Genomic DNA, 230,047 nt, shown 5'->3' with positions numbered 1-230,047 from the left:
CTAACTGAGTTCACATATCATTCACATGGCGGTTTTCAGCCGTTCTCTTCATCTCATCTCTGCCGCTCTCCGCTTGAGGGTGCTGTTGCTACTACAGCATGCGCAAACATGCTCCCCCCCCCCCCCGACATTGAATTGTTTACTAATTCAGAAGTCAAACAACAAAAATCAGCGTTAAATTTACAAAATTTTCACAGGACTAGTTTCGATGGTTTTACCGAACCAACATCTTCAGCTGCAAAACCGCAAATGAACCAGATAGGAAATAATGATTAGATAAGATAAGAAAGCCTGGACAAGAATAAGCAAGTGGCGCCATCTGTTGGTGAAACCAGAACTAAAACATAATTTCTTTAAAAGCCGAAGGCAAATTTGGATTGGATTTAGGATCGTTAACTAGAACAGAAAGATTTTTATGAATGTGAAATGCCTCTAGAAAATCCAGTTCTCCAATGGAAGATGTTTTTTGAATAATTTTGGCAGCAGAAAAACTGAAAGTGTGGTTTTCGGACCAACAATGTTGAGCAACAGAAGTCTTCTGTGTTTCCTTTTTTCTAACATATGCCTCATGTTCCTTGACGCGAAATTTTAAGGCTCTCTTAGTTTGGCCAATGTAAATTAAACCACACTGGCAAGGAATCCTATAAATACCCCAGGAATTCATATCCGGAATGGGGTCCTTGAGTATGGAACTCGGAATTTTATTGATGGGAGAATAAACAACCCGAAAGTTAAATTTCTGCAAAATATGTTCAACTTTATAGCTAATTGATGGAAAGAAGGGAATGACAACAGAATTTTTATAATCTCCTAAAACAAGAGTGTGCCTTTTAGTGTGTTGAGATGAGAATTTTTTAACTGCTTGATTAATAATGTTGGGTGGAAAGCCCCTGTCAATAGCTATTGCTTTTAAATAATTTAGTTCTTCAAGGGCTAGTTTGGAGGAGCAAACTTGAAGAGCACGGAAAACATAGGAATAAAATGAAGCTAACTTTTGTTTAGTCGGATGACATGATTTAAAGTGTGGTGGAAGGCAAACCGATGAAGGTTTATGGTAAACCGTAGTACTGAAGTTGGATGTGTTACGTGTGACCAGAATGTCGAGAAACGGAAGAGAATTGCAAGTCTCAAGTTCAAAAGTGAACTGAATAGCAGGATCAATAGAATTCATTGTTGAAAGAACTTTATTTAAATCATCTTTATTACCTTCAAACAGAGTAAAAGTATCGTCTACGTAGCGGAACCATGCCGGGAAGTTTAAAGTTTCAAACAATTTTGATTCATAATAATGCATGTAGATATCAGCCAGGATGGGACTGAGGGGGCTTTCCATGGCTAATCCCTCAGTTTGCTTGTAATATTTATTTTGGAAAACAAAATGTGTTTGTTTCAAACAGAGTTGAGTGAGAGAAATTAGCTCATCAATTTCGATGCAAGAGAAATGAAATTCGCGAAGTCTGGTTTCTAGACATCTTATGCACCCTCCACTGGGACATTGGTGAATAATGATTTTACATCAAAAGAAACCATGAGTAAATTACTAGGAGAAATGTTTTTAACTTTTTTTACAAACTCTATTGAATTTTTTATGGTGTAAATGTTATTGTCTAATAGAGTTGAAAATCTAGAAACTAAATATTTAGCTAATGGATACGAGGCAGTACCTAAATTTGATACAATAGGGCGGAAAGGAATACCACTTTTATGAATTTTGGGAAGAGCATATAATCTGGCACAATTCGCAACAGATGGAATAAGTGAATGTTTTAAGTTGCCTGAAATGATTTGCGAAGATTTGATCGCAGTTTTTATTTTTGACAAGTCCGAAGGTGAAGGATCTTTAGGGATCGGATTATATGGTCCTTTGTTTAAGAGTTTAGTGACACCATCGATGTAAGTGTTCCTATCCATGACGACTATCTGGCCACCTTTGTCGGCCTTTGAAATAATAATATCCGGGTTAGAATGAATTTCACGCAATGTAGCTCTTTCTCTCGCAGTTAGATTTGGTTTCAAAGGTTTATTATTGAATTTCACATTATGAGCGATAAGATGCCTAATCATTTCTTTCTGTGAATCTGAAACTTTACTGAACTTGAAAGCTTTTTTGATAGGAGCCAAAATCTTTGGAATCGAGGGTTTACAGGTTTGTGAGAAGTTAAAATTATATTTTAGAATTCTCTCTTGTTCTTCTGAAAGACTAACATTAGAAATATTAACTATTGACTTGATGTTTACAATGGGAAGATTTTTTGAACTACTTGAACTGGAAGATTGTAAAAGAAGTTTTTCGAATTTAACTGCAAGGGTGTTTTTATGACGGTTAACTGCATTCTCCGTTCTAGACCAAGACTTTTGTTCAAGGGCAGTGAAATTAGAAGTGCTGGAGCTCTATGGAAGGCCACCAGGAAAGATAAATAAATAAATAAAAATAAAAAATAAATAAAATAACTATTACAATAATAAAATAATTAGCAACTAGAATATTAAATGATTATTATTATAATTCAATAAAAATTTAAAGACAAATGAAAATTTAATTAATTCTTAAATTAATGATGAATAACTAAGTAATGAAATAAAATACCAGACATCATCTTGTTTGGGGGCTGTGGCTGAAATTGCAATTTAAGAACTAAGCCGAGCATTAGCTAAATTTAGGCTTTTGATGAGCAAATAATGTACTGTTTTACCAGAGTATAGATAGAAATTTGGTTATGTAGCCCATTCTTCTAAAACGTTTCGTCGCTGCCTTCCACCACCAATTCCCCCTTTTTTTCCGGTTTTGGTTTATTCGGTTACGGCAAAGCACACTAGGGCTATTGCCCCCCTACGGGAAGGGAAGCCTTTGTGGAGGATTTTTTAAAGGGAACTGACTCATATGCAAGTTACACATGGGGAAAACCACGAAAACGCCCGTGCAGCTAGCGGTTAGCTGGGAATCGAACCCCGGACCGAACTATTAGTGCTCAGCGACTTTACCGCTCGAGCTCTGGTGGGCTCTTTTTTTTCTTTTCATTCGCTGTATAAAAAACGGGTGTTCACTTTACGATAAAGTAAGCACCTGTTTACTTCAATTAAAATGTGTTAGACGATATGACTCTTGCTACTTTAATCTCACTTAGCTTTTGATTTCTAATATTCATTCAATGTTTTCTGTAGACAAAGTATTCTGATTAGAATAATGGATTTCAAACATGTTCAAAAGGTGTGTATCTGAATATAATTAGGTTTTATAACATAGGGCCCATTTTATTAGTTTCACATAGTCCTAAAGCAATTGACCAGAGTATCGCTGTTTTGAAAGAAAGTAAATATGTGAGAAATGTATAATGAACATTAATATACAAGCTTTATTAAAAGTAGTCAGCCTTTTAAAACGTGACCATCTATGCTTTTAGAGGATTTTTGGAGCTCAGTGCATTTGCTCTGGCATCTTAAAAAAGTGATGTTCAATATCAACATATGTTTATGTTCTCAAAAATACAGGTCTCTTTCAGAAAGCGACCTCTTAGAAGTCGTCAATAAATGATTCAGTATAGTTATTTTCTAATAAACCATAGAATAAATTTATTTTAACGTCAATTTAAAAATGGCTGCTTGTACTAAGAGTTAAGAGCAATAAGACTCTAATTTTTCTTTCACAATTAGCTGTCATGCCAGCTGAATTGTTTTCTGCATAATCTTATTGTGTATAATTGAAATATTTAGCTATGCATTCAACAAATATACAACAAATGGAAGACAAATCATTAAAAAAAATAAAATTTGGAACATTAATAATAATTTTATTGTTATACGTAAAATATTATTAATGAATGATGAATTTATATCATATTATATATAAATCAAAATTTAAACTGCTATCCCTTTATAATAAATTGAAGAAAAGCTATAAAGTGAATTCATTTTTAAAAACAAAACAAAAATTTAAAAAAAAATTTTATCATATACCTAGAATCTAAAAATGTCGAATACTGAATTTTATGACTCATGTGTGTATGTGTGTATTTAATTATGGCAAAGCACACTCTAGCTTTCTGCCTAAGGGGGGATGCCTTCGTGGAGGACTTTCTAAGGGAAACTGGCTCGTATACACGTTACACATGGGGAAAACCACGAAAACACCCATGTAGCCAGCCCGTTCTCGGGATTCGAACCTCGGACCGAACTACCAGTGTTCAGCGACTTTACCGCTCGGCCGCTCGTGGACCCTCTTACGACTCATAATGCATATTCATATTATAACAGAAATTTTGTTAGAAGTCTGGCATATATATAGTTATTTGTGATCGTTTAAAACTGTCGTAATATGATGCCTATTTATCATTATCGTGAACCAAAACAGTATGCTTTACATCCTTACAAATATACGTGATAGATTTTAATATTTATTTCTGCATATACTTACGTTTCCCAAAGACACGAAAGCAAGTCAAGCAGGTTTTTGTTGTATTAAGCAGACTTAAGTTCTGTGTTAGCTAGTGTAAAATAATTTCGGATTCTATGAGACTTCCAGAATTATTAGCAAAATAGTGGAAATGTCTTTACAAAGTGTTTTTATAAGCAAACAGCAGATGTACACTGAGCAGTGATCAACTGATATATTTCTTAAATGATTTGGTTTAGTTGATTATGAAAAAACACACTGGGGCTATTTGCCTAAGTGGAAAAATGCCTTCGTAGAGCATTTTCTTAGGAAAGCTGGCTCGTATGGTACATGGTAAGCTGGCTTGTAAGCTGGTATGGAAAAAAAACCACGAAACGCTTATGAAGCCAGCCCGTTTGCCTGAGATCGGAACTACCAGTGTTCAGTGATTTTACCGCTCGACCGCTGGTGGGCCATTTCTTAAATGAATAAAGGTATACTCATAGCATTCTGAAATAACATTGATTGAAATATTTAGTGCTTCACTATTATCTCTAATAAAGTAACATAAGAATTTCCGTACCTTTTATAGATTTCTAAATTTCTTTTAAGTTCTTTCTTAATTCGTACTTAACCTACACATGTGCGAATGTTTTTATCGATTATATTGTTAAGTGTAAAAAGAAAGTTGACATTTATAATATAGCATTCCTTGTCTCAACAAATAACAGTCTCAACAAGGAGTTTTCGGAAAGGGGATGAATCGGGGAAAATTCACCCTTTCGTCATTAGCGGTTCTGATGAAGGGAATCGGGGAAGCAGCAAACGAAATAACGAATAATGGACAAATAAGGAAAGCTAATCTTTAATGCGGTCTCCCAGTTTCTATTTGTATTTGGGAAAGTTTTATGGTCATTATGAAAAAGTGAAAATTTGATATGGATTCCGCATGACTTCCTTCTACGACTATTTAAAATATGCTTATTTTTGCTGCACTTCATTTAAACTTATTTCCTCGAATTATTCTAACTCAATTAAGCAATATCCGAAGGCAAGTTACAAATGGCACCAAACATTGCAAATTTTGAAACTAAATTTCCCGGTCAATCGTTGTCCTAAGGGACTCAAACTTCTTGTATTTTTATTTTTTCATAACAAGTATAAAACTTTGCCAGATATAAATATAGAAACCAGAAGACGACATTAAAAGTTAGATTTCATAATTTGTTCAAAATTAATTCTTTTTTATATTTGACATATTTTCGTCATTTAAAATATTTCTGTATTTTTGTTGCATCGTATTTAAACTTGCTTCCTCGAGTTATTGACATTAAATTACATTAATTCCATTATCTATTGGAAAATAATTATAGCAAATCATCTATTTACAACATCTCTTAGAGGTCACCTTTTAAGAGATCTCTATTTTTGGGAACATAAACAAACATTGGTAGTGAACATCATCTTTTTAAGACCACCACATGTAAAATCCTCTAAAAGCATGAAAGGTTGCATTTAAAAAGGACACATTACTTTTAATAAGGGATGTAACATTAATCTTAATTATACATGTTTTTGATGTGTGTGCCAAAATAGTGATACCGTACTTCTGTTGCTTTAGAAATGTGTGAAATTAAAGAAATGTATACTATGTAACAAAAATGTTATTATATTCAGATACACACCTTTGAACACGTCTGAAATTCATTATTCTGCTCAACATAATTTGTCTGCATAAAATATTAAATATTATTTAAAAATCAAAAGCTAAGTCGAAGTAGAAACAGTCATCTCTTCTAAACCATTTTAATTGAAGTAAACAGACGTTCCGCCTTATCGTAAAGTAAATATCTATTTTTCAAACAGCGGATGAAACGCGAAAGAGGGAATTGGTGGGGGAAGGCAGCGAACTAAATAACACTTTTTCGAGCGGGGGATGAAATGAGAAAGGACGAAACGATACTAAGCCAATAAGACAAGATCTGGTATTTTACTGTATTATTTAATTAGTCATCATAAACAAAAAAATTATTTTAATTTTTATTTGTTTTTATATTTTTATTAAATTTTACTTATAAGTATTTTATATTTCAGTTGCTAATTATTATGTTACTTTAATTATTCATTATTTTAATCACTATTTTTTCTTTTAATTATTAAGTTTTTTAATAAGTATTTTTTATTATTATTTTCATTATTAATTAATGTTATTACTGTAATATTTATTTCCTTTCTTTCTTTCTTTTTTATTTTATTTTTTCCTATTTTCCTGACGGCCTTCCGTAGACGTTTCTGACTTTAGAAACTAAGCCCTGACAGCAATAGAAAAATTTAATAAGGAATCATATCCAGTGCACCAAAAAATAATAGCCAAAATAAAGTGAATTATTTCTACCCAAAAATGCGACGCAAAACTCCCTATCGCAGCACTACTCAGTTCCCGCGGAGTAGAATAGCTCACGTGATTCAATGCAATGCGATGTTTCAAGGCCCTTTTTAGGGCCGTAGACCGATAAAATAGGCTCAGAATACGGATACCAATCGATTTTACCGAAAGTAATGAGTAACGATACGATAGTAACGAGTAATGGTTTGGTTTACCGAGTAACGAATACATACAGATACACAATTTCTCGTTACTTCTACAGCACAAGCGCCTAGACATTGGGTTCTCATCTATCCCAGAGCTCCCCACTCTCGGCTGCTCGCCAGACGTCATTTCCGTTTGAGAAGATGTAAATAAGTTGGGAGGGGGGGTTGAACCAAAGATAACGTGGTTGTCGTCTTTCTCAGATCCGTATTATTCCATGCAGCTCTTAAATATCGTGTCCCCTCAAAATATACATTTTTAAATGGTTAATGATGGTTTTTTACTTCTGTTGTTATAATGTTACCTATAATATTAAGCAGATAAGTTTTTATGAGTAACATTATAATGAAATAATATATTTCGAATGATATATTTTTTTTTTTAATATTTACCTTTCAGAAGATGTGTTACATCCAATAAATGATTTCAGTAAAATAAAGATTATTATCATTTTATTGGCTCTGTGAGATGACTGAGAAGTTTTATGCACTCCCAGAGTCACCAAAATTAGACTGAGAAGTTTTATGCACTCCCAGAGTCACCAAAATTAGACTGAGAAGTTTTATGCACTCCCAGAGTCACCAAAATTAAAAAACTGGTGTGGTGTAATCAAAATTCAAATGACTTCAAACTGCATAAAAATAACAAAATGTATAATTTTTCTATTTTATTTATAATGATGTTCTAAGGAATTTAAATGCTATTTAAAATCTGTAGTATTGTTAAGGATGTTATGAATAAGGACAGGCAGTTGTGTCAAACTAAAATGCTGAAAGCAGTACGTAAATAGATAAAGAAAAATGTCTTTAAAATATAGTTTGGGAAAAATGAATATGTTAACTGTGTTAAGTTGTGAATTCATTAACGCACTTCATGTACTATAACTAGCACTGATAAAGATAAAGTTTTCTTAATATCGATAAACAAAGTACATAAAACCATATTCCTACATATCATTAAAATATTAGTATTTTTCATGAATTCCAGAGAAAATATGCTAATGAATAATAAATACCATGGTCAAGAATTACCTAAACAAACAGCAAAAAAAAAAAAAAAAAAAAAGTTTCCCTACCTTGATACATAAGAAAGGAATATCACCATGTAACACTGGGACAGGTGCATATTTAAAACATAGAGATTCACAGGATTTATAATGATATCAAACATGTTTTCACAATGCTTGAACCTACACCTTTTTCAACGTAAATATTGAGACACATTTTTCATCACATCAAATGCATACAAAGAGGCTACTAAATTTAGATTCTGTTTCTCCAGGGAAGCTTGTATTTGAGAGAAATATGAAGCTATAAATGTGAGACTCTTATTTAGAGATGCCTTTTTAAATAACGCCTAAGCATTTTAATCGAAGAACATAAAAAATATTGACAGCATCTGTGGTTTTGACAAAATACTAGTCATTAGGGCCAACCTTACTGTATTTTCTGCCCACGAAAGCATACAGAAAGTAAAAATCTGTTAATCACCCTTCACTGAAACCAGAAATAACTGAATAAAGATAGAACATTTCACAAAGAAATCTATAAAAAAACTTCAGTATTTGGCATTCTGTGCAATCACCCTACCTTCACCTCTTAAAAACGCTACTACTCGCCAAAATAGCAAGCTCACGCTACCATATTCCTCACTCTTTCAAAACTGGATTTACAGGCAACAATATATCAACTGCAATCTCTCTAAAGACTTTTGCTCTAGCAGGTAATTCTAAAAACGTCCTTTTTACATTAGAAATAAGTTTGGAATTGTCTGAACAATTCATGAAACTTTTCGGCAAGGTGTACAGGGTGTGCATTTTAGATACAGTATTTTGAGAAACGACCCTGTAAATGCCTCACCTTTTTTATACATCTCATCATTCAGGAAAAGAATGGCATAGTCATGTTTACTTCTATTAAGACGAAATAAATTCTATTGATGAAACTTGAGATATACCGAAACTGTTGGTTTCTTTCTACATCTGCTATCAGAAGGAATATATCTGATATTTTAGGGTGTAAGGTTTTAGTTGCAATGTTACATATGAATTTTACCACAGCATTCATTCATGAAAATGAATTGCTGTCCAAAATCACACTTTGGATATCCTAAACTGCACCAATGTAAGCAGTATGTCAATATGTTCTTCTTAAAATAGATTTATAGGGAATTTATCACTTTCAAAATATCTTTTTGCAGATGGACTTTTAACTTTCCAAAATGTCATTCAATTCAAATCATTCATGAACTACTTATGACATGACATGCAGCTGTAAACACCAGTAAATGTTTTGTTGTTTCATTGGCATTACACTTCCTCTTAATTGTATGTTTGTGCTATGCTACAAAATAAAATTTTTGAGCACTAAGTGGTTTTTCTGGTGCTTATGTATCAATAAAAGTGTCTATTCCAAATTCTTTTGAAAAATTGTTCATTTTCCCTATCATTAAAAGCTCTTTCTTAAGCTTGGCAGTATAGCACATAAGGCAAAGCAAAGAAAGAAATGAAACTGAGAGAAGAAATTTTGACAGAACCTAGTCATCACTCTGGCATTCATGCTGCTAAGTTCGTCAACAATAACTTTCCTGAGAAGGAGCATTTCATACATTTATTTTTTTAGGTAATTTCTAATTATCACACCCCACCACCACCAAAAATTATAAATTTGTTGCTAACTTTGGAGAGAGATGTTTATTTGAGTACTTTTGTGTCTATTTTAATAATGCATCCAGTGCCACCTATTTCTTTTTTCTACAATACACACATACTCCTTTTTTTTTTTTTTTTTTTTTTTTTTTTTTTTTTTTTTTTTTTTGCTACTGTTTGATTTCTTGGACACAGCATTGGAATCAAAATTTTAAAATAAGAAGGTAAAAAAAAAAAGAGGTCCATAAAGCCTTTAACCCTTTGATGGGCGGCGAGACGGCTTTTTTTATCAGTTTTTATCTCCAAGATGACAGCTGCAAAATTCTGTTTAAAATACATACAATAATACCTTTCAGTTTCCTAAATATATAACAGATGGTGGCACTAGTAATTCATAGAAATCATGTAGGAAAAAATTCTTTGCAGGTCTAATTTTGAAGCATTTTTCGTTTTAATTTCTTATGCAATTTAAATCATTTGGACAACTTTTGGTATTAGAATGAATACAGTCAAAAGTCGTTAATTCGGACACCCATAATCCGGAATGATCTATAATCCGGACCTCAAAGCTAAAAACTTTCTGCGCACGCGCCGCGTTGACACATGCGCATAGGCGTTTACGCTTGCGCGTAAGACCTTTTACGTCTGCGCATATGCGTGTGCGCACGTGCAGAATACGTTTTCGCGTGCGCGTTTAATGTATAACGGATGGTATAAGCTAAAATTATTTAATTATCTATTTCAGTTAATGTTGATGATTGTGCTGTTCCTTAATCTTCGAAGTGGAACCGGCTTATTATTTTTTGCAGACTGTAAGAGCAATTTTATAAAAGTAAACTTGAACTTTCGATTATGTCAAATAGAATTTCCGATTCTGGAGCTCCCAAAGGATCATACAAAACGAAAGTATGTTTCGATGTCAATCAAACAAAAAGTGGAATTGCTGCAAAAAATGGATAAAGACATGAAGAATGTGACAGAGAGGTTAGTGAAAATGAAAAAATTTCGATTGACAAGTTAGTCGGTATTCTCGGCACAGCAATTAACGGGACTTGAACAGCGGAACTTTGTAACTGAACAAGAAATTATGTCTGTTTATAGAATTAAAGAGAAAGTATTATCACATAAAACGAAGCAACTTAAACAACTTACATTGAAAGAAATGTTTAATAAAGTATAAATATTAAGCTTTTTTTTTTTTTTTTTTTGTAAATTTTGATACCCTTTAGATCATAATTGTTCTTTATTTCATAAATTACGGTTTCATGTTTTTAATTTTAGAATTTCTGCATGCCATCTTAGGAGATTTAAACTGATGATCTATAATCTGGAAAAATCGATAATCCGGAATCGCCGAAGTCCCGACGAGTCCGGATAAACGACTTTTGACTGTATTTTTTTTCTTGCAGATAAAAAGTATTATTTGAATTCATATATATATATTAATTAAAAATGGTTGAAATGAAAAGGTGGGACAAATTTGTCCCATCACGCATGTAGGAAATACTGCTACTAGGGGACAGGACTATTGAAAATGTTTTCCGAACATTTGTTCCATTGTGATTTTGTACTTTCGGTTTAATGTTCTGAAATTTTTTTGGTAGGTTTATGGTTATTTCTAAGGTATCACAAACTATAATAATCATATGAAATATGTTGATTAATTTGACCACTTAAAAATGTCTATATCAGACTGAGAGAAAAAGTGTCAAATGGTGGCACAGAATTTTTTTTCATTTCCTTGATGTTTGTGTAGTTAATTCACTCATATTGTGTAAACAGTTACCCGCAGAGTGAGAACATTTAAAATCTCTAAAATTGTTTAAAATGTATATAGCTGGAAATTTACTGAATATGAGTTCTATAGAGAAAAAAATACCAGAGTCCTGTACATGTAAAGTAATAGTAAAATTAATATAAGTTAATTTTACTAAGACATAGGTCATCAAATGAATTTTCAATATAATGTAATTTTTAAACAATGAAAATTTTAAGAAGAATGTTGCCCCTGAATATTTGTCTTGTTATTTATCATAACTGTGAGAGGAAAATTTTGTACTGATGTCCGAATTAAATTTTTCATTATTTTTCTTCTTTTTGTTTGTTTAAAGGTTCTTTGCTGTACAATTTTTTTATTAGCTGGTATGTTTACAGTTGGAGGTTCAAAGTGTGGTATACTCGTATTTATTGCAGATTTATAAATTTTCTCCATTTTAGTTACTTCATTAGGTGTTGTTATTGAGTTTAGTAAACTTGTAAATTTATTCAGCAGTGCTATTTTTCTTTCTGCTCATGTCAAAGTTTGTGATGTACTTTGCATTAATTCATTTACTATTACTATATCATTTGTGTCGTCTATTATCAATGAAGGATCATTACAGGAATCATGAACTGTATCTGCTGGACTGTTTTTCTGCATCTGGCATAAATAATGAATATGCTTACACATATTCCACTTAATTGAAGAATCTATACATGTGCACATATATGTGTGTATGCATACATTACATTCAGTACACTTCAATTCACAGTTACCCTCACTGATCACTTTTTGTATGGTATACAAGTCTAAATTGTTTTCTGATGAAATAATCCAGCCACTTTCATTTTGTATAATTTGTGATGACAGTGTTAAGCTGGTTTTATATCTGTTTCTCAAGTCTAATTTTACTTGTCAATTTTCCTTTATTTGATGTAATGATTCTATCAAACATTTTATCCCTAATAAATTTCATAATTGCATGCACAGCCTTATCAAATCTTTTAACATTTTTTCCATGTAAATAAATATATGTACTTTAATGTTCGATGCATTCTTTCAATATGTATATTTGTATTTAATCCACAATGAACTCTGTGACAATAAGCCCAAGTAGTTGCATCTTTTAAATAATGTCTTGAAAAATAATTAGCAAAATCAAGTGTATCGGGATCAGTTTTCAAGTAATTTAACACAGCTTCTGCTGCAGTATTAAAACTCTGTATACACATTCTTGTAAAGAAGTGCGGAGAACCTGATACTCTTGGGCTTGTTTTTCTCTACCACTGATTTTTTTAAAATTCTTTCGCCATGCACAAAAGAGGCGTTTTTCACGTGTGCCCATCTCTGAAACCTATACATTAAAAAAAGAATCAGCCATATCTGACATGAAAACTTTTGGTTGTAATGTGCCATTGCTTTGCTTGATTATTGAGAAGAATATAGACAAAACTGGTTGGTCACTTCGATTCGAAATTAAAAATGCACAAGGAAATCCTTCTCTTAAATTGTTGACAGTTAATAAAACTATAAGCTCAAAGCCATATGCATTCATGCCATGAGTGCCATCTATACATACAGTTAGTCAATAAAGTCTGCATACATCAAGAAAAGTAATATCAAATCCAAATTTATGGTGCGAAAAGAGTAGTTTCTTAAAGTTTTTTTTTTTTTTTTTTTTTTTTTTTTAATATTTAGTTTCAATAAGAGACTTTGAAATTATTTAACTGTAATATTTTCATATCTAATAATTTTATGCACACTAAATTTTAAAAGATAAGTGGTCAGAAATCAAAGCCAATAAAGTTTGCGTACAACGCGAAGGAGGCGGGGTATTTCTTATCTAACTTTTAAACTTCAAACTTGAGAATGCAAAGAAGGTTACACTTTCAAGGTCATTGACTTCCAAAGCAAATTTCACGTTGATTGGAAGTTGTTATTTCTATTTTCTTTGACGAAAATGACAACCAATAAAGAAATTCCTATAGTTACGAGACAACTAATTATCAAATTGAGAGATGAAGATAAAACTCTTCGTTATATTGGTAAAACCATTGGAAAACCATTTTCTAGTGGGCAAAGAATTATTCAAAACTATCTTGACACTGATAGTCTTGCTTTAAAACCAAGATGTGGGAGACCAAAGAAGCTAATGCAGAGGGAAAAAAGAAAAATTCTTTTACGAATTAAACAAAATCCTAAACTTTCTGCTGCAAGCATTGCAAAAGACATTTTTTTAACTAGCAACAAGGAAATTTCTCCTGAAACTGTACGAAAAGTGCTGCGAAAGGCTGATTATCATGGACGCAAACCTAGGTCTAAGCCATACATTTCCGAGACAAATAGAAAGAAAAGAATTGCTTTTGCCAAAACATATTTAAACTCTTCGTAGGACTTCTAGAACAATGTAATTTGGTCATATGAAAGTAAATTTACAATATTTAAAGTTAATGGCCACCCTATTGTATGGAGAAAACCAGGAACAGAACTGAATCTGAGAAATTAAAATCCAACTGTCAAACGTGGAGCTGGCGGTGTAATGGTATGGGGGTGTATGTCGTCGAAAGGAGATGGAAATTTTCACATTATTGATAAAGTCATGGATAAGTATGTTTATCTGGATATTCTGAAGAAAAATCTACGAGACAGTGCCCGAAATTTAAACCTTTCTAATACCTTTATTTTCCAACAAGACAACGACCCAAAACATGGAGCTAAAATTGTGAAGGAATATCTCCTCTATCACACTCCAAGACAATTGCGTACTCCTCCACAGTCACCAGACCTCAATCCAATCGAACATTTGTGGGCAAAATTAGAGAAACGAATTCGAAAACACAATATTACATCGCGAAATGAGCTAATTAGTAAATTGCAGAAAGAATGGGCGAAATTTATGTCGGATGACACTTAAAAACTAGTTCAGTCAATGCCCAGACATCTGCAGGCTGTTTTGAAGAATAAAGGATATCCTACAAAGTATTGAAGTAATGTAGAAAACTTATATTTTACTTTTTTTTTTTTTTTAAAGTGCACGCAGACTTATTGGATGGAATTTCTGAGTTTTTTGAAAAAATTTAAAAAGTATTACACTGATATTATTTACTTTTTATTTAAGCTTACAATTTTAGCTAATAGAAGAAAAATATGCAATGATTAAAAAACATTTTTCTATGCTTTAAGTGTTTTTTTTAATTTAAAATTTAGTCTGTACACAGACTTTTGTAGCTAACTGTATGCAGTCTGAACTAAATTTTTTTAGCATTTCACTTTGTGATTATTGTCATCATATTTGTCATTATGATGAGAATAAAATCTTCATCGTTAAGGAATGTATGTGTTGGGGATATTACACATTGTGCCTTATAATATAACATGCATGAAATCGTGAACTAAGCATTTCATTCACCCACATGTCAACCCTCACATAGTCATTACTATGCTTTAGCAGACCAGCGGTTGAGCAGTAAAATCGCTGAACACTGGTAGTTCGGTCCGAGGTTCGAATCCCGCGAATGAGCTGGCTGCATGGGCGTTTTCGTGGTTTTCCCCATGTGTAATGTGTATACGAGCCAGTTTCCCTTAGAAAGTCCTCCCTTCCCTTAGGCAGATAGCTCTCGTGTGCTTTGGCATAATTAAATACACCAACACCATTACTATGCTTTACTGCACTGGAAGCTAACTCAAAACTTCGTTCAATGTTTTGCAGATCTTTTTTTGTTATTAGATGCAATCGTTCGAGGCCAGAATCAGATATGGAATCGTGAATTTCATCCAAAATTGCATCAAATGGTACTTTAGCAGCTATTTTTGATGCAATAAAGGTTCTATCCTTACTTGAAAGGAAAAGATGACTCATATCATTTTCATGGCCTACATGTGTTTTCTGGAAATATGCATAGTATTCCTCTCGTTTTGATTTGTCCAATTTTATTTTCGCAGGACAATAAGCATTAATTTTTTTACTGCCCAGTAGCTTTATGTGTCGCTTTCCAGAACTCTGTGAATGAAAATACCCTGAACGGTGACATGTAAAATATGTAACTGTACCAGTGGCATTTGGTTTTCAGATACATGTATTATAAATTTCGACTTTATTTTCTAAATCATCTTTCCATTCATGAAAACTTTCATAGGATTCAAATTTTAATTCTGATGTTTCAAGTTTTACATCATGAACTTGTAAAAAGTGTTCATTTATCAACTCATTTTCAAAATCCCCTTTACACAAAGAACATTTATACTGTTTCTTAGTTGAAATGTGATCACCATTACAACTAGAGTCACATATTTTGAGTTTGGATGTTTCACATACTTTTAAATTTAGAGACTGCAATATGTGTTATCCGTTGGATGGCATTTTATTACATGCCTTTTCAAATTAAATTTGGAAAAAAAGAATTTCCCACGTCCGCATGGAAACTTGTTTGATGTAATCATATCCGTAGAAATATCCGAATTAGTTTGATTATTTTCATCAGATTGAACATTTGGCTCTGAAAAGGGCCCTTTATTAAAGTGATCATTTGGTCCTGAAAAGGACCGTTTTGTTTTAAAATGATCAGAGATGTTTGATCAAATTAGCTTGTAAACACTCGACTACGAAAATTGCAATACGAGGATTTCCGTTCACTAGCTATTCTATCATTTGAGACCCCTCCCCACAACCGGAAATGACATACTGCGAGCGAAGAGAGTGTGGAACTCTGGGATAGATGAGAACCCAATATCTAGGCGCTTGTCTTCTACAGCACTTTCACTTAAGAAAGGGTGAAATTTCAATTCATCGCCAAGCCAAACATACATAGAAGTTCTTCGGCCAAGCGACGAGGGTTACCATGCTGAAAATATGCCTACTGCGCATGCGTGAAGCAACTTCAATGCTAGGTCAAACTAACTTCAAGGCCAGGCCTTGCCAAAGAAAGTCTATGTACACTGCTCAAAAAAAAAAAAAAAAAAAAAAAAAAAAAAAGGGGACAGTTCCTATATCTCCCGATCTACTGGGCCGATTGACAAAATTCAAATTGCGTTCTTCATGTCTCGAAAGCGTGACTTAGGATATATATTAGATTTATATATAGCACTATTCTAACATAGGTATTTTGACACAAAATCGGACTTTTTCTGAAATAACATACCAATTTTTTACATATTTCGATTCTACGACTCAAATTACGCCTAAATATGAAATTTTGTAAAATTTGGAGAGAAATTTACGGAGAAATTTACAAATTTATGTTGGCACTTTTTTGTCAGTTTGCGCCAAGAATAGCTCACTTGGCGAACTTCTTAATATATGGCAACCTAGTCTCCTTTCCCGTGAGAGGAAAAAGTCACCATCGTTCCTTTTTTCCAAATAATATTCTTTATATTATATTTTTAATTATAACTTATTATTTTAAGTATTTTTTTCTTTTTCGAATTTCATTTTAATTCTGTAAGTTGCATGGTTTTTTTCGAATAACTGTTTTAAAAATTTCTATTTACCTATTCGAACTGCGTAAATAAAGGTGCAGCGTTTATTTTATTTATTTTTTTTTTCAAATAGTTTTCTTTATATATATTTTTTGTCATAGTTATTATTTTAGGTAATTTTTAAATTCTTATACTTTTACTTTAATTGTTTGTGTTGCATTGATTCTTCAGATAATTGTTTTAAAAGTTTCTATTTATTCCTTCGAATTGAGCATTTTAAATATATTTATTAATATAAATTTTCCAGAATTTTATTTTATTTATTTGAATTGCGTTTCTTTTGGAGGAATACTTTGTAACCCAGACTACAATGCGTTTGAAAACTGCATATATTAAAAGAGAAAATACAGTAAAGCACAGCTAACACGCCTTTCAATGTTCCGTTCAGAAATATATATATAAATAAGAGAGACATTTAACTTAGGATTGCGACATTTTAACTTAGGATGACTTGCATACCAGTGGCGTAGCGAGAGGGGGGCAAGGGGGTGCATGATGCCCCGGGCGCCGCTCGTACAAGGGCGCCAAATGGTCTCCAAACAAGATTTTCCGGAAAATTTCAGTTTTTATTTTGATCGATTTCTGGAAAATATATTTAAAATTAATAACTATTGTAATATAATTAATTATTTATTTTCTTGATTTGTGTAATAAAATGCTTGCAGTACATCAACCAAAACGTTCTTTCTGACCACTTTATTTCTCCAAAGTAGAGATATATATTTAAACGAAATGCACGTATATCTCTCGCTTTTTATTTTAAAACGATAACACGACCTTGTCCCGAATTTCTCAAATATATCCAGTTTCCAAATTCCGATTCCATAATCTGGAAATGACATTTTTTGAGATTCGTAACGCTTCCGCTACAATGGATTGCGTTTGACTCTCCTGTAAACGTCTGATGGCCTTCCTGGCTACTGATTCAACTAAGTCATCTTGCTGAGATGTCGTATATTCACTGCTACGAAGCATTCAACGCATGTGAATTGTTTTTAATCTTCTATTACAAAAAGGAATACTGCAGGTCGTTCCTTACTCCTTATCTAAAACGCATAGTTTTCGACGTCACAGACTAAATTTGCATATTCCCAACTTTGTAAACGTTATAATTTTCCTTTATAATCTCTTCTATTTTCTTTTGTTCAAAAATTTTATCGATTATATGGTTATTTCATACCGAACCCACAATACACCCTAATTGTTTTGAGCAGTGAATGTGACTGCATGACGTTACTCCGTAGTAGAAAAGAAACAGAACCTAAAACTCCACTGCAGATCTATAGGGAATATGTTTTTCCAAACCTAAGAGTCGCACTTTAGATACTACTTACTATGAACGTTCGTTCAGCAAATTAAAATAAATTTTAACATATTTACAATCAACGGTGGGACAAGATCCCCTAAGTCATGTAGCATTTTTAAGTGTGGAAAGAGAAAAATTTGAAAGGATCTACTTTGATGAAGTAAATGATAAATTTGCTTCTAAATTTTCAAGGTAAGAAAAATGTATACATAATAATTAATTTTATTCATGTATTATATTATTATTAATAAATATAAGAGCCCGACCAAGTCAAGGTGCACGTGATTGAAGCGAGATGAGGACAAATTAAAATTTTTAAGTTGGCTGGTGGTGTGTCTGACAATTTGAGATCTTTGGCACTCCAAGCATGATGGTGTCCAGTTGGCTATGTCCTTTTGCATGCTATTCCATACGAAACTTTGCTATATCAGTTTCCTTGAAGCCTTGATGCCAGAATGTGACAGACGATGTAACTGACTAAAAATGGCATGGCGAAACACGGAGGTAACATAAGGTCGAAATCTTGAATCCTGAACATCACAATAAAGTGATTTTCCAGGTGACAGCTGCATAGGCTGCAAGTTGAGATTGGTGGAAGATTTGCTTTTCAAGAGGGTTTGTAGTTCTGAATCCCGGTGTTGTTCATCCGCAAGGGCAGCAAAGTTTATTGGCGAAGGAACGGCTAGTTCTTCAATACGAGACAAGATGTCTGCTACAATATTCTGCGAACCCGCAATATAACGGATATCTGTTGAAAATTGCCCTATGAAGTCTAGGTGTCTCATTTGACGAGGAGAAGCTTTATCCGAACGCTGCTGAAAAGTATAGATTAAGGATTTGTGATCTGTGAAGATCATGAAAACGCGTCCCTATAGCATATGCCGATAATATTTGACAGCTTCATAAATTCCTAATAATTCGCGATCGTAAGTGCTGTATCTGGTTCGTGCTAGTGAGAGGTTTTTAGAAAAATATGAAAGTGGTTTCCATAATTCTTGACCTTTTTGTTTTAAAAGTGCTCCTATACCTGTCGTTGATGCGTCAACGTGTAGAGATATTAGGTTATTTTTTGGAAGCAGAAGAGATGAAATCGCCGGGAATCGAAACGCGGACCTCTGGAGTACTGGCCCAGCGTGCAGAACCATTACACCATGAAGGCACGCTAGGAAAGCGGGATAAATACCTTATAAACTCCCCTTTTTAAAGGGCGACTGGGGTTTTTAGGGGCCGCAATCGCCAAATCCTGGGTGTGGAGAATCCTCATTCAACACCCCTTTTATTTTGGGCGCCACTGTAGAGACATTAGGTTATTTGGAAGCAAGAGAGATTGAAAAAATAGCAATCGCCTTCGCCGGGAATCAAACCGCGGACCTCTGGAGTACCGGCCCAGCGTGTAGAACCACTACACCACGAAAGCATGCTAGGAAAGCGGGAGTCCCTCTCCTTATAAACATAGAGTGATAATGGTTTAGATGCGGAAGGATACTGCAAATTTGTTGCCGAAATTAAATCATTTTTGCATTTTTTTAACGCTTCGCGAGATTCTGCGGTCCAGGTTATAACACGTTTATCGTTTTTCTTGATTCCAACCAAAAAAGAATTTAGAGGTGCTTGTATGGTTGCTGCATGAGGTAAGAAACGTCGATAAAAACTGAGCATAGCAAGAAATCTTCTTAAGTCGTAAGTCCTTCACTGTAGATGGTTCGGGCATATCGCGGATAGCGGTGACTCTATCTGGAAGGGGTCGAATCTCATCAGAGGAAATTTCATGACCAAGAAAGGATACTCTTGACTGGCCAAAAACGCATTTGGAAGGATTAAGACTGACACCGTACCTTTGAAAACGTTCAAAAACTGTTCTCAAACGTGAAAGGTGTTCTTGCTCTGAAGAGGAGGCGATTAAGACGTCATCAAAATAAGGTACACAAAAGTCGAGGCCATTTAGCACCTGCTTCATGAAGCGTTGGAATGTTTGAGCAGCATTGCATAAGCCGAAGTCATGACCGGAAACTCAAATAGTCCAAAAGGCGTAATAACCGCAGTTTTTGGAATATCAGCTGGCTTAACGGACACTTTGTGATACACCTGCTCAAGATTAATGGCTGTAAAAATAGCTTTTCACTCGAAAACTTGCACACAGCCTTGAATGTGAGGGATTGGGTAACGATCAGGAATTGTAGCTGCATTTAACCGGCGATAATTGCCACACGGGCGCCAGTTACCATTTCGTTTCCGAACTACTAGATGGAGCGGACTGACCCTAGAACTTTTTGAAGGACGGCAAATTCCCTGTTCCATCATGTATTGAAGTTCCTCTTTGGCGGCTTTAAGCTTGTCCAGAGTTAAGCGTCTTCGTTTAGCGGCAATCGGAGGTCCGGTAGTTTCAATATAATGTAATACATCCTGCTTGGGTTCGGAAATACCCATAACTGGGCGCGTGTTTGTAGGGAATTCTCTGAGAAGTTGATGCGATGGGGGAGTTACCCCAAAATCAGTTTAATGCTCAAATCTTGACTATTGCGAATTACTCCCGGATAAGTTAAGTTGGTTGTGGAATCTATCAAACGGCGATTTTTAAGATCGGCAAGCAAAGAAAATTTTTGAAAAAATTCTGCGCCAATAATAGAACTTGAAACAGTAGCAATAGTGAATGGCCATTGGAAGTTGTGGTGCAATCCTAAATCAACAGATATCAGGCGTTCACCAAAAGTTTGAATAGGAGTTCCATTTGCTACATAAAGTTGTAACTTGGTAAGGCGCTTTTGTTCGTGAAAATGTGGTGGAACGACAGAAACATCAAAAAACAAGAACGACAAGAAACTTAAGCCCGAATTCTTTTCGATGAGAAAAAGGCGTGCAAAATTCCAGCCGCTGTCGTTCACAACTTCAAGCAACGGCCCTTCTCGTTTCCCTGGTCGTTATAACGACACGGTGGGCGGCATTTGTTTGCCTTGTTTCGAAATTTGTGGTGGTAAAAACAAATACCCGGTCATGAAAAATTATAATAAATTCATTGTTACCGGTGATTTTAACTCTAAACATCCAAGCTGGGGCGCAGGAGATATTGATGCAAGAAGGCGATTGGTATTTGACTTTATCGTCTCTAATAATATAATTTTACTAAATGATTTGAGTTTTCCTGCAACTTTCAAATCTACCATCGGTGAGGTATAGACTGATCTTGTTATGACCTCACCAGGTTTGTCTATCAATTCTGGAGCTCTGCAAGTTCTGATGGATGAGAGTCTTAGTGATCATCGTTATTTGCAGTTGAATTATGATGAAAATATTCATTGTGCTCCTAAGATTGTTTTAACAAGAGATGTCCACCGGATTACAAGGTATTGTTATAAAATTGCTTCGATAATGCAGAAATTTAAATTAGTTTATTGAAGTGTGAGGACTCTGATACAATTGAAAATTGTATTGAAAAATTTTTGAGGATCTGTCTATCGATGTTAAAAAGAAGTTACGAACAAAACAAAAGGGAAGTAGGCAGATTTCGTGGTGGACTCCACAACTTACTTGTATGCGACGCCGGATACGTGCTTTGAGGAAAAGTTCGCAAATTTTGAATTTAACGGACAATATATACGTAATGAAAGGAAAATTGCATATAAAAAAAATGGCAACTTATATACGTCTACTTTGGAAGACAAAATTTGAAACTAAGAAGAAATTTTTTCTTAATAATCTTTATTATTATGATGGTTTTTATCGAATTGCCTCTGAAAAAGTGAGACGTGCTGTTGCTCTGTATAATCCTCAGCACGCTGACAGTTTGATTGAACTCAATAGACAGAAGCTTTCGCAATCACTCAAATTGGGAGCACCTTAGGATATTTCATTAGATGAGGATAGACTTTCTGATTGCCATTGGATGACGCTGTAATTACAGAGGCAGAGATCAGAAGTGCAGTTGAACAAATAAGGCGTCGAAGCGCTCCGGGCCCGGACTGTTTTAATCCTATATTTGTTCAGATTCTAATTTTTACATATCTGGATATTTTTATATTGCTTTTTAATTACTGTTTTAAATTTTATGTGTTTCCAAGAAATTGGAAAATCGGTCGAGTTGTTTTAATTCCAAAGCAGAATGACAGATATAGACCAATTGTACTTTTGAGTGTTTTTGGAAAAGTGTATGAAAGAATCTTGGTTGAGAGATTGAAGTTTTACTTGAATAGTAGAATGATACTCAGTCGGCGACAGTATGGTTTCACAACTGGCTGTTCTACATATGATGCATTATATGATACTATTGACTTTATTAAAAGCAATAAGAGTTCGCATCACGTAGTGCTGCTGTCCTTGGATGTTTCGTCTGCATTCGATTCAGTGTGCTGGAACTCTATTTTACAAACCATGATTAACCTTAAATTGCCAAGGAATTTGATTCAATGTTATAGGAGTTATTTTAACAATCGCAAAATCTTGTTTAATGCTTTTAAGGATGAGACTGCAGAGATAGAACTAGAGATTTTCATTGGTTGTCCGCAGGGCTCCTTCAGTGCTCCCCTGCTCTGGAATATCATATTAAACAAATTTCTTATTTTGGAATTCCCCAGTGATGTTAACTTTATTGTATATGCAGATGATCTTGCTGTTCTGATGTATGGTGCATCATTGGAAAAACTCGAGAAATCATTTGAGAATGTTATGTTAAAACTGGAAAACTGGAGAATCGGCGAGGGTCTTGAATTCAACTTAGAAAAACTTTTGCAATCATTTTCCCTCGGGCTGGGATCAAAGTGAGAGCTCCACAATTTAGATATCAAGGAAAAAGAATAAAGTTTGTTGATGTTATTAAATATTTGGGAGTCAAGATTGATTGCAAGTTGACCTTCGCAGATCATTTTAAAACAATTCATCGGCTCTCAGATGATATGTTAATGTTTTACAGGAGATCCTTTTTCTAGTGAGACACTTTGTAATAAATCATGCATTCTTAAAGATATTTTGAATAATGTAATTATCCCTAGAGTTTTCTATGGAATTGGTGCCTGGGGATCCAGTGCCGGGGATTGGTCAGGTTGAGGAACAAACTCGATGCCATACAGAGGAGCTGGTGCTTAATGATTACAAGATGTTTCCGTACTGTCTCAACTGAGGTGCTCTGCGTTCTAGCCGGCACGCCGCCTCTTTCAATTTTATATAAATTATATTTTGAAAAATTTTTGTTTAGAACTGGTAGACTTGATTTTAAATTGTATAAAGATATTTTGATTACAAGGTATATGTTTGAAAGAATTAATAATATTTTGGTACATCCTTCTGGTTTATGTGTTTTTGAATTTGATTGTAAACTCCCAATAGTCGGAGAATTGGATATTTATGCTGACGGGTCCAGGCAAGATGATAAATTGGTGCAGCATTTGTGATTTATCATTATGGAACTGAAATTGAAAACAAAAAATGTAAGCTTAATAATTATAATTCTGTATTTCAATCGGAATGCTGTGCTTTACTTAAAGCCCTTCAGTGGGTTAAGGAAATTTTGACTTGTGTTAATTCTATTCATATATATACTGATTGTATGTCTTTGCTTCAATCCTTGACCTCGGCCCGTCCTACTAATTTATTAATATTTGATATTAAATGTCTATTGAAATTTTTGATGCAGAATATGTGCATTCATTTACACTGGATAAAAGCACATGTTGGCTTTGTTGGAAATGAAAGGGCCGACGTGCTGGCTAAAGAGGCGACCACTAATGATGATTGTGAATATAAACAGAAATTTCTGGTTTGAGAAGTTATGCAATTAGAAACATGAACAATTTTTATAATGATATTTGGAATACTACTAGATGGAATGAATCAGAGAGGTGCGTGGGTCTTTTGAAGTCTATTAAAATTCAAAATGGTATGCGACCAATTAGTAATATTGATTTAAACCAGTTTTTAACTGGGCATGGAAGATTTCCCGCGTACCTTTCGAGATTTAATTTACAAAATTCAGACTTGTGTGGTCATTGCTATCAAGTTGGTAACGCAGATCACTTCTTGAATCATTGTTCCTTACTGGAAAATTTGAGAAAGAAATGTTTGGGAGATAAGTCATGGAACTTGAAAATCGTAAAAACATATTCTAAATGTGCAATGGATTTGATCAATTCTAATATTGAATTTGGAATATTTGTTTAGTATTGTGTATATTTATCTTTTGATTATATGTATTATATTTTCAGTTATGAGTATTTATAGGTTTACTACGAAAATTTTGAAATTTTTCTGTGTAGTGTTTTATTTAATGCATTGTGGATGTTTTGTACATGCGGTATTTCGAAGAGATGCAGTTGATTGTTACATAGATATGGCCTTGCAAATGCTGAGAATCCTGATGGATTACCAGATTTAAATTATCGAAATTAGTGGTTTTGAGTTTTAGGATTTTGATTTTTAAATTTTAAATTTTATGGAATTTTTATATTTTTTAATTGTAGTTTTTGATTTTAAAATGTTCTGAAATTTTAAAGTTTTAAAATTTTTTCTTATATTCTGTTCTTAATGGAGTAATTACTAGGGTTTTAATATGATACATGGCAATCTTAAATTTTTCCAGTTTCGGTTATTGGCAGTCCTGGAGCTTCTTTTCTATGATTATTAAGGATAATTAATACATTTGAATTCAGATAGTAGTAGGACTATTAAAGTAAATTTTTAAAATAAATTAATAGTTTAAATAGAATTATGATTTTACAAATAATATGCTATTAAAGTAATACTGTAGGGAATTCGGTTTGACCTTCTGCAGGTTATTTAAATTGGGAATTCCTCGATGGCTTTGGACCGCCTGTGCCTGTTCCGAAAATTCATGTGAATGAATATTTCTTGAGAGTTTCAGCCACTCTGTTTGCTCGTGGAGTTTTTCATTGTTTTTGGATTTTGAATGTTGGTGTTGTGCTTCGTTGTTTGTATGTCTCTTCCTTATTTTTAGTTCGTTAATTAACCTCCAATTATTTTTAGATAATTAGCTTCTCTTTCTCTCTTCTTTCCTTTTTTGGTCTTGAGGGGGTCGACCTTTCATAATCATATGGTCATGGGACTAGGAGGATTGGGTCTTCCCTGTATTATGACTATTATGACTTGGAGGAGGGCTTTGATAACGTTTCCTCAGTTGGCTACAGCGTGTATTTCGACCACGTGATGCGGAGCTGTTGCGCTGAAAAGGTTCAGCTTAGATGACTACTAATTGAGCAACCTGTTTGGACAGATCATCAATATAAGCTTGTAACACCACAATACCTGGACCAGGAGCCTGCACTGCGTGTATTTGCTCTGGAATGGCCATCTCGTGAATTTTATCAGCGATTTCGGGAAGATTTTTAAGTGGCTCGCTACTGGCCGCTAAAATAGTTTGCATGTTAGATGGGAGTCTATTCATCCATAATGTTTTAAGAATGTTATCCGTTAGGTTACCGGCGACTAAATCTGACATTTTAGACAGCAAGTGAGAAGGCCTCATATCACCCAACCGTAAATCATGCAACAGCTGTTCGATTTTAACTGTCTCGGATTCTTCATAAACAGAAATTAATTTTTTTTTAAAGATTTGTAATTGTCCGTCGTCGATGGATTCAAAATTATTTCATGAGCTGATTGCAGTACCTCTGATTCTAACGCAGCGATGACTGTATAAAATTGAGTTTCGTCGGCAGTAATGTGACTCAACTGCGCATCCAATTGAATGAACCGTAACGATGGGTCTCGGCGAGAAAAAGGCGGTGGCTTAACTGCCACTCTCGCCAATTGCGAAGCAGCACCGTTGTCAACCACTTTAGCTCAATCAAATATGCACAATAATAATATGTATAGAAAAATAATGAATATGTATATAGTGACACAGTTTCTTGGTACTCGAAATCAGAGAAATTGGAGGCTCAAATGCAGCAGACGATACATATATCCGCTGAAATTATGACAGAAATATGTTGACTCACCGGAATGCGCAAAAAGCTTGAAATGACAGGTGAATGTCTTACTTGCATCTCATCACACTGGATAACTTACTGCTGCTCAGAATTTAGACATATAAACTCCATACTTGTGCAACATTGAAGGTTGCCATTCGTAATAAATGCGTGTCACCAATTATGGTAGTACAATTTTTTGAGACAGATCGTTAAACAATTATAACAATTGAATGGAACAAATATTATTTTTGTTTTTGGTTGCTATGGGTTATCAGACTGGCAGAGTTGAGTTGTAGTAGGTAAGTTGCCACATATCTGTTTATCTATAATGTATATTAAACTTTTAATTGTTTAAAAACTGTACTTTTTAAAAACACTTATATAAATATGTAAAATAAATAACACCTTTTTAACTAATTCTAGATCATCGTAGGTCAGATTTTTCCGCCGACACAGATGCATTTCCGAATCCAAGGCTAGTGCAGTTAGGTAGTGACTAATCTTTATATATTTTTGAGTATTCTATGGCAGATTCAGCATTTTATTATTATTTGCATTATTTTCTTATTACGAATATATTCTATACATTATATTACTGAAAGTTTTTTTTGGGGGGGGGGCGCCAAAAAGTTATTTTGCCCCGGGCGCCAGTTACGCTTGCTACGCCACTGTTGCATACACTGCTTTAAACAGTTTTATCATTGTGCCCATCGCTTTAAGCAATTTTATCCTGCATTTGGCTTCATAAATGTTGTTCATATTTTAGTCAAATATTTTACTTTTGAAATCGTAAGAATCAAATATCATAAGATTAAAAAGTTTTAAATTAAAAAAAAATACAAATACTAAATTTTACGCAAAAATTTATTTTTCCTTCTCTTTTTCTTCAGGCATTCTACTTTATTCTTGCTCTTTTTCTTTAGGCATTCCGCAAGTATATTAAAAAGTATCCAAATTTTCGAAATATCTTGATATTTCTGACAATCATTTTAAATAAAGTTATCGCCTTCCATTTCATAAAGGCCCACAAACGGCCGAGTCGCTGAACACTGGTAGTTCACTCCGGGGTTCGAATCCCGGTAAACGGGCTGGTTGCATAGGCGTTTTCGTGGATTTTTCTCATGTGTACCGTGTATGCCAGCTGGTTTCCCTTAGAAAGTTCTTCCCAAATGCATCCTTCCTTTTAGGCAGATAGCCCTGCTTTAACGTAACTTAACAATCCAATTCAATCCATTTCATCAATCTTTGGTCAGAGCCTTTATCAGTCTTTAGCGGCTAAACATTTTGAAGGTATGAGATGAAAGGAAAGACTGGTTTCATCAAGAGGTTTTGGTTTATTTAATTATGACAAAGCACACTAGGGCTATCTGCCTAAGGGGAGGGATGCCTTAGTGGAAGACTTTCTAAGGGAAACTGGCTCGCATACACGTTACACATGGGGAACACATGGGAAAATGCCCATGCAGCCAGCCCGTTCACGGGATTTCGACCTCGGACAGAACTACCAGCGTTCAGCGACATAATCGCTCGGCCGCTGTTTCATCAGGAGAAAAAAAAAAAACATCTCTAGGTGACATCCACATACATGACTGGATAAACTCTTGAATCTTCAAATAATTCGAATGAGAAAATCATGGGATTCTCCATTTATGATACGATATGATATTTTACAACGTAATTTAAATTTATACAACCATATAGTCTGAAACCAGTCGCTCTTCACTTTAATCTGCAATGATATCGTTTTTGTCTTTTCTGTTAACCACAAGCTCAATTGATGGTATTTGCTGGTGTACACGTCCAAGTGTTTTTCTTTGAACACCTAAATTCTTTGAAGTATCCTGAAAGCATATTCAAAAGCGTCCAACTTTTTGAAACATCTTGGTATGTCTGACCGCCATATTTCCCTGCAAATTTTTGCTTACTTTTCTCCCTAATTTTCTTCTTTCCTTCCACAGTTATTTTAAGTGCACACACAAGAAAATTAAGATTTTTCGATTGCTAGACTTCCATAAATTTTGCATTCTTGTCAATTTTTTAAAATATCAAATACATGAATTGCGTTTCAGCTGAAGACAGGTTTTCATTTTCTAGTCATTTTAACTATAAATAAAGTTTAAATTGAAGTCCAAAGGATAAATAATTTAATTAAAAGATTTTTGCTAAATGACAAAGAAATAAAACAGTCCAGAAGCGTTTATTCTCTACCACAAGGAACCCGATTCTTATATCGGCTGAAACAATCTAAATCATAGTAAAGATCATGTTTTTTTATACATTCTATAACTCGAGAGAAAATTTAGCTTCTTAAAACATTCTTTCTAAGAGGATTAATATAAAAGATTATATTTATATATATATATTTTTAAAGCTGGGACTTGAACCAAACTGTCAAACTTTTAAAGTTTAATTTACATGGTGGTTATAATTAAAGTTCCAATTTGAAAGGGTCATAAAAGGAAAACTACCGTACCAAATGTTATCAAACTTGGGAATCGTGTAAAGGAGGTTATGGGAATTTATTTTCCGCGGGGAAAAAAAAAAAAAAAAAAAAAAAAAAAAAAAAAAAAAAAGAGTTCAAAAACTCACCACCAGGGGAAAAATGGCGCTGCATACAAGATTGTTAAATGAAATAAGACACGAAAACAGCTGTTTAAAATGTGTTTAATATTTTTCGAAACGTATTACAAAGCATGTTCAATGTAGCGTCCAGCATGTTTCGAAAGCAAGTTAAATCCTGTTACTGCATTCCCAACAGCAGCTCTTAGCATATCAGGAGGAATGTTATCAGTGTATCACATTTTTCATTTCTGCCAAATTGTTTAGATTATCACCATAAACAGTGCTTTTGAGATAACCCCATAGACAAAGTCACAGAGGTTGAGGTCTGGTGGGAAGAGGGGAAGTGTTGGCCTATAAGACGTTCATTCGTGAAATGTTGCCTAAGTAACTGTGCGACACATGTGAGGTGGGTCCTAGCCCTGCATAAAAATCGTAGTATCTAAAATGCCACGTTACTGCAGTTCATGTATCACGAAACATTTTAACATTGACTCTTAATCTTACGTTTTCAGTCAGACAACGTATTCCAAATGTTTTGTATTGCATGATAATGTGTCTTTTCATTATTCAATAACCAGTCGGAGAACCGCTTGTGTTCCGAAAATAAGTATGTGTACTCAATCGTCCTGCATGTTTTTCGAATTTGTCTTCTTGTGATATTTTTTCTTTCCCAAAAACTAAAGTTGCCTCTCAAAGGAACGTTTTTTGATATTGAAGAGACAAAAGGAGTATGACATCTACTTTTAGAGGCATGTCAAAAACAGATCTATCTCTACGAGCCTTCTCTTCCATTACATGTTGTGCAGTCAGACGAAAAGTTGCATCAGCGTAAATTCTATAATCTATTTTTATTACACTTTGATTACTTTATTAACATGCAGTGAATATATACTAAATCTTTTACTTCAGCTTAAATAATTCGGAATTTTTGACGGAATTGTTGTCGGAACTAGGACTTAGAAGATCAGTCAAATTAAATATTTCGATAACCCAATAAATTCAAGGTCGAATTTCAATATTTTATTTTCGAAGGGAGGGGAAATGTTTTCAGTTTTGGTCCATTATCCTAAGTATATTTGCTTCGATTCCTTATTTTTCCATAAAAGCAAAAAATTTACGTATGATATACATATAACGCATAGCTTCAAATTAAAATTTAATAATATACGGAGTGGTTATAATTAAAGTTCCACACTGAGATGGTCATAAAACGAAAACTACTGGATCAAATGTTATCAAACCTGGTAATCGTGTAAAGGAGGTCATAGGAATTTATTTTCCGCGAAAAAAAGGAAGTTCCAAACCTCACCACCAGGGCGGAAATGGCGCTGTATGCAATATTTTTAAACGAAATATGGGTCGGAATCTAACTTAACCTTTTGTCACACGGGTTTATATACCCGTGTAACAAAATATATATACCGTGTTTATATACCCTTAAGAAATTTTGAAGTAAGCAAATTACCATTTAAAAGCGTTAAATTCGATAAACGTTGAGTGCGCCATCCGTGTAAGTGAGAAATTCGTCCGTGAAAACCACGAATTAGCGATTAGAAAATGTGAGATCGCAAATCACTCGCACAAGTGCGTACAATCCGGAAATCGTTTTCTTACAGATCGCTAATTTGTAATTTTTGAAGCCTGAATTCGGCCCTAAAACATGAAGATACCGATTCAATACGCTTTTAATCGATTTGGGACAAAGAAATCCCTCATGTTATCTAGCTAGTTCCATTGCATTCTCCTACTGCATTCGAATGCATAGCAGTCATTCCACACCGTTTGGTGTTGAATGACAGCTAGTTTTATAACTGAACCATTTTTCTCTAAAGAGCAGTCGACAGCTGGACCACTGTGATTGCAGCTCACTTAGAGTCAATGTTAAAATGTTTCGTGATACATGAACTGCAGTAACGTGGCATTTTAGATACTACGATTTTTATGCAGGGCTGGACCCCACCTCACGTGTGTCGCGCAGTTCAGTGGCGTAGCAAGCGTAACTGGCGCCCGGGGCAAAATAACTTTTTGGCGCCCCCCCCCAAAAAAAACTTTCAGTAATATAATGTATAGAATATATTCGTAATAAGAAAATAATGCAAATAATAATAAAATGCTGAATCTGCCATAGAATACTCAAAAATATATAAAGATTAGTCACTACCTAACTGCACTAGCCTTGGATTCGGAAATGCATCTGTGTCGGCGGAAAAATCTGACCTACGATGATCTAGAATTAGTTAAAAAGGTGTTATTTATTTTACATATTTATATAAGTGTTTTTAAAAAGTACAGTTTTTAAACAATTAAAAGTTTAATATACATTATAGATAAACAGATATGTGGCAACTTACCTACTACAACTCAACTCTGCCAGTCTGATAACCCATAGCAACCAAAAACAAAAATAATATTTGTTCCATTCAATTGTTATAATTGTTTAACGATCTGTCTCAAAAAATTGTACTACCATAATTGGTGACACGCATTTATTACGAATGGCAACCTTCAATGTTGCACAAGTATGGAGTTTATATGTCTAAATTCTGAGCAGCAGTAAGTTATCCAGTGTGATGAGATGCAAGTAAGACATTCACCTGTCATTTCAAGCTTTTTGCGCATTCCGGTGAGTCAACATATTTCTGTCATAATTTCAGCGGATATATGTATCGTCTGCTGCATTTGAGCCTCCAATTTCTCTGATTTCGAGTACCAAGAAACTGTGTCACTATATACATATTCATTATTTTTCTATACATATTATTATTGTGCATATTTGATTGAGCTAAAGTGGTTGACAACGGTGCTGCTTCGCAATTGGCGAGAGTGGCAGTTAAGCCACCGCCTTTTTCTCGCCGAGACCCATCGTTACGGTTCATTCAATTGGATGCGCAGTTGAGTCACATTACTGCCGACGAAACTCAATTTTATACAGTCATCGCTGCGTTAGAATCAGAGGTACTGCAATCAGCTCATGAAATAATTTTGAATCCATCGACGACGGACAATTACAAATCTTTAAAAAAAAATTAATTTCTGTTTATGAAGAATCCGAGACAGTTAAAATCGAACAGCTGTTGCATGATTTACGGTTGGGTGATATGAGGCCTTCTCACTTGCTGTCTAAAATGTCAGATTTAGTCGCCGGTAACCTAACGGATAACATTCTTAAAACATTATGGATGAATAGACTCCCATCTAACATGCAAACTATTTTAGCGGCCAGTAGCGAGCCACTTAAAAATCTTCCCGAAATCGCTGATAAAATTCACGAGATGGCCATTCCAGAGCAAATACACGCAGTGCAGGCTCCTGGTCCAGGTATTGTGGTGTTACAAGCTTATATTGATGATCTGTCCAAACAGGTTGCTCAATTAGTAGTCATCTAAGCTGAACCTTTTCAGCGCAACAGCTCCGCATCACGTGGTCGAAATACACGCTGTAGCCAACTGAGGAAACGTTATCAAAGCCCTCCTCCAAGTCATAATAGTCATAATACAGGGAAGACCCAATCCTCCTAGTCCCATGACCATATGATTATGAAAGGTCGACCCCCTCAAGACCAAAAAAGGAAAGAAGAGAGAAAGAGAAGCTAATTATCTAAAAATAATTGGAGGTTAATTAACGAACTAAAAATAAGGAAGAGACATACAAACAACGAAGCACAACACCAACATTCAAAATCCAAAAACAATGAAAAACTCCACGAGCAAACAGAGTGGCTGAAACTCTCAAGAAATATTCATTCACATGAATTTTCGGAACAGGCACAGGCGGTCCAAAGCCATCGAGGAATTCCCAATTTAAATAACCTGCAGAAGGTCAAACCGAATTCCCTACAGTATTACTTTAATAGCATATTATTTGTAAAATCATAATTCTATTTAAACTATTAATTTATTTTAAAAATTTACTTTAATAGTCCTACTACTATCTGAATTCAAATGTATTAATTATCCTTAATAATCATAGAAAAGAAGCTCCAGGACTGCCAATAACCGAAACTGGAAAAATTTAAGATTGCCATGTATCATATTAAAACCCTAGTAATTACTCCATTAAGAACAGAATATAAGAAAAAATTTTAAAACTTTAAAATTTCAGAACATTTTAAAATCAAAAACTACAATTAAAAAATATAAAAATTCCATAAAATTTAAAATTTAAAAATCAAAATCCTAAAACTCAAAACCACTAATTTCGATAATTTAAATCTGGTAATCCATCAGGATTCTCAGCATTTGCAAGGCCATATCTATGTAACAATCAACTGCATCTCTTCGAAATACCGCATGTACAAAACATCCACAATGCATTAAATAAAACACTACACAGAAAAATTTCAAAATTTTCGTAGTAAACCTATAAATACTCATAACTGAAAATATAATACATATAATCAAAAGATAAATATACACAATACTAAACAAATATTCCAAATTCAATATTAGAATTGATCAAATCCATTGCACATTTAGAATATGTTTTTACGATTTTCAAGTTCCATGACTTATCTCCCAAACATTTCTTTCTCAAATTTTCCAGTAAGGAACAATGATTCAAGAAGTGATCTGCGTTACCAACTTGATAGCAATGACCACACAAGTCTGAATTTTGTAAATTAAATCTCGAAAGGTACGCGGGAAATCTTCCATGCCCAGTTAAAAACTGGTTTAAATCAATATTACTAATTGGTCGCATACCATTTTGAATTTTAATAGACTTCAAAAGACCCACGCACCTCTCTGATTCATTCCATCTAGTAGTATTCCAAATATCATTATAAAAATTGTTCATGTTTCTAATTGCATAACTTCTCAAACCAGAAATTTCTGTTTATATTCACAATCATCATTAGTGGTCGCCTCTTTAGCCAGCACGTCGGCCCTTTCATTTCCAACAAAGCCAACATGTGCTTTTATCCAGTGTAAATGAATGCACATATTCTGCATCAAAAATTTCAATAGACATTTAATATCAAATATTAATAAATTAGTAGGACGGGCCGAGGTCAAGGATTGAAGCAAAGACATACAATCAGTATATATATGAATAGAATTAACACAAGTCAAAATTTCCTTAACCCACTGAAGGGCTTTAAGTAAAGCACAGCATTCCGATTGAAATACAGAATTATAATTATTAAGCTTACATTTTTTATTTTCAATTTCAGTTCCATAATGATAAATCACAAATGCTGCACCAATTTATCATCTTGCCTGGACCCGTCAGCATAAATATCCAATTCTCCGACTATTGGGAGTTTACAATCAAATTCAAAAACACATAAACCAGAAGGATGTACCAAAATATTATTAATTCTTTCAAACATATACCTTGTAATCAAAATATCTTTATACAATTTAAAATCAAGTCTACCAGTTCTAAACAAAAATTTTTCAAAATATAATTTATATAAAATTGAAAGAGGCGGCGTGCCGGCTAGAACGCAGAGCACCTCAGTTGAGACAGTACGGAAACATCTTGTAATCATTAAGCACCAGCTCCTCTGTATGGCATCGAGTTTGTTCCTCAACCTGACCAATCCCCGGCACTGGATCCCCAGGCACCAATTCCATAGAAAACTCTAGGGATAATTACATTATTCAAAATATCTTTAAGAATGCATGATTTATTACAAAGTGTCTCACTAGAAAAAGGATCTCCTGTAAAACATTAACATATCATCTGAGAGCCGATGAATTGTTTTAAAATGATCTGCGAAGGTCAACTTGCAATCAATCTTGACTCCCAAATATTTAATAACATCAACAAACTTTATTCTTTTTCCTTGATATCTAAATTGTGGAGCTCTCACTTTGATCCCAGCCCGAGGGAAAATGATTGCAAAAGTTTTTCTAAGTTGAATTCAAGACCCTCGCCGATTCTCCAGTTTTCCAGTTTTAACATAACATTCTCAAATGATTTCTCGAGTTTTTCCAATGATGCACCATACATCAGAACAGCAAGATCATCTGCATATACAATAAAGTTAACATCACTGGGGAATTCCAAAATAAGAAATTTGTTTAATATGATATTCCAGAGCAGGGGAGCACTGAAGGAGCCCTGCGGACAACCAATGAAAATCTCTAGTTCTATCTCTGCAGTCTCATCCTTAAAAGCATTAAACAAGATTTTGCGATTGTTAAAATAACTCCTATAACATTGAATCAAATTCCTTGGCAATTTAAGGTTAATCATGGTTTGTAAAATAGAGTTCCAGCACACTGAATCGAATGCAGACGAAACATCCAAGGACAGCAGCACTACGTGATGCGAACTCTTATTGCTTTTAATAAAGTCAATAGTATCATATAATGCATCATATGTAGAACAGCCAGTTGTGAAACCATACTGTCGCCGACTGAGTATCATTCTACTATTCAAGTAAAACTTCAATCTCTCAACCAAGATTCTTTCATACACTTTTCCAAAAACACTCAAAAGTACAATTGGTCTATATCTGTCATTCTGCTTTGGAATTAAAACAACTCGACCGATTTTCCAATTTCTTGGAAACACATAAAATTTAAAACAGTAATTAAAAAGCAATATAAAAATATCCAGATATGTAAAAATTAGAATCTGAACAAATATAGGATTAAAACAGTCCGGGCCCGGAGCGCTTCGACGCCTTATTTGTTCAACTGCACTTCTGATCTCTGCCTCTGTAATTACAGCGTCATCCAATGGCAATCAGAAAGTCTATCCTCATCTAATGAAATATCCTAAGGTGCTCCCAATTTGAGTGATTGCGAAAGCTTCTGTCTATTGAGTTCAATCAAACTGTCAGCGTGCTGAGGATTATACAGAGCAACAGCACGTCTCACTTTTTCAGAGGCAATTCGATAAAAACCATCATAATAATAAAGATTATTAAGAAAAAATTTCTTCTTAGTTTCAAATTTTGTCTTCCAAAGTAGACGTATATAAGTTGCCATTTTTTTTATATGCAATTTTCCTTTCATTACGTATATATTGTCCGTTAAATTCAAAATTTGCGAACTTTTCCTCAAAGCACGTATCCGGCGTCGCATACAAGTAAGTTGTGGAGTCCACCACGAAATCTGCCTACTTCCCTTTTGTTTTGTTCGTAACTTCTTTTTAACATCGATAGACAGATCCTCAAAAATTTTTCAATACAATTTTCAATTGTATCAGAGTCCTCACACTTCAATAAACTAATTTAAATTTCTGCATTATCGAAGCAATTTTATAACAATACCTTGTAATCCGGTGGACATCTCTTGTTAAAACAATCTTAGGAGCACAATGAATATTTTCATCATAATTCAACTGCAAATAACGATGATCACTAAGACTCTCATCCATCAGAACTTGCAGAGCTCCAGAATTGATAGACAAACCTGGTGAGGTCATAACAAGATCAGTCTATACCTCACCGATGGTAGATTTGAAAGTTGCAGGAAAACTCAAATCATTTAGTAAAATTATATTATTAGAGACGATAAAGTCAAATACCAATCGCCTTCTTGCATCAATATCTCCTGCGCCCCAGCTTGGATGTTTAGAGTTAAAATCACCGGTAACAATGAATTTATTATAATTTTTCATGACCGGGTATTTGTTTTTACCACCACAAATTTCGAAACAAGGCAAACAAATGCCGCCCACCGTGTCGTTATAACGACCAGGGAAACGAGAAGGGCCGTTGCTTGAAGTTGTGAACGACAGCGGCTGGAATTTTGCACGCCTTTTTCTCATCGAAAAGAATTCGGGCTTAAGTTTCTTGTCGTTCTTGTTTTTTGATGTTTCTGTCGTTCCACCACATTTTCACGAACAAAAGCGCCTTACCAAGTTACAACTTTATGTAGCAAATGGAACTCCTATTCAAACTTTTGGTGAACGCCTGATATCTGTTGATTTAGGATTGCACCACAACTTCCAATGGCCATTCACTATTGCTACTGTTTCAAGTTCTATTATTGGCGCAGAATTTTTTCAAAAATTTTCTTTGCTTGCCGATCTTAAAAATCGCCGTTTGATAGATTCCACAACCAACTTAACTTATCCGGGAGTAATTCGCAATAGTCAAGATTTGAGCATTAAACTGATTTTGGGGTAACTCCCCCATCGCATCAACTTCTCAGAGAATTCCCTACAAACACGCGCCCAGTTATGGGTATTTCCGAACCCAAGCAGGATGTATTACATTATATTGAAACTACCGGACCTCCGATTGCCGCTAAACGAAGACGCTTAACTCTGGACAAGCTTAAAGCCGCCAAAGAGGAACTTCAATACATGATGGAACAGGGAATTTGCCGTCCTTCAAAAAGTTCTAGGGTCAGTCCGCTCCATCTAGTAGTTCGGAAACGAAATGGTAACTGGCGCCCGTGTGGCAATTATCGCCGGTTAAATGCAGCTACAATTCCTGATCGTTACCCAATCCCTCACATTCAAGGCTGTGTGCAAGTTTTCGAGTGAAAAGCTATTTTTACAGCCATTAATCTTGAGCAGGTGTATCACAAAGTGTCCGTTAAGCCAGCTGATATTCCAAAAACTGCGGTTATTACGCCTTTTGGACTATTTGAGTTTCCGGTCATGACTTCGGCTTATGCAATGCTGCTCAAACATTCCAACGCTTCATGAAGCAGGTGCTAAATGGCCTCGACTTTTGTGTACCTTATTTTGATGACGTCTTAATCGCCTCCTCTTCAGAGCAAGAACACCTTTCACGTTTGAGAACAGTTTTTGAACGTTTTCAAAGGTACGGTGTCAGTCTTAATCCTTCCAAATGCGTTTTTGGCCAGTCAAGAGTATCCTTTCTTGGTCATGAAATTTCCTCTGATGAGATTCGACCCCTTCCAGATAGAGTCACCGCTATCCGCGATATGCCCGAACCATCTACAGTGAAGGACTTACGACTTAAGATTTCTTGCTATGCTCAGTTTTTATCGACGTTTCTTACCTCATGCAGCAACCATACAAGCACCTCTAAATTCTTTTTTGGTTGGAATCAAGAAAAACGATAAACGTGTTATAACCTGGACCGCAGAATCTCGCGAAGCGTTAAAAAAATGCAAAAATGATTTAATTTCGGCAACAAATTTGCAGTATCCTTCCGCATCTAAACCATTATCACTCTATGTTTATAAGGAGAGGGACTCCCGCTTTCCTAGCATGCTTTCGTGGTGTAGTGGTTCTACACGCTGGGCCGGTACTCCAGAGGTCCGCGGTTTGATTCCCGGCGAAGGCGATTGCTATTTTTTCAATCTCTCTTGCTTCCAAATAACCTAATGTCTCTACAGTGGCGCCCAAAATAAAAGGGGTGTTGAATGAGGATTCTCCACACCCAGGATTTGGCGATTGCGGCCCCTAAAAACCCCAGTCGCCCTTTAAAAAGGGGAGTTTATAAGGTATTTATCCCGCTTTCCTAGCGTGCCTTCATGGTGTAATGGTTCTGCACGCTGGGCCAGTACTCCAGAGGTCCGCGTTTCGATTCCCGGCGATTTCATCTCTTCTGCTTCCAAAAAATAACCTAATATCTCTACACGTTGACGCATCAACGACAGGTATAGGAGCACTTTTAAAACAAAAAGGTCAAGAATTATGGAAACCACTTTCATATTTTTCTAAAAACCTCTCACTAGCACAAACCAGATACAGCACTTACGATCGCGAATTATTAGGAATTTATGAAGCTGTCAAATATTATAGGCATATGCTATAGGGACGCGTTTTCATGATCTTCACAGATCACAAATCCTTAATCTATACTTTTCAGCAGCGTTCGGATAAAGCTTCTCCTCGTCAAATGAGACACCTAGACTTCATAGGGCAATTTTCAACAGATATCCGTTATATTGCGGGTTCGCAGAATATTGTAGCAGACATCTTGTCTCGTATTGAAGAACTAGCCGTTCCTTCGCCAATAAACTTTGCTGCCCTTGCGGATGAACAACACCGGGATTCAGAACTACAAACCCTCTTGAAAAGCAAATCTTCCACCAATCTCAACTTGCAGCCTATGCAGCTGTCACCTGGAAAATCACTTTATTGTGATGTTCAGGATTCAAGATTTCGACCTTATGTTACCTCCGTGTTTCGCCATGCCATTTTTAGTCAGTTACATCGTCTGTCACATTCTGGCATCAAGGCTTCAAGGAAACTGATATAGCAAAGTTTCGTATGGAATAGCATGCAAAAGGACATAGCCAACTGGACACCATCATGCTTGGAGTGCCAAAGATCTCAAATTGTCAGACACACCACCAGCCAACTTAAAAATTTTAATTTGTCCTCATCTCGCTTCAATCACGTGCACCTTGACTTGGTCGGGCTCTTATATTTATTAATAATAATATAATACATGAATAAAATTAATTATTATGTATACATTTTTCTTACCTTGAAAATTTAGAAGCAAATTTATCATTTACTTCATCAAAGTAGATCCTTTCAAATTTTTCTCTTTCCACACTTAAAAATGCTACATGACTTAGGGGATCTTGTCCCACCGTTGATTGTAAATATGTTAAAATTTATTTTAATTTGCTGAACGAACGTTCATAGTAAGTAGTATCTAAAGTGCGACTCTTAGGTTTGGAAAAACATATTCCCTATAGATCTGCAGTGGAGTTTTAGGTTCTGTTTCTTTTCTACTACGGAGTAACGTCATGCAGTCACATTCACTGCTCAAAACAATTAGGGTGTATTGTGGGTTCGGTATGAAATAACCATATAATCGATAAAATTTTTGAACAAAAGAAAATAGAAGAGATTATAAAGGAAAATTATAACGTTTACAAAGTTGGGAATATGCAAATTTAGTCTGTGACGTCGAAAACTATGCGTTTTAGATAAGGAGTAAGGAACGACCTGCAGTATTCCTTTTTGTAATAGAAGATTAAAAACAATTCACATGCGTTGAATGCTTCGTAGCAGTGAATATACGACATCTCAGCAAGATGACTTAGTTGAATCAGTAGCCAGGAAGGCCATCAGACGTTTACAGGAGAGTCAAACGCAATCCATTGTAGCGGAAGCGTTACGAATCTCAAAAAATGTCATTTCCAGATTATGGAATCGGAATTTGGAAACTGGATATATTTGAGAAATTCGGGACAAGGTCGTGTTATCGTTTTAAAATAAAAAGCGAGAGATATACGTGCATTTCGTTTAAATATATATCTCTACTTTGGAGAAATAAAGTGGTCAGAAAGAACGTTTTGGTTGATGTACTGCAAGCATTTTATTACACAAATCAAGAAAATAAATAATTAATTATATTACAATAGTTATTAATTTTAAATATATTTTCCAGAAATCGATCAAAATAAAAACTGAAATTTTCCGGAAAATCTTGTTTGGAGACCATTTGGCGCCCTTGTACGAGCGGCGCCCGGGGCATCATGCACCCCCTTGCCCCCCTCTCGCTACGCCACTGGCACAGTTACTCAGGCAACATTTCACGAATGAACGTCTTATAGGCCAACATTTCCCCTCTTCACACCAGACCTCAACCTCTGTGACTTTTAGCTATGGAGTTTTCTCAAAAGCACTGTTTATGGTGATAATCTAAGCAATTTGGCAGAAATGAAAAATGTGATACACTGACATGTCCGTAACATTCCTCCTGATATGCTAAGAGCTGCTGTTGAGAATGCAGTAACAGGATTTAACTTGCTTTTGGAAAATGAACATTGAACTTGCTTTGTAACACGTTTCGGAAAATATTAAACACATTTTAAACAGCTGTTTTCGTGTCTTATTTCATTTAACAATCTTGTATGCAGCGCCATTTTTCCCCTGGTGGTGAGTTTTTGAACTCTTTTTTTTTTTTTTTTTTTTTTTTTTTTTTTTTTTTTTTTTCCCCGCGGAAAATAAATTCCCATAACCTCCTTTACACGATTCCCAAGTTTGATAACATTTGGTACGGTAGTTTTCCTTTTATGACCCTTTCAAATTGGAACTTTAATTATAACCACCATGTAAATTAAACTTTAAAAGTTTGACAGTTTGGTTCAAGTCCCAGCTTTAAAAATATATATATATAAATATAATCTTTTATATTAATCCTCTTAGAAAGAATGTTTTAAGAAGCTAAATTTTCTCTCGAGTTATAGAATGTATAAAAAAACATGATCTTTACTATGATTTAGATTGTTTCAGCCGATATAAGAATCGGGTTCCTTGTGGTAGAGAATAAACCCTTCTGGACTGTTTTATTTCTTTGTCATTTAGCAAAAATCTTTTAATTAAATTATTTATCCTTTGGACTTCAATTTAAACTTTATTTATAGTTAAAATGACTAGAAAATGAAAACCTGTCTTCAGCTGAAACGCAATTCATGTATTTGATATTTTAAAAAATTGACAAGAATGCAAAATTTATGGAAGTCTAGCAATCGAAAAATCTTAATTTTCTTGTGTGTGCACTGAAAATAACTGTGGAAGGAAAGAAGAAAATTAGGGAGAAAAGTAAGCAAAAATTTGCAGGGAAATATGGCGGTCAGACATACCAAGATGTTTCAAGAAGTTGGACGCTTTTGAATATGCTTTCAGGATACTTCAAAGAATTTAGGTGTTCAAAGAAAAAACACTTGGACGTGTACACCAGCAAATACCATCAATTGAGCTTGTGGTTAACAGAAAAGACAAAAACGATATCATTGCAGATTAAAGTGAAGAGCGACTGGTTTTATACTATATGGTTGTATAAATTTAAATTACGTTGTAAAATATCATATCGTATCATAAATGGAGAATCCCATGATTTTCTCATTCGAATTATTTGAAGATTCAAGAGTTTATCCAGCCATGTATGTGGATGTCACCTAGAGATGTTTTTTTTTTCTCCTGATGAAACAGCGGCCGAGCGATTATGTCGCTGAACGCTGGTAGTTCTGTCCGAGGTCCGAATCCCGCGAACGGGCTGGCTGCATGGGCATTTTCGTGGTTTTCCCCATGTGTAACGTATATGCAAGCCAGTTTCCCATAGAAAGTCCTCCACGAAGGCATCCCTCCCCTTAGCCAGATAGCCCTAGTGTGCTTTGTCATAATTAAATAAACCAAAACCTCTTGATGAAACCAGTCTTTCCTTTCATCTCATACCTTCAAAATGTTTAGCCTCTAAAGACTGATAAAAGTTCTAACCAAATATTGATGAAATGTATTGAATTGAATTATTAAGTTACGTCAAAGCAGGGCTATCTGCCTAAAAGGACGGATGCTTCTGTGAAGAACTTTCTAAGGGAAATCAGCTGGCATACACGGTACGCATGAGAAAATCCACGAAAACCCCCATGCAACCAGCCCGTTTACCGGAATTCAAACCCCGGAGTGAACTATGAGTGTTCAGCGACTTTACCGCTCGGCCGTTTGTGGGCCTTTATGAAATGGAAGGCGATAACTTTACTTAAAATGATTGTCAGAAATATCAAGATATTTCGAAAATTTGGATGCTTTTTAATATATTTGCGGAATGCCTAAAGAAAAAGAGCAAGAATAAAGTAGAATGCCTGAAGAAAAAGAGAAGAAAAAATAAATTTTACGGTAAAATTTAGTATTTGTATTTTTTTTTTTTAATTTAAAACTTTTTAATCTTATGATATTTGATTCTTACGATTTCAGAAATAAAATATTTGACTAAAATATGAATAACATTTAAGAAGCCAAATGTAGGACAAAATTGTGTAAAGGAATGGGCACAATGATAAAACTGTTTAAAGCAGTGTATGCAAGTCATCCTAAGTTAAAATGTCTCAATCCTAAGTTAAATGTCTCTCTTATTTATATAGTATATCTTTTCTGAACGGAACATTGAAAGGCGTGTTAACTGTGCTTTACTGTATTTTCTCTTTTAATATATGCAGTTTTCAAACGCATCGTAGTCTGGGTTACAAAGTATTCCTCCGAAAGAAACGCAATTCAAATATATAAAATCAAATTCTGGAAATTTTATATTAATAAATATATTTAAAATGCTCAATTCGAAGGAATAAATAGAAAATTTTAAAACAATTATCTGAAGAGACAATGCAACACAAACAATTAAAATAAAAGTTAAGAATTTAAAAAATTACCTAAAATAATAACTATGACAAAAAAAATATATAAAGAAAACTATTTGAAAAAAAAAAACGCTGCACCTTTATTTACGCAGTTCGAATAGGTAAGTAGAAATTTTTAAAACAGTTATTCGAAAAAAACCATGCAACTTAATCAATTAAAATGAAATTCGAAAAAGAAAAAAAATACTTAAAATAATAAGTTATAATTAAAAATATAATATAAAGAATATTATTTGGAAAAAAGGAACGATGGTGACTTTTTTTCCTCTCACGGGAAAGGAAACTAGGTTGCCATATATTAAGAAGTTCGCCAAGTGAACTATTCTTGGCAACTGACAAAAAATTGCCAACATAAATTTGTGAATTTCTCTGTAAATTTCGCTCCAAATTTAACAAAATTTCATATTTAGGCGTAATTTGAGTCGTAGAATCGAAATATGTAACAAAATTGGTATGTTATTTCAGAAAAAGTCCGATTTTGTGTCAAAATACCTATGTTAGAATAGTGCTCTATATAAATCTAATATATATCCTAAGTCGCGCTTTCGAGACATGAAGAACGCAATTTGAATTTTGTCAATTGGCCCAGTAGATCGAGAGATATAGGACTGTCCCTTTTTTTTTTTTTTTTTTTTTTTTTTTGAGCAGTGTACAATTAGCTAAAGAGACTAAATTTTTAGGCATCATCTGGAACCCCGAAACAGACAAGATCAAGCTGAATTAAGAGTTTTAAAGAAAATTATCGTACAACTGTGATGATACCACAAAAAGAACTATTCTCCAGGCGGTGGCCAGACTTTACGACCCGATAGGGGTGTTTCAACCCTTTCTGATGAAAATGAAAATCATATTTCATAAAATTTGGACATTAAGTGTGCACTGGAATGATCCTTTTCCATTTCAAATAATTAAGGAATGGATTCACTAGCAAGCTGAATTTAAAGTGCTCGAGGATTTTTCTCTTCCGAGAAAATAATTTGGTAGTTGTAAAGAATCTAATGCTAGTGTCTATGTATTCGCTGACTCTAGCCCTAAAGCGTACGTAGTTTCATATTTTTTATACCTTAATTTAAAAAATAACATTTGCAGCAGCGAAGAGTCGCGTGTAGCTCCACTCAAAACTATGACTTTTCCTCGTTTGGAGTTGATGGCTGTTGTAGTAGCTGCCTAATTGTCTAAGTATTTGACAAAGTTGTTTCCTGAACTGTATCATCAAAAGTTTCTGTGGAATGACAGCCAATAGCTACTTACTGGATGTGCCAGAAAATGGAAGCTCTTTGTGCCAAACAGGGTTTCTGAGATTCAGCTACTCACGGATATTGGATCCTGAATGGCGGTTTCACTGCAGTGGGGACAAAAACCCTGCTGACTTTTATCTCGCGGAGAAAGTGCCTTTAACCTTGTGAGAAGTTCCCTTTGGTTACAGGGACCTAGCTGGCTCCCTCAATCTGTAAGTGTTTGGCCAGTAAATCCAGAGACAAATACCGATGAGAAGAGCGTTCAGAACGAAGCAAAAAAGTAAACGTCAAGTTTCTGTTCAAGTCGTAGAAACTTCGGCATTACTAGAATTAACCCGATTTAGTAGGCTGCTGAAGCTGCATAGGATTACAGCTTATGTTATGCGGTTTATAAACAATACAAAGCAAAATTTAGTGATATTCAAGGGTTCATTAAACTGTATTGATATTTCGAGAGCAGAGCTGAATTGTTTGAAAGTTACACAGCAAAAACACTTTGTGAAAGAGATTCTAGACCTTTCAAGTGGAAAGCGCTTAGAAAAAGCGTCTTCAATTTATTCACTTAATCCAGAATTAGATACCCATGATCTTATGCGTTTAAAGGACAGACTTCAATTCTCAGATCTTGCTTTCGAAGGAAAATATCCATGGCTGTTACTTTATAAAGATAGATACGGTAAACTAGTAATCTTAGAGTCTCATGCTAAATTGCTTCATGCTGGAGTTGAAGCTACTTCAGCAATTTTTTTTTGCATAATTTCTGAATATTTGTTTTCTATTTGAATTTCTATTTGAATATTGGAATTGATTTACTTTTCTTCTGGCAAATTGGTTATGACGAGGTGGTGTTTTTAATTTTCAGAGGTTCAAATAATTAAAAATAATTTCGGTGCCTGAGATAATTGGAAACGAACAGAAACATAACTGACTATGCTAGAAAAAGATATATATCGATGCTAGATTCTCCCACCTCTTGAAAACGTTTGAATCTGATAGTGATAATATAGCTTTTTACTTACTGTACTTACTATTGTGCAATTTTTATATTTTTATATATTTTAACATATTACTTTTCTAGCTCAATAGAGGTTAATTTAATGGTTTCCACAAACTTTACTTAATTATTTTAATAATTTGATTAAATTTTAACTTTTATTTCATTCTTTGCCTGTTTGATTTTAATTTATTCAAATAATTATTTATATTAACTTTAGCAGCAATTATGCAGGATATTGTTTTGAAAGGTACTGTTTACATCATTTTTTCAATTTTAATAGTGTATATATATATATATATATATATGTTTTACACGCGATTTCTTAGAATTACTACAAAATTTATTTTGCAAATAAGAAGAATCATTCGTGCATAAAATTACAGTTAAAGAAAGCCACAGGAGGTTACAGAAAACTTGCAGCTTTTTTTTCCCCCGCCCTTCAGTGAAAGTTTACTCAACTACGATCCCTCTTTTTTTCTTTCACAACCAAAGCATGTAATTTCCTGAAAAAGATTGCTTAGATTCGTGTCTCGCTTCCTAACCCAATAAGAAAAACCAAGTGAAAAAATAACCGCAGGATATAGCTGTCAAAGTTGTGTAATTATTTAAAGTACGTGAGACATATCTAATACTCAGCAAATTTAAGTCTTGATCATATACGAAACCGTGCTTTTGAATGAGAAACAGGTATACATAACAGTGGGCGTCAAGTGTGTATGCTTTTAGAATATAAATGCATAAATTTTATTAGACTGGGTTTCAAAGCGCTATAATCACATTTGAAATAATTTGATGACGACGTCGCATTACTAGAGTAAAACCTTTAACTAAAGCCATCTTCTTAAGTGACCAGTATTTCTTACAAAAAAGGTCTTCCAACCTTGAGCTCTCAATTTTTCTCCAAATATGTATATGAATCCATTCATGTAGAATACATAGCTGCAAAATGACGACCTGGTAGTATTCTATAAATAATCCGAAATATATATATATATTAGAAGCTAAATTTTTGATTGGTTTGGTTTATTAATTAAAGCAAAGCTCTCGATGGCTAGCTGCCTGAGAGGATGAATGCCTTCGTGGAAGATTTTCTAAGGGAAACTGGCTACTATCCACGTTACATATGTGGAAAACCACGAAAACGCCTATGCAGCTAGCCGGTTCGCGGGACTCTAACCCCGCACCGAACTACCAGCGTTTGGCTACTTTACCGCTAGATGTGCATCGACAACGGCGAGTTTTCTGAAGAACTTCACTGCCGATAGACAATTTTTTGACGAAACACTAAAGTTTCGTGAAATCTCCCAAGCAGCGCTCCATCGCCAAATATAGTTGATTTGTATATTTTCAATTTCCTATTCGCCCTGATTAAGCAATCCATTTTTTATAATATTGTTTACTTCTAAATGAGGAAAATGTATTTTCCGTATTTTGTATATTTCTGTATTTCCAAATATCAGTGTTTTATCATAAGCTTTTAATCAATACTGTAATCTTGCACATATTTGAAATCTGGAATATAACGGAGGGGGTTGATACAGTTGGTTCTATACCTTCAAAAAGAAAGGTATTCACAGCAAAATTTCTAAATGTGTAACAAATAGAAATAAAGAAAAATTTTTAGACAGAAAAGACAATCTTTCTCTCAGGATTCACTGCGAAAAATATACGCAATAAAATTTTTATATTTTAAAAAATATTTGTTTGCCTAATGCAACTTTTCCAAGTAATAAAGAAATAAACTGTGTACAATTTCATTACTAAAAATTATTAATAGATATTTTATTTTACAACTAATCTGACAGATTCATTCCACCAATTTAGTGTCGCGTCAAGTCTTTTCTCTAGACTATATGTGAATGTGAAACTCTTCGCGGCATCGACTGTGGATCATAGGAAGTACTACTGCTCTCCTACTGGCTGACATAAATCTTACGATTGGCAGTGAGACGCTATGTGTCGCTCTGATATAATGAACCGTATTTCGACGTGGAGTCCAGGTTCTTGTTTGACACAATGTTAAGATTGTTTAGTTTTTATTTATAAATATGAACTGAAAGCTTTCCTTACGTCTACTCCTGCTAGTTCGCGTCATAAGTGCTTAAACAGTCCTAACAGTCTTTGCAAATAAAGTACTAGATGAAAGAAAGCACACTAATGGGATTTTTGGAAGAAATTTAACATAAGTGTGTACGTGATTATTAGAAAGCCTCGAGGGCTATATGCCTAAGGGAAGGAATGCCTTCGTGGAGGGTTTTCTAAGGGAAACTGGCTCGTATACACGTTACACATGGGGAAAACCATGAAAACGCCCATGCAGCCAGTCCATTCGAGGGATTCGAACCTCGGACCGAATTACCGGTGTTCAGCGACTTTACCGCTCGGCTGCTGGTGGGCGAATTCAACATAAGACACTGCATAGAAATGATTGAAGGCCCATGGGAATAAGTGAATTCATCAACCATGAATGTTTTCTGGCTTCTGCTCTGGCCAATGAACAATTTTAAAGAATTTCCATCGAGTGAAAATGAAGCCAAGGAAATCATAAAAACTGCAAAAGGAATATTCATATATGGAAGAAGAAATAGAAACATTAGTCAAGAATGATAATTCTGAAATAAATTAAGAACTGAATGATTTTACTTTGTTATTAACTGAACAGCAGCTGAACTGTGAAAGCAGCAATAGAGGGGAAGATGAAATGCTTTTAATGTACAAGAAGTTAAACAAATTGCTAAAATGACACAGGAAATGTCCGATTTTGGAATACAGATTGACCGAAGTGAAGAAAGAAAAAAACACTGAGAGGAATTCAAAAACTGCACTCCTTACCACAATATATTTAATAAGTTGCATCAAATATTGTCCCAAACAAAAATCAGCAGCTATATAAAAAAAATAATTGTATCATATACCTAGTACTTATTAAGCAGTAATAGAAATTATTTCAATTACTATTTGTTTCATATTTGCCTTTTAATTACAATAATATTAAGGTTTGTATTAAGTATTCATGCTTTCTTAATCTGAAATATACCTAACCCATTTTTTTCCCATAAAAAGTTGGTCTTTGCGGAATGTAATTTTGCTGTATGTGCAGTGTGTTAATGACATAACCCCTGTCTTTGGCAAAGCTTTTAAGTATACATATACAATGAACCCTCTGGAAAATTACCACCCATGGTCCCAGATATTTTTTTCTTCTGTGTAGGTAGTTAGTTGTCTGAAAGAAATAATGTTAAATATAGATATTGCCCTCAGAAATATTCAAAAAATCATTTTTCAGGATTAATTTGGATTGATCAGATAATGATAAAGCACATTAGGACTATCTGATAAAGGACAGAGATAAGGGAAGCTGGTTGTATTCATATTACACATTTCGAAAATTACATGAACAACTGTGCAGTTAGCAATTTTGCAGGGATTTGAACTGGATCAAACTACCAGTGGCTGCTTGGATTTATAAATAGAGAAAAGTTCTTAATGCTGAGTGATAACTACCACCTATGTGCCTCTTGAAACACATAACAAAAAATCAGGATACTTGTTTTGCATGTTCTAGTTCATCTGCCTTACATCTTAGACACAATAACATTGCATTAAAATATTTCAGTACTTCTAACATTTCTTAGCTGTGAAATATTTTGAAACATGTTAAACAGTATATTGAACAATATTTGGCTTTCAAGTCACCTATAAGCTGATTTCCAGATGAGAAAATGTGAGAATGATTGCGATTACATAAGTGATCCATTGTGGGTGCTTTCTGTATGATGTAATTTTAAATTCAGCCACTAAAAATGACAGAATTTTTTAAATGACCCACTATGTTAAAAACAACTATAGACTTCATATTCTTTTTTAACATATACAGGTTAAAATTGATTTTCATAATACTACATATATTTTAACAAGATGCTGATTCAAAATTACAATATATGTTTATTACATATTATGAAATTAACATATTGTTATTAGATAAATTTTTACTGTCTAAAATTTTGTAGAAATAATGGATTATCAATTGCTTTTAATTTTTTATAGAGCTTTTTATGAATGGTTACACGATGAGGAAAGAAATACCAGAACATCCTTTGTAATAAATAGCTCATGGGGGAAAAAAATTCAAAATCCATTCTTCTCTAACTATGACAGGTAGCCGAAGTGGATTTTATAAATCTGAAGGGAAAAGAATATGGCAACTAAAAGCTCAAGGTTTAAAAAGTGTGTACAGACATGTACAGCTAGCATAAATATTAAAATTTACGAAAATAAAATTTCAATGCAGTACTACAACACATACGAGTACTACAAGCACAGTTTTAATTTAGGTCATGTTCTTATTCCATAACCTCAAAAAGAAAAATATTGCTGGTAATGATTTTAATCTTTTTTATTCTATATAATGTAATAGTTATTCATTCTTTGTAGTTATCACAGTTTATTTCAAAAATCCCTTCCTAAAATATATTAAAGTTTTTTTCCGTCATAATATGTATCTGTTTCCCTCTCTCGCTTACTACGCTGCTGGTATTCAAAATGCAATACCATAAATGAAGGATCCAATAATCTTAAAATCTTCCTGTTAGATGACTTAGCATAGACTTTGATGGAATATGCAGATAATTAATAGTGCAGTGTATATGCATATCACGTACTCCAGTAATGCTATGTAGAAAGACTAAAAAAAGAAAGAACTATAGGTTGTTTTAATGACTGGAATTGTATGTTTTACCAGTGCTTCTTTATGTGGGAAGTTTCAGCATGGCACAACATTCTTTTCAGACAAATCTCATTTTTGCCTTACCATTACGATGGTCTTATCTTAGTCTCCCCCCCGGGGGTCGACGTAGAGTACTCTGCGCAGTACTGGCTAGGATCTGTACCTAGGCAGTCTCGGCCACGGGGGTATAAAATTTATGAACTTAGCAGTTCCCGATGGTCCATGGGGTAAGTCTATACTTGCTCTTCATGGGCCGGGAGGTGTAAGTCCTTTCCACCAGGGTATTGGTAGCCAAATAGCAAACTGGGCCATTGAGAGTCTGGTCACTGCTGTCCTTGGAATTCCATGTAAAGCCTAAGGAGAGGGGCATCCCGTGTAGTGCTGGCAGGTAGCCCAAATTAACGGCCGGTCATCGACCCTAAGTTTCCATCGCCCACCCCACCGTGGTCTCGGTCCGGCTGGACGGTGGTCTTGACTGGCTCGTGTTTAGCGGTGGGCTAGAGGATCGTTGAGCGATCATTTGAGGGTTTAAAAGTGTTGGTGTCTCGGGGATGTGGGACCCTGGGCCCAGCAGGAGTGTTCAATGTCATCGTTGGGTGACGCCTATGGGATTTATCCCGTTCCCAGAATGTGATTGAGTTCACGAGCTGCGGTATAAATCTTTGTTGTTTGTTGTTATCTTAGTCTGGTGACATTTTAATAACAGATATCATGACCCTTGCATTATGAATTATCCTATCAGTCTATCACTAATGGTTATAGTTTAGGGTACCATTAGCACTGTTACTCATGCCTAATACAGTCAAAAGTCGTTAATCCGGACTCGTCGGGACTTCGGCAATTCCGGATTATAGATAATCAGTTTAAATCGCGTAAGATGGCATGCAGAAATTCTAAAATTAAAAATATGAAACCGTAATTTATGAAATAAAGAACTATTATGATCTAAAGGGTATCAAAATTTACAAAAAAAAGTTTAATATTTATTTGTTTACTTTATTAAACATTTCTTTCAATGTAAGTTGTTTAATTTGCTTCGTTTTATGTGATAATACTTTCTCTTTAATTCTATAAACAGACATAATTTTTTGTTCAGTTACAAAGTTCAGTTTTTGTTCAAGTCCCATTAATTGCTGTGCCGAGAATACCGACTAACTTGTCAATCGAAATTTTTTCGTTTTCACTAACCTCTCTGTCACATTCTTCATGCCTTTATCCATTTTTTGCAGCAATTCCACTTTTTGTTTGGACATCGAAACATACTTTCGTTTTGTACGATCCTTTGGGAGCTCCAGAATCGGAAATTCTATTTGACATAATCGAAAGTTCAAGTTTACTTTTATAGTATTGCTCTTACAGTCTGCAAAAAATATAAAGCCGGATCCAATTCAAAAATTAAGGAATAACGCAATCATCAACATTAACTGAAATAGATAATTAGATAATTTTAGCTTATACCGTCCGTTATACATAAAACGCGCACGCGAAAACGTATTCTGCGCTTGCGCACACGCAAATGCGCAGTCGTAAGAGGTCTTATGCGCACGCGTAAACGCCTATGCGCATGTGTCAACGCGGCGCATGCGCAGAAAGGTTTTAGCTTTGAGGTCCGGATTATAGATCATTCCGGATTATGGGTGTCCGAATTAATGACTTTTGACTGTATACTACATTACAGGCACCCTCTGCAGCAATCACTACATCTTAAAATTTTGTGCCCTGTTGTCTTCCCTCCCTTTCAAGGATAGCCTGCTGCTGAGTTTCAATATGATCACAATATTCAACAGTTTTTCATTGCCTATTAGGTCATTCTCCTGCCTTGGCACAAAAAAAAAAAAAAAAAAAAAAAAAAAAAAAAAGAGAGAGAGAGAGAAAAGCACAAAGGCAAAATTACAACAAAAATCTCAAATACTTTTAAGGCCACACAAAGACGCAAAATGTTTACAGTCTAAGAAGATTGATGACAGAATATTTAAATTTAAAAGTAGCTCATCAAGAAGAATCTATTAGGTCAAAAAAAAAAATTCAGAGCATGATTGTAACAAACACTGTTTGAAAATGTATACACAGTAATATTAGCATGCGAGCATATATTTGTGAATGTATTGACCTTAGTATTCAAAATAATTTGTGCAAACACATTCTTTCAGCAGTAATGTACAACAGAAGTGAAACAGGTTATTCTGGAGCAATCGTCAAAAGAAGGAGTACAAAATTTAGAAAAACCACACATAAACTTCACTTCTGAGAAATCAACTATCATATTTTTTTTTAATGACTAGTAAATGAAATCCAAAAATTGAGCAATGAAAATAAAAATTTACAGACTACATTAACAGACAAAATATTTCAGCAAATCATGCAACATTTAAATGCTGTTAAAAAATTATTACAGTTGTCAGAAAATTGCAACACAAATCAAAAAATATATATGACTAAATTTGAATCTAAAAAGTAACAAGATTATTCCACAAAAAATATTTTTCTCAACAAAAATTTGTAAAAAAATGAGAACTGAACAAACCTACAGCAAATGAAACTGAAACGTTCACAGATATTTTATTAGGACAGCCTGTCATTAGCAAAGGAAATGATCATGACAATTCAATACAGAAACATCACTAATAAGTGAACTTTATTACTATTTTATTTGATAAAGAAATTTAATCATACAAGCTAATCATTACTTTTACTGTTAACTGCTCCTGTAAGTTTCTTTCTTTCTATATTAATAATTTAGAACAAACTATGAGAGATTAAATTATTATTTCAAGTGGCTTTAGAACTTTTAAGATGTTTAAGAGCTAATTTCACCCAGGAAATCTGTTTGCTAAATGAAAGTGTGCTATGATTAAAGAAAACATTTGTAAATAATCAAACTTTTGAAAATAACATCTGACTAATGTAATATGTTTTGTTAATCACATAATAACAAAGATTTTACTTTTTTTAAAAAATTTTTTACTGTAAATATTATTTGTTGAATATTTTATAAATAATAAAAATACATAATGAAAATTTTGTGTATGCGCTTAATGTTGTAGGTAATTTCGAATGCTTCATCCCAAAACTTTAATTCTTTATTCAGATTTGTGAGGAAAAAAACCTTAACATTTATTAATAATAATGTGTATCCAACTTTTTATTAATTTCATAGAAAAATTTTATTTAGAATGTTGAATACTTGTAAATGCATTCACAGTCATCTACTTCCTTTTTATTAACAAAAAGCTCATTAAGCTGTTCATTCATACAATGCTCCAAAAACGTCATCCTTATTACAAACAATGCATATTTTCCTATAGCTTTAAAATTAGTTAAATCTTTTTTTTTTTTAACTGCAGTTTGATAGTGATTCTGTATAAATCGCATTCATAAACTGATAGAATAATAACTAATTGTACAGATATTTTTTTATATGGCACAGATGCTTAAACAGTGTGATGTCCTATAAATTATTTCATGTATGTTAATATAAAAGTTGATATGTAAAAATATTATTTTTGAAACTCGGATTAAATAATCAATGATTCAGCAACCGCCAAAATGCAAAAACAAGAAGCACCAGGAGATACTTTCAGAACGCATAATAATCTAATATAGTATGGAAAACTTGAGATTATAAAAGAAAATAAGATTAGACTATAAAACTTAGACTGACTGACTGATAACTTATAGCCAGAATACCACTGAGATCAGTAGTTTATCTGGCTCAATCAAATTTATGCTGGATGGGCACAATAACATAGAACTATCTTCACATAATGTCCGCAGTAAGGAGGAGAAAGACGGATAAAGAATAGGAAGACCAGCAACGCAAGAGCTCACAAGCAAGTAACCGGCCCGGTAAAGGCGTGACTAAGTGGGAGTCATAAAATGAGTGTAGAATGTGAATAAAACTAGAGAATTTAAGAAATACACAGTACAATAAATGAGTAAAATACAAAATTAAGAATGCTAATAAACACATTGGGTACATCATTTACAGGTGGGCATTAGGTGGGAAAGTTCGGGTCCCTGATAAGGTGGGCCGCAAGTGGGCGCAGTTTGGCGTCCTCATTCAATATTTCGTAGGTAAAGATATCAAAATTTCTCATATGGTCACAGTTCAGAGCTTTCGTGAAGAATTTCCTGTTGATCTTATTCAGGTGCTCTTCTAGAGTGTCCCGTTTTAAGTCACAGTGTAGTGTAGCATTGCTCACAAAAAAGTGAGCATGAGTGATAAGCCTTAAGACTTTGTTTTGCATGATTTGAAGTCTTTTTATATCCTCCTTGGTAGCCGTGCACCAGGCCGGCGACGCATAAGTCATCAGTGGCCTAATTGCCGTGATATAAACTAGCCTCTTTTTCCTGAGGTCTAAGCTAGAATAATTACCCAATATAGGGATGAGACTATTTACAACAGTGAAAATTTTTCTTCTGACCTCTGTTATATGATCTCCCCATTTTAATCTTTCATTTAGCATTACTCCTAAATATTTCGCCTTACTAACTCTAGGAATCTCTTCAGAGAATAAGAAGAGCTTACTGTTAATAGTCAACTGTGTATTTTTCCTCCTTATCAATAATAATTGCGACTTGCTGGCATTAATAGCAATTCTCCAAGTCTTACACCACTTTTCTACCACTGGTAGAAGCTCCTGTAATTTCTTGATTGCATGGTGTGCGTTTGCGGACTTTACGGCATTAGCCGTATCGTCCGCATAGCACCCAAGAAAGTAATTTCTGCCAGTGTGAGCCCTAGGGAAGTCATGAACATAAAATAAATACAGGACGGGCCCTAATATGGACCCCTGTGGGACGCCTGCATTCATGGTGCGTAAACTGGAGATGTCCTTTCCAATAGCCACAGTGAATTTCCTATTAGTGATGAAAGACATAATTAGCTGAATCAGCTCTTTATCCATGGGGAGATTTATAAGTTTATAAATAAGCCCCTCATGCCAGACGCGGTCGAATGCCTTCGCCACGTCTAGCATGAGTAAGGCGACATTTTGTTTCTTGTGAAGCGCTTCCCCACAAAACTCGATGAGCCGAACCAGCTGCTTCGTTGTTGAAAGCTTTCTCCGGAAACCAAATTGTTCCGGAGGCAGTAATTCAATATAGTTTTTCAATCTGCTGTAGATTAATCTCTCAAAGACCTTTCCTAGTCCCGGAAGCAAGCTAATGGGCCTGTACCCATCTGGCTTAGTGTTATCCTTGCCGGGCTTAGGCAATAAAATAACTTTTGCGATTTTCCATTTTGTGGGAAAATAGCATTGACTAAGACACGCATTGATAATACTCGTGAATTTTGTCACAACATTGCAGGGCAGATTTCTAAGTGCGTGATTATTAATACCGTCTATGCCAGGGGCCTTTTTGACTTTAAGCTTCTTTGTGATTTCTTTGATCTCACTGGGGGTAGCAGTGGCCATGTACCTCTTAGCAGTGTGGGCATTAAGCCAATCCCTAACAAAGTAGCATGCCTCATTGACAAAATTAATGTCCATGGGCGTCATGTTAGGTCTGAACTGCTCTTCTAAATGGTCCGCAAGGACCGTCGATTTGTCTTTATTGTTGAGAGCAACAGAGTTTTCAGTATAAATCGGCTTATTGCATGTACGCTGCCTTTTCAAGTTACGCATGAACGTCCAGAGACTGCCATCATTCGGACTAAGATTCTGAATTTTTTCTTCCCATACATCTCTCTTATGCTTATCTATTTTCTTTTTAATTAATTTATTTAATTTGTTCATATCTCTTTTAACGTGAGGGCTCCATGTAAGGTGCCACGCTTTCCTCATCCTATTCCGGTCTTTAATCATCTCTCTAATTTCCTGTGGCAGAATGCCAGCGTTATTATTTCTTCTCACGTGTCTAGAGGCATTTTCAATAGCATTATTGATTGAATCAGTGAGGGTATCAACTGCATCATCTATATCTTTCCGCGAGTTCAGAGTATCAAAGATGGGCGGATTCTGACTGAGAAACTTCTGGAACTTATTCCAGTCAGTCGTGCGGATCATTTCATTTTCTGCCTCTTTAGTAGTGCCTAGGTAAGCAATGACCGGTATATGGTCAGAGCTCAATTCGTGCTTTACTTCAGTATAAATAGGGATTGAAGTATTTGTCAGAAGAATATCAAGAAGGTCTGCATTTCTTGGGTTCTGTGGTCTATACGTATACTCCTCAGTAACATGCAAGGCAACTGGGTGATTATTTATAAATTCATAGAGGACCTTACCATTTTGGTTAGTTTTACGGCACCCCCACTCGGAGTGCTTTGCGTTGAGATCACCCGTTAGGATATACTTATTAGTGTCAGAGAGAAGTTTGGAAAGAACACTTTCCGTCAGTAGTTTCTTGGGCGGATTATAAAATGAAATGAAATTCAAATTACCATATTGCGGTAAGTACACTGAGACTGCGACCATCTCATGTCCGTCGTTTCTATCTTGGCTAATCAAACAGGACTGTAGCGAGTTTCGCACAAAAATTGCGCCCCCCCCACCACGGTGACTCAAACGATTGCACCTATATGTGCGGTAATTAGGCAAATTTATACGCACGCATGGCGTGGCAAAAGTCTCTGTTACAAGGGCAATATCAATATTGTGATTGTTAAGGAAGTTTAAAAATTCCGTCAACTTGTTCTGAATGGCATGAGCATTCCAGAATGCTAATTTTATGGGATCTCCTTGTGTGGTGTACCTATCCATTAAGATCTTGATTTATGGTAGTTTTGTCCTTATGAGTAGGTGCATTTTGTCCTATTTGCTGTGTTAAAAGAAAGCCGGAGCTCTTAATGACCGATACAAGCTCGGCCAGGTGTGCAAAAACAGTTTTTGCTTCCTTGATCGTGTCTGCATACAAACCAGTAGATAGGGCTTGTGCAAATGATTTATTTTCTATAACCCTACTAGTATAGACTTTTGGCCTATCTTGTTTCTTTTTAGGGAACATCTCACAACCCCTAAAGTTCGAGGTGTGAGATTGTTTACAGTTCGCACAACATGGTGGCAAGTCAGAGTTTTTATTAGGGCATTCAAAGGACAAATGTCTCTCTCCGCATCTCACGCACTTGGGTGCATAGTTACAGCCAGTTTGCGTATGATGAAATCCTTGGCACCTATAGCATTGTAGCGTGCCCGATCTACCTTTATAATTTTCGACTTTAATTCCTAGGTCACATAAGTGAGTTTCGTTGTGTATATCTTTGGATTTGGGTTTCTTAGGCAGAGTAACTAAAAATAGCGGAAGTTTAATAACCTCCCCTTTTCTTCTGCGCGTAAGTTGTTTAACTGATTCAACTTTGTATCCTAAATCCTCTAACTCCTCTTGTATTTCTACCGTATCTGTATCTCTTAAAAGACCTCTTATCACAACTTTTATGTCTTTATCCTCAGGAAGCGTGAAAGAGTGATGTTCCACTTTCGTGTCTTTTAAATAAGTAACAGTCTGCCTGTAATGTTCAGGGTTTCTGATGAAAATTTTAATCCCTTTATTATTCTTATTAGAGTTAAACTCAATGTTTATCTGTTTAAGTGCCCTAGCTATGTTTTTCCAAGTAGGCTAATCTACTTTAATAGTTATGGGTGGTATCCGTGACTTTTTCACAAATTCCGTTTCTATGTTTTCATCTGAGCTTGTATTTTGTTTAGACGTACTAGCGTCCGTGTCCATACTATTGTTATCCTCACCATTAGTGGCATTTTCACTAAGTCTCTCCTCCATGGTGTTCATTTGAGTTGCGCCAGCCTGGGGAATATGAGCGTCAGTTCGCCCAGTCGGGCACGTGACCTCATCTGGATAACTGAGTGGTCGAGCGCTTATTCACAAAGCCTACAGACCGTTTCTTCTGCTGTTTGCTCCGATTGGTTCAAAGAGGTAGGGTTACAGAATCTAGTGCTTGGCGACTTTTGGTTCATCCCTTTTACAATTTGTATCTGAGCGCCGTGTACCAAAAAGTGAGCATAACTTACCGGAGAAACCGCAGCCCAGGTGGTAACGAGCGCAAGAATAATTCACAGACTTCTAGGTCGCCGGTTCTATCCCCGCTCGTAGCTTTCATAAACTCTGCTCTATACGGATTTATCTTTATTTTAACTTTATTGAATGACTTTGTCATTATTTGTCTTTTCGCCTTCGGGTACGGTGTTAAAAATTAAACGCCTTTAATTTCTCTATTTTTGTTAATGTTAATTTTTCTTATTTTTATTTACTGGTTTGTACTCTTTGTAGTAGGTACCAGTAAGCAAGATTACGATCCAAGATCCCGAAAAGCGTTTCAATAGATATAGCGCATAATGGAATAAAATATAATTTTAGTTATGCTTACTCGTAAAAAGAATAGGTACCCGACACCCTTAAATGTTTACTGAATGTTTTCATTTGGTTAATTTTTTAATATTTCTTTATTTGTATAAATTAATGCGCTATGAAAATTTACACAACAGACTCTTCCTAAGTGAAATAACGAAAAAGTGCATATGCTGTCTCGATATAAACACCTTTTCTTGTAAAACAATTACGTACTTTTAAAAGTTTAAATTCAAATACAAATAAACTATTAATAAGATCAGTAGGTTATTTAAGATATATTCCACACAATTCCTCTAAGCTTTCATTTATAAACTTAAAAAAATATTGAATGAAATAAACGCTGTTTCCGTTTGTTTGGCGTTAATTACCACGCCTACAGGGCGATAACTCGCCATTCCAAATATGACCGCCAAGCAGATGTTTCCTCCAATGAGAGCAGCCCGTAGCGAAATTGTCTGTAGGCTTTGTGAATATGCTGGTCGCGCTGCGTTTTCGGTTCCAGACCTACTCGCTGCAGCCTGTTTCTCAGTTCCTTCACGAGATGGCGCCACATTATTGTGGCTGCTGACCGCAAACTCAGAACTCAGTGTTTGTGTAATTTTACTACCTATGTCCTGACTAGGCGAGATTTTTAAACTTTTGGGAGCCTTCGGTTTCGGATTTCGTTTCAAGCTAACATTACCTTCATGTCTGGTACTGTGCGTGTACTGTTCGACAGTAAGTGCGGAGTCATCATCAGCTGTGTTCGCAAGAACATCAAATTTGTTTTGCACCTCAGGAGGGTCCGATTCAGTATCGCTCAGAGTACGTTTCGTACTTTTGGTAACAGCAGTCCAATGCATATCGTGTTGTGAGACATCAGCATGATGGGAATCAATTTCATTAGACGCTAACCGGTTAGAACCGACTTGCGCTAAGCCTAGTTCAGAGCCACGTGCAGAGTTCAGACTTGCACGTACTTTATCCGATAGGTTAGGGAGAAGCTTTAATAGAAAATCCAGATCAATACTTTCATCCTCAGTCAAAGGTAAATCCTTCTCTTTGGAAGTTAATTCCGCATATCGAGCGAAAATTAGTTTGACCAGTGACATGTTGATTAAGTCCTTAAACCAGTTCAGTCATCAAGGAAAAATAGATGCAAAGAATCAGTAAAATCGCACTAAGGCCTTTTTACTACTCTTTGGTCACTTAAGACCGGTGAGCAACCTTTTATGTGCTAACAACTGATCGCAGAAGAAAAATCAAATTGACTTGGTAAAACCGAGAGCCGTGCTAAGACAACCTTCACGTGCGACTGATGTACGCGAACTGATTGTATAAAACTTATATGAACACTTTCATGTTTACATCGTCAGCCATTCACGATTACTCCGCCTATAAATGACGTCATTTTCAAGTCAAACATAATTGGCCAACATCACAAGGGTACGGCGCGGACAAGCGCCTGGTCCCAGCCACCACCCCAAGCTCTTATTGGACACGATTTCTGATGTCATACAGTGACGAAAAGAATTCTCCGCGGCATTATTGTGCGCCAAAAGCTTGAACCCGAGGTCATTTTAGCGCTGAAACAGGCGAAGCGATGGGCGATGATAGAATAATTTGCCATATTTGCGAAAAATTACAAAAAGCAGCTTAAGAAATATATTGTTAATATACATAGTATTAGAAAAAAGGTGCAAATCGATGTACAGTCGATAACCGTTTAGTCATTAGATGTATGGAAATTTCCGGTTATGTTTTTACCACCAATCCTCGAATTCCATATCACAGATTATGTTCTTACTGCATTAATATAATATTAACAAGACATAGTTCACAATAAAAATTAAGCTTTATTTAGGAACTTCGCGCATACTCCCCGACAGCCTGCCTGTTTCGCTCTGCTCGCTACTCGTAAGAAATTTCTCCTCTGGGGTTGCCACACTTATCGGAGGGCGCAAGGCGCGCTCCTTATCGCCATCACCACAGAGTTTCCCCCCAGTTCCTTTAATGGCTATTCAAAGGAACGACATAGGTTATGAAATTATCTCAGAGTATCCGTACTGTCGGGTATTTTTACATGATTACAAAATTAGAATATAAAATTAGAAAAGATCAAAATGAAATTCAATATATAACAAGGTATTGATACATATAATAAACATGAAATAACAAGAAATATGTTAAGATATGAATTTAAAAAAAAATGTTTTAAATTGTTATGTAAGAAGCAAGTTTCTTAGGGAAGTGAACATGTCTTCCCGATCTGGTGACAGTTTGTGTCTTAGAGAGTTCGTTTGCAGATTTATTCTGCTGAACTGTCTTTAAGTCTTTATTTGTTTTCAGTTCAGGCAAATTAGAGTCCGAAAGCAAATAGGCTGGTTTCACACGGTCTATAGACACAGTAGATTTCAGACCGTTAATATCAATTGTGAAAGTTTTGTCCGTTCTAGAAAGAACTTTATGCGGACCTGTATATGGTTGGCACAGAGGTGGCTTTACTCGATCGACACGTAAGTATACATGCGTACACGACTTTAAGGTAGCACTTACGTAACATTTTTCTTGGCAATGTGCAGATGTTGCTATTGGATTCAACTGTTGCATTCTATGCCGAAGATTCGTGATAAATTGTGTGTCATACGGAGATATCTTAGATGACGTTATCATATCACTAGGCAGCTTGAGAGTTGTGCCGTACACCAGTTCAGCACAAGATGACTGTAGATCTTCCTTTACGGCTGTCCGAATACCAAGCATAACAACTGGTAGTGTTTCAGTCCAGTTATTGGTCTCGTGAGCCTTGAGAGAAGATTTTAAATGTCGATGAAATCGTTCAACAATGCCGTTTGACATTGGATGATAGGCTGTTGTTGTGATTCTGTTCGTACCCAAAATGCGCGTGAATTCTGCAAAAAGTGCGGATCTCATTTGAGAACCTTGGTCTGTTGTTATGATCGATGGGCAGCCAAAACGAGATATCCAACAGTTGAAGATGGCTCTGCAAATGGTTTCCGTTTTCATATCCGGGATGGGAATGGCTTCAGGCCATCTGGAGAATCTATCTATTAGAGTCAAAAGGTACACATTGCCTTCTGATGGAGGTAACGGTCCGACGATATCCATATGGATTTCTGAAAAACGTGCATCAGGAAGAGAGAATGTGCCCAGTGGTGCTTTAGTATGCCTAGTAATTTTCGAATTTTGGCAAGATTCACAGGATTTCACCCAATTTTTGATATGACGTTTCATATCGGGCCATACATAACGAGAACAAATAAGCTTCGTAGTAGCTGCAATTCCTGGATGTGACAGATTATGCAGATGATTAAAGATGAGTCTGCGAAAGGAATTTGGAACAAATGGACGAGGAATGTCTGTTGATATGTCACAAAGAATATTACCATCAGAATATTGTCACGGTTTAAATTCCAGTTTCAAAGATGATGTGTTGTTTTTGAGAAGGTCTTGTACCTCCGGATCATGCCGTTGAGCTTCCGAAAATTTTTTAAAATCCAAAAATGGAGATTTTGTTATGGAATCAATTTCGATTCTTGAAAGAGCGTCAGCAACGACGTTTTTTGAACCTTGCACATGCCTAATATCAGTAGAGTACTGAGAAATAAAATCTAAATGTCGCAATTGTCGAGGTGAACATTTATGAGGGTTCTGTTTAAAAGCGTATATTAACGGTTTTTGATCCGTATAAATTATAAAATTTCTGCCCTCTAACATGTGTCGGAATTTCTTAATTGCAGAATAAATAGAAAATAATTCCCTATCGTACGCGGACCATTTCTGTTGACTTTTATTGAGTTTCATAGAGAAAAATGCTATAGGTTCCCATGTTTGTTGAGACAACTGCATAAGTGTGCCGCCTATTGCGACGTCTGAGGCATCTACCCAGATGCTTAGCTGGGCTCCGGGAATAGGGTGTCTCAAAAGGGTAGCCTGAGCAATGGCATTTTTGGCAGCAATAAAGGCTTGTTCAGCATTCTCGTTCCAATTTAATTGTGGGGATGAATCCTGAACAAGAGAACGAGATTTCTTTTTATTAATATAGCCTTCTAACAATTTTATTAAAGGAGAAAGAATATGTGCTGCTTTAGGTATGAAACATCTGTAAAAGTTAAACATGCCTAAAAATCGGCGAAGCTGAGTGAGAGTGGTAGGTTGAGGAAATTCTAAAATACATTTGACTTTGTCAGGAAGAGGTTCAATTCCGTTTTCACTAAGGTGAAAACCTAAGAAATCAATAGACGTTTGACCAAAGGTGCATTTTGAAACATTTATGCAAAGTCCATATTCCTGAAGTTTGGAAAATAAAGCTTTCAAATGCCTGCAATGTTCCTCAGAATCTTTAGAGGCTATGAGCAAGTCATCGACAAAAGCGTAAACGCCTTCTAAATCCCGCGTGACTTCATCTATAAAACGTTGAAAAGTCGCAGATGCATTGCATAAGCCGAATTGCATACGGATACTTTCGAATAAACCGAATGGTGTGCATATGGCGGTTTTGTGGATGTCGGCTGGGTTAACTGGTATTTGATGGTATGCCTTAATCAGGTCGACATGACTAAAAATTTTAGTACCGTGCAATGCAGCAGTAAAATCGGCTAAACATGGAATAGGGTATTTGTCTTTTATTGTTTGAGCGTTCAATGCTCGATAATCTCCTACAGGTCTCCATTCCAGACTTCCCTTTTTTGGAACCATGTGAAGTGGGGATGCATAATTGCTGCTCGAAGGTCTCAAATGCCCCAATTGCATCATAGTTTGAAATTCTTGTTTTGCTATTTTTAAGCGATCTGGAGCTAACCGACGAGGTTTTGCAACCACAGGTGGACCTTTAGTTATGATATAATGAACGGTGTTGTGTTTAACAGGTTGGTTAGGATCTGGTAATCTAGTAACTGAAGGAAATTCTTTTAAAATTTTGTGATATGGTGTATCATTAAATACAGTTTTTACTGAATAAATGCTTGCATTTTTCACGCAACCGACGGTTTTAAAATGCGTTTTTAAATCTTTGAGACATTTGTTTCTGAGATCAGGCACCAATTCAAAGAAATGGAGAAAATCTGCTCCAAGAATGGGTGTACTAACATTTGCTATAAGAAAAGTCCATGTAAACTGTCGTCTTAATTTGAAATCCAAAGAAAGTGTTTTTTGACCATAAACATGAATAGTAGAAGAATTAGCAGCGAAAAGTGTTTGTTGGGACGAATTCCGTTTTTGAGAATTATTTGCTGGAAGTAAGGACACGTCAGAGCCGGTATTGACCAAGAATGAAAGGTTTGTTCTACGGTCACGAACGAACAGGCGACGTGAAACTTGAGGCAAAGAATAGTCGCCTCTATTCTTTGCTGGTTTCGTTTCCCTGCCATGAACAAGGTTTTGTACATTTGTCATCTCTACACTTTTTCCCAAAACGTCTATGATACCAGCAAACAGAATAATCTCTCCTTTTGGAATTGCTTCTTTCCTTATTGCGATCTCCGCGATTTGGCGAGCGACCACGAGAAAGAGAAATGCGATCAATACGTTTGTTTAATTTTTCTATTTGTTTAAATAATTTATCCTCAAGAGACTGATCGACTGTGCGAGAAACGGCACAAGTCCCTGGGGTTGGATTTACTTCTAAAATTCTGTCGGCAATTTCTGCAGCTTTATCTACAGTTAAATTGGAAACCGCTGCCAAAATAGACTGAACAGTCGAAGGCAAACGTTGAAGGAATAATTCTAACATTAAGTTATCAGGAACATTTAAAGATTCTGCTCGACGTTTCATATTTCTAAGCAAATCGGAAGGTTTTCGAGAACCTAATTCTTCTCCAGATAATAATTGGCGAATTTCTTGCTGAGAAGATTCTCCTGAACGATTTATTAACTCAGTTTTAAGCTTTGCATATGGATCAATAGGGTCTGGTTTCATAAGTAAATCCCGTACTAGTGATGCGATATCTGGAGGAAGATGAGAAACTACATAATTATATTTAGTAATGGATTCTGTGATAGGTTTGGGGGTGGCAAGAGCAAAAGTACTTTCACACATAATAAACCATAAAGATGGGTCTGATCGGTTATAAACCGGAATTTGGACGGCATGAACATCAGACATTGTGCAAGGTTTTTAAGCCAAAATAAAAGGAAAAATTTAACTAAAGAAAATGAAATTAAATGATAAGTAGAAAACAGAATTATAAAATGATCTATAATTACTACTCATCTGTGATCCGGAGGACGAAAATCGATGTAATCCATTACTTCTGGTTTGGAGATCTTGAGTGATGGCTTGTAGTCAAAACCGAAAGTGCTTGAGAACTGTTCATACGATTTAACACAGTCCGGGTTACCATTATGGAAATTTCCGGTTATGTTTTTACCACCAATCCTCGAATTCCATATCACAGATTATGTTCTTACTGCATTAATATAATATTAACAAGACATAGTGCACAATAAAAATTAAGCTTTATTTAGGAACTTCGCGCATACTCCCCGACAGCCTGCCTGTTTCGCTCTGCTCGCTACTCGTAAGAAATTTCTCCTCTAGGGTTGCCACACTTATCGGAGGGCGCAAGGCGCGCTCCTTATCGCCATCACCACAGATGAATATCGAAGTCATTTGACAATAAACACTTTTTATAAGATATAAAAGTTAAGAAACAAAACAATAATGCATAAAAAAAACAGCATGATAACTCCAATTGACAAAGTCAAATAAACTCTATTATTAGTGCTTTAAAAATATCTTATCACTTTACCTTATTTTTAACCATAAATAAGAGAAATGAATGCCTAGAATTAGAAAGTGAAAAATTAATCTGACTACGAACAATTTTGATACCAAACAATAAATAAAAGGAAGGTTATTTTGTCAACAAACAGTTAATTTTTATCAAGCAATAACTAGCTTTTACATTTATATCACTTTTAAAAACACTGTTCTGCAAAATAAACCGCTAATTCATGAAAACTGCGGCAGACATTATTTACACAGTAAGAGTTCAGTGCTTGACATTGCTGACGAAGCAAATCTTGTTAATGGTCTCCTGCTATATGAAATTATACAATATATTTCTTAAATATCAGTAAAGCGCTATGAATTGCATTGAATACAGATTGCTTAGCCAAACGATATTTACGCATTATAAAGTTTTATCTATTCCATTAACATGATTTAACAATTTATATAAAAAGTGCCGACATATTTTCTTATACTGTTAGGTTCGTTTTAATTGCAAATATTCTGTTACATTGTACAAATTCACATTAACACAGGACATAAACAAATCCAAAGTAGTTATAAGTTTCCCTTGACATAACTCAAACGAAACAGATAATGAAATCTTTTCAGCCTGACGTCATAAACGGCAACCAATAGGAACAGGGGTGGTGGCTGGGGCCAGGCGCTTGTTACGGCGCGGGGTCTAGCTTCTCGTCTAACTCTTTTGGCGCATTAACGCCACCTGTCGTAATACTTCATATCTTCATAACATCAGCTATACGAGAATTATGCATTTTAAATTAATGAATACAACTATGCTAAAGAAAATCCTTTTTTTTATTTGCTGATATTTTACACAAAAGCATATTTTAAAAAATATCCTAATCTAAAAATTAGGCAAAGAAATCAGCTTATACTTTTAAGATCATCTTAATAACAAGGCTAGTCAACGGACAGGTAGGTTAGACTCTTCCTATTGCACGAATTCAAGGAAAGTGAGAGAAATTTTCATCCGCAGAGAACCCGTTGGCGCCGTTCCATTTTTACTCGCCAAGCTCGCGTTTCATCGACGCTGAGGCGAGCCGTAAACGTGATTTTTAGTGCATGTAAATTCTAGTTAGCAGACTAAACAATATATTAAGCATATGGTAGTAAAAATTCACAGATAATAAGCATGTAGATGTAAAACTAACAGGTTAAACGTGATATACGAAAATAAATTGGTATTAAATTTAAACAGAAATTAATTATTATATTATTAACTTTTGTTATGAATTATGCTGATTATGATACTTCTCATTTTAACCTATACCATTTGACATAAAATCAACCTGCTACTTTCTAAACCGCTAGCCTGACCAAGCATGTGACATTATGAGACATAAAAAAAAAGTTACATAAAGTTAGTAAAATGTAAATGTCACTTCTTTCAAATATGCCCAACTATTATAAGTGTAAAATATTTAATGCTACTTGATCAATTACTTTTTATTTCATTTTCAAACTTATTAATAATTATGTTAATTCATGTTTAGCAATAATAAATACTACTTATGGATCTATTTTATTTTTAGGATGGTATTACAAATGTGAAATGCAGGCATCGCTAATATTTTTAATTGAATTTATTCAGTTCGCGTTTACTCATAGGTCCTGAATTTTTTTTTCATTAATGGTCCTTAATTTCTGTGTGCAGAAATGTGTATGAACTCTGATTAACAGTTTTCAGTATTTTTTTTTTTTTTTTTTTTATTTAAAAAAATTTTTTTTTTTAACTTACTTGCATGCAGGTTAAAGCAATTTACATTGAAACAAATACCCATCCTTTTCATAATTTATTTCACAATACTAATAACCTTCAACAGTAATCAAATTTTCTTCAGTAGCATTGTTAATAAAACTTGAACATTACACATTTCATTACTTTTCAAGAGTCATTTGAACTATATTCCTTACACCAGCAGTGGTTTGCTAATTTTGATGACCATGGGAATACATCAAACTATTCTGTCACAGATAATCAGTAATAAATAGTATTTATTATTAAAATTTAATAATCTATTTATGTCACACCTGCCATCCTCTGAAAGGTTATTGTAAGAAAAACATTAACAATATATTGTTACAATTTTACGCCATAAAAATTGATTTATTATCATAATTTTAGTTGACAATAAACAGTAATAAAAATAAAAGCATTACTTAATTATTTAAAATGCACATTTTTGCGGAGTACGAAAACGAATTATTTGAGCGTTTCGAAACCTCATGGTTCTGCGTGCGTACAGCTGTTAATAATTAAGAACACAACGTGAACAGCCGTGTTACAAATTAGCATTCACCCCTCCCGCTTTATTTTCTTCCTTTCATCCCGAACCGAGAACCGGGATGTACGAAAATATTTCTATCTATTCGTTGTTAAAAAATTAAGAAAAAAAAGTAATAAATAAAAGAAGAAGAATAGAAATCTGCAAATGCGAAGAACCACAGTGATAACGAAACAAAATGGACGCAAGATGAATGGTTGCAACAAGCGAATAGGTTGAATCCGCTGGGTTACCAGATTTCAACTATTATCGCCAACTTTGGCAATGTTTACATTCACCGGGTTCTCTCCGGAAGTGCTTCCGATGCATTTTTAAGCTAACAGATTTCAAAGTTTTCAATATACTTTAGCTATAAGTTAATAGTGGCAGCAGTTCTTTTGGTACATACACATTCTGTAAGATTGATAAGTAAGAAATTCTAATAGAATTCATATGTAACAATTCATAACCCCTAATGAACAATAAACAATTGTAGTATGATAATCTCCTTGTAGTGACTAGTGTGGAAATAAATTCTACAACTAGGTCGAAGTAACTGTTTATTCTATTTATAAGACGTAAGTTTTTGATCCTGCCAAAACTCATTTATGATTTTATAAAACACAAAATGCACTACTTTTATTTCTATGTTTGTTATTTCTTATGTATATTTCTTTAAATGTACAAATCTCAATGTCCTTCATCTTTTCTGCTTCCAATTAACGTAATGATTCTACAGAGTGTCTGGAAATATCAGTCTTATTCCATCCTGCAGTATAGGGGTGCATTGTTGATATATGTTTCAAATAAAATCTTTATCTAAAGATGCTTTTGAGCCATTTTCATCAAATGAACATTCACCATTTCTGATTTTTTTTTTTTTTTTTTTTTTTTTTTACCAAAGTGCACAACTTCCTTTTAAAATGAAAAGAAGCATTATGGTATATATTTAAGGTATATGGAAAACTAATTGGTTATGCACTTGGTCTATAACCGAGTACGTAAATGCTATTGCAATGTTAAGTTGCAAGATAAATTGTCAAGTCTGTTACCATACCTATTAATTAAATTTCTTGCCTTAAGTTTCATTAAAGCTTCCAAAATCAACTTATTTTGAAATGCCTTATATCCCTAAAGTCCAAAGTCAAGTATTTGTCAGCAATACTTAAATTCAAATGAGCAACATTATTAGCCGTTATTTTTTATCATGTTGAAATTTATGCAAAACATTTTCTAATAATAAGCTCTAGCAATATTCATTTGAGTTATCGAATTAATATATATATATATTTTAGCTAAAACAAACAAAACAATTATATTAATATGAAAATATCTTTAAAACTTGAGTGGTAAATAGACTTCGTATATGATAACGGATTTGACTCTTAATCACTTACCAAATATCAGGTCTGTTCTTGTTTAGTTTTTTTTAATAATATTTTTTTTAAGTTTACATACATTTTGTTCATTATAATATTTTTTTCTGCTTAAGGTATCGGGTAACCATTTTATTATTAAACATTAAAATGAATTAACATATTTGATTTGAATAATAAAAAATACTAGTCAAGTAATTACCCACATAAATATTAAAATAGCACTTCAAGTAACTGAGACTTTACTATGTGAAAAAATAGAATGCATTTATTTATACATGAAATAAGCGCGTATCATATATGTAAATATAACATTACTCAAATTTCATTTTTCATAATGGAAACTCGTAAAATATTCTATTTCCTCTTATTGTTGGTTTTGGTTGGGGAAGAATTGCTGTTATTTGGTCAAAATTAATGTATGATATGTCATTTTCATCAATGTGAAATACTTACCGATTGCAGTCTTTTGCTTTGAGATGCATAATTTTAATTTCACTCTCTTCATTCATTTTGTTTTGGATCGTTCCCCCGCTTACTTCCTCCAATAAAATTTACCAAAACATAAACACCATGCATTTTGTCAGCAGATATCTCCTCCAGAAACATATGCTCCATTTTTTATCTACTTCAGAATAAAATTCACTATCAGTATTAATAGATATTTCATTCTCTGAGGAACTAGAATAGATCTTTTTATGGATAATATTTTGTGTGAGGTTCCCTTTTTAGTTTAAAATGTTTTTCAAAGTTCTGCATGTAAAACCATTCACAAAATCCATTTTTTTTTACAGTGACAGCTGACATTCCTATAAAAGAATTATCCTTTGGCATCAGTAATTATTTGATGCATGCTAAATGTTCCAGAAAGAGTTGGTATTTCAGATGGTAAAAGTTTTTGCATTGAATGGATATCATTTTCATCGATGAAGAAAATCTAGACAACTGATTTTCCTTTAATTTTTTCATGAAGTTCATGGGCATCAGAAATGTCTTGCGACATAAGATATCAAGCTATTGGCCATTCTTTTAATTACTGCCCCTTTGCCATCAGCAGCTCTTTTTTTATGAGCAGCTTCAAGATATGACCAAGTGCCTTCCAGAAAGCCATGATCAAATAGCATGTATGTAAACAGGAAAAATTCTTTTTTTGATGATACTGTGTCAAGGACCATCAGAAAAAAAAAATGAATCACTGAAAGATTAGGTGCCCTGAATTTCAGCACTGGCTTCAAGTCGGCCTTTATTGCTGCTGGACTGTGGTCGTAACTGGATGAGATTGCACAAAAAGAAATGGGCTTAGTTTCTCCACCAATATATAGGACACCTGCATGATGAGTAGCTTGAGTTCTAGATGCACCATAGTGAAAAGTCTGTTCTTCTTCACTGAATTTGCTGGCAAAAACTTCCGAGAAATCAATATATAGAAGAGCTTCATTAAATTCTAAATTATGTTTGCACATTCTATAGGTTAAGGACTGCTGATGGTACTTTTCTGTTTTGCCAGTGCAAATCTTGCCAAGCATACTTTATTGGCAACAATACACTGTATGCACATAAAAAAATGTTAACAAATGTTAGTTCTAAGAATTTTTATTTTGAAGGCATAAACAATTTAATATAGTTTAAAATTTTGTAAAAAGACAATAAATTTGTAAAAATACATTAATTTAAGAATTTACTATGCTTTCATGGTATAACATCCTGATTCTCCAGTTCATATCATGCGACCTCAAGTGTAAACTACACGACCTCATCTCACGTAAACTACGCTACAAAAATCTAATTCTCTCAGTAATTATCTGCATTAATTTCAAGTTAAATCTTAATATGGAATACATGTTTAAATGCAAGAATTATTTCAATTCATACAAATAACCACAGTGCTTTACTTCCCTAACACATTCTCATTAGAATTGATGAATTTAACCCTTGACTTTGCCTTTTCTATATTTTCGCCTTTGAGTGGTGTGATTGCATCCTAATTGACCTAATCACTGTGCATGGCCTTAGGGCATAAAATTGAAATATCTGGTAAAAATTCTATGTAATTGTATGCCAGTATTAAAAGAAAAAACCAATCTGAAATGGTTCGGACTTATTTTGAAAATGAGGCGTAAAAGGTTACCAACGAGGATATTCCATTTGGTATCGGCATTCTCAGTACTAGGTGTAAGGACATGAAAAGGACGAAATCTAATAAATGTTGTATTGGATATTAAAATATTGGAATTTTCACTACAATTTTTTTGTATAAGTTTTTCATTGTATCAGTCAAGTAATGTTTCTGTCGCTTCTCCCTCTTCTTTGGTATTGTTTCTGTTTTGCCTGCTGAGGCCCTACTAATATCCTCTCATTCAAAAAATTTTGAAATAAGTTTTTGCTTTAAAGCCAAGTTCTTTTTATTACATGAAGATCTAATTGCAATTTAACACTGCAACATATGAATTTAATCCTTGGCGTAGAAGATATATTTTTTTTATCATTTTGTTATATCTTGAATTAATCTTTTCTTTTTCTTATTCATAGTTTTGTATTTATCTTGTAATATTTGTTTGAAAACGTTATGCAAAAATAGTTCACATGATGGATGATTTCTAGTTATTCTTCCTTTAAAATGCTTTTCTATAGTAACTATGGTTTTTGTTTTCGGAATTAATTGCTTCTCTGGCACTTGATTTTTGTCTCTTTCATTTGTTTGTGCTATAGTTTCCCTTTGCCATCTTTTCTTCTGGACCTATCACTTTAACTTTTCATTATCCTGTGGTAATTTCAAGTTATCCATAGCAAGTTTGCTTTGATTTCTACAAACATAGTAGTTTGCAAACATAGCAGCATCCTCTTTTTTTATTCCAGCGAAATTTAAAATTTACATGTGAAGAGTTAGATACAATCTGTTCATTTTGAATTGAAGTCTTTTCTAAAACTGTTGACTGAACTTTCCGCAAACGACATTCAGCTTGCTTCTCACGCCAATGCTTTGTTTTGTAACCTAATTTATTTTTTTTAATTAAGAAGTTTAATTATTTTAAATATAAACTATTCGAGTGTTATGATTGGATACCGCTGACATCTCACTGATTTTTTGCGAGTAATTTTTTTCCTATAGAATATAACTTTTTTAATAATTTGCATACAAAGTAAATATGAATTTATCAACATTATTAAGTTTTTTAAGTGATTACAAATATCATTGATTAAATACCATAATTAACAATAATTTAACTTTTATTATCTTTGTTTTTGGCTTGTTCATATTTTTCTGGATTTTGTTTCAGTCTTTCTCTATAGCACCTTTGCTTTTCCGCAGGTGTTAAGCCATCCTGGATGCTAAAATAATACTTATTAACCACAGTGAGAAAATAACGTCAAGTCTGTTACCTTCAGTCAATCCAGTAACATGGCAACAGACTTGACAAGTAATGGATTTGACATTCAAATCAAAATATTTTTTTAAAAAAGCTTGCTTGCATTTAAATAACAATGTGCAATTTAAATAATAATACAAATATCTTCTAAAAGTATCTAATAAATTTAAAATAATTGAACTTCTTTATTCAAAAAATAAATAAGGTTACAAAACAAAGAGCTGGAATAACATAAAACTTGAAAGAGACAGGCATTTTTGCCTATGATCACATTTTTAAAGATTTATATCTAAAAAATTTCAATTGATTTTTTTACATTTTAAATTGTATAAATATATTTATATAGTCAAAAGTCGTTAATTCGGACACCCATAATCCGGAATGATCTATAATCCGGACACCCATAATCCGGAATGATCTATAATCTGGACCTCAAAGCTAAAAACTTTCTGCGCATGCGCTGTGTTGACAAATGCGCATAGGCGTTTATGCATGCGCGTAAGACCTTTACGACTGCACATATGTCTGCGCAAGCGCAGAATATGTTTTCGCGTGCGAGTTTTATGTATAACGGACGGTATAAGCTAAAATTAACTATTTCAGTTAATGTTGATGATTGCGTTGTTCCTTAATCTTCGAATTATTTCCGGCTTATTATTTTTTGCAGACTGTAAGAGCAATTTTATAAAAGTAAACTTAAACTTTCGATTATGTCAAATAGAATTTCCGATACTGGAGCTCCCAAAGGATCTACAAAACGAAAGTATGTTCCGATGTCCATCAAACGAAAAGTGGAATTGCTGCAAAAAGTGGATAAAGACATAAAGAAGATGACAGAGAGGTTAGTGAAAATGAAAAAATTTCGATTGAAAAGTTAGTCGGTATTCTCGGCACAGCAATTACGGGACTTGAACAGCGGAACTTTGTAACTGAACAAGAAATTATGTCTGTTTATAGAATTAAAGAGAAAGTATTATCACATAAAACGAAGCAACTTAAACAACTTACATTGAAAGAAATGTTTAATAAAGTAAACAAATAAATATTAAGCTTTTTTTTTTCTAAATTTTGATACCCTTTAGATCATAATTGTTCTTTATTTCATAAATTACGGTTTCATATTTTTAATTTTAGAATTTCTGCATGCCATCTTACGAGATTTAAACTGATGATCTATAATTCGGAAAAATCGATAATCCAGAATCGCCGAAGTCCCAACGAGTCCAGATTAATGACTTTTGACTGTAGTCATCTTTATGCAACACATAGCTCAAATTAAACTTTAAATATTAAATTGTCTTGAATTTTCCTTCTCTTCTACTAGGGCAGCAAATGTAAGCAATATTTGAAAATGGGCCTTTTTCACTAGTATATACTAAGCCTATTCCTCAACCAATTTGTTAATGCACAAACAATAAATTGCTGATTGTGTACACTAAAAATGTATCTTCATATTCTTCAGATACTATTTTTTTTACTTCAGTATAGTTATACATGACTGTAATTATTATATCTGGATGTAGAGAAAGCAGCCCTCTTTAAGAAATGAAACTGTCTTTATCTGATTCCAAAGTTTTATTTAAAGTAAAGTTGTCGTGACACTATTCACATTTTGGTCTTCGGAAACCTATACATATAATAGCCAGTGAGATAAATTGTGGATAGCAGAACATTATGTGTAATTTGTAACATATGGAAGGCACTATTAAAATCCTTTTCAGTACAAATGAAGTCATGAAGTTCGGTGTAAATAATTTTCTTGTAAACATTTAATTTAAAATTTCCCAAACAAGATTTCTGCCAGATTTCTCATCATCCATTTCCAAGAATCTTTTAATGTGACAGGCAGCAATCAGAGATCTGATGAAATAAAAGAGAGAATTAGTGTCCTCATAATTCATTCTTTCTTTTTGGATTTTCTTAATATTGTAATAATTATGCTTCAGAAAATGTCATCAAGATTATTAAGAATTATTAAGGATTTTTGTTATTCAGTATATTAAGAAAATTTCTTCTTATAACAAGAAAAAAAAAATATTTTTAATTAAAAAGTTGAATGGTTTGCCCAGATTCTTTACTACCCTGAATTAGAAGCTTAACGGACATAGTTTAAAAATATTTTTGATTATAGTTCAAAAAGATATTTAATGGAATTTTTCCTGTTTTGTTTCATTTATTAAATTATACATATAATTTTGAATATTGTGCTTCATAACATTTTAAAGTTCTCTTTTAAATATTAATTTGAAAACTGACATTAATTCTTTAGATTTCATGTGAATTAAATTTTGAATTTTTCTTAGTTGCATAGATCATAAGTACCGATAAATATAAGCTGCCTTGAGTTTTCAATATCATGACAGTTATTGCTCATAAAACACAAATTTAGAACCTTGACAATAATGTTAATGTGAATAACAACTCCTGCATTATGATACTTTAAAGTAAATGTAAATAGTACACATGCTAAAGATGGGGAAAGGAAAAAAAAAAAAAAAAAAAAAAAGGTCTTAAAATGCTACTTCTTTTAAATAAAGATTATAATTAATGTTGGAGTCCTCTTATGTCACAAGAAGTAAAAGCAAAAGATATTTATAGTTTATGCCATACTTAAGCATACAAAATTATTCAGAAATTCTGTGGAAAAATTAGCCATTAAATATACTTTTTGAAACGAATAAACAGCATTGACATTAGAAGAAATTTTATTCTTTTTCATTTTCATTTGCAATACTAAAAACTTTTTTAAAAATGCAGTGGGTAAATATAAATAATGCATAAAATAAGACAGGTAACATTTAGCATATTCACTCTCTTCCTTAAATTTTTTAGCCTTCTCATAAAAATTACTAAATTTCAAATACCTTTATCACTAATAAAATATTTTCCTTATGTTTAATAATTCAAATATTGGATTTCAAAAACTAACACATTGAGGAAACAAGATTAAATTTTAAACCATGAAAACATGCTTAAACGGAATTTTTGGGAGAACAACACATTCTGAGAAAATTATAAAATATACAACAATTTATGGAGGTTTTCAAATTTTGGATACAATAAAATTTAATGAAATAATTCACTAACATTACATTAAATAATATTCTCGATTACTATGGTTCACCAAGTACAGTCAAAAGTCGTTAATCCGGATTCGTCGGGACTTCGGCGATTCCGGATTATCGATTTTTCCGGATTATAGATCATTAGTTTAAATCTGGTACGATGGCATGCAGAAATTACAAAATTAAAAATATGAAACCGTAATTTATGAAATAAAGAACAATTATGATCTAAAGGGTATCAAAATTTACAAAGCAAAAAGCTTAATATTTATTTGTTTACTTTATTAAACATTTCTTTCAATGTAAGTTGTTTAAGTTGCTTCATTTCATGTGATAATACTTTCTATTTAATTCTATTAAACAGACATAATTTCTTGTTTAGTTACAAAGTTCCGCTGTTCAAGTCCTATAACTGCTGTGTCGAGAATACCGACTAATTTGTCAACCGAAATGTTTTCGTTTTCAATAACCTCTCTGTCACTTTCTTCACTATCGGAAGCGAATTATAATGACGAGGAACTTGATTTAAATCATATCAAAGACGGTGTACATCCAGATGCAATACTACATTCAGTAAGGAATTATAAGCCAAATAAAATAAAAACATCTGCCCTGAAGATAAGGATAGTGCTGACAGATCAACTTCCAGTTCATTGCGCGCCGCCGCATTTCTGCCCCCCCTGCCGCAGAGCAGCGTGAAATTGATAAACAGATTTCGGATTTCAAAACATACTTTCGCTTTGTAGATCTTTTACATATTAGTAAATATATATCGGAAGTTCTATTTGACATAATCGAACGTTCAAGCTTACTTTTATAAAATTGCTCTAACAGTCTGCAAAAAATAATAAGCCGGATCCAATTTGAAGATTAAGGAACAATGCAATCTGCAACATTAACTGAATTAGATAATTTTAGCTTAGTTTATACCGTCTGTTATACATTAAACGCGCATGCGTAAACGTATTCTGCGCTTGCGCACACCCATATTCTCTGCCGTAAAGGTCTTACGCGCAGGCGTCAAAGCGACGCATGCGTAGAAAGTTTGTAGCTTTGAGGTCCGCATTATGGGTGTCCGAATTAACGACTTTTGACTGTATTTTATTCAGTCGTGAAAGGGCAGAATTGAAATTTTCAAATCATCTGACATTTTGCATATAAAAATATATAGTTAAAAATCGCTTTTTTTTTTCTCCTCTTAATTTTTTTAAAATTTCAGTTCCACAAATATAGTGAACGATATGGACTATAATACACATTAAAGTATGTAATGAGCAGTAAAGTATATTTAGTATTACGCTTGCCAGACATCCTGGTTTTCAGTCAAAATTCCGGTATCCCGGCTGGTTTACTTTGCATCCCGGTAAAAATTAAATTTGATTTTAGAAATGACCAAAAAAGACTAAAAATAATTAATTGTGAAGGATTATTTAGGGTAATTACTTTGTTGTTTATTTCTGTATTGTGTATAAAAAGTGAAAACTATAGAAGAGTGATAGTCTGCTAATAAATAATTCTCATCCTATCTTCCTGTTTCCCCAATGAAAGAATATATAAGGTGAAGGGACTTATTCTCTCTATTCTTATTATATTAGGATCTCCGAGCGAGTCCAGTATTGTGCAATAAGGGGTGTTGCTTTAGTGCCAGAGGCGATTTTGATGTACGCTACACCCCAGCGTGTGCAGTAACATTAGACTCGGCGCTAACTGCTTGCGATAGAGATAAGTCAGTCAGTTGTAGTACTGTAACGAGAAATTGTGTATTCGTTACTCAATGATCCAGTACTCGTTACTTTCGGTAGAATTAAGTTATACAGTACAAAGTCCTTAATCCGGATGTCCATTACCTGGAATGATATATAATCTGGATCTCAAAACCACAAACTTACACATGCGTGTGTCCGCTACACATACATGTAAAGCTAGTAAAGCGTTTACCCATGCGTGCTTCTGATAGTGAAGAAAGTTACATTGAAAGAAATGTTTAATAAAGTAAACAGATAAACATTATGCTTTTTTTTTTTGTAAATTTTGATACTCTTTATATCATAATTTCTCTTTATTTCATAAATTACGGTTTCATATTTTTAATTGTATAATTTCTGCATGCCATCTTACCAGATTTAAATTGATGATCTATAATCCGGAATTGCCGAAGTCCCGACAAATCCGGATTACGGACTTTAGTATGAAGCGGTGCCTGGCATTGAATCACGTGAGCAACTGAACCCCGCGGGAACTAAGCAGTGCTGCGATCAGACTTTTCCTTTGCATTTTTTGGGTAGAAATAATTAATTTTGTTTTTAACTCTTATTTTGTGGTACACTGATATGATTAAATATATAATTTTCTATTGCGGTCAGGGCTTAATTTCTAAAATCAGAACCGCAGAACCATATGGAAGGTCGTCAGGCAAGTAGAAAAAAAAATAAAGAAATAAAGAAATAAAATGAATATTACAATAATAATACAATTAGTAATTAAAATAATAAAAATAGTAATAAATAAAGAAATAAACTGAATATTACAATAATAATACAATTAGTAATTAAAATAATAAAAATAGTAATAAATAAATAAAAATCTGAAAGTTTTCAGATTTTAAATTACTTCCAAAGGGTCATTTTTTTTACCATTTTGTGTGTTACCTTTATTTATTAAATATCATGTTCTTTACACTTAAACCATAAAATTCAGTTCAAGAGCAATATCGGAAAATAATTTTAAAATGAGCATATCTTTAGAACTTCCGATACACGGTCTCGCACGCTGGAAATAAAAAGGAAATGATAACGAGGATAAAAAGGATGTTTTTTCTATGCAACGTTGCTATTGCTCGCTTTGAAATCCTTGAGCTTTTTAATCAAAAATTAAATGAAGTTTTACAAAATATGAAATCGATAATAAAACAAATTTCAAAATTTGATAGCTCTTGAGTACCGTTGTTTTATCATAATGCAAGAAACGTACATACATTTATGCAGAGTTTTGTCAATTCAGTTTCTTTAAATATAGTACAGGGCGATAATATTTGGTGACAACAATTTGAAAAGTGAAACAACGCTTATATTGAATCAACGCAAAATGCCAAAATGATATTAATAGTCCTTCTGGGCAAATTGCCCCTTTGGACTAAAAATTAGTATTTAAATACTTAATAATTAAAATAACAAAAATTAGTGATTAAAATAATGAATAATTAAAGTAACATAATTAGCAAATGAAATATAAAATGCTTATAATTAAAATTGTAAAGACAAATAAAAATTTAATTAAGTCTTAAATTTGTGATGAATAGTTAAGTAATAAAATAAAATACGCAACCTCGTCTTATTGGCTTAGTACCGTTTCGTCCTTTCTTGTTTCATCCACAGCTCAAAAAATGTCATTTCGTCCGATGCCTTTCCCCACCAATTCCTTCTTTCCCATTTCATCCGCTGTTCAAGAAACAGGTGTGCAGTTTACGATAAGACGAACGCCTGTTTACTTCAATTAAAATGGTTTAGAGGAGATAACTGTTTCTACTTTGACTTAGCTTTTGATTTCTAATACTATTTAATATTTTATGCAGACAAATTATGTTGAGCAGAATAATGAATTTCAGATGTGTTCAAAAGGTGTGTATCTGAATATAATAACATTTTTAATATATAGTATCCATGTTTTTAAAATTTCACGCATTTCTAAAGCAACAGAACCACGGTATCATTATTTTGACACACACAAAAAAATGTATAATTAAGATTAATGTTACATTCTTTATTAAAAATAATGGGTTCTCTTTAAGTGCAGCCATTCATGCTTTTAGAGGATTTAACATGTGGTGGTCATAAAAAGGTGACGTTCACTACCAGTGTTTGTTTATGTTCTCAAAAATACAAGTTTCTTTTACAAAGTGACCTCTTCGAGATGTCGTCAATAGATGATTTGCTATAAAAAAATGGCGTTTTATATTAAGAGAGATTTTTGGCTCTAAATTTTTTCACGATTAGCTGTTATGTAAGCTTAATTGTTTTCTTATGCCTTTTATTGTACATAACTGAAATATTTATTTTGAGACAAGCAAACACACACGTAATTATAGCAAGTTCTATATATACAATAAAAAATACAAAGAATATTCTCTATTACATTTTTATTTCAGCACAGCAGATTTAAATTATTTTGGAAATGACTGTGATGTCTCTTTTGGAAAAAAAAAATTAAAAATGAAAATTCTCTTTTTCAAAACCTTTTCTCAAATTATATCATTTCATACTTTGTTATACTATTAATTCATGTGTACACAATAAAATTGATTTGAATACAAAGGCATAGCCTTGGATTAAAAAAATACAGTTTCTTTTTCAGAATATATTTTCAGCATGAATCCGCTACTTTTTTCTTGTGTGTGTGTGGGCCGATAAGCGACCAAGCGATAAAGTTGCTGAACACTGGTAGTTCGGTCCGGGATTTGAATACCAGTGAATAAGCTGGCTGCATGAGTGTTTTCGTGGTTTTCTCCATGTGTAATGTGTATACGAGCCAGTTTCCTTTAGAAAGTCCTCCACAAAGGCATCCTTCCTCTTAGGCAGATAGCCCTAGTGTGCTTTGCCATAACCGAATAAACCGAAATGATAAAGAGGGAAGTAGTTGGGGAAGGCAGCGATGAAACACCACTTTTTTGAGCTGGGGATGAAACGATACTAGGCCTCTGAGATTAGGAGGGCAGTGGGTAAAAGCATTCCTCTGCAGGTAACAGGCGATGGGAGAAAAATTGGACGAAATGTCATTTTAGAAGAATGGGCTACTTAACCAAATTTCCTGTCATAATCTGATAAACAGTATGTTAATTAATTGCTCATCCAGGACTAAATTTAGCTAAAGCTTGGCTTAATTCTTAAGAAATTGCAATTTCTTTCACAACCCCCAAACAAGATGATGTCTAGTATTTTATTACTTAGCTATTCATCATTAATATCAGAGTTAATTAAATTTTCATTTGTCTTTGCATTTTTATTGAATTTGAATAATAATTATTTAATATTCTAGTTGCTAATTATTTTATTATTGTAATAGTTATTTTATTTATTTATTTTTACCATCTTTCCTAAAAGTTTTCCATTCCAGCAGAAATTAAGCCCTGACTGCAACCAACGATTGAGAAAATAAAAGCCAAGTAAGGAAGATGGATTTATATATATAGTATATATATATGACAGGATAAGAAATTTCAAATTATTTTGTAAATAAGATTATTGTTTAAAAATTTGAATTTTAAAGAATTTTCTAATTAATTTGAGAATGATGTGTATGAAATATAAATGAAATAATTATTAAATGGGACAATATTAAATATTGCTAACATTAATATAGAAATATCAAAGATTTAAGAAACTGAACAATCGTAATAAAATTTCTATGAGTATTTTAATTAAGAGAAGAATGTATTAAAATTTGTGTGGAATTATGGTAAATGATGATGTCGTGTCTATGACAAAGTGCAATTATATAGCTTCAAAGCTGTCAAAAACAGCTTTTGCAACCTCAGCAGCTCTATTATGGTAAATAAATGTTATAATTATCAATAATGGTATGTTAAATATGAAATACTTTGAAGGAGTATTGGTTTAGAAACAGAGGCCTGTTTTACCTCTGCATAATTGTTCCTTTTACCCTGCTCATATGATATAAACTTTGAAGGCTCCCACTTTATTTTTTATATAGGATTTTTATTTTTTCATATGATGGAGTGTGATTATTTTTTCTAATATAATGAAATGCTGTAGTGCAATTCACTTAACCACTCATGAAAATTTTAATACATGAGTCAGTTTAAAGTGAATTTGCCCAAATGGCTGGATATGTGTGTGCTAGGAGAAATCTGTGGAGTCTTCTCAGTTTGTGTCAAATAAAAAAATTGTAAAATGTAGTAATAAAAGTAAAAACTATAATTTCAATAATGTTATTACAAATGATAAAGTATTACTTATAAATGTGAAAATTAGTATGGTGTAAAATTTTAAGATTTATGATTATTCGTAATAATTAATGGATATATAAAATTTTTATAATTCTGATATGGTGTGTAAAACTGTTTGGAAATCCTTCCCTGAAGTACAAGATTCTGATGTGAATGATCCAGAAACAGGAACCTTTTACAGATTGAACTGAAATCTTAATAAAACTTTATAAATCTGCTATTATTTTAAAACAATATAGTGCTTAAAATTATTTTTGAATGCAAAATTTTACGTATTGTAATTTCATTGTTCACAAGCTAATATTATGTTTTGTATGTTTCAAAATTATATATCTCATGTTTTGATTCTCTATCGCTCCGCCTTTATCTTTTGAAAGGGGGGATGTGTAAGATAAAAAATATGAAAGCAAACTTCTAATTTTAATTGTCTATAACCTCTTTTATTTCTTATTTAATTTGGGGACTTCCTCTTTCTATCTTAGAAATAGCACCATAAGTCTAAACTGCATCATTCAAATTAATCATGCAATCTTATGTAACCCTTAATACAGATGCCTCTTGACCAATCACCAAATTGTAAACCAAAACTTGAAACTGAAACTGTTCGACTCCCTTCTCTCTTCCTCTGCATTATTACTGCAACACTTTTTCTCTTCTTGTTAAGCTTTCATCATGTTAAGACGCTTTGCTGCAATCATCTATGTGCTGCTATGATAGCTTCTATTGTTGTTAAAAAATTAACAATTTTTTATTTTCTCTAAAGGTTTTGATTTCAAATGAAATATCAAAATTCAGCCTACCTTTTCTTCCCAGGGTGACTGTTGCTACGATGATGTTAAATCAGCAATCAAAGAAAAACAGCGTAACTAAATTAAGAGGCCACACATAGACGAACACTAGAATTTATTTAAAATAATATTAACTTATTACAATTCAATTCTTTTTCCTCATGAATACGAGTAGTAACCGCAGGTACTCGGGTGATGGAAGTGACTTAACAGAAAAGGGCTGTGGTCTCCACCATCCTGAATCACGTGACAACCGGAAGTGACGTAGATGGATTGGATGACGTAGACGGAATGATGTCATGAGTAGTTTCGTTTTTATTCTGTGGCAATGACACTATTTTTCAAGGTTTTATTTTTGCGGCAACAACGTCTTGAACCACGTGTTTGGGATAATATCATTTTATTTATTAATTTTTTAATACGTGATTTATTATTTTTAATTATCTAGTACATCATTAATTTTAATTATTTACTATTTTTAATTAGTATTTTTAATTATTTAGTACATGATTATTTTAATTATTACATTTAATTAACTTTTATTTAATTTATTATTTTCCCTTAATTTAAAAAAAAAAAAAACCACGGATGGGAGTCGACCCCGCCATCTCTTGAATAGGAGCCTGAGTTTTAAACACAAAGCTATGCTTTATCTCTTGAATCTTGTTATTTGATACACTCTTTGTCCATTTGATTTTGTGCAGAGGAAACTGCCATTATGTCACTAGGCTGAAAGATTGTGCATGCGCAAACCTGCTTTGACATGAAAACTGCGTCATACATTTGTTTTTCATGACGGCGAACAAATACAATCTTGAAGACCAATCAGATTCTTTCTAATAATATCCTTTTTGTAACCACCAATGAGTCTGTTTATTTCTTGAAATGGACTAAGATTTCTTTTGGCTTTCTAAATCACTCTGTTCTTTGCTGCTTTAAATGTTAGATTTTCCTACAATTTAATTTTTTTACAATTATTAGGATATTTTTAATTGTTTTCTTTTTTTTTCTCAATCTTAGTAAAGTTAATTTATTAATTTTTCATTCTATTTTTTTTCCTTTTACAAACACAAATTTTATTTTTAATTTTTGCAAATTGATATTTATTTCTACAAAAGTCAGTTTACATTTTCTTTTCAGTTTTTTTATTTTGCAAAAGTTTTTTTCCAAATACATTTAACTTTTTTTAAAATTTGACAAAAATAATATTTATTTTTACAAATTTAATTTTCCTTTTCGCCTTTTATTTTAAAAAGTTGTCACTACATTTTTAACTTTATTTTACAAAAGTAATATTTATCAGGGTTGCCACGCTACCTGGAAAACCGGAAAAAGTCAGGGAATTCGGAAATTGACCAAAAAATTCAGGGAAAAGTAAGGGAATTGAAGTGTTTTAGTCAAACTCTGGAAAAGTCAGGGAATTCCATACAATGATCCTGCCAAAAAAGGCGAGTTTTGTGCCGACGTCGGAAGAGATAACTTTTTTGGTGAATTGTGTATCACGTGAGTGTCATTCGGGCAGCTGGCATAGAGCCAATTTTCGCAGCTCCAATTTGATTGTCTTTTAGAAAGGCAAAGCAAGTTTCCCGCAACTTTTGGTTTCCAGTAACCTCGAGAATCGCATGTGCAGTGCAGGAACTAAAGAAAGTACCTGTTCTCGTATAAAACAAAATGCGTTTAATCCTAGTATATGGTACCATGAAGGTTAGAACAAGGCCAACTTATACTCAAGGCCTGCCAGACTGAACAAAATTCCGGTTCCCAGTTTTCAGTGGCTTTCGTGAAATTCATCACTAGGTAGCGCTCGCATTCTGCTACAATTTTGCTATACGCTCACTATATGTAACATGGCTCGTTATTAACAAAAAATGTATTTTATGTCTAGCTGCTGTATATTTAAGGGTTATACTTAACATGCTTGGTTTTTTTTACGTAACTTTATATGCATATAGGTTTAAAATTGTGTATATACCTCACTGAACTCAGTTCTGAAATTCCTCATTCTGCTTATTTAATTCTGAAATCTTTATGCATCTAATGCTGTTATTTTCAAAACTTTGTAACTTTCTTCTGATTAATCTGGAATGAGAATGATACACATGGATTTATGTCAGGTAGGTAATGTATCAAGATGGCACTCATGTATATGTGTGCTTAATAGTGATAATATTGTTTTGTGAAATTCAGTAATTTTATTTCATGTATACATTGTTCTTGATAATGAATTATATCAGTATCTCACGCTGCCAGCCATAAAATTTTGTACACATGTCATTCTGATAAATGTTGTATGTACATAAAAATGTCTACCTGCTGTATATTTAAGTGATGCATTTAATAAGCTTGTTTTTTTTTGCCTAACTTTAAATGCATATATATCTAAAATTGTGTATATACCTCATTCTACTTAGCATTGTGGGCATGTGTGATGGATATATTATTTATATTCAGCCATTGCAAGTTTACAAGTAATACCATAATTACAAGTAACATTACAAGTAATACCATAATTAATTTACCTCTTAGCACAGCAAACATACATTACGTGGATAGACTGGAATTTTCTCGAAACATACCTGGAAAACCTGGAAAAGTCAGGGAATTTCATTCTCCTGTTTGAGTGGCAACCCTGATTTATTTCATAAGTTAAAATTTTTTTTTTCAGTTTTTTTGTTTTCACAAATGCAGATTTTGTTTTTATTTTTCCCCTAATGCATTTTACATCCAAACATAAGTATTAATTTTTTTTCTTTCCTTCAGAAATTTTTTTTGTTACAGTTTTATTTTACCCTTAACTTCTCCCCCTTGTTTTAAATACAGCATGATGTTACATCTCCATTTCTCCAAAAATAAACTTGCATACATTCTTCCCTGTGTACAAAATTTAAGCTGGAATTTACATGCATATAACTTCACTCTGTAAGCTTTCATGGATTTATCAGGGTTTCATTTCTGTAAGCTGTGACTTTAAACCAACACGTACAGTGTTCATTCTATACAATTTAATTGGAATACTACAGTTGTTACTTTTTATACGAATAAGTTGGAGGTTCTAATAACTTTCTCTTCTGATGTGTTGTACTAATTACTAATGATTATACTAACTTTATGGAATACTATGCAAAACATTACAAATTCTCTTTCACACATTTTACTTTTATTCAAAAGATTCATCAAACTGTGTCAAAGAAATTTAAATTTTACACTTTCTATTTATGCATTTTCCCTTATATTTATATTTTATCCTGCTTTTAAAACATATTCATGCTCTATTTCTGATTCCTTTTACCCTAAAATAAATACAGACTACACATATTTCTTTATTGTAAGACCTACTGACTTTGAGCAAATCTTATAAGGAGTTATAAATTTTCATGGTATGAAGTTCATTCAAACCAATTCATGAGTCATTTTCATGAGTTTTTTTCATGAGTGTCATTTTCGTGAGTCATTTTCATGAGTTCAAAATTCATGAGTTTAGTTTAGATACGTACCAACAATACTTCATTTCTTATTATTTTACTCTACAGACATTTATAAGCACATATTCAGAATACTCCTCTTTATTCAGCAGTAAGATTCACTTATACTACTAACACAAATTTTGTTAACTATCTGAAATATTTTACTAAAATATCTTGGATTTTCTTGCACACATCCTACTTAAATCACCAAACGTACACTGAACCTTGATTTTTCCTTCACGTGAAAACATCACTCTGATTCTTAATAGGATTTCACCATTTACCGCAGAACTTTATGAGCATTACTATATTTGAACTTATCACAGCGTTACTTTCATAACAAGGTACAGAAGATCGAATTATTTTTAACTACAGAGAAGAATATCCACATTGTAACGTATTATTGTAAATTTGAATTTTAGTTACATTTGTGAAGGAGAACTCAAAATGCATGCATACAATGGTGCAAGTGCTCAATACACATGGAATTAATATTCAGCAATGGAAATGAAACTTTGTCGCCTTTTTCCCAACTTGGAATATAAAAATTTGTTACCTTGGAATATTTTTTCAACCACTAAGTATGATTATTAATTTTTGCTGAGTTTCATAGCCTTTTTAACGAATTCACTGTGACTTAACTGAAAGATACCCTTATTTCAAATTGACAATAATTTATTTAGCACTGAACTCTTACAGCCTTTTGACAACGAAATTTAATTTATCATACCTCACAAAAAATTCCTACTTAATTATGATGCATTACATGAAATATTGAGTAGAGTTCCAAATAATGATCCAACATAGTAATTAACTTAAAAGATCTAACACAGTCATTTTAAGATAGAAATTTCAAACTCATATTGTTTAATAATTAACTTTTACAGCTTTTTAGACATTTAACTTTTCATAGATGGTAAATAAAATTACACACAAATAATCATATATAATAGGTAATAATGATAGAAATTCCATATAATAATCTAATATAGTCACCAACTTCAAAATTTTTAACTGGTTAGTATGACTTTAGCATTAACATTATTTTAATTAACACTTTCGCCATCCTCTCCTGTCCGCGAACCCCCCCCCCAGCGTCCGTCTGTTTTTTGTAGCGTGTAATGTTGTTTTTCTCTGTACATCATAACTTTCCATACATGACTTTCGTAGTGGATGAATGTCAATGAATATTAAGTAAAATTGTAAGGAAATAAAGCATAATGGAAAAATAATATTATCTTTGCTTATTTCTAACAGCAAGATAATTTGATAACATCCAATCTAGGTGGTCCACTTGAGAACGCTTGAGGCGCGTTATGGCCGCCCTGCGGAAGTTTCACTTGAATGCACTAGACACGTTACGGACGATGAAGAGGTTAAATATTGGAGCCACACAATCCTGCGCTCATGTATAATTTATTTATCATAAGCATGACACATAATAAGTAAATAAAATACATTTCACAAAGTACGAAACACATTTCTCTTTTAACCAGCTGTATTCTTAAGGGAAGATGCAGTATGGAATGCTTAGAACACAGTTCCTCATTTCCCCACTCGGTGCCGCAGTTCCTCATTTCCCCACGCATTGATCAAAATATATATCTACTTTAAATTCAGTTAAACAAATTCAAATGCAAGTATTCAAACAGGATTACTTCACAAATTAGATAAAAGATAGGTATACAATGAACTTAAGTGATAAATACAGAAAAGCATGTAAGGACCAAGAAACAAATATGTATTCGTGGAGAACTTTTTAAGATAAACTTGCTCTATTTTTGCACATGGGTTGCATTTTTCATTTCAGATTAAGCAAACATTCAAGATAATTCCTGTATAACTAGGGATTTTATTCATACTAGTTGGAAATGTAATTTATTAGAACATTTGCAGACGTATAAGAGAGGTATGCCATATCCATCCTTGGAAAAACTTTTTTCCAAGCCAAACCATAATAGTGAAAATATAAAATGGAATACGAAAATGTCAGATTTTCCAACAAATTTAGTATTTGAGTATGCAAAACATAACCGAAATGCACCGAAAGAGTTTCTTAATGTATTGCGAGTTAGTGCATTGTCGAGTTTTATCTTAGAGTGTGTTGAATTGCGAGAACGACTGAACCGAGTGGGGAGCTGTACTCCAGTGTATCGTCAAGTGCATCTCGAGTTCTAGCGCAGAGAGTCTCGAAAGTACGTACAGTTCTGAGAATGACCGAGCAGAGTTGGGAGCTGTACTCTGCTGCTTTGCCGTGAAGCTGTCTCCACCGTTATAGCTTGATAGCCCGGAGGCTGTGTCACTGATTGTTTCAGCGTATTTATAGTAGTTCTTTGACGTCATATATAGTGACTTTATTTTATGAGCATAAGGTGCAAAGGCCTTATTTAGACAATAAGACTTTTTGAATGGAAATTTTATGAGTATTTGATCGAACTTTTTGGATTTTATGAACTGTGGACTTCATGAATTTGATTTTTAATGCAATTGCATTTTATTTCTATTTAGTTTTATTTTGCTTTTTATTCCTCTTTTATGTAAAATATGTTTGAAAATTTATGCTTTTAACTATTATGCCAAAACCGCTGCACAAACCCTGGGTTGTAATGAATTTTTAACTCAAGTTCTGATAATAACGTGAATTTTAGTAAAATAAAAAACTTAACAATTTGTGGTTCGTGATGGTATGGGACTTGGATACATTCAGTCCCGTAATTTTGGAAATTTGTTAAATAGGAAGGTGCGCGATCAACAGCATACACGAGGAATAATAGTTCTAGCAGGCCAAAATGCCCATAGCTCTGACAGGAAGGTCCTTCCTCTTCTCAGAAAAGCACCTGCCATTTTCACTGCCAAAAAGTTTACTAACCCACGTTGTCTTTACCTATGCTGAACTGGGGGGAGGCTAATTCCTGTATTGGTACATAATAAAGGTGTCCACATTCCGATGCTGGTGAAACACTTCTTTTCGAACCTTTGGAGTCATCTTTTAGGCTAAAAACCCGAATCACTGACACAGGAGATTTCGTTGCATATGGATTTCTCATGTGGTGTGAAAGAGATACCATTGCATTCGGAAATCAGTCCCCCTGGGCGACCAGACAGAGAACATATGTGACCTTGTCAGAGAATATATGTCAGAGAATAATAATACTTAAATTCAGCAGGAGTCCTTTTGAGCTATTTCTTAGCTTTTTAGTGAAATTGTAATTCCATTCAGAGTCCCAAATAAGACGAAACCCAGTATTTAATTTTATTTTTTATTCTTCATTATGGATTCAATATTTATCTCTATACATTTAATTTTGATTTTAATTATTAATTATTTTATTGCTTTAATTGTTTATTATTTTATTAGTTATTTGATTTACTTATTTTTGTTCATTTTCACTGACTGCGCTTCAAAGGGCTCCGGTACTTCTAATTTTAGAAATTAAAATCATGTGTCGTTCATTGTGAAAAATCATTGATTTAATCAAGTTGCCTTAAACACTTTTGAATAATATTAAAGTTTAATACAGATTTTAAACTAATATAACTTCTATAAATGCTATAAATTGAATAATCTAAAAATGATAAAATTATGTATGTTTCACAACTTAAATTTGTATAATTGGTCTAATTAAATTAAAGTACCTTTAATATTGGGTTAGTAGCTGCTATGTATATAAAGAATATTTTTTTGTGCGTATCTACTTAAAATATTAAAAACTGGACTTGTATTTATTTATTTATTCTGGAATTTATTCCCCACATGTAGCTGTATTAATTTACAAATAAGTTACACTAGTGGGGAAAATTAAAGGAACAAGTGTAAAAACTCATGTAACTTGGATGATTTTGCAGACTGATAACATGGAATTTTTATTTTGTTATGCCAGCCATATCTTCTAAATGCAGAATTGCCTATTTCTGGAAAAAAAAAAAAATAATTAAGAACATTCCAGTATGTGATGTAAAGTAGGGTAAGGAAGTGTTGATGTTACAACTTTTTAGAGATATAGAAAAAATTAATAAGGTATATTGTCTTCTCTAACTGAAATGGAAGCTTTACGACAATTTTCCGTGCTGGATTAAATTGTCTAGGAGCATCTGTGGTAACAAAGTGTATTCACAATGAATAGTACCTTGAAGCTCTTGGAGAATGTTAGGCAGCCTGTAGTGATGCAAGCTGCATTCCAGTGCGTCTTACTTTGCTGTTGGATTTAAATCTGGAGAATATTCTTGCCATTCCAGCCACTGGAGTGCTTTGCTTTCAAGATAATCAGTTACTCGTCCAATGCATTTGGGATGAACATTAACGTTCTATTACAGGAAGTTATTACCAACAGCACCTTTAGGCAACTTACATAAGGGCCAAGAATATCGTCTCTGTATCTTTTAGCATTCATAACTGCACTGGTAAAAATGTGAAAGTAGTGTAGCCATTGAAGATGATACCTGGCCATTTCAGGATTTCACCGCTGTTGTACCGGTGCATTTCATAGATATCCAAATTATTCTGTATATTATGTTTTGCTCTCTTCGCATTGTAACATGTTTTAAATCCTTCTTAAAAAAAAAAAAAAAAAAAAAAAAAAAGCACCTTAGTAAAGAGAACATGTTTTTTTAAGTACTCCAACTTACAACGATCTCTTTATCACTGCAACTACGGGTCCACCAGTGGCCGAGCGGTAAAGTCGCTGAACACTGGTAGTTCAGTCTGAGTTTCGAATCCCGCGAACGGGCTGGCTGCATGGGTGTTTTCGTGGTTTTCCCCATGTGTAACGTGTATACGAGCCAGTTCCCCTTAGAAAGTCCTCCACGAAGGCATCCCTCCCCTTAGGCAGATAGCCCTAGTGTGCTTTGCCATAATTAAATACACACACACACACACACTGCAACTACATTTCACAGCCTGAGTTATTGAATCACAAAACATGATTTTCTTTGCATGCAGCCTATCATTCACTGTGTATTTGGATAGTTGAGCTCCTATAGCTGCTGTGGACTTTATTTAATAGAATTGGCATAAGGCATCTTTTTATAGTTAAATTTTCCTGTCGGTGTATTAATATTTCCTTTTTGGCTGAAATATGTTCCAGTTCTGTATAGAACATTTTTATAAGTAATTTTGATACTCTTTACAAGTGTTTTTAGTTAATCAATATCAGAACTGTTTAAAAAAATGGAATTGTATTGAATAACTTTCTTAATTCCCTCCTTTTTTAAAGGTCGCCATGGATGGTGATAAAGATGAAGATTTTCTTTATCAAGATATTAAGATTTGTGAACATATTATGAAGAAGGAGGAAGAGGAAGGAGAGGAGAAATGTTTTGAAGAAGAGGGGCAGGAGGAAGAGGAAGGAGAGGAGAAATGTTTTGAAGAAGAGGGGCAGGAGGAAGAGGAAGGAGAGGAGAAATGTTTTGAAGAAGAGGGGCAGGAGGAAGAGGAAGGAGAGGAGAAATGTTTTGAAGAAGAGGGGCAGGAGGAAGAAGATGTCTCTCTTAAAGAGGAGCCTGCCCTTCAAATACAATTGCACTGTAAAAAACCAACAATTGTAAAAGTCTACAATTTAGATACGGCATTAAAATGCCGTATTGTAAAAATTGGAAGTATGAAAATTGAAGCAAAATCTCCTCTCCTCTATGTGCCAGTGTATTTAGGAAGCAATGGAATAATAATAGAAGTGCCTACTCTTAATAATCGTAAGTGGTTTTAACTTAAAAAGCTAATTTTTGTTTATTTATTTACTTTTATATTAAAGGAGAAAAACGATATTTTCTTCTGTAATTATTTTATTACGTGTAATAATCAAGAATATTTATACAGATAAGGTAAATTGTCAAGGAGGAAATTGGCATTTATTATGCATGAAAAGATCCCTCTTTTTTTTTTTTTTTTCCAGAATACCTTGTCTGAATACTGTCTTGGATTTTATTTTGGCTATAACCATGTTTTTAAAATAGTGATATATTATTCTTGTTGCAGAATTCCTTCTGCAATATGCAATCTTCATAAATATCCTTTGATATTTATCACACTCCTGATCCTTACTGATACTGAATAGCTTGTGGAATAGCATTTTGCCTTTTAGAATCTTCTGCTCACCTACGAAGAAATACATTATTATGTTTCTTCATTAAGGGAAAACAGAGAAAAAAAATCATCAAGCTATCAATTATTTTTCTACTTGCTTAAATTTTAGCTGAAACATTTTCAAAATGTAAAGGGTGTACCAAAATTAACGCAAGATTTGAATTTGCCACCATTCGTGCAGTAAAGGGTTGTCAACCCTCTTAAAAACATTTGACAGCTAAGAGTTTAGTGTTGTAGAAATGAAGTGTTTCACGATAGAACAACGTGTTTTCATTGTTATTTCATTATATATTTCAAAAATAATGAAAGTCCAATGGCCAAGTTAAAAAATTTTGTAGAAAATATGGTTGGAATAGTGATTTAACTTCGTGTTAACTATGAAGAAAGTAATTGAAAAATTCAAATAGACTAGATCAATTGGTGATGCTAAACGCTCTGGTCGTTCAAAAACAAGCTGTTCAAATGTGAATGTAGAAGCAGTGCATGAGGGTGTTAGTGGAAGTATATCAATTTGGCGTCGTGGACAGGAATTGCAAATTTCAAGACTCTCTCTACAACGTGTACTCACTGAAGATCTGCGTCTCCATGTTTACAACGTTCAATTGATGCAAGACCTGAACTGTAATGACCATGCACAGCGAAGAGAATTCGTTAAATGGATTACTAAACATCAACAAGTGGATGCCGATTTTTCGAACAAAATCATTTATAGCGATGAAACATATTTTCACCTTGATGACTTTGTTGATCGTCAAAATTGCCGCATTTGGGGTTCAGAGAACCCACATGTAATCGTCGAAAAGCAAATGTATTATCAACGTGTCACTGTTTGGTGTGGATTTCCGGCTGAAGGCACCATTGCATCATACTTTTTTGAAAAATGAAGCTGGTCAAACAGTGAATGTTACTGGCGCTTGATATCGTGACATAATAACACAGTTCTTTCTGCCTAAATTGGATGATATTTATGTGGAGGACATGTGGTTTCAACAAGACAGTGCCACATGCCATACAGCCTGTGAAATAATTCAGTTACTGCACAAGACATTTCCTGGTTGTGTATTCTCTCGTTTCAGTGATCAGAATTGGCCCCCTAGCTCGTGTGATTTAACACGATCTAGGGGATCTATTGGATTTGTTTTTATGGGGTTATTTCATGGTTTTTATGAGAGATTAAGAGTGCATATGTGCCAGCGAAGCCATGGAGGCTATTTGGTCGATGTGCTATTCCATGCATAACCCTATCCTGTATACTTTAAGATTCAATAAAAAAATAACAATTTAAAGAAAAAACTTTTTTTTTTATTTAATTCAAATCTTGCATTAATTTTGGGACACCCTTTATAAGGAAAATATCAGAACTGTACCTTCAGTAGTTCAAAAGTTATTAAGAATTTTGTGTTCCTTCATGCTCAAAAGCAGCCATTTAAGGAGGCAGCCTTTTAAAATGGAAGTCATTTGCTAATGTTATAGCTTAATGAAATATCAGACTTTTCTTAAATTTCTTCTTCTGAAAAACATAAACCAGAGAAGTAATAAATGAAGAGAAATAAAATATAGAGAAGTATGATGTTAAGAGATTATTTTTATAATTGAAACCTAAATGACTTTTCTCAATGTTCATTTTTTGATAACATTCATCTTTTAAAAACATTAAGGATTTTTTTCGTAATTAAGATAGAGGTTTCAAAATTTTTATGCATGCTTTTTATTATACTTTTTATAACACTGTGTATGGAATTCACATTTTTTGTAAGTATTATTTTTATTTAATATATTTTTGAAGTTTAACTAAGAATCACTTCAATTTCTTTTTCACTAGGCATGACATAAAATTTTTTCTAAAATTAAATCTAATAACAGAATCATCCAGTATTTCATATACTGTGCTTTGTGTACTATATCTCAAAGAGTACATTAAAAATAAGGTAGCAAAATATTAAAATGAAATTGTTTAAAATAATTTAAAATTTTATTTAAACAAGCAATTTAATATATGCTGCCCTTCAAAAGTTAAGGAGCAGATGTTTTTTGTGTCTAATTTGAGAAAGAAGCAACATAGAAACAAAAAATTTACAGGACATGTTCACTAAACAATTCTTTAATGAATGCAACATAGAATGTTTCTAAAGTTCAACACGAACATGAATTACAACTAAAAACTGCACTCTTGGCAGAGAAATCCAGTCTTGGAGAAGCAGTATATCCAGTTTTTTTTAGCAAAAATGGGGTGATAACATTACAGAAATGGGTTCTAATAAGAAATGTGTCCAGCCTTAGCTGCAATACATTGGTGGCAGTGAGGTTCTATGTTGTCAATTATCGGTTAGAGAAATGGGAAGCAATGACCAGACATGGAGTAATCTTTATTCAAACTCAACTAACGACCTTGGAGGCGGACTTAAAACAGCAACCTGTCTCCCAAGGTAGTCCTAAAGACACTGTATCAGATTCAGGTCTGGGGATTAAGCTGGCCATTCAATTTGCCCTATACCGTCATCCTCAAGATATTTTTCTGCAACCCAAGCTCAGTGCGGTCATGCATTGCCGTGTATCAGAAGAAATCCAGAACCAATAGCAGTGGTATATGGGTGGACATATTGATCAACGATCTCCTCTGGATATCTCACACCGGTCAGGTCAGCGTTACCAACGACAGAGATCCCAGCCCAAACCATTTTTCACCACCTCTGTAACTGCCTTTTCACAATGTGGGATTGGTCGTACCTGGTGCATTGTTCCCTTCAGATCAGGTGACGACCTGAATCATTCTCCGATGTGAATTTGGACCCGTCTTGAAGAGAACAGACGCCCATTGTTCACTGGCCCAAGAGACAAGACTGGTGTTCTCTTGCCCAACATAAACTCAGTTTATGTTTAACATAAACTCAGTTTAACTGGCACCTCTGTGGCCTTGGGTCAAGGGAACACAACAACTGGCCGTCTTGCATAGAGATCCGTATTGTGCAGGATCTGCGCACTGTAGTAGCTGAGATTCTTGTTCCCGTTGCCAATGATCTGCCAGGCACAGTAATCCTCTTTCGTGCTGAAAGAGCTAAATAACGGTCTTCCACAGATGTTGTAACTCTAGGTCTGCCTGGAACATGTCTTCGAGACACAGAATCCTCAGATTCAAACTAATTCCATAGTCGGTGGACCACACTGCGAGAGACATTGAGACATCTAGCAGTATCAGCTTGTGACACCCCGTTTCCATCCATCCGATTGCCCGCCACCTGAACGACTCGGGCAAACAACTTCTCCTGGACACTGATAGACTCTGCTGGATATTGTCCACAAAACTGTAATAACAACTGAAGATCAACACTTATGAACAAAACTTACAGTTTTTCCATTTTTTTCCTCCAATTCCTATATAAGTATTCATTTCTATAAAATAAAAGTGGTAGCTATTGTTTTTGCATATATTTTCTTATACTTCGTTACTGTCCTGCACATGAACTCTGAATTTAAACATTACTGACATTTTTGTAATGGTGAGCTTTCAAAAACATGCTGTTCCTTAGGATTTGGAGGGCGGTTTATATTTCCAAATTCTTTTTGTGTATAAGGTATTTCTCCCGCCTTCTTAGTGTGGTGGTCTGTATGCTGGGCGCGTATTCCAGATGTCCGTGACTCGATTCCCGGGAAGGGCATTGCTAATTTTTCTTCTCCTGCTTCCAAAGTACCTAATATCTCTACAGTGGTGCCCGAACTAAAAGGGTGGTGGATGATGATTCTCCACACCCATGATTTGGCGATTGGATCCCTGAAAAAACCAGTTGCTCTTTAAAAGGGGGAGTATTGAAGGTATTTCTCCCGCCTGCTTAGCGTGCCTTCATGGTGTGGTGGTCTGCACACTAGGCGCGTATTCCAGAGGTCCGTGGTTCGATTCCAGGCGAAGGCATTGCTCATTTTTCATCTCTCCAGCCTCGAAATAAACTAATGTTTCTAAAGTGGTGCCCGAACTAAAAATGTGGTGGATGATGGTTCTCGACAACCAGGATTTGACAATTGGGTCCCGTGAAACCCCAGTCGCAATTTAAAAGGGGTAGTATATAAGGTATTTCTCCTGGCTTCTTAGCGTGCCTTAGTGGTCTGCATGCCTGGTGCGTATTCCAGAGGTCCGTGCTTCAATTCCCGGCAAAGGCGTTGCTCATTTTTCACTTCTCCTGCTTCCAAAAATACCTAATGTTTCTACATGTGATTCTTTGTTAAAATCTAATCACGATTTCAATGAGTGGTATTTTAGACAAATGAAAATGTTATCCAAGTGTTACTTATTTTGCATATTTGACAACAGAGCATTAAAAAATATTAAATGTTTCTTTTTTTTATTTTGTTGCTAGATGTATGAAATATTTTATGCATACATTGGCCATACATATACGGCTTAGAATATTTTTTGTAATATCTTGATTTAGCTGTTTGATAAAACTTGCCATGAAATTTAGGCAGTTTAGCTGTTAAACTAGTTTAATTTTATAATTGAAAACTTTAACTTGATTTTTCTCTGTCTTCATTTCTTGGTGATATTTGCATGTTTTAAAAATGCTGATGTCTTCCTCTCCCTTCTTCAATTAAGATAAAAATTTCGTATATTATGCACATATTTATTATTATATCTTTGATAAAATACATGTGGAATCAACATTATTATCAAACTGTTTTTGAAAAAGTGTTCAAACTAAGAACTAATTAAACTTCTTTCCTTTTTTATGTAATAAAATTTTCTAATAAATCTAATAAATTAGTATTCAGTATTTATTATCTGTTTGCTGTAGTACATAGTGTGTCAAAGAATGTCTTTAAGAAAAAGGAAACTGTAGGTATTTAAAAATGTAGTAGCAAAATTTATAACATGCTTTTTTTAATTACTTCTGTTTTAAATTACTTATGTTGTCTTTAATGTTTAAGCAAACAATTTAATAATATATATTTCCAAGTTCTGTTTGTAATTTCTAGTTAAAATATAATGCTTATTACAATTTTTCCTAAAAATTTTAGAATTTGAAAAGGCGTGTCCTTTTAATACAAAACACATTTTTATCACTAAAACCTATCTAAAGAGCCACTTTGTTGGCATGGTGATACGGGGTTGCTATATTTTTGAGATTGATCTTGAATCCCAAAAAATATGTAGATGTTTGCAAGTATACCATGTTTTTGCAGCATGAAGGCACTTAAAGTACTGTCGAGCTGAAATATTTTCGAGAAATTGGTTTTTGTAGAAGTTGGATAGGAGACCTTCGAATCAATTTGGGAGAGGGGCCATCAAACAAACTGGGACAAAGCTGTGCAACACTTGGAACTTTCACCTAAGGCACCAAAGGGGCTTGGCCAAAGACAGGCACTTAATGCATTTTGGCTATGATGAATTCATAGACCCAATCGAAATTCTCTTAGATCAGCAGTATAAAAAACATATTTGAAGATATTAATAACATATGTGTGATTTTGTTACCAAGAAAATATGCAGGCATATTGAAAATTAAGGTATTAACCCTCTGACTGGTAAGGCCATACATATACAGCTTAGAATATTTTTTGTAATATCTTTAAGAATGTACATGCATCTTGAAATAAATTCAAGAAATTAAGGCAATATATTAAAGTACATAAATCAATGTGGACAGTAGCAGAGGCATTTTGGCATTAAAATCAAGAAAATAACTCTTCTCGTGGCAGTTTTGGGAAGTTTGGGGTTTTTAAGTGAAATCTTGTGCCGGTTAAAAGTTTAAAACTAAAGGCACAAAATAAAATTCAATAATTGTCATTTTTTTTGTAGCAAAACGTCACTTTTACAATCAGATTTTACATATTTTCTTTTCTGTAATATTCTATTCCTTAAGCTTTTCAGTTTAATTATATTACATTTTAGCCATAAAAATAAATTTTAGCCTTCCCTTGTTTGAACCCCCAATTTTTTAATGCATTAATAATATTCTTTTCACTGTTACATCTGATAATTCCAAACACATAAAAGTTTAAGTAATTTTTGAAATCTTTTGAAATGGCTTTTGTATTTAATAAGCACATTTCACCGAATTTCATTTTATCCTTGGTGCCAATTTCATTCTGCTGTCACATTTTCTTTTCTGACTTTGTATATAATCCAATTTTTGAGCAAAGCTGTATGAAAAAAGTTAGCAGATTTTTTACTTATATTGGATTTTTAGAATTACCGTCTGATTATACCTATTCTCATACAAGAGAATTTGAGCAACCACAGTTTGTGAACTTTGTGCAGTTTTGCAATCTATTGAAAAATTAGGAGTAAATAATAAATAAAAATAATGTGTAAAATAAAAAGTCTTCCAGGCTTAAGTAAAATATGTGTGAAATAGAACAGGGTTGCCACGCTACCTGGAAAACCGGAAAAAGTCAGGGAATTCGGAAATTGACCAAAAAATTCAGGGAAAAGTCAGGGGATTTAAGTGTTTTAGTCAAAATCTGGAAAAGTCAGGGAATTTCATACAACGATCCCACCAAAAAAGGCAAGTTTTGCGCTGACGTCGGAAGAGATAACTTTTTTGGTGAATTGTGTATCACGTGAGTGTCATTCGGGCAGCTGGCATAGAGCCAATTTTCGCAGCTCCAATTTGATTGTCTTTTAGAAAGGCAAAGCAAGTTTCCCGCAACATTTGGTTTCCAGTAACCTCGAGAATCGCATGTGCAGTGCATGAACTATAGAAAGTACCTGTTCTCGTATAAAACAAAATGGGTTTAATCCTAGTATATGGTACATGAAGGTTAGAATCAAAGAATATGTATTATAAAGAAGGAAAACCTCTCTGCAACAGACGTGGCTCCGTTCCATCATAGAGGGAAACAGCTGTGCATGCGCGATATATCTGTCGCCAAAGCTCGAAACCGGTGTCGAAGTTCGAAGGTCACGTTATCAAGAGTTCATAAAATGAATATCGTTTAAAATTTCTTTAAACTCTAAAGGAAAAGAAAATATTTTTTGGCGCAAGTAAATTAATTCATGAATTAGTTATTTTGAGGAAAAAAAAAAAATACGAAAATCCGTTTTTAAAATTTTTGCGAAAAATCCAAGAAAAAACGTTCTTTGATAAAACGTTTCTTCTTGGATTTTTCGCAATAATTTAAAAACACATTTTCATAGTTTTCTTTTTTGTCAAAGAACGTTTCTTCTTAACACGTGTTTCTCAATTTTTTGTACACTTTGTTTTTTCTCAATTTTTTTGAGGGAAATTCTGCCCGCCAGGTTACGTCGGCAATTTCCTTTGGCAAATTTTCCCTCCGCTTTCTAGCCGCGTAATAGCATTTACGTGTATGAAACCTTTTCTACTTTACATAGACGTTCTTTGGTTAGAATAACAGCGGGATTTGGCGACATGATATGAGCAGTAAACGAGTCATTTTGTTCTTGGCAACAATTTTCAAAATCATGCAAAGCCTGTACTGTATGCTAGGATTTTACCGCAAAATCTTTTTAAACCATTTTTTTTCTTTTCTTTTTAATAAATACCTTGTCATTTTGCAGTAAAATAAAAAAATAGTAATCAGTCATCTAGGCTATCCATGTAATATTCGCTAAAATATCGTTGATTATTCTAATTCAATTTTTAAGTAATTATTTTTATGTTATTCATATAATTTAATGTTGCTTCTTTCCTCTAAATTTATTTATCATTAGTAAGTAATATTTCCAAATTTTAGGAAATTTTCTTTGGCACAATCCTGAAATTAATTCTAGCAGTATGATGACATACCATCACGAAATTTAATGCACATATTTTCCTTATGTATGCTGTGAAATAAATATAAAATACCTCAATTTATTAAAAAAATATCATTAAATAGATTTCTTTCTTTCGTTTAGCTGCAGAATGTCTGCAAAAAAAAAGCCTTATTTTATTCGAGATTGGGCAGATTCTAATCTCAATCTTCAGTGGAGAAAACAACTCCTATTATAATTATATTTGTGTTTTCAAGTGTTAAGGTGCCTTTTAAGAAGACACCTCACACAAATTAAATTTACTTAAAATCTAACCTAACTATTTAGCATTGCGTTGTGATTTATAAGAACCGAATGAGCCTCGCGTTGAACTGGTAAGGATCATGAGTAATAATTAAAATAAAACGTACAATTGTTATCCAATGTATATATCTTAAATTTTATTAAGTTTCTTAAGTGGAAAAGTAAACAAAATTATCAAACAAAGTCTACCAAGAATAATTAAGAATAAATGTCCGCTGGGATTTATGGAATAATTAAGTGAATTTGCTACACAATACAAGTAATAGCATAATTAATTTACCTCTTAGCACAGCCAACGTACATTACGCGGATAGACTGGAATTTTCTCGAAACATACCTGGAAAAGTCAGGGAATTTCATTCTCCTGTTTGAGTGGCAACTCTGATAGAATGCATCCCAATTTTTCTTTTGCAATTAACTTTGCATAAAAATATTTAAAAAAAGGAGAAAAGATGTCTTTAATATGGAGTCATGTTGATTGTCGTATTAAAGAATACTACTTATGCATTTAAAATATTATGAAAAACTACACTGGTCTGCATTAAATCAGCTAAAAGTAGTTTGAAATTCTTGAAATTTGGATATGTTACAAATAAAAGCAAGCTAAGCGAAAAAAAAAAAATGGCACTCCTATCACTTTACATAAACACAATATAACTTAAAACCAACTGTTTATTAGGGAATCACTATTAAATGAACGACGGTATGTTAAACAAATTTGTTGTGGCTAAAGTGCAAAAATGAGTCCGAAGCCACATTTTACAGCAGAATTGTGTTACAGAGCCATAGGCTGATTAGAAGCAGGTTAACAAAAGTTTGCCATTTCAAAATGGTTGAATGTCAACCGTTCTGTTGTAAGCCGGTTATAGAACCAATTAGCACGTACTGGTTCAACCTCTTGAAGACCTACTGAAGGTAAGCGTAGATTTCCCACTTTTGTAGATAACTGGTATTTGCGACTTAGTCACATCTCAACAGAACTGCAGCTCCATCTCAGCTTTGATCTGCTCTTATTTCTCCTACAGGAAAGACAGTATCAACCATGACAGTATACAGAAGGCTACATGAAAGAGGTTTGTAGGCTAGGCAACTAACATTGTATATTGCGCATTTAAGGAGCATTTAAATTCGATACATAGTCACGTAAACTGGACTGAAAACTGTTCACTGATGAGTTCCACTTTGCTTTATAGAGCAATTATCGGCGTGTTTACAGATGAAGAGAAGTAAACACTTGATATCTTCCCCCTAACTCATGGACACATGGGAAAGTAATATCTGTGTAGGAGATTCTTGTATGTGGAAAAGTATCCTTTAGGTGGGCGCACAGACCTTGTATATGCTGCCACTTAGAACTGTCAGTTGCACAAAGGTGTAGAGATGACATGCTGGATCCTATTGCTCATCGGTATGCTTTCTCAATTGAAGGTATCTTCATTTTGCAAGCAGATAATGTCTGCCGTCAGGCTGATCGCTTCGTGCATTGATTTCATGAAAAAGAAACTATAGCCCAAATGGAATAACTAGCATGTTCGTCCAATCTTAATCCTATTGAGCTTGTGTGAGACATTCTAGTGAGGTATGTTGCTGGCCTGCAACCTCCATCCCCAGCCCTAGATAGGTTTATAACTGTTTTATGTGATCAGCGGGCATTGTTACCCATGTAGCTCATTGACAATATCATGAACAACATGAGGCATCGTTGTAAAGCCTATATTGCTGTTCGGGATGATAACACTCACTACTGAGAATTCTTTTCAAAATTTAATTTGTATGCCCAAATTGAAGAGATTTTATGTTCCGGTTGATATCACAAAATTCAAATATTCTGTATAATATTTTCTTGCATTTTTAAGTTACAAGTGGTGTAATAAAAATTATCACGTTTCCTTCAGTTTGCTTACATAATTTTGAGTTATCATCAATTTTTTGTTTGTTGCTTAGCTTTTGGAAACCGATGTATTAATTCAATTTTTTTCATAATTAAGTCAAGAAATACAGCATTAAAAATGTGTGTTTTCAAATGATTATTTGTTTAAACTTATATACAGTACAAAGTTCGTAATCTGGACTCGTTGGGACTTCGGCGATTCTGGATTATAGATCATCAATTTAAATCTGGTAAGATGGTATGCAGAAATTATACAATTAAAAATATGAAACCATAATTTATGAAATAAAGAACAATTATGATCTAAAGGATATCAAAATTTACAAGAAAAAAAGCTTAATATTTATTTGTTTACTTTATTAAACATTTCTTTCAATGTAAGTTGTTTAAGTTGCTTCGTTTTTTGTGTTAATAATTTCTATTTAATTCTATAAACAAACATAATTTCTTGTTTAGTTACTAAGTTCCTCTGTAATTGGTCGAGAATACCGACTAACTTGTCAATCGAAATTTTTTCGTTTTCAATAACCTCTCCGTCACTTTCTTCCCAGAGGTATTTTCTGGATCTAGAACCATACTATAGATTTCGCCGTCCGTTAATTGATTGACGATTGGGGCATTGTCACCGCAATGAAAAACTTCTGTTATATCATCTTCATTTATTACCGCTTCTACACATTTCTTTACAAAATCCAATAACTGGAAAATTTCACCTTTAGTTTGCGATGTCCGAAAATCTTCGAATTCGCAGCTATCATCTTCATCGTCCTCGCCATGCAATATGGTAGCTGACAATAAATTATGCCAAGCATTTTTTAAAGTATCTGGAGACACATCCTCCTTCGATCTTGCGATGCTCCACACAGCAGATTTTATGCTAAAAAATTTCAAAAAGTCATGAATAGCCTTGCCATTATTCAAGAAATTTAACATAGATTTTAAAAATGCTACTTTATATTTGCATTTCAGCACGTGCACTATTCCCATATCCATAAGCTGAATGATAGACGTACAATTTGGAGGGAAGAATAATGCAAATACATTATCTTTCACTAAAACTTTAAGTGAAGTATGCGCCAAACAGTTGTCAAAATGAGGACTATTTTTGAGTCATCAGGTAAACCAATCAAATCCAATTGTCGCCGAACATCGGGTATAAAATGATTTTCAAACCAATCATTCATCAATGCTTGTGTCATGCATGCTCTTTTTTATTTGCGTGATACATATTGGGAAAAATCATTACTCCTTTAAATGCTGGAGGTCATGCATGTTTTCCGATTACAAAACATTTGCACTTGTGCGTTCCTGCAGCATTTACGCACTCTAAACTTGTTAGTCTCGCTTTGGAATCTTTGACACCAGTTGGAGCCTTTTCTGTAGAAATTGCCAAGATATTTCGCGGTACATATTGCCAGAAAAGATCAGCTTCATCAATGTTGTAAATTTGTTCTGGAGATAATTGTTCACTAGTAATGAGTTCAATGAATTTACAGCAGTTTGGTTCTGCATATTCACAAATAAGCTACTTATTCAATCAATCACATTTATTTACAATTTACATAGCGAAAGAAAAGAACATTCTACAAAAACATATCATGCCGCGTTTATGCACGCTAGCGATAACAGCACAGGCACGAGGAAGACTAAATCACAAGAATCAGTTCACTTCACTTGAGAAAAAGTACAGAGATTAGTTGCAGCACTGCTATACATGAAAAAGAGAAGCATTTAACATTTAATTTAAAAGTTCGTTACATGGTTGCTGCATACTCCCCTCCCAGTGTCAACGATATCTTACAGGGAAATGAACATGACGCCCAGAACGTGTAGTCTTGGGTTGCACCTTTGTCGCAGGCTATGCTGAAGTTGTGATATCAGATGGACAATCATTTGATAGAGTGTCTGGGTTAATTGTCAAATTATGTACCACAGTGCCCTGCAAACGGTGAGGTGAAGTTGGTGGTGGAACGATTGGTTTATGCCCGTTCAGAACATAAGCTGGCTTTATACGATCAATGGATACAGGTACAGTTTTGCCATTTATGTCTAGGTAAAAGACCTTCTCTATTCTACGAACAACTAAAAACGGTCCATCATAAGGAGTTTGAAGTGGGTGTCTCTCCATATCATGACGAAGAAAAACATGGGTAGCTGTGGCTAAATCACAGTGTATAAAGGTTTTGCTATCACCATGGCTCTTGGGTGGTATGGGGCGAAGTGTTTGCATATGTGCATGTAAGTGGCTGACAAAATCTGTGGGGTCAACCGGTTGTTGAGCAGGAACTAGGAACTCTCCAGGCAGACGAATGGTGGTGCCAAAAACCAAATCTGCTGGTGTGCAACCTAAATCTTCTTTCAAAGCAGATCGAAAACCAAGAATGATCACAGGAATGACTTCAATCCACCGCTCAGTGACATGGCACTTGATAGCAGTCTTAAGAGGTCAATGCAATTCCTCTATTAACCCATTCGACTGGAGGTGGTAACTAGTCATTCTGGATCTCTGAATTCCCAAGTGATGAGTGAAAGAGCAAAAAAGGGGAGCTTCAATCTCGTGTCCTTGGTCAGGTGTCACAGTAGAGGGCACTCCATACCTGAAGACCCAGCACGTGAAAAATGCTTCTGCAACAGTTTCAGCAGAGATATCCTTGAGTGGTTGAGCTTCTGGGCATTGAGAGAAACGGTCAAAGTAAAGCAGTAAGAATAACCATTTGAGGGAGGGAGAGGGCCTATAAGGTCCAAATGAACATGGTCAAATCTTTGGGAAGGCTCCTTAAAACTTGCCAAAGGTGCTTTTGTATGGCAATGAATTTTAGCCTTTTGACATGTGATGCAACATTTGGTCCATTCAGCTATATCCAATAACATTTTAGGCCAGACAAATCGTGACCACACAATGTGTTGTATTCTGCATACACCAGGGTGAGTTTTGTGTAATCAGGCAAAAACATCCTGGCGAAACTGTTGGAACATAGGGATGAACTCTGCCAGTTGAAACATCACAGAATAGATCAATGTTTGATTCCGGGAGAGTAATTTTTTTTTTAACTGCAGGGATGTGTCTGATGACAGTAAGGACTTCAACTCATCATCCAATGTTTGTGCTGTAGCTATTTTAGAATAATCAACTGATGCAGAAAGAGTTAAGGCAACTATATGGGACATGACATCTGCAGGAATATTCTCAGGACCTGGAATGTGCTGTATGTTAATTGTGAATTGCGAGATGAAATCTAAACCTGGCGTGGAGTGCACTTGTCATTCTTTTGACGGAAAGCATATGTCAGAGGCTTATGATCAGTAAAGAGGACAAACTCTCTAGCCTCCAACATATGTCAGAAATGGCGAATGGATGCATAAGCAGCAAGGAGCTCCCGGTCATAAGCATTGTACCGAGTTTCTGCTGTACTGAGCTTCCTCGAGAAGAAACCTAAGAGATACCATTTTCTCCTGCAAATTTGTATATCTTGCTATTCATATATTCACTACCATTATCACATCTTAGTTCTTTGATAGTCTTCCTCCCTGTTAAATTTTGAATTTCATTTACATATTCAATTAAATAATCAGAAACCTGATCCTTAGATTTGATACAATAAATTTTTGCCAACTTGCTATAATCATCAATAAAACTCACAAAGTATTTCTCACCATTACATCCACTTGTTCTGTGAGGTCCATTTACGTCTGTATGTATAATCTCTAGAATATCTTATGCTTTTCTTCTATTTTTCTTGAATGGTAAATTGTGCATTTTATTTTCAATACATATGGCACACGTCATATATTCAGTTTCTATTTCTTTAGGGATTCCTTCTAATAGCTGATCTTTGCACATAATATCCAGATATTTAAAATTTACATGTCTAAATGAATGGTGCAATTTTTCTTTTAACGTTAACTTACTGTTGGTCAAATTAGCAAATATTTTACTATTTTTAACATAACTCTTTACTTTATATAATCTTTCTTCTTTCTTTGCTATTGCTACTAATGAACCATTGACATCATATATTTTAGAGAACTTTTCTTTTGAAACTATTTTATGATTATCAGTAATCTTCGAATAACTTAATAAATTTGCTTTCATTTCTTTTACATAAAATATGTTCTTCAATGTTACGATAGATTCAGAGTTATATACAGGAAAAGAAACTATTATATTGCCAACCTTTGTAGCTTTCAAAATCCTTCCATCACCGACTTTTACTTGAATAGGATTTTTCAAATTGACTTGCTCTTTGAAATATTCATCACTGTTTATAATGTGGTCTGTGCATCTGCTATCCAGTAACCAATTGATTTCATTTTTATTCATCACAATATTTGCACTGGAACTTGACATGTTACTTTCGATAACAGTGGTGTGAAAACTATTTCCTTGATGACTGTTTATTCTGTGGTTAGAGTATGCTCCGCGTCTACGATGTGTACTAAAAGCACGACTACGTTCTCGATTGTTTGAAACACTTTGACCACGATAATTAGTGGAGCCATTACCACGATAGTTCCTTTGATGGACATGCCAACAATTATTTTTAATGTGACCAGGTTTTCCACATTTATAACAGACATTCCCTTGTGGACCCGATTTGCTTGTTTCAATTTTGAATGCATTTGATTTTTCTGCTGGTGCGCAATAATCATTTTTCCCTTCAAGTAATTTTGATCTGATTTTGCTCTTTAGGTAATCGACTGTTCTGTCCTTCTCTGGTAATACATCTACTAAGTCACCAATGTGACTGTAATTTGAAGGTAATGCTCTTAGCATATAGTTCAATTTTTCTTGTTCCGTCACGGTGGCGCCGGCATGTTTCAGTTCGCTCACATACTTCTCAAAATCATCGAAAAATATATTTACATCAGGATAATTTTTCAGTTTAACACATTCTAAGTTATTTTGACAAACAATTTGTAGAGATGTTGAAGTTTTTAAATACATTGCATCAAATTTCGTAATTATATCAAATGCAGTCTCACACTCGTGAATATATTCCAATTGCTTGTTTGTTATGGCGCCGTAAATGTAATTTGTAACTTGGATATCCTTTTCTTCCCATTTTCCACGTCATTGTTTTCACTGACTTTTCGCTGAACCACATCTTTACATTTTTTAAATTGAAGAAATTTCATCATACGCACTTTCCAATTAAAATAGCCCGAGCCATCAAATCGCGATATACCAATATCACTGCTTCTTGTACATGCCATTTTTCTGCTAGTACCGGTAACTTTTAAAACAAATTATAACTACTAAATTCTTCATTCATATTCACAAACCATGCTCTGCTGCCATGTTAAATAAACTGATATCATATCAAGAAGCAAGTCAAAAAATAAGAAACGTATCTTTTCACATTTTTTATTGAAACTTAACAACACATGCACAACATTACACCAACATCCATAGCTTGCACACAGAGAAGAAACTTAGTGTTGCCAACATGGTAAAGATAATGTACCAAACTAACATCCATAGCATAGTAGCAACAAAAGTATAAATAATTCAAAAAGTGGGACATCCTGCTGGAATACTCTGCATCAAGTTAGCCTGTGCTGTATGATTTAAGGAAGGATGCAAATATTCCTCAGCACTGCAAAAAAACATATCACTCACAATGCATAAAAATATGTAGAAATCCTAATTCGGAATTACGGCAAAATAAGTGAAAGAACAACTATTAACATCTGAAACAGGTGTTTGTGTTTTCACTTCATGAAGAAAGTAGAAAGAGTTCTGGTGATATAAACTGTCGTATAAGTTCTCTATTTATTGAGCATATAAGCTTTCATTTGTTTTTCAGATTTTTCAATACATTGCTTTCAGTAAAAGAGTAAGCCAGATTCATTTATCTTTCACATTTTACAATATATTGTTTTCATTATGAAAAGGGGGAATTGAATGTTATGTATTTCGTATTTCAATAGCAACAGGGTTTTAAAATACACTTACTTGTTCATGTACTATAGCTATTTTGCAGACATTTCATTGTTCGTCACAGATATTTGCTTTTTATGGAGATCTGTTATTTGTTAATACCTTGAACAAACATTATGAAGAAAACAGCTATTATGCATTACAGGTGAATAAACCATCTTCTTATATATTTATGTATAAATGTAATTAGATTTTAGGTAAGTAGCTATGGTACTTTTGCCCTGTCCAAGTATAAATGTCTTTAACATAAGTTTTTTTTAAACCAAGTCCTCATTTTGCTGATGGTATACCTCGCCATCTTTGATTAAAGAATTAAAAGGCCCACATCTGTATAAAAAATAAAAACATTTTAAATATAAAACAAAAACAATTTTACTCATTTCAATTAAAATACCAAAAAGAAATAACTTTTTTTATTGACAAATTATATCTTGAACTGAAAACATGTAATGTACTATCAAAACAATATTTGTAATACATGCAGAGAAATAAAATAGTTACTGCTTTTCCAGTTCTAATTAGAAATTTTATATTATTTCACTAATATCTTTTCTTTGCTCGAACCATAAATAAATTCCAGAGATTTTAAAGTCATCCTCAATGATTCGAATCTTGTTCCTTTACAAAATATGTTTATACTGTAAAGGTACCAATGTTGCATTGCCATCGAAAGCCATGTTGGAAACACAACTTCATGTCAGTTTTATGCAAGTTTGTCAATGGGCAAAATATCATTTTGTTGAAAAAATAGTACAGCTTCTTCATCCATTGGAAACAAGTTCATGTAATCAGAAATTCTCAATTTAAAATACATACTGAGCATGCGTAAAGATGCTCTGAAATTCACGCTCCTCCAGAAACCAAATCGGCTTTGATACTGCAATTGGTGCACTTATTAATCTCGTAAAAAGCACCAAACAAGACACACCAAATAAGTTGGCGATTCTGCATCTAGCCTACAAGTTCCAGCTTTTCTTCATAATTAAGTGGGTTAAAATCGTTTTAAAATAATCAAACATCAGTTGTTCGAAATCTTCGCAGAGAATTATGGGAAATGATTCTCTGCAAGTAATAGCAACTGAAACAATATTTGGCGATTTATCCATTGCATCCAGACACAGATGAAATATCGTCACTGTTATATGCAGCTGTGATAGATTTAAGCACCTATACACTTGCTTAATGTTTTTCATATGACCATTAAGTGTTTAGGAAAAGGATTGGAGAAATTAGGTTATTGCATGTTTTAGAAATAAAGCATTCAGCGACGAAGGAGAAAATTATATGTAAAACTACCCCACTAAAAGGGTGACTGGGGAGGAAAGAGGCATGGTCAACAAATGAGAGTGGTGTTACATTATTGGCCACCCCATATTAGTCGGGTACGACTGTAGATGTAATATACTTTTCCAGAGTTGGGAAATGTGGAAAACCAATGATGCCCATACAGGGGATTCAAACCACAGACCTTCTGATGCTAGGTAGACACAGTAGTATTTGCATGATGAAGGCATGCATTGAGGAAGAGAGAACTTAGGTTCAGTTATGATCAACACTCATGATGTTCTACTAAATATATAAAACTGACAAAGGAGATTCCTGACTATTATTTCTAAAGTTTTCATCTATTGTAATGTATTCATGCATAATGTAACATTAAACAATATCTTATGTCCGCATCAAGCGTATTAACATTTTTACTATGTATTATATGCATTCGTTGCATTAAGTGTATTTATAATTGTAATGTGTTTATATTGCATAATGTGTATATATTGTAAGCGTAATATAATTGTAATGTGTATATATTGCTAGCGTAATCTTAATCGTAATGTGTATATACGTCTTCTGCTTCATATATCCCATAATATATTATCTAAGCTCATAATATCTATTATCAGCACTTGCACATGTAACAATGTATCTGCATTCGTTATAACATTTGTTCTTGTAATTTGTACGAACAGCACAAATTCTATAATACTCAAATTATCTTTGCAATAGCATCTGCACATTATGTATATATTCACTGTAGTTAAATCTTTAATGCACCATCTTCTGTTTCGTATTCTGTTAATACATTTGTATACGTATTCTGCTCTGCATATCACAGTTTTAGTGTTGTATACTATTTCTAAAGTTACATCATGTTTCATGTATTTTATCAATGTACTTCAGGTCTCATGTATTGTATAAATGTATTGCATGTATTTTGTCCTGTATTTTATCAAGTATCGTGCTTTTACTGAGCTTTTGCTCACTGTCTGTACACCCTGTAGTAAGTACAGAATCTCTAAATACCTCAGTATTCCCAATGTACAACACTATCATGCATTTGCACTATGCTTAACGTTTATGTATCGAGTGAGGTGTTTGGGTATCTAATTATGCCTTATGTTTATGTATTTAATGTATTGTTTTCGTATCCCCCCCTTTTTTAAAACCCCTCTCTTTATGTCATACACTTGACTATTTATAACATGCTTAGGTATCCTAAACTGCAATGTAACACAATGACTCATCAGCACTGTTAATACTTTTATTAATTTCAATAATGTTGCTGTTTCTATACGGGAGAAGGTGTGGGACATATGCCTGTTTACCACTGTTAAACACCAGGCATCCCCGTCTTCCGTCACATTTCACCACCTGTCAGAAATGAATTTTATAATGTTAAACTGTAATGCTTTTGGACAAATGCGTAAAAAAAAGGTGTCTTGCATATTTATTTTTTATCTACTGAAACAGTGCTCCACCACCACCACTACAACAACAACAACAACAAAAACATTAACTGAACATGGCTAAAACATATATATTAATTTTAATGCAGTTATTCTTTTCTTTTTCTCTAAATACATTTACATTATCTATTGAGAATATACAATATTAACCCTTTGGTGGCCATGAACAAGCTCAGATCTCATTCCACTTATGTACCGCAGTGAATGCAAACAAACAAACTCACATTGCAAATTTACATCGCCTCCACCAAACGGTTAACCCTTTTCTAAGGAAAAATATATTTGATAAAAAACAGTGAATTATAGTTTTGAATTTAGAAGACAATGCTATCTAGAAAATTTTTCATGACTGATGAGAATAAAAAGTTCATATATGTTCTATATATTTGAACTTATAAGCTTAATAAGCTAATAAAATACGTTTATTTTCTTTTCAGCTAAAAAGTTATTGAGTGTAGTCTTAACACCTAAAGACGTTGACTACACACTCATCCACTTTGGAGAACATTTAAACATTGTATTTATAGTTACCAAATCAAAATTTGCTGAATGTATAAAACATGAATTGACAGAGGATAATTATTTTTATTTTGATCCCAATTCAAAAGGTAAAGTTGCTCATTCTTTCTGCTTATCTGCTCTTTATGTTAAGCGAAAAATTGTGTATAACATGTTGAACGTAATACTCTCCTGTAATGGTCTTTATTTATTTAGCACAGCTTGAATGAAATTGATTGTATTCATTATATTCATTAATTTTTGGTATTTTTTTTAAACATTTAATTTGGGGGGGGGGTAGGTTGAAAATTAAAAAAAAGTTCTTTTACATTTCTCTTTCAAACAAACAAACAAAAAAAAAAAAAAAAAAGAGAGGGGAGTAGGCTATGTTATGATTGTAAATGGGATATGATACAAGTCTAGTCTGAGAGGATAGTTATTTATTTGTAAACAGTAGTGATACTGTAAGGTTAATAGATTTTAAGCAAATATGTACTGTCATTTCAACAAAAAACAACAAAGATTAATCAAAAGGTACTGAACAAGCAAGTAGGCATAGAATAACAGAAAAACTTGTGCTGATTTTAGCAGAATGATCATATGAGCCTCATATAATTTATGTGATCTTTTAGGAAAAATATTGCTTGAAATGTATATAATATTTTAAATTGAAAAGTGTAATTTTCCGCATGTGTATGATACTAATTTACAAAAATTATTGCAAGAAGTACAAGTCATATAAACACAAAGCTTTTAGGTAGTATTTCAGTAGTTTGAAATACGAGGGTAAGTTGAAAAATAAGTTTCCCCTGTCGACTGTGGTCAGAGTTGTGTAAGTCAAAACCTTACATACCTTTATTTTTCCACATAGGTACCAAGTACATTGAGACATTTGTCATATCGCTTGATAAGCTTCAAAAAGCCCTCCAGAAAAAAATCAGGGCTTTGCATATGGAAGAAGCGTTGAAAGGCATGTTTCACTTCAGTATTGCTTTCAAAGATCCTTCCCCCAAGATTTTTCTTCAAAGCCGGAAACAGATGGAAGTCGCTTGGTGCGAAATCAGGAGTGTATGGCGGATGGTGTAGGCGCTCCCAACCAAGAGTTGCAATATGGTTTTGCGTTGCCGTCGCCGAATGTGGTCTGGCATTGTCATCCAACAGCAGATTGCCAGATGTGAGAAGGCCAGGCCGCTTTTTCCGAATCGACTCTTTCAATTTCGACAGGGTGTCACAGTAGCGCGTAGCAGTGATGGTTCCAACCTCCAAAAAGTCCAGCAACAAAACTGCTTGGGCATCCCAGAAAACTGTGAGGAGCACTTTACCTGCAGAGGGAGCTGTCTTGAACTTCTTTCGGACAGGTGATGACGGATGTTTCCACTCCATAAATGCGGCCTTCGATTCTGGCATGAAATGGTGGACCCACGTTTCATACGCCGTCACAATCCGAAACAGAAAGTCATTGCCATCTTCATGGTAACGCACAAGATGTTCCAGGTTGACCCCCATGCGTTGTTCCTTGTGTGTCGAGGTCAATTGTCGGGGCACCCATCGTGCTGACACTGTTCTGTATCGAAGAATGTCGTGGATGATGTTTTGAGCTCGCTCATGTGAGATTCCAAGTTCTTCCTCTACTTCATCGATGGTGATACGCCGGTTCGCTCTAATCATGTCATTCACCTTCCTGACATTTGCACCTGTAGTGGCCGTCCAGCTCTCGGTATGTCCTCCACTTGCTGACGTCCATCACTGAATGTGCGACACCATCTCCACACCATTTGCGCGTTTTCCTGCTGTGTCGGCTTTTGCCCATAGCCGTTCAATGCTTCTTCCATATGCAAAGCCTTGATTTTTTCCTGGAGGGCTTTTTGAAGCTTATCAAGCGATATGACAAATGTCTCAATGTACTTGGTACCTATGTGGAAAAATAAAGGTATGTCATATCTTTAATGTCTCATTCTATTTTTTGACACAACTCTGACCACAGTCGACAGGGAACTTATTTTTCAACTTACCTACGTACTTTTAATGATATACAGTCAAAAGTCGTTAATTCGGATACCCATAATCCGGAATGATCTATAATCCGGACCTCAAAGCTAAAATCTATCTGCGCATGCGCCACGTTGATGCATGCGCATAAACGTTTACACGTGCGCGCAATACCTTTACATATGTGTCTGCATTTTTTGCAGACTTGTAAGAGCAATTTTATAAAAGTAAGCTTGAACTTTCGATTATGTCAAATAGAATTTCCAATGCTGGAGCTCCTAAAGGATCTAGAAAACGAAAGCATGTTTCGATGTCCATCAAACAAAAAGTGAATTGCTACAAAAAATGGATAAAGGCATATCCTTTGCTTATCTAACTGTTCCGAAATCTGTTTATCAATTTCCCGCTGCTCTGCGCGAGGGGAGGGGGACAACGTGGCGCGCAATGAAGTGGAAGTTGATCTGTCAGCACTATCGTTATCTTCAGGGCAGATGTTTTTATTTTATTCGGCTTATAATTATTTACTAAATGTAGTATTTCATCTCGATGTACTCCTTCTTTGATATGATTTAAATCAAATTCCTCGTCATTATAAATATCACGAATACAAATTAAATAGTTTTCTGGTTGCAATTTTCTAATTTCGGCTATGCGTAATGTATGCTTTACGCATGCACGCATTGAAAGAAATGTTTAATAAAGTAAACAAATAAATATTAAGCTTCTTTTTTTTTGTAAATTTTGATACCCTTTAGATCATAATTGCTCATTATTTTATAAATTACGGTTTCATATTTTTAATTTTATAATTTCTGCATGGCATCTTACCAGATTTAAACTGATGATGTATAATCCGGAATTGCCGAAGTCCCGACAAGTCCAGATTAAAGACTTTTGACTGTACAAACATTTTACTGCTTGAAGTATACGTCTGGAACTCAATTTTGATCCATCTATGCTTTGAATTGACTTCAAAGCAATCTCTATTACTTTTAATTGCTTAATTGTTCGAATGTACCTGCATATTGCGTGGACGTTATGTTTTAGTACTAACATTACTAAAACATAACGTCCACGCAATATGCAGGTACATTCGAACAATTAAGCAATTACTGTTTTCGCAAAATTTCATATTCATATTTAATTTCTTATATTGCTGAAATAGAAATCATTGCCACTTCGTTCATAGGGAATACTTGTTTTTGAATCTTCGAAAATTCTTAAATTAATAGACCTGTTTAGCTTAAAATTGTTGAAGTTGTTAAATTTGAATCTGAATATGAAGATCAGATTGTAGTTTTTAATTTCTATGATTTTTATAGTCTTTTGAAATTTTTTTATGTCAAACTCTTTCATGCTGCTAGACAGTAAGAGCACGTTTTCAATTTTTAATGTAATGTAAGTAATTTGTTCTTTTGCACTTCTTCATTTTTAATTTTGAAAAACGAGTTTGTTTGTGTCAGGCAATTGATTTTTGAGGTAAAATAGCTCTCAGTTTTCATTGAAAGCTGACTAGAAATTCGGATTTAGCCACTTAGGGCTTATTTCCTAAATTAGCATTTATAGAAAGGGTATTCAGATTTAACTATTAAAATATATCTGGGAAATAATCTAGATCACTTATGCCCAAGTGTTAAATTTTTCAACTAGTTTATTTTTTTGATTTTATCTCTCTCTGTATAAACCAATTGTTTAAAAATATGTTTATAAGTTAATTTTTAATGAGCTCTATAATTATTATTCATCATTTTCCCAATTTAGATCAAAAATGTAAATTTATTATATTATGGATTGATTCCATAACAGAAAATCAAGTGGAATTCTTAAAATACGGTTTTTCTGGAAAGACAAATATTAAAGAGATAGATCAGGAAACAGCCAGTGAAATATTAGTTAGGTCAACTCCTAGACAGGTAATTTTTTTAAAATTCTTTTATATGTTCATAATATTCTCATCACGATTTTTTTATAATAAGAAATATTGTCTATACTCTTCTTTTATCTATAGGATCCATTGGTTTATTTAATGGGGGATTGCCTGATTTATCCTAGGGATGTTTTGATCCATCTAATGCCATAACCCCTTGACTGCCGCTGGCGTATATATACGCCTTGCTCAGCCGATGCGTTAACTGCCCCAGATGCGCAGCCGATGCGTTAACTTTGCGAATAATTTTAGGTGTAGCAGCGCAAAGCAAATGATAGCAGTTTGGAAGGACGTATATATACGCCTGGGGCAGTTAACGCATCGGCTGAGCAAGGTGTATATATACGCCCGCGGCAGTTAAGGGGTTAAAATGATTTCAAAGCAAACTCGATTTCTTCATTTGCTTAGTTTGTTCGAATGTACCCGTATTTTGTATGGATTTTATGTTGTTATTACGAACATTTTAAAAAGGGTATTAGTAACAAAACAGAGGCTATATATTAGTTACTGTTTTCATAACATTTCATAATATGCTGAAATGGAAATCATTGCCACTTCGCTCTCTCTCTCTCTCTCTGTATATATATATAATTTTAACCATTGTCTTAATAAATGAAGCAAATGGAAAATTGTGACATCTGTTATAAATGTTTAAGAAAAATTCTACTGCATTTATAGTTTAAGAAAATGCAGAGACATTAGGTTATTTCAAAGAAGAGACATGAAAAATGAGCAGTGTCCTCGCCGGGACTGGAACCTCAGACCTCTCGAATACGCACTGAGTATGCTGACAATTACACAATGAAGGTTTTCTAAGAAGATGAGAGAACTACCTTATATACTTCCCCTTTCTGAAGGGCGACTAGGGATTAAAGGACCCAATCGCCAAATCCTTGTAGTGAAGAATCATGATTCATCACCTTTTATTTCAGGCGCCACTGTAGTTTCGAAGCACGAGATATGAAAAATGGGCAGTGCCCTCGCCGGGACTCGAACAACGGGCCTCTCGAATACGCGCCAAGCGTGCTGACCATTACACCATGAAGGCATGTTCTCCACCTTCAAAAATACCTAATCGCTTTACAGTGCACCCAAACTAAAATAGGTAATGGATGATAATTCTCCACCACCAAGATTTTTCAATTAGGTCCCATAATACCCAGTTGCCCTTTAAAAGGGGGGTATATAAAGTATTTCTCCTGTCTTCTTAGTATGCCTTTGTGTAATAGTCAGCTCTCTCGGTACGTATTCGAGAGCTTCATAGTTCGAGTCCCGGCAAGGGCATTTCTCATTTTTCATATCTCCTACTTCGAAAAAAAAAAAAAACCTAATATCTCTACAACTAGATCATTTTGAAGCAGGAGACGTAAAAAATGTGCAATGCCCTTGCCGAGACTCGAACCCTAGACTTCTCGAATGTACATCGAGTATGCTTCTAGTTACAGAACAAAGGCAATGGCAGGATGGAGAAAATACCTTATATAGTTTTTTTTTTAGAGGGCGACTGGGGGTTAGGGGATCCAGGCACCAAATCCTGGTGGTGCCGAATTATCGGCCACCACCTTTTAGTTTGTAAGTCACTTGTACATTCATTAGCTTATTTTAAAGTAGGAGTTGTGAAAAATGTGCAATGCCCTCGCCGGGACTCGAACCTGGATCTCTCGAATACGTGCCGAATGTGCTACAGTTACACCACGAAGCCATGATGGAAGGAGGGAGAAAATATGAACATTTTTGCCGAAATAAAAATAATTTTGTGCAGATAGAGCTAGAATATCTGCTTGAAATGCTCAAAGAAATAGAAATTTTTTTTCAGCTTTCAATCTAATGCTCATTTTCATTTGTTGAGATTGCCCTGCATCAATGCTAAATTTTTATTGTTATTGAATTCGTATGTATTCATATGTTAAATGTATGCACTAATTGGACATTTTTGGTCTTAGCTGTTGATGTCATTAAGTATCAGTCCGTTTGGCATTTTCCTTGCTGTGGCTACTGTTCACGCATTCCCTCAGTAGTGTTATTCATTATTAGCTCTACTCTTTCAGAGAATAAGACTGGGATACCATATTTATTAAACACCGAAGAACTTATCATAAATATGAGTCAGAAACGGAAAACAGACAAACACAATAAAAAAGCATTTAACTAGTCTAGTTTTTTTTATCCTTGATTTTCTTTTGCAGCTTATACATGACATGATACTGTAACTAGAAAGTTAAAAATGGTCGATAAAAAATACAAAATGAAAACTTCATGAATGATTAAGTGGTTTTATACATGAGCTATTACAGTCAGTTGTAGAGTCATTGCATTGCTCTCACCGGCACTCGAACCTTGGACCTCTCGAACACGCGTTGAGTATGCTTTCCAATTACACCGTGAAAGCATGCGAAAAAGAAGAAGAAAGTACCTTATATACTCCCCCTTTTAAAGGGTTGCTGGGTATCACCAAATCCTGGTGATTACAAATTATTATCCATCATCTTTTAGTTTGGGCGCCACTTATTAAGTCATTAGTTTTTTTTTTTTTTTTTTTTTGCTAAAGACGTGAAAACTGAGCAAAATACCCTCGCCGGGACTCGAACCTAGACCTCTTGAATACGCATCGAGTGTGCTATGCCACGGAAACATGTTGGAAGGAGGGAGAAATTACCTTATATAATTTGACTGTTAGGCGGACTGAGCTTCGCCCGATACTGGTACCTTATACAGTCAAAAGTCTTTAATCCAGACTCATCGGGACTTCGGCGATTCCGAATTATCGGTTTTTCTGGATTATAGATCATCAGTTTAAATCTGGTAAGATGGCATACAGAAATTATAAAATTAAAAATATGAAACCGTAATTTATGAAATAAAGAGCAATTATGATCTAAAGGGTATCAAAATTTACAAAAATAAAGCTTAATATTTATTTGTTTACTTTATTAAACATTTCTTTCAACACGCGCATGCGTAAAGCATACATTACGCATAGTCGAAATTAGAAAATTGCAACCAGAAAACTATTAGATGTGTATTCATGATATTTATAATGATGAGGAAATTGATTTAAATTATATCGGAGTACATCGAGATGGAACACATTTAGTGAGGAATTATAAGCCGAATAAAATAAAAACATCTGCCCTGAAGATGAGGATAGTGCTGACAGATCAACATCCAATTCATTGCGCGTCGCAACGTTCCCCCCTCTTCCACAGAGCAGCGGGAAATTGATAAACAGATTTCAGAATGGTTAGAGAAACAAATCACCTCTCTGTCACTTTTTTCATGCCTTTATCCATTTTTTGCAGCACTTTTTGTTTAATGGACATCGAAACATGCTTTCACTTTGCAGATCCTTCGACAGCTCCAGCATTGGAAATTCTATTTGACATAATCGAATGTTCAAGCTTACTTTTATAAAATTGCTCTTACAGTCTGCAAAAAATAATAAGCTGGATCCAATTTGACGATTAAGGAACAACGCAATCTGCAACATTACCTGAATTAGATAATTTTAGCTTAGCTTATACCGTCCGTTATACATTAAATGCGCATGTGTAAACGTATTATGCGCACGCGTTAACGCATTATGCGTTGACGCACGCACAGAAAGTTTATAGCTTTGAGGTCCTGATTACCGACTTTTGACTGTATAACTTTTTCCGACCTTGAATGTTCATAACTCGATACGATGGTGATCGTCATCCGAAGCATTTCTTGTTCACATAATTCCTGCTTGAACCAAATTGATCATTATGCAAGCTGTTTGTGATCCGAGGTTCCCACTGTACATTTCTTGGAAATGTACTGTAAAATTTTTCATCAATAAATTAGAATATGCATGTAGTAAACAAAATGCATAAGTTATTCTGGTTTTGAAACATCATAAAATTAAATCAGATGAGATAATTATATTTTAATTCAGTTAGGAAAATTATAAAAATCAGACTTCTTTATGACTCTTTCAACTACAGGGGCAAATTTCTTTATTTATTGGACTGCAAGGCACTGTATACTTGAAAGAGTCTAGGCGGGCAGTAATTTTTAAAAAAAGAGGGATTTTCTTATTTGCTTTTCTTACTTTTTGAATAATACAACTAAGTTTGAATTTAGAACTATGTGATTTGTTGTCTTCTATGTTTTAAAATGTTTCTTAAATGAGACATTTCATTGCCATTGAAAATGCATCTGCTATAGCTTGCTCCTGCTTTATTAGTGCATTATTATTAAATGAATTATATGAAATATCAATGTTATTATTAACCCTTTCAGGACGGGCGTCCCATATACGCATTCCCTAAGAGTGTCTCTTACATCCGGGCGTCCCATTCACGCATCAGTAAAGATCGCATTCAGAGGACGGGTGATGCGTATACTCATTTTAAGGTGGAACGTTTTTCTGAAGGCCACTAGATGGCATCCTGTGTCCATTACTTTTGAAATGAACACAGTTTTAGGTTCCTGACCTTGAGTTTGATATATTCTGCTTGCTTTGGTATTTTACTCATCAGCTGTTCGAGAGTGGGGGGGGGGGCATAGGGAAAGCGTAAACAGAGGTGGGCTCTTTAAATCGCTGCGTGCTAATGAAAAAATTCTCGTATCTAATTTATATCCAATTCTATTTTTTCCTCTACTATGTACGGTCTTTTAGGGTTACTGTGCAGAGTTTTTTTACGTTTTGCATTGCCTTCAGATATATTTCCGTTCCTTCTTTTTTTATGTAGAAAAGCCTCACCTCCAGTCTATTATGGCATGAAGGCCCTATTTATCAGAGGAAGAATACCCTCGTATGGTTAGTGAACCATTTACTAACGCAAATGAGAATACTGATTCATTTTCTAAAGCGATAAAAGTGATACTTTTCTAAGAGTTGCAAAGTGATACTTCTCTGTGCCACACTCGTTTTCATTTTAAATTTTGTTACTTCTTACTGCAAATAGTCTTTATTTTGTTCTTTTTATTAATTTAAAACTTTATTGATGGATTTTATCAATTAAAACTTTGGAATAATTTGAATAGTGCTTCCGAAAATTAGTTTAGAAGATAAGCAATTTCTTAAGTACAGTCAGAAGTCGTTAATCCGGACTCGTCGGGACTTCGGCGATTCCGGATTATCGATTTTTCCGAATTATAGATCATCAGTTTAAATCTGGTAAGATGGCATGCAGAAATTATAAAATTAAAAATATGAAACGGTAATTAATGAAATAAAGAACAATTATGATCTAAAGGGTATCAAAATTTACAAAAAAAAAAAAAGCTTAATATTTATTTGTTTACTTTAATAATAAACATTTCTTTCAATGTAAATTGTTTAAGTTGCTTCATTTTTTATGTGATAATACTTTCTCTTTAATTCTATAAACAGACATAATTTCTTGTTCAGTTACAAAGTTCCGCTGTTCAAGTCCTATAATTGCTGTGTCGAGAATACCGACTAATTTGTCAATCGAAATTTTTTTTGGTTTTCAATAACCTCTTCACTATCGGAAGCGAATTATAATGACGGGGAACTTGATTTAAATCATATCAAAGACAGAGTACATCGAGATGAAATACTACATTTAGTAAGGAATTATAAGCCAAATAAAATAAAAACATCTGCCCTGAAGATCAGGATAGTGCTGACAGATCAACTTCCAATTCATCGCCTGCCGAGGCGTTCCCCCTCCCCCGCCGCAGAGCAGCGTGAAATTGATAAACAGATTTAGGAATGGTTAAATAAACACAGGATATGCCTTTATCCATTTTTTGCAGCAATTCAACTGTTTGTTTAATGAACTTCAAAACATACTTTAGCTTTGTAGATCTTTTACATATTAGTAAATATATATCAGAAATTCTATTTGACATAATCGAAAGTTCAAGCTTACTTTTATAAAATTGCTCTAACAGTCTGCAAAAAATAATAAGCCGGATCCAATTCGAAGATTAAGGAACAACGCAATCTGCAACATTAACTGAATTAGATAATTTTTACCTTATACCGTCCGTTATACATTAAACACGCATTTGTAAACGTATTTTGCGTATGTGCAGACCTATATTCGCAGACGTAAAGTTTTTACGATGTCAATTCAACGCATGCGTAGAAAGTTTGTAGCTTTGAGGTCCGGATTATGGGTGTCCGAATTAACGACTTTTGACTGTATATTTTTAAGTAAAATAAAGAAAAAATGTTTTAAGGGCTAATTTTAACATATATAAGAGCTCAAGTAATAATCTAAAATGATACCAAAAATTACGATGCTAGAAGCAAAACTTTTGTTTTTCTGATTTTTGTTATAAAATTAGGCTTAGCAATGCAAAACCTTCATCCTGTACGGTGACTGCCTTCGATTCTCTTCCCATCCCGCACGAGCATCTTAAACAAAGGTCGCAAAAAGGTTAAATGAAAAATAAATTGGTTGATCTACTTACATTTTGATTTTGGGGGGGGGATCATGAAAATCTGCTACAGAATGTGCTACATATTTTAATGGTTGCTGTAATTTTCGATTTTGTGCATATTCATACTGGTTTTTTAAATATTACATTTATTTATTTAGGAACCTGTAATCAAGTTTCCTCCTGAAGAACAAATCACACAGAAATCATCAGGATTTGAGTAGGTTTTTTTTTTTTTTTTTTTTTTTTTTTTAAATTCAGTATTATTTATATAAATATGCTAAAATTATACGCTATTCCTTTTTTGCCTTACATTTTGGATGTATTTCATTCGCAGGATTATTATTTATCCGACCCCTCCACAAATTGGCGGCATTGTTGTAACTAGAAAAGACTTTGCCACTTTAAACGAAAAAGAATATCTAAATGATGTTATTATCGACTTTTATTTGAAGTAAGAATTTTATTTTGTGAGAAACTTGTGAAAATTAATTTGTTTTCAATATGTATTCTGCTTATTCAGTATTTTTAAGGCTTATAAATTATATAATCCAAACATTCATGTTTGTATGTGTTTTCTGATAAATGTAAATGAATAAAGCAAAGCCATATAGGTGTAAAATGCAAAACATTAAGCACAGTTTTATTATTATTTAGATTAAATATTGATTAAAACGAAATTTATCACTTTTCATATTATATGTACCAAAATAATAGTGCATGTAAAAGTATCATTTTATTTAATCTGAAAAAAAAAAAAAATTGGAATTTCTTGAAAACTATTTTCTGCACGTTTGAGGCATTATCATATTAACTTAACTAATCATCCCTCTCACATCCATGTAAATGTGTAGCATCATTCTTTTCATTTGCTTTACGGTTATTTTTCTACTAATGACAGTTCTTTCTTATCCTCCCCCTTCATGCCGAATTCATTCTGCTCGTAAGAGCGGTAGCAGCTACATCATCTTGCATTTGAATTCAACACATACCTAACCGAGATGGGTAGTAAGTAGTTTTAATTAAGCAAGATGAATTTGCATCTGTATAAAGCATCACTATTTTTTAGTATACTGAACAAAACAGAAGCCAGAAAATTTAAGATGTCATAAGATGTGTAGTTGCAAAGTAAAGTAACAGGAGTAAGCCAGAAAATTACATTATAAATGATTCTCTCTAAAAGTGGGAAGCTGACTTTTACTACAGGAAATTCAATATTTTTCATTCTGTCAAAATTTGCATACTGCAATTCTGAAAAAGTATCTGGTGACTTTGTAGGGAACTATTCACTTATTTAACTAAACTTGGTATTGCCATGTCTATTATAATAACTACAATCCAGAAAAAGGTTTAATTAAAATTTTGTATTAAAACATTAACCTTAACAAATGCATGGCTTGTGCTTACCAAAAAATACCCTCCATACAAACAGTACTTACTCCGCTGCTTGTGGGATTTAACCTAGCATTTAATGCAACTCGAAATCTTGTTAATATAATACAAAAATTTCAAGCTAATCTATTTCTTGAGCAAACTTTGCTAGCAAACGCTAACATTGGTCTAAGTGACCCTCAGTGCTGGAAGGAAGTATCACAATATTCAGAGTCGCTCCCAAATCTTTTTCCGATATTTTCAAGAGCTTAAATATATGTGACTAATCTGCATCTTGGTAAGAGCTGATGAAAGCAGAAGTGTTAGCACAAATAAAATAATAATTTTATTAACACAAATCTTACAACTTATAAAAATTACATGTAGCGAATTTAATTTTCCTGCTTCAGTGCTGCCCAGATGTGAAAGCGGTAGTGACACACTGCCGTACCGAAGGGCGCGGATTCGAATCTCAGGAAAGGCATAGATATAAATTATCTGTCGCCTCATAGGTGTCAAAGGCGGCCCACCTATTAATTTAACTATTAGGTGCCTCTGTAATAGACCACAGCTTTTGGCCTAATAGTAGCCTATGCCTATAACGGCTACTGCCCGCCATTGAAAAAAAAAAACAAATTCTGCTTCATTTAACTTTAATGAACTCGTAGACGCTACTTTTATGAAATTCTAAATATTAGCCTCTAAAAATGACATAATAATGTATTGTATAAAAAGTCTGATGAATTTTCTTTTCACTAAAATATGGTACAACCCATGAAAATCTTTTTATTAAAAATTTCTTTTGTGTTACAAATGTTAATTGCAGTGAAATTTTCCACATTTTGTATTTGTTAATTAACTTATGATATTTTCAGATATTTTTTAGATCAACATCCTGCTGAAAGTGAAAAAACTCATTTATTTAGTTCTTATTTCTACTGCAGCCTGACGCAAAAATCAAGCTTTGACAATGGCCAGGAAAAGTATGTATTACTTCTTTAATTTTCTTCCCCCTTAAAATAGTGTATAAACTTAAGCAACTTTTTCAGGTTTTTAAAATCATGATTAACAGTTTTATTCATAAGATAAATAACTAAAAATAGCACATGGAAAATATAAACACAAATCAAAATGTTCTTTTACATATTAAGATTATCACAGATCATAAATTTGCTCGCAAAACAAAGTCTAAAGCAGTAATCACTGAGTGGTAAAATAAGTAGCACTTACATTCTATAACAAACTAAGAACGTATTATAGCAACTCCCCAAAATTTGATCACAAATCAACCGAGATGTAACATGTAGCGAGGTATAAGAACATGTGGCGAGATTTCAGCGTGAGAAATCTCAATTGATTAGCGATTCAATCTTGGGGACCACTAAAATAAGAAAGAACTCAATCTCGAGGACTGCTATAATAAGAACCTTAACTTAGCTAATAATTTTGAACTGACTTAAGCTCCAATGCAGTCTCCTGTTTACACCATTGCCCAAAGAGAAAGAGAGGTACTAGTAGAACTTTAGAAGCAAACTTGTAAACACTGTAGTACCATCCTGAAACATGTATTGCCGCCAAACAGTTTGGTTTAACGTCAATAATAGACAACGTAATCGTAAGATTTATTGCATTATTAGCTTTGCAACAACAAAATATTTCTAAGAAAACGTAACCCCCTCCTTCAATTTTCATAAATGAAAGAGGCCAGAGGGTATGGCCTCTGTAAGGTAGAACTTCCTTATCCCATCATTTTTAACCTAAGTAGCAACTCCTCACCTCCACAGAAATCTTATATTCGGGCATTCCTTTCTGGGTTTTTTTTTTTTTTTTTTTTTTTTTTTTTTGACCATGCTTCTCACATAAGATATTACATAGAAAATTAAGATTGAAGTAATTAAATAGTTATTTAATATTAATTTAAAACAAAAAATAATTTTACCTTTTTTTTACGTAGAACATAGCTTAAATTTTTGTAAAAACTAAAATCATTCTCAATTCATATCATCATACTATGTTATCAAAATCTAACTGCACCTACTTTTTCTCCTAAACCCCACCTACTAACTGACATGCACTGAATTGTGCGGAGAATTTGTAAGAGTCAAATCTTAAACTGTGTAAAAGCTGTCAGCACATTGGTAAATTTGTAACAAAGAGTAAAAACAAAATCAAACTACTAAATTTCAGATTGCTTGTATTTTATTTAATTATTAATATCTCTTCTCTTTGATTAAAAAAAGTTATTGCTCTTTTTTAGTATATCACAGTTTCAGCTTACTATAAGGGGTTTGGATATAAAATCAAAGCAATTGTAAAATCTGTAAGAATTAATTTAAAATTCTCTAATGTTGCACGTCCTACACTGAGATTGCACAATATTTCCAGTTTGTGGTACATTACATATAGGGTGGGTTATAAATTTTAGATGAGACTTCTGATATTCAAATTGATAACACTGTCTAGAAATTAGGCCAGAAATATTTTTTCTTTCATTCATTTGACTTTTCTAGAGAAAGTTGCACTTTTTACACACTCAATTACACATAGAATTTTTTCTTTATCCAGCATTTGACATTTCGAGCTTTCCAGATACTGGAGCTTTTGCCGTATATGAGCTTGGAAAAAAAAAAAGCAGGAGAGAGGAATGAGTTGTTCTTGGAAATACAGGAAATTTGTTTGTTATGCCTGTAAATGATAAATTAAAGGCTAAAGCATTATCTTATGGCGATGTTTTATCGCCAATACACTCCATCAGAAAGGCGTAAGAATCGCAATACTTTAGTTAAGAGTTTAAACCAACTTTATCAAACATTTAAAACAGATAATCACATCTCTCGAGAGGCTATATATTTAACATTAACGAGCACGAGCTGACATCAGACATCGGCAATGAACAAGCAATAAAAATGCAGGAAGTAAGTGGTAAGTCTTGGCTAAAAAGTTAAAGTTTTTATACTCGCGCTATAGCAATCACATATGCATTTTGCACACAAAAATGAACGTTGCCCTTTACTGCAATGAAGATTTCCCCCACAATCCAAAATGTTTAATTGTTAAAATTCTTGCCTTCTTTTTTAAAAATTACAGTTGCATTTTATTTGCCAGAAGTGTAAATATACTATATACATGTGTTACATAAGGGCAACTGAGATTTCAGTAATGTATTTTACTAGTTACGTTGCTTAAATTTAAATGTAACGTTTTTAACCCTTTAAACATGACATATTTTCATACAATTCTTTTCATAATTATTTGTTTTTTGTTGCATCATTATTTACAAAGTGTTTTAAATATTGGTATCAATAATTTCATATTTTTTTAATAATTTTTTTAATTTTTTCAAAATTTAATTTTTTTATGCATTATAACATTGTCTAAAATGCAGATACTTTACCGTATTTGTGACCTTCTCCACAAGTGAGCATTTCTTGGCGATAAAGCTTGCATTCATTTGCATTATAAAACTGCATATATGTTAGTAATTTATACTACAAATTTATAAGACGATCATTTTATTTACACAAAATCGCTTATTTTTTCATGAATCATTTTAAAAATTCAACAAGAAAAATTCATCATAAAATACTGTAAGCATATAAAAAAGGGTATGAGAAAATATACTAGAATTATATTTAAACTCTTCAACAAAGATAACAAAGGTACTACTCATTTTACAAAAAATATGTGCAAAATGGAAGCTAAAAACTTTCACAAGGGCTTGTATTTTGTCTTGCACAAAGTTCTAGAACAAATAATTGGGAGTGTGAAATCAAATTTATAAGATTTTTAAAATGCTGTTATCTATTGATTATATTTGCATCTAAAATAGGCACAGAAGCAGTAAAAATGAACAGTGCAATAGTTTTTCCCACTTCATTCTATGAACAGCTGAGCCCGCAAGATGCATAGACACAAGAAAATCATTTTGAAATGATTCTATATATGTGAGCCAGATGCAGTGGTTAAGGGTTTCATGAAACAAATATTAGACAAGATGTAATGTTTATTGGAGGAACTAAACAGGAACAAGCGAAATATTCATAAAATTCCAGGAGTGCAAATGACGAAAGAGAAGCCAATCATAAAATAAGATAAGGCGATAAGAAGAGGTCCGAAGTCAAGCTACTCGCGTTTTTATTGATGAAAAATGAAAACAACTTTTGAATTGATTTTCTTAAAAGTGCAAAGAATCATCCTCTAAACCTAGTGTATTGAATTGCACTTACTCCTACCCGTTAGCTAGATAATTAAATTTCTAGAATTTCAACTTTGTTAGTTAATAACACTTACAATATAAAAGTTCAATAGAAATACAAAACAAAAAAGTAAAAAGCATTTCGCCAAGAAATTTCGTATTAGTTTCTTTTGATTGAAAATCATAATTCATCAATGCTTCAATAGGAGGTGCACTTAATGTCTAGAAAAAAAAACTCTGAGAATTTCATTTCTCCTGTATCGAAATTTACGAATTAATTTCCCTTACTCAACTCTGTCTGAAACATTACACATTTTCTGAAACCTCAATCCACATTTTGTTTTCCAAAATAAGCATTACAAGCAAACTGAGGAATTAGTCATGAGGAAACCCTCTCAGTCCTTTCCTTGATCTTGGAAAGTCCTCCACGAAGGCATCCCTCCCCTTAGGCAGATAGCCCTAGTGTGCTTTGCCATAATTAAATAAACCAAACCAAATCAACCTTTCCTTGCTGATATCTATGATGTGCTATTATTAATCAAAATTATTTGAAATTTAAAATTTCCCTGTGTAGTTCCACTACTTTGACAGTAAATTTTAATCTGGTGGTAATAAAAATGATTTAAATAAAGTTTTTTCAGGAATGAATTCCATTTAGCCTACCACTGAGTACACTTTTGAACTTGAGATATCCATTTCTCGACATCTTCGTCACACGCAATATATCAAACTTCAGTACTACTGTTTACTGTAAACCTTTAATTTCTTGCCTTCATTCATGACGTTCAACTTCATAAACTTCAAATAATGACATTCGACTAATGAGAAGTAAGCTTCATTTCATTCCTTTGGTTTCCGTGTACTACAGGTTTGCTTCTCCAAATTGGCTAAGCAGTTGCTATTGACAGAAGCTTTTCACCTAACTTTGACCAATCGGTAAATAAATTTTCTCCTCAACACATCAAAAAGCACCCTCTCGTTTTACGAGATGATAAGAATTCTAATGTCATTTCTTTCTTTCCATTGATTTGCTATAAAATTGAATGAGTTTTGCAGAAATTAAACTTTTGGGTCATTTTTTTTTCTGTCAATAAAATTTACAGTTCCATACTTAAGTACACCATTTGGGATATGAACTCCTGGGGTATATAGATGATTTATTGCCAGTGTGGTTTAATTTACATTGATCAAAGACAGCCTTAAATTTTTGCACTAAGGAATATGAGGTATATGTTTGGGGGACGGACACATAAAACATCTGTTGCCCAACATTGTTTGTCAGAAAATCATATTTCCAGTTTTTCTGCAGACGAAAGTATTCAAAAGTCATCTTCCGTTTGCTAAATAAATTTTCTACAGCCGTTTCAAGATTCATAAAAAATCTTTCAGGTTTAGTCAACGATCACAAATCCAAGCCATTTTTACCTAGCTTTTAAGGATATTATTTCGTAGTTGTTTTCATTTTTCATTAGTAGCGGGCGCTCATTCTTATTGCCTTATCTTATGATTCGTTTCTTTTTCATCATTTGCCTTCTGCAGCTGAAGAAAAAGGTTCTATATTTAAACCTTCAAAACAGTTCCTCCAAATTTATGACTATTACACTGATTCTTGTTCCTTGATTCCTCCAATAATCATTATTTGTTCAAAGTATAACCTGTTTTGGTTTATAAACTTTTTAGAACGAAAAGTTCTACATCAGTGAGGGTTCAGCATTATCGTGAAATAAGGCAATTTGATTCAGTTGATTTTATAAATATATTCGATTTTCGTAACTTTATTTTGTAAGAAAATTAAATTTAAGAAATGAACGTATTATGTTATAAAAGATAATAATATGATAAAATGATAAAATTTCCTCCAGATTTAATGAGACGAAAAAATTCTTGTTTATTTTATTATCAGTTGATCCAGAAGTATCATCTGTATTATTGTTGATCAGAGCTAATTCATATCACCCTAAGATTCATAGTTGCTTATTATGTAACAGTGATTCTAATTTTTGCTTTTCATCACTTGGGGTATACATAAACAGTAATTCTTTTCTCAAAGTGACTCACAAAGTGCAGATCTCTTCAAAGTAATTTCCTTTCATGAAAGGCCTAACACCATATTTTAAAAAAAGGTGATGGATCTACATTGGCTTATTCAATTTTGAGCTTTTGAATTTCATTTTGATGCAAACATGTCACATCATATATTGCTGTTTTAAGTATTTCGCTGCACAGGATCCAAATAATGTTATTAGTATAATAAGTTGCGTTAAAAAAGGAATCTGGAATGCAAAGAGACTTTAATGCATTTAGATGAGTTAGAGATATATGGGAAATATTGGTATTGGTTCATGTTTATAATTCCCTATTTTCTTGCCACATACAATGTCCATATTTTCTTTTCAATAATATCTTAATATAAAAATGAATGTATTTTATGACTCATTTCAGTAACAACAATAGCGCAGGGCATTGTGTTTAAGTAATAAAGCGGATTGCATAGATAAGACACATGTTTAATTTAATAACTGCACATTTTATTACATTTGTTACTAAGTTGCAAACTTTCTTTTAAATTCAGAGTTAAAGGATCCCTCCAGCTTGATAATTTAGCTAAAATGCATTTTTTAGCTTCATTTCATTCTCTACATTTTGTAAAAATATCTGTCAAGTTCTTTATGCTAATTCTATTACAAACAACGTAATAGTCATTAGTTTTTTTTTTTTTTTTTTTTTTTTTTAAAGCAGAGACATGATAAATGAACAATACTCTCGCCGGGACTCGAACCTGGATCTCTCGAATGCATGCCAAGTGTGCTACCATTATTTCACAAAGGCATGCTGGAAAGAGGAAGAAAATACTTTATATACTACCCCTTTTAAAAAGCGACTGGGATTAGGAGACCGATTCGCCAAATCCTGGTGGTGAAGAATCATCATTCACCACGTTTTTTAGTTCGGGTGCTCATTAGGTTTTTTTAAGCAGGAGACATAAAAAATGAACAATGCCCTTGCTGGGACTTGCACCTGGAGTTCTCGAATACACGGCAAGTGTGCTACCATTATTCCACAAAGGCATGCTGGAAAGAGAAAGAAAATATTTTGAGTAAAATCCCATTTATGGGAAGAAAATTTGTTGAATTGAATTTGATTGGATATTTTTATTATATGAAATTTTGCTGTGAAATTTAAGATTCAAAGAATTAATAACAAAAGTAATTAACCTATGAAACATTTTATCATATTATTTGTTGCTGTTATTTTTTAAAAATACCAGAGCACACTATTGAAATTATCTTTAAGTTTTCAGTTTCTAATATTTTAGTGAAGGTTCTTAAATGCATATCATAAATGTTATGTTTTTTAAATGTAATTGTTAATAATAAAATTTGTACTTAAAAATTTTTAGGATTCAACATCACAACAGAGTCCATAGATGGACGAAGCACGTTGATATATTTTCCAAAGATTTCATAATAATCCCCATTAACCAAAATAGACATTGGTTCTTGGCAATAATTTGTTTTCCTGGTCAAGTTACAACTAATAGTGATGCCAAAGAAGATAGTGAAGGTGAAGGTACATATACATTCAGATTTCTTTATCTCAAAACAAATGTTTTTAATCTGATAAAAATATAATACTGCTATTTTCTACGCTGATTTCCTTTTTAATTTTTAAGCATGCAATCAATTTATTAAAGTATAACTATATAGCATGTTGTGTTTTAAAATAGTGTTATTAAATATTTTAAATTAGCTTGTTCTCTACTAAAAGGAATATATTTGAAAAATCAATATGAAGCTTATTTTGTACTTCATTCTACATTCAAATAACACATTTCATCTTGTTACATAAAACTACAAATGTAATTTTTATGTTTAAAAATAGATAAGCACAATATCAGTATAATCCTTTGTATATAGCCTGAAGTGTTTGTAATAGGTCTGTAGTTTTTGAACATTTCTCATACAATGTATTTATTCTGCTTAGTAATTATCTGACTGCTGAAATATCTATACTTTCTCATTTCATTAGTCACTTTATTTAATTTATTGGTCATAGCGTCCAAAATTTGAATTAGTATGGTAGAAAATCACCTAGTTTTCATTCTGGAATGTGAATTTCACTTGTTTGGAATAGCTTTTAATAAATCTATGATTTCAGAAACAATGTGATAATCATTATATAAAATTCTGCTTTATTTTGGGGGTGAACTACAGTTTTTTGCATGAATAAAATGTTGAAACAGCAACCATTACCAACACTGTCCATGTTTCTGTTATAATTTGATATTATTTGTACTTGTGGAATTCTGATTACGTTTCACAAATCCTTAATTGTTTAAGATGTACAAAATAAAAAATTGAAATCTTTTGATCTGGTAAGCATAACTTGTAGACTATGTTCAAAGAGATCAGAATCTGGAAAAGTGAAAGGCCTTACTTGGTGAATGGTTGCACTTTACTTCATGAAAGGTTGCACTCATTTCCTGTCGTGAAACTTTTTATTCATATTATTTGTTGATGGTACTGGATGAAAATATTTTTTTTAACTGTGTAAAGCAGGAGTCGGTAACCTTTTGGCCACCGAGGGCACAAAATAAAATTTTAAATTCTTAGCGAGAGCCATCCATTCAAGTTTCATAACCAAATGTCATATTGGAAACTAGTTTTGTTTAAAAGACATAACTTTATTGATCTAAATAACAAATATTTATATTTTATATTCTTTAAATAAACATTTTTTGATATGTAAATCTGAAATTCGTGTTTTTACTTCGTCTAACTTATTATAATCGACAACATAATTTGAGTTGCATTCTCTTAAACAATTATCTCAATGTAAGTTTTGAACGTTACTTTGATACATTATAATTGCTGGTGCATAAAGCAGTGATATGCAATAAATTTTGGAAAAACAGAATCGTGTTGGCATAATAATCTTCCCTGTCAAGGCTTGCGCACCGTCAGTTGTTATTGAAGATAATTTCTGAATCAGTATTTTAGCATCAATCAAAAACGTTTTTATTGCACAAAAAAATTGTTTACTCATGTGCGCTCTTTAAGTTGTAGGATATTTAGAAACTTTTCTTTTATGGTAAAATCGTCAAAGGCTATCTTGACACCTATTGCCAACTGTGCTATATCTGTTATATCTCTCGATTCATCCAGTTGTACGGAAAAAAATGCACATTTGTTCATAACTTTTATTACTTTACTTGGGTTTCTAAGTGCCTTGCGATTGTCCCAGTTCTCATTCTAGCAGTTTTAGCTGACAACTGCTAGACATTTACAAGCAAATTATATATATATATATTATTTTTAAAATCTCCAAAAAGTACGTCTGCATATCCAACGTTTCTTCTTTTATTATTGCTTCATCTGCACATGGCCCTTTTTTTAGCAAGTATAAGTGAAACTTTGATGCGAGTGTTGCTGCCTTTGATGTTTCCAATGGTTTGTAAAAGTAGAGATTGTTGCTCGAAATCGATGACTTTAATGATAAAATTTTATTTCATCGAAGTGCAGAAAGTTCAGGATACTTTGAGTCAAACTTCGGATGCACACTTTTAAAATGTCTCTCAAGGTTACTTTACTTTGGAATTGCTACTCTTTTGTTGAAATAAGCATATACAGTAGTGGGCAAAATTGTGGACACTTTTGGAAATTTTTATCTTTTTGAACTATGTATGCTTATAGAAAACGTTACGTTTCACAAAATGCAAACTTGTATATATCATTTTAAAGAGAATTTATTACTGAATTCAATACAAAACACAAAATTCAATTATTTGCAATACAAAAAAAGTTAAACAATAATAGTTATCGATATACATTAGATAGTGATGATTGCAGTGAGTTATCAGTACTTAGTAGGGTACCCTTTATTTTTTATTACAGCTTCACTTCGACGTTTCATTGAGCTGACAAGAGTTTTAAGCTCTTCTTTCGTTATTACATGATGCCAGAAAACAATTATAGCCTCAATTAGTTCCCTTTTATTTGATGGACGCCTCATTCGGACAAGAGTTTTCAAAAGGTGCCAAAATTTTCGATAGGATTGAGGTCAGGACTGTTTCCTGGCCATGACAACAATTTAATGCTCTTTGTATGAAACCACTCTTTCGATATTTTGGCCGTGTGGCAAGGAGCAGAGTCCTGCTGAAAAATAAACGAAGCATTGTTGGGAAAGAGAGCTCTGATAGAAGGTAGAAGTTTTGGTTCTAGAATAGTGTCAATGTATTTTCTGGCATTCAGTGTTCCATCGATGACATGAAGGCAACCAAAACCATCTGCTGACATGCATGACCAAATCATAACACTAACTGGGTTCTTCACAGTTGCTTGAATGCAGTCAGGATGTAGCTCTTCTCCTCTTCTACGTCTTGCATATTTTCGCCCATCACTACCAAATAACGATATCTTAGTTTCATCACTCCATATAACTTGTGACCACTGATCATCTGTTCAATTAATGTGTTCCTTTGCCCACTGTAGTCTTTTTATTTTTTTCGTTGCTGAAAATTAAGATAAGGCTTTTTTCGTGGAATTCTACCTCTGAGTCCAACATCTGTTAATCTGATTGTTCTTGAACTGATAGAAACACCAGCATCATTCAGATCACTTCTGATGGCCGCTGAGTTTTCTACCTTGGAGACATAGTCTTTGTACTCTTCTGTCATCAATAGATGTGGTGCACCTTTTTCGGCCTTTTCCTTATTTGTTTTGTATTGAATTTGTCTCTTGATATCGTAAACAAAACTTTCGGACTCCAGATGTAGTCACTGAACCACCCATCTGTCTTGCAATTTCAGCATAGGAAAGACCACTTTCTCGTAACACAATAATATTACATCTCTTTCTAGGTGTCCAATGTACTCTTTTATTTGATGCCATTGCTTCTTGACTAAATATTAAAAATTTTTACAAAAAATTCCTACTTGTAATTGCAGTGTATAAGAAACAGATTCTCCTTCTACAGAAAAAAGCAAAATAATGAATTGTTTCAAGTGTAAACATGATGTCAGCTTTTACTGGCAGTTACTAACATTTGATTGGTTCTCAGAACAGTGATTGGCCAGGAAAGCTAGACATTACAAACCACTTCATAACTGTGTTTTTTATTTATATTAAAGTACATATAACTTTTTTTGTATTGCAAATAATTGAATTTTGTGTTTTGTATTGAATTCAGTAATAAATTCTCTTTAAAATGATATGTACAAGTTTGCATTTTGCAAAACGTAACATTTTCTATAAGCATACAAAGTTCAAAAACATAGAAATTTCCAAAAGTGTCCACAATTTTGGCCAACACTGTATATTTGTCTCTATGATTCATGAAGCAAAACTGGTGCTTCCATTCTTCATTAAAATTTAACTTCGTGTTCGCTTAGCTTTGCTCATCGTGGGTTGTTGCAGTCATCAGTTTGTAAGCAAATCTCTGTAAAATAAAGAAATCTTGGATGATTAGAAAGTACATAAACAAATCTGATAAGAAAGTAAAAATAGAGTAGATATACACTACATACCTTGTAATTATTGATTTTACTGCCTGTTTAAAAGTCAGAAATTTGGAGTATATTTACAAATTAAAATTTTCTCAGACAGAGAAAGTAGACAGATGTTTTGCACTCGCTGTCTTTCTGCCCGCACGTACTGGTGATTGCTTCAGAGAAGTTACAGTTAAATGCATCAACTATGCAACACGTCGCCGCTCTGTTGGGTCGTTCTGACTTTAGTCTGCTCCTCTCGACAATGAAACATTTTGAGCAGTGGTGAAGCAATAAAGTGGCTGTTTGATGCATAGATGTAAAAATATATAACTTGAATATGTATTAAATATATATAAACAATAAAACTGCAAAAATGCATGCAAAGCAGAATAATTTAACGCATATGCAGCATTGCCGACCGCTGTGGTAAAGGATGTAAAGATGATTTTCCTAAAAGAAGGAAGGCTTTTAAAAAAATGATTTGCATTCAATTGCATCAGAAAAACTATGAAAACCCATGTACTAGCCCGCTCATCAGGACTCTAAACAAGAAGTATCTTAGAATGAAAGCAGAAAGTCTGTTCATGTATGAATAGAACTGGTCTCTAGTATGTAGAAATTTCAGGCAGTATCATTGATTTATGGGCTAATATCTATCCCTATAAACAGAAATCTGTGATGATTATTTAAGCAGGTACATATTGAAGCAAGGCTGGTACCTGTGCATTTCTGTAAATCTGTATATCAGGTATCATTGGCTCTTGTTGATTGTTAAGCGTCAATTGAATTTTTACAAATGACTTCCCCAGGAAGGCTGAGAGTTTCCTACCACTTCTCCCCTGCTATGAACCTCTCCAGAGGACTTTAGGCTTGCCGTACATTTTGATTCCACCTTGCTGTGCAGAGACTAGGCACTTTTATAGGCTTACAAACAACCATCCCTTCTCTGGGATTCAAAACCAGGCCCATTGGTACCGCAGTCAGCATCACTAACCACTCTGCTGACTGGGCAGCTGATTATTTAAGCAATAATATTGGCTAGAAGGTCCATTTTGTGTATATCTAATGGCATTTCATTTTCTTTTTTTTTTAAATCCTTCCTGAAGGATGTGTGAATATTGTGCTATTTCTTATTTATTCTTTATTTATATACATTTAGGAAATTCTCATACCCAAGATGAAAATTTAACAAATGGGGCGAATGTAGTAAAACCTATGCCTATGCCTGAGGCCCTAGATAGCAGTACTCATCCTGATGAAAATTATGGCAATCGACGCCTAGAAATGTAAGTGCATAATATAAATTAGTGCATAAATTATAAAGAAAAGTGCCTAATTTAAATAAGACATTTTGATAAAAAATTAAATTACCAAGTAAATTACATTTTACTATAAATAACAATTTATATAATTAGACAGACTAATTCTTCAAAAATCCTAGATTAAATACAGGACTTTAGATGATATGGCAATTTAGATAGTGTAATTAGTCTAATTCCTGAAAAATCATTTGAGAACTGCATTCCATTTTTCAAGTAATTACTGTTGAAAAAATTTTTTTTAAAGTCCAAATAAAAATATTTCTTTAAAAGTAGTTTATTATAAAACTACAGTCAAAAATCTATAATCCAGACCTCAAAGCTACAAACTTTCTGCACATGCGTAAATGCATAAGGCGTTTACACATGCTCGTTTAATGTATAACGGACGGTATAAGTTAAAGCTAAAATTATCTAATTATCTATTTCAGTTAATGTTGCAGATTGTGTTGTTCCTTAATCTTCTAATTGGATTCGGCTTATTATTTTTTGCAGACTGTTAGAGCAATTTTATAAAAGTAAGCTTGAACTTTTGATTATGTCAAATAGAATTTCCGATTCTGGAGCTGCCAAAGGATCAGCAAAGCGAAAGCATGTTTCGATGTCCATATAAAAAAAAGTGGAATTGCTGCAAAAATGGATGAAGGGATATCCTTTGTTTCTCTAACCATTCCGAAATCTGTTTATCAATTTCATGCTGCTTTGCGGGGGAAGACGTCGCGGCGCGCAATGAACTGGAAGTTGATCTGTCAGCACTATCCTTATTTTCAGGGCAGATGTTTTTATTTTATTCAGCTTATAATTCCTTACTAAATGTAGTATTTCATCTCGATGTACTCCGTCGTTGATATGATTTAAATCAAATTCCTTGTCACTATAAATATCACGAATACACATCTAATAGTTTTCTGGTTGCAATTTTCTAATTTCGACTATGCGTAATGTATGCTTTACGCATGCGCACGTTAAAAGAAATGTTTAATAAAGTAAGCAAATAAATATTAAGCTTTTTTTTTTGTGTGTGTAAATTTTGATACCCTTTAGATCATAATTGCTCTTTATTTCATAAATAACGGTTTCATATTTTTAATTTTATAATTTCTGCATGCCATCTTACGAGATTTAAATTGATGATTTGCAATCCAGAATCACCAAAGTCCCGACGAGTCCAGATTAAAGACTTTTGACTGTATAAGAGAATATTCAATATTTTCAAAATGTTCATTCTTGGAAGGAAATGATTTACAAAAGAAAATTGCTCCACAAAATAATATGCCTTGAGTTAACATAGGGAAATTTTTAAGGCATAAGTTTCTGTTATGTAAATTATTGTGACATGTGTTAGTCTATTAGTTTCTTCATATTTGATTCTTTTGTAATATATTTATTGATTTTATCATATTTATTAATTTTTGTTGTTTTATATATGTACTCGATGTATCAAATTAAATGCTGAAAATTTTGTCTTGTATTATTTTGTTAAAATTTTTTTGAGTTATCATTCAGTATTGTAATGAATTCTGTTGATTTCTTATTGTGATGCTCATAGTAGTTTCAAAAGTTGTATCTATAACATTAGCATATTTGAATTAGAAATAATTTTTATAGTTTTTTTTTTTTTTTTTAAGTTTTTTAATAAGTACCCTGTCAAAGTACTAGATTCAAAATCAACAATAATTTATTTAAATTATTTCAAATTCAAATATAGAATATAAGCAGCATTATTAAGCTTTATATCTTGCTGATAATGCTCCTCATATGCATAAAATTGCTTTTTTTTAAAACAGTGTTGTAATATTGTTACAAAGCATAGTGAATGATATTGCTGATAATGAAAATTAATATTTTTCAGACCTTGTATATATATTTTTGACTCCTTAAGTGGACCCGATAGACGGGAAGTTATTACTACCTTGAGAGAGTAAGTTCTACAAAATTACAAACCCTTTTTCCACAAATGAAGCCAGTAATAATATTTTATTTTTCTGAGCCAGATTTCATGTGATGAGATCTACTCCCTATCATGAAGTTTACTTTCTGGACATGAAATACCATATTTGACGGCATATAAGACGCACTTTTTTCCCTAAATTTGGTCTCAAAAAAGTTACCTGCGTCTTATATGTGAAGGACACAGGTTAACTTTTCAATAGTGAATGCTATTTTTAGCCTGGATAAATGTCTAGACACACATAACTTTTTCTACATCTGCCATAATTATTTTGCGCATGCGTGAAATATCTGTCACCAAAAAGCGTCGAAGCTGATGTCGGAGTTCGAACAGGTTCGACGGTCACATTACGTCTATGGAGCCTTTCCTTCTTTACATAGACTTTCTTTGACTCAGCCGACACACATGTCGGTATCGGTGCTACTCTGTATAAATGTGTCGGTATCGGTGCTTAAAACTATTTGTTTAAAAAAAATACCCTGGAAAATATGACTACAGGTAACAAGAGATTAAGCTATACAATTCAGTATAAACTAGGAGTGTTAAACTACGCCAAAGTGCATGGAAACAGAGCAACAGCAAGGCATTTTGGTAATTTTCCTTAATAAAAATATGTTTGGTAATTGCATTCAATGATTGTTTATTTGGCTTTTATGAAACATGAGAACTAAAAGAAATCACATTTTGAGTTATTGTGGTGACGCGCTCTCGCGCAGACTATTGGAACTTTTTCCCCTGTGTGTGGCCTTCTAAATAGGGGTGCGTCTTATATGCCATCAAATACGGTAATTAATATTAATTATAATTACATTTTCTACGACATTTTAAAATGTCGTTAATTATTATTAACATTAATTTCTTGTTGAATAGATAGGTTTGAGGGAAGAATAATTTTATTTGTCCTCATTTAGCACATATTAATTTTGTCTATTAGCATTGCTTAAATAGAAAGGGAGAGCCAAACCAAAGTATATTGCATAAAAAGATCCCAACATAATAAATATCACAAGCTATGGCTTTTAATAGATCATAAATCAGCTTTTATCAAACATTTTTTAAAGGGGATCAAGTTTACATATTAGAATGATCTGTGGACCACCATACTGTTCTTTGAAAGCAATTTTTCTTCATTAGTCTTCTTTGAAAACCATTTTTAATGAGCAGTATACATATACTTTTTTAAATACAGTTAATTAAAGTTAATTTAATTTTATAGTGGTGTGAACCAATTAAATTAATTCAAGAAAAATTACATTCATTCTGTATAATTCAAGGCTGTTAGAGTTTGGATAATCTTTATCTTATTAACTCTAAAAATTAAATAAATGTTGGTACGTCCAATTAATGACGTGGTTGAACCTGCTGATTCTGCCTATGCCAGTAAGCTTAAGTCTGAGATTGGCACACAAATTAACCGATTTTGATCTTTTGCCTTTGTCAGAGTTAGTGATCCAAACACTTTCTTACATAGATACGCAGACGTAAGCTGGATTATAGTTTTTGAAGTACCATTGTCCAATTCATTAGAATTGTGCAGTTCATAGTTTTAATTGGTATTGAGCTCCTGAAATTAACCATACCTTTTGCTTGGAATTTAAATAATGTGTCATCAGAGAGTTTGTAGAGACATTAGGTTAATGGGAAAAGCCGGAGAGATGAAAAAGTAGCAATCGCCTTCGCCGGGAATCTAACCACAGATCTCTGAAATACCAGCTCAGTGTGCTGAGCACTACACCACAAAGGCATGCCAAGAAGGCAGGAGAAATACCTTATATACTCCCCCTTTTAAAGAGCGACTGGGTTTTTTTAGGGGACCTAATCGCCAAATCCTGGTTGAGGAGAAATCATTATCCACCACCCTTTTAGTTTGGGCGCCACTGTAGAAACATGAGGATTTATTTGAAAGCAAGAAAGATGAAAAATTAGCAATCGCCTTCGCCAGGAATCGAACCACCTGCACTAGGTGCGTATTCCAGAGGTCTGCAGTTCAATTCCCAGTGAAAATGTTGCTGATTTATTCATAATGTCTGCTTCCAAAAAATTACCTAATGTCTCTACAACCATTTTTCACATACTTCCTGAAAGGTAGTGAAATCCAACTTTTGTAGAATTCATAGGTAGGTTTACAAATACATTTTTATATATTGTCATCAGTGTTAATTTATTAATTCAGACTCTAGATTTAGGACTCAATTTTAAAGAAATAATACCTTGTTTTATTTAATTTTAAAATTGAATGTAAGTAGAAGTTCAAGAAGTTTGGTTTTAAGAAGTTTAGTTATTAGTACTTGAGAAAATAAATAATTTCAAAGCACATAATCGATGTTTCAAATGTTTTAAGAAATTGCATTTGAGTCATTTTTGCAGAGATAAAAGTGTATGTAGTAAATGTAAACTACTTTAAATAAGAAGATGCAGCTTTTCCGTATAAAGGTCAATAAAAAGTGCATAAAAGCAAAGTATTGGATGCCTTGTGTTCTGTGGGGTTATATTTAAATATTATTCCACAAAGAAAATACTTCTTCGTGGAGGTATTTATAAGGTGGGAAAAGATTTATTTTTACATATGTTGATGACTAAAGATGTCTGTAAAACTTTCTTTATTTGAAGAAAGGGAGATCACAGAATTCTTTTATTAAATGTTAAATCATTGGAAAAGAATTTCATTAACATTTATAAAAAATAATTGTTTAAATATCCTTTAAATTTACTTATAAAATTATTATATATTTATCAATTTTCAACATTTGCTCAGGCTTTCAAAAATCCATGTAAAATTTATTTGTACAAGAATATGGGGTCATTTATTTAACTTCTTTTAGGATAATATTTTTTAAATGTAATTTTTAATATTTATCATAGCTTTTCTGACTTACATGTAAAGTTAACTTAAAAAATCACCTGTAATAATAATTACAATTAATATTTTTCAAAGAAGTTGCTTTATCATAATTTTTGGTACAAATTTAAAAAGAATTTTCTGTATTATAATTAACATTTTTAGATGTTTATTATCTGACAGTTTTTTTGCAGTGGAATTTTGCTCCACTGCTTTTGATAATCCATCAGACATATTATAAGGTATCTCTCCCTCCTTCCTTGCGTACCTTCTGTGGTTCTGCAAGCTGGGCCAGTATTCCAGAGGTCCATGGTTCGATTCCCGGCGAAGGCGATTGCGCATTTTTCATCTTGCCTGTTTCTAAAAATACCTAATGTCTCTACAATATTATGTCTGTTGGTAAGCGTTATACTCATTGATGTAGTACTTCCTTAAATAGGAGAATCAAAACTAAGCAATTTGTAATATTAGCCCCGTTCACATGCAATGCTCCTTCGCACAGCTGCTGTTAGCAAGGGGAGAAAAAGGAGACATGAAAGAGTTTCTTTCGTCTTTAGGACCCGTTCAGAAGACCACCGTCTTCCTTCCCCTTTACACCTAAGCCTCTGTGAACAATCACGTCTCCGAATTGACAGATTTCTAATACTGTTTACACATTTTTAACGTTGTTTACTGTTGTTAATTTTGTAATCTGGACTTTCGCAACTGGTACCTGAACTTTCGTAATGGTTCCTGAAAAATATATGCGTTTTAATTATTATTATTATTATTTTATAAGCTGTTATTTAGTTCACTCTTGGTGCTTGTCGCTATTTTTAAAAGATGGTCATGGATTTTTAAACTGCTTCCCGATAAGATATAGAACTCAAACTTTGTACATACACTGCTTGTGAATGTAGTGTCACACTTTTGATTTTTAGAGGTCTAGATTTTTTTCAAATTTAAAGCTGAAACGATTTTTTGCAAATATTAACAAATAAACTGAGAATTTCAGAATATTATAGTTTGCACCATAACACACTGTGGAGGACAAAAAAAATTAAATGAAATTTTTAGCGCAATTTTTTAAAAAATATTTTGGGAGAAATTTTAAAAATCGTTCATATTTTTAGACTTCTTGACGCCCATTAATTTTAAAATTTCATATCTAAAAATATATCGGTTACAAAATTCAGACATTTTTACAGCTTATAAAACAAACGTTTCGCATTTAAAAAAAAATGATACAGGAAATTAATTGGATGATTTTTTTACTTTTTTGAAAGATGTGCAATGAATGAGAATGGGAAACATTGGTTCTTCTTGGGCATCAATTCGAAACATCGGTTTCAAAGTGATAATCTCGTTATACCACACTATTTTTATGAAATTATTTATGCTATATAAGTTGTTATTGTTGCCAATTGTTTGTTCAGCGTTAGATTGGAGATATTTCTGAGTTAACTTTCTCTTAAGATGCGTTTTGCATTCCGTTGTGTTTAACGTTCTTATTAGATTGAAGCATAACTATTGATTATACTTAGTGATATTCTAAACACTTGTACGAGTATTTCTGTGGAAAATTCCAGAACTTTGAAGTGTTTCTGTTGATAAAATAAATTTAATTAAGCTATCATCGGATTTGAGTTCAATGACAATCATTTACGAACTATTATCAATCTATTACAAACCCATATGCACGCAACAATATTATAATTAATTAATGTATTAAATAGTTTTGAACGTGTTTTACAAAACGAAAACAGGTAAAGAAAAATTCTGCTTGCGTTTTATGAGTTTTTGTAATTTTTCTGGCCACATAAGGTTTTAAAAAAAAGGTTTGTAATTTATGTTTATATTTACCAATTGAATAAATAGCACTGCATTTGATTTATATATATATGTGTGTGTACTGAAATTCAGTAATAAAATTTTAAATATTTGAAATCATTAAATGTCTATTTAGACAGTTTGTATTCTGTAAACTGCAAATGCAAACTGAGAAACCTTTTGCATTTTTTTCAATAAATCCTTTTACTTAAAGTCTTAAAGCATATACAGGTATGGACTAATTTTTTTATTATTTTTACTGCTTATTTAACATTATATACTTTATAGAAAAAAGGATGGGTTTTGCAAAATACTGAAAGGAAAAAATTATTTGAAATGAAAATGTGACTGAGATCATATTGGTTTTAAAGATTTTAGATAAGAGTGTATTTTTTTTCTCAGAAACTAATTCATTAATTGCAAAATCATTCCTTGAAGTTATTAAGAACACTCTAATAAATACAATAAAAAAAACTGGGGGGAGACATTAAAAATTGTAAGAGAAGAAAGACATTTTAATTGTAAATTTTTTTTTCAAAAATTTAAATTAAAAAAAATACTAGCAAAAACTTTTTTTTTAGCTTAAAATTATTTTGTCTCACAAAACCATTTAATAATATTCATAAAAAGTAGATGAAAATGCCTAAATTTGTTTTTAAAAAAAATGATTCAAAAGGTAACGAGTCCCTTGTCGCGTTGAAGCCGAATATGCACTTGTCTTAACTTTAGTTTTACTTTGAACGATATTTCTGGAATACCTAGCATCAGATAACCTAGTCTGTATTTGTCTATAATTTGCATATCTTTGTACAGTTCTATCTAATTTTTGGGGGATGCTATCACATCCCCAGACATCTATCAGCGCGATTGTTTCGCTGACAGTCCAGCGAGCAGTAACTAAAATTAAGTGAACCGTGCAGTATAGTACGAGAAATCTCCCCATTTGCCCTGCTCCCGAGAGGTAAGGAACATTCAACCAAGTTCTACCTACAATTCGGCGGGGCAGTTAATGCTTGTCCCATGTGAACAGGACACGTTGGAAGAACCGGTTTTCGCTACCGATCGAATCTGCTCTTGTGAACGAGCCTATTATGAGTTGATTTCAGCTCTTTTACCTGTAAAGAAGCGATAACGAATTCCTTTTCTGAGGGCATGCAATGGACATTAAAATAACTCCCTAAATTAAAAGTAAATTAATTTTGTCTTATCTACACCAATTAAACACTGGTGTAGATAAGACAAGTTCGTTTAGATATATGTATGTTCATCAAAAGTTACCGCATTCAGTTTCTAAGTTTTGCAGATGACAATAATTTTAAAGAAAATAAAAAAATCAAAACACAAGAAATTAATGTTACAACAAAACCTCTTTAAAAAGTGTTTAACTGGTGTTTCTACTGTATGACTGATTGTCAGTGCTTCCTTTTCCTCACAAATATCATCTGTAATTTATTATTTTTTAACTGTTTTCATTTGAACAGGTATTTAGATATAGAATGGACCTTAAAAAAGGGGACTAGAAAAAGGTTTGATGTCAGCACTATTCAGGGTTATATATTGCAATGTCCCCAACAGAAAAATAACCATGACTGTGGTTTATATTTACTGCAGTATGTTGAAAGCTTCTTTCAGGTATGTACTTGTTTATTAAAATTTCTATTTTAAGTACAGAATATCTTTGAATGAAAGTTTTTTTTAACTTTAATTAGAGAATCATTTGGATGATAATTTTATATTAACTGTTGAAAGTTCAATTTTATACTGCAATGTAATTTTTTGTAGAAAGCCAGAGAGAAAAATCCTTTTAAAATATACAGTACTATATCCTTCACTACGTGCAACATGAGATCATTTGTGGTTAAGTTATACATCGTAGCTCGAGTAGTATGCCCCCAGTCTATAATGCTAGGTTCTGAAAAATAATTCCCCACATCCTCTATTGTACATAGTTTTCCCCTCTGATGGTTAGTTTATTGATAAATTGTATTCCGTTTATTTTCTTTATTTTTATTTAGTGCATTCAATTTGTATCAGCAATTCATCCATTTTTTTCCCCATTTATTATTTGAAATGTATTTTGTTTAGATTCTTCATTAAGCTACACAGATATGGTAGATGTTCTCACACTTAAAAAAAAACTGTCAAAACATGTGGTTTTACTTTACTTCTGTTATTTATGTTCCAGTTCACTGTATCCCTATATACTGCTGATGTGGTCAATCTTTCAATATTCAGACCTTTTGCTCATTCCTGTTCTTCATTCCTACAATGTCCCTCTTGGGAACAGTCTAGACTCACTCATGTGAGTGTCCTTGGAACTTTACAACGTAACTGAGCCGGAGACGTTCTGCTCAGCTCTATTACCACCAGATATTAGCTCAATATCTGTCAGATATTGTAATCTTTATGTCACTATGCGTTCCTGTTGAAATGTAGGGTTCTTTCTAAAAAATGATATTGTGATAGTTACTAGTAGTTTATCCATGACTACTTTTCCATTTGTTATGTCTTTTCTGTAACCACATTCTTCAGAAATTAAATTATTTGCATAATTTTTTTGCTCTCAATTTTTGGGTGATCAAATTAATTAAAAAGGGAGGGGAGTATGTGAGGAAATGCATGTTATCTGTGATAGTTATCAACCATTCAGTTTTTTCATCACATCTACCGATTTCCAAATGTTTAATTGTTAGTGTTTTATTTTGGTACTGCTGACATAGCAGACCACCAGATCTCTCAGTATTTAATTTCTAGCTTATTATTTCAGTGCTATCGGTATAGCTTTGTCTTTTTACCTGTCCAAACAAACTGGAATGACTGGTATGACCACACATGGCAATAAGCAAAGAAGAGTGCAGAAACAAGCTTGTTATATCATATCTGCATTTATGTTCATATTGAATTGGAATAAAGGAACCATAAGCTCATCAGTATGACTTCAAAAGATTTTTTGTTGTATTCATCCTCAGCTGCCATAACTTAAATTAACTAATTAATTTTATTTTTATCATATTATAAATACTTTAATAAATATTTTTTTCTTTTGTTCTCAGGATTTTGACTGTATAAATGTTAAAAAAAAAAGATAGAAAATTAAATAAAATTAATCGAAAAATATAAATTTTAGAACATCTAGTTAAATATTAATATATTTTATATCAGAATAACATAATAAATAGTTCCATAACCTAGATCATGCAGTATAAAGAAAATTTAAATCAATTTGGTGTTCTCTTAAAATCGCATCGCCGTGGAATGTGAAAGCCTCCTGGTTTTTCAGATTTCAAGATTGGCGGCTGTTATACATAATATTCTTTAAAATGTATCACGTTTCATGATATTTAAAAAAATACTGGTTATTCCAGTAAGTGAATTACTGAGATCGAGAAGACATAGATCACTGTTTTCAAATTTTACCAGAGAATGAAAAGCTATTTTACTGATTCAAACCTTTTCTACTTTCACTGCACTGTATGTATGTGTTTTTCAAATAACCCTGGACATCTGATTGACACATTTTGTGACTATCTTTAGATTTAACACAGCAAAATCAAAAAGGAAAAAAGTACTGTCCGTGTCCATTTTGATGTTACAATAAAAGAATGCATAGGCATACCTTTACATACTGCAAATTTGACTCTAGATCAGTGTTATAAAGTAATATCACATATATTCAGCACCCCTGCAAAAATTATTTTGGTATCCCACTGCACATAAAGGCTCATCTACACTGAATGCACATCAAAATTAACGTAACTAAGAGGCGAGTGCAAATGGAATTCTGAGCAAGCTAGCTTGAAAAAAAAAAAAGACATTCACTTTATTTTGTTCTGGTGGTTTTCCATACCTTGATGCGGTTTTACTTAATTCAATGAACTAGTTTTCATATTGTTGTGAAAAATATGTGTTAAAAATATAACAACTGACATTTTCAGGAAATAGTTCTGCTAATGTTTCAAAATTTCCATATTTCTGTATTTAAAAATTACTGTAGATTATTTTCTGCCAGATTCCCTGTTTTGTGATGGGTCAGTTCTTGCATTTCATAGTTACAATATGCTCATAGTTGAAATTTTTGAACTAGGAAATCCTGGCTACAATGCATGGATAACTAAGTCATTTTTTTCATATATGTACATTAGGGTCTTCATCAGGTCCTTAGAAATTATGATTACATGTTACATTCAGCAATCCATACGACTTCTCTATCAATATGTTCATGCAATACCATATTAAAATTTTCATCAAGAACGTTTTCTCTGTGGCTTTAGCAAAGTAGCTATTTGGCATAAGAGGAAAACAGCCTGCCTAACAGAAATCATGTTTAGCATTTGATTTAGAATTTAGCATTCAAATGTTTCTGTTATTTGAACGTTTAGAGAAAATCGCCTGAATATTATTAACTTTTATTCTAAAAACTTTGTGTAAATATTTAAGTACTGCTAGAATCAGGTCTATAGTAACTTGTATAAATTTCAGAAAAATATAATTCTCTGAAAAGAAAAAATTCATGAGATGAGACAAAATTTAATAACAGTATTTTGGAAACTTATGTAACCTATCTTAATCATAAAGCACTGAACTTTCTTTATGAATTATTATTTGGCCTAAAATCATAACAATAATGATTTCAGAAAAGTTTTAGACAATGTGAAAGTTATTACCTGAATTTTAAACACAGATAAAAAAAATGAGCAAATACAGTTTGCAAAATGATGCTAATTGATTGGTTTAAGATCACCAAAAATTTCTTACTAAAAACATTTTCAAAACAAAGCATAGTGCCATAATATTATGCTTTTATAATAAAATAAAATATTTTAGTGATTAATATCAATTAATGAAACAGAAATTAAGTTAATAGGAATGATTTTAAAAGCATGGAGCTCATCTGATGTTTATTACTTCACATTGTCACCATGATATTAATAACAGTTTAAATGCTCATATGAAATGAAAACCTAAAAGAAAATGTCAACTAATGAAATATTTCAAATGACATGCTAAGGAAATAGTATTTTCTTGTTATTTTTATGTAAATTGTTTTATTATTTCAGAATCCAATTCCATTTTATCTGAATTCTGTACCAGACTTAAAAAATTGGTTTAAAGCAGAAGATGTATTATTCAAAAGATCGAAGATTAAAGCACTTATTTTGAATCTTCAAAAGAAACAATTAGAAAACACTGCTACAATTTGCAAAGAAAGACAGTAATAAATTGTTCCTCTATCTTTTGTGATAGTGATTTTGTTATAAGTGAATTATTAGGTTATTTCATGAAGTGACTTATAAAATAATAATTCCAGTTGTAAATAGTTAACTAAGTAATAGTGCATACAAAATGTAATTTATACAAACACAATAAAATGATTTGTTTCAACAGAGATTACTGAAATGGCACATGGAATTGCATAGAATGTTATTTCTAAAACAAATACATTTTTAAAATTCCTGATCATTACCTAAATTTGGAGTTGTAACAATTGAACCAGAGTGATTTCTCTATATGCTGCATTTGTCTGATCTTCATTAGCTTTTGTTCACAGACACCGTTGTAAGGTGGAGAATATAACTATTTTATGGGGTGGTTGTTTGCAATTAAAAAATCATCCTGTTATTTTCATGATAAGAGCTAAAAGAGATTTGACATCACTTCATCATGTGTTAATTTCAGGTATTGGGATACAGACACTAAGCTCCACAGAAGTTTCAGAATGAGTTTTATCTGACATTAACTTATCTTCTCAACTTGAATTTCCATACATTAGTTAGAGTTTTTTTTTTCTTTTCTTATAAATATTCATTTCATCAAAACACAACTTGCAGATCTTCTGTACAACTCTGTCTTCCAAAACATAGTCTTTTAAACATGATACATTGACAGGCTCATTGCATTTCGACCAAACTCTACATACTTTACTAATGACATTACTTAATTTTGTTTTTAACATTTCACTATCAGGGTGAGATGAAGTACTTATCACAGTCAAAGCACCTTGTAAATGATCTTCATCATCCAAAGACTTAAACGTTTCCTTCAAAATAGAAATTGTTGACAGTCCAGCTTTAGTTGCACAACCGAATATACTTTCATAAGAGGACATTTTACTGACGAGGGTGAAATGCTCGGTTTTTCATGAACTCAATAAAATTTATCCCAGAATAAGTTTAGTAATAATAGTACTAATGTAATAAAGAATTAAGTTACTCTAGGAAGCGCATTACTTGTTTTGCATCCATATCATCAATATCCTATGCCCCGATTTCGTCTCTCAACATTGCTTTGTCTTTGGCTACGTCTTGGTTTGCAATGCATGACCTTAAGTTCTGGTCAAGTTATAATTAATGTGTCTATTAAAAAATTCTCTTCCATTTTCTGATTATAACATACATGGGGCTCCAAAAAACAGGAATATGTCAAGCAACTGTACTACAACTTCTGCTCTCTTTGTTTGAAAACGTCTTAACCCTTTGTGGCGCACTATACGTTAACGTCGGAATTTCAACAAAAAAAGTTGTATGCAGTCTATTTAGTCCTAAAGGAGTATACAGGTAAAATTTTGTAAAAGATGCATTTACGGTTTTAATTCTGTAGGTGTTCCATGAGGTGGAACACTGCGCCATCAGAGCTTTTAAAAGTGCGACTAAGCGAGCATTGCAATGAAGCACGAAAATGAGTAGAAGCATTTGTATAAGAATGAAAAAACTCTGTATTATGGCTGTATACATGGTGTCCTGGATATACACAATATTCTCGAATATATACGGATAAATGAGATAAATATCTGTACACACAAGTCCTATATACAAAAATATTTACAAATTTTCGGAATTCCTCTCCGCGCCATTTATGGAAAATTAATAATAAAAAAATTAACTACGATTAATATTAAGAATAAAGAAAAATAAGCCTATGATATATACATACACGAAAAATATATACACAATTATTGAAAATAAACGGGAATGAGACTAAAATGGCGACAGCAAAAAATTCGCGCAGTCTAAGTAAAAATGAGTCAAGGTACTAATAAAATTCCCGCCTAAAAACTAGTCCCAAAAAATTCGAGATGCCAATATTAGGACTTTCATAACACAAAACAGACCTCACCCCTCAATACTGCTTTGTTTGAATTCATCCCCCCCCACACACACACACACAAAGCAACGGAAACAGAAAACGTAAACAACGGATGTTCTTTCCTAAGCACAGATGTTCTGATTCGTAACAGCATGAGATCGCTAAAGGCGCAGTGTTCCCGCTAATGGAACACCAGAGTTTATTCAATGATTCTGCGTATGGTTTTTGTCTGAAAGATTAAAAAAATATAGAACAGATAATTAGGAGTACAGCCAGCAAAATTATGCCTTTTTTTTTTTTTTTCCAAATAAAATTTTTTATATCATTAAAAAAATAGAGAAAATTACTTGAAAAAAAGTGGATTTTAATAATACATAATAAATGAAAATTCTGTGTCTCCTTGTGACATGCTGCTATCTACTGTTAAAAAAGAAAACTTCAAAATATATTATAAAGGCATTTTTATCTATTTACGGTTGAATTTAAAGGTTTCAGAAGCGATTCAATTTAGGTGTTCCATGTAGTGGAACACTGAGCCGCAAAGGGTTAAAACAACAAACTCAGTAAGATGGTCTTCATAAACTAAAATAAATTTAAGTTTTCTGAGGTCTGCCTCATATCTTGTGTTCATACATGGGGGGGACATAAGTTTAACGCCAGCAACCTCCTTGCCTGTCTCCCCTTTTTATTGATAAGGCTCACGAAGATTCAGGAAGATCTTAATATCATTTATGTAATATTTCAATAATGATGATTAAGTTTTTTATCATTCAATCTGAACTACCATGTCAAACAGACAAATGCATCAAATGTCAAACAAAACAGACAAATGTCAAACAAAGAATCAATTGAATAATAAAATGTTTTTACGGACGACAATCCTCAATGCTCTCTCACTGCTCTTGCATTATATGCAGATGGAATCCTATACCAAAACGCATCTCTGAGTTCAGTAGTACAAGCATTACAAGATCATACTCACTTAAAATCAACGTTGAAAAATCTGAAGCTGTGCTTTACACCAGAAAGCGCAAATTGGAGCGGAACATCACTCTCTCTATGCACAATACTAACATCCCCCTGGCTAATGAAGTCAAATATCTTGGTGTTATTTTAGGCCAAACACTCACATGGACCCCACATTATACAAATATTATTAACAAGTTTCGGCATACTAAAGCCTTAGTCAACCCCTTAATTGCCCGAAACTCCGTCCCACTTTAGAAAATAAGCTACTCATGTATAAGACTATGTTGCAGCTCGTTTTTACATAGACCTGACCCGTCTGGGGTTTCCTATTTAGTTTTCAACTGAAAAAGTTACAACAAATGCAAAATAAAATGTTAAGGCAAATCACAAAATGTCAGTGGTTTATCAGAAACTATGCTCTTCACAATGAATTAGACATAAACAAAGTCGATATGTATTGCAAAAATTGCAGAGAAATTTTTCAGAAGTATAGAAAAGTTAACAGCAGTTCCATTCCTCTTATAAACTTATAATATTAATGATCTAAGTAATAGAAAAAGACTTGAAGCAGTCCTACTGCATTTAAATTATATTATTATTCTTGTACTTTTCATAAAATTTTGTTTAAACTTAGAATATTTATTCCTGATCCAAATTATTTTGACCTCCATTAATTCAAAATTGTACGACTCTGAAAAAGCTTCGCCCACCAACTAATGCCTGACTTGCATGAAGATATACTTCTTTCCAGCTACCACTGGCTCTTGGCAGATCCGGCCAGATGCTCCTCCTGCCACCCAGTTATCAGGCCTCCGTCTTATCTCCGACTCACTTTGGATTTCGGCTTTATGCTACACGCTGCTTTGATATGCTGATGGACTTTTGATCAATAATTGCTCATCTTCTCCACTGCACACCACCTTTTTGTTATGCTGGACAGTAGCTCACTTACGCTGTTATATTGACTTAGTTTTCATGGTTTAACTACATATATCTCATTCATAAAGCATCATACGAGATTAGGTCTATGTTGAATCTCACTTTGAACTTCACCTTACATTATGCTTAAGAAATGTTATGTTCACCTGCTACGCGTTCAACTCAGGGTGCGGCTGATGCCCAGGAGCCTGTGACAAGTGTCTCCACGCACCTAAGTCTTAAATATGAAAACTCTATAACTGTTTTTGAATCTGCCACTAGGCCTATTAATATTTCTACTCTTTGAGCTTTAAGGAAATTATATGTTGAAGCAACCAATCATTGTGCGGTGCTTTATTATGTGATGATGTAGATTTCATTACATCAGCTGTCAAATGTAATAATTTTATGGGTGGGCAAAGAATTTTGCTCTTTCACATCATGTTTACTTAGTAAAAATTCAAACTTTTCCTTCATTGCATCTTTCCTCCTCAGTCATGTAATGAATATATTGTTCAAGTCAACTTAAGGGTTTAAAAATTATAAAATTTGTACTTTAACATACATAATATTAATAACTTAATTAAATTAATGAAACCAAAAAACTTGAGAAAACTCACTTAATAACTGACATATTGGAGCATTATTAAATACAGAGCAACCGGAAAATAGGAACAATCAAATAACCGGAATGAAATTGCAGTTGCACAATCACTAAACCAGCAAAACTTCTCAAACTTTTTGAAGCCGTAGGTGCATTTAAAATCATATGAATATTAGTAGGTGCACCATACAGAAAGTTTCGAGAAATATGTTATAATAATTACGTTATATATTACCAGAAAAAAATAATGCAATAAAAACAAAATACACCTTAAATGTATTCATTTTTGTGTTTATGAGTAACATTAGCCTAATATGTCCTAGCAATTTCTTCGATGTTTGGATATATATTTGCAAGGCAGACTCTCATTTCCTCGTTAATATATTAAAGAATTCTTCTCTTTTTACACTTAATTTCTGCTGGGGGTAAAAAATCCTAATTCAAATAAGTATGATATTAAAAATTGGGGTAAAGTCTTCAAAGCTTTTTTAGATGTTGACACATGTTCTTCTTTTATAGAAGTCCAAAATGCTTCAAGAGACAATTCTTCATGTTTAATCATCAATCTCTAATGAGTGATATACCTGCCACTTCTTCTGGTAATGTTAAACCAAATCACTTGAAGTTTCCATGAATGCGTTGTTCAGTGTTAAATGGAGGAAATAAGAACTTGATTTTTTTTCTAAATATTATTGGAAGCGTTTCATTTATGCAAGTGTTACTGACGAATGAAAATATTTCCAAATTATCTTCAACAGCTATTCTTTTCCAAATCTGCAGAATTCTCTGAAATGCGTTTATTTTATCTGTGAATGTAAGAAAATACAAGAAATTCTTGTTGTAGCTCATGTACATGGATAAGTACTTTCTCTTGATGGTCATCCCACGTCATCATGTAAAATCAGCCATCTGTGTTGATTGATAGAAAACTTTTCGAATAAATGAGATTTTTATTGGTCTTGTTTTAACAAAGTATACCATCTGAACAACTTTATCTAAAACTTCAACGTTTTACTATCAAGGCCTTTCTATGAAGAAAGCAATGAGTTATAATAACATTCCCATTCTATGTTATTTACAAAAGATGAAAGGTCTTTAATACAGCCTACCATGGAAAGGGATCCATCTGTACAAATACCTACACATGACTTCTATATTCACTGCCATTTATCAAGATAGTTATTCAAAATTTTGAAAAAATGTCTTCACCTTTTGTAGATAAACTTAATTCTTTGCAAAAAAAAAAAAAAAAAAAAAAAAAAAAACTGATTTACTATTTGATTTTCATTAATAAAATGGACGAATGCTAAGAGTTACGCCTTGTTGGTAACACCTGTTGACTCAACAACTTGCAGTGCAAAATTTGAATACTGAAGTTTATTACTGCATATGTTGGAAAGTCTTATTTAGTTTTACTAATAGTTATTGTAATTTGTGAGCATTTCCTAAATTCTCTTATTTCTCCTCGCATTTCCTCGCCAGGATGTAAATGAAGTAAATGAGTATTTAACCTGTTGGAACAAAAAGATAAGACGGAGCATGATTTCGCTAGTGAAAGTGCATGTTTACCAGTTTTTCTCCAGTTGTTATTCTTAAGGAGCTATCATACCTAGCGACGCGCGTGCCTAGGCGGAACATTTCCGAGAAACGAGATTCTAAGTAGCACTTGTAATTATTAAAAATGTCATCTGCTGATTGAAATCAATTGTGTTATTTCAGTAGAGTGTCAACCCATTGTAAAAGCAAGATGGAAAAAAAAAAAAAAAAGAGTTGTTTGCAAGCAGAAGATTGGGTTGTGATTGTCTAGTTCTTGAAGCAACAAAAGAAAAACAAAAAGTTGCAGAAATGCACAATTACATTAGCCGCAAAACAATTGAAGTGCGACAGAGTGACCACATTAAAAACTTGGGAAAATGCTTCTCAGAATAATTGTCGAGATGAAGCTTATGCTAATGCTGATTCTTTGAAAAGTGTGTACATAAATGCAAAGATTATAGAGAAAAACTTAGACATATTCCTTTTAGTTAAAGAGGCACCATAGAAGCAGTAAACATAGCCCTTGACAATATTTCTCCTGAAATACTGGATGATACGTTTCTGTCACTTTACTTCTATATTTACGAACAATTTGTGCTGGAAGCAATGAAGAACGACAGCTCCAATAATTTTAATCTCATGGCAGAGCTGTGCACACAAGGGATCCTACAAATTTAAAATGCAGTAAAGAAATTATTGAAAAATCCAGAAACTATCTGAACTCTCAAGAAATAAAAATTAGGAGTAATATTTTAATTTATTGTGTAATTTAATCTAGTTCTTTTATAATAAATGTAGCATTCTATATTTTCTTTTGATGCTATTTATTATTACAGAACAAATTAAATTAATCAAATGCTACTATTATTATGGGACAGAGGGAATACTTTATAATGAGTTGTAAATTGTGTGCTATTTCTGACCAGTGGTTCTTACTCTACAGCCTCTTGAATTTGGAACATTAGTTCATCTCGTATATAGCCAGTAGTAACAAGCGGGATGAATCATGCCAATTATTTTACATTTTAATGGGGTGTAAATAACAACTCTATAAAATAATTAATTAAAGTGAGAAAATCTTAATTTGAACTGACTTGATAGTTATTTCATTTTATAACAGATTTCATACTTGAACGGTAACATATGTGTGTATAAATAATGATTTTTTTATTAATCGAAATTGGTATTTCAGTGCAAGCAAGAAAATTAAATAAAGGATAAATGTTAACAAAGAATAAATTTTTCAGGCCATGGGCTTATCATGACAGCTTTAGAATTTGGTTAGTCTTCAGTTAATAAAAGCTAAGTTAAGAAATAAGTACTACATAGTAATTACATAATTACACTATAAACCCCTATAAAATACATCCTTTTTTATCCATCTCTTTATCTGAGCTTTCAGGTAAGAAGTTCATTACTTTAAAAGAATTCATAGGGTGTAGACCACTCTTTGTTTTAGTTGATAATTAATGAAATTAATTGGAATTTTCCTTTCTTTTAAAACTTTAGAAAGAAGAACTATCTCTTGCTGTTTTTGTTCAATTTCTGTGCAAACATTTTTATTCTAACAATTTGATTAATAATTATATTTGTAATAAATACCTTTTTAAGAGAGATTAGTATTCCAGTTGATAAGTTTAATCGTTGAAAAACTGAGTTCGCTTCTTTTATCAGAAAGCCTTACTTCTTGTAGATTCCAAATGCTTAAATGTAATCTACAACTAGCTGATTTTTATTTGTTATTATTTATTATCTTCAAACATTTATTATTTTATTTATTATCTTCAAACATTTGGGGTAGATGTTGCTTTTTTCAATAATATTATTATTGTTGAAGGCAAATATATTATCTATATATCTGCAAGTGAAAGCAGATTTATTGCAATCATTTGTTGTAAGGTTTTTATGAAACTTGCAATCTTTAGAAAGGAAATGGAGGTTATATAAGTCGAGTAAGAACTGCTCATTGGAGTTTCATTTTTTTTGAAAGAAAGTGTGTTTCTATGCTTTTTATAGTTATTAAATAGCGAGAAATAGAGATATTCTTTCCTTTTTGAAACTCTAATATTGTAAGTATTTCAGGAAACAATTTTGTAAATTTTAGAAGACGTTCGTACATTTCTTTCTAGTGAAAGAGATGTGTAGAAATTTTCAATGTCATAGCAGTTGATATTGTAAACATTAAAGTTTTAAATTTCTTTCTAGTTGCATGTTGTAAATAATCCAACAGTAGTGTTTTTGAACATTAGATTTATCAAAAGTTATATTACATACGAATTTAAGTAGAGTTGTCAAAATATTATCAAAACTCTTCTTTTAGTTTCTAGCACTATTTGAAATAAACCTAAACTTGATAGGATTTTTATGAAATTTTGGTAGTGCATATAAGTTGGGAAAACTGTTTTATGCAGTAAAAAAAGATAATTTCCATTTTTTGTGAAAAGCGTTAAGTTTGTTGATTTCCGATCTTTCTTTATTTTTGGTTGCTGTATTATGAAGCTCCTGTATTATGAAGTAATATGCTGCTGTATTATGAAGTCGTAAACGTTTTTTTTCAACTGTGCTATCTTCTGATAAATATATATTTCCAGTTTTTAACTACTTTAAATCCTTGAACTTTATTCAAACTCTTTTTGCTTTTATCTAATATTTCCTTTTTCTATTCCTTAAAAAGATGAGTTGGTAAACCTAATGGAGAATTTGCTTTCATAATACAATTGTCAACAGTCGCTGAAATACTTTCAAAACAATTTAATTTAGGAATGTATTTTACTAGTTTAAATTTTGTACTTTTTTCCATAAGCTGATTTAATTCTTGATCCTGTACTACGTCTAGATTTCATGTAATAATATGCTTATGCTGCTCATCCATGCATGGAAGAAATTTCTCTTCATTACAATATTAAGTTGTTGAAGTATTCTTTGTGGTGGTTGGTAATGTTAACTATTAAGTTTTTTGTTGCACTTAAAGCAGACTATTATTATAAATTCTATTCCTGGAAATTTTTGATGAGTTTGGTTAAAGATCTTATATAAGTAGAAATCATCAAAGCTTGTATGAAGAAAGTGGGTAATACAGAATAATTCTTTTGTACTTAGATGAATAATAGTAAAATTTAAATTTGGTAAAATCTGGTATTAAATCTTTGATTATGCTATTTCCTGTAAACTTATTCTTGAAGAAATTTTGAATGATAAGCAGATGTTTGTGAGGAAATGCATAAAAGTTGTCAGTAATTTTCTTCTTAAAATTAGGCGGGTGAGACATATTCCGGTAATTTGACTGCCAATTGAGTAGTATTTATAGTTGTTTTTACTTTCTTACTTTTTCCTCTGGTTCTCCTTTGTGTTTACCCTCCACCCTGAAGAGTCAACTGTTAGTATACTCTTGTATTAAAGTCAGATTTACTATTTAGCGATGAGTTTAATCCATACAGGTAAAGCAACTATGTTGTAAAATATAAAGAGATTCCTTCAATAGTCTATTTTTTATAAGGACCTATATCTAAAATTTTAATAACAGTATTGTTGAAATAGTGCAATCTGAAATGTTCCAGCTCTTACGTAGTTGAAAATTTATTGGTATTATCAATTGCAAACTTTTTAATATGAGACCTATGGTTGTTGATCATGATGTTTAGGTTATTTTTATTCTGTCCAATGCAAACAAGATTGCAAGTTTTACATGTTACGGAATAAATACAATTAAATGTTTTCCACAGCGATTGCCATTTTGTTGCATTAGATTTGACTGGCGTGTCATTATATCTACAGGTTAATCAGTTGGAACTCTGATATTCTTTAACTTCCATATTTTTGATACTAGCAATAATCAAAAGTAATCAGGTAGCTAGTGATAAATTAAAGTTTATAAAGGAGAACCTTACCCATTGTCTTTGTACTAGTTCAAAATTCAAAAAGTTCTTGTTAAACTGTTTTATTAGTAAAAGCGCTAAAAGCTGCTTACTAGATTTATCAGGTTCAAGGACAAAGCTCATTTACAGTTACTTAAAGAAGCCACTGATGATCGACCAAATCTAAGAAACTCACTCTCAACTAAGGACTTCAAGAGCAAAGAAGTTCTTCATTACTTTTTGGAGCACCGGAGGACATTATTCCTGAGGATATAAGTACGGCACTTTCAGATACTTGCTCACACTGTATTGCAAAAAATATTTATTTCTGATACCATATTCTCGCAGCCGTAAGAAAAATTGGGTCCTTGCCCTGGATCAGTCAACAGTAGAAGAAAATTACTGTCTTTTTATTGGATTTACATGTTGTCCTAATAGAAAATATATACCTGTTACTCGCTGTTATATCTAAAATTGAGTTGTTACATCTAAAATAAAGTGTACGGATATGTTCAATATGCAGGGAACACTTCTACAAGAATCAGTAATGACGCAATAGAGAACACTATGCGCCACAATAAGCAACTAACTTTCAGTCATACTAAACAGCTTTTTTTTTATGTGTGTGTGCAATGCAGACTATGGTATTCTGCAACAGTCAATCGAATGCAAATTATAAAATGTGTGAATATGGTGAGGAGGGACTAACAAACCATTATTTCGTTGAATGCCATCGTAAAAATTCATTACACCTGCGAAAACTCGCTGAAAGAGCTTAGCTATGGGTTATAAACAATTAAAAATTATATAGTACATGAAAAAATAAGGAATATTTTGGAACACTATAAGAAGATTGACTTTGATAAAGCCTTAATTTTACATGCAATTCTAATAAATGCGCCGATATGGGATTCTCCTGATTCTTTAACAACCGTAGTTAAGAGTTATCTCGTCTGTATCTATCTTCATCTGTAAATGTCTCCATCCGCACATTCAATCCGTAGTCAGCCTGTATTGTTAAATTTTCTAACCCGTTATTTTAAGTTAAAGTATTTTTTCCTTTCAATTCTTATTTCATTTTCCTGGGTGCCCACCAGCGGCCGAGCGGTAAAGACGCTAAACGCTGGTAGTTCGGTTTGTGGTTCGAATCCCGCGAACGGGCTGGCTGCATGGGCGTTTTCGTGGTTTTCCCCATGTGTAACGTGTATACGAGCCAGTTTCCCTTAGAAAGTCCTCCACGAAGGCATCCCTCCCTTTAGGCAGATAGCCCTCGTGTGCTTTGCCATAATTAAATAATCCAATCCAATCCATTTTCCTGGCAGAATGCAAATTTAAAGCATGCGCGTTATCCAAGTTAGGTAGAAGAAAGGAAGTACTTAAAAGAATGTTTTGGAAGGTAAAATCAGAACGTGTTCTGTTCTCCTGAAGGCCTCGTTGCTATCTTTGATTCTCTAGCGATTAGAATTCGGCCGCGTTGTGTTATTCTTGCCATTAGGCCTGTTTACGCAGATTTTCAAGTCAGAGCCAGCTTGTGCGATAGTTAACTGTGAAGCTTTTAGGCTATACTTAATTTCTTCAATTTTTAAGTTACTCATTACCTTTTGAATTAATCTTGAAGTGTTGGCTTTTATAAGCACGAATTGGTGCCGTTTGTTAAACTTATTTAAGTTAATAAAGAGTTCTTTACACCCTTCTCCTGACTTAGTAGTATTTGAAAGGACTTGGTGATAATTTACCAACAGTCTTCAACGTCGTGAACGTAACTATAATAGCTAAACATGCACGATGTTATACTGCCGCCCGAACATTAAATAGAGCCATGTCTTACGAAACTGAAAGATTTACTTCCGCCTCATCAACGACGCTAGTTTCGTCGGAAGACCTCAATTCTGAATTCTATCGAACAGTTAAATTTCCATTTTCAATGGCATTCAGTGCCAGAGGCATAAAAAGTTACTATTGTAACATCCGTAGTTAAAAGGCAAGCTTCCACATGGTATAAGCGAATTGGAAAATTCGTGTTGGGTGAGTTTGAGAGCGAGAGCTATACCTTGGTAAATTTTAAAAACGCTCTATTAAAGCGTTCTCCATTGTCAAGGAGTGAGCCAAGCTCGAGGTGGAGCTAAGATAAATTATATTACTTTTTATACAAAACTAGACAGAAATGAGAACAATAAAATAAATTTATTGCTTAGAACAGACACGCATACTTTCCGCTTGAAAATACGTAAATAAATAATAAAGAAAGAATTGAAAATAAAGAATAGCTATGTGATAACATTAGCCTTTTAGTCCTTAATTTTAATTCCGTTTGTTTATGTCATTAGGTATTTTGCCTGTATAATGTGTCCCCAATGCCACTTTCGTTACAAAGCACAATTAATTTATACTTTACGGTTTACAAAAAAATTAAACATGTAATGGGTTTTGGTATCAAGTGAAATAATTGTTCTAGAATGTAGTAATAAATTAATGTTTATATTTAAAATTTACTATAATTTTAGCCAGATAAGCGTTTACACTGACATCACATCCATGACAGAAAGACTCTTAAAATACTAAACAAGGAAATTATTCAGATATTGTTTGTTGGCTATAAATTAATTCCAAATGAGGAACCATGCAACAATTAAGAAAGGCAAAAGATTAAATAAATACGGAATAAGAAAAGATGAGAACTTGAAATTCACTAGCCATAAATGAAAGCTAAGAAATATCATTATGAAAAAAACAGAATGCAGAAAAATAAGTATATACAAACCAGTAACAGCGAAGAAAATAAGTAAAATAAATAAATAAAAAATTTTTTTTTAAGAAAGAGAGAAAGGAAGAAAATGTAAAACTGTAGACATTGCAATTAATTTTGACATTCCCCCCTCCCGAAAAGTTAAAAAAGACAAAGAAATAATAAGGTAGAGAAGACAGTTTCTTGCACTTCAAATATGCAACTCAGCATAAAAACTGCAACACCAAAACGAAGAGGTCATAGAAATATGTAAATTTACATGATAAACAGACATATTAATCATATGCAAATTATCAGAAATGGAAACAAAATATTCATTTCATCTAGATTTATTCAGTATATAATATGGCCACCATGCCCCGAAAAATACATTCTCACACACCTTGGCAATTTTATAATGGAAATTATTAACAGTCGTCCGTGAAATGTTTTAATGTCTTGTTACACTGCAAGCACTTGGGCGCGTTGAGCATTAAGACTAGTAGCTAGTTCTTTCTTTTGCAATAGTCAACTTATGATGTCTCGGACATGCTTCTCAGGAGACAAATCCGAAGATGTGGGAGGCCACGGTTTGCTCATCAGGTCCATGCAGGCTATTGAAAGTAATATGATCGACATACCGCTTAGTGTTTTCATGTTGAGAAACAGAACTTCCGACACTTAGTAGGAATGGTCATTGTGGATGTCCAAAGTAATATTTTCGTGGAGGAATTTTTTGAAGTGAAACTAACTCATATTCATGTTACATATGGTGATAACCACGAAAACACTCATGCGTTAGTCTCTTCGCCCGAGTTGAAACCTAAGTCAAAATCCAGACGTTCAGCTACTCGGCCACTACAAGCATGACATTAATGATAAAAGGTCAAAAGGAGTAGCCGGTTTGATGTTGAAGTGCCTTTTAATCATATATAGTACTGCACACATGATACATATTTTATATTGGTACTGGTGGCGAAGCACATGCTCTGTAAAGAATCTTTTTATATGATTTAAATTTTAAAAAATAAAACATGCAGGTAAATTAATAAAAATCACATTTTATAAGCCAAGATAAAACAAGTAATCCGGATATTTGGAATTTTTTTAGAAATCTGAGGTTTTACTATTCGGAGTTCTACTGTATTTACGCCAGCAGATTCACGAATGTTAATTAAAATTCTTTGCGGTGTTTGAAGATTTCTAAGTTCTGATTTTTAAAAACAGGTTATTTAAAATTATTTTTGGTTCACACGAATTAAGATAACTCACATCCGGGCAACCTAATTTATAAAATCTTTTCAGGCATTCTTAATCTTTTCTAATGTTACTGAATGCTGTCTTTTATAACTTGATGTCCCTGAACCCAAGGTACTTAAATCAGCATTAATTTCGAAACAAAACGCAGGTGAGATCAAGAAAATCGTTCAAGGTCATTTCTGCAGCTTCTAGCATTGTCCAACACACACAAGGTCACTGAAATACTGAAAGCTCAATCACCTTGCCGTTTGTCCCTTCCCGATACGATGCAGACAGCAGCATTTCTAAATTGTGAAAAAATGAACGGCTGGCATATATAAGGATTCTTTGTTTTCCTTAGTGACACTTTTGAATTGAGATGGAAGGACTGAAAAATATACTACAGAACTTTGACAGCTCGAAATTTCTGATACGTAGAACCAAACATCGAAACGTAAAACTCAAAATTAATGTCAACTTTTCTCGGTGATGGGAATTTTCGATTATTTGAAATGTCTTTCTCCTCCGTTCTGATTAGAATTATCGAAGTTCGAATGTATTTCATTTCGAAAAGAAAAATTTTTTCTTAATGGAATGTTTATTTTCTTTTTGCGAGGTGCGAAACAGAACTGTTTGAGGGAACGAAAAACATATTTTGTGCATGAAAAAAAGAGCACCTTAAAACATGATTCGCTTTCGTTTTCTACGCGCATATTGATAAAAACACAACGGGTGTTACCAACTAGCCCATTCGGAAATTGAATAATTAGATGCGAACACTAGTAAAAGTTTGTTAAGTGGTTACGGTTATGTACCTAAAAGGAGTAATGCCTTCTTGAGGCTTTTCTAAGGAAAATTGATTCGTATTTACATTACACATGCAGAAAATCGCAAAAACTACTATGACCCCAGCCGTTCGCTGAAATTCGAATATAAGTCGAAGTACCAGCGTTAAACAGCCTTCACCACAGTCCTCCCTCCCTTAGGCGTATATAACTCTAGTGTGCTGGGTAGCTTGAATCAGTTTGTTCATCGGTTTCATACGTTTCATACCCTTCACGGTGTGTCCGAGATATGAATCCTACCGCCCAGGGATTTGGTCTGATTCTATTGGTCACTGGTAAGTCAAATAGCAACTGAGTAGAAAAATATTAAAGCTGTAATAATGCGTGACAGAAATACATGATCAAATATTCCAAAATAAAAGACTCTCCTCCCGTCTGAAAAATTTGGGTGCTTCCTAATTACTCGTACCCTCGGTTTACTCCCTTATGTTGTTGCTTATGCTCCGCAGTCAGACCAAGCCTACGAAATTCCTTATGGCAAGGAGCGCTAGATTACGTCTGCCGTTGGCAACAGCTTTGAGCACTATTCAGGTGACAGTGCGATTTTGCTCAGCTCCGCCTCCAATTTTGATGGATAGCACCCCTCTCCCCTTTCACCAAAGCACACGAGGGGACTTTCGGCTTGGCGCATATTTAGAGTGCCGCCATGCCGCACCGCACATTTATAAACATCCATGCCTTCTCCGGGATTCGAACCCGTGCCCTTCGGCACAGTAGTCAGCGACGCTAACCACTATACCGTTTGGGCGGCTTACTCTATTATACTGGCCTTTGACAGTACATTCAAACCTATTTTTGTGCGGTGGATAGGGACTGCATAAAGAAAAACGCATAAAAAAATCCCACAAAACTTCGCGAGTAACTATAAAAAATAGCGTCAGAGTCGTGTAGAGTTAACTTTTCTTCAGTTAGCATATAGTCGGCGATCAGTTTTGGCGACGACTGTTGTTTCACTGGACGCTTGTATATGTCTCGGTAGCCAGATATACAAGATTGAAGCTCCCTTTTTCACTATTTATTTGATTTTTTTTTTATTGATAACTTCGTCGATTAAGTTCCAATTTGATTGAAGTTTTCATATACCGGCCAAAAGACCGCACAAAAAGAGGTTTGAGTGTATAAGCTTTAGGAGCTTTTAACATACACGCCCGGAGGTAGGGACATCAACCATCCGAGTGGATAAAATCGCTGATCACTGGTAGTTCTGACCTGGGTTCGACTCCAGGCGAACGGGCTGGCTGCATAGGCGTTTTCATGGTTTTCTCCATATGTAACGTGCATAAGTGCCAGTTTTCCTTAGAAGTCCTCCCTCCCTTAGGCGTATATAACTCTAGTGTGCTGGGTAGCTTGAATCAGTTTGTTCATCGGTTTCATACGTTTCATACCCTTCACGGTGTGTCCGAGATATGAATCCTACCGCCCAGGGATTTGGTCTGATTCTATGGTGCATGGGAAATTTTAATCTATACCTTCTGGAGATGGAACGCTCGGGAAGCTGCGGCGCGAGAGAGTTCGTTCAATGATCCCTCTGTGACCCTGAGAGTCCGCTTTTCCGCTTAATAAGGAGGGCAGAAATGGCTGACCACCCACAAATGCATTCATTTGCAGGACTGGCGTATTGGTTTCAGCTTTCGGTAGAAGTGTCCATTTATTTTAATTTATGAAGATACACGTGCCAAAAAATACGCCATTCATGCCCGTGCCACATACCGGTTTGAGTATATGCTTTATATTTAACGGTCATTTCGGTAAACAGTATTAACTGCTACAAAAATATAAATATTCATTTTCTTTTCTGTTTAAATGTCTTTTTTAAATATATATAAAATGTTTTTGATGTTATTTATGAGCAGAACAGTAACTATGAGCTATAAATATAGCCAAATGTTTCGCTAATTCACAAAGTTACCAATGTGGTGATTATTCATGGGGGGGTGAGGATTATCAGAAAGTACTAAAATTTGAGACACTGAAAATAACTTTAAAATTTTGATTATGATTGATTTCTATTTCGGAATCATACAAAATTAATTTGAAACTTATGACAAGTAATTTATTTTGAAAGGGTAATATTTTAAAATGACTTGTAAATTAGTGAAGAGGCAACTATATGGGAAAATGAAAACAACTTTATTTCCGTTTAAAACATAAAAAATGTCAGTTATCAGTCAATATCTTTTCAGTTTTTGTTTCATAAATATTAAAATCAAGTTGCTGCTTTCAATTCTAGTAAATTACTGAGTGACGTATGTTTCAAAATATATCTATGACATACATTTAATGCGTATATTCCCTTATTAATATGGGCTGATCGGATTAAGCTAAATGAATGCTCTCGCAAGAGATTCTGGTTCAGTATTGCACATTTTGGACTTATACGGCTAAAAACAAAAAATTGAAAACTTTCTTAGACACTAAAAACCTAACGTGGTTTTGTAGTTAGTATAAACTAGTACAAGCTAATCAAAATTATCATTTTTAATAGAGACTCGTAGCTTTATGTTTTGGAGTTTAATGTATAAATTCATGCACATGCTTCCGGCATTAGAATCAGAGTCCACTGTTAAACATTAAATTGCAGAGTTTCCAAATGTAGATATAATGTGACCACAATTCGGAAATGGAAATCACGCTTCTTTTGGAAATTTATCAGTGGATTTTCTATTTTTTAACAAAATATGCATTGGAATATTTTGGTTGTAAGTACTATTTGAAATGAAAGGGGGTATTCGTTATAAACGTGCTAATTGTCCAATTATACTGAAATATCGAGATTATCGAATTTTAATTACACTACCAAAAAGTTATTAAACAATACAATAAACAGATAATGAACAGATCTTCATATACCCTCTTCCTTTTTACCTAATCATTTGTACAGTTTTCTACAAGACGCAATAAGAAACGGAAAACCGAGAGAAAACTTACTAAATCAAAAACCAATCCAAAGAAAATTAGAAAGTTGAGAACATTTTTATATGCATAATAGCAACATATGAAAAAGATTCGTAAGACCACGGCCCGTAATAATGCAAATGAAATAGAAGAAGAATATGCCACATAATAAATAACATTTGTTAAAAGTGATGGAATGTACTACTGGTGAATCTTATCAGAAAGGGCCTCGTAAAAATTTAGCTAAGAAGTTTGAAGATGTAGAAGAAATAAAAGGGGAAAAGATGTGATGAAAATTTTATTAATGAATGTGTGAAATACTTGAGGAAACAGATAAATAACAGTGACACCATTTTAGTGCTTTTGGGAATAATTGCTGCAATGATCCATACTGATTACTGATCCATACTAATCTTATTTTTAGGCAAGAAAGTAACAAAAAGCGTGTTAGCAAAACCACAAAGTTTTACCGTGAGAAGGAAGCTGAAATCGTCGCTCTTAACTACTCTAACAGGTTAAAAAAGTTTTAACGAGAAATTAAAGAGATGAAAGTACCATCAATGTGTCTCCCTCCCAATGTGTCTTTCAGCAGAATCTTTAAGCCTTATTTAACATTTAATCATACATGAAGAAATACATGCGGATATCAAATACAAAATCAAGCAAAAGGCTATCTTGAACTTGGCGCTGGTCTCCTAGAAATTCTCTGTCGATTTCGTAGCTGTGTAACTTAATACATAACAGCCAGTTTTTCACTTAAAAAAGGTTCTTTACGAAGGCTTTCTTTCCCCCATTAGACAGATGGGCCTGGAAGGAAAACATTAACTTTGCGCAACAAATACTGTTCGCAGCAGGCATGACTAAGCATCTTTCCAGTTGCTGCATTTTAAGCAACGAGGTAAATATGTTGCGACTGCATAACAGTCATAAATCACATTAAAATATTCAGAATTAATTTTATACAACTCACATTACCAAAAAGTTATAGCTTTGCTTATATTAGAATAAAATAAATTTAAAATAGCGGCGTATTAGAATAAAATGTGTATTAGGTATATATATATATAAATATAAATGTGTATTAGAATAAATTTAAAATAGCGGCAAATATGGTCAATCTCCTAGGAAATTCCATGGCTTCAAGTTGTGTTAGTTTCAATGATATTGACCTCCCCAGGAAAACCTTTTTTACCTACAATTTGGTAGCTTTCGTAGTGAGAGAAATGTATATGTGAAATTTAAAAAAGACCTTACATATAGTAATCTTGAATATTACCTTACAGTAGAAATATCGTTTTCAAAAATAAAAATCATTAAAAATTACTGAAGAAATATGACTAGACAAACACAATTAAACTATCTTTCGCTCCTTACTATCGAGATCGATGAGACAGGTGAAATGGACCCGATAATAGATTCTTCTGTCTGAAGAAAAACATACATTATGTATTTCACAAGTCCATTTACTATTGTGAATGTAATATGATTAGTATTTTTTGTTCTTTATAGTTAGTTATGTTTATCACGACTGTTTCTGTCTTTTTTTATAATTTCCTTTTTATTATTAAAATAGTTTGGAACTACTTAAAAACATTAAATAACACTCCATTATTTGACAAAATGGATTTTTAATTAATAACTTTCTTTGCTAATATGACATTTAGTATATAAGTGTATTGTTACCAGTTGTTGTAATCCTGCTATTTTCTGCCGTTCGTTAGATGCCCACCAGCGGCCGAGCGGTAAAATCGCTGAACACTGGTAGTTCGGTCCGAGGTTCGAATCTCGCGAACGGGCTGGCTGCATGGGTGTTTTCGTGGTTTTCCCCATGTATAACGTGTATACGAGCCAGTTCCCTTAGAAAGTCCTCCACGAAGGCATCCTTCCCTTAGGCAGATAGCCCTCGAGGCTTTGCCGTAAATTAAAGAACCTAACCTACCGTTCATTAATTTTTTTCAGTACATAAATACTCTTATCTGGCTGCTTAGGTATTATGTTACAATTTAAGTCTTATTTCTGCTGTTTATTTCGAAATTTGTACGAGACTAGAATGCACTATTTAATTCCTACTTTTTTTTTTTTTTCCGAAACATGGTTTTGAGTGACGATAAGAAACTTTAAAGATTAAAATAATAAATGTTTGATACCTTATACTCATATCATATTACTAGTTTAGGAGATGAGAAATGTTCTGACTTCTAGCTGCATTCTTTACATCCAATATTTGCCAGAAATTTAAGAAATGTTACTTATTAATACGAAATATTACCCATTTTTAGTTAAAACAGAATAAACAGCTTTTTGAAAGAATAAACTTTAGCAGAAATGGATTTAGTGCATAGAAATAAGGGGAAAATTATAAATACAGCAAACAAGCATTTAAACTTGAAACCTCACGATGGCGCAAGCCGATGAAAGTGAATTTCCTTCAACGGGTCACTGGTAAAACTGGCAATGGTCGGAACTCTAGCGGGTTAAAGTTATCGCGTAGTTGGCATACTTTCAAACAGAGGTAGTTTCCTGACTATGAATAGACAATCGGAGATACAATTGTTTTTTCCAAGAGCATATTTCTAATTGATAATTATAATGGTTACGATAATTTTTCATTTTTTATGCATCATATTCGTTTTTTGACACAGGTGTTATCATTTCCATTTTGTGAAGAAAGTCATGTCTTAACAAAGTACCTAATATTCCGCGATATGCTTCACAAATTATAACAGTCCACCACTTATCAGTATAAGTAAGTGAGTCATTTGAAAACGTATTGCTTAATAATATTTTGGTACTTTTAGATGATAACAAGATGTTTAACAGAATATTTGTTATTCGTGTGCTACAACAATTCCCAGGCGGCGATTTCACTGCAAACAGAAAGTGTACATTTCGTGAAGATTAGTCATTTCATTAACATCTGTAATTAATAAAAGAAGTTTCTGATGACATATATTAGACATCCTTTTGGAATATTTAGCCTCTAAATCTCCTACCTGTCCAATACCGAAGGAATCAAATTCATGTTACAACTATCACTTTCTTACAGGTTTATCCAATCACACAGTGGACAGTCTAATTTGGATGAAATGAGTAATTAAAACCAAAGGGGAGCCTTCAAAATAAGAATTGCAAAATGCTGGTGAATTTAGTCGTTTGACAAGTTTCATAAATAAACAATTTATAGAAAATAAAACATTTTTACAAGTAACAACAAAAAACTATATACCATGCTAAAAAAAAAAAAAAGAGAATTATGTTCTCTAAACTAAACGTTCTGAAAGCCAGTATCTTTAATGTAATGGAGTACTATTATCTTTAATATTAGAAATATGTGGTAGAGATAAACGCATACACAACAGTCTCCAGATAGAGAAATCCACTATCTGGAGACTGTTGTGTATGCGTTTACGGTAGAACACACGGATGCTATCTGCTTAAGGAAACGGAAAACTGCCTCATATTCACACAGTACACGGGAAAAAGCCAGGAAATCAGCCTCGCAGCCAACCTGTACAGTACGGAATGCGAAGAAGATGGATGAAAGTTATATAAATTACAGTTTTTACGAAAATTTCAGTTAAGTCTTCAGAGCTATCCATAGGGTTGACCATTTGATAATATTTTCCTCAAAGGAGTGGACAAGCTCTGAATTTATGTAATTTATTTTTTCGTGTACAGAAATTGAATATGCTAAAGGAACTTGATAATATTAGTGACTCATCCTTCTTCCTCCTCGCAATAATTCAACATGAACAGCTAAGACACTATGTTGTTAAATTTAAAAAAAAAAAAAAAAAAAAAGTTATGTTAAAGCAAGTAAAAGTTACATAAAATAATATTTAAGTTATACTCTGTAAATTACATTTTTTATATTTTTTACCAAAAATCTCCTCTCAACAGGGAAAAAAAAGAAAAAAAAAATATTACGTGACGAGTCGTTTAAGAATTTAGCGTAATACTATTTAAACTAAAAATCAATTATTATTTTCTCTCACATGCGCAATATACATGTATAATGTTTACGCACATCACTCGAAGAACATAATTTGGCGCTTGTTTGAGGTTCAGATTTCGACATTTTTCTGGCAACCTGGGTTTTCTCCAAAGCGGCACGCTTGAACTGTCACTTACAAGGCAAACACTTGTGTAACAAGGCGCGCACATGTCGTGGAAAAGGAAAGTTTTAATAACGTTACATACTCTCATGAGGGCTTTTTTGTTAATTATTTTGGAATATTTTCTAAAGTTTGGCTCTTCTGTGCTGCTTCCAAAAGGCTTAGGCCTTGTGCTCAATAATAACCTGAACTCTGAACAACGGTATATTACTGAAGATGGTAAATTACACACCTTTCACCGACTGATCAATGAATCAATAGAAGATACTGGAGTAATCATATTCTTGTTTCTAGTGTGTCTTGTAGGTAAGTAAATTCTGGATTTTTTTTTTTTTTTTTTTTTTTTTTAAAGTGTAGGCATACTTCATAATTCAACTTTATGAATGAATATAACGACTTTTGTTGAATATTAATTCAGGTTTAAAACTGCTGAAATTATTATTACTGTTATTCAACGAAACAGACGGATCACGTGAACTAGTTTTCTAAGAGTAAACTGTAGTTTTAAGAAGTATATATTACTGATATTTGGAAGATTTACGAAGGGTAGCACCTAAGGATTACACATTTCTCAGAAAGATATGCAGTAACTACATGCAATATAAACAATTCTATTTTCCTACAGTACGTAAATTAATAGTAAGCGATGTAAGACAAACTTGCAAGTAATATTTATATTATTTTAATTAAACACACATACCTCAAACAGAAACTTCCATTCTTTTATAGCGTCATTACAGCATGATCAAGAGTGCTAATGCTTGTATATAATTACATTATGTGCTCCTGTATTAAAGGACCAGATAAGAGAAGATGGTTTCGTTTATTTAATTATGGCAAAGCAGGCTAGGGTTATCTCCCTTAGGGGAGAGACAGGCTTTCATGGCGGACTTTCTAAGGGAAACTGACTCATATCCACGTTATAAATAGGGAAAACCAATAGCCAGCCCATCCACCTGGAACCAACCCCAAGTCGAACTACCAGTGTTCAGAGACTTTACCGCTCGGCTGCTGGTAGGTGCTGATAACAGAACTTTTCTTCCAATACAATTTCCTTTTCCGGATTTTAAATCTTAAATATTAAATAAGAACAGTATTTTTGGTAAAATCCTAGTATACGGTGCAGCCTTGGGGCGATTTTGAAAATTATCGCCAACACCAAAAATGACCCAAAGAACGTCTATGTATATACTAGTCGCCAAAAGTAGCCAAATCCCGTGTGCACCGGATACTAGGATTAAACCGTATTTTTTAATAAAGATTAATTTTTTTACAGGTAACGCCTTAGTAATAACATTAGGCCTCAGAATAATTTATTGAAGGCAAGTGATAGTTATTAATATAATTTTAGTATTTCGCTGCCATTTTCAAATAGTAGAATCAAAACCTAGATAAAAAGAGATTCCGATCAGAAAATATATGAATTCCTCTTTATTGATGTGTTTTGTAACGCAGACTTTTTAATTGATAAATCTTTTGGGGGGGACAGAGGGCTCAGAAGATATCAGTAAGAAATGCAGTTTCCATCTTTCTAATTCAAAAGCAGAATCTAAGAAAAATATGCAGGTAGTACAAGCACAAATACTCTACAAAATTTAATATGCAAGTTTTCTGCAATGCAGAATTAAAAGGAAGAAAGTACACAATTTCCGTACATTACATGCTGATATGTAAAAACCATTAAGCATTTAAAAGCAAGAAACATGAAAAGCTAACCGTTCTCTCAACGGGATTGGAAGCATGGAGCTTACCAATGCTTAACTGGATGTACTAACTATTTACACCACGAGAGTACGCACAGGGGAATCTGATAGTTCTTTGCAAATGTACATGTGTGCGTATATGTTACAGATATATACAAACTGAAACAACATTAGATGCCTCAAATTAGGGTTAGGATCCCTAATGTTACAGATATATACAAACTGAAACAACATTAGATGCCTCAAATTAGGGTTAGGATCCCTAATTTTATTTTTTCCTATATCAGTATTTTGAGGATAATAAGTATTACTTAACATAAAATATTGAAAAATAAGTCAATATATGGACAAGCATTAAAAAGTATCAAACATATTATCCAGAAAAGCCGTTTTCCTCGTAAGTTTGATTAATCGGCAGATGTGACAGAACAGAACTGCTTATTTTCATTCTTATGATCTTAAAAAAGGTATACATCTAAAGAATTGTCGGGTATTATTTCTTTGAAAGAAAGGACTAGTGGTGTAGTATATTCATCTCGTTCATTAACTTCTTCACCAGTTTGAAACTACCACGATTTAAATTAGTTTCAATAAGAAAAGATGGAGCAGGAGCAATGATAGGCTGCATAACTGGATTTGTAACTCTTTTTTTTTTTTTTTTGTTTACCAAAATGATGACTAATTCCCAAGTTTTTTTAACTACCACTGCATAACTCACCAACAACTATTAGCTAGCAAAAATCAAATACAAAAGAAATAATGGACAAATAGCGTTAAATTTTTTTAAAAAAAATTCCATTCGAGTAAACTCCCTCAAACGGCATCTCTTCCAATTACAACTTGATGGAGGATAGCTAGATTATTAGATACCGATATAAGGTGGCTAATTAAAAGTAAATTTCTACAGAGATTTAGAGATCTGAGATAAAAATTTTCACGAAAAGCAAGATCGAGAATGCGGAAATTAAACTGATGGACCTTGCTCAGTGATTTAGCATTTCTTTCAAATTTTGTATCGAAATTAAGTGATTTAAATTTAGAATTGCAAGAGACAAACCATCATTAAAATTCAGACAAAAATTAATTAAAATTATCAACAGCACTAATTTACACAAAACAAAATTCTTATTAGAAGATTTTCAACAAAATAATTTGAACTCCTTTCCAAATACGTAAGATAACCTACAAAAACATCAGAATTGTACTTATAACATAGAAAAACACATTATTGGAATTTAAAAATTTTTCGAAGTTAGATTTCATGATTCTGAAAAAATGAAAATTATTATGCAGAGTCTGTCTTTCCCTTGCGAAACGTATTTAAACGTAAAACATACTGCTGTAAAAATTTCTAACATATTAACATACTCACATAACATAACATAATACTAAGCTAGCCACCCAATAAAACCAGACAATATCCAGAGCGGGATCATCAAATCATACATCAGGGCAGAAGCGGTACATGAACAATGATGCTCTGCAAGCAAGTGCACTTGAAGCCTCAGCATGTGGCACCGCAGCTGCTGAAGCGGATGAGTAGCAGGACATTCAGTTTAATTAATTGGTCATCAATATGCCCTCTGGGACGGAAGTAAACTGATGTAATCGTGCATTTTTTATATATTGTGTTAATAATTGTGTTAATTGTAATTGTATCCACAGTTGTTTCCACAGTATTAAGAGAGGCAGGCTCATTGAACACAACTGCTGCCAGTTGAGAAGGAAAGAAAACGTTTTTGCTGAGTGGTGGCTCCTCGGAGGTAACCATTCCTTGTGCAAGGCTCCTGAACAATAGCATTATTAATTCCTGTTCTCACCATATACTGGGTGAAAGTGAAAGTCACCGAACGAGACTGTTGATGATTGCATTGAAGGAAGCTGAACTACCTAGCTTCCTTTGAGTGCTATGGCTCATTTTGAATTATTATTTAATGGGGAACACTGTCTGTTAGCCTTTTAATTTCTTTTCTAAAGCGTGAGTAGTTTCGAGAACTAGCTTGATGAACTAGCACTGAAATTTATTTCGTGTGTTTTGTTGCGTTGCTTGCAGTTAATGCAATTCTCAGTTTTGCTTGGCAATTCTGATGAGATGCTCACTTCCAAACTTAGAACACACTGATTTCAAATTACATTTGCGGCTAAAATGTCCAAAAAACTGACAATTATAACAACGTAGCACTCTGTCGTAAGGCTTGAGTAGACAAAAGCTTAGCCCCATGTGCACCCGTTTAAAATTTAGAAGTAATTCTTGATATTGAGGGTTTAAGTTCACTCTTCCACTATCCAGCACTTGGAATCATTCGCTGTTTAGATGGCCCGTCTCAGACTTACTGGTCTTTGAAACAGAAGTGGAGCTAACGAGTCCAATGCTGATGTTAAATCCTCTAATTAAGCCTCAAAAGGCACACCTAGAACAATAACCGATTTTAGAAAAACATTCAGCTCTCTTAGTAATAGGCTTGAAGTTAGGGCAGGGATGGGCAAACGTTTTCGGTCGCGGGCCAAAAATCGAAAAAAAAAAAAAAAAAAAAAAAGTTTGGCGGGCCAAGATAAATTTTTCTAAAATTTTTAAAACAATATACAAGTATAATATATTAATATATTTAAATATGATAATGAGATGAATGAAACTGCGATTTCATTTTTAAAAGTTCCTTATATTGAGGTTCGAAGTGAGCTGTACTAATTCTAAGGAACGAGGCTGAATGCTCATTTGTGAGTCTACTTCTGAAATAATTCTTTCTAAGGTTCATAGTTGAAAACACTTATTCATATATATAAGATGAAGGAAACATAGCACTGATTATCTGGGCATGAGATATTAAATTTGGGAATCTTACTTTCGATAATGTTTCGTAAAATTCTTAACTTTAGCATATTTAGAAAGAACTGCTTGAGATGATTGTTAGATTGCAACTCAGTTAATTCAAGCTGCAAATTTGACATCGCTACTTTACTATTTACATTGAAAGGCATGGTAAAAATATCCAATTCTGTTTGAACGGCACTAAAATCTTGAGATCTGAATACTGTTTATCTTCTTGAAAATATTTTGTCAGCCTGATATTTTTTTACAAAGACTTCCTGCATTTTGTTTTCTTTCATATTCAGACATTGCTTCCTAATTGGAATTCTTATGCTTTTTAGATGTGAAATGACGGGAAATGTTATATTTCTTTGAAGATTGCTACAGCTTCACTACAGATGAGACACACTGCTTTATCTTTTACAACTGTAAAAAAAATATTTCCAGACCATTCATCATTAAAAGTACTGCACTATGAATCAACTTTACATTGTTTAGTAGCCATTTTGGGGTTGAAATATTTTACGAATAACCCAAACAAGCACTAGCTACGCTATACTTTTAATTAATTTCACCACTATTCACAATGATGCTATATGTCAGCATTCTTTCCATACGGAATCAATAATATTAGAACTAGTTCCAAAAGAAAACGCCGCCGGCCGGAGCATTCTGCCACATGTGATGTGTAATTCACCTATATTGGATTCCCATATGTCTGCTCCCCGAGAAAGAGATAACGTTTGTTAGCACCAATCTACAGCTATAACTAACAAAGAACTTCCACTTTTAACACTTTACCGATTGAAAGTTATCCCGAACGGCAAATTCAAATTCTATCCGCGAGCCGGATAGAACCTTCCAGCGGGCCGTAGTTTGCCCATCCCTGAGCTAGGGAATCTTTTATCTTATTTTTCAATTTGCGCATGTCCGCCCTTTTGGCAACAGTGGATTAAAGGTTCTCCCGGCTTTGTTGGGCATACATTGCGTGACCGAAATTCCTACCTCCTTCGGCTTTATATTATGTATTATTTCCGGAAGCGTCTTTCACTTTGACAAGGAGAACATGTTTGGAGGGAGGTAGTTTGGTAGACTTCCGCAGTTTAGATTTTCCCCATGTCTAACGAGGATGAGAGCCAGTTATCCTTAGAAACTCCTCTGCGAAGGCATCCTTTCCCTTAGACGGATAGCCCTAGAATACTTTGCTATAATCAAGTAAACCAAACCTAAACCTACAGCAGTTTTGATGGTGTCTTCTTCTTTGAACTTCTGTTGGTTTGTTTTGACCTGGACTACTGTCATCATTCTGGATCTGATTTAGTTGTCGACCAAAAACTTGAAACCGACAGCTTTCTAGTTGCTGGGATAATGCCAGCGTCTGACTATCCTAGTTTGCTATAAGGCGTTCTTATTGGAATACGAGCACCACTGTAAAAATATGAACTTTGAGAGTGGGACTCGAAACTTAGACCTTCTCTGCAGCACTATCATTGAGTTACCGTAATCCTCAACTAGTGTGGACGTTTTTTTTCTTAAAAATGAAGCTTCAAACTGCAAACTCGACGACTTGTTGAAGTAAGTGCTTAGTCCCATAATCTGAATGGGCGCACCCTTCGAAAAAGTGCTATAACAGAATGTATTGAGATGACTACCCCCAATATGCATAGCCGAATTGATTAAATGTGCTTAATTAAGAACACCATACCTGAGATGCCCGAGAGCCGCAAGCAATTGGAAAAACAAAGTTACAATGCCCTACTTTTATGTACGGATTATATTAGAGACATTCCACATAAACACTAAAAAAAATACGTTCATGTAATGATATTTATTTATCTATAAGACTTTTAAGCTGTTATTAGTTTCATTTGTAACCATGAAGGATACATACAAAATATGCTAAATCTTTCCAAGATCCTGACTCACTGTTTTAACAACAGCAATGTTTAAGACAGTAATGGTTAGGTTAGCTGAGTACGGCAAGACACACTAAAGCTATTTGCCTAATGGGAAGGATGCCTTCGTGGAGGACTTTCTGAGGGAAACTGGCTTATACTCATGCCACACACGGGAGAAAAACACCAACCATGCCGCAATCCCGTTCGGCTGTATTCGAACCCAGGTCGAACTTGCCAGTACCCAGTGGTATCAGTCGCTCGGCCACTGGTGGGACTAACACCGCAACTTAACCATATTCACCGCAACTTAACCATATGCGCCTTTAAATGCTTTTAGAAAGGCACTCCACCGGCTGAACTTTAAATGTACTGTTATTAAAATATGCTTAAAACTGCATGGTATCAGGATTTCCGGTTAGAGTTTATTAAGCGAATTTGTTGTATTAAACCATATATATAATACTTGGTGCTTTTGATGGAACTCATTATTATTGATTAGTATTGTTAGTTTATTTTTGATTCGACTGAACGTTAAAATAAACAATGTATCAAAATCAAGCATATTCGCTCCAAGAAATACGCTAGAATGAATTCCGTTTAGCTAAACGGGGGCGTCCACAATGTCTTGCGCAACCGTTACCTTCGGTTTTTTTTTCTCCTTACGCAACGCATTTCCTTACGCTTCGCTGGTTAGAAACCTTTTTTTTTTTTTTTTTTTTTGGCAACGCTTCATTTTAATTTCTTTATTGATAAAAAGTGAATTTCATAAGAAACTTTCTCCGTTAGCAGAAATGCTCGCCACTGGCACTTTTTTTTTTTTTTTTTTTTTTGGTGGTATAATAATGCAAAGTGAAGGAACGAGGCCATATATGACTATAAAAAAAATTTCTTGTAAAAAGGCCTTAGTGTTTTGTTAGGAAATTTAAAACAGAGTTTTTATAGATAAATATTTTTTTCAAAAGTTGAACTGATTTCCAATACGACGTACAATTTGATTACATATCTTAGCAGAAAAAGTCAATAGAGAAGAAAAGTATGTATGTGAAATTGTAGGTTCTTGGATGCTAATTACAAAATATGCAATTAATTTTTCTCTCCAACGTCACATTTTTTTTAAATAAAGCATACTTATGTACGTTAAATGTACGAACTTTTTTTTGCCAGTTTCCTTTGGTATACCGATTTTGCTTAAATTACATTCAGAATTCTGAGGACTTAGGATCATTCTTTTCTGGATGATCTTAATATTTGCAATACAATTTTAGAGAAATCATGTTATTTAAATGTACTATGTTGCTAAAATCATGTTATTTAAATGTACTATGTTGCTAAAATCATGTTATTTAAATGTACTATGTTGCTAAAAATCGGATTACATGTTTGTCGCTAAGTATTAAAGTCGATCGTAACTGGCATATTTTAAATCAAATCAGGAGGCATTAAAAACTGAAAAACTTATGAACTTGGCCTAGTACTAAAGTGTCGAGAGATTAACTAATTAAGTCCTCGGGATTAAAAAGTCCTCCAGCATGAAAGCGTCTCTTCCCTTAGGCAGATAGCCCTAGCGTGCTTTGCTATAATCAAAATAATCTAAATCCAGTCCTCACGTGACATATTATCTTTCAATACCATGGGCTGGTTTCACCAGTTTACTTTGAAACACTTACATACATGGGTGATCAAAAAGTCAGTATAAATTTGAAAACTTAATAAATCACGGAATAATGTAGATAGAGAGGTAAAAATTGACACACATACTTAGAATGACATGGGGTTTTTATTAGAAAAGCAATAATCTGATCAGAAAAGCAATAATTAGCATAACAAATTAAGATAAAGCAAAGATGATGTTCTTTACAGGAAATGCTCAATATGTTCACCATCATTCCTCAACAATAGCTGTAGTCGAGAAATAATGTTGTGAACAGCACTGTAAAGCATGTCCGGAGTTATGGTGAGGCATTGGCGTCGGATGTTGTCTTTCAGCATCCCTAGAGATGTCGGTCGATCACGATACACTTGCGACTTCAGGTAACCCCAAAGCCAATAATCGCACGGACTGAGGTCTGGGGACCTAGGAGGCCAAGCATGACGAAAGTGGCTGCTGAGCACACTATCATCACCAAACGACGCCCACAAGAGATCTTTCACGCGTCTAGCAATATGGGGTGGAGCCCCATCCTACATAAAAATCGTACGTTCCAGCAGGTGTTTATCAGCTAGGCTGGGGACGATGTGATTCTGTAACATATCGGCGTACCTCTCACCCGTCACGGTAGCAGTTACAAAACCAGAATCACGCATTTCCTCGAAGAAAAAAGGCCCGATAACGGTATTATTATTATTATTATTATTATTTTGGTTCTAATAAAACCCTATGTCATTCTAAGTATGTGTGTCAATTTTTACCTCTCTATCTACATTATTCCGTGATTTATTAAGTTTTCAAATTTATACTGACTTTTTGATCACCCGGTATTTTTTCTTTGAGACTTGACAACACTGGTCGGAGCTTACAATGGTAAAGACCTACCATTGTTTTTACACTGAGTTTATTTCCACGTTATCGTAACTATACAAAACTTATTTAATAACTTTAATGTACCTGTTTCATATATTATTATTCTTACGTGTTTCAAAAACAATATTTTTTATTATTTCAATTTCAAATTTATTTTCATTTAATTATTATTTCTATTATTATTTCTCACTATGAACATATATATCCACACACACACACACACACATATATATATTCATTTACTTTTAGAAAGACTGATGCAATTACCATACTTCGTTAATGTAAAAAATATCCAACAAGTATCAAAGATAAAATCAACAGACTATTATTGGACACATATCTATTGCTCATATGTATATACATCTGATCTTACCAGTTTTACTGAACAAGAGGGCCTATTTTACTTCTAAGTTTCCATGTTACTCCGATATAATGAAGCTTTCTGACTACAGAGCATTCCTCTTTAAAGTAAAAATAACAGGCCGAATAACATCAGGAATCAGCGGCAATTTTTATACAAATTACTACTAGTTATTGTTTGAACTCTCCAATAAACATATTACCTAACTACTTTCTATGCAAACCAACATATACTAATTTCCTTTTCAGTCACAACTAGGTAATTCGCAACAAAATACTACACATGCTGCAATCTAGGCTTTATTGTTTCCCCTAAATATACACCATCATTTCTCAGCATAAGAAAACTAGTATATAGGTATTACAACCATTAAGCTAATGGAATTTACTTACCTGCAACCGACAAGATGGTTAAGTGTGCTTTTTAGCTTTATTTTTTCCAACTGTACCTGTCATTTCTTGCAAATTTTAAGATGGTTGGGTGTGTTTTTTGGCTTTCATTTTCCCAACTGTACCTATCATTTCTTGTAAATTGTATAAAAAAAAGATGTTGTAAAGTACTATATAAATATTACACATTTGTATTCCTCTTCTTCATTTTCTGGATTAAAGATAAGACCGTTTTTAATGAACTTTGGATTAGGCTTAAACAAACAATAGATTTCTCAATTTGATCCTTTTGCTGTTGATGATGAAGAATCATTAAACTAGATAAGTTCAATTGCGTCTAGGCTAGCTTAATTTTACGTATTAGCCCAAAGGGCGTTAGCCCAGAAGGGCTATTAATTTCGTTTTGGCATTTTGCGTTAATTCACTATAAATGTCGGTTCACTTTTCAAATTGTTGCCACCAGATATTATCGCCCTATGTTGTATTTAAAGAAATTAAATAATGTGTGTGTGTGTGTGATTATGGCAAAGACTCGAGGGCTATCTGCCTAAAGGGAGGGATGCCTTCGTGGAGGACTTTCTAAGGGAAACTGGCTCGTATACACGTTGCACATGGAGAAAACCACGAAAACGCCCATGCAGCCAGCCCGTTCGCGGGATTCGAACCTCGGACCGAACTACCAGTGTTCAGCGACTTTACCGCTCGGCCGTTAGTGGGCTCAAAAACTAAATAATGAAGAATCTGCATATTTCTCACATATTTCATGCATAAATGTATGTATATTCATGTGATAAAATAACAGTACCTAGAACCATCAAATTATGAATAACGTAATCTTCCACCGAATATGGGTATCTGGAAGCCCTAATTTGGAATTTGAAATTTGTTTTATTATCGATTTCATATTTTGTAACACTTCAACGAAGTTTTGATCAACAAACTCTACAATTTCAAAACGAGTAATGACAAAACTGTACGGAAAACACTTTTATCTCCAGCGCGAGAGACTGTGTATCAGAAATTCTGAAGATATGCTCATTTTAAAATTATTTTGCGATACTGCTGTTGAATTGAATTTTATGGTTTAAGTGCGAACAACATGATATTTAATAAAGGTAACACACAAAAGGTTAAAAAAAGTCCCTTTGGGCGTAATGTAAAATCTGAAGCCTTTCATATTTTTTCATTCTATTTTTTTTCTTCTTTATTTTTTATATATTGCCATTTAATGTGCATTAAAAAGGATCGTTTAAATTTTTAAATATATATGTGTTTGTAATAAGATGGCTTTGAGTAAGCTGCAACGCACTGATGATGGTTCTCTGTGTAGACTTTACTGCGTAGTTAGAAAGTTGACCTTCGAAGGAGAGACTCGTAGACAGACGTGGTCGAATTGAATGTAATGTTTATTGCTCGATACGAACTAATTATCGAAAATATATTTTTCGTCACGCGTGATCATGGGCGCAATACAACTCCACAATTTTATACAGAGTTATCACTGGCTGCTAACGGCGTAGTTAGCAGCCAGCACGACAAAGCAAAGGGAGCGAAGTAGAGTCCTGACTGCAAGATAGCTGAAACTAAAACGCGCAGTTATCCAATATGGAGGTTCACGAAGAGAAGGTTTCGGTTTAGATTAGAAAAATTTCCGCTCTTGAAATTTGGAGTTCAAGTTCAGAATTAGTTACGTCATCTACGTTACACAAGTCGTGCAAGATTGACTGATCTAGAAATGAAGCAGTCCAGAAAACTTATTACGATTTTTAGAATAGAAAGGGGTAATTATGGGGTTACCCACTAGTTTAAATAATAATTTTGATTTACATATTTTTTATCTCTTTCTCACACACACATATATAGTTTTATTACATATATATGTAATAAAACTGCGGTTCGATGACACGGCATGAATGATCTGATTATGAATGAGGCACAAACTTGCATTAAAATTTTCGGTCAAACAGGACTTTTCCCACGATTCACGTTGAACATAGTATAACACACCAGTGTAGATTTCCTTATAATTCAGAACTCAGCGAAAAATGTAATGAAAGCACAAATTTGGTAGCACTGATGGTAAGAACACTGAGACGTAGTATGCGCAGAAATAACTGATGGCGTAGATACTTAATGCTTAGAGCGTCCATTCATTTTGATGAAGAAACAGTCGAGATGGATTAAATTCCATATTGATTTAAATTCACATTTTATGGCCACAATTCACTTGGCACTCTAATCGTGCTTGCTTATTTCCAGAACAATTTTGATACTATTGCCATAGAAGCAGACATCGAAGATTGCTAAAGCGTCTTAACAGGATGAAAGCAAAAGCGAGAAGAGAGTGTCCAAAAAAAGGTTTTGGTTTACAAATTACTTTGATTGGGCAACAGATAACTGCATTAAGGGTTACGTAAGATCGCATGATTAATTTGAAGGACGCAGTTTAGATTTACAGCGCTATTTTTAAGACAGAAAAAGGAAGTCCCCGAATTAAATGAAAAGAGGTTATAGCCAATTAAATTTAGAAGTTTGCTTTCATATTTTTTATCTTACACACACACACACACACACACACACACACACACACACACACACACACACACACACACATATATATAACAGTGAGAGAGATGAAAAAAATATGCAGCATTGCAACTGTATTATGCGCTGAACACACTGCGTATTAATAGTATCTGCATGGCAAAACTGCGCGTGATAAAAATCATAGTATTTTTAAGTTAAGAAGGAATAACTAACTTAAAAAACATTTTATTCCTGATGATCAAATATCTCGTTTCGTTCATTACTGCTATTATTAGAACTATCATACACGTACATGTTAATCGAATTTTTTCCAGGTCCTGAATTACGTCATATAAATGTTAAAAGTATTCCATTTCTTATTAGTAACTCTTACAAACATTATTAGTTAAATTATATGTATTAAAGTAAGAAAACAATATTAGAATCGTACGATCTTAAGCTGCGTTAATTCTTTTTAGTTAGCTTTTTTTTGGGGGGGGGTTGTTGTTCTGTTCTGGTACTAAGCTTTCATACATTTAAAATTTTGACGGATTTTTTTTTTTTTTCCTCGTCTCTCTCTGGAAAAATATTCTAAAAGATTATGGAATATACGGCGAAAGGCTGATGATCTGGAACTTTCGAGATTTTCAAATATACCGTATTATCAAACTATATTTACATAATGACGCAAGACAATTTTTTTCGCGTTATTGATTGTACTAAGGAATAAAAAAAAATTACATAAAGTGTTTCTAGAAACATAGCTTTATAGATAAAACTAATAAGCAAATAAATTTATTTTTAGTTTAATTACACTGAATTGGCTTTTGCTTTGAAGTTATCAATACTGTAGTTGCAGGAAGACTTTCCAAATAAAATTCCAATTCAGATGTTCACTTCCTTTATTAGTTCCATCAAAAAAAAAAACTTAGATAATGAATATTACTATTTTTCCGATTTTTTTTTTTGAGGTATTTCACAAATGTGTTTTACGCTTCACCAGCTTCACGCTAAGTGACCTTTGTTGAATCTTCTTCGTCATTCTCCTTTCGCTAACTGCGGATTCAAGGCGCTTTGAAGTATGACGAATGTCACTTATCGTTTCCACAAATGGATCATGCTTATCAGTTTCAGTCCATCAATAACTTCGCTTTCTGAAAGCGTGATTAATGGATTAAAGGATGAAGACTTTCAATTGTTTTCAGGCTGGCTGTTGCATAATTATTTCGCCTTCGGCAGAATTTTGTTTCATGACCATTTGGCCAAAAATTCTACCAAGCCGTTTGTACAGTCCGACAGTGGGAAGTTTCCGTATGAGTCTCATTTTTACGCAGGGGATACCAGGTTAGGAATGATAAAAGCAGATGATGCTTGGCGACCGTACTTTTCGCCAAACCATCCTTTTTGTCGTACCGGACCGCCTCTTTCTTGGGTTACAGCCGAAAACATCGTGGAGAAAATAACGCAAGGCGAAAACGTCGTGCTACAAAACATCGTGGGAGAAAACATCACAAAGAGAAAACATCGCACTTCTAAAACATCGTAGTACAAAAAACATCGTCGTCGAAGATAAAGCGGTTCAAAAACTTCGCAGTTTAAAAATATCGTAGTAAAAAATAAAGTATCTATAAATCATCGCATGACGATAACATCGCAGACATGCTTTTTTTAGGCTTTAATAACTGTAAATGGATATTCCCATAATGATTTGTGAGCGCAAGATGGATAAGTTTTACTTTCATATTTTTTATTAACTAATAAATTTTTGCTGAGAAAATAAAAAGGAAACGTAAGCATAAAAAATTAATGCAACTTTATAGCACTTAATAGAATTTTAAACCGACATAGTTAACTAACAAAGACCATTAATAAATAATTTTTTATAAAGTTTTTACTAGTAATTTTTCATGAAAAGTATAATCTATAAGTTGCATTTAATTTTCTATGCTTAAATTTCCTTCTCACTTTTTCAGCAAAAATTTATTAGTTAATAAAAAAATGTGAAAGTAAAAATTATCCTTCTTTACATCTTGCGCTCACAAATCATTATGGGAATATCCATTTACAATTATTAAAAACTGAAAAAGCATGTCTGCGATGTTATCGTCATGCGATGATTTGTAGATACTTTATTTTTTACCACGATATTTTCGACGACGATGTTTTTAAACTGCGAAGTTTTTGAACCGCTTTATTTTCGACGTCGATGTATGTATTACGATGTTTTAGAACTGCGATGTTTTCTCTTTGCGATGTTTTGTAGCACGACGTTTTTGCCTTGCGTTGTTTTCTCCGCGACGTTTTCGTCCGCGATATTTTTGCAACGATGTTATCGGCGGACACCCTTTGTTGCCTATACGAGCAGTTTGTTGCTGATAATTCAGAATCATAATTGCTTTAAATGTTGGTGCTCATAATGTGGTATCTAATCTAAACGCTATTTTTAAGTTTTAAATTCCTTGAATTCATAACAGTTGCTCCGTTTAGCTTATTAAGCATTTGAATTGCACGAGAAACGGTTTTTTTCCCTCCTGAAAAAGTGTCTGGTGAATGTAGAAAACGCCATTCAAAGGAACGAAAAATGGTGAGGTTCAAAAAGTGCTACCTTTTTTTGAAAGAGGCAGCTTCTAAAAAACTTATGTATTCCTATTCAGCAGGCCCAGAAGAGAACAGCTGCTGCAGTTGATATATTGATGAGAATTACGCCCATAAAGCAAGATGCTAATATTTTGCCTGTCTACGTTTGGAAGACGAAAGAGACCTAATAAAATCCGGAATGTATTTTTAAGCGTGGACAAATTTGATCTGTGCGTTATTCGGCGAATGGTCAATGAATTTAATGCAAATTAAAAATTTCCTTCTTCAACTACTTCAAACAAAAAATTGATTTTCCCTGGAAAAAGAGAAACACTATGCAAATTATTGCCCAAAACTGGATTTTGATGGAAGCGCAATCAAAACAGTGGCTGTGGAGGAAAAACAATATATTGTGTAGTTGAGATACAGATTTTTTGCGAGATATGAAAAAAAATTCAAACAGCGTAATCGAATATTTATTACTATTTAGATGAATGCTCGGTAGAAAGCAACATGTGCTTCGGAAAATGTTGGCAGGTTGGAAAAATTGGAGCTTTCATGGAAAAAAAAGGTGCTAGAATGTAGTGCACACTAGTAACCAGGATGGATTTATAGAAGGACTGCGAGTAAAATATAATGAACATGTCGTCACGATTGAAAACAAATAGTGAAATCTTGATAATTTAGTTAAAGAAACTATTAAACAAATAAATTTCGTGATAGGCAATGGCTCATCAGACGATGAATCGGAATCAACTGCAACTGCAGAATTTGATTTTGATGACTGGAAGAATGATTCCTCTTTAAGTGGGTTTGAAATGTAAAAAATGATGCTCCGAATTCCGAATGTTGACACGCCGAGCTCAAAAGGTTCGCCATCACTGGTACAGTACCTATCTGGCAGGGGCGTAGCTAGAGGGGGGGCATCTGTCCCCGGGCGCAGAATCCAAGGGGCGCCAAACTGATGTTACAACATTTCAGAATAAAATGTTTTCCATCCTTGGCAAGCAGTAGGGGGCGCAAAATCTTCAGTTGTCCCTGGGCGCTGAAAACCCTAGCTACGACTCTGCTATCTGGCAAAGGGGCACTCAAAATACACGGCGAATCGAAAGCCCTCTCGAGCGGTTCGTGGGAGATCCTCGGAACTACCGCTGGGCTGTTTTCCATTCAAACTGGGGTGGAACTTAATAGTTAGTGTCGTGGGACTACACCTGTACTGCCAATGGTGAATAACTGGTGTCACACCCCACTTATACGTGTATTATATTTTGAGCTTTGCAAAATTTATTTGCAATATTTTCTTTATCAATAAGCAGACACAAATTTTAGACTATTCAAAAACTTACGGTTTAAAAAAATTAATTTCAATTAAAAAATGTGTCAAATGTTGCAAGACGACCATGAAGATATGACTGTTCTCGAGTCAGATGGGTGCTGTAAAATTCTTCTTACTTTGAAGTACTGTAGTTTTACATATGCAAAATAGTAATAATATAAAACTTTTGCGCTTGCTTTACTGCAATATGAAGTAAATCAAAGTTCAGTTCCAATGGTCTTCCAGAATGAATTAAAAAAATTTCTGAAATAATTTTAAAAGTTACAGTAATATCTTTAGCATATATCAAAATATTCATGAATACTGTATCTATAATGAAACTTATCAAAATGGATAATAATAAATTTATTTTAGCAGAAGAAACTTCATGATTAAACAGAGAGGACACTTTATATGCTCACAGGTTTATTCTTCGATGCAGGAAGCGCATAATTCTCATATATTGTTGGATAAGTCTTACTTAGTAGTGAAACATATTTTCCGTCAATGAAAACTGCACTTTTTCAGACGAAATAAGAAGACAAAGAAAGGCAATAATTAATTCATTAATTCTTCGAAATTCGTATCACACTTTCATCTTGCATTGTCAAAAGAATGCTTGGCAATTTCCAATGATGCCTTTCGCTGTATGAAAGGAACCGTGGTGTATTCTCTGTTAAGAGACACCTGGAAATTCGCAGTTTCAATTCGTTGTAAAAAGTACGTCGATCTGGATATTTATGTGTATGTGCATGCATTTGAACATGACGTTTTAATTAGATTTTAAAACTCCTCAATTCTTCGTAAAATTCTCCACTTCAGTAATAGAAATTTTCCTGCGGCATTTGCTTCAGTGCGTCTCTTTGATAAATCATTTTCAATTGTTTCTTCTTCTAGACATTCTAAAATTCCCCCTTATTATATTATAAGGTATTTTCTCCCTCCTTCCAGCATGCCTTCTTCGTGTAACGGTTAGCACACTCCGCGCGTATTCGAGAGGTCCAAGTTCGAGTCCCGGCAAGGGCATTGCTCATTCTTCACGTCTCTCGCATCAAAATAATATAATAGACTCTACAGTGGCGCCCAAACTAAAAAGTGGTGGAAGATGATTTTTCACCACTAGGATTTGGCGACTAAGCCCCTTAATCCCAGTCGCCCTTTAAAAGGAGGTATTTTCTCCCTCCTTTCTGCAAGCCTTCGTGGTGTAACGGTTGGCACACTCGGCGCGTATTCCAGAGGTCCAGGTTAGAGTCCCGGTGAGGGCATTGTTCATTTTTTATGTCCCATGCTTCAGAAATAACCTAATGACTCTACAATATAACTTAGCAAACCTTTCAACACTCATTACAATGACCAGTGTAAGAAGTCTCCAACCGATGAAAGTATATTAAACCACTTTTGTTTTACTCATTATTGTACGACTACTATTTATAACGTCCTTTTTCTTTAGGAAGCGGGGGATTATTTAAGGAGAAGCAACTTTATAAAACGTTAAAAAAGGTGCGAATATTCCGCCCAATAATACTCCATGACTTAATTTTAAAACTTATAATATCGCTGATACTGGAGTTTTCTGTACGGCAAAAATGTATTTCGGACGAATCAGAAATGAAACTGATTTCTACTAATAATCTTTTTTTTTTTTTCTTTGTTATGTCACATTTTGTTCCATCATCCCGGTTGGAATATATATTTTATGATGAAATGCACTATAAAAAAATAAAAGTTCCCGAAAAAAAACATATTAGCTGCTGTCATTTGCAAATAAATGCATTCAAATGTTAAAAATTAATGAGATTTTCGTGCTATATCATTACATATTTAAGGGTGTTCCAAAAAGATTACACAATGCATTATCCTTTAAATGCTTGGTCACTGAAGCATGATTTAAACTTAAGAAATAAAGCAAACGAGGCAAGCTTTCAGATTATGATAATTTCGATTATGAGATAGCTTTCAAATAAAAATATATGAAATTTAAAATTTTAATCTGACGCTCTACGAAGAAAGTTTCAATTACCGTGTTTACTCGCGTAATAGTCTCACTTTTTTAGCCAATTTTTTATTGTGGAAGTCTAGGTGCGACTATTATGTGAGGAAATCTACTACATAATATTGTACACTTTTGACGATTTTTTCTGCTTCAAAACCAGGAGTGCAACTATTACGCAAGTATATACGGTAGTTTGCTGTTTTTTATCCTATTAAAAAATCTTGCCGTACTGCACTTGATGATTTGGGATTTGCCAAGGAATTGCCGAACTTATCGCTGCCTTGAGTGCTTCATCACCAGGAACGTTGCACAGAATACATTTCAGTGCATGAACCAATATTCCAGACAGCTAAGAAACACGCCTCATCTAAGATTCGAACTTAAAATAGTCCTGGCTTTGGAGAAAGGGAATGAATAGAATTATAAAAATAGATCGATCCAGCTGCCGAAGTGGTTGTCAGAATTAAGTCCAGATGAATATATTTATGACACTGAAGAACACGAAAATTTTACTAGAAAGATCGAGTAAGACTCAGTAATTTCATGCTTTTTTTGGGGGGGGGAATTAGCGAGTGCATTGATCTTAGAGTGGATACTCATGAGGAAATGCCTATACGTTAATTATACTTGAATTTTCATAAAATAGATTGAAGAAATTTTTCTACTTTTCTTTGACCTAAATATTCTGAACAAAAGTATTTGCAAATGAAATAAATATTCATTATACTTTACTACAATTTTAAACATATAAAAGAGGATAAAAAAGAAACGAGAAAGAAAAGAAAAAAAAAAAAAGAGAGAGAGAGAGGGAAAAGTAGATGACAAGTGTTATCCAGTTTTGAAAAGATTTACAAAAAAATTTTTGGCATTATTACTTCATAGTTAAATATATCTCCCCCTTTTTTTTTAACTGCGTGCGCGTTTTAGTTATTTTCAATAACATTCTTAGTTTCTTGTGGTGTCATCTTTATCTTAAATGTTAAAAGCTTTATCTGAAATGTTAAAAAGTTACTTTTTGAATCATAAATTTTCTGTGTCTATTTTGCTTACATTGTTTGCGAGAAAATTTAAATGTTGAATTGATTGAATCAGATATGGTTTTCGTTGATTATTCAAACTGTCTATTGCATGTTCGTATGTTAATCGGCTAGCTCCTTTATTCAGTGCTTTCACATCTCATGCTAAGCTTATTCTTCTTTAAGACTTTAACTATTATGTTTTCCAAATATTTCTCTCTAACAAAGATGATGCACTTAGCATCGCCATATGTGAAAATTAAATACTTATTTAATAAATTTTAAACGTCGTATTTTTTTAAAGCTTTTAACGTTCCTTTTGTCATTTTCCTCATGTTCTCAAAGCATAGGCCTTGAGAAGAAAAAAAAAAAAAAAAAAAAAAAAACTGCTTCGGTTACCTTACTTAGAAATCCGGCCAGGTCATTTACCAATGAAGTGTCCTTGACTCAGATCTTTGCTTTAGATGTAATGAACTTCTGGTCCTTCATTTTGCATTGATAGCTCGCTATAATTTTTACTTTCTTTTTGAAAACTGATAATACTTAATATTCTCATTATCAAAAGCAATCATTAAGAAACGGACGAACCCATTTAAAAAGTTTTCTCATGTAAAAGATATTTTACATAGTTCAGCCTAATGCGATAAGCATAGATTTTTCGCATAAGAAACTACCGTTTATAACACTTCCCCCTCCCAGAAAAACTGTCGTCGTCCTTTCTTTTGGTGCAGCTTTTCTCGCCTAAAGAGTTAAGTTTATTATAGAACAGGGATTCTCAACCTTTTTTGCTCCATGCACCCGTTTCACTATTGCTAGACGATCATTCTCCCCCTCTCTCCTTTCTAAAGGCCTGAAAATATATATATATATTTCTATTTAAATTTAGAACATTTTTTAATGTGTTTTATGAACTAAACAAGTAAAAGCATAGTCTATACTGATAAATACCAAAACCTGAATAAAAGTAGTTTTTTATATTCATAAACTAAAACTAAATACTTAACATCTAATAAAATAAAAGGCTGACCACATTCCCCACGAAACTATAAAATTCCCTCCCAGTTTCATAATCCCTGCTTATAAACCATTCTATTGATCTTAGAGTATATGCTCCACTCATTTACTATATACTTTTCATATTCCTAGAAAAGAGTTTGCTCCTTTAGTAACAACTTGCAGGCCTCAAACTCATTAACGAATGAAATAAGGTTATTTTTTACTCGCGAGATTATAAGAGTACATTTGTCATTCAATTTTTTTATAAAAAAAAGTTTGTTTTCAGTGAAAAATGATTCAAACTGCTAAAGTTGATCGCAGCTCCGACCATGAATACGCCAAAATGTGAGCAATCTCATATTTATTTCAATATTCACAGTTAGGTGACATACTTGCGTTTCATTCGTAAAAACTACAAGTCAACTAAAAATATAACGGCGCAACGAAAAAATAAACGTGTACAATATTAGTGGACTTTTAAAGAGCTAGCAGACAAGTGCATAAAATTGTCGACATTATTGAACGGAAAGAAGGCCTGCCAGCGGCCGACGTTATAGAGCCGTAAACAGATTTCGCAAGCATTTTCCTTATAAATCCATGCGGAATATCAATGGAAAAAGTATTGTTCGAAAATATTATCTTCTAATTCTTCATTTTCTTAGTTGCTCCTCAGAAACAGCTGTTCATCCTTAATATGAATAGATAAGATTACCTGTGTCTATTAAGTATATGAAAGACTGAGTGCTTAAAATCACTGAATATAGGTAATTTAGAGCCTTTGCGGTATAGCAAATCACAGGCCTAATGCGTATAAAATTTAAAGAAAAAAAAATATTATTTTTTACTTCATGAAAGAATGCAGAGTTTAAAACTGATTTAATCTCAAGGACTTCAAGTCCTTTCGGAGGTATGAGAACAAAGCAGTTAGATTCTTAAACTATGAAAGATCAGGACTTGAAATGCTTCCCATGAATATTTTGTTACTGCAGATGAAGCGCAGAATGCATTATAATTGGGTCAAACTCCCTTAAAATGGAACAGAGAGAATCCTCTACACCTGACTTAGGATTTATTAGAAACGAAACTGACCAATAAATTAGGATATTGAAACAAATAATTAGGCTATATTATATGAGTACAGACTTCAATAGTAGTTTCGATATTGTTCCGTCAGTGTCATTTTTAATGAAAGGAAATAAAAATACATGTTTTTGAATACGTTCAGGTCTAATCAGGGACAATAATTCTGGGAATGGAATGAGCAGAAAAGATCGCTGAATACTAGTAGTTCATACAATGGGAGGCATAACTTCCTACAATTAATTACTGGTTTTCCCCAGTTGGCAGCTATATTGATATGCCTATAAATGGGTGAGCTGACAAGTTCATGAAGTACGTTTGAAAAAGTGTTATTCAACTGGAAAAATCCAGTGATTTTAAAATAAAATAGAAGACAAGGAAATTTTATTTGAAGGTAATTAAACTCAATTGAAATTATTTTATTGGTAATCATAACTTCAAAAATTCTGAGTCTAGTATTTGTAATTAAAAATATAGAGCAATTTCTAATAAAAAATACAAGACAGCAAGGATCTTTGGTTAAAATATTACAATAACGTTTATAACAATAATAATTATTCTTTAAATCAATGGCCATGTTTATAACAATAACAATATATATTTTTAAATCAATGGCCAAGAAAGAAATTATTAATGAGAGATGAGAGAAATATAAATACTTTCAAGGTTTGGTTTGATTATGGCAAAGCACTCGAGGGCTTTCTGCCTAAAGGAAGTGTTGCCTTTGTGGAGGCCTTTCGCTAAGGGAAACTGGCTCGCATACACGTTACACATGGGAAAACCCACAAAAGCGCTCATGCAGCCAACCCGTTCTCCGGGAATCGAACCCCGGACCGAACTACCAGTGTTCAGAGACTTTACTACTCGACCGTTAGCAAAGTACTTTCAAGTATCATTCTTTTAATATAATTCCAGTATACACTTCTTATCTGAATATTTTACAATAAGACAAAAGTATTACAATACGTAGTCGCATATTTCTCCGCCTCGCATAATTTTCTTTCCAGCATATGATTTGAGAGTTTCTAATTTATGATAGCAATGTAAAATATATCCACAAATAGAAAAGTTATGTGCACACGTTAAAATAGTATTACTGAAATTTGATAAGTCATTTGAAGATATAATATAATAATATTAGTGTATCTTTATGTGTATTTTTTAATGCGCTATGTTTGACATTTAAGCTGCCTCTTCAGAAATAGTACATACCGCATATTTTGCCCATCCCGATTTTTAGGCGGTAAAATTAGCAGGAAAAGAGGGAAAATACGCAAGTAAATACAAGGAAATTAACTGAAACCTTTTGTTTAGAAAGTTGGTGTCTTCATAGTTCTAAGAATGTGCACTGAACCGGAGACTACATTCAATTGCGACTGCGTAAAACCAGAATCTTATCTCCTACGATCAATTAGTTTATAATATTTGTTGATGTAAGTAAAAATTACAAAACTCAAGCGACTTGAACATTTTTCGAATAATTATTGCTTTATTTGCTACATTTCTTTCGAACAATTATTGCTTTTATGTTATGATTAAAAGATATGCTTTGAAATAATCTATTCTCTATTATGCTTGTTTTTCATACAATAATTAAAATCCACATATTCGTGTGACTTCAAAAGATCCAATTACTTTCCTGTTTAAACATAAGTCTTTATAAAATAACTATATTGTGCAAATGGCAAAATACTAGAAATGTGACAATAAATGTATGAATGTGACAATTCCATTGAATGTGACAATTCTAAAAGTATATGTTACAAATATGCTAGTAAAGAGGTTCTGAGGTCGCTGGTTAGTCTGTATACTAAAGACAACTTTACAACAACAACACCCAATTTTATTTTGTTGGACTGTATCGCAACTAAAAATCAAAATCGAAAATGATGAATTTCCGACCATACGGGATCAAAAACATGTATGCTACGCTAGGAGTTTGAATTTTAACTAACTGAATTGCGCAGAAAGAATGCGCTGTACATAACTTTTATTGCAGCGTAGGAGGCAACAGAGGTCATGTCCCTTTTCTTTAAGAATCTCTATGCTCACTGAAATACGTGCAGAAATTTATTAATTACAGAATATTAGTTTTTGACATATTACAGTTTGTATGCATATAAAATGTGTTGTTTGTATGACTTTCTCTAATTATATCAAAGATTGAATTAAATTAAATATGTTAATAAATCGAAATAGATTTCCTTATACTTGTGCAATAGCTGCAAAGTTGTAGAGTCCAGGTGACTCCAACTTCTATCTGAAATTGGAGTAACAGGAAACTACACAGGAGAAGAGTTAAAATACCCTTTATTCACTCTTTAAAATTTACAATGCGTCAACTCGACCCTAACAAATTTTGCCTCTGCTTGGACGGTAACTGAAAATCACATAAACTAAAATTTGAAGATATTAACAAACGATAGACCTAGACTACAGCGCTCAGCGAGATCCCATAACTTAAACCCTCTTTGAAGCTAGTGGCAGCAGATAAATGCAATTAAGCCACTTGAACCAGCTATAAGCAAATATACCTAGTACGACAGAGACGGCAGGTAGAGCCTAACTCTCCCTTTCTCCTACCGAAACTCGGCTTTTAACTACTTCCTTCAAAGTAGAAAATTTGCATTTCCTTCTGTGCTCTACAACATTTAATTATTCTGGCACTGACAATTAGGGAAATGAAGGCTTACAGGAAAGGTCTAAACTCAAACTTTAAATTGTTTGTTAAAATAAATATAAATCCCTACAAAGTAATAAAATAATAATTTATGTACTAATTATTTATTGAATAATAAAATAATAATTTATTGAGTATATGATCTCCTGAGATAAGGTTAGTAGAATTGTAGTAGAATGAATACATTCATTATAAAGTTCAATAAATTAAACCTATTAATGTTCAAATATCTTGAGCCACACACACGTATTAAGCAAAAACATTCCTGAAAAACCGCTTTAGAATTTTCTGAAGGGCTAAGTAGCCATACTCAGAAGTGATTCGAAATTCCTTAGGTGATGATGTTTTGATACGTGTGGGGGAGGGGGTCTAACGATACTTCTAGCAAAGTCCATTCGAAAAAGGGCCCACCAGCGGCCGAGTGGTAAAGTCGCTGAACACTGGTAGTTCGGTCCGAGGTTCGAATCCCGCGAACGGGCTGGCTGCATGGGTGTTTTCATGGTTTTCCCCATGTGTAACGTGTATACGAGCGAGTTTACCTTAGAAAGTCCTCCACGAAGGATCCCCTCCCCCTTAGGCAGATAGCCCTAGTGTGCTTTGCCATAATTAAATGCACCATTCAAAAAAGGTACTTAGTTGTTCAAAATACCCCTGGTAAAGGTTGTGATCTCCCGCTTCACTGTCTGCTTGAAATCTTGCTACATAATTCTCTAGCTTCCCTCAACAGTAAGCGTTACTAATGACTTTCCCATTGTTTCAGCTATTAAAAAATCACTGCGGCAACGAACATTGGTGTTCATTAATAATTTTGTAAGGTAAAGCTATTATTAATTCTTGCAAAAGAAAACTTATAGATGACTTATAGATGAACAAGTCTGCAGTCTTTTCTACAGGAATTTACCTAATTTTTAAGCGTTCAGATTTTCGAACAACGGAAACTATTTTATTCTTATCTATCACCAACTTCAAAGAAGCGGTTCATGATGAATGTTTTACAATTCACACATCAATACAACACACGGAACCTTCATAAACAATCTGCAAAAGCAAATGAAATCTTAAAAGATTTCCCCCACCACCAAATTTAGCATAAATCTACTAAAAAGTTTTGTACATGAGGAATTACACATTCAAGTATTCAAGTTGAGCCACCTAATGAAGGTCCTTATCAGGTCATTCATCCATCAGAAAAAATATTTTAAAATTAAAGCAGTCAGTATATCAGTTGATAGCTTAAAGCCTGCTTATATTATTCCAAATTCTTATGAAGTTAGTCGTGAATCAACAAATAATGATCCATATGAACTAATAACTACAGAAAACACTTTTGATTTGCTAACTGTAAGAACTACTCGGTCCACAGCAACTATTCCAATTATTGGACAGTCTCGATCAGGCAGAACTACTAAACTTTCTGTATGGGTTAGAGACTGACAGAACTGCTTTACTCTACATTATTTGTTGCCTTGAAAAATGTAACATTTGTTACTGGTGTAAGAGTAAATGCAGTGGTTTTAAATAAAAATGTCAATTTATTTTACATTTTTTACATACATATTGCATATTTTTAAGTATTTTTTAATGTTTATAATATTTTTGTAATCTCAACTGGTGTCGATGTTACAATCATTTTTAAGTAGTTCAGAATGAGGGTGGGGAGAAATAAAAAATTGAAAATAAAATGTAATATTAGAGTTTTTTTAGTGTTTCTTTTTGTGTACTAAATAAGAAAAGTACATAATTATTATTTCTAGAATACTGACAGTGACAGCCTCAAACTCATTAAACCTACTAATCAGTTTTGCCAACTATTAATATGATATATTACATAGAAAGCAATGGATTTATGCAAATTTAATAAGAAAAACTGCGATGTCTAGATTACTGAGTCAGCACTGTAGAATGCTGACAAAGATGCTTATTTTCAAAAAGTGACCTATTGAGAAACAGAACATAAGCTGTTAGAAAAATTATGAACGGTGTGCTTTCTCGTTTGATATAAACTTGAACACTGTAGCATTACTCTGAGACATATGCTTCCCTATCCCCATAAATTTTTAATGCTAGTGATCAAACTTGTGCGTCAGAAAACCAAAACTTGCCAAAAAAACAGTCCATGGTGATCATGATTTGGGTAACAGTTTTATAGAGGGGAGACAAAATCTATGGAGCAGTCATCGAATATATGAAAAATTTATGTAGCTAAAGATTAAGCAACAATGAAAAATCTGCAGTCTGGCATTCATTAATGATTTTATACAAATTTGGCCAAGGATTACAGTAAGAATTTTCAAAAAATTTTGCATTTGAATGTCTTTTAAAAAAGGTATATTAAACAGTTAGCAATAGTATAACAAATAAACACATAATTAAACTGGCATTATGTATGTTTTTAAACTGATCCTTATATATTTATAAAACAGTGAAATTCTAACAATCTTATCACACCACTGCAACAGAACGATTTAAATGCAAAAGAATAGTATTTTGATACGCACCGGATGTACATATATTTTCTTCTCTAATGCATAGTTGCCAACATTAAAATATGAAAAAAACAGACTTGCGAGTTGCAACCCGATTCAAAGAATAAAAACTATCAAATTTGACTTGACAATGAAATGCCTAATTTGCATTATTAAACTTGTTATAATATGATTTTAATGTGAAATATATTTAATTATTTATTTATATAAAATATATTTAATTAGAATAATAAGTTATATACTAAGCTATGATTTTGGGCTAATTTCAGATGATACTATAGCCTTTTTCAAATTTTATAGAGATTCCAAGAAGTGAAGAAAAAATTTTAACAATCAAAATGCTTTTAAAAATGATGAAAATTAAACAAATAATATATGTGCATACAATAATAACATATAAAAATTAGAAATGTATAATTTTATAATTTAAATAGATTTAACATTAAATTTAATAGATTTAATAATAATTTTATAATTTAAATAGAATTAAAATACAAATATTTACTCATTAAGGTTAGTTAAGTCTACATAATAACACTATCTCCAACACATTAATAGAGCATTTGAATTCGAATAAAAATTTATCTGTAAATTACTTACGAAAAAATGAAATTTGCACAATTTAAGTTTTATTAAGAGATGAAATTAACTTTCTACCGATCGGATAAAACTATGTTTCACTTATAGAAAGTAATACATACAAGTTCTTATACGAATTAGCTTATTTCAACAAATGCTGGAATTTCTCTTTCAAATCCAAGATGTGAATTAACATACAAATATGAAAGTCCACATTTTATTCAAATTGGTTCATTCTAGAATGAATTAATTCATAATATTGACTGAATGTAGGGATAGATCACTTAATTTGTCATACTTCTCTTTCATTAAGTAATTCAAAATCAGGTTGCATGCATATTTTTTAAAAATAAAGGTTATAGATATAAGTTTTTTTTTTTTTTTTTTTTAAATGTGTCTTAGATTTCTGATTAAATTCAAAAACATTTATTTGGCAGTAACGGCAATGCCAAATTGGAATTATAGCTTAATTTACAAGCTCCCATTAATAAACTGTGCTTAAGAATGAAACTTGAAACTGATAAAACATTTCATTCTAAGGGAAACAACTATAAGGAACTCTTGCACTCATTTAATAAAGAGGAAAATTATTCAAAGTGTAGCTCCATAATTACACATTTTGTTCATTCGATCACCTGCAACAAATATCTACTACAAGTGAAGTGGCTACAATTTTTGTTTCACCAGATGTGAAACTTGTATAGAGAAAATGATAATACTAATTTTTGGAGTGAAGAAAATTATTTTAATTCGATATTCTTTTATCTAATAAATTTTTTAATATAATTTTTTTCTTCTTAATCTAAGTGAAATAAAATTCAACGTGGCATAATGACAGTATAAAAAGCGACAAATTCTTTGCAATTCTGCTGAAGACATTCCAGAAAATACTTACAATTTATTTACACAAAGCATATTTTCTTCTCACTTTAGATATAAAACATACTTGTTAACTTTGTTCACTGGAGTAATGCATATCGGACAAGTATTACTCATCTGATATGCATTACTCCAGTTAAAGTTTATTCAAATAAAATGAAGACAGTCAACTGTAAAAGCAGAAGAATTTCGATAAAATAAATTTAACCTTTTCTATAGCTCCCAGACAGAAAAAACTCCAACCAGCAAAATATTATACATTAATTTATTTAAAAAAAACAATCTGTTTATACTCAAACTTTGGAACTGCTACTGCATAATCGATTTTGACAAAACACAATAGGTAACATGCTTTAATGGGGGGATGACTACATTTGAGGGCTTTCAAAGAGACACAAGACTTGTATTTACATAGCAAGTGGATAAAGCTATGAAAGTGGCATAGAACTAACCCTTCACCAGCAATAAAACCTTTGTCCAGCTATCAATGTTTAGCTGTTTAGGTCATATATCCACAGGTAAGACTTGTGATAATCATCGGATGCTTTTTCTTGTAATTAGTTAACTGAACATTTGAGAAGTTTGCATTAAGAATATAATATTTATAGCAAACCTGTTACAAACTAATGTTCATCCTTCTCAAAAGCCAAATTTCTCAAACTCAAAATTTTTAATAAGTTGCTACGTTCTCAAATTCCTTCAAAATTATTTTCTTTTATGTAAATTTTTTGATAGGTCAAAATCAGAATATTCCCATGCGGTGCAATTCATACCCATAATGCCCTTTGTGAAATTTTGAAGTATAAAATAATTTGTTCTATAAATTTTTGTGAGAAACTTTCTTCTTATCATGATTTAAATGCACTTAAAAAAAGGAAATGCAATTTATTCTATAAATACAATTTTCCCCTTTGGAATGAAATGAAAACGAGTTGTTTCCCATGTTGCATTTTTATTCTGCGTTTAAAAATATTTAATGCACTAATTTCAGAAGTTTTCATCTCAATGACCATTTTGTTGATGTCAAAAAATTCCAGAGACATTTTCTTGGAAATATTAATATGCATGGTAGTGTAAAAATAAACTATTTAAAAAAGAATTTAAATTAAGCAAGCAACACAATATTTTTCCTTGAATTAAAGTTTATTTTTGATGTGCAAGATTAGTTTTCTTACTCTGCTGAACTGATGGTTTTTAAGCTTTAATCCTAAATCATCTTCTTCTCCAGGTTCAGAATCTTTCATTGTTTACAGTTAAATACATTTTCAACCATATGAATGCTAAAAGAAAAAGTATTATTCTTGTGTAAAACTTAAGATATCTAGTAATTTAATTTCAGAATAGATTGATAGTTTCATTTTTGTTATTGTTGTCCTGCCCAAAAGTTAGTGCAGAAAAGTCAAATAAGGACGAAAGTATCTAAAACAGCCCTAGCAACGTTAACAATCCTAGAAGAATATAGAAGCTGACACTTTGGGGGGGGGAGGGAAGCATTGATTTATTTTTAAACAATGCTTTTGAATGACTTGTCTAATTAGCTCATCAAAAACTTGTTAAAGAGACAAGAATTGGCATCTTTTCCAAGTCTGCAGTAAAACGCTAAAATAGTGGAATAATCCTCCAAGTGGCATTACCACTTTTTTCCGGTCATGAAATTTTTTTCCACTTGGTATATATTAGCTTATAATTTAAAATATTTTTCTTTCTTACTTTATTTAATGACATAAATATCTTAAAGAAAGTAAGTTTGTGAAAACAGAGACTTCAAATAATTATACAAATTTTGCTAATGAATGTTGTTTAAATACAGGTCTTCATCAGCAGTTTCATTCTAACTCCCCGAGTTCTACTCAGAGAGTTAAAATGATTAAGAAATATTTTCAGCTCATCATCTTTAAGTTGTTGAAAATTTTGAAAATATTTGAGATTCTAGCTAAAATCCTTAGAAAAAATAACACTGGGGAACAATTTATAACACAGTTTCTAATGAGTTCGATTTTTGAACTGTTTCAGAGTTAAATAGGCATGCTAATTCTAAAACTGTAACCAATTTTCTTCTACCATGTCATAATCTTTCTCTACACATTATGTGAATGTGACCACTCTCCACAGCATTGAGTGTGGATCATAGGAAGTACTTCTGCTCTCTTATCTCTTACTGGCTGACATAAAACTTATGACTGGTACAGCATGAATGACACTGTAGGAGACCAGTGACAGGTGCATACTTGTCTACTCTGTTACGCCTGAGATTCTGTAGTGAGATGTGGGTCGCTCTAATATAGTGAAATGTATTCTAATGATGAAGTCCAAATTCTTATTTGTATACAGGGTTAGCAGTGTTTAGTTTTTATTTATATATGAACTGAAACCTTTCCTGATTCTTTTTGTTATATTATGTGGCAATTAAACCATTCCTAGTCAAAGGCTAAACATCAATACATTTGTCAAGCAAGCTTATTTCAAAGTGAAAATTGGCAATCAAACTAAATCATAGGCCCCTCACAAAATGTGCAAGCAGTGTTGTCAAGAGTTTACGGATGTGGATGAAAGGATCACATTCTAAATTTCAATTTGGTATATCTATAATTTGGCGAGAGCCCAAAGGTCACTTAAGTGATTGTTACTTTTGTACACTGAAAATGTCAGGATTAATATGAAAAACAAAAATTTTGAAATTAAAGATGATTCTGTTCACAAGGGATCTGACCAGCATGAGTTGAATGATTTCCCAAGATTTAGGACTATTAAAAAAAGCCAGAGCTGTTAGCATCAAAATTGCACGAAAAAAACTTGCTTGAAAGAGGAGCTATGGTCTCCTACTTTCAGTTATGAGAAAAGGCATTTCTGCAATACTTTTGAAGTGATAATGGATTTGTGCATTATCATAACATACATGGTTTAATGGAAAAGTTGAAAATTTCAGCCTATAATGCAACTCTACAATGAAATGTTCACTGATAACTCATAGCAAAGCTTGAAGTGAGTCTTCCTCCCCAATGGGAATTTATTTAATGCAGTCCCAATAGGCCATTCAGTTTGTTTGTGTGAAAAATATGAAGACAAAGAGAGTCATTGACTTGCTGCAATATCATACGCACCAATGGATCACCTGTGTTGAGCTTAAAATGGTCTGCTTTTTCTTTGGCCATCAATGCAGGTATATCAAGTATTCCTGATCCTTTTTTTTTTTTTTTGTGTGTGTGTGTGTGTGTGTGTGACAGCAGAGCTCATGAGAAGCTATCTAGTGACCCACATATTCTACATCAGCCTTGACAGAAAGAACATTATATTTCCACTTCTACATATAAAACTCTGTCTCATGAAGCAATTTGTTAAGGCTTGGAGACTGTTTCAAGTATCTCATTTTGGTATTACGTAGCCTGTCATTTGAAAAGATGAAGGCCGGTGGGTTTGATGGCCCACATATTCGGCAGATCCTTAAAGATGAATCTCTCTCTAGAACAACAACAGAACTTCAAAAGAATGCTTGGTTGGCATTCAAAATTATTATCAAAGACTTTGTTGGAAATACAAGAGCACAGAATTATAGCAAAATTGCCCAGCGACTTTTGAACAGCTTCAAAATGCCTGGTTGCAATATGAGCAAATTTCATTTTCAACATAACCATCTTGATAACTTGCTGAAAACTCTTGGTGTAGTCAGTGATGAGCAGGGTGAGTGATTCTACCAAGATCTGAATGTTACGGAGGCACGGATCAAAGTAGATGAGACACACGTATGTACGATAGTTGACTATTGTTGGAGCATCAAATGAAAATGCACACAGATTAAACACTCCAGAAAGAGCCATAAGCAAAAAGTTTTACCTTAATATGTGTGTTTACTGCTTGGTAAAATACTTTACTATTTGTGTGAACAAAGTTTAACTTGCAGTAATTATATATAGCTTTTGTATAATAAAACTAATCCTTGTGAACAGCATATTTGGTAGGTTTTCCCTTTATATGCATATTTCATATGACTTGGAAAAAGAGTATTAGTTTAAAAAATTGACATGACAGACAAAAACTGACATTATTTTTGGATTCAGAAGCCATAAGTTAATCAGAAACAAGTGACAGATCTACGACAACAAAATTCCTAGTTCCCCAGTATAATTAAAGAAATAGTCTTAAAAAAAGATTTTTGGCTTATCCCATGATCTTTTTCTTGTAACATTTATCCACTTCTCATTTGAGCCATTTAAAAAAAGGAACTTCTTTATAATCAAGAATCACATGCTAACACTTGAGCAAGTATATTCGGTAAAGTACGAAATACCCATACATCATAGTAGTTACATACCCAAACTTCTTCAAATGGTCATGTACAGTACGTTTTGGAATATTTAGTTTGTCTGATAGTTCTCGAACCTATAATGTGGATTTTCAATGATAGCTTCTTGTAACAGGTCTATTTTTACAGAGGATGTTTATTGTGAGCAGGAATCATCTTCGAAGCTGAAATTTCCTCTCGTAAAGTTCTGAAAGAACTTTCAAACTGTGCCATCACAAACAGCACTTTGTTCATATACAGCACAAATATCATGAGTAGTCTTACTAGAATTCCTCCCTTCCCCTCTGTCTGTAAAGTCTGCGATATCGCCGTAATGGCATCTTTAGTTGCTTCTTTATGGAATTACAGCGGCAGCAAAAAAAAAAAAAAAAAAAAAAAAAAGATAAATTTTCTGCCTGTTACTGGTTTTATAGTACTTTGCAAATTGCGGTGTGCTATGATCGCAATTCCTGTTCATTTGCCTTGAAACTTTGATCGTTTGCATGTTCGATCAAGATGTTTTTGCATAGCAAATTTCGTCACGATCGTAAAAGTCCCTCTTGGTACTTATATATTCTCTGCTAGAAATTTATTTTGAGCAGACATCTTAATCCAACTTTTATTAATGATGAACATTTCCTGACATATAAAGCATATTTCATATAAAGTATGTAAATGTCTGTATTGTATGTTGAATGCCATTGCTACAATTATTCTAAAATTCACTCTACTTCAAAGGACATCAACTGAGGATTTTAAATTTTTAGTATGTGGACTAATTTAATTAAATCCAGAATTTTTCCAGTCTTATAATAAAATTTTTGAACCATCCACTGCATATCTGTATTGGTTGTAAGAAATGATCTCATTCTTCTTTGAGAGAGCTCTCGTGGTGTAAGTGATAGTGGGTCGGAGTAGCAGTTGGAAGGTCTATGGTTCATATCCCAGCTAGAGTTCAGCAAATTTTTCATATTTCATCCTCCGGAAAACCTAATGTCCCTACAGCAGCACCTGAATGAAAAGTGATAGACGATAATTGTCAACATGTGAATTAGGTCGAGGGTCTCACGAGCCTTTTAAGTGAAAAAAAAAAAAAAGGAATTATGTCATTTCCCCTTCTTTTCTATAAATAGCAGTCCTTCCAGCTAGCATTTAGACCTCGTTGTTAGAATTGTAATGAGGGTGCTGCTGAATTTTCACTTTCTTGCTTTTTTAAAAAAAAAAAAAAAAAAAAAAAAAAAAAAACCACTAATATCTCTAGTATTTTGCCGTTTTTTCAACTTTCAAAATTTTAAATTATATCACCTTTTGTGAATTTTCTTAACCTTTTCCTGGGGGCTGGGACATATATGTCCCGAACAAAGTGTACGGCAACTGCGGGCTCGGGACAGTTTTTCCTTGGTCGCAGGGGTAGGAATTCTAACGCCTGAGGTTTGACGACCATTTTATGACACCCTAACGAGTGCGTTCTTTTGTGGGTTCCACTAATGGGTAGGGGTAATTGTCCGTAATTTGAACCCACATGGCTTGTTTGCGAATTCGGTGTCTTCCGGGAAATATTTTCACAAGAGGAGAAAATAAAAAGGATAATAGGATAATTTCTTACTTTGATTCTCGGGCGTTTGCGTTTTAAGATCTTTCTTCAATTTTTTTTTTCTTTTGCAAATACTGTTATAAATTCTTTGAGTTGATATTTATCATGTTTCCGAGTTCGGTATTAAATAATGGCTAAACATTAAGGAAATTTTCTTTGTTTCATTCTTTTTGTAATTGTTTATTTCAATTTATTCCAGTTTTTAATCTGTATGTAAAGGCAGTGTAATGACTATAAACGTTTCAGGTGATGAAAATTAATTTTAATGTTATTTCTAAATCACATGCATTCCACGACTACTATTTACTTGAGTGAAATTTTGGTTTGTTATGTTCTAAATTATAACTAGCGGCTGAGCGGATAAAATTTCTTTAACACTGATAATTCAACACGGGTTCAAATTTCGATGAACGGATTAACTGCATGAACCTTTCCTATTCGTTCATCTATATGAGCCAATTTCCTTCGAACGTCCTCCACGAAAGCCCCCTTCGATTAGGCAGATACTCTTTTCTTTAATCAGACGAATAAAAATAAAATTATATTCAAAATAAGAAAGCTATATTTATGAGCATCTCATAACTATATTTAGAAACCCTTCCTTTTAAGAATAATTTTGATGAAAAAATGAATTTCGACTGTGCGATAAATGAAACACAAATTTTCATTAAAGCAGTTAGTGAAGAACATTTTATAATTCAAAATTTAAAAAAGTTTCAAAACTTATTAATTTATCTGTTGTGATATGTTTGCGTCTATAATATGATATCTGCATCAATTCTTTCAGAAAGCAGATGCGTTAGTTTAGATTAATTAACCCTTTGCGGCTCAGTGTTCCACTACATGGAACACCCAAATTGAATCGCTTCTGAAATCTTTAAATTCAACCGTAAATAGATAAAAATGCCTTTATAATATACTTTGAACAGTAGATAGCAGCATATCACAAAGAGACACAGAATTTTCATTTATTACGTGTTATTAAAATCCACTTTTTTTCAAGTAATTTTCTCTTTTTTTAATGATATAAAAATTTTATTTGGAAAAAAATTTAGGCATAATTTTGCAGGCTGTACTCCAAATTATCTGTTCTATATTTTTTTTAATCTTTCAGACAAAAACCATACGCAGAATCATTGAATAAACCTGGGTGTTCCATTAGCGGGAACACTGCGCCTTTAGCGATCTCATGCTGTTACGAATCAGAACATCTGTGCTTAGGAGAGAACATCCGTTGTTTATGTTTTCTGTTTCTGTTGCTTTGGGGGGGGGAATGAATTCAAACAAAGCAGTATTGAGGGGTGAGGGGTGTTTTGTGTTATGAAATAATTAAGCCTAATATTGGCATCTCGAATTTTTTGGGACTAGTTTTTTAGGCGGGAATTTTATTAGTAGCTTGACTCATCTTTACTTAGACCTGTGCGAATTTTTTGCTGTTGCTTCTTAGTCTCATTCCCGTTTATTTTCAATAATTGTGTATATATTTTTCGTGTATGTATATATATATCACAGGCTTATTTTTCTTTATTGTTAATATTAATCGTAGTTAATCTTTTTATTATTAATTTTCCATAAATGGCGCGGAGAGGAATTCCGAAAATTTGTAAATATTTTTGTATATAGGACTTGTGTGTACAGATATTTATCTCATTTATCCGTATATATTCAAGAATATTGTGTATATCCAGGACACCATGTATACAGACATAATACAGAGTTTTTTCATTCTTATACAAATGCTTCTACTCATTTTCTTGCTTCACTGCAATGCTCGCTTAGTTGCACTTTTAAAAGCTCTGGCGGCGCAGTGTTCCACCTCATGGAACACCTACAGAATTAAAACGGTAAGTGCATCTTTTACAAAATTTTACCTGTATACTCTTTTAGGACTAAATAGACTGCATAAAACGCTTTTTGTTGAAATTCCGACATTATTGTATAGTGCGCCCGCAAAGGGTTTACAACTATCTCGCACTGACATTTCACATGGGGCAAACAACGAAAACCAACCATGCAGCCAACCCGATCGCCTGGTCTCAAACCCAAGTCGAACTACCAGTATTCAGCGGTCTTGACCACTCAGTCACAAATAGTGTTCAGGAAGTAATTAATTTTTACGTAAGAATTGTGTTTTGGAGGGAATCAAACGATATATTAGGATACTAAGGATTTATATAGAGTAGTTGAGATGTGTACTATTTTTTAGTTTCCTGAATTTAATCCTCAGTATGATTCTTTATTAATATTCATCAACTCAGTACGAATCTTCATTCCGAGCTTCATCACTCAAAAAGAAAGCAACAATAAAAAGCCTGAGATCTGAAAATTTCGCATAACAATCTGATACCTTAAAGTCGATTTTAGTATTCTGAAAATGTAGATCATAAAAACTGAAGAAATATTTCTCCATCGGCAAAAATCTTTATTTTTTGAAATTTTAATGGGTTCCTGAATATGCAATTTTGCTTTTAAAGAAAAAATGCAGCAACAATATAAATAGACTACTGTAAGTTGTTTAAGTTGCTTCGTTTCATGTGATAATACTTTCTCCTTAATTCTATTAAACAGACATAATTTCTTGTTTAGTTACAAAGTTCTGCTGTTCAAGTCCTAAAATTGCTGCGTCGAGAATACCGACTAATTTGTCAATCGAAATTTTTTCGTTTTCAATAACCTCTGTGTCACTTTCTTCACTATCGGAAGCGAATTATAATAACGAGGAATTTGATTTAAATCATATCAAAGACGGAGTACATCGAGATGAAATACTACATTTAGTAAGGAATTATAAGCCAAATAAAATAAAAACATCTGCCCTGAAGATAAGGATAGTGCTGACAGATCAACTTCCAATTCATCGCGCGCCGCAACGCCGCAGAGTAGCGTAAAATTAATAAACAGATTTCGGATTTCGAAACATACTTTCGCTTTGTAGATCCTTTACATATTAGTAAATATATATCGGAAATTCTATTTGACATAATCGAAAGTTCAAGCTTACTTTTATAAAATTGCTCTAACAGTCTGCAAAAAATAATAAGCCGGATCCAATTCGAAGATTAAGGAACAACGCAATCTGCAACATTAACTGAATTAGATAAATAATTTTAGCTTAGCTTATACCGTCCGTGATACATTAAACGCGCATGCATAAACGTATTATGCACATGCGCATATTCGTAGCCGTAAAGGTCTTGCGCGCATGCGTAAACGCCTATGCACATGCATCAACGCAACGCATGCGCAGAAAGTTTGTAGCTTTCAGGTCCGGATTAACGACTTTTGACTGTATATAACATATCTAAGTGGTAAACCTACATTTTTGTTATTGAACACATTGAAACTCAACAAGGAATTTACTTTCTCTAAACCTCCAGTGTTTGCTTCTGCACTTCTTTACCGAACCAAAAACTGTGAAGTGGTTAAAAAATTTAAAATCTTGTAACCTTGATATGAAGGCAGATCAAGTCTGGGAAAGCTATTTTCAATGCATACCTGCCAACCTCTAAAGATAAAAATTCAGAACACGAAGAATTAATATCATGCTTTGATATTAAAAAAATAACAATTTATACAAATAGAAAAAAGAAAAATTGTACTTACATTAGTAAATCTCAATTAAGTAGTAACTAAAAAATTTATTAACAAACATAAAACAAGAACTTAATGTTACACAAAAAAATTATTGCAATGAATTTAGAGTGCATTTTTTGGCTTTAGCCAAAATTCTTTGGAAAATTTCCTGTCATAACAATTAGTTTCCTCATAACATTTAGCAATTAAAATGTTTTCTAGAGTTTTTGGTGAAATTGAAAAACGAAACATAGTTTTGTTTTTCTTCACAACACTGAAGACTCTCTCGCACTCAGCATTACTGTGTGGAATTACGAGAATAGCACATAAAACTCTTGCTAGTCTATCATATTTTGGTGTTCCATCAGTTCTTTTTATTCTTTTTAAGGTACCAACAAGGACATCAAGAAATCTTCTCCAGAACAGCGCGTTGTGTTCGATGAGGAATGCAATAAACAAACACTCTGCCAAAATGACATTGGCATCCGAATTCGTAGCCGAATTTGAAAAAAAAAAATCATCCACTTTCTTTGACGTTGCCGAAGCATTAACTTCATGCTTTTTTAGACTTAACATGCTTCACAATGTCGCTTCTTCCACCGTGACTTATTATGAAATCACATACGCACACGTTGCAAAATGCATAGTTATTTCCTTTGAAGGATTCTTTAATTGTTGGAAATTCGGCTTTGTAGGCAGGCCGAAAATATTGAGAATACGGTTTTTCGTAACGACGACGTATTAAGAAAATTCGTAGCACATGCAAAGAAAAAAAAAACAGAACGCGACAATCCACACTCGCTGAGTAATTCCCTTGCTGCTGAAGCGAATGCACAAAAAATAATCTGCCGCCCACAAAGAAAAGAGTGGGAGAAACAAGTTCAGCGCATTGGATTGGCTGGTTAAGCGGCGAGTTGGGAGAAACCGCAGGTTACTGGATTCGAAGTAGTCGGTAGTTGGCGGTAAAACACGATGCAATTGGCGAAAATTGCTGAATTGGCAAAAAATTCTAAAATTTCGACAAAAATCACTAAAAACACTTGAAAAAGAAAAAAAAATCGTAAAAAATGGATTACGATCGTAAAATCGTAAAGACAAACGCATTTTCGTAAAAATTACGAAAAATTCGTAAAAGTTGGCAGGTATGTCAACGTCACATGGAAGAAAAATTTATTTAAAAAAATTCCTACTTCGTGCATTGGTAAATTTTTATTAGTGTTGTTCAAAAATGATTCAATGGAGCACAAGCGCAATTACCAATTTCTTTTTCTCCAGAAATGAATTTTACAGAGGTGTAAATCCAATAACACTCATTTGGGAACTTGAAAATGCTTTCTAAATGACACTTTTAATACTGGTTTCGTGGGAAAACTGCAGTGTGAAAGCAATTAGAATACTTCCCTCATTCTAAGGCATAGCTTTGGAGCTAGACCGAAAAGAAATACTGACCGTTTCTCTGCCTGCCAACAAAAGAGCACTACTCACTTCGTTGTTAAGACTCGATCTGAAAAATGTTTCCCCCTTTCCATAACCGCTGAGCGAAGAGCCCCCAGTGAAGGACCACAACTATTTTTCGAGCCTACGTGAAAAGGTTAATTTACTTTTCCTGGTACTGCTTTTTCATTATTACATGTTGAGAGGTGAAACAATAGAAAAATGCCTATCTACGTTCTTAAGCTTAGGTAATGCTGAACATGTATTTGATTGTTCAATTGATTTTATTTTTCGTTCTTTACTTATTTATTTATTACATTTTAATCTATTATCCTTTCAAAACTAAACCGATAAAAAATGTTATTTGATTTTAAGATAAATGAAACTCTTTATGCTTTGAATTCCTTCATCTTTTTTTCCCCCTACAAGAACTTATTCTTTTTTTGCTGCCCAAACAGTATAGTGGTTAGGGAAGCTTACTGTGGTACCTAAAGCTTCGTTCAGACGGGGGCATAAAAGTCATAAGTGGTTAAACCCGAGCTCCGTTGCCAAGGCAACCAGTCTGTGCTACGTCACAAAATCTGGTTTAGTGCTCGTCGCATAGAGTTCAAAGTTTTCAATTTTACGCCAAGTTTGGGATAAGCATTGACCAATCAGAGCGAAGCAAAAACGAAGCGGCGTTCTACAGAAGATTTCGCTGTCACAAAACAAGCAGAGCGAACACGGGAAATCAATCGAGCAGGAGAACAGCGAGGGAAAGTTGTAGACACATCCACACATGCACAAATTTTGCTTCTCTCATTGGCCACGGCTTACACCCCGTTCTCGCAAGTGTGAACGGAATTCCCGTATTTTATACCCTTATGACTATGCCTTACACAGCCGTCTGAATGCAGCCTAAGTGTCCGAGTTTGAGTTCCAAGGTATGGTTGTAACTGCCCATCCCCACAGAGGAGGCAATGGTGTCCACCTACTATTTGCCTCCACAATAAAATGGCTACAATTTCTGGCCTTAGGAGTGGTCAATGCTGAATATGCATGTGCCCACCATTGGATTAAAAAAAAAAAAATTCTTCTTTCTTTGGTTTTAAAAGAAGTTCCTAAGAAAGTTCTATATATACACACATATGTAAGATAAAAAATATTAAATCAGCTTTGCAATTCAGCAATAGATCTTAATTCCTCATTTTTAATTTAGGTATTTCATCTCTCCATTCTAAAAATAATAATACCTTTTCTGGAGTGTACCATACGGCTCGCATAATGCTGACGACATAGCTCACTTGGAACATAAACCCAAAATTTTTAGAACTGAAACCTTTCTAACATAAACCAAGATATTCTTTTGGTCAGCTTCCATACTGCATAATTTCAAACTATGCTTCTATCTCTGTTGCTGCTTAAGACGCTCTTTCACTATGCTCTCTTCCTATCACAATATCATCAAAAAAATTTTCTGGATTTAGAGTGAATTGTAGCCACAAATGTTAATTTAAATAAAAAGGGAATCTGCTTCAACTGCAAAGTTTCTTAGTCATTAAGAATTTAACATATTAGCATTCTACGCAATCAGAATTCTTCCTCTTCAATATCTCCAATCTCATCTATGATCTATTTTCTCTATATGGTGTGCAATCAGTATTTCTACATTCTGCATCTCAGTGTTCACACTACGGTGTTTTGAATTATGTTTTATTACCTATATATCACATTTCATAATTTCATTACACAAACTTTTATATCTTAGAGAGTATACCTTTTATAGCAGCATACTTGCCAACCTACGCCAATCAAAATTCAGGAGACTTTTTCAAGAAATCAGGAGATTTTTCTCAATGATTTTTTTAGATGGCAAAAATATATTTTCAATAACAAATTAACTTTAAACAATAATTAATTCTTAAATGCAAACAGTACAAAAATACATATAAAAAGCATTTTTATTATTTGCACCTTTGAAAAAAAAGTAATATTTTAACAGTTTCCTGACAACGGCTATAAAGTGGGCAGATTTTGCTTAAGAAACTTCACAATTTTGTTCATAGTAATTGCCACGTAGGCATGCTTTTGCCAATAAAAGTTTTTCGAATGGGTTGTATATTGTCCTTGCTTTCGCAACAAGGCTGAAAATCCTATCACACTCTGCATTACTCTACTTACATTTAATTTTCAGGACAGCCAGCATAATTCTAGACAGTTCACTTAAAATTAGCTTTAAAATTCCATCAGCACATTTTAGTTTTCCAGTTAAACTCCACTGGGTGTCAATCCTAGCTGGTTTAATAACTTTATTTAAGTTTTCTAACTGCAAACTGATATTTACCAACATCATCATCTTTTATGACTAAATGAAGTAAAATTGGAAATCTGAAAAATATATAAAAAAAGATACATTTGCTGGAGCAAGAAAATCTGCAACTTCTAGCATGTAATAACTTCATAGTTGTTGGAAATTTAATGTAGTATGTAATCACATACTTGGCAGAGGTAGCTTCTAACATGGAAATCAAACTTATTTTTGGGCTTCCTCTGAATGTTTTCCCCCTTACTTTGTTAGCTGCAGCCACTATTACCAAATCTTATCTTTCTACTGATTTTCTATTTCACCATACATCACATCAAATGTAGAATTAGATGAAAAAAACAAAAACTGGTTTTACAAACTTTGATAAAATGTCTTTAAACAGATCATAAACTATTGATTGCAAAATATGAATTAGTGGAATTCTGCTTTGTAGAACTGTGTTAAAAACATCGAATGACGGCAAAATGAAATGTACCAAAAAAAAAAAAAAAAAAAAAAAAAAAAACCCAGTTTTTAAGGTCCGAAGACAAAAACACAAATATCTGCTCTTCACAAAATTAACTTGCAGTAATCGGAAAATGTTTCCACTGTTGAGCAATTTTTTTATTTTGATAGAAATTTGTATCAGCTTTCTGCTTCTATTTTGTAGTATAATTTTGAGAACTGCCAATTAAATTGCTCAATGGTGCATAAATTACTATTCTCAAAACTATTTTTAACAGTAGAAGTGGTAACTACATCTCCATTTACTTTAGGTATTTTATAACTTTCAACAGTCTTTTTATCTTAACTCTAGAAATACTTACTTCTTTAAAAATACAAGAAATAGGTTCCCTTGGTCAAGGATTCTAGATTTCTTCAAAGATAGCCACCATGTATATTACATGTTTAAAAAATTTTTCTCATTTCAGTATTATGCAGCCACTGGAATTGTTTTTCAATTTTTCCTTTCTTTTAGAACTGATTTTAAACCTTTGCGACACGCATATTTAAAATATATTTTAATCTTTAAAAAAATGCCTTAGAATAAGTCAGATGGACTTACTTAAGTGCCTTTAAGGCTTGAAAAAAATTCTGCGCTTTTATTTTTTATGGTAGAAGGTGGGATACCATTTGTCCCACCATGCAACTAGCACATGTCTTATAGCATATTGGTGTATAGCAGGGAAAAAAAAAGTATATGTGGAATGAATAAACAAAATAAAGCGTGCATTCTAAAATATTCATAATAAACACACTAAAATGCATTTTGTACTTATTGCATATATGCATGACTTGTAAAATTTTGCATATGCACATTTTGCATATAGTATATATTTAATATTTTTAAATTTTAGGAACATAAGAAAATATTTTCTTGAATATTATTTTAAGATTAAAATTTGATACTCGTACATATGATACTAAATAAAATATTAAAATTGGCACTTGATTCAAAAACATTTATATATGACTAAAATTGAAAAAAAGTCATTTTTCATGAAACTTTGAAAAACATGTTGTTTCATTCTTTTGTAAGCACAGAGGCACTTCACATGTTTCACACATCCAAAATGTTCGTCGTTCTTCTTTCGATATGCTGCAATATGCACATCTTCTCCTGCTTGTTCTCTTTGGCATTTTACTTACATTTTTTAGTATCTTTTCTGGTTGTACGAACGGGTTTTTAGTTTTTATTTGAACTGGGGATTTCAGTTTCCTTTTCAGCTCTTTCTTGCCTGCAAGTGCCATTAGACCTTCTGTAACTGAGAGAAGAAAATCTTTCATTGTTTTTACATCATGATCAGGTTCGCGAACAAACTTGAATAAATGTGTTTACTAAACTCGCATCTAAAAAGTCAAAAAAAAAAAAAAATCATGTGCCACCATTTCTTGCTTTTGCGGTCTATTTCATATAGTCCTTTCAGTTGATCAATCAGTCGACATATCCCATATTCTTATTGTATGAAATAATGCTGTTTGGGCACAGTACTTTTTTTTTTTTTGTCTTTCTATCTCGTTCCTTTCTATTAATTTCTTTCATTTCAGTTGCCTTTTCCAAGCAAGACAAGATAGAAATGGATCTTTTATCCTTCCATTTTATGCAATAAATTGAATCATCGCTAATTGAAAAGTCTATATTCTCTTGACGTAAATTTGTCTTAAATTTTTGGGTACATACTTCCGATCCATATTTACAGTGCCACATGCATAGATGGGTCTGTGTCTTTAAAAAGCGAAACAAATTATAACTACTTCCCTTTCTTCTTCAGCAATAACTTCAACTTCAGTTATTCTCTCCTGGATTTCAATTTCATCTGAATCAGAACTGACATCTGAAGCATTTGAGTCGCAATCGGATGGCAATTCAGCAAAAAGATCCAAAGCTTCCTGAGTTGTTAATTTTTTTCTAGACATTTTAGCACATCAGAGCATACGACGGACGTAAAAGCGCGCGCAATCACGAAAAAAAAAAGATGCAAAAAAGAAAAGAAAAAATAATCGTGAGTGCTGCCATCTATTGAGTGGAAATTCAAGTGTGTGGTGGGACAAATTTTAACCCACTTATTTCAACTGCAAAATTAATGTTATAAAATATTGAATACAATTAAGATTTTTGAAAATAAAGTACTTTTGAATATTAAAAAATATCGTACATATCATAAATTGTACACCAAAATTTTTAAAATATTGAAAAATGCGAGATACAGGGATATCACTCTTGTGATCCTATTTTGAATATTTTTTGCTTATAAACTTAAGCCCTGGTATAGTAGTAACATCTACTGAGAAAAATAATAACTAAAATAGATTATTTTTAAAAGATTAGAAAATTTCTAACGGAAATTGCTAACTGAGAAAATAAATATTAATTAGGTGGGACATATACTGACCCACCATGCCGCAAAGGGTTAAGATAATAATAAAACCAACAAGTGTGGATACACTTGTTGATAAAGAAGCTGCCCCTTTTTCATTTGCTACATTTAAGAGACGACAGATATGCCTCATAATTTGCAATCTAAATTTTCCTTTTTTAAGACCATTTTTCAAGCCTATCACGACTGGTGTGGTTACAGCCGGAAACATCGCGGCAAAAACGTCGTGGAAGAAAACAACGCAAGGCGAAATCGTCGCGATACAAAACATCATGGGAGAAAACATCGTGGCACAAAATATCGCCGTCGGAAAAATTGTGGTAAACAATAAAGTAACGACAAATCATCACAGGACGATAACATCAGAGGCATGCTTTTTTCAGGCTTTAGTAATTGTAAATGGATATTTTCATTATGATTTATGAGCACAAGATGGGAAGAAGGATAATTTCATTTTTTTTATTAACTAATAATTTTTTGCCGAAAAAGTAAGAAGGAAACTTAAGCATAGAAAATGAAGGCAACTTATAGCACCTAAATAGAATTTTAAACTGACATAATTAACTAACAAAGGTCATTAATAAATCATTTTTATATAGTTTTTACTGGTAATTTTTCATTAAAAGTATAATCTAAAAAAGATTAGAAAAAGAAGATAAGTAACTGCATGACCTTATCTATAAAAAAATTGCCAAGTTAATTATGAGATTATTTTCTTCACTTTTGTTAATCTAATACTCTTATAGTGAAAATTATTTCTTGTTCTGCTTCAGTTATTCTTATGTATTAAGTTTCCTTCTTCCTTTTTCAGCAAAAATTTATTAGTTAATAAAAAATATGAAAGTAAAAATCTTTCTTTCCATCTTGTGCTCACAAATCATTATGGAATATCCATTTACAATTATTAAAGCCTGAAAAAAGCATGTCTGCAATGTTATCATCCTGTGATGATTTGTTGATACTTTATTTTTTACAGCGATATTTTCAACAACGATGTTTTTAAACTGCAAAGTTTTTTAACGACTTTATTCTGTACCACGATGTTTTCGTCCATGATGTTATCACCGGACATCGACTGTTGCATTATTGGCTACAAGTGCTAAACAATTATCTAGAACAGCGATTTTTCAACCAGTGGCATGCATACCACTGGTGGTATGGAAAAGAAAAATAGGTGGTACACAAAGAAACAAAGCATTTTTAACTATTAAATTCAAAAATCTCATGAAGAAAAAGAACAAGTGATAGAACTTTCCTGTGATCGAATGCTAACTGAAGATTTCAAAATTAACACTTGTTAACTTTTGGCTGAACCGAGAAAAAGAATTTAAAGGCATTTCAAATAGAGCTATTAAATTTTTATTGCCTTTTTGCACAACCTATTTGTGTCAATAAGGATTTTCTTCCATGTTATAGTTGAAAAATAAATACAGAACAAAATTAAAAGTGGATCCTGATTTATGGTTAAAAACTTAGTGAAATAAGACCAGACACAAGGCAATTGATCTCTTTCAACAGGCTCAAATTTCACACTAAATTTTAGAATGAAAATATTATAACTTAAATTCTGATAATTAAAATGGTAACTAATTTTTAATCTAATATTTTTTTATGTGTGCATATTTAATACAAATAACGAATAGGTTGTGCAAATAGCAAAATATATTTTTTTAAATATTTCTATTGTGAAATTGAAAAATAGTCATTGATCTATGTAGGGGTGGTACTTTTGTTTTTCAATTTTTGTATTCAATGTGCGTTAATCAAAAGGTCCAGAACCGCATTTTCTTTTAAAGTTTTAATAGGTTTAGGTGATTACGGCAAAGTCTCCAGGCCTATTTACCTAAGGGAATTTCCTTTCTGGAGGAAATTGGCTCAAATACATGTTACACAAGGGGAAAATCCTCATGCAGCCAGCCCATTCGCAGGAATCAAACCTCGGACAAAACTACCAATGTTCAGTGACTTTAGCGTCAGTGTTCAGACACTGACGGGCCATAAAGTTTTAATAATAAGCTGTGTTATATTAAAGCCTGTCAAATGTCCTTCTAAAGTGTGAACAGAAAATAAACTACACTCAACTTCTGAAGGCACTGGATTACAAATTAAGCAACATCTGGATACAGTTTTCGAATTGCCATTATTGCTTCCAACCATAGACAGGTAGAATGGAATTGTTTTAATGCAATCAGTAATTGAAGATTTATTTTTCAAACCCATTTCTTTAACAATTGCAGCCATTTTTGTCCTTGCATTTGAGCATTTCTTAGCAACCTCACTATGGAAAATATTTTTCTAAATAAAGCTGCAGCACGATCCGATGCATTCAGTGGCATGTTGTGCTCCAGTAGAAAGGCGGAGAACAGGCATTCTGCATTAACAATGTTTCGGTCCTTTGTTTCCACAGAAAAACTTGATTTTTTTTTTTTTTTTCAATAGAACTCAAAGTTGTTTGTATGTTTTTGTATGCACATGTTTGAGAACTTCGGCCCTTTCCCCGTGTGAAATAAAAAAAACGCAATGACAAATGGTACACATTGCAACTGTATTTATTACATTTCCTTGAAAAGATAAGTGTCATTGTATACAATTTTTGAAAAGTACATGAGTATTTTACCTTTTTCACAGAACTAACTTAAAAAAGATCGCAATTCCTTAAAAACTATTTCTCGAAAGCATGTGCACTCAAACCACTCAGCAGTAAGATGTACAAAATAACAATCTCAATCTTGCTTTGAGCTAATTGGCTAATATTATGCCAGATGACACACTGTGGCACTCGATGCTCATTGGAGAACTGGAACACGATGTTTTCAGACACGTGCTTTCACTCATAAAGCAGAAGCACGCCTTAATTTCTCACTGATGAAATGACTATTCAAAAAATATATCAGAAAAATTTCTTTTATATGCAATATGAAGAAAAATCAAGTGCTTTCAGATGTCCAAAATCCCTTTTTTTGGCGCAAAATGAAGTATTAAGCCAAATTACATAAAAATCGTTCGAAACTTTAAGAATAAAAGCCGGGGGAAATATGTTGTAAATCGGGTTTGCAGGAGAATGGCTGGAAATCGCGAGTCTGTTGCCTACATTGGGGGAAAGTTGGGACCTCTGCAGTAGATCTGCATAATGCTTGAATTTTTAGGATAAATGAAAGTCAAGATGTCTATAAATAAACTAATGTACTTTCCCCCATTAAGTGCTGTCTGTCTTTACTTAGGAATTAACACCATAGGAGGGCTATTTTAACCCAAAGGTTCAGCCTTTCTGTGAACAATTAGGGTGGAAACGAGCAAAGAATGAAAGCAATATTTCACTCATGAATCAGCAGTTTCCAAGAAGCAGACTCCCAGTGACTAAAAGATAACATTCTGCGAAGATTAATTTTTGCATAAAATAACTTGCAAATCCAAATAACGTTGTATTTAGAGAAATTTTCATGTACGTAATATATAATTCTAAGAGAAAAGTATGTTAAAGGGGGCAATGCAGGGTGAACGGCTAGGGCCCTGAATGCAGAAATGTGCCATACTATTAATACAGATGTTTTGAGATCATCAATTAGCATCTTTTGCAAAACATTCTTATCCTGATTTTTAGGGTAAGGCATCACACATAATACTGTTACTCCTGGACTTAGATTTGTTAATTTTACTAAAGCACGATATCTTATCTTCCAAGATAGAGATATTCCACTTCTAACGAACTTCCTAAGAAAAACTTGCTTGCATTTTATTTCCATACAGAGAAAATTTATTAAAATTCCATGCAGCTTAATCTGTTCAGTCACTGAAAATAGAAGCCGACAAGAATTGCTAGTGTTCTGTGGCTTCAGGAACTAGTTTTCCCACTTTGATTTTGGTATTAGAAATATAATTACAAAGGTCTCCACAAGAGGAAATCAAAATTTATTATTTTTTCACGCATGTAAAATATAGCTAAATACTCTGTTCTCTCATTTATAAGTTACAGAAGATTTTTCAATAATTCCTGATATTTTACATGGTAAATTCAACATATTTTTCCCTATAGAAGGTCCAAATAATCGTTTATTAAAACCATATTTATTTTAATAAAATGAAAATGACATAATGACGTGAATCATTTTATAATTACATTAATCATTAGCTTTTAAAAAAGTTAATTTGAGTTCAAAAGTATTTGAGAATTTTTTTTTTTTTTTTTACTTCTTAGTTTAGATGTCGTAACAGTCTAGTAATATTTATTTTCACTCTTATGCTGTGGCCTTATCAGTCGCCAATGAGACTGCTGAATACAGGTAGCTCGACTTGGATTCAAACCCAGATGATCAAATGGGATGGCTACATGGTATTTTCCATTGTTTCAGGGTTGTCACTCAAACAGAAGAAAGAAATTCCCTGACTTTTCCTGGGTTTCCAGGTGTGTTTAAGAAAATTCCAGTCTATCTGCATAATGCACGTTAGCTGTGCTGAGAGGTAAATTAATCATGGTTCCACTTGAAAACACAAAAATTGGCCAATTACATAGACTTACCCCCAAAGCATTGCTATTAAAACTATAATAAAAGTTGTTTTCCCCACTGAAGGTTGATATTAGAATCTGCCCAACCTGGATTAAAAAATCTCCTTTTTTGCGGACATTCTGCAGCTAAACAAAAGAAAGAAATCTATTTAATGATATTTTTAAATAAATTCGGGTATTTTACGTTTATTTAGCAGCATACATATGCAAAAATATAGGCATGAAATTTCTTGATGGTATGTCATCATACTGCTAGAATTATTTGCAGGAGTATGCCAGAGAAAATTGCACGGAATTTGGAAGTATTATTAAGTAGTAATAAATTTAGAAGGAAAAAGCCACATTAAATGATACAAACAGTATTAAAATAAAGTTAATTAGTTAAAGATTAAAAAAATCAATTACAATAATCAACTATATTTCGGCACATATAATTATATTAAATGGTTAACAGTCAATTTAAGTTAAAAACAGTAATCAGTCATCTAGATGACCGATTACCATTTTTTTCTTTTACTGCAAAATGACAAATAACACATTCATTAATAAGGCAAAAAAAGGTTTAAAAGATTGTGATAAAATCCTAGTATACAGTACAGCACTTTGGCACAATTTCGAAAATTTTTGCCAACACCAAAATGGCCCATTTAACTGCTCATCATAAATGTCTGATTTGCTGCCCATCATCATGTCACCAAATCCCGTGTGTACTGTATACTAGGACTGAACTGATTTTGTTTTATACAAGAGTGAGATGGCATTTTCTTTAGTTCAACATGCATTGCACATGCGAATCTCTCAATTCTCGAGTTACTGGAAACCATTGTTCTTGGAAACTTGCTTTGCCTTTCTAAAAGACAATCTGATTAAAGCTGTGAAAACTGGCTCTATGCCAGCTGCCTGAATGACGCTCATGCAAAGCATAATTCGTCGAGAAAAATGATCACTTCCAACAATGTAAAAATAGCTGTTTGGGGGGAGGATTGCCATATGAGATCCCCCGACTTTTCCAGGTAGCGTGGCAACATTGTGGTTATCCCCATGTGTAACATGAATAGTCATTTTCCTAGGCAGCTAACTACCTTAAGCAGATTGTCCTTGTATGTTTTGCTATATTCAGACAACCCTAACCCTCAAACTAAAACACTTATCACACTAAACCAAGATGAAATATTTCTAAAGATTTTAAATCAGTCAGTGCCACCCTCCCCAGTGGCCAAGCACTAAAATCGCCGAGTACTAGTAATCTGACAAGGGTTCAAAGCCTGGCAAACATACTTATTCTATGAAAGTTTTCTTGGCCTTTTTCTACGTTCAATGTGAATGCAATCTAGTTCCCCCTATAAAGTCCTCCATGCTTCTTGCACAGATCCCAAATCCATTGAATTTTTCTGTATTGAACCAAATTATAATTCTTTAAAAAACTTTTAACTTTTTAAAGAAATCTTAGAATAAAAATTTGTAAATATCAAATCGAATGTGATTCTGAATATTTTTAAGCAATTAACATTTTCAGCGGCAATGGTTTTTGAATACGCTCATAAGCAGCTGAAAATTAATAGAAAAAAAGCAACCTTAAATTGACACAAAACTGTGTCAATTTCTAGAGCAGAGCAATCTACACAAATAAGTTTCCTTCAGCAGCTAAAAAATACTGTTAAAATATGAAGAGCTGTATTTGTAGAGTATCTATTAAATGGATTTGAAATTACTTACTCAGCTTTTGGTTTTCATAATATTGCAGTCATCAGAATAGTGATAAAGTCATATGTTGAGGGTTGGATTAAAAAAAAATATTAGTTTTTAAAAATGTCAGCAAATTTCATGAGCTATTTATTATAAGCTAAAATACTTACCAAAAACATAATTACTAATAACGTAACTAAAATAATTATCTGCAAAAATTTTTTGTTAACCTCTCTCAAAGTTATACCATATTTGTATAACAATGGAACATAATTAAATATCAATAATGAGTATCACAAATAGTGAAGCATATAGAATGAGCATCACAATATTTTTCAAAGGCAGCCAGCCACTTTGACAGATGGAACAGAATTATCCAGATCTGCATATAAATGTCACATACTTTTCATAATACCAAGGATGTTACATAAATAATGATTATGTGATATCAGCCATTTACAGAACTTTCCAATGTGTTTTAAAACACAATATTTAAGAGAAGGAGAACTGAGTTTTAAAAACTTTCATTTAGTTCCCACATGGTGTTTGTCGCCATAACCAAAGCAAGCTATATAAAATATGACTTAGATCTTTTAAAAATTGAATGCTGAAATAAGTTTTTTTTTGCACGTATTTCCACTTAAAAAAACAAATTAAAAATCTAAAAAATGTTGAAGTTTGCACCACTTTACAGAGCATAAAACATCCTTTTAAATAAAATTTGCATGAAATTTTTAACGTAATTTCTGATTTTCGGGTGAATTTTTGAGAATTGTAGATTTTTTTTTTATTATTTGAGGTAAGAGAATTATCGGAAGTAAAACACTGATTATTTATTGTTGAAAAGGGATTTTTCAGTCGAATACGGTGATCTCTAACGCGTCATTAAGACTAGATTAAAATTTTAAAAATGTAAAAAGATTGTATAACTTTTTATTCAAAACTCTCAAAATCCTTAATGAACCACAAGGAGAAAAGGAATTTCTCATACAGATTAATGGGCATAAGAGATTATTTAAGCCCCTTTGCAAAATTCCTGTATGGTTTTATGACAGCAATAATAAAACTGTAGGTTCTTAAATAAAGAAATCAAATAATCGAATCGCATTGTTAAGATTTAAAAATTTATCAAAGGTGCCCACTTTTATTATTCGTGACAAATTTGTAGATTGATTTTTAAGAAGAGAATTATTTCACATCTTATTAAACTATATGAAATTATTTTTCTCCTTCCATGATTCATTCACATTTTTTTAATTATAAACGGATTTATGAGTTTACGGAATTAATAAAAAGTTTACGAAAACCTTTTACTAGTTCCATAAACTGCTTTGAAATGGAAATTCCTCATTCCTTTGAACAGGGTGGTTCAAAATGTAAAGGCAGGTAGAGGGATCCAAATAAGCAGATTGCATATAGGAATGTGTGGGCGGTAATGCCGCATTGAGGCAGCAGAGAGCTGATTCCTATACGAAAACTGCTTATTCAGGTCCCCTGCACTTGGCCTTTACATTTCTGACATATAATTTTGAACCACCCTGTATATACATTCACTTTCTAACTGGTAATAAATTTATTTCTTTAGAGTCAGTATAAGGCAAACATTAAAATTTCTCCCCACACTAATGACATTCATTATCCATTGTTGTTAGGGTTGCGAGACCCTTGTCCTCTCAGGCATTGGAGGGGGAAGTGACAAAACCTCCTAAACTAGTTATTCTTGGTGTACTTTTTCACTGTAACTAAAAACATGAGCAGGCTTTTAAATAAGAATTTTCTGTAACAAACCATAAAGAGCCTGCATAAAAGAGTGAGATAATCCAGGATAAGCCGTTGGGTTTAAAATGCAACTGTATTTCAAAATTAAAACTATTGTTTCATGCAGGTGAAAAATATTTAAAGGGCCAAAGATTCCCATGAATATTGCTAGACAGTTAGGCCATGCTTCTTATAGTTATGTGTTAAACACCGATTACACTGAAAAATACCAGATGCATAATCACCTATGAATATTCACCTTCCTATAAAACTGATCATCCAGAACTAGTTGAAGGATAAATTCCGACACACAATTTTAAGATAAAAAATTCAACATATTGGTTGTAGCATGGGGCTGCACATTAAAGTAGAAGGGGGGGAACCATTAAAAATACAACACAATTGCTCTTCATCTTCTATATAAGGTAAATAAAAAATTCAATGCTCATGTTAATGAAAACAAACTATTTTTTAACAATATATTTTACAACATTTTTGTTTTCTGACCCAACTTATGGTTGTAATTGGTAAAAAAAAAATCCCAGTAACTTTCAGCTTGATCACTCATCATCTTCAGATTCCACAAGAGAACCGAAGAAATTCACCTTGGTGTCGAAATTTGTAAATATGTTCTGGGACATGATTCTATTGTATATGAATCCATCCCTGGCTTCTGCACCACATGTTGCCGATGGCACTTCTGTCATTAATCTCACATGCCTCTAGAGAATGGCAAACTTTCCTATCTCAAACTGAGAACCGCTTCTAATCAATTTGTCTTCTTTGCTGAGGTTAAAGGTAGTGGGTGCTTAACCAAGGGATTGTGTCGGCCAATTTCAAAATACTCCTCTGCTTTAAAATTTAATTTGGGAAGTAAAAATCAACATATTTCCCCCCTTCTAGTCATTTTTTTCTTACTTTCAGTATTCTTCTCAGAGCAAGTTCAGCATCATAACACACTACTTTTTACCATAACCTAGTTAAAATGCTTTTATCAAATGTTTACCTACATGTATCAAAAGACTGTCAAATTGTCATTACTAAGAGGGAGAAGAATCACAAATATTTTGTTTCAGTACACATAGCTTTTAATTGTATATCAAAAAAGCACATGATAAATTTATGGATTTTTTATAAAGAATCTAAAATTTCATTTACCTTTCTCATCTTCCTCAAGTAGTATTAACTGAAGCAAGTGGCATTAAGGCTTCAATGGGTAAGCCCTGGAGATACCATGTTATGCACATAACAACATAGTTTCCCGAGAGCTTGATCATTGAATCCTATTTCTCTTCATGTGGGAAGAATGTAACATTATCCTGGATTTTAATACCTGAAATATGTAAAATTTTGAAAAATTACAGTAACAGAACTCACTGGTACATTCAATTATAAATATTTTAACATCATTAGCTTTCAATAACTTACCTGCTACAAATTCAACCATAAAAACTAATATTCTGCTGTTAGTTTTGGTTGCTTAACATGTTAAAATTTGTAACTTGGAATGAAATGCATTAATGACTTATGAAGCATATAAATCAAAGAACATTTAACATTCAAGTTTGGGGGATGGACACTGCAAATTACTTCAGTACTATATTGATGCAACTAGCTGACGCACATAAAGCTATACCATCCACAGTTACTATGTAATCAACAACTGTAGCCAGCCATACTTCTTTATGTTATTTTCTATTAGTACTAAAGAGGAAGAATATGGTTACATGCCTAAAATTATTTGATATGATTCATTACTTCTTCCCAAGTTATTCTCAAGAAAGAATCTGCAGATTACTTTCCATAGGTATTCATAACCACCGATATAAGTGTAGTTTTAAACAACAATTTGCAGCTTTTATGCATTATGATGAAATCCATAAACTGCAAAATCACTTAAATGTTTTATTATGAATTGTCACTGCTGCCCGATGTAAAACATAAACTTCTAAAAGGTCATAAACAGAAGATCCTTTTTAACATGAGTATAAACATAAAGAATGAAAGAAATAAAATTTAAAATTACATAAATAATATAAAAATACTGTGAAATATAATCTAATTTTATACATTTCACAGTAGCAGAAAAAAAAAGGGCAATAGCACAATTTCCGATTTAATTAATTATTTCACCCGAAGTTTAGAAAAACTGCATAAAATTACCAAAGTTTAAAAGTCTCACATAATGATTCACAGTAGACCTTATCTGCTGTTAGTAAACGCCGTAAATTTCTTAAAAATCTGCGAAGTAGATATTTTAAAAAAATCTGATGGCAATCTTATAGAAATTATCATTAAGAAGCACTCTTAAAATGTACATCAGTTATAATGTTCTAATTACATTGCATTTGTTAGCTTCTATCACAAAGTTTTATTGAGATATTGTGCAGCATGGTAGATACTAGCTGTTGAGGTTTCTCTGCCTTTTGGTAGACTAATTTCCCACCAAAGCTGAAGACTTAATGATTGCGAAACCATAATTCTTAATTCAACTTTGCTGTGCATTAATAATAATTATCTTATTGTCAAAGTTATAAAATCTACATACTATTTTCATAACAATATTTCATTTCCTTGTAAATATTATACATTTAGTGTAATAAGTACATAAAGGTGGCTCCATATACTGGATCAGAATTTTACAATTTTTTTCTTTTGACAATTATCTCAACTTCTTTCTCAGTCTCTTAATAGTCAAATCTTTCGCACTTCATTAAATTTCTGAAGTTAGTTATTTTAAAGGTATGTAAGTGATAAACAGCATTTATTTAATCTACAATGCACTTTTCACAGCATAAACTTATGTACCAGGTGATTAATTTCAGAACTCAACTGTTATATAGCTAGAAAGGGATACCTTCCTGGACATGTTTTTGGACTTGCAACTTTTCCTTTGAAGAGATGGAACAGAAATTAAACAAGATTTCCCCCTCAAATCTTGTCCATACATCCACTCCCACAATGCCACTTTACAGCTGGTTGAGAAATGCAGGCAAATTACTACTACACATATTACATGAGCAGGCTGAACATAAACACTATCTGCATCCTGATTTGAAAAGGTTTAGACCAAAATGTACTCTTCATCATTCCTAAAATAACCTAACATTTAAGTTACAAGAACAAAAAGATAAACTATTTTCTGCAAAGCATTTATAATATGAATAACTGCATTGCATCTTTATTGATATTCCCTTTGCTTACAAAATGTGCAAACATTTTAACAGAGAAATTCAATTTACCAGTTTGGGAATGACATATGTACCTCCAGTAACAGCAGAAAATAATTAAATAACATATCAGATATCTGCACCTCTTTTCCCTCCTCTCGACAATTTAATTACCTCAAGTGTTTTTACTTTTCCAGTCACTCAATAGTCATTTTTTTAAACTTTATTAACTTTCTCAAAGATGTTTATGAAGTTGTGATTACTTTTAAAGGTACCTATGCGATTTCAACAAATAATGAATTAAATAATAAGGTTAAATACTAATTGAAAAGAAAATTTTAAAAAAGTACTCATTCAAATAAAAAAAAAAGACAAAAATCTGAAGCCTTAATTCTCAAAAAGGTTTAACAAATGATTTTCAACTTGTTTTGTTAACAAACTGTATATTTATTTATTCTTTCATTATTTACTTTCTTTTTCAAAGAATAACTAAACACATGTACATTGTGAGGCTAAAAAATCTCAGAAACTCTGTTCTTAACCATAAAATTCCAGTTTTTAGGATATTAAACTGTAAGCTTTTGAGTAATTAAGCTACATTCACACTGCCCAGCAATGCAAGAAGCATATGTCAATTCCCACCAGAGCTATGCTTTAAATGCTGCCATATGCATATATTAGATGGCTCTTCATACTGGATGTGTTATTTGGGTTTCCTGCATTAAAATTATATAGATCCAACTTCTGCTAGATAAAATTTTATACTTGTACATACAAGGAGAAGCAAAAGGTGGTAGGTTTTAAACCAATATACGAGAGCAGGGAATAATTTAATTAAGGATATGCACTTGAACAAAAATGAAAGCTTTTGAATTATTTTCACACGATACCTAATCCATTCAATAGGATGAGTTACGTAAGTTTTTAGATCTGCTCATAAAAGACCTGTGCTAAAACAACAATAGCTAAATTTGTATAAGTACTTATTTTAGTTTGTTTTCATAAACTTCCATTCACTAAGAAGATAAGCACATAATTAAAGAAATTAAGAAAGGAAAATACCGTAAATTATAAATATATATAGATATAAATCAACAAATATCATGATTGGATGAGGGTTACACTGGAAGTTGATGAATATAACACAACCATTTATCCAAAAGCTGAGCAATAGGTTTTGTCAGAATGTTCCAGAAAAGGATCACAGTACATACCAAATTTATTTTATTCATGAATTTTGTTTTAACTGAAAATTCTTAATTACACATTTCTATTTAAGAGAGAGTTAATGGGGCTGAACAATAAAATTTTCTGCATGATGTATGTAACTCAATAAAATTAGTTTTAATTAATATTATAAAAAATACTTTGCTATAAATGTGAGTGGGATAATAGGGTTACCAAATATCACACCTAAAAAAGGAAACAATTTTTAAAAAGTTTAATAAAAAAGAAAAATTTATCACAATTATGTTTTCACTGCCTTAAGTAAATACTTTTTACCCTTAAATGTAACTAATTACTTCAATTTAACATTCATATGTTAATGAAGAGTCACTGACTGTCTAAAGTTTTATTAACATTACTTTTATCTAAAACTCACTGTAGTAACTGCATTTTATATATTTCTTATTCTGTTTTGAAAACTGAATTCCACAACTAATAAATTTGCTAGTACTGCTTATGAAAAATTATCAAGATAAAACCATTAGTTTGATTCTTATAAAATTTGTTGAAAACTGGTTGTATTTTGAGGAAAACAAACATGAAGCCATTAAAATGCATACAAGTATTCCATAAAATAAGCATGAATTTTGCCTTAATTTAAATGTCTGGTAAAGCTTCCCTTTTGTATAAATAAGTTTTCCTACAATTTAAAAAAAAAAAAAAAAAAAGTCTCACCAATTATTTAAGCATGTCCTAAATTTTAGATAAAATATCATTATACCAATATTAGTTCTGCTATACTGGAGTCATCCAAAATGGCTTTTATACAGATTTTCTAGTTAACTCTTTGAAGACCAAAATGCCAAAGAGAGCCTTTCATTCATATGACCACAACCAGTCAAAGCGGCCCAGATTATGTTATTTTTCTTCTTTACCCCCTAAAGTATGCAATAGCAGATACAGTTTCCCCATGTGCATTACATCAGTTTATTGCAGACAGTTTGTCCTAAAAGGATTTACTTGTGGTTTCTTATTTTTATTTGTTAGGAAGCAGAAAATGATGTCATTTGAAATCTTCACACCTCTTTATGCATTAATAGAAATTGCTGTAAATCTCGAAAGCCATTTCGGGCAGTTTGGTATTTTAAGCATACAGGTTAGTGAAGGCTTCGGATTTCTAAGAGTCTAAGAAGGATAATGCACAAACTACTGCTTGGAAGGCCAAAATCAAGCCTGCAGCCATTGAAATACAAATGCGAAGTTCTTATGAAAAAATAAAAGTCACAGCAGATAAAAATTTGGTAAAATCTTACTGTTATAAAAGAAGGCAAAAAACCAAAGCACAAATTTGCCATCTCTAGTATCAACTGAATTTTCTTCTCGGCACATTATGCTAGCAAGACTGATATTCCTGTTTAACAAAATAAAAAAGTATCTGTGCTGTTTTGAAGCTAGTGATAGATTTTCCTGTATATAATTTTTTAAAAATACAAACTACACTACAGCACCACCCCTGAAGGGAACTGAATCCAGAGTCTTTGACAGTGAAGCAATGCCTTATTCATTGAGCAACAGGAGCCCATAAAAGAAACCTTAAAACTGGTGTAGATTTCAATTCAAATTAAAACTTAAAAGTCTTGCTAGCATAATGTGCCGACAAGTTTTTGAAATCTATTATTTTTTCACAGCAATCTATTACTTTTCATTATTGTGTAGAAATTATCAACCACATCTCATTAATAGTTGATAATTATTATTTAATACTCTTATTTAGTACTATAAATCTTTAAGCTGTAATAAATTGTGAAAACTCAAGTGTATTTTTCTTTCAGCACTCTTAACAGTTCTCACATTCCTCAACATGAATCAACTTGCACCGTGTATCATTTCTTCAATCGCCATTATATTTTCCTATCAGATGAGCACAGAATTTGTGAATATATATGCCAAAGAACTAGTGATATGTTCAAAAATTTTACTCACAGTGGAAATAGCAAGCTACTACTTAACACAGCTTCTACTAGGAATTGCATTTTCAGCTACCAGCACAAGCGGTTTCCTTCCACTTGAAATGGTGCTCATTATTTTCTTCATTCCAACATGGGCATGTCAGCTCCCAATTCCATTACCTGTAACCAAACTGACTCCACTCCTCACAGCTGTTACATGTGCACTTTTATCAGGCTACAGAACATGGGAAAACCATAATGTTTATGAAACTCCACATAAGAAAATTGTCTGGTACTACAATGTGATATACAATTATTGTTTATATACAGTGATAGAAAACATAAAGATCAAGCTTCATATCCCACACATATTTCAAGGGTTTTGGATCATTGATTTCTTCATGTACTTACTCCAATGTCAGTATTCATGCAACTCTTCATCACTATCATTGCATGAAATTCTACAAGGATATATAACACACCGAAGTGGAAGTATAATAGCACTGCTAGGAATGGCATGTGCCATAGGCCTGTTATGCCAATTAGTTGGATATAGCATGCAAGCTTTTCTTCAGATCAAAAATCCATCGGAAAAAAATATAGGCAACATTTCAGTTTCTTTATTTTTAATTCTCTCTCTGCAAAGTGGAATAACAGGTTTGGAACCAGAAAAGCGATTTTATAAATTTATTCATATTTTACTGCTACTGTGCACAGTGCTTTTACATTTTATTCACAATATGCTTCAAATGCAGGTACTTTCATTAAACATATCAAGATCTACTTCATTCAATAAGCATGCAAGATCTTTTATAACTGGCATTATTCTTATTACAATACCAATTATAATCCTTGTTCACCAATGGAAATCTAAAGATAAAAGCACATGGCTGCTAACTATCACTTGTCTTATGATTGAACTACTTATTAAAACAATGGTCTCTGTGGTAATTTACATCCTTTATGTAATAGATGTGTATAAAAATGGCTTGTGGGAAAATCTAGATAATTATATTTATTACTTAGAAGTAGCAGCAAGTTTTACTGAATTTGTTGTTGGAATTAACCTTATGTTTAATGGTTTAAGGATATTTATTTTTGAGTCAAGTAATATCTTACGAGCTTGCATGCTGGGTCTGCATGTGTATTTCAATATATGGGTGCAAATTACAAAAATATGGGAATCTCACTTACTGTGCCAATCAGCAAAACAAGACTTGTCATTTTTACAAGATGCAACAAAAGAACAATTGAAAAACAAGAAAGACATTTGTCCAATATGCTTTCAAGAACTAATTACTGCAAAGGTTACAACTTGCAACCATTTTTTCCATAAAGTATGCCTACGTAAGTGGTTAAAAGAGCAAAATACATGTCCACTTTGCTACACTGTTCTCTATCGAAACAGTATTCAGCCATGACTATATACAAGTGTTTTAAAACAGATTTGGGGTTGGTTAAAGTGAAGATCAATGATTCAATTAAATAAATATTACCATGTTTTCAAAGTCAGGGAATTGAAACTTATCAGAGATTTGTATGCAAATAAAACAACAAAATCCGTGATCAGCAAGAGTTGATAGCATTTCAGAAAAAGCATATGTGAAATATTTACACCTATAATGGTAAAAGAGGAATTAGGGAGGTTTGAAGACCAGATATACCAGCTATAGTTTCACATACCACTGAAACTACAGGTAATCAGCTAACTCACCTTAGTGCTCAGAACTGATCATCAAGAAACTGTGGATTTATTTACCTTCAAAATAAGCCACAAAACTCTTAACACAACCGTGTTACAACCTACTATACAAGAGGAACTGGAACATATGTTTGACAGCGTCCATACTAATGATTGTTCTTCACAAAACCTAGTGCCATTTTTCACAGCAATAGTGAACTTGGACTTCAAACCGAGTAACCTTCTGTAATGAACAATGGTATTTCAATGAAACAGATGGACAACGATATACAAAATAGCTATTCACTCTGTAGACCTGAAGCTTTCAAGAATGAATACTCTGACACAGATGTGAGATGCAGGCAGGTACAATCTGGGAATATCTTCACTAATTTTTCTCCCGGTTTCTGAAGTCAACATACAAATGCAAACAGTCATTTCTCAACGTCTGCAGGTCCAATACATAATTACCATGCTATCAGAAGGCAGTGGCATGAGAGTGTGACATATGATGCCAGAATTACCCACAAAAGGTTTGAAAAACACAAGAAAGACTAAAGTAGTTTCACTTGACCATGACCGTATTTCCTGGACCTGATCTAACAAATGTGACTCAACAAACAAGAAAGATCATCTACTTCAGATCTATTGCCTCTGTAGATTATACTGCAATCTCCCATTGACTTTTCATACAGAGTGGCTGCAATACTTATCACTATATTACTGATATGAAGCAGGTGCTGAAAATAATGTGACTTTTTCTGAAGCCCCAGATATCAAATTATGCTACATACATGTAAATATTGCATAGCACAGTGATCAAAGCATGCTGTATGAAATCACATGTTATTTCTAGTCTAAAACGTACTTTACAAAAGTTACTCTTCACACAAGACTAAACAACATATGCAAAAATTTTAAACTAAATACCAGTTGAAATGACTTGGACAGAGCAAATACCAACATGAAGGAATTTGTTATTCCCTTTATATTTGCAATATATATATAAATGCAGCCCTGGAAGAAATTAAACAAACTGAAAACATTAACATGTTACCATACCATAAGCTTTAATAAAAAGTTTTAATATTATTTATTTACTAGATTATGCTCTATGGCTTTTACAGTCAAAACAGTTGTGTAACGCAATATACACATTTTTCCTCACTAAACCGGAAAAGTGAACTGTCTAATGAATACCAACCAACCATGATTTGTTTAGATTTTAATTATAATTATTAGGAAAATGAAACCTTTATGATGCACAGCAACAGAAATTGTATTTTAAGTCTTTACTAAAAATATCTAATATTCAAATATTTCAAAAATATTATGTTGCATGCATACAAAAGGTAATCTGTGAATTCATTGAAATATATTTAACTACTTTTGTTTTATTACTGAAGACATAAAAAAATATGTGTGGCAAAGCTTAGTGAAGATCCACATGACAAAATTGCTTTCCCCATGAATACCTAGATGGCAGGCAGAAATATAATGCATTCTTAAAGCCCACTTCTATTCTATACAATGCACAGATGGTTAATTGTTTACTAAAAAATATTAATAAAATTCAAAAATGAAGAGCAACTTAAAATTTAGCAATTCTGTTAACAATTTCCATATTAAACACTGGATGCATATTAATTCAGCTAACTATTTGGACTGCATATTGTACATTAACACACATAACTGTTTCCTTATCCACAAATTTTCAATTTATTTAGGTTCTTGTTGAAATTCAATTTTAATTTCCTTGACCAATTATAATGAACTAATAAAATTAAGAGCAAGTAATAATTTTATGTACTTACTAAAAACCTAATGAAAGTAAATACATTATACAAATTTGATTTATGTCATTCATCATGAAGGAAATGAAAGAAAGAATATATGAAAGTCACTGTTTTAAAAAAAGTAGGTATGGTTTTTATAAAGAAACATATATGAAAGATTTTTATAACAGATAATTCTATAAATTTTATTTTTATAGTACTTCAAAATGAAACTGAGGACCTTACATTTAATCTGCAGTGGAAGACATGTTTAGTATATTTTATTACAAAAACCAGTAACTCAAAAGTTGTAACTTCTAAAGACAAAC

The 230,047-nt window shown here is 33.2% G+C and overlaps 2 protein-coding genes across 12 annotated transcripts; both read left to right on the top strand.

Annotated features, from left to right (window-relative positions):
• Positions 1-65,390: 65,390 nt before the first annotated feature.
• Positions 65,391-146,782, top strand: LOC118186439 (sentrin-specific protease 7-like). 11 transcript variants are annotated; one of them, XM_035356539.2, is made up of 13 exons: positions 65,391-65,594; positions 79,865-79,910; positions 90,180-90,654; positions 110,067-110,237; positions 113,878-114,029; positions 120,583-120,641; positions 120,759-120,875; positions 122,668-122,775; positions 129,388-129,557; positions 134,636-134,762; positions 136,648-136,716; positions 142,876-143,026; positions 146,452-146,782. In XM_035356539.2, the coding sequence occupies exons 3-13, from the start codon at positions 90,186-90,188 to the stop codon at positions 146,608-146,610; spliced, it is 1,752 nt and encodes a 583-aa protein (XP_035212430.2). In that variant the 5' UTR covers positions 65,391-65,594; positions 79,865-79,910; positions 90,180-90,185; the 3' UTR covers positions 146,611-146,782. The 11 variants fall into 11 exon arrangements, with proteins under 11 accessions (XP_035212430.2, XP_035212432.2, XP_035212428.2 ...); XM_035356537.2 differs by lacking the exon at positions 65,391-65,594 and adding an exon at positions 67,078-67,372; XM_035356533.2 differs by lacking the exon at positions 65,391-65,594 and adding an exon at positions 67,078-67,521.
• Positions 146,783-168,190: 21,408 nt separating this feature from the next.
• LOC118191171 (protein TRC8 homolog) lies at positions 168,191-229,719 on the top strand. Its single transcript, XM_085807441.1, has 2 exons — positions 168,191-168,483; positions 226,146-229,719. The coding sequence occupies exons 1-2, from the start codon at positions 168,225-168,227 to the stop codon at positions 227,681-227,683; spliced, it is 1,797 nt and encodes a 598-aa protein (XP_085663567.1). The 5' UTR covers positions 168,191-168,224; the 3' UTR covers positions 227,684-229,719.
• Positions 229,720-230,047: the final 328 nt, after the last annotated feature.

The sequence above is a fragment of the Stegodyphus dumicola genome, chromosome X1 (genome assembly GCF_044657685.1).
Source record: "Stegodyphus dumicola isolate Sdum_Otavi_A_Nest chromosome X1, ASM4465768v1".
In the NCBI taxonomy this organism is placed as follows: domain Eukaryota; kingdom Metazoa; phylum Arthropoda; class Arachnida; order Araneae; family Eresidae; genus Stegodyphus; species Stegodyphus dumicola.
This window is presented reverse-complemented; position numbering and strand designations above follow the sequence as displayed.

Bases quoted from the DNA above. Each gene is read 5' to 3' on its own strand.
- LOC118186439 (XM_035356534.2), top strand. From the start codon at position 83,587: ATGAGAATGATACACATGGATTTATGTCAG. The intron at 90,655-110,066 runs GTAAGTGGTTTT...TTTTCTTTTCAG, and splicing joins AGTGCCTACTCTTAATAATC to CTAAAAAGTTATTGAGTGTA. The intron at 122,776-129,387 runs GTATGTATTACT...AAAAATTTTTAG, and splicing joins TTTGACAATGGCCAGGAAAA to GATTCAACATCACAACAGAG.
- LOC118191171 (XM_085807441.1), top strand. From the start codon at position 168,225: ATGTCGTGGAAAAGGAAAGTTTTAATAACGTTACATACTCTCATGAGG. The intron at 168,484-226,145 runs GTAAGTAAATTC...TTTTTCTTTCAG, and splicing joins GTTTCTAGTGTGTCTTGTAG to CACTCTTAACAGTTCTCACA.